Source organism: Rhinatrema bivittatum, chromosome 3, assembly GCF_901001135.1.
Source record: "Rhinatrema bivittatum chromosome 3, aRhiBiv1.1, whole genome shotgun sequence".
Lineage (NCBI taxonomy): Eukaryota > Metazoa > Chordata > Amphibia > Gymnophiona > Rhinatrematidae > Rhinatrema > Rhinatrema bivittatum.
Genome location: NC_042617.1, coordinates 566758829 through 567044424, shown reverse-complemented (window position 1 = coordinate 567044424; position 285596 = coordinate 566758829). Strand labels below are relative to the sequence as shown.

The window sequence follows — 285596 nt, the reverse complement described above, 5'->3', positions numbered from 1 at the left end:
GTTGTTTGCAGCGCGAAAGCTCCCGGGTTTTCCTCTCATTTACGGTTTTTTTCCCCCCCTCTCAAACCGACCAAGTAGTAATAGTGACTGCAAGTATGCAAGGTGTTGGTAGTCTTCTGCTCCGTTTCTGAAAAGTATTCTATATCGGCGTGCAGCTGCTACACATTGCTGTTAGCGGAAGCTGTGTAAGGCTGTAGTCTTGCACCGGCTACTGTTCTTGAATATCTTTATTTCAAACTTTTTGCCCTTGGTTATAAGTGATTTATTTTACTTTTAAATTATTTGTGGCTGGCTCTTCTGCAATGACGGATTTAGAATTTTGCTGGCCCCGGGTACTTCCTCCTTCAGACAAGAGACCACAGAGCAGAACATCTAAGGCACCCCCTTCTCTTCTTTGTTCTGCATTCTGCTCCAGGTTCACGTAATCCTTTTAAATCCATGAATAACAAGCGAGGTGCAGGATTAGCGAGCAGAGTGACTTTTTCCTTGGCTTCCTGCTGTGGCCTCGCCTCCCTTCTCCTGTTTGCTGTACAGGAGGGGAAGGGCTGGAAGAGGGAGAAGAGCATTTTTTTTTTCCTTTGTCTCTTCCAGCTTCACCCCCTTCTTTCCTTCTCTCTGCACTGGAAGGGTTTGGAGCAGGAAGCAGGCTATTCTCCGCCGAGTTGAGATTCAGCAGAACTAGGAAGAAGTACAGTTTCAGCTGGCCTGCTGTGCCCCAGAATTTGTCTGCCCTAGGCCCAGGCCTAGTGGCAAATCCAGGCCTGCTTTTCTGGTGTTGCAACGTGTTTGGAAAGGTTAGGATTCGGTAAGCATAACGCGCTATTAGTTTTGGCTTTTTGGTTCCGATCCTGTTTAATTTAAATAGATCGAAACAGCATATATTATTTGGAAACCATTTTAAAGGCCATTAGCACCGACGTTTAAGCCCCAATACTAGAGTATTTATTGGCAGTTTATACTTAACTATTGCAAAAGGCATTACTATAAAATAAATGAGCTAGCTTATAGATGTCTTTGCTGATGTAATTGCCACAAGTGAGCAATAAATCACTGTGATGGTGCTCATCTCGTGCCAGCATCTCACACACAGCTACTTCCTTCTAAAGAATAAAATAATTTGAATATACTAATCTTACTATTAGCATGTAGTGTCACTACTTTCCATACTTTTTGTTTCTAGTGGCTACAAATCATGAGGTAATCACTGGGGAGGGGCCATTGTAATAAACTGCATTAGACTTGCTGTGGGTTTTTATGCGGGGTATTACACGTGTTTTCCTGCACTAACCTACGTGAGTGTGTAATAACAGTTAGTGTGGATAAAATGCACACACAAACTCGTTCAAAAAGCAGCAGCTTTTTTTTTTAGGGTGAGTCCATGCTAATCCCATGCAAAGTAGGCAATTAACTATTCATCATCAGTGCAAAGAACCACGCTGGCATTAGTGCAGTTTTTTTGTGCCTAGGGCAGGAGTTAAGTGAAAGTGCCTGTCTGGAGGTCAAAAAATTAAACCAGAAGCGAGGTTGGAGCTGGAGCAGGCACGTGTCAGAAATGATGAATGTTTTTGTAGCCTCTTTCCAGATCTCTACTGCATTTCCCCTGTTCACCCGCATCTGCCATTATAGTTCCCACACAGCTGGTGATGGATCACGAAAGGGTTAGACATTGATCTACTCACCTTCAATCCCACTTCTGGACCACTAACTCACTGCAACCAAGAATCAATCACAGGGTTACCACATTAATGCGGGTTTATGCATGGTTTATTGCACAGGGCCTTCAGCACGCATATCTAGGCAGATATTTGGTTTGCATGGATTTTCTGCGCGTATCATTTGCATGCCGTCCCCTTATTACATCCTGCAGAGGTCCTGTTTTTGCCACACATGCTAAAAAAAAAAAAATATGCATAGAAAACTAGCGCTAAATTCACCACTGGTCTGATTACATCAGCCCCTAGGAAAGATAACAATTATGATTAGATGCACTGAAGGGTTTTTCTCATTTTATATCTATTTTGAGGAGTGGTGGGGTAGAATGCTTAGGACATCTGGCCTAAAGACCTTAGTCAATAAAAATGTGTTTTCTGTAGATACAAAACAGGGAAAAGTCTATTTCAGTAAGACCCTTACGATGCTTTGTCACATGTAAGTTTTTGAACAAGGATAGCTGACAGCAGAAGCAAAGAGGAAAGTTTAACTAAGAATGTTTAAATAAAGATTCAGATTCAGTGAAAAAATATAAAAATGATTACATTTTATTGCATAGCTATTTTCTTTTCTACATCTGCTGACAGTAAGCATCGATAACCAAACAGCATGTAGCAAGCTGTATTTAGCAGTATCTCACACCAATAATTAAAGAGCAAAACGTTTACAAGAAAAATAAGTAGATAAATTAACACTTAACTATGCCGTTGAAAAGGGAGAAGAAAGTAAACGCAGACACTAAGAAGACCGTGGGCAGTGTTGTGGCTTTCTTGAGTTGGTGCTGGGTGCCAGAGTCTCCATCACCTCTACATCAAATATTGTAGAGAAGCTCTGATAAATTTGCATGAGAAAAAGGGCTTCTTTCTTTTCTCTATTTCCGATGATGCTGTGTAAATAAAACAATTTCAGATCACACCAAGACATACACAGCACAAAAAAAACAGAGGTTTCACGAACATGGGTGGAGGACAATAAAGGGAAGAAAGGCTAGTATTATGTGTGGATAGAGACAGAGATACAGTATTATAATTTTTTTTTTTTTTTTTTTTATCGAGAACATTTTTAATTGTATTCAAGAGAACAATGTTAATTTTGTTTTTCCTCTTAAGTGGTAACTATTGTGGCACTACACATGGAAAGTTACAGACAGGCCGATACAGAAAACCCCGCGGGAGAGCCGGCGAGTGCCCACTCTCCTGGGCGCGCGATTCAGAAAGAAAAAATATTCAAATGAGGGCCCGTGATAAAAGGAGGCGCTAGGGACACTAGTGCGTCCCTAGCGCCTCCTTTTTGACAGAAGCAGCGGCTGTCAGCGGGTTTGACAGCTGACGCTCGATTTTTACCGGCGTCTGTTCTTGAACCTGCTGGCAGCCATGTGTTCGGAAAACGGACGCCGGCAAAATTGAGCGTCCGTTTTCCAACACGTGGGCCGCGGGCAGATTTCAATTTTTTTTTTTTTACTTTTTGGGCTTCCGACTTAATATCGCTATGATATTAAGTCGGAGGGTGTACAGAAACGTTTTTTCTACTTTTCTGTGCACTTTCCCGGTGCCAGCTGAAATTAACGCCTACCTTTGGCAGGCTTTAATTTCTGAAAGTAAAATGTGCGGCTTGGCTGCACATTTTACTTTCTGTATCGCGCGGGAATAAGTATTTTGCATGCATTTGCATGTTGCAGGCGCTATTAGTTTCAGAGGAGTTGGATGCGCGTTTTCCACATGCTATTACCCCTTACTCTATAAGGGGTAAAAATAGTGCGTGGAAAACGTGCGTCCAACCGGGGGCTAACAGTGTGCTCCACCGGAGCGCACCTTACTGTATCTGCCTGTTAGTAACATAATAGGTGATGGTAGAAGAAGGCTCCTTTCATCTACCTGGTGCATCCAGTTGAGACTTTAGCAACAGACACAAAAAGTAGAATCGGTGTGAATTGGACTTTATTGAATCTTGCCCGATTCAATAAAGATTCAATAAAGTCCAATTCACACCGATTCTACTTTTTGTGTCTGTTGCTATCTGCCATCTTGGATCGGTTACCGGTTTGTTTTCTTGGCCCAGTTGAGACTTTTCCACTTTAGGTAGACAAGCATATAAATTCCCAAATGCAATCCAATACTAACTCACTCCCCAATTTGGTCTTTTTAACTGATTTCCCAAACATGCCAAAAAATCTATTAAAAGTGCTGGTCTATAACACTTCTTCTGGCATCCAATCTAATTCAGTTTTACTTATAAATTGCTAATCTGGAAAAAAGGCCAGTATACAGGCAAATGTAAACAAACTTAATATCAAATAAATGATAATGAAAAAATAGCACTTTCAATGTTATCAAATTAACAATTAAAATGACTCAAAATAAAAAAATTTAGATAGCACTAAGACACTCCAGCAAACAAAAAAAATAATAAAATCATAATGAAAGATATTAAAAACCTTGATTGGATAACCAGGCCTTTAGCCTATGTATTTCCTAAGCACCTGGAGATCAGAATAGACAAGGTATATGGCAGACCATTCCATAAACAGGAGCATTTGACAAAGTTCCTCATGAGAGGCTTCTAGGAAAAGTAAAAAGTCATGGGATAGGTGGCGATGTCCATTCGTGGATTACAAACTGGCTAAAAGACAGGAAACAGAAAGTAGGATTAAATGGACAATTTTCTCAGTGGAAGGGAGTGGGCAGTGGAGTGCCACAGGGATCTGTATGGGGACCCTTACTTTTCAATATATTTATAAATGATCTGGAAAGAAATACGATGAGTGTGGTAATTACATTTGCAGATGATACAAAATTGTTCAGAGTAGTTAAATCACAAGCAGATTGTGATAAATTGCAGGAAGATCTTGTGAGACTGGAAAATTGGGCATTGAAATGGCAGATGAAATTTAATGTGGATAAGTGCAAGGTGATGCATATAGGGAAAAATAACCCATGCTATAATTACACAATGTTGGGTTCCATATTAGGTGCTACAACCCAAGAAAGAGATCTAGGCGTCATAGTGGATAACACATTGAAATCATCGGTTCAGTGTGCTGCGGCAGTCAAAAAATCAAACAGAATGGGAATTATTAGAAAGGGAATGGTGAATAAAACAGAAAATGTCATAATGCCTCTGTATCGCTCCTTGGTGAGACTGCACCTTGAATACTGTGTACAATTCTGGTCGCCGCATCTCAAAAAAGATATAGTTGCAATGGAGAAGGTACAGAGAAGGGCTACCAAAATGATAAGGGGAATGGAACAGCTCCCCTATGAGGAAAGACTAAAGAGGTTAGGACTTTTCAGCTTGGAGAAGAGACGGCTGAGGGGGGATATGATAGAGATGTTTAAAATCATGAGAGGTCTAGAACGGGTAGATGTGAATTGCTTATTTACTCTTTCGGATAATAGAAGGACTAGGGGGCACTCCATGAAGTTAGCATGGGGCACATTTAAAACTAATCGGAGAAAGTTCTTTTTCACTCAACGCACAATTAAACTCTGGAATTTGTTGCCAGAGGATGTGGTTAGTGCAGTTAGTATAGCTGTGTTTAAAAAAAGGGATTGGATAAGTTCTTGGAGGAGAAGTCCATTACCTGCTATTAATTAAGTTGACTTAGAAATTAGCCACTGCTATTACTAGCATCGGTAACATGGAATAGACTTAGTGTTTGGGTACTTGCCAGGTTCTTGTGGCCTGGTTTGGCCACTGTTGGAAACAGGATGCTGGGGTTGATGGACCCTTGGTCTGACCCAGTATGGCATGTTCTTATGTAAGATGTTCTAAATATGGATGGCAAAAACAGAGCCTTTGTAATTGAAAAAAATGCTCCTTTAACAATACCCACAGCTTCAAAGATAGTGGCTGTACAGAACACGCTGCCACCATCTTCCTTGGCCCCTGCCCTTAGGTGCATGCATGTGCCACCGACAGGGATTTAAAGGGGCTACGGAGGGAAAGGCTCCCATGTCCCCTAGTGATGACACCTGCAACCCAGAGTATTTAAGGCAAGCTCTGGCAGTCAGAGCGAGTACCTGATCTCTGACAGGAACCTGAAATAAAGCAGAGGGCCCCCGAGGAGCAGATACCCAGGTTAGCATGTACCCCGAAGGGCAGAGAGAGAGAGCTTCCTGCAGCAGCACGGAAGTGGCAGAGTAGCGTAGACAGGAACAGATTCAAGTCCTTGCTAACTCGGGGAGCTTGATATGGAATGACCCAAGCAGCGTGTGGATGCAGCAGAGGTCGGGCAGGCAGCAAACAAGAGAGTCTATATCCAAGCAAGGGTCAAGGCAGGCAGTAAACAGGCTGTGACGGTATCCACGCAGGGGTCAAAGCAGGCAGCAATCAGGCAACATCAGAATCCAGACAAGGGTCAGGTAATCAGCAGATAGTCCGAGAGGCAAGGGCAGAGAAGACGGAGGAAGGAGCCAAGGACTGGGTCTACGCAAGGTAAGGCCTGCAACAGGCAAGACAAGGATAGAACAGACAAGGGGGAAAAGGCCACAAATCAACCAGCACTGTAGGCAGAAAGCACAGAAGGGACTTGTTGCTGAGGCACTGGGTGGTGGAACTGAGCTTCCTTATATACCAGAGCTGGGATGACATCATCAGTCAGCACCCACAGGAAATGCTGGCTGCATGGTCTATAAAAGGGCTACAGGAAGTGCAGATAATTTCATCCAGGCCCTAGGATGCAGCATGCTGCAGGAAGCTACGCTGAAAGTGTCTAGAGGTAAGGGGCTTACAGGAAAGCTACTGTCTAAAGACAGGAATCGGGAAATCTGTGAAGTCTTAAGTTTGACAGCGGAAGGGTGGAGCCTCAAGCCATAGGCTCACCAAGCTTCTACTTGAAGGGGTAGTTCTAGGATTACCACAGTCTCCCTCCGACTGACCCTTGCTTCTCTGGCTGTTATGCCTCTCTGATGGACACTTGCAGCTTGCAAGCTCTGCCCAGTAGTTCCTTGACTCCATGCCAGGTTGCAGAAAGATGACAAAAAAAATAAAGGGGATGGATAAGCTCTCTTATGGAAAAAGGCTAAACAGGTTAGAGCTCTTCAGCTTGGAAAACAGATGACTGAGAGGGGATATGATTGAAATTTATAAAATCATGAGGATGGAATGAGTAAATAGGGAATAATTATTTACCCTTTCAAATAAGTCTAGGACTAGGGTACACTCTTATGAAACTAGCAACAGGCAGATTTTTTCACTCTGTGCCAGAGGATGTGGTCAAGGCAACTAACATAATGGGGTTCAAAAGAAGATTAGACGAGTTCCTGAAGGAAAAGTCCATGAATAGTTAATAGCCAGGTAGGCTTGGAAAAGCCAACGCTTATCAGTGGGAGTGAGATACAAGACAACCATTGGGATCTGGCATGTAGAATGCTAGGGGATAGCTGGGAAGAAAAATCTAGGTTCTCTTTGCTTTTGGAGTGCTGCATCATGTTGGTGGATCCCAGCTTGGAGGTTATGGAGCTCAAGGTTGTGACCAGAACTCTCCCTCCTTTTCTTGATGTCTTTAGACTTTCTTACATTTATAGACCAAACACCCTACTGTTCTATTCAGTGCCAGGAAAAAGCAATAGGCCAGTTGTACTGGGAACATAGAAAACAAAACTGGGGGCCCTAGAGAGCCAATTCATCTTAATTGTGTTCCTGCAATTTAACCGGCAGTACCAATTGTCAAGGCTTCAACCCTAACCTTGATGAATGGCACTACTGCTCAAAACTTTCAAACTTGTGCTAATTCAAACCCCTTTTTTTTTGTCTGGTACCGAGTACTTAATTTCTGGCAGAACAACCCATAACGGCATTCTGCCACCTTTTTCCTGGGACTTGAGAAAGTAGAGCCAGCAGTGTTATATCCATTCTGGCTCTCCTGAGAAAACAAAACGGAGCCAGTAGGTGCATGGATTATTTGTGGCCTTCTAGCCCTTGGAGGAAGCAGAGAAGAACAGAGTGCTGGAACTGCTCACCCTGAGACAAAGGCAGCCGCGTTGCTTTGATTTTTGTGCACTTTCTCAGCACAATTTAGGAGGCTGTGAGAGTCAACAGCCAAGATTAAAAAAAAAAAACAAAAAACGTGTTAGCTTTCTGCTCATCATGCCAGACCGCGCCACTTCTGCTGCTAGTAACCACCACACCGATCAGGGTGAAAGGGCTAAGAATGAATGAGGGGATGTCGGGGGGGAAGGATTAGAGGAAGGGGAAGGAGAGTGGATGATCAGGTGTAGAGGGCGAAAGAGTGAGTGAAGGGATTGGAGAAGCTGTGGGTTTATGTGGGGGAAAGAGTGAGGCAGGGGATCAAAGGTTCTGCGGGGTGTGAGTGAGATGATCAGAGATGGGGAGGGGGGTTCTGTGAATAAAGTGATCAGAGGGGGGTGGAGAATGAGTTAAGAAGAGGAGAGAAGATTGGGTGTGGGGGGGAGGGGTAGAGAAGTGAGTGAGTGAGGAGCATGTGGTGCTTCTCCTTTCCTACCACTCCATGCTTTTGAATTTCATGCCCCATACCACTGTCCAAGGAGACTGAGGAGAGCGGACGGTGCACACCAGTCTGCCCCCTCCCCTCTGACCAATGCTCAAGGCAGATGTGGGCCAGATGATTCTTTGTTGAAGAGAAGGCCTGTACTTTACTGGCTATGGGGGGGAAAGGAGGAGAGTTGCTGGAGAGGATGATTTTCCAGGGAGAGGAGGGATTTGAGGAGCACCAGGGATGGGGGTGGGGGGTTAAACTGGGCAGCGGGGCGGACAAGGACCACTGGGGAATTTATGGGGTGGCTGGGGATGGAGGATCACCAGGGCAGAGAGGAGGCGGGCGGGGGGGTTAGAGAGAGAGCCCCATTCTCTATATATGCCTTTTCCTCCCTACCCCAGAGATCTTGTATGCTCAACCCCCAGCCACCCTTTGCCTATCAGTGCTCATCGAGCATGTTTAGTCTATGTGTGTGTGTGTGTGTGTGTGTGAGAGAGAGAGAGAGAAAGAGAGTTCACACCTGGCCCTGGTCCTGCCTGTTTTTATCTAAAAATTAAGCCTGGGCATGTGCTCTATATGCGTGAAGCTGCTGCTCCCTCCTTCCACTACCCTCATATATGCTGCTGGGCTGAATAGCTGCCACTTCCTCCCTAAAATGCTTCCTGCCATCATCTGCCAGCACAAAGGTTGCAGCCAGTAAGCAGGAGGGACCTCCTGGACTGAAGTGAGACTTTCCTCATTCTCCTGCAGAGCAGTTCAGACAAGTGGGATTCATCCCCCTCCTACCAGCAGATGGAGGCAGAGTGCAAATTGTTTTGTACTGATGTCCCTCCCTATATTGGCAGGGATGGTCTCAGTAGTTCTCTGTCTCCAGCAGATAGTAGGTGATGTTAGGTCCAGCAGGAAAGGTGGAGATTGGCTCCTGGAGCAACAAACTCGAGGGTAGACAGTTTTCCCCAAATAGTAGCCTTGGCTGATCTGTGGGGAGTGGTATCTGGGGTGACAGCCGAGTTAAGTGATCTGTTCTTCCCTCTCCCAGGGTAATCAGGGCTTGGATCCCTGCATTTCCCTCCTGTGATGTTTGTAAAGCAGTCTCATTAAGGGGGGTAACAGATGTGAAGGAGAAAACCGTGGTGGGGTAACAGATATGAAGCAACAACCCGTGGCCCTTGGTAGGTATTCGGCAGCTGCCTGATGTTCCCCCTTCCCCCCTCGGATTGCAGGTATGGAGTGCAGAAGGAAATGTGAGAAACGCAGGGCCCGCCGTGTAGCCAGCACTGCAGATTCCTTTTGCAGGAGTTGCGACAGAGCAGACCCAAATGCAGCACCAGGTGGGGAAATAACGATATATAGATCAGTGGGGCCTTTCCGAGGCCGCGATCTCAGTGCTGCTAGAGCAAGGGAATGTTGCAGGGTGTTCCAGGCACTCCTCAGCTGCCTTGGAGCCCTTTCTGGGAAACACCCCGGAGGAGAAGGCGGTAATGAGCCCAGAGGAAGAGGAAGAACAGGAATTTTCTACTGATTTTGTAATGGCAATGCATAAAGCACATTGCCAAATGAGACGCAGAAAGAGTAAAAGAACAGGCCAGCGGTAAAAACCCTCCAAAGGATGGGCCCCAAGCCCCTAAGAGATCCAGATTACAAGTGGATCAATTATGGCCCCGGGATGAAAGTAGTCGCTGTGAAAAGGAGGAGGAATCTGTGACAGATTCTCATAAAGAAGAAAGTGAGCCCTTCAACAGATGCAGCTGTCAGACTATTTAGGAATGAGGATCTGGGGCTGCCGATTGCCAGCTTGGAAAACAGATGACTGAGAGGGGATATGATTGAAATTTATAAAATCATGAGGATGGAATGAGTAAATAGGGAATAATTATTTACCCTTTCAAATAACTCTAGGACTAGGGTACACTCTTATGAAACTAGCAACAGGCAGATTTTTTCACTCTGTGCCAGAGGATGTGGTCAAGGCAACTAACATAATGGGGTTCAAAAGAAGATTAGACGAGTTCCTGAAGGAAAAGTCCATGAATAGTTAATAGCCAGGTAAGGCTTGGAAAAGCCAACGCTTATCAGTGGGAGTGAGATACAAGACAACCATTGGGATCTGGCATGTAGAATGCTAGGGGATAGCTGGGAAGAAAAATCTAGGTTCTCTTTGCTTTTGGAGTGCTGCATCATGTTGGTGGATCCCAGCTTGGAGGTTATGGAGCTCAAGGTTTGGACATCCCTTTTGAATCTGGGGCTGCCGATTGCCAGGGTATCCCACTAAACCTGGAAGATGATCAGCCAAAGGAGGAAGGGCCCCAAAGGGTACCCAATTAATCAGAAAGCCAGCTAAGGTCTTCCTGGTGCCTTCAGCTGTATTAGACATGCTCAGCGTACGGTGGGATCGCTCTGACGCAACATTTAAGTGCAGGAGGGCTATGGAAAGGCTGTATCTAACACAGGAGCAACAACGGGATCAGCTGCTGAGGCTGCCCAAGGTAGATGCAGCACAAACGGCCGTTACAAAGAGAACCATGAGCCCAGTTTAAGGAGGGGTGATGCTGAAGGACCCACAAGACATAAAGGTGGAATCCATGCTTAAAGGATCCTTCAAAGCGGCCAGGCTGTGATTTATGAGGGATATGTAGTGAGGGTGCTGGTCAAGTGGATGCAACAACCCACCTGGAATATAGATTTGGAGCTATTACAATCCAATGGCAGCGACCCTGTACATTTAGAGTCAATGGCAGCCTTCTCAGCTGACACTATATGACCTAGCCAGAGCAACGGCCAGACAAATGCCAATGACCGTTATGGCCAGGCGCCTGCCATGGTTGAGAAACTGGGCAGCAGATTCAGCCTCAAAGGCTAGGTTAAACAGACTTTCATTCAAGGCTAAGCTCTTTTTTGAAGAAGAGCTAGAGGGAGTCTAAGCCACAAAGGCTGCCTGAGAACAAAGGCAGAATGAGCCCCGGAAGAGGTACAGGTAGATCTTGGTCTAGGGCTTATAAACAACACAGGATGAGTAGGTCTTTTAGCAATCATAGATATAGGCCAATGGGCAGAGTGCAGCCCTTTTGTGGGAGCAAGCACAGCAGCATGGACAAAGACCCAAGGTTGACCTGCAACAAGCAAAGGTGGTCAGGGACACTCCTTGGTCCCATCGGTAGGGGGAAGGTTACATCTTTATTGCGGAGGATTGGACCTGTATCACCAGGGACCACTGGGTCCTAGACGTTATCTGGTGGGGATATGCTTTAGAACTAAAACCCCCAATAAAGGCAGCTTTTGTTCTATCATCATGCAAGGCTCACAAACAGGCGGCGGTACAATCGATGATAGCCTGCTGCAGCTTCATGTGGCAGTGCTGGTCCCAACAGAAGAAAGAGAGAAAGGCAGATACTCAACATACTTTATCATCCTAAAGAAAGAAGGAATGTTTCGTCCAGTCCTGGATCTGAAAGGGGTAAACCAGTCATTACAGGTACTGCACTTTTGGATGGAGTCATTAAAGACAGTGATCGTAGCAGTAAGGAAAGGAGAGTTCTTGTCATCCCTAGACCTATCAGAAACCTACCTCCCATATCCCAATTAGGAAGTAGCATCAGCGTTACTTGCATTTTGCAATACTGGAAAATCATTACCAGTTCCAAGCCTTTCCCTTTGGTCTAGCCACAGCTCCCAGAGCTTTTGAAAAGGTAACAGTAGTAGTAGTAGCAGTTGCACAGTGCAGAGATGGGGTAAGAGTACATCTGTACTTGGACAACTGGCTGATAAGAACCAACACCTTACAGGAAGGGTGCCAGGTAACTACCAGAGTCATCCAAATGATGGAGAGATTAGGATGGGTAGTAAACAAACACAAAAGTCAGCTGGAGCCATCACAGCTGCTGACCTACCTCAGAGTCTAATTCAATACAAGGAAGGGGAGAGTATTCTTAACAGACAAAAGAATCCACAAGCTGCAAGTCCAGATAAGGGCAATGCGGACTTCAGCTTCCCCACAAGCTTCTACTACCTTCAACTCCTGGACTCAATGACAGCGACCATCAAAGCAGTCTCCTAGGCCAGGGCTCACTTGTACCTTCTACAGTAGAATGGTTACCATAGAGCCGGAGAGAGGACTGGTGGTTTGTTAAGGCCAATCTGCTAAGGGGAATCAATCTTGGAACCTCCTTAGGCAGTGAAGGTAACCATAGACATGAGCAGATCAGGATGCGGAGCACATTGTGAAGGAGAAGTGGCACAAGGAAGGTGGTCGAGCACGGAAGAGCCTTTCTTGACGAGCCACCTGGAAATCTGAGCAGTCAGATTAACACTGGAAAGCTTTCTTCCAAAGTTAAAGGGGAAAGCAGTTAAAATGTATTCATTATATCAACAGACAAGGAGGGACAAGAAGCCAGCAGATATCAAAAGAAGCTGAATGCTTCTTAAGATGGACAGCAAACCACATAACAGGAACAGTCAATCAGCAGGCAGACTACCTAAATCACAGGAGAGTGGGAATTGGCCGAGGAAGCCTACAACCAAATAGTAGCCAGGTGACGTAGCCTATAGTGGGACCTAATGGCAATATACTTGAACACAAAGGCAAAGTAGTAATGCAGCCGAACAAAGGAATGGAGATCCAACGGGATAGACACACTGGCACAAACATAGCCAGTGTGTCTATCCCATTTGATGCTTTACTCTATGTGCTCCCATCTTGACCATTGGGGAAGATACTGAGGAGGATCGCAGATAATCCAGGGCTGGTCATTCTAGTAGCCCCAGATTAGGCTCACAGTATGTGGATTTAATCAGACTCGATAGCAGAATCGCTCAAATTCACATAGAAAAGGGGGCTACTGCATCAGGGACCAGTACCCATGGAAGACCCAGTGCAATTTTGTCTTATGGCATCGCTCTTGAAAGGAAAAGACTCAATAAAAGGGGATATTCAAGCCAAGTAATATCAACTTTCCTAAAAGTGAGGAAATGTTCCATTTCATTAAGTTACACAAGAATCTGGAAAAATATTCAAAGAATGGTGAAATAAGAGAAAGCTGAGACTGAGGAAGATGCAAGCTGCAATCATTCTACAATTGCTTCAGGATGGATTGGACAAAGGGTTAGCAATAAACTCATTGACAGTTGAAGTAGCTGCCCTAGAATGTTACAGGCAGCAGCTTAAGTGGATTCCCTTAGCATCACACCCAGATATACAGGCCAATTCTGTAAAGTGCGCTCGGCCATGCACATGTTTAACAGGGATTTGGTCGCATGTTTTCGAGGGGCGTCTATTACCCCTTATTCTGTAAGGGGTTTAGTGCCTTGAAAACTCGCAGCCAAACCTCCTGAAAGCTAATAGCGCTCATCACATGCAAATGCATGTTGATGAGGCTATTAGTTGGTCACCCCTGATTCAAAAAGTAAAATGTGTGGCCAATCCGCACATTTTACGTTCATAAATTAACGCCTGCCCAAGGGCAGGCATTACTTTGTAAGCAACCCAGAAAAGTGTACAGAAAAGCAGAAAATACTACTTTACTGTACACCCTCCGAATTAATATCGTTAGGATATTAAGTCGGAGGAACCAAAAATGTAAAAAATAAAATAAATGTGCTGACCAGTCCAGTTAGGAGAACGGATGCTCAGTTTTACTGGCGTCCATTTTCCTAACCGATTGCTGTCAGCGGGTTTGGAAAACCGACGCTCGTAAAATTGAGTGTCGGTTTCCTGAACCCACTGACAGAGTCACCTCGCCTGGGCTAAGGAGGCGTTAGGGGCACGTAATCGTCCCCAGTGCTTCCTTTTAGTGCGACCCCTCATTTAAATATAGGATTGCGTGCCCAGGATAGGTGGCTGGGCATGTCAGGAGAGCGGGCGCTCAACATAGAGCGCCCGCTCTCCCACGATCTTACAGAATCGGCCTGATAGCTTCCTGAAAGGGGCAAATCACATCTGTCCATCAATAAGACAAATAGTCCCACATGGGACTTGAAACTGGTCCTAAAAACATTATCCAAGGCAACCTTTGAGTCCCTGAGGAGAGCCTCTGTAAAGGATTTAACAATAAAGACAGCATTCTTGTCGAGATTTGCTTGGATACTGGATAGAAGGATTTCAGAGTTGCAGGTGCTCTCCTGCAGAGATCCTTATCTTTCATTTTCTGGACATAAGGTCTAGATCAGTCCCATCTTTTTTGTCAAAGGTGGTGCCGTATTTTCACATGAATCAAATAATTATTATGCTTTGGAAAGGAAGAATGCTGGAACAGCAAGAGAGAACTTAGATTCCTAGATATTAGGTGGATTCTATTGAGATACCTAGAGGTCATAAACAAGTTTAGGTTATGCAGACTTTTTGTACTGTTTACAGGTCCATATAAAGAAAAAGCAGCCTCAAAAGCATCAATTGCAAGATGGATTAAGGAAGCAATGGAGGTGATGTATATATTAAATGGAAAGCTGGTACCAGTGGGCTTGAAAGCCTATTGTTGCATTTTGTGGCTTGTGGGGGCCTCCTGCGAGCTGTGCTACTCATCCCCGATGCCAGCTCTCTCTGCTCTCCTCGCCTCAGCAATAAGTCCTCCAATGTCTCATCATGCAAGGTTTGTACCTGCTTTGTCCATCCCGCCTGTTCCTGCCTTGTCCGCACAGCCTGTTCCTGTCTCTTCTGCCCATCCAGATCCTCTTCCTGTCCTGCCTTCCTGCTCTTTGGACTGATATCTGGTTTTGACCCTTGCCTGGACCTCTATTTTGCCTGTCTGCTGCCTGCCTTGACCTTGCCTGGCCCTGGACTCCACTAGCTCGCCTGCATCCAGAGACCCATGCCTAAGCCCTGCTGGCCCCGGAACCCTAAGGCTCAACCCGAGGGGAACGTGGGCTGGTAAAGGTGAAGCTTCTACCTTGTCTCTGCCTCGCAGGGTCTGTCTGCTGGCAGTGAGAACCTGCGGGGCCCATCCCCTCACGAGGAGCCGATCTCACCCCAGCCTAAGAGTCCTTGGACATAACAGTTTGATGAGGCCATGGATTTGGCGGACTTCTCATCACTCCAAGCAACCACAGGCTTGGCTCTCAGGCTTCAGGAGCAACAAAACATCTTGGGCAGCTCTCCTCAGCCATGGAGTGTCTAACTTTCAGGCTAAACATATTGACTCCAGCATCTGCACCATCTCTGCCTGGGCCCACACCGATGCCTCCTGTACCAAACAACTGTCTGGTTCCTCAGCTCCTGGCGCTCCCCCCCCCCCCCCCCCCCCCCCCCACTACATTGGGGATCCCAAGTGATGCCGGGGATTCATCAATCAGTGCAGAATGCACTTTCAGCTTCAGGCTGTACTTTTCCCCGATGATCAGTCTAAGACTACCTACATACTCTCCTTGTTGGATGGGCCCGCCTTGGCATGGGCTTCTCCTCTCTGGGAGAGAGGAGACCTCATTCTGTTGGATCTCCCAACCTTCCTGGAGTAGTTCCGCACAGTTTTTGAAGAACCTGGCCATGCTTCTGCTCTGGCTTCGGACCTTCTGCACTTACGCCAGAGTTCCCGCACCCTGGGTGAATATGCAGTGGAGTTCCAAACTCTTGCCCTTGAATTCAATTGGTGCGATGATACCCTGGTGGTGATCTTCCTGGAGTGCCTCTCAGGGAAGATAAGAGACAAGCTCGCTGCTCGGGATTTACCATATCACTGCTTGTTGCCGGCATTAGTAGCATGGGATCTGTTAATGTTTGAATACTTGCTAGATACATGAGACGTGGATTGGCCACTGCTGTAGACAGGATACTGGGACCCTTGGTCTGACCCAGTATGGTATATCTTTTGTTCTTATGTTCAACCTCCCTGGAGCCTCTCATCATCCTGTTGGGCAAGACTGACTGTCGTCTGCAGGAAAGGGCCTGGGAGACTCACCCACCTCGCATATCCTTCATCTTAGATCTGTGATTCCAATGCCTGCCTACACTGGCTCCCACTCCACCAGTGGAATCTCCAGAAGTAGAAGAACCTTTGCAGCTGGGTTGTTATACATTGGCTCCAGTGGAGAGGCTCCATTGCAGACAATAGGGGTTCTGTTTATATTGTGCAGCCAGGAGTCACTTCATCGCTCAGTGACCCAAGAAGTCAGGAAACTTAAGCGCCTGGGCTCAACTGAGGAGGCAATTCTAGGCTTTACCGCCCCTGTTCCCCAACTTTTGGTACACATTACTCTGGAGATTGGCTCCACCTTCTCGATACTGGCTGTCATTGATTCCGGAGCTGAGGTAAACTTTATTCTCCGGACCTCACACAATGGCTTCAGATCCCTACTTTACCATTGCTGAAAGCCCTCACGATCTCCTCCTTGTATGGAGATCCACTCCCAGGCTCTCTCACTCACACAACTGCCCCCACCTAAACTCCAGACTGGCCTGTTGCACACCAAAGAAATCATTTTTTATGTTATCCCTCCGGTGGTTAATATGGTCATGTTAGGCCTACCATGGCTTCACCAACATCAACCCCAGTTCAACTTGGATCACTTTACAATTGGCCCAGTGGGAACCTGCCTGTTTTGACTCCTGTTTATCTCTTCCGGAACCTTGCACCTCCTAAATGGTGGCTTCAGGGCTACCCGGACTTCCACCTCAATATGCAGACTTCCAAGATGCCTTCATAAGAAGAGTGCAGAAACATTACTGCCCTATCGCCCATACAATTGCGGTATAGAACTTCTCCCGAGGATCTCCCCTCCAAGGGGCCAGGTCTACCTGCTCTTCCTACCTAAGACTCAAGCCATGTCAGAGTACATCGCCGAGAATCTTGACAGAGGCTTTATCCATCATCCTCCTCGACAGCCCCGGCTTCTTCTTTGTGGCTAAGAAGGATGGATACCTTAGGCCATGTATAGACTACTATAGCCTAATACCATTACAAAAAAGAATCAGTATCTCTTACCATTAATAACTGAGCTTTCTGACTGCTTATAAGATGCCAAGATATTCACAGTTAGATCTCCGGGCACCTATAACCTCATCCACATTAAGGCTGGTGACAAATGGAAGACCGCTTTCAATATACTATGAATATTTGGTAATGCCCTTCGGTCTCTGTAATGTCCCTGTGGTCTTCGAAAATTTGGTAAATGAGATCTTTTCTGATCTACTATACACATGTGATGGTATATCTGGATGGTATTCTGATCTTTTCCCAAACGATATTTAGCTATTGCCAACATGTCAGGATGGTACTCCTACAGCGTCTCTGAGAAAATAATCTGTACACCAAATTTGAAAAGTGCCCGTTCGAACAGCAGGAACTTCCCTTTTTGGGGTACATCATCTCATGGGGGGGGCTTCATATTGACCCAGATAAAGTCAAAGCCATCTTGGAATGGTCTCACCTGGTAGGACTCTAAGCCCTCCAAAGATTCCTTGGATTCACCAATTATTACTGGCAGTTTATCCCATGTTACTCCACTTTGGTGGCTCCTCGTACTGCCCTTTCTTCCAGGAGTTAAAGACCGCCTTCTCCCAGAGACCTTGTCTGCACCATCTGGACCCACTGCAACCCTTCACTTTAGAGGTAGATGTCTCTACCCTTGGGGTAGGGGCTATCCTCAGCCAGCACAATAATGAAGGGACCCTAGTCCATGCTCCTTCTCTAAGATGTTTTCACATGCAGAATGTAATTCTGGTATTGGAAACCGTGAACGTCTGGTTGTTAAATTGGCCCTAGAGGAATGGCACCACCTTCTCGAAGGGGCTCCGCACCAAGCCACCAAATACATGGACCATAAGTTCTAGAATACCTGCACCAAGCCTAGCAGTTTAATCCAAGATGGGCCCTATTGGTCTCTCTCATTCGCCTGCTTCGACTTCGAACTACCTTATCGCCTGGCTTGCACGAACCAATGAGTTGGCGCGCTGTCCCATTCCTTTCAAACTGAGGATCAACCAGAAGCTCCCAGACATATCATGGATCCAGCCAAGATTCTCCTGGCCACTACGATACCCGTTCCTCCAGAAAAGACCATGATAACCTCTAGGTTGCGTAACAAAGGGTTAAAATGGGCCCATAACTCCCGATTTGCAGGACATCCTGGCATGGCAAGAACTCTTGAATTGCTCCAGCGCCATTATTGGTGGCTGCAAGTTAAGCGTGATGATTAAAACTACGTCAACTTGTGCCCCATCTGGGTCCAGCAAAAACCTTTGCATGGACGATTCTGGGGGTTGTTACAGCTGTTGCCAGCACCTAAGAAACCCTGGATGTACTTGTTCATGGATTTTATTGTAGACTGCCCTCTCTCTCTCTCATGTTGCCACCATAATATGGGTGGTAATAGATCACTTTTCCAAAATGGTGCATTTTGTCCCTTTGGCCTTCCATCTGCACCCGAACTGGCATGGCTTTTCACACAACACATCTTCTGTCTTCATGGACTGCCAGAGCATAGTCTCTTAGACAGGGGTGTCCAGTTTACTGCTCGCTACTGGCAAGCCCTCTGGGTAAGAATTTTGGGATCATTCTGGACTACCCCACTGCATATCATCCCCAAGGCAATAGCCATGCGGGATGCATTAATAAGATGCTCTAAACCTTTCTAATGTGAATGAATATCAGGACGACTGGGTCTCCCTGTTTCCATGAGCTGAGTTTTCCCATAATAATCACGTTAACACTGCCACTAGTTCTACCACCTTCCAAATTGTCTATGGGAAATGGTCTTGGATTCCTGTGCCACTTCCATTAACAGTATCTACCCTTGCAGTCCTAACCTCTACTGAAGAACTTCGCCATCTATAAGAACTCACCAATCAGCCTTGAGAGCTAAGAAAATTGCTGATGCCAGAAGGAGGCCAGCTCCCCAATTCAAAGTGGGTGAAAAGGTATGGCTGTGTACCAAACACCTATGCCTTCGCATCATCTCCTTACGATTGGCACCTCACTTCATAGGACCTTTTCGAATGGTATGACAGCTTGGTCCTGTCACTTACCAGCTGAAGCTTTCGCCTATCCTTAAGATTTACAACGTGTTTCACGTCTCCCTACTCAAGCCCCTGGTACTATATTGGCCCACGAGAGTACCACCAGAGCCCATGGAAATTGCCTCCGAGGAAAACATGGTATACGAGATTCAAGACATCCTAGATTCTCGTAAAAGAAGCAAAAAGGTAGAATACTTGATCTCCTGGAAAAAATATGGTCCAGAAGAGCACTCATGAGAGCCATCATCCAATATATTAGACCCCAACCTGTTGAAAGAATTCCACCAACGGTACCCCTCAAAACCCAAGGCCTTAGGGAGGGGGCTTAAGAGGGGGATGCTGTTTGGATTTCACAGCTCGCGGGGGCCTCCCACAAGCTGTGCTACTTACCCCTGATCCCAGGCCTCTCTGCTCTCCTTGCCTCAGCAACAGGTCCTCTTACGTCTCATAGTATGTGTTGCTACCTGCTTCATCCATCCCGCCTTTTCCTGCTTCATCTGTCCAGCCTGTTCCTCTTCCTGTCCTGCCTTCCTGCTCCTTGGACTGATATCTCTTTTGACCCTTGCTTTGACCTCCATTTTTGCCTGTCTGCTGCCTGCCTCAACCTTTGCCTGGTCCTGGACTCCGCTACCTTGCCTACATCGAGAGAGCCTTATCTAAACCTTGCCAGCCCAAGTACCCAAAGGCTCAACCCGAGGGGAATGAGGGCTGGCAAAGGTAAAGCCTGTACCTGGTCTCTGCTTCGCCAGGTTCTGCCTGTTGACAATGAGAACCTGTGGGGCTCCTCCCCATAGGCAGAGCCAATCTCACCCCAGCCCATTCCATGAGAGCTCAGGCAGCCTCCTGGACAGAGCATAGACTCGTAGGCCCCAGCAAAAATGTGCAGGGCAGCTACATGGACATCACTGCATACTCTCACAAAGCATTATAAGTTGGACCTCCAGGAAAGGAGGGACTCAGCCTGTGCTAAAGGGGTCCTGGAAGCAGTTAAGGATAGTTACTGCTTAGGTAATCCCACTTGTCTGGACTAGTCTGCAGGATGATGAGGAAGGTTCAATTAGAGCGTAACTGCTATTTGTTTTTCCTTGAGTCCTGACAGACCAGTTCAGAGCCCATCCAAGAAGAAAGTGGGTCAGTTTTCCATTGTGTCATAGTAGAAGATATATCCTAGCAGGATATGAGAACAAAGGGAAATATAGCCCAGGGAGAAAGAGCAGACTTTTTTTTTTTTTTTTGTAAATATCTTTATTGGAACAGTCAGTAAATAAACAGTAATAACAATGTCAACATAGGTGGGCAGCAGGGGAGAAATATCACCGCCTCAAACGGCGAACAAGTAGGATTAACCATACACTCCACACTGACTTGCCACCATAGCATAGGTTACACGATACAACCAACTGTCACACATTTTTGTTTTTACTATTACCCTAGGATACAATAACCCGCTAGGATCCCCTCCCTCCCCCCACCCACCCGTGGGGCACTGGTAACTGCTGTTAAAGAAAAAGAAGAATCATACATAATAAACATGTGCGATGAGACAAGATTCCCGTATCTAGTGGGTACGGGCCAAGTAGGTAAAGCTCAGACAGAAAGAAAGACAACAATAAAACGTCAGACTCTATCACGGTAGTACTCCAGAGTCCTCGGTGGGCAGGAGAGCAATATAGGCTTGCCATAATAAGCGTACTTTCGTATATTTTGCTTGAGAGATAGATTTCGCCATCAACAGCTCCATATGCATCAGTTTATGAAATTTGGCCCTCCACACCTTATTATACGCCGGAACTGGTTGTATCCATTGCGTTAGAATCGCATCCCGGGCAATGAGGATGATCTTCCGGAAAAACCATTGTTGGCTACCGGTAAATAGAGAGCCAGTCTTTCTGGAGAACCCCAGTAACCAAAGGAGAGGGTCCAGCGGAGGATAAATTCCCCACATGGAGTGCACCAGCTGCTGCAAAGAGGACCAAAAGACCTGCACCGTGGGGCATATCCAAAAGCAGTGGTAGAAATCTGGGTGCCCATGATGACACCTAGTACAATTCCTGTCCACAGTGAGTCCCATATAATAAGCTTGACACTGAGAATAAAAGGCTTGATGCAAAAACTTGTAGGTCTGGTCTCGGAGCGTGACATTCGCCACCAATCGGGGTATAGAAAGAAAACAGTCCTGCAAATCCGTGAGGGATATGTCTTGGGGGAAGCTCTTATTCCATTGGGCGACGACCCTATCCAGGTTCTGTAGTTGAGGCAATTTCGACAGAGCAAGGTAATATTGCGAAGCGGACTGACGTTTCCCATCCTCCCCCAGTAGAAAGTCCCGCATTTTGTAGCCTTGAACGAAAGCCGGATTCACCTTCTGCTCTTCCAAAATAAAATGTCTGAGCTGTAGGTAGCCATAGAAGTCAGTTGTGGGAATATCAAACTTATCCATTAAATCCTGCAAACTGCAGAGCTGAAATTTACCATTCACCTGTGTAAAGAATTGCAGCATGCTGTTCAGGCCGTTGAATGACCACTGCCTGAACATCAGTTGCGTCATGCCCGGTGGAAACAATTTATAGCCCCTGATAGGTAAACAGGATGACGATCTCTGGGGCACCTTGAGCTGCTTACAGAGGGAGTGCCATAACTGGCGCAGAGGTCGCACCACCACACTACCACTGATTAATTTAGGAAGTAAGGAGTCTGCCAGATGCAGAGTAGCCCCCGGTGCATGCGGTGACAACCAAGCTGTGAAATGTTCAAATGGAGAGTATAGCGCCGTGTGACATACCCAATCGCGTAGATGACGTGCTAAGCAAGCATGATTGTAGCGTTCGATGTCCGGGCAGTTGAGTCCCCACTGACCTTTAGGTAGCATTAACAGTTTCAAGGGTATACGAGCCTTCTTGCCAGACCAAAGATATAGCTGTAGCCCCCTGTTGATGTCTTTAAGGTCCTGCTTTCGAAGCCAAACTGGTAGCATATGAAACAGATACAGCCATTTCGATATTTCCATCATCTTTACCAACAGGATTTTCCCTGAAAGGGAGAGTGGCAGATCCCGCCAGGCCAGGAGTTTTTTAAGCATTTTCTGTTTCATGGGAATAGCATTTAACCCATATAACTGGCTAGGGGAAGCAGGGATGTTAATGCCTAAATACTTTAAAGATGTAGTGACCCATTTTAAGGGAAAAACCCCATACCAGGTAGATTGTAAGGTCCCCAATATATCCAAAGCCTCAGATTTTTCCACATTAATTTTCAACCCCGCAAATTCCCCAAAAAGAGCTTGGAAACCTGGGGAAGCGAAACAACTGGATTGCACAGGAAGACTAACATGTCATCGGCAAAAGCCGCCACTTTAAACAACCCCTGCTTGTAATGAAGACCTTGAATAAGAGGAGATTCTGCCAATTTCCGTAACAGGGGGTCCAATGTCAAGATATACAATATAGGGGACAATGGGCACCCTTGCCGCACTCCACGTGCAATACTGAATGCTTCGGAGATGGTATCATTCGCCACAATGTGAGACATTGGCTGCCTATACAGAATTGAGATCGCTTGTATGAGCTGGGAGGGGAACCCAAAGCGACGAAGGACTGAAAACATATATTCCCAGGAGGGAAAGGCCTTTTCTGAGTCGAACCCCACGGCCATGGATTCAATATTGTAATAGTGGGACGTTTCTATGGCCGAAAGCAATCTGATGACATGGCCTCCCGCATTTCGACCCCCCACAAAGCCCGCCTGGTAAGGGGAGACTATAGAGGGCAAAACTGAATTCATTCGCAGAGCCAAAATCCTAGCATACAATTTCAAATCGCAATTTAAGAGCGATATGGGGCGATAGGACGATGCTAAAGTGGCGTCTTTCCCCGGCTTAGGTAACACAGTAATATACGCCGTATTAAATTGTGGGGGAAAACTGTTCTGTTCTCGGGCCTGATTATAGAAAGCCGCTAGAGGGTCCACCAGGGAGGAGCTGAGAATTTTGTAATATTCTAAGGTGAACCCATCCGGTCCCGGAGATTTGTGATTCTTCCCCGCCTGAATAACCCCACGGACCTCGCCGGCAGTAATGGGCCTACTGAGAAAATCCCATTTGTCCTCAGGGACCTGAGGCAGCGTGAGACCCTGGAAAAACGCCTCTTCCTCAGCCTGGCCCCCCTTCCTGTCTTCCGTATATAATTTTTCATAGAACTTACACAAAACAGTACAAATATCCTTGCAAGAAGTGACAGAATGGCCCAAATGGTTCTGGAGACCCCCTATAAAAGCCTTCCTCCTTTTTATAGCCACCATACGAGCCAGCAATTTACTAGATTTGTTCCCATAGTGAAAAAAGAATTGATCACAGGCCTTTAACGATTTCTGTGCCCTGAGATGGAGGTGAGAATTTAGCGCAAGAAGGCACGCTTTATAGGCGTCTTTATGGGTCTGAGAGGGGGAATGTGCTAATAAGCGCTGGGCAGCTTGGAGTTGCAAGTCTAATTGCACAATACGAGCATTTAATTTTTTCCGCTGCGCAACAGAGTAGGCAATCACTTCCCCTCTGAGAACAGCCTTGCTCGTTTCCCAAAACAGTGCGGGGTTGCTTCTATGCTGATCATTAGCCAGAGCAAAATCCTCCCACTTCTGTTGTAAATAGTTGTGGAAATCCTTATCTGCATGCAAAGACCCAGGGAAGCGCCACGTCTTCTGTCCCCCCTTAATGGTAGATAGCCAGAGGTCTACCCACACCGGGGCATGATCTGCAATCACAATAGACTCAATATTCGCTTTATCCACCCTGTCAAACACAGATCTGGAAAGTAGTATATAATCTATTCTTGACAGGGTAGCGTGCGCCCTAGAGACATGTGTATACTCTCTGTCTGTTGGATGTAGCAGACGCCAAACATCCAAGAGACCTAGGCGCATGGAAAACTGACAAACCCCCGATTCTGTATTGTGTTTAAAACTTTTTGGGATGTGGAATTTGTCTAATTCAGCTTGAAATACACTGTTAAAGTCGCCAGTAAGAAGAATATCACCCTGTGCGTTAGTTAACAGCAGATTGACCACCTTAGTAACAAATAGTGGATCAGGCACATTCGGGGCGTACAGAGTACCCAGAGTTACCAGTTTACCCGCTAAAGTGCCGATGACAATTAAGAACCAACCTTCTGGGTCCTTAACTTCCCTGACAAGGGTAAAGGGCACATTCTTGTCAACTAGTATTGCCACACCACCTTTCTTTCCTTTGGCTTCGGAGTAATAGCAAGCGGCGGCCCATTCCCTGCAGAGTTTCCTACTTTCTGCCTCATTTAAGTGTGTTTCCTGAAGACATGCTATCCCCACCTTTAACCGCTTCAAATGCTGGAAAACTTTCTTTCTCTTAATAGGGGTACCCAGGCCGTCCACATTCCAAGATATTATCCTGCACTTACTACCCATCTCTGCCAGCAAGACCCGTAAGCCATGATATCATGCTAAGAAGTAGAAGGGCAAGCTCCCAGCCTAACTCACCCTCCCAAACCTGTAGTGGAACTTGCCAAAGCAGAAAGTCCCTCGCACCAACAGACCAGAGAGAAAAAAGAAAAGGATGATTCACAAACATACACCAAGCAATTAATACCAGTGCCCTAACCCCCACCCCCTCCCCCTCCTTCCCAGTAACAGAGTACCCTCCCAGACACATAGGTCAGGGTAATGGAGTCAAACATGAGTGCTCGGCTCCCCAGGACTCTCTCTCCTCCTCCAGAAATTATTACCACCTCCGTATGAAATTGCTGCTCAAGAGCTGGTATTTAAAGAGTCAAGAAATTTTGTAGCGTCCTCAACGGTGGCACAGGTATGCCATTTGCTGTCGTGGTTGATATGCAGCTTGGCTGGGAATTGCATGGTGAAACGCAGATTCTGCTCAATTAGCTTGCTGCACACTGGAGCAAACGCCCTACGCAGGGCCGCCACTCTCGCTGAATAATCCGGCGCTAAACGGACGTTTGCGCCCTGGAACTGCAGCGTGCCTTTCTTCCTCGCAGCTTGCATGATCAGTTGCTTATGGTGGAAATTGAGAATTTTCATAATGACCACTCTGGGTCGTGACTAGTCCGAGCCCCGGGCTCCCATGCGATGTGCCCTCTCAATATCTAGCACCCCCTCCAACTCCGGTAGGCCTAAAGCCTCAGGCAGCCATTTTAGAAGGGAGGGCCTAAGTGAATGCTCTTCCACCGTTTCAGGGATACCCAGGCACCTGATATTGGACCTGCGGGCCCGATTCTCTAAATCATCGGTCTTTGTAATCTGGTCCTGAAGCAATTGATCAAGGGTACTCACTTTCCCCTGTAGCGCTGTTATGTCGTCCTCCATCGCGGACGTCCGTTCCTCCACGTGGTTGAGCCGCGGAGCAAAGTCAGTAATGACTTCCCGGAGCGCCCCGATTTGGTCCGATATCCCGGTAAGTTTACAGTCCAAAGCTGCTAAAACTGCTTCTTTAATTTCAGTGACTGTGAGGGATGGCGTTGTATTAGCCTGCAAGTTTCCGTCCGTCATTTTTTCCGTCGCCGCGGGCGCCATCTTGGGATCCGGCCCCTTGCCTTTATCTTTTTCGCGTTTCGCCAGTTTGGGAGGCATGGATGAGGGCGACTTGGACATGAAGGAGGCAATCGACATAAGCTGAGCGTTTCAGTGCGAAAGAGGCGGCTGTGAAGCGGGTTTGATCGGCTGGTGGAGGAGAAGAGGAGCCTGGTCGACCGGAGCGGGCTCAGAGACGTCCGATCCCGTTCACCACATCACGTGACCTCAAGAGCAGACTTTTCTTTCGTTCTTTTGTTACTAAAATAGTAACTTTGTATTATCGGCAGAAAAAGACCAAATGGTCTGTCCAGTCTGCCCAGCAAGTTTCTTATGGTAGTAACTGCCTTTCTATGCAGGTTACCCCTATGAGTCTGTTAAGAGTAGTAACTGTCGCTCCGTGCAGGTTACCCCCAAGGCTTCTGTTAAGGATAGTAATTTCCGCACTGTGCAGGTTACTCCCACGCCTTATGTTAAGGATAGTATTACTTATAATCAAAACTAAGCAATTGTCAAACTCATAACAAAATTACTGCTAGCAACATTTTTATGTGGTGACAGCCTTCTTGATGTTAAGGGTACTAACTGCCACTCCGTATAGCTTACCCCATGCACCCTTTCCTTCATTATCATCCACAAGCCTTTAGGGATCCAGTGTTTATCCCATGCCCTTTTGAATTTGTTTACTGTTTTCATCCTCACGACCTCCTACAGAAGGGCATTCCAGGCATCCACCACCCTCTCTATGAAAAAATATTTTCTCATGTTGGCTCTGAGTCTTCCCCCTTGGAGTTTCATTTCTTGAACCCTAGTTCTACTATTTCCTTTCCAATGGAAAAGGTTCAAAGTTCATGCATGATTAAAACCTTTCAGATATCTGAAGGTCTGTATCATATCTCTCCTGCACCTCCTCTTTTCCAGGGTATAAATAATCAGATTCTTCAGCCTCTCCTAATAAAATTATGTTGGAAGTAATATTTTCTTTGTTGATTTCCAGGGGAACTTTATTCTTCAACTTGGGCAATAGACTACTGATGCTTTCTCTGCTCATCAGGCTATATTGGAAAGGATGGCAGTACAAAACAGTTTGCACTCTGTCTCCATCTGCTGGTAAGGGGGATGAATCTCACTGGTCTGGTTTATCAGGACTCAAGGAAAGACAATTAGCAAACAAGCCCTAATTGAATCTTTGCTGGCTGGGAGAAGGATTCAGGGGAAAGATAGGAAATGAGGAGGGAGAGACAGGAGCAGGAGAATCCAGGACAGGGGTGGGGGACAGAGAAGGAATCAGAAGGATTATTATTGTTTTGTTAAAATTTAATATCTTGCTTGTAAATCATGTTACCCAAGCAGCTTCTAATAAAATTACATGCCTAATCATTTGAAACAAACAAAAGACCAATATGTAATTCACACAGGCCAATTTACACAAACATATATGCATAATGAATTAAAATAAAAAACAATTCACAAAACACATAAAAACAGAACATACAATCAGCAAAAGCTTAAAAATAAACATAAACCAGTAAGAAATGATGGAAGGAAAACTGCATCCTCCATTGGAACAGAGCTGCAGTATGAGATAAAATAGAGCATCAGGGGAAAGAGGAGGGCCAAAAGGGGTGGAGCTTGGTTGGCTTTTTTGGTCCTCCCAACCAAACCAGTGTTCCGCTAGCCCAGTGTTAAGCCCCTCACTTCTGACCCAAAACAACTCTGCCATAGCCTCCACCAGCATTCTGTTCCTAGGACCTGGGTTAGAACTTCCTTTAACTCTGGATGCCTAGCAGTCCCTTAGCTGGGACTTCCTGAGGAACTGGCTGATGATGTCACATCCTCCAGGAGTATATAATGAAGTCTCTTGCAACCAGCCACTTCCTTGGCAACAAGTTGCTTGAGTAGCCTGCTTCTCAGTGTGTGGTGCTGGTTTGTGGCCCTACTTTGTGCTTCCAGCTTCTGCCTTGTCGCTAGTCGTCTTGTGTGTCCTGCCTGCCTTGATTCTTTAGATTGACTTCTTGGACCTGACTTCAGTTCCGGACATGACTTCTGCTTGGCTGCTGCCTACCCGACCCTGGTTTGCCTCTTGGATTCTTCCTTCTGCTCCTAGCCCCGACCTTTGCTTTGTTCTCTGGACTTCCTTGGTTGCTGCTTCCATGACCTTTACTTGGACCTGGATATTCTCCCTTGTATTGTCCCTGGGACCTGCCCAAGTCCCGCTGGCTGGTCTGCACCAAGGGCACAACCTGTGGGAATGATGGTTGATATAGGTGAAGCTCCAGCTGGTCCCTTCTTGGCATTTCTGCCCATAGTGAGAGGAGCCACACAGGTTCCATTACCTCACCATACAGGGGTCTACACTGCTACCAGTCAGTCTGAAAGGGCTCATGGAGTGGCTGGAGGGTTACCTCCCTAACACCAGCAAATAAAGAAGGTAATCTTGCCCTTGTATAAGTCACTAGTGAGAGCACACGTTGGGGGCCGATGCAATAAGCCGTGGTAAAATGGGCACTCGTGTTCAGCGTCCTTTTTGGTTTTGAAATTTACGTTTTTATTAGTTTCCCAGCGTCCTTTTTTTAAATGTGCGCACAGCCACGGCTCCTGGACGAGCGATGGCATATTTTAATGAGCTGCCGCATTAAAAGGGACCTGCTAGGGATAAATGATGTGTCCCTAGCGCATCCATGGCATCAGGCGCCCAGGAGAAGTGGCTAAGTGTGTATTAGGAAAACGAATGCTCGTAAATTGAGCGTCTGTTTTCCTAACTTGAACGCCGTCGAGACTTTTTTTGGTTTTTTTTGTTGAGGCTTGGGTTGCGTCAAAACTTAACACCAGCTCCGGTGCTGGTGTTAGTTTTTGCATGTTAAAACATGCGCAGCGGGTACACGATGATTTTTTTTTTTTTGCATTGGGGGTAATAGCTAATAGCCTCATCTACATGACATTTACATGCGATGAGCGCTATTAGCCACGTGCTGGCTTGGACGCGCTAATCCCATTACTGCATCGGGAGTTATTCTAGCACGTCCAACCGTGCAACAAGCTGTGCGCTAGTCTGAGCGCACTGTATTGCATTGGCCCCTTTGAACAGTGTTCAGTTGTGGAGGCCATATTTTTGTAAGGGCATCAAGATGATAGACGTGGTTCTAAGAAGTGCCACACAAATAACACAGGGCCTGCAGCCCAAACCCTACAAAAGAAAGGCACAAGCCACTCAAATTGTACTTGCTGGAGGAAAGAAGGGAAAGGGGAGGATAGGATGCAAACATTCAAATAAATGAGTCTTCCGCAAATTACAGGAATATGAAAGTTTTCATAGAAAAAATGTCACGAGCAAAAAATGATGAAGCTGGAGGGAGAAAAACTCAAGGTAAACCTTAGAAAATATTTCTTTTTTTTTTTTGCATTGTAAGCCAGGTTCATTTGATTTTCACTAGGCCTTGCAGATGTAGAAGTGGATCACAGGCGCTCTCCCTTTCTGCTGAGGAAAGCTTTCCTCGCTCTCTGCATCGTGCATTTGCACAGCGCTGTTCAGCAAGTAGTACTGTACACTTGTTAGGAGTTGAAACTCTCTTGTTTGTTTTATAAGCTTAACACACAAACACCACAGTCCAAAGGCAGCAGAGGGGGGTTAATTAATTATGACATCTTAAAAACAGCTCATTGACTCTTGACAGATGATATTTAAATCTGATAAATAAACCTCTATTGCTATCCAGTTCTATTAAACTCACTCTCTGTTATGTAATGAAAAGCCCACAATAATCACTTTGGGATACAGCATTTTAGCCTCTGAATTAGAAGGCTCGTGTCAGGGTTGATGCTGTAACCATCCTGGAGCTTAAACTTGCTCTACTAGAAATTGGATCCTATGGGCAGGCATAATTAGAAGGTAGTGTAACTACCTCACATCCAACTCTTTCTACTGTCAGGGGGACGGGATCCTTCTGCTATAGCACCCTCTTCTTACTCGGCAGGGAAACAAGAAAAACTGACAGTCATTTAAGCTTCCATAGCCGGCAGCCAGGCTACTTATTTAGCAGTGGTAGACAGACCGGAATAACTTGGCCAACTAAGTAGCCCAATCTACTTTTTTTTTTGCTGTCATCTACTCCATTGCTATGTATCTGTGTCTCCAAAATCCACTATTTTCTTCTTCTTCATGCCCAGGCTCTGAATATATGAGAATAAGCATAGACAAAATATTAGGATGGCAGATGAGGTGGTCCATCTAGTCTCCCAATTTTATTCCTGCTACATCATAGACCTCACTTTTTTTGGCTTTCCTGTCCCACTCTCTTCTTCATAGCCAGATATCCTCTGAGTGTAAAGTTTTCTTCAGTGCTTTCACTATTCCTGCCTTCACCACCTCCCCTGAGGGGGGCCCATTCCATGCATCCCTTGTTCCTTTCGTCGAGAAATATTTCCTGATGTTGCTCCAGAATCTACCCCCCCCCCCCAATCCCCAGCGGGAGCCTCTTATGATGACATCTTGCTCTAGAGCAGGGATTATTAAATATCCAGTCCTTGGGACACAACTATCCAGTCAGAATTTTCAGGATATTTTTCATGAATATGCATAATTGATTTGCATGCATTGCCTCCATTGTATATGAATCCATTTTATGCATATTCAATGCAAATATCCTGAAAACTTGACTGGCTAGTTTGTCCAGAGAAACATATTGAGAGCATTCTTGCCTCCTAAAAAGGTTAGCATTTTGTGCATTACTGGTAAGGTGCCAGTTTTTGCTCCAACACATTTCATTCCTTTGATTTCCTGGCAACTTTAGGATGTTAGTAGTTCGAATATCAAGGCAAACAATGGGCATCGAGGGTAGCCCTCTCTAATACACCTACCAAGTTTAAACTGTAGTGTGTACCATTAACTATTTCACTTTCTGGTGCTGCATACGAAGCTTCTACACCCAAGTCACAAAACTAGGCCCGAAGCCAAATTTCTTCATAAGGAGGACCATTTCTATCTAGTCAGAAGCTTCCTTCTGCATCCAGAGATGTGAGCGCAGTTCAACCCTCTCCCAGCTGAGCAGCCTCCATCACTCTTACAGTTCTAAGGATACTGTGAAGTGTCTTCCTGAAACTAATTCCTACTTGGTCTCCGTTAACGTCCCCACTACTTTAATTTCCTACAGTTTTTTTGCTAGAATTTGAAGGTCAGGTTTAAGCAATAATATAGGCCTATAACAAGAACAATTCTTTTCGGTTGTCCCTCTCTGTGAATTAGGCTCATGGGTAGCTTCATGCATATAGTTAGGCAGCAGGGCAGAACCTAAATGGGCAGTGCCAGAACGTGGCCTTTCGTTAGATTTTCTATTTTTATTGCCATTCACTTGTGTATGTTTTCTTGTACACCACCTAGGGTTTGGCGTAGGCGGGACAGAAATAAATAAACAAATCTATGATATCCCGAAACAACTTAGTCAAGAAGAGGGCCAAACTCTTATCTATTTTTAAAAACAATGCAAGGATGAAGTCATGAATTCCAGTACATTTTTCCAATGTTAATCTTTTCATAAACCTTTGCTCTGTGATACTGGAGTTTAAAGTGCTTTCACTTTCTCCACTTCCAGGCACAGAAGACTAGGCTTACTCAAAAATTCTTCCACTATAGTGGCATTTGTAATCCCTTTGGAGGAATACAGAGATTAGTAAAAATTCTCAAAAGCCGCAGCCACCACACCTGTGGTGATTTCACAGCCCTTCCTTTTATTTTAAGCTTTTTTTTAATATTGCAGGAAGACCTCATTTCCTTGTCTGACCCTCTTTTCATAATTACTATTTTGTTTCAACAGCCATTCCACCTTATCATTTGATAATTTATTTAGCTTTTCGGGCACGTCAAAGCGGATTACATTCAGGTACTGGAGGTATTTCCCTGTCCCCAGAGGACTTGCAATTCGTTTGTACCTGAGGCAATGGAGGGTGAAGTGACTTTTCCAAGACAATAAGGAGCAACAGTGGGACTTCAACTCTGGTTTCCCTGATATTAAAAACTCAGGCCCGGGTGTGCAAACCGTGGAATTGCACAAGGTGGCACACCTGGTGGGGCGGTGTCAGGAGCAGGGAGAGACCGGAGCTGCCGCTGGTGGACCCGATCCTACCAGCTTCAGAAGACGCAGGAGGCTGTGGCACTGCCTGTGGACCCGGTCCCACCGGCAGCACCACGAGTGTTGAATACCGTGGGCCGGCACATGAAGAGGAACTGTAGAACGGCTGCTCACCACAAAGAAGGTACAGGCTGGCAGCAGCAGTGGAGGAGGAATGACCCATGGACAATGATTGCCTGGTCTACATGTGCGCATGAGGGAATGGGAAGCTGCCTGTGATGAGAGAGTGTGTGTGTGTGTGTGAATAAGAAGCTGCCTGGGATGTATGTGTGTGAATGGGAGCCTGCCCGGGATGTGTGCGTGTGTGAATGGGAGCCTGCCTGGGATGAGTGGGTGTGTGCGCACATGCATGCATGGGAGCCTTTCTGGGATGGGCAAGGTGTGTGTGTGAGAATGGAAGCCTGCCTGGGATTTGGGTGGATGTGAATGGGAGCCTTCCTAGGGTGTGTGGGTGTAAATGGGAGCTTGTGGGTATGAGAGAATGGGAACCTGCCTGGGTTGTGTGAGAGAGAGAGAAACAGAGACAGAAAGAGAGAATGGGAGCCTGCCTGGGTTGTATGAGAGAGAGAAATAGAGAGAGTGAAAGAGAGAATGGGAGTTGCCTGGGTTGTGTGTGTATGTGTGAGAAAGAGAGAGGAGGGAGGGTGCAGGTGAATTCCAACCTGCCAGCAGCTGAAATGAAGATGAGGGCCTAGGGCTGCTGGTAGATCCTAACCAATGAAGCGCTGGAGATATATGTGGGTTTGTCTGAGAGGGAAGCGAGCCTGTAGCCGAGGCACGGCTTGTGCTGGGACGCCGGGTAGATAGAGACTGAATTTCCAACACTACCGTTGGACCATCGGGAGGCTGATGTGCCAAGGGGGAGGGAGCCAAACTGCCGCACCAGTCGGGCAGCGTCGCGCGGCTGTGACACCGCTGTCGCTTTGCGCTGCTTCGGGGGGGGGGCCGACAAGGAAGGGTAAGTCCGATTTGCAGAGATAACAGTACCTCCCCCGCAAGGCCCTCTCTGCCTTTTAGGTCCAGGTTTGAGAGGGAAACATAAATGAAAGACACAGATTAACTGAGGGGCCTGGATGTTACTGGCTGGTTTCCAGGAATTCTCTTCCGGACCATAGTTTTTCCATGAAATTAAATATTGAAGTCTCCGTCCCCTTCGTCTAAAGTCCAAAATTTCCTCAATTTCATACTGTGTGTCCTCCTCCACTATTATGGGTGATAGTTGCTTAGGTTTTCTAGACAGCCAAGACAAGACTGCTGGTTTGAGGAGGGATATGTGAAACACATCATGAATTCAAAGAGTTGGAGGTAATTGCAGCTTAGAAGTAACTTCCCCAATCTGTTTTTTGACTGGGAATGGCCCCACGAAACGAGGGGTGAACTTCAAGGAAGGCAAACATAGTCTGAGATTACGAGTGCTTAACCAGACCAGTTCTCCTGGGTGAAACTGAGGAGCTGGTCTTCGTTTTTTATCTGCTTGTTTTTTTGCTTTGGTTGCCGCTTGCTGCAATAAGTCCTGAGTGTTTTTCCATAGTTTCCTTAAGTTTTGAGTAACCAGATTTTGTGCAGGGCATGATGAATTTGTAACAAGGGGTAACAGTATTTGCAGATGATGTCCAAAGACCAAATAGAAGGGGGTTATCCCAATAGCCTGAGTGATGTGGTTGTTGTGAGACATCTTTGCTCAAGGAAATAGCGAGGACTACTCATCTTGTCATTGGTTAACATAACAGCACAAAAAGGTCTTAAGTGACTGGGTAGTCCGTTCCGCCAATTCATTAGTTGTGGGTGGTAAGCAGAGGAAAAGTCAAGCTGTATTCCAAATTTCTTGCAGAGATCCTTCCAGAAACGAGCAGTGAATTGAACCCCTCTATCCAAAATTACATGCTGGAGAAGACCGTGATTCCAAAGATATGTTGAAGAAAGAGACGAGCTAATTCATGTGCTGTGGGTAACCCAGGAAGAGGAATGAAACGGACCATTTTGAAAATTGATCGACCACGACCCAGACGGAATTGTTTCCATCAGATAGCGGTAAGTCTGTAATGAAATCAGTCGCGCTATGAGTCCATGGCTTGTCAGGTATGGGCAAAGGTTGTAACAAACCGCAGGGTTGAGTCCGGAGACTTTTGTGGCAGTTCATGTAGGGCAGGATTCTACAAATCCAGAGCTTTCCAAACTTTTCATGCTGGTGACACGCTTTTTAGACAAACATAATTTCGCGACACAGTAATTCAATCTACTAGCAAACCACAGGTTAAAGGTTAAACGAACAAAATGTATTTCAACAATTTATGTATGTTTCCTTAAATATATACATAAATAAAATGTTTCACAACACAATCTATCTTGTGAAAACCTTTCATTTATATTAAAAATATATAATATTCCAAGATTAATGTTATTGTTATAATTTATGAGTAACAATAATAAAACAAAGTTATTGTATTATTCAATTTACCTCTTTAATGAGATGTATGAGCTTGATGGGATGAACACAGCTTTTGAATATTTGGTTTTAATACAGTCCAAAGGGTCTTCTGCGTAATTTTAAAAAGCTGGCCAGTTTCACACTTCTAGTAAAACTACTATAAAATTATTTCATAGCCTCATTTAACTAATTCTATACGGCTATGAGAGTGAAGTCTGGAATATATAGGAAGGGACAGAATGTCAATACAAATCCTGCACCTCCAGTTCTGTAACTCTGTGCATCCACTGAAATTCCCCCAAACAATGGAGCTTGGATGTTTCCTTTACAGCTCATCATACTAAAAGATATTTTCAAATTCTGGTGTCACCTCACAGTAACAGCTGCACAAATACCTTCCACTGCCTGGCACATTGTGAACTAACACAAAACCCTGCAAAAAAGACACTCAAAATCTACACTGCAATCCCATCATAACACAACAGTAATAACACCAAGGACTCAAACAACAATAACCCTACCTGTGAAAAAGCAAGGGTAAATATTACACTGGGTCCTAGAATACCAATACACCACCTACTGAGGAAACAAAACAAACCCGATTGCTATAGATCCCTATACAGACACTATATGCTAGCAGAATCTCTCATCATGGTCACACACACAGAGCAGAGACAGACCCTCACCAAATACAGATTACAAAATAAAGGAGCACAAATTAGACAAAAACTGAAATGGAAGCCCCAACAAGCCAGACTCTGGGTGTTAACAATGGAAAAACAGAACCACCATTCCTCATAAAACAAATAAAATCAAGAAACATAAAGCATCAGTTATAATAGTACAACCATACTAATAAAAGAATATTTTAAAACTACCGATAAATAGAATTTCTATTAATTAAAATCATATACATTTTTTACAATTTCCCAAACACAAATAAAATATTTCAAAACAGCACATATATCAAATGACACCCAATAATTAAAACTAATAAGGATTTTAAAAAGCCCCTGCTGTCCATACGTGGGAGCTCTTGATTTCCAGTCACCCTGATATTGTCGAGGATTAGGAGGTTATCCTCTCTCTCTCACACATACTCACATGTCCATTCTCTTTCACACATACACTGTCACAAAGATACACATTCATGCTCTTATACCCACCATAACCTCTCGCTCTCACAGACAATGACATACTCTCAGGCTCTAAGACACTCTTCTCCTCCTCCACACCCCCTCCCCACACAAACTCTTACTCCCCTGGATTTTTTCATACACACTCATGCTCTCACTCTCTCTGGCTCCCTCACATACACACACACACACACCCCCAGGCAAGCTCCCAATCATTCTCACACAAACTCACACACCCAGGCAAGCTCCCAATTATTCTCACACACACACTGACCCCCAGGCAGGCTCCCATTCATTTTCACACCACTCTCTCACCATCCCCCAGGCATGCACAAATTCTCACACACACAGACCCCCAGGCAGGCACCCATTCATTCTCATACACAGCCACACCCTCAGGCAGGCACCCATGCATTCACACACATACACACCCCCAGGCAGACTCCCATTCATACACATGCACACACTAAAGGCAGACCCCCCTCTCTTTCTTTTGCCAGCAACCTCGGAGCCTCTCTCATTCCTCTGCTGCCACTGTCATTGCTACCGCATGGCTATTGAGGAGGCGCTGATTGCTGCTACTGACACTGAAGCCCATTCTGCTGCCTCCTCTGTGCAGGCCCCGTGGGTTTCTACTTCCTCGATGCTGATCTCGCACATTGTGAGATCCGCATAGAGAAAGTGCATCTGGGCCCCAGTTATGAACATCAGCCCTTTTTTTGGTCATAGCGGTGAGAGGTGCCACTAAAGTTGAGTAGCCAGAGATAAACTGTTGATAGTAGTTTGAAAATCCCAAGAATCGTTATAAGGCTTTAAGGCCTACTGGTCCAGAATTACCTTGAGCTTCTCTGGATCCATTCGTAATCCAGTATGAGAAATAATGTAGCCCAAAAAAGGGAGTTCCTACTTAAGAAACATACATTTCTCCAGTTTGGCGAATAACTTATTTTCCTGGAGATGTTGAAGGACTTGTCGTACGTGGAGGAAGTTTTGGTCCACGGACTTAGACAATAATGTGCGAGTAAAGCAGATCCCGAAAAATATTATTAACCATGGCCTGAAAAACTGTTGGCGCCTTGCACAAGCCAAAAGGCATTACTAGATATTCGTAATGTCCATCACGAGTATTAAAAGCCATTTTCCACTCTTCCCCGTCTCGAATTCCCATGAGATTATAGGCACCTCGAAAGTCTAACTTTGTAAAAACCTGTGCTCCTTTAAGTCGGTCAAACAACTCGGTAATGAGGGGAATAGGATATCAATTCTTCCGAGTAATGGCATTCAGACCACGATAATCAATGCAGGGACGTAGAGAGCCATCTTTTTTTTTTTTTAACAAAAAAGAACCCAGCCTCTGCTGGAGAAGAAGAGGGCCTGATAAAGCCCTGTGCCAGGTTTTCTTGAATATATTGGTTCATGGCTAGTGTTTCTGGTTCTGAAAGTGTGTATACTCTGCCTCGAGGGGGAATTTTCCCAGGAAGTAAATCAATGCTGCAACCATAGTCGCAATGTGGTGGAAGCATCCCTGTTTGTTGCTTACTGAATACATCAGCGAACATAAGAACATGCCATACTGGGTCAGATGAAGGGTCCATCAAGCCCAGCATCCTGTTTCCAACGGTGGCCAATCCAGGCCATAAGAACCTAGCAAGTACCCAAAAACTAAGTCTATTCCATGCTACTGTTGCTAGTAATAGCAGTGGCTATTTTCTAAGTCAACTTAATTAATAGCAGGTAATGGACTTCTCCTTCAAGAACTTATCCAATCCTTTTTTAAACACAACTACACTAACTGCACTAACCACATCCTCTGGCAACAAATTCCAGAGTTTAATTGAGCGTTGAGTGAAAAAGAACTTTCGCCGATTAGTTTTAAATGTGCCGCATGCTAACTTCATGGAGTGCCCCCTAGTCTTTCTATTATCCAAAAGAGCAAATAACTGATTCACATTAACCCATTCTAGAGCTCTCATGATTTTAAACACCTCTTTCATATCCCCCCTCAGCCGTCTCTTCTCCAAGCTGAAAAGTCCTAACCTCTTTAGTCTTTCCTCATAAGGGAGCTGTTCCATTCTCTTTATCATTTTGGTCACCCTTCTCTGTACCTTCTCCATCGCAACTATATCTTTTTTGAGATGCGGCGACCAGAATTGTACACAGTATTCAAGGTGCGGTCTCACCATGGAGCGATACAGAGGCATTATGACATTTTCTGTTTTATTCACCATTCCCTTTCTAATAATTCCCAACATTCTGTTTGCTTTTTTGACTGCCGCAGCGCACTGAACCGATGATTTCAATGTGTTATCCACTTGGGTGGTAGCTCCTAATATGGAACCTAACATTGTGTAACTATAGCATGGGTTGTTTTTCCCTATATGCACCACCTTGCACTTATCCACATTAAATTTCAGCTGCCATTTGGATGCCCAATTTTCCAGTCTCAGAAGGTCTTCCTGCAATTTATCACAATCTGCTTGTGATTTAACTACTCTGAACTATTTTGTATCATCTGCAAATTTGATTACCTCACTTGTATTTCTTTCTAGATCATTTATATATTGAAAAGTACAGGTCCCAATAGAGATCCTTGAGGCACTCCACTGCCCACTCCCTTCCACTGAGAAAATTGTCCATTTAATCCTACTCTCTGTTGCCTGTCTTTTAGCCAGTTTGTAATCCACGAAAGGATATCACCAACTATCCCATGACTTTTTACTTTTCCTAGAAGCCTCTCATGAGGAACTTTGTCAAACGCCTTCTGAAAATCCAAATGTACTATATCTACTGGTTCATCTTTATCCACATGTTTATTAACTCCTTCAAAAAAGTGAAACAGATTTGTGAGGCAAGACTTGCCTTGGGTAAAGCTATGCAAAACTGGCATATTGGCTCGGTAATCCAAAAGAGTCCAGTAGCGGGGGGTTTGCAAGGAAGAGGTTTAACAGAGAGCAGACAACTGCACTGACATTTGGGACTCCTGCTAGCCAGTTGCAGGTTGGTGTAATATCAACCATGGTAGACCTAGAATGATTTGATTTACAGATAATGGTAAGAAGTAAAAACAGATAATTTCTTGATGCAGGACTCCCGTAGTCATGGTAACATGTCTGTTAATATGCGAAATCCATCCAGCAGGGGTTGTCCAGAAACTGAAGAAATGGAAAGGGGTTTTTTTGAGTGGTTCTGTAGGAATCTGATAACAATGGACCAATCGTTCCTCAATGAAGTTCCCGGCTGCACTAGTATCCAAGAAGGCCTGCAGGTGGAGTTTTTGAAGGTGGATAAAGTCACGGGAACCAAGATTTGAGGAGAGGAGATTGTGTGACCCAAGGTGGCTGCTCCCGCCAAACCTAGGTCCGAGAGTTTCCCTGCTTTTGAGGGCAGTACTTGGCATAATGACCGGTTCCTGCACAGTAGAGACACAAAGTCTGCTGTCGTTGTTGTTCCTCGAAAGAGATCCTGAATCGGTCAATCTGCATAGGTTCTTCTATGGAGGTAGATACCTCTTGTGGTTTGGAAGCAATGAGTGGGCGCTGAAATGATGGTGCCAACTGAAGTGGGCAGCGAGAAGTGGTCCTTTCTCGTGAACGTTCCTGAAACCGAAGGTCTAGACAACTGGCTAGGCAGATAAGGTCCTCAAGGGAGTCTGGTGAATCTCTAGTAGCCAATTCATCCTTTATGAAGTCTGAGAAACCTTGATGGAAGATAGAAATAAGGCTCTCCTCTCCCCAACGAAGTTCGGAGGCTAGGGTATGGAGATGAACTCTCCCACAGATCTGGATCCCTGATGGATTTGGAGCAACTCTGATGCTGTAGAGGCAGACCGGCCTGGTTCATCGAAGACCAAACAAAAATCCTTGAGAAACTGATCCAAATTATTTAGCAGTGAGTCATCACGCTCCCATAGAGGAGAAGCCCATGCCACGACCAGGCCTTCTAAGAGGGAAAGGATGAAGGTAACCTTGGTTTTATCGGAGAGGAGTAATGGAGCTTGCAGTGAGAAGTGCATTTTGCATTGATTTATAAATCCATGGCAAAGGTTCAAATCTCCATTGAAACGGGGAGGAGGAGGTAACCGCAGAACAGAACTGGGTAGTGGAGGTGTTGGAGGTACCGGAGGAGCTGCTACGGCCAAGGTATCCACGCGATACCTTTCTAAGTCTCTCGTCACTTGATCCAGGACTCCCTGTTGCTGTTGAACTCGTGTAGCTAGTCCTGGAATGGCCTGCAAAGCTGTTAAATCTACCAGGTCCATGGCCTCGGCTATCTGTTACGTTTCGTGGACCTAATGATAGAAAAAAAGCCTTACCTGAGCCCAAGCCAAGGTCAGATGCCAATGGAGGATAGAAGGATGCAGGTCCAACCAGAGTTTGTCAGAGACATCGTCTCCACAGAACCACAGTCTGGGTCAGAGACAGGCAGAAGGTAGCAGAACCAAATCAGTCTGGGTCAAGGGCAGGCAGCAGATAAGAAGAATCAAAGACAATTCGGGTCACAGGCAGGCAGGCAAGCAAGAGAAATCCAAAATCCAGTCCAGGTCATGGGCAGGCAGCAGACAAGAGGAATCCAAGGCAATCCAGATCACAGGCAGGCAGGCAAGCAAGAGAAATCCAAAATCCAGTCCAGGTCACAGACAGGCAGCAGACAAGAAGAATCCAAGGCAATCCAGGTCACAGGCAGGCAGGCAGGCAAGCAAGAGAAATCCAAAATCCAGTCCAGGTCACGGGCAGGCAGCTGGCAAAAGAATCCAAGGCAATCTGGGTCACATGCAGGCAGGCAAGCAAGAGAAATCCAAAATCCAGCCCAGGTCATGGGCAGGCAGCTGGCAAGAAGAATCCAAGGCAATCCAGGTCACAGGCAGGCAGGCAGGCAAGCAAGAGAAATCCAAAATCCAGTCCAGGTAACGAACCAGCAGCAGACATGAGGAATCCAAGTCAATCCGGGTCACAGGCAGGAAGGCAAACAAGAGAAATCCAAAATCCAGCCCAGGTCATGGGCAGGCAGCTGGCAAGAAGAATCCAAGGTCAAGGTCAAGAATCCAAGGTCAAGGCAAAGGCAAAATCAGCAGAGAAACAGCACCAGCACAAGCAAGCCTGTAACCGAGGCACGGCTTGTGCTGGGATGCCAGGTACATAGACTGAATTTCCCACGCTATCGCGGGGACTGTCAGGAGGCACGCCAATGTGCTGAGGGGGGTGGAATCAAACTGCTGCTCGGGTTGGGCAGCGACATGCGGCTCTGACGCTGCTCTTGCTTCTCGGGCCGACAAGGAAGGGTAAGCCCGACTCGCAGCGTTAACAGTTTTATTTTTCAGGTGTTATTTGACGAGTCTGCTGTTTTGAAATATTTTATTAGTGTTTGGGACGTTTTAAAAAATGGTATATGAGGAGCTCCGTTTTTACCTGGGGAAGTATCTTTGAGCCCTCCGGACCCTAGACCACTGCTGCTGGCTTCTCCCCTGAGCGTCGCCGACATCGCTGAGGCGCCGGGTGATAACCTCACTGAGCAGACTCAGTTGGATGGAGCTGCTAGCGTTCGGCCGGGACGTGTGTTGAGTTTTTCCAGCTCCTTGCATCTCGATACTACCGAGGAGAGGAGAGCGGTCGGTGGAGTTTCGTTCCCAGATTCATCCAAGGGGAACATGGGAGTGGCAGGAGTTGGATTTGAAGCTATTCGTTTAGCTCCCCGACCTCCCTTGGTGTTTGTAAAACCAGCTGTGGTCACTCTTGAATGCCTATGGGATCTAATTGTAGGTATGTCTCTCACTTTTAATGATCAATCCCGGCGCTTAGAGACCGTTTCTCAAAGATTGGATTCCGTCGCAAAGGACCATAAACAGATCCTTCAGGAACACTCTTCCTTTATCCAGGCTTTGGGGAACGATATTAAAAGTTTGCAGGTGTTATGGTTAAGTGGTGTTTGGGTGGATGACCATACCCATGTGGAGGAGCCCCCATGAGGAGCCACAGTACTGGGCTAGACTCAGAACGCACAAACACAGAGTCAGTTCTTTATTATACAGCTTGAAGAGTACCACCAGAGATGGTAGTAGTGAGGCAGTCTGGTTGTAGCAGTCTCAGGGACCTCGGCAGAGGGAGCCCTTCTCACCCCGTTGGTATAGGTCCCGAAGCAGGTTTCCCAGCAAGGTGTTATTGTTTGTAAGGTTTTGGGTGGACCCTTGGACACTGTGGCAGATGACCAAGCCCATGGGGGGAAGTCCCATGAGGGGCCACAGGTCAGGCTCAGCTTTAGGACACACAACACAGAATTATCTTTTATTAAACAGAGTTGAGAAGCCACCAGAGGTGGCAGTAGTGAATAGAGATGAAGCCCGGCTGGGCTTGTAGTCCCTCAGGACACTGGAACAGTGATCCCTCAATAGCTGTGCTGTAGAGGAGAGAAACTGAGATAGTGAGTACAGTGGAGCATACACAGGGTTCTGGTATAGAGCCTCGTTGGTTGATTACTCACACAGCGGTTTCTCCCGGAAGATAACACAGAAGCTGGAATAGAGGCAGGCCCTCGAGGAGTGAGTACCTGGTTCCAGGGAACACCTCTGAGAGGATATAGATGGAAACTCACTGATGGTGTAGGCAGCAGTTTCTTCCAAGCAGAAGTGAGCTCAGGAAGCGAGTCCGGGAACATGGGCCCTTGAGGAGCGAGTACCGGTTCCAGACAGGACCTGAAAGAAAAGAGAAAGGCCCCCGAGGAGCAGGTACCCCGATAGAGTAAGTCCAATAAAGGAGAGGCAGAGTAGCTAGGTACGGAGAGCGAATCCCATCCGTAAGGAGTCCCTTGCTAACTTGAATAGCTAGCAAACAGAATAGGCTTTTATATCTGGGATGCGTGACGTCATCACAGGGGGATGCCCCTAAGGTTCACGCCAAAGAAAGAATAAGAAGCAGGGCCGCACGGCGCACGCACCTTTTGGCAGCTAAACAACATGGCGGGATGCAGTGCCCAAGCTGGACCGGAGAGGACGGCAGGCAGATGCCGCGACAGCCAGACGTCCATCAACCGCGGGTTGAGTCGCCAAAGAGGTAAGGAGGGCGGAGTGGAGACGTCGGGCAGCGACAGTCATAACACAAGGTAGTACTGTGGATGAGATAGACCGAGAGTTAGATCACTCACTAGATGGTTGCTGTTGGTATGCAATTCCACCAGGTTGAAGAAGATGGTACAGGCACCGAGGCAGGGAGAGCAGGCCCTCGAGGAGCGAGTACCTGTTCCCTGTAAGGCACCTGAAATAAAGCAGTGGGCCCCCGAGGAGCGGGTACCCAGGTTAGCAGTTACCCCGAAGGGCAGAGAGAGAGCTTCCAGCGGCAGCACGGAAGGGGCAGAGTAGCGTAGACAGGAATGGATTAGAGTCCTTGCTAACTCAACGAGCTAGCAAATTAGTAAAGGTTATATACCCGGATGGCGTGACGACAGCAAAGTGAAACGCCCCCGAGGTTCACGCCAAGGTTGGAATAAAGATGGGAGTGGCGCGTGCGCGCGCACCCTAGTAGGTACCTGGGAGGAGCAATGGCGGGAGGCTGCAGCATAGCTGTTCCGGGGATGCCGGAGAGGTCGGCTTGTAGACGCGGCGGTAGCCATCTTTCCTAGGTAAGCGGGAGAGCCGTGAACACGGTGAGGCAAATGGGGCGAAGCCGTCTAGCACAGATGGACGCAACAGTAGGCCTCCAACGCTACAATTATTCGCAAGCGTATGACTTCCTTGAGAAGGCTAGAATCATGGAAAACTTTTTGAGGATTTAAACTTGCGATTATTGAATTTCCCCAAGGTTCTCGGTGAGCTACCATTAATTACGTTTAAGAGATATCTGGTTGAAATACTTAAAATTCTATCGGATAAAATTCCAGCTCTTAATAAGATATTGTTTCTTCCTCAGACAGAGCTCTGTTCAGCTCCATTTTCCTAATAATGCGGTGGACTTTTCCAATTTATCTGATTATTTGGAAAATTTAAATATGGAGGTGACTGAAAGATCTATTTTATTTGTTTCTTTCGTTTCTGAACAGGATCTAAGTCTTGTTATGAAATCTTATTTTAAGAGTTTAAATGTTTTCCTTTCATGGTGGCTTGGTCGGGGTTTATGCAGACTTAGCCAGAGTCACTCAGCTACGTCGCAAAGCTTTTATAGATATACGTCCTGAAGCTATTACTTTAGGTGCAAGTTTCTCATTATGATATCCTTGTAAACGTATAATTAAGTTAAATGATAATACATACATTTTCTTTAGTCCAGAGCAGTTGCAGGATTTTTTGGATTCTGGAGTGACAGTTTCCTGCAATTAATTAATAGGTTGATTTTGTAAAGGGTCATAGTATTATGTGTATGGGGTAGTCCTCACAGTATTTCCTGATGCTATGCTTAATCTTCATTGTTCTCTTTTTTCTTTCCCCCTCCGCCTTTTCTTCATTATAAAGGAGAGAGCCTTTTTTCTTTTTGAATGATTATTTCCAATGTATTTGTATTATGTAATTTCTTTTTTATTCTCTGTTTCTATTACAAAGTGTTATCTTTGTTATAGTTGAAAAGTCTAATAAATATAAAGTTAAAAAAAATGGTATGTGTTTTTAATCATTTGATTTTTTATTCATCAGCTTTTTTGAAATATTAGTATGTTTTTAGTATTATGTATTTATTTTATTTCTTGATTTTATAGTTTGATGTTTGAGGAATGGTGATGGTTTTGTTTTTTTTCATTGTTGCACTGCGCAGAGTGTCTGGCTTCTTGTGGTTTCCAGTTCAGTTTTTGTCTGCGTGTTTATATTTCTACTTAATGGTTGCTCTATTCTGTATTTGGTGAGGGTCTGTTTATGTGAGAGAGGTGAGGCATTTTCATAATAGGAAGTATATTAATGTATTTGGGCTTTCAAAGGGTCAAGTCCACACCTAACACACATCAGGAAAGGCCTAATACCACATGGGTTCCAACTGTCTTTTTTTGCAGGGATTTCTGGTTGGCATCATAGTAGTGCATGTAAATGTGATATTTTTACCTCAGAATACTGTACTTATGTATTTATATTTTACATGAAAATATCAAACTCATCTGTGTGCATAAATGTGTGTATGTGGGGGGGGGGGGGGGGGTGTCATTGTAAAAGGCTATAAGGTTTGCCTAGGGAACCTAATACCCTTGCACCAGCCATGGATTCAAGGGGCTGGTGGTGTTAGTTTTTAAAGTTTTTATCACTGAAGGGAGCTAGGTTTTTGTTTTTTTGGTGGTGCAGGGACAGAGAATGAATGCATGAACAGGAGAGCGGGGTGCAGAAGAGTAATTCTTCACTCAGGGCAGCAAAAAGGTTAGCACCACCCTGCTTCAACTGGCATTTTTACCTCCAGTAACCATTATAATTAAACTAAAAAATTTGTTCCAACCCTTCCAGTTGCTTAATTTTAAATCTTATTTAGCCAGTTTATCGTTTTGGATGCTAATACTTCAGGTGCTCTCTCTCTCAGCACTGCTTTTGCAGCATGCTATACTGTACTTAGCACATTTCTTTCTGTTCATTCGTTTTTAAGTACCTTTCCCATTTTTCAAGCAATCTTTATTATAACCTCTGGTCTTCCAGGCAAAAATACCTAAGCCCCATAAGGGGAAAAACATCTGATCCTGTACTTTCGTTAACTAGAAGAGGTCGAACCGAGGGGCAGTTCACACACGCACCACAGTGCAACCACACGGTCAGGCCGCGTTGAGCCTCCGCGCCTGCCCAGAAAGGAGGCGGAAGGCCGGGCGGGCAGAAAAGGGAGCACACGCTCAGCAGTTTGCAAGGGAAGGAAAGATGGATAGGTGGCCGGGCAGGGGAAACCGCTTAACCACCGGGAGGGACGAGCAGCGGTTGGTATTGCTCAGGAGCGGTTCTGGCGGCCCATGAGCGAGCGCGCGCGCGCACGCCGCCTGGGTCCCTGGGGAGATGCCTCGCGCGGGCTGGAGCGAGCTGCCGCAGGAGGCAGCCCAGTGTGTGTGTGTGTGTGTGTAGCACCGGGGCGGGCGCAGTGCGCACGCGCACGCCCCGCCAGCTGTTGCTTGTTGTTGTGGAGCCGCTCGGCTACGGCCGGTCCCCGGGGCTTGTAACGCGCGCGCGCTGGTGGTGGTAGAGCCAAACAGCCAAAGGAAAAAAACAAACAAACAAAAACGGGAGCCGCGCGTGGTGATGTGCTCGTGCTCCGCGAGCCTGCTATGGGGGCCTCGGCCTGGGAAGAAGAGGACGAGCTTTGCCGTCTGTGCCTAGCCCCTCGGTAGACAGATGGCGAGGAGTTCTGTAGGTGGGTGCCGCGTCTTCCTGCGGTCGCCTTGTCGGAGGAAGGGTGCAGACGCCGGCAGCCGGTTTTGGCCGCTCTGCGGGGCGGGGCGGACTAACGGGCATGGTGCGTGGGGGAGGCGCACGGCGTTTGCATGACTTTAGGCTGCTTGCTAGCTCTAGATGAATGTGGTGCTCTTTGACCTTTCTTATTATGCGATTGTCAGTGCACGCAGTTTCTGACTCTGACCCCTCTGTTTCCCAGCGACCGGGTTTTAGTAACTCGGGGGAGCTATAGGAGATGTTGAGATCAGACAAGAAGACATGAGCCTTTTCCAAGAGCGTTCGTTGGTTTATTTAGAAAAATAAAATAAAATAAAAGCGCCTATGACTTGGCCCTCTGCAGCTGCGTCATAAACGATTGTTTAATTTGGTGCTCGTAATGAGGAGGAAAAGTTGTGCCGGCGCTGGCCGTGGCGTGGTCCTGCCCTGCCAGGAGGACGAGTTGGGCGCGCGGCCAGGTGCGCGAGCTGATTGGCTGAGCATCTCCTGCTGTTTTCTAGCACAGCCTCCTCCTCCTTATCCCGACTCCTCCGCGAGATGCTGCCGAAACCACCCTTTAGAATTCGTCTACTGCCATGGCATTGTAGTTTGTATTTATTTAACTTCTCCGTAACTCGCTTTTCCACAAGCTCCAAGAAGTGAACAGATTGTTTTTTTTCGTCTTGTTTCCTTGTGGGAACAAAGGCTTTGTGTGTGTGTGTGTGGTTTTTTTTTTTCCTGTAAGCAAGGCTTTGCTTTTATCACGTACCAGATGTAGTAGTGAAAGGAAACGGGTTTTATTTTCTGATTGTTGGAGCCCAGTACCTTGGCCCTTGATGTTAGGGTTGCCAACGTTCAGCCATCAAATTTTTGAAGGAGATGCAGTTCAATATCTTCACTGATGGTGTTTACACACATGCAACTTTTGTTGCCATAAGAAAAACAAACGTAGAATATGATGGCATTATAAGGACTCATCTGGTCTGTCCAGTTTACTTCCTGCTACTGTGCTATAGACACCACTTAATTTCTGACTTTCCTCTCACTTTCTCGCAGTTAATAATCCTCTGTACTTGTCCCATGGCTCCAGGACCCTTGTCCCATGGCTCCAGGACCCATGGCTCCAGGACCCTTGTGTTCCCCTGCCCTACACAAGGGTCCTGGAGCCAATCCTTCTTCCTCCCACTGTGACACAGTCCAAGGGTCCTCGGACAGGGTTCTTTCCAAAGGGGGGAGAACTAAATCCATCAAGATATGTGCCAATAAATTCACTGGAAGTGCAGAGTGAGTGCCCCAAAATAAATCTTCACTGTCAGACGTTCTTAAATAGCAAAATGGCACTATTCACATCAATTCTTGGCACCAGATGGAATTTACAGTTCACAAATTATGTCTGTGCAACAGGCCGATTCAGTAAAACATGTGGGAGAGCCGGCACTCTGAGTTGAGCGCCCGCTCTCCCGACGTGTGCCCAGGCAATTCTGAGCGTCCGTTTTTGAACCCGCCGACCGGTGGGCAGATTTTTTTTTTTATTTTTTAATTTTTTGTTCCTCTGACTTAATATCGCTTTGATATTAAGTTGGAGGGTGTATAGAAAAGCAGTGCTTGGCCGCACATTTTACTTTTAGTATTAACTAATAGGCTCATCAATATGCATTTGCATGTGATGAGTGCTGTTAGTTTTGGGGGGCTATTTTGGGGGGCGTTTTCAATGCGCTATTACCCCTTACAGAATAAGGGGTAATAACAGCGTGTCTAAAATGCGTGGCCAAGCGCCCCGTTCTGTATCAGCTTGCAAGAGTCTCTCACCGTCCGTGGCCACCGTCCGTGGCCACAGACACTGGCAGTAGGTTCCCATCCTACTGCCAGTGTCTGTGGATTTAAAAAAAAAATCTCCAACAGGCTGTACAGTAAAGCATAAAAAATAGACTATTACTATATTTTTTAACAAGGTTCTCAATATATGTCAGATACAAGAATCCCTAATTTTATATCATAAAAAAAGAAGAAAAATAAAGACCAGAGGAATTATTTTAAATTCCTGCCGGGCTTTTGTATTTATTTATTTTTTAATACAATTGAATCAATCTAAAAATGACTCTATTTTTTTTGCGACTTGAAAACTCAGCTAAACAACTACTTTAGTACCCTCCAAATGCACTTATTTGCCAGAAAAACAAGCGCTCCAAACTTCTTCCATCGTGCTGCCTGAAATATAGGAGCCTCAGTTTGAAAGGGAAACCTCTGATGATATTTTATGCCAGCAGTTTGTAGAATTCCTGTGACCATCTTCATCTCTCTTCACTTCTGAAGAGTATAAGTGAATATATCCTGGTAAATTTCAAAAGTCCCCATTTATATGAGATCTAATATTTCTTGTAGCTACCAGTATTTCTTCTTTATCATCAGAATAATGAAGTCTTACTATTATATCCCTTGGTTTGCTTCTATCTTTATTTTGTTGGGCAACTGCTTTGTGTGCTCTTGTCGATTCTTATTTCTTTCTTTCTTTTTTTATGGCCTGGTGGTTTCTCCTTTCTCCTCCTTCCAGGGCAGATCCTGGTGCTGTAAACCTTCATTCTCTATATTCTGGTGATTTTTTTTTCCTTGTTTAATAGACTCTTCTTCACAAGGTTCTTATTTTGACCATTGCAGCAAGGATCCCGAGACCAGGAGCCAATATCGAGGGCTCTAAATCAGACGACCAGGTGTCTCCAGCCTTGACTCCCTTCCATTCCCCTTCCCAACAGGTGTTACAAACACTGCTGCCGAAGCATCCCCAGCCCAGCCTAGGGTGCAGAAGACCTGATCACCGGGCTGGCTCTTGAACTATATTTTTGATGTCTTTATCTTGTGCGCCTTCAGGGATACTACCTTTCAAATCTCCTTTCTTAGATGACAACTCTCAGACCAGAACGTGGGCATACATTTGCATGCATATGTTGGCCTGTGCCGAGGTACCTGGCCATTTTATAACATACGCGAGCAGGTTATAAAATAGCCTGTCCGTGCCGACATGTGTGCCAGATTTTAAGTGGGCACGCATCTGTTTATGCAAATCCTGCTTCTACCGTGTAAATCGGGGGATTTTAAAAGGAATATGTGCCCATGCCATTCCCAGTTTTATTAATTCACCAGTAAAGAGAGAGGTTTTCCAACCCCCCTGGTTTGCTAGCTAACTAACTATCCAATATCTGATATCCAATTAATTTTACCCACTGACGATACAATTGAGAAAACATTAAACTTAGCCAACATGTATCTAGATATCATCAAACAGCTACTAAACCAAATGGAATTAGTCATTTAATAAAGAGAAGACAGAATTCTTACATTTAGAGAGAAAAAATACGGAAATCAAATATAGTCCAATCACACTAAAAAACAATCAACAAATAAAACTTGCAGAAAAAGTACGGAATCTAGGAGTAATAATTGACCCCGAATTAAGCTTAAAACAACACATATCTCTAAAAGTAAGAGAAGGATACGCTAAACTCATGGTCCTCAGGAAACTTAAACCACTTCTGACAACGGCCAACTTTCGATCGGTACTACAAGCATTAATATTTGCGAGCACTGATTATTGTAATGTACTTCTACTAGGTCTTCCATACACCTCACTAAGACCATTGCAGGTTCTGCAAAACTCAGCCGCAAGAGGCTTAACTGGCAAAAGTAAAAGAGATCACATCACCGAAACACTGGCTGAACTACACTGGCTTCCCATTGAACAAAGAATTCAATACAAAACACTGTGCACCATACATAAGTTAATACATAACGAACATGCAGACTGGTTAAATACAGCCCTACGTGTACACATCCCTAACAGAAACCTAAGGTCAGCAAACAAAGCCATCCTAACCATTCCATCAGTCAAAACTGCAAGACTAACACAGGTACGAGAGAGAGCAATATCACTGGCAGGACCCATACTATGGAACTCCATGCCCCTAGACTTAAGACTACAAAGAGACAGCAAAACCTTTAGAAAAGGTTTAAAAACCTGGCTCTTTAAACAAGCTTTTCAGAAAGAGAAGGGAGAATAGAAACCAGGGACAGGCAAAGCACGATCAATAAAAACATCCACACACACTGCTGTATTCACTAAGTGTGTAGTCTTTAAAGGACAAGTCACAATTTTAAAGTTAATTCTGTAATAAAAACCGAGATAGAGACATGGACATGATTAATTACATTTAACATTATTGATCACTAACTATGTTACCGAACCTTATGGCACCCTTGTAAGTGTACGAATCACAGTGTCAGTAATTTTATGTGCCTTGATGTAAACCGTTGTGACGGTATCCTCCAAACGACGGTATAGAAAAGATTTAAATAAATAAAATAAATAACTGGGGGGAGTGAATGCTCCGACCCTTAAAACCCTGCAGATCTGCCTAGATTTCTTTTTTTTTTTTTTTAAACTTACACGGCATCCATAGCAGAAGTAAAGTTGTGTGGTGGGAGGACATCTGGGCACGTCGTGTTGTGTCAGTATTTACATGCACATCATATGTTCGTGTCCCGAAATGCCCATGCTCTGCCCAGACCATGGCCACCCTTTTTAAAAAATTTATGAGATGTGTGCTCTGCGGGAGATGCATGCTTATCTCAGCAGCTTGCGCGAGCCCTACGTCTTCATACATCCCCCTAATTTAGTGCCTGCGTTGGGCTTTTAAAATTCACCTCTTAGTTCTCAGCACAATCTCATTCCAAGTGATCGCCTTATTTCCCTTTTTCAGCAATGTTTAGTTTGGCAATTTGGGTCCATTTGACACTCTCTAGCATTTCTTCAGTATTGCTTTTCTGCCTCCGCTCCTGGCCTATCCAGGTCTTCAAAATTTCTTTTCTCGGTTCAATCAGTATGCCAGGTACATCTTTTCTCAGTTGGACAAATTCACCTTCGGATTTTCAAAAAAAAGTTCAGAGGTCGATATTCAAAGACATTTGTCCGGGCAACTTTTGAGTTACTTGGATAAATGCTGAGTTTTTGATTATTGACGGAACTTATCTGGCGGATTTTATCCAGACGAGTGAGAGGTGTTTTGGAGGCACATTTGGGCAAAGGTGAGTAGGCCGAATAAATACCTGGCTGACACTAATAATTTAAGTTAGCCAATAAGTTATTTGGCTAGAGTTAGCATTTAGGGAAGCATCAATTTTATACTTACCTAGCTTCCAAGCAATCTGTAGGGAGCTAAAGGGCTTTAAACTGTAGAGAAAGAGAGAGGAAATGTCCCAGGTTGCTTGTTTATGTCCCAGGCTGGTTTTTATGAGTTGGGAATTCTCCGTTGCTTATGAATAGCTTGGTCACAGTGAGGTTTGTGTGGTCGTCTGCAAAAGCCGATTAAAAAAAAAAAAGCCTATTTATACCACAAAATGTTGAATATTTTTTGTGTGCCACTAGTCCTGTACTGTTACATTGCACAGTTTTCTTGCTGTGAGGTATATGTGCCCAATTACAGACATATACAACTTTTAAATGTATAATTTTCAGCTCTGAAAAAAAACTGTCTTTCATATCATTTATTTATATTCTTCTTATGCATTAAAGACTTTTTTTTTTTTTTTTTTAAATCATGGACCATTTGCGGGAGAAATGTTTTATGGTGTCAGTCATGGCGGATCCAATCAAGGCTGAAGGTATTGCCGTGTACGGGCTGACCGGTGAACTTTTTCTTAAATCAGCGAGGTGGGAGAAAACCGGTACTGACCAGAGAGTTCTGTAATAGTAGGAAAGTTTATTGCAATGATTGCCAAACAAAAAAAAAAAAATCTAGGTCATGGTCAGTCTGTGTAATATAAACAAAGAGCAGATCAAATAAAAACACAGAGGAAGAAGAGAACATCATTGTCCTAAAAGAAGAGTACAATAGGGAACAGTGATTACATGAATGAATAAATTACCAGGGGGGGTTGTCAGGTGATAAAGTACCAAAGCAACAGACTGGCTAAGTTGTTTTCCTGTCAATAAGCAGGGCTAAATTAGCCATAGCATGTGGGTGACATCATCTCTCTCATAACTCATAGAGCTTTTGCTTTACTGAGCATGGGCAGGAATTCCCCCAGTGGGCATTGCCTTGTAAGTCCCCTTACTCTTTTTTTTTTTTGTCCATGCACTAGCACGAAAGTGTATCTCTTCTCTCTCTGGTTTTTTTTTTTTTTTGTTACATTTTTTCAAACCTTTATCGCCTCGCTGCTTCCAGCAGCCCCCAACAGCTCTTTTCTTTTCATCCAGTCGGACCGGTCCAGACGAATGGGTTATGCCCACCAACCAGTAGATGGAGACAGAGATCAACAGGTTTGCTGATGGCACCCCTTATAGGCATCCATGCTGAGCTCAGCCTGTCAGTATTCTCTGCCTCCAGCAGATGGTAGATGAGCATCCCGTGCTGTAAGAAGGCCTGGCTAGGTGAGGAGGAATTGTTAGTGGGCGGTTCCTGTGTTGAAAGACTAGCTTTCCCTCCTCCTCAGTTGAGCATAGCCCTGTGGAGGGTGTTGGGGAACCAGTCTGTTTCCTTGAGGCAGCTCCTGAGGTGATAGTTTGATACTTTCTCGCTTAGCTGCCAATTAGGGGCTAATGACCAGGTTCTGACGTGATCTGGTCTCTCTTTTTTTTTCCTCTTTTCTGTAATCTTCCACTCTAATCTTCCCCGCTTTTTCTTCCTGCAGCTATAACCAGAAAAAAAAAGCCTTAGGGGTCGATTTTTAAAGGAGCACGCCCACATGGATGTGGATATTTTATAACAAGCGTGCGTCGGCGCGCGCATGTTATAAAGAAAAACAAACAAACTATATCCACGCGCACAGACGTGCACGGATTTTAACATCTGTGCGCGCATGTGTGGGCGGATGGTCGCTTGCGAGGGGGTGTGTGGGGATTTTCAAAACCCATGCGTGGCGACGGGACTAGGCCTTCCCCAGTTCCCTCCCAGTCTGCTCCAATTAAGGAGCGGATTGGGACGGAACTTCCCTATACCCCTACCTAACCTTCCTACCCGTTCCCCTCTCCTCTCCTCTCCGACTCCTGAGCCCTTCCTAACTACTTACTTTTTTGTTGTTAGATTACTTACTGCTCCTCTGGAGCAGAGGTAATCTGCGTGTGCCGGCAGGCTGCCAGCGCACGCTTCCCTGGGACAGCAGCTAATGGCACTGACCTGACCCGCCCCTTTTTCAGGGCCCGGCACTTCTGCGCATAACGCATGGCAGGACCTGTTCTAAAATGCGCGCAAGGCCCAGCCACGCACATAACTCCCGCTTTTAACGTGCTTGGCCCTTTGAAAAGCGACCCGCTAGTGACCGCTAGTGTCCAGGAAAAGCTTTTTTTCTTTGTAAAAAAAAATAAAATCCAGTTGGAAGAAGCAGAACTTTTGGGAGAGCCAGCAGGACATTCAGGTGCCCGAAGGCCCCCACCAGAGGAGCAGTGAGTTTTGCTTGTCCCCCCCCCCCCCCCCCCCCACTGATTTCCAGCCACAGTGGTGCCTGTCGGTGGGTCAGTGTGTGAGGAAGCAAGCATGGCTGCTCCAGCAGATAGCAGGAAGAAAGGGTGTGCTTTGCAGTGCCTGTGGCCCGGCTGCAGTCAGGAGCAGTGGGAAAGGTTTGCCACATCTGGAGGAAGAGGGGAAAGCAATGGGGTGCTGAATTAGGATCCCATGGGGAAGGCTGTGTCAGTGGGAGTGTCGGTTTCCGCCGGGCAGGTGTGCACTGCTGTGGGAGCGGGGTGGCACTATGAGAGAGTACCAAAGCCTACATTGCTGTGTCCCTCGGCACAGGAAGATAGTGTGACAACTCCTGCTTTTGCTCTTCAAAAGACTATGCCTGGCTCTTTTGCTGTAGCAGCTTCCTTGGCTGGGAATTCCATGGCCAGGAAGTACCTTAAATGTATGCATAAGGCTTTTTGTATGGGACAGTATTCAGACTCGCAATCCGCCCCGGGCTTTTCCCCTCCCTTTAGAGTTAGTAAAAGGGAATAATAGAAGCAGAGAGAGGGAAAAAATGGATCTGGATGGGGATTCTATTCTGGATCAGAGGATTCCCTGATGATTTTAGAAGTTTCAAAGGAGCCAATAGCAGAGAGGAATTGGAAGAAGGGGAATCCCCTCCAGAAGTAGAGGAGAGTTCTTCCATAGCCCGTCTCTTTCCTAGAGAGGAACTCCCTGCCTTGATGGTGCAGGCTTTGGGTAGGGTAAATATTGCAGAAGAGAAAAAAAAGATGAGGCTTCTGCTTCGGCTGAGGAGTCTATCACGGTTGGTATAAGGAATCCTAAATCCTTTCCCTTCATAAGGTGGTTCAGGACTTAATTAATCTGTTAGCATGGATTTACACAAGAGATAATGGTGAGTCAGTTGATGTAGTGTATCTGGATTTTTAGATGGCGTTTGAAAAAGTCCCCCATGAGAGACTTCTGAAAAGATTAAAAAGTCACAAGATAGGAAGCACTGCCCTTTTGTGGATTGCATACTTCTTAAAAGGTAGGAAACGGAGAATTGGACTAAACGGTCAGTTTTCTCAGTGAGGAAGGGTAAACAGTGGAGTGCCTCAGGGACCTGTACTGAAAACTGTACTCTTTAATATATTTATAAATGACCCGGAAAAAGGAACAATGAGTGAGATGATCAAATTTGCAGATGACGCAAAATTATTCTGAGTTGTTAAATCACAAGCGGATTGTGAGAAATTGCAGGAGGACCTTGCAAGACTGGGAGACTGGGCATCCAAATTGCAGATTAAATTTAATGTGGACAATTGCAAAGTGATGCACATAGGCAACAGTAACCCATACTATAGTTACAACATGTTAGTTTCCGTATTAGGAGTTACTACTCAGAAAAAGGATCTGGGTGTCATTGTGGACAATACTTTGAAATTCTCAGCTCAGTGTGTGGAGGAGGTCAAAAAAGCATGCAGAATGTTAGGAATGATTAGGAAAGGAATAGAGAATAAAATGGAGCATGTCATAATACCTTTATATCGCTCTATGGTGAGAAGGACTATTGTCTGTAATTTTGGTTGCTGTATCACAAAGAAAGATGTAGCTGAATTGGAAAAAGTACATAGAAGGGTGACCAAAATGATAAAGGGGATGGAACAGTTTTTCTATGAGGAAAGGCTAAAGTGTTTGGTATTGTTCATCTTGAAGAATAGATGGCTGAAGGAGGATAGGATAAAGGTCTATAAAATTGTGAGTTGAATAGAACGGGTAAATGTGAATCAGTTTTTTACTCGTTCAAAAAAATACAAAGAGGAGGAGATGCTCCATGAAGTTATTATGTAGCACATTTAAAATAAATGAGAGAAAATTCTTTTTCGCCCATTGCACGAGTAAGCTCTAGAATTCATTGCCAGAGGGTGTAGAAAGGTGGTTAGCATAGCTGGGTTTGCAAAAGGTTTGGACAAGTTCCTGGAGGAGTAGTCCATAAACTATTATTAAACTGGTAGACTTGGGGAAAGTCACTACTTATCCCCTGGGCATTAGCCACCTGGCATCTCTGTACTGTTTGCCATCCTTCCAAGTGCTTGTGACCTGGATTGGCCACTGTTGGAAATAGAGTACTAGGCTTGATGGACTCTTGATCTAACCCAGTATGGTAAATCTCATGAGTGGATCTCACCCAAGGTGAAATTTTTTTTTTTTAAATTTATGCATTTTCCAAATACATTTCAAGAAATCACTTGAATTACAGTCGGAGACATAAGGAAATACAAGATAAAATAGGAAAAATTATAGAAAATAAAGAACAGTAATATTGTCTCTTATAATCTAAGTCTTCTATAGCAGGATCCAAGTCCACTACCACAGGAACATTTCTTCCAATTTTTATAGGAAAGGATCTAGCATATACAGGGAGCAAAATCAGTGCTCACAGTCTAAATTGCTAGAATCTTGCGCTCTATCAGGAAGAATAGGAGAAAAACTTAAAACAGCTGGTACGTTATCACTCAAGAAAGAGGAACGTTGTGAGGGTAGAAAAAAGAGATGTGAAACATTCTGTTATTTAATAATACATTTGCAGGAAAACTTAAGCAGGAAAAAAGCACCCATTTCTAATACACTGGCAAAAACTACCTCCTCTTTCTTTGAGTCAGTCTAGCCAAATCTGGATAGGCACAAACTTTGAGATCCAAAAAGCCTTCCACATGATGACGAAAAAAACATCCTTAATATCCATTCTCTATCAGATTCCAGGATAAAAGATACAATAAGGGCCGGATTTTAAAAGCTCTACGAGCGTAAATCGCCTTACGCGCGCCGGGCCTATTTTCAAAAGCCCCGGGACGCGTGTAAGTCCCGGGGCTTTACTAAAGGGGCGGTCCATGGACGGAGCCAGAGGCCTCCAACACAGTGGCCATTTGCCGCTGTGCTGGAGGATCGCGTGCCGGCAGGCTGCTGGCGCGTGCAACCTGCGCCTGCCTTTAGGCAGGCGCAAAAGGTATAAGGATTTGGCGGGGGTTAGAGTAGGGCTGGGGGGGAAGCTTAGGTTTGGGGGAATGGAAGTTCCCTCATAGGCTGCTCCAATTTCGATTTTGGAGCGGCCTGGGAAGGAACAGGGGAAGGCAGCACGTGCATGTTCTAAAATCGGGTGTACATGTGTATGCGCCGGGTAGCGCACGCACCTTTTAAAATCTACCCCTAAGTGTAACAGGCATTACCGATTCCTTCTGACTAGTTTCCAGTGTATTAGTAAGATCCAACTGAGGTGACTCAACAGTTGTAAGAACCCAAATCCCTTTAGGAGGGCCCTTTTTAAATGGTGGAATGTAATACACTGTTGAGACGAGGCAATGCTTGCTCATGAATCTTAAGAATTTCAATCAGATATTTCTTCCACATATTTTTGGGAGTAATTAAAGGATCTTTTGGAAAATTAATAAGATTAAGGTTCCTCTCCCGCACTTGATTCTCCAGTTGTTCCGGTCTGTTGGAAATAAACAGATTTTCCTTAATTATATTTTGTTGAATATCTGTTATGTTGCCAATATTCTTTTTCAGAGACTCACAGGAATTCTTATTCACACTAACACCATCTTCAACAGATTTCAAGCGATTATCCAAAATAACCAGTGAACTAACCAACGGACTCATTTGGTTAAATATATTATTGTTTAACGTCTGTATCTCATCCCAGATAGCGTCTAAGGTAATTAAAGCAGGTCTTACCAGCTCCATCTTCTGAATAGATGGTAAATCAGATTTCTCCTACCATTCAGCAAAAAGCAGCATTTCCAGCAAAGTCCCCAGCTTCACCAGAGGTTACAGGGAACGTAGGGAAGTTCCCCAATGAGCTCCCATCCTCAGACCGCAGACTGGCGTCTTCCCCCATCTTCGGCAGTGCTATTCTACGGGGCTGGTCTGAAGACCCTGCCTCAGCAGGGTTAGCTGGAGCTGTCCGTTCTTCCAGGGATAGTTTTTTCAAGCTCATGGAGAATGTCGAGTCCAGCTTCCTCCTGATCATTCTCCAGTGAGCCTACTCCCAGAGTTATGGCTCCCCCTCTTCACATTGGCTTACATCGGGCCCAGAACTTGAGTCACTCAGGGAGTGAGCAAAGCCTTTTGTTCTCTGGCCTACCGCTTCCTAGCGGCATGAGGCATTTCCAAAAGAAATTCACCCAAGTTGAATTTTAAAGGGGTCTGTGCCTTGCCTAATTGTACCCGTTAGTGCCTCAGAAGCAGGAGAAATTTAGATTTCCTAAGATGGATGCTCTAGTATATGCTGTTAGCAAGAGTAACATCCTCCCAGTGAGAGGGGCGTAACCTTAAAATTTGCACAGGATTGAAAAATTGAGTCAGTTTTCAAGCAGGCCAGTGAGGCTGCTAGTTTGGTGTTTCAAATTGCAGTTGCATTCTAGCACGATCTTGTTTCTCGTTGCAGCATGTCCAGAACAGATATCCAGGATTGTTGGTGAAATCCTGGACAAAGCTATTCAGTTAGCACCAGAGGTGGCTTATCTGAGTGATACCACCTTTGGTTCTGTATGAACCACTGCAAGGTGTATGGCTAGGAGATTACTGTGGTTGTGAAATTGGTCGGCAGATTCCATTTTTAAGACTAATGTGATAAAATTTCCCCCTTTAAAGGGAATCTTGTGTTTGGTGAGGATCTTGAGAAGATGGCCAGTGCCTGGGATGATTCTAAAGTGTCAAGATTTCCCGAGTCCTAGAAGTGTTTGTGGAACTCTCAGGTTCATAATAGATTAGTGACACCTGGAGATTCAAGCAAGGAGTCCTGATCTGTTAGCTCAGGGGTCAGGAACCTTTTTGGCTGAGAGAGCCATAAACGCCACATATTTTAAAATGTAATTCCATGAGAGCCATACAATATGTTTAAAACTAAATACAAGTAAATGTGTGCATTTTATGTAAGATCACACTTTTAAAGTACAATAAGTCTCTGAAAATATTACACCAGGCCTTAAGACACCAATACATCTCCTATTAGGAAAACGGACCAAGTCAGGCTGCTATAGAGTCCTACACAGAAACTACATGCCAGCAGAAAACCTCACCTGAATCACGTGCTGTCCCTCACCTAACATAGAATAAAGAGACCAAAACGCATAACAAGAAGCATGCAGACAAAAACTGAATTGGAAACTGCAACAAGCCAGAGTCTCTGTATGCAGTGTAACAAAGGAAAAAAGAAACATCATGTTACCTTGGCCGCGCGGGGCGCGGCGGCGCGGCGTGTGGGAAGGGCTGTCCGGGGTCCGGGGAGCCACGAGAAGGATTCAGCGGCATCGGCAGCGCGATCGGGTAAGGATCGCGGCGTTTCTCTCCAGCACACAAGCCAGCTTCTTCGCGCGACTAGGAGAGCCAATTCTCGCGCGATTCAAAGCTCTGGCCACGCCCCCTGACGTCAGACGCCGGCTGAGGCACCTCTGCGCGGGAAACTTGACTATTTAAAGGGAGCAGTTCCTCTGATTCACTGCTTCGGCCACGATTGTTCTCTGAGCTTTCGTCTGGGGATTTGCCTTGGTTTCTGCCTATTGATTGTTGCCTGACTCGGACTGTGTACTGGATTTTGTTGCCTGCTGCCTGCCTGTGGATTATCTGCTTCTGGTTCCTGATTGCCTGCCGCCTGCCCTGACTCGGACTGTGTACTGGATTTCGCTGCCTACTGCCTGCCTCTGGATTATCTGCTTCTGGTTCCTGATTGTCTGCCGCCTGCCCTGACTCGGACTGTGTACTGGATTTCGCTGCCTGCTGCCTGCCTTTGGATTATCTGCTTCTGGTTCCTGATTGTCTGCCGCCTGCCCTGACTCGGACTGTGTATTACCGGTGTCACCTCCAGGTAAGCGGTCTAGCCCGCGGTTCCACTACTATCTACGTGGTTAGCATAACAGTTGGCCGAAGCCATGGAACCCGTTGATCTGACCGCTCTGCAGGCCATTCCCGGGATGGCTAATAAGATCCAACAACAGCAGGGAGTCCTGGATCAAGTCACGGGGGTCCTGGATCGATTGGTGGCGCGTATGGATGCCTTAGCCCACCTGCCCTCGGGACCCGCTCCCAGCCCGGTGGTCACTCCTGCCCCCATCCGGGTGCCTCCTCCGCCTCGATTTAATGGAAATGCAGCTTTTATGTCGGGGTTTCATCAACCAGTGCCGGATGCATTTCTCGTTACAACCTGCGTCTTTTCCCAATGATAAAACGAAGACTACCTTCCTTCTGTCCTTACTAGAGGGTCCGGCACTTGCGTGGGCTTCTCCCTTGTGGGAACGAGATGATCCTCTCCTCAATTCACTGGACCGGTTCCTCAAAGAATTCCGTCTGATTTTTGATGAACCAGGACGTTCATCTTCCGCAGCGAATGAATTGCTTCAAATACGACAAGGCTCAAGAACTGTGGGTGAATATGCCATCCAATTTCGCACCTTAGCAGCCGAACTGGCCTGGGGAGAGGAGAGTCTCACGGCCATCTTCCGACAAGGCCTTGCAGAACATATCAAGGATCAATTGGCTGGTCGGGATCCTCCGGAGACCTTAGAGGGCTTGATAAGGTTGGCCATCCGTTTAGACTTACGTGTTCAAGAACGAAACCGAGAGCGAGCGGCCACTCGCAGAAATTTCCGTTTGGCACCTACATTTCAGCAACCACTGGTCGTACCTCAAACGACTCAGGCATCGGGGAGCACGGAAGAACCCATGCAAATTGATAGGTTTCGCCTAACTCCTGAGGAGCGGAATCGTAGACGGGCAAAGAATCTCTGTTTATACTGCGCTGGAGCTGGGCATTTCCTCAATAAATGCCCCAACAAGTCGGGAAACTTCCGGACCTAGGTCGGGTGGGAGAGGCCTCCCTGGGTTCCACCATTTCCTCTCCTCAATTATTACTACCTACGACCATTTGCCTGAATGGCGAGTCACTGCACTTCCAAGCCTTCATAGACTCAGGAGCAGCGGGAAACTTCATTCAGGAAGACTTAGTGCAGAAATATCGGATTCCGGTGGAACCATTACCTACTCCTCTGTCTGTAACCTCGGTTTCCGGGCAACCGGTGGGAATGCATATTGCCTACATAACCAAGCCCGTATTGCTCCGAACCGGTATTCTTCATCAAGAGAACATTCAGCTATTCGTGCTTCCTACATCGGTGAATCAAATAATACTGGGATTACCGTGGTTACGGATTCATCAGCCGCACTTAGATTGGGCTTCCCTACAGCTCGCAGCATGGAGCCCCTTCTGTTTCCAACATTGCCTGAAGAATCTTCCGGTCATCTCCTTACATACCACGCAACTCTCCAGTGGAATTCCGTCTCCCTATAAGGACTTCCAGGATGTTTTCAATAAGCAAGGTGCAGAGTCTTTGCCGCCCCATCGAAAGTATGACTGTGCCATTGACATTCTCCCTGGGCAGACCCCACCTAAGGGACGAATCTACACTCTATCGGAACCTGAGTCCACCGCATTACGTCAATATATCTCTGAGAATTTAGAGCGTGGATTTATCCGACCCTCTACTTCCCCGGCAGGGGCTGGATTTTTTTTTGTTAAGAAAAAGGATGGGTCCCTAAGACCTTGTATTGACTATCGGGGTCTTAATTCTATCACCAGGAAGAACAAGTATCCCATTCCTCTCATTTCGGAATTATTTGACCGGATAAAAGGGGCCCAAATTTTCTCCAAGTTGGACTTGCGGGGGGCTTACAATTTGATTAGAATTCGGGAGGGGGATGAGTGGAAAACCGCGTTCAATACCCACGATGGTCATTATGAGTATCGAGTAATGCCCTTCGGGCTTTGCAATGCTCCCGCGGTATTTCAAGACATGATAAATGACGTCTTTCGTGACATCCTCTATTCCCACGTCATTGTCTATTTGGACGACATATTGATTTTTTCTCCCTCCTTGTCCCAGCATGTGCGTCATGTTCGACAAGTTTTGCAACGCCTCCGGGAGCATAAATTGTTCGCCAAACTAGAGAAGTGTGTTTTTCACCAGCAACGCTTACCTTTCCTCGGCTATATTGTTTCTAACAAAGGTTTATCCATGGACCCTGACAAACTTAATGCCATCCTCAACTGGCCCCGGCCGGTGGGGTTGAGAGCCTTACAGAGATTTTTGGGGTTCTCTAACTACTATAGACAGTTTATTCCTCATTTTTCCTCATTAGTGGCGCCCCTCACTGCCCTCACTAAGAAGGGGGCTTCTATACAGCACTGGCCAGAGGAGGCGGTACTTGCCTTTCATCAGTTGAAGACAGAATTCACCAATGATTTATGCCTCCGCCACCCTGATCCTGCAAAACCTTTTACTCTCGAAGTTGACGCCTCGGCAGTGGGCGTAGGGGCGGTTCTTCTCCAAAGATCAGCGGAGGGTCAATGGGTAACATGTGCATTCTTTTCTAAAAAATTTACTCCGGCAGAGCGGAATTATACCATTGGAGACCGAGAACTTTTGGCCATAAAATTGGCCTTTGAGGAGTGGCGACACCTTTTGGAGGGGGCTCGCCATGTCGTCACGGTCTATACGGATCATAAGAATCTTGAATATTTGGCGACTGCCCAGCGTTTGAATCCGCGTCAAGCCCGGTGGGCGCTTTTCTTCAGCAGGTTTCATTTTCTCGTCCGCTTCCGTCCAGCACAAAAGAATGTTCGAGCGGACGCCCTCTCTCGTAGTTTTGACATCATTGATGCTCCGGATCCTCCCCGCTTCCTCATCGATCCCGCTCAAATTCAGTTGGCTGCCACCTTCACTGTGCCGATAGGGAAGACCGTTGTTCCCAAACGGTTGCGCCTAAAGGTTCTTCGGTGGTCTCACTCTGATCACCTGGCAGGCCATCCGGGAGTCGCTCGCACCAAGGAACTTCTCTCTCGCCATTATTGGTGGCCCAAGTGGGAAAGGGATGTCAAGGATTTTGTAGATTCCTGCTCTGTCTGTGCAGCTCAGAAGACGCCACGCCGGAGACCTTTTGGCTTGCTGCACCCGCTTCCTCTTCCCACGTCTCCATGGACACACATTGCCACCGACTTTATGACTGATCTTCCGTCCTCCGGTGGTAATACTGTCATCTGGGTAGTGGTGGATCGTTTCTCCCGCATGGCACATTTCATTCCTCTTCCTGGTTTACCCTCGGCCCCGGAACTGGCACGGCTGTTTTTGCACCACATCTTTCAACTCCATGGCCTTCCTCTTAGTATTGTTTCAGATCGGGGGGTACAGTTTACAGCGCAGTTTTGGACTAACCTTTGTAAACTTCTACGGGTGAAACTTGATTTTTCCTCTGCCTATCACCCCCAGTCCAACGGTCTTACTGAGCGGACCAATCAATCGGTGAAGGCGTTTCTTCGAGCGTATGTTAACCAACGCCAGGATGACTGGGCTTCTCTGCTGGTATGGGCTGAGATCTCCCATAATAATCATGTTCACCAGGCTACCGGCAGCTCCCCCTTTTTTCTGGTATATGGTAGGCATCCACACTTTCCCCTGCCTGTTCGCACTTTCTCCAACTGCCCTGCGGTCAACGCCACGGCTACCTCCATGTCTCGTCTCTGGTCCGCCACACATGCCTTATTGGCCAAACACACTGCGGACATGAAGCGGATGGCAGATAAGAAGCGGCTTCCAGCCCCTGATCTCCATTGTGGGGATCTCGTTTGGTTGAGCACTCGCCACCTTCGCTTACGTCTCCCATCTGCCAAGTTTGCGCCCCGTTTCATTGGGCCTTTTCCCATTCAACGACGGATCAACCCGGTTACCTATGGGCTTTGCCTGCCGCCATCTCTGCGTATTCACAACGCATTCCATATCTCCTTACTGAAGCCTGCTATCTTGTCCTGGCCTCAGCGGCGACGGAGGACCGTCGTACCTATTCTTCCAGATGACGGTCTGTACGAAGTGCAGGAGATTCTAGATTCCAGACGTGTGAGGGGGCGGCTTCAATACCTTATTTCTTGGAAACACTTTGGCCCGGCGGACAATACCTGGGAGCCTTCTTCCAATATACGGGCTCCCCGTTTGCTTCAGGCTTTTCATCGTCGTTATCCCTCCAAGCCTGGGCCTCGTGGAGGGGGGCGGGGACCTTGCGGAGGGGGTACTGTTACCTTGGCCGCGCGGGGCGCGGCGGCGCGGCGTGTGGGAAGGGCTGTCCGGGGTCCGGGGAGCCACGAGAAGGATTCAGCGGCATCGGCAGCGCGATCGGGTAAGGATCGCGGCGTTTCTCTCCAGCACACAAGCCAGCTTCTTCGCGCGACTAGGAGAGCCAATTCTCGCGCGATTCAAAGCTCTGGCCACGCCCCCTGACGTCAGACGCCGGCTGAGGCACCTCTGCGCGGGAAACTTGACTATTTAAAGGGAGCAGTTCCTCTGATTCACTGCTTCGGCCACGATTGTTCTCTGAGCTTTCGTCTGGGGATTTGCCTTGGTTTCTGCCTATTGATTGTTGCCTGACTCGGACTGTGTACTGGATTTTGTTGCCTGCTGCCTGCCTGTGGATTATCTGCTTCTGGTTCCTGATTGCCTGCCGCCTGCCCTGACTCGGACTGTGTACTGGATTTCGCTGCCTACTGCCTGCCTCTGGATTATCTGCTTCTGGTTCCTGATTGTCTGCCGCCTGCCCTGACTCGGACTGTGTACTGGATTTCGCTGCCTGCTGCCTGCCTTTGGATTATCTGCTTCTGGTTCCTGATTGTCTGCCGCTTGCCCTGACTCGGACTGTGTATTACCGGTGTCACCTCCAGGTAAGCGGTCTAGCCCGCGGTTCCACTACTATCTACGTGGTTAGCATAACACATCACACATCCTTATAAAACAAATCAAGAAATATAAAATCATCAGCAGTAAAACTGTACTAACAAAAAGAACATATTTCGAAACAGCTGATGAGTGGAATATCCAATAATTAAAAACTCATATAAAACATTTCCAGATACCAACAAAATATTTCAAAATAGCAGACACAAAGATCCAGTAATGAAAAATAATAAGGATACAAACATTTTTTTGCTCTGCATACCTGGGAACGTTTGATATCCAGGTGTCCTGAGATTGTTCTGAATTAGCAGGAGGTGGGGTGGTTTGCTTGGAACTTTCTCCTCTCTGTCACATACCAGCGCTCTCTCTCACACTGGCTCTCAATGACACACCTATACACACATGCTCTCAGTCACTCACATATACAAATGTTTTTTCTCTCTCACTTATATAGGCTCTTAATTACACATTTACACACATGCTGTCTATCTTTTCACGCTTACACACACACAGGCTTTCAATCACATAAATACATGCTGTCTTTTTCTCTCACACACAGACTCTCATTCACATGCTTACAAACATGTCCTCTCTTTCTCTCATTTACACACAGGCTCTCAATCACATACTCACATGCTCCCTCAGCTAAATCAGCTCTCAATCACACACAGACACACATGGTCTCTCTCTCTCATTTAAACACAGGCTCTCAATCACATACTCACATGCTCCATCACCTAAACCAGCTGTCAATCAGACACAGACACACATGATCTCTCTCTTACTTATATACACACAGGCTCTTAATCATACATACACATGATCTTTCTCACACATAAAGGATCTCAATCATACACACATACTCTTTCAAACAAACAGGTTTTCAATTACAAACTTCCACATACAGGTTCCCAATGGTAAACTTACATTCATGCTCTCTCTCTCACAGGCAGGATCTCAATCACAGACATACTCTCTTTCACATATACAGGCTCTCAATCATTCACATACATGCAATCTCTCACTCACACACACAGGATCTCAAACACACATGCTTGCTCGCTCATTCACTCTCTCTCTCCCCCCCCCCCCTCCCCCCGGGAACTCGCGGCAGCAGCAGCCACCTCCCAACGCTAACCTCCTTCATTTTCTGCCCTCGCGGAGGCGAAGGCGGAGTCCCATCGGCCGCGGTTGAAGATTTTCATTTTCCTCCGAGCCGCGCTGCAGTCGTCTTCCCGTCGGACACTAGCGTGCCTGCGCGGGTCTTCCCGCGCAGGCACCCGATGCTCTCCACTTCCTCTTCCGGGCCGCGGGAAGAAGAGAGCACCGGCGTGCTCTCTTCTTCCCGCGGCCCGGAAGAGGAAGTGGAGAGCATCGGGTGCCTGCGCGGGAAGACCCGCGCAGGCACCCGATGACTCCAGCGCTGGCACCCGGCTGACACCCGATGACTCCCGCGCAGGCACCCGGATGACTCCAGTCGGCGTGCTCTCTTCTCCTCCCCCCCGCGGCCCGGAAGAGGAAGTGGTGAGCATCGGGTGCCTGCGCGGCAGAAGAGACCACGCTAGTGTGGTCTCTTCTTCCCGCGCAGGCACCCGATGCTCTCCACTTCCTCTTCCGGGCCACGGGGGGGAGGAGAAGAGAGCACGCCGGTGCCGCTGACTCCAGCTGTCCTGCCGCGTTCCGCCCGGGCTGACAGCATTTTAAGCCCGGGCGGCGGAGGACCGGGGAGCAGCTGGGTCAGCGGGGAACCGCGAAGTATGGCGACACTTGTCTGCGAGCCAGATGCAGCCCTCAAAAGAGCCATATCTGGCTCGCGAGCCATGGGTTCCCGACCCCTGTGTTAGATGGTTTCAGTCCTTTTGAGCTACCAAATAGCATGGTAATGATGGAGCCTCAGGTCTGTCTGTAGTTCCCAATGAGTTTTTGGGAACCAAATCTCTGATTCAGGAGATAGGAAGCCACCTTTTGTGGTTTTATCCGAGATGGGTCCAAATAATTTCAGATCTGTGGGTTTTAGACATAATCCGATAAGTTTGTGCTCTGAAAATTTCCTGTCTTATTTCTGATGCTTTTATTTATTTTATTTATTTAAAGGCTTTTATATACCGAAGATCATGTACTAGTACATATCGCTTCGGTTTACAGATAACCAGAATTGGAATTACAATAAACATGGTGTACATTGAACAATAAATAGTAAGCAAACAATAAACAAGGTATACATTGAACTTTATGCTTTTCTTATCACTCCACCAGGAAGAGGAATGCAGTAAGTTCGACTGGAGCATTTGCTTAGCATTCAGGTAGTTATACCAGTAACGAGACTTCAGGGGTTCCTTGGTGGTTTCCAAGAAGGATGGGTATTTTCCGTCCCATTCTGGACTTGAAGCATGTCAGTGAGTTTCACAGGGTTTCCCATTTCTGAATGGGAAAATAAGTTATTCATAGTTGAAGTGAGGCGGGGGAAGTCCTGATTTCCTTAGATCTTACAGAGGTATATCTTCACAATCCAATAAGGGAGAATCATCAGAAATTTATTTGTTTTGCGGTGTTAGGTGGCCATTTCCAGTTCTAAGCCCTACCTTTTGGGCTGTCAATAACTCTGCAAATCCTTTCAAAGGTAATGATAGTAGTGGCAGCAGCTCTGCAAAGGCTGGAATCTTGATGATTGGCTCATAAAAGCAAAATCGGAACAGGAGAGCATTGTGGCTAAAAAAAAAAAAAAAGGATGGTAAAGTTGTTGCAGGAGTTGGGTTGGATGATAAATTTCTCCAGGAGCAGTTTGTTGCCTTCTCTAAATCTAGAGTATCTAGGTGTTCTATTTGACACAAGCATAGGTTGGGTTTAGTTAATATAACTAAGGCTTCACAAATTGTAGCAGCAAGTAAACCCCTGTTGTCCATAAGGAATCCAATGGTATGGAATTATCCGCAACTTCTGGGTACATGGCTGCTGCATTGGATCTAGCATCCAGGATGAGGCTGCAAATGAGACCCCTTCAGAGAACTCTGTTGTCCAGGTGAGATCCTTAGCCTCAGTATTATTATAGAAGTTTGCCAAGTCTAGACAGACAAGATCAGCTTGGCATTTTGGATGATATGTAACAGTTTGGAGAAGAGAACAGATCTCGAGTCTCCAGCCTGGGTGGTGGTGATATTAGATGCCAGTCTCTTGGGTTGGGGAGTTCATTGTCTAGATCAGGTTGCTCAAGATCTTTGGTTGGCAGAGGAAGTGAAGTGGTCCATCAATCACCTGGAAAACAGGTCAATTTGATTAGCTCTTCAGAGTTTTCTATCTCTCCTCGGACCAGGCGATCAGGTGTGTAGCAAAATCAACTGCAAAGGACCATATAAAACAAACCAGAAAAAACAATTTAAACAGGAAAAGTTTAATAATTCCAAAATGCCATATCTTTATTTATCATTTCAGTGTCAATAAAGATTTTGCATTTTGGAATTATTGAACTTTTCCTGTTTAAATTGTTTATTCTGGTTTGTTTTACATGGACCTTTGCAATTGATTTTGCTACACACCTGTTGAATAATGTCCAACAATGCCATGGCAGTAGTTTATGTAAATCACCAAGGGGGGGGGGGGGTGTCACCAAGAGCCCTCAGGTTTTGGAGGTGATGGAGTTAGTGATATGATGGACGGAAAAGAATCTGAAGATGATTTTGGTCACTCACATAGCTTGAGTGGAGAATGTTCAGGCAGACTTTCTCAGCCAAAATTTAGTAGATCCTTGTGAATGGACTTTGTCCTAGGTGGCATTCAATCTAATAGTGAAAAACTGGGGTCTTCCAATGATGGATTTGATGGTGATCAACAAAAATGTGAAGGTGTCGCACTTTTATAGCTGGAGAAAGCAGGAAAGGTCATGTGGACTGGATGCCTTGATTGGCCACTGGTGGGCTGAATCCTTTGTGGAATTGCTAGTTATCTGGGTTTGGTGATTCTGATGGCTCCGGATTGGCCAAGATGCCCTTGGTATGTGGACCTTGTCAGATTATTAGACGGAAAACCTTTGCGATTTTCTCAATGCAAGGTCCTACACAAAGATCTGGGTCATATCTGTCTTATGTCCTGGCCCTTGAGAGGGCTGACTAATAAAAAAAAAAAAATGGTTACTGTCTTAAAGTGGAAAACACTATTGTTAAGGCTAGGAAATTCTCTACCTCTTTGGCTTATATTTGGAGGATTTTTGAACACTGGTGCTCCATTAAGTATATACTTTCCAGGAGCACATTTGTGCCTTCTATTCTGGATTTCGTGCATGATGGTCTCTTCAGAGGTTTAGCGCTCAATTTGTTAAAAGTGCAGGTTTTGGCTATTGTGTACTATGCAGGCTGGGTTTTAGGAAAACCTTTATCTTTTCATCCAGAGCTGTCTTGTTTCTTGAAGGGAGTCGAGCACATTAGGCCTCCAATGAGAAATCCCATTCTGAACCTATTAGGGAGCTTTCGCTGAAGTTGCTTACCCTTAAAGTGGTTTTCTTGGTGAATTTTGAATTGCAGGCGCTGGCTTGCAAGGAGTCCTTTCTGGTGATTATGAAGGATATGGTTTGAATTCATACTGCATCCTCCTTTGTCCTGAAAATATTGTCGCTCTTCCATTATCAGTTGGTCTGCTTGCCTTCCTTTAGTAAGCAAAGGAAAGATTTAAGTTATTTCACTCCTTGAATGTTAGGAGAATACTTTTGAGATATCTAATGGTCACGAATGAGTTTTGAAAGTTTGCTCATTTCTTCATGTTATTCAGTAGCGTTAGATGGGGAGAAGTTGCTACCAAGGCCTCATAGAAACGACGGCAGAAGAAGACCAAACGGCCCATCCAGTCTGCCCAGCAAGCTTTTGCACTTTTTTTTTCTCTCACATACTTATCTGTTTCTCTTAGCTCTTAGTAACCTTTTTTTATTCTATTTCCCTTCCACCCCCGCCATTAATGTAGAGAGCAGTGTTGGAACTGCATCTAAGTGAAATATCTAGCTTAATTAGTTAGGGGTATTAACCACCGCAATAAGCAAGCTACACCCATGCTTATCTGTTTATTCAGACTGTGTAATTCAGCCCTTGTTGATTGTTGCCTGAATATAGATCCACCTTTCTTCATTCCCCCCTGCAAATGAAGCAGAGAGCTATGTTGGCTTTGCATTGAAAGTGAAATATCAGACTTGCTCCCCTGCCGTTGAAGCAGAGGGCTATGCTGGGTATGCGTGAATTGTCAAAATTTCCTCCCCTGCCATTGAAACAGAGGGCTATGCTGGGTATGTGTGAATTGTCAAAATTTCCTCCCCTGCCGTTGAAGCAGAGAGCCATGTTGGCTATGCATTGAAAGTGAAATATCAGGCTTGCTCCCCTCCGTTGAAGCAGAGGGCTATGCTGGATATGCGTGACGTGTCAAAATTTCCTCCCCTGCCGTTGAAGCAGAGGGCTATGCTGGATATGTGTGAATGGTCAAATTTCCTCCCCTGCCGTTGAAGCAGAGAGTTTTCCATCATGCATTGGATTAAGGAGGTCATTGCGGCAGCTTACATTGATAAGGGCAAGCCTTTACCTAAACAGATCAAGGCTCATTCTACTAGAACACAAGCAGGGTCATGGGTGGAGTAATTTTGGTTTCTCCACAGGAGATCTTTAAGGCAGTGACTTGGTCATCCTTGCATTCTTTTTCCAAGCATTATTGTTTGGATGTGATTGCTAGGGAACAAGCCTCCTTTGTGGAGGAAGTGCTATGAGCAGTACCCTTCCTTGTTCTGGACTAGCTTGCATATATCCCATTCTCTGTACCTTTTCTAATTCCGCTATATCATTTTTGACACATACAGAATTGTCCAATTTAAGATTCCGTGCAATAGCACATTTTATTAACTTATAACAGAGATTTGGGTCTTTGACTCTTTTTAATAAAGTGCTCCAGCCACCTTTTAAACAAGCAGTCTTTCATGTCTTACCTTCTGGAATCAAAGTCTAATTGATAATGGAAAAATCTCCACCTTAGCAGCAGGGCTGTAGTCCTCCAGGCTGGGTGTATTTTTATCTAGTACTGAACCTTAGAATAAATTCATGAGTTTTTCTTCAAGTTTGCGCCCTTGCCAGCTTAAGAAACCAGTAACAAAACTCAAGTTATTGAGCTCTTCTTTTGCAAGTAAAATTGCTTGGTGGCTGATCCTTTAACCTATTCCTTGTAGTAGCTGGCTTGTGTGCCTCTTGTCTTCCAACATACAGGTTGTTTCTTGCAGCCTCTTAATTAGGGATTCAAAGCACCTCGGTGAGGGGCTGACAGGGCCACATTTAAGATTATAGGGCCCATAGGCAGAGGACTCTGGGTGGGTTGGGGGGGGGGGGTTCCAGAAATCAGAAAGCAATGGGGAGAGTCCCAGTTTTTGGGTGCCTTCAGAATTTGATGCCCTAGTCATATGTTTTTATTGCCTATGCCTAAATTCAGGTCTAGGGGCTGAGGTAATAAAGTGCAGAGTTTAACCTCCGTGGTGTGTACACTTTTTTTTTTGTACGCACACCTTACTGCCAATCCAGCAAAGAGTTCTGTGCACAAAGAATGCATGCAACAGTCTGCATACGGGTTAGTGCCCTCTCGTGCAAATTCCATGTGAATGAAGGTATTACCTATTTACCCCCAGTGCTGAAAGGTAAGCTGGCTTACTTGGTGCTGGAAACCTAACTCCTAGTTAGAGGTGGAGTAAAGTTTCCAGTGTTAATGTTCATCTATGGGCAAAAGCTGGAGTTCCGATGCTGGGACCTGTAGTCAGGATTTATGCATTAAAAACACAAAGCACATTTTTTGTACCTAAAATATGATTTATGTGCATAGAAAATGTTCAGTGGAATAGGCCAGGTCCTGGAGGTCATTTTTGATTATCATCTACTTTTGAGAGACAAATTTTGACAGTAGTGAAGAATATTTCTTCTTTTTTTTTCTCACTTATGATGTCCTTGCTGCAGTGACCCAGACTTTGATTATTTCAAGGCTGCGTTTCTGCAGCTCGCTTTATCTTGGACTTCCAGTTTTTAAGGCCATTTAGTATCTCTAGATTTGTCAAAATAAAGCTGCCCGAATCATCATTAGCTTGGCATTTTTTTCCTAAATCCATCACACTTTGTTCAATCTTCACTGGCTCCCTATGACTGGATGCTGTTCAAGATGTAGACTTTTTCTTTTTCTTTTTTTTAAACTTTTTAGGCATACAGAAAATCATTATACCCTATTCACATAGCAACAGAGTAGTCAGCAAATTTACAGTATGATGAAATTATGTGTAACATCTTACAATCGGACATCTCAGCTGTATATTTGCAAGTTATTCCTCACTATTCAGCAAGTTATATCACCAAATACCATGGTGTGCTCTGCAGCAACCTAGATTCTGTCATGTTTATGTCTTTCCTCTGACAGTGTAAATCCTTGGTCTCTCTTTATATACACAATTTCTCTCCTTTGCCTACACCAGTGTGCCAGGATGTGGTTATTGTAAAGCAGGCGGCCAACAATAACCGAGACACGAGCGCTCTGAATTGCTGTGGATCCTTAGAACCCTTCCTGTCTTTCCAGAAAAAACATAAAACCGGTGTAAGGCGAAAGGATGGTCAATAATATTAGAGATCTCCCGTGTATCTCTGGCCCAGAAATGTTTTACCCCTTGACAATCCCTCCGCAGGTGAATAAAAAGGAATTTAAAAAAGCCTTAAAAACTCATCTTTTCAAAGAAGCCTTCAGTATTCTAGATACTGTTTAGATAGGTTAGTCGCTTAGCTATCAATCAAATATTCAAATAAGTTTGCAAACTGTTGTGTTTTATTTAAGTTTTTTATAAATTAATGTTAGTTATATCTACTTTTATTTTTAAAATTTGGTTTAGTCGGATTGATCATGATGTTTTAATGTAATTTTGGTTTTTATTTCAGTTAAAGTAAGTTTTATTTCATATTTGTTTTTATTTTTATTTTATTTTTCTATAAAACTTATTAATTTAATTTTCTTATGAAAATATTGTAAACCGCTTCGGTCATTTCTAGTATTTGGTGAAACGGTATATAAATGTATTAAATAAATAAATAAATAATAAATAAAATATAAAGTTCCCAGCTCCCCACAACCCCACCAGCAACTGGGATCGGCTCCCCCTGAAAGAGTCTGGAAAGGTATCAAGGAGACCGATATGTTCTAAGCAGCAGCTTAATCATTAATTCAACCCTTCTAGCACTTATAGGTCCGTAATGTGCATCATTCTGCAACCATTTGCAGTCATTCACATGAAGGGTAGATGCAAATTCTTCATTCCGTTTAAATATCAGTTGCTGCTGAGCTTTTTACCCATGTTTAGCTAACAGAATACCTTGATTTACTGATATGCCCTGTGATGATGCTTCACAATCGCTAAAGAAACTCTCCGTCCCATTTAGGTCTCTCAAAAGATCTTATGTATTCAGAAGAGTTTCCAGGACGCGCCTAAGCTGATAGAATTTGCTGGATGAGCTGACATCAATATCAAATTCATCCCAAAGTTCTGAAAATGTTTTAAGAATTTTGTCTTCCCACAGTAAGAAAAAAAAAAGACCTTTTGCCTTCCATTTCTTAATCTCTGAGACAAAAGTGCAGCCCCGAGACGCATGGGTTTTTATATATGGGGGATAATGGCAGTAGCCTCTTAATCTGTTAATCCAAAAAACTTAAACCTGTCATCAGACCAGTAGGGTGTGAGCCAGTATTGGACCTGTTACTATAAATGGATCTATTCACATAGGGTCGCATTTTCAAAGGGTTACGCGTGCTGGGCCTGTTTTCAAAAGGTCTGGTGACGCGCGTAAAGCCCCGGGACACGTGTAAGTCCCGGGGCTTTACTAAAGGGGCGGTCCGGGGGCGGGGATATTTGCTGTTGTGTGAGAGGATCGCGTGCCTGCAGGCGCAAAATGTAAGATAAATTGGGGAGGGGGGTTAGAGTAGGGCTAGGGGGGAAAGGTTAGGGGAAAGGGGTGTGAAGGTCAGGTTAGGGGGAAGGGAACAGGGGAAGGCAGCTCGGCGCGTGCAAAGTGCACAATTGTGCACCCCCTTGCGTGCGCCGACCCCCGATTTTATAATGTGCGCGCCTGCGCGTGTCCATGTGTGCGCGCGCACATGGACGCGCTCGCACACCTTTTAAAATCTACCCCATAGAGGATGCAGACAGAAAAAAACATTGCAGGTAATTCCACCTCAATAAGCCTGATCTTTTCGCAATGGAAGCCAAACTGAGTCCTTATCTCTCTCAAACCAAGCCTTAAGGCAGATCAGCTTGGCAGTAATAAACTCTGAGATTGGGTAGCGCCAACTCACCCTGTTTGTCAGACAGATAGAGAATGATGAGTCTAATTCTTGCCTGTTTATTGTCAGATATAAATTTGGTCATAGCACTATGCAGCTCAGTGAACACTACATGGAACATGTTGGAATTAGTACAGTGACTGAGGCAAAATATTCATTTTAGGCCTGATTTTTAATCCCTTGCACGCTGCTGGGTCTTGCGCGTGCTATGCGCATTTTAGAAGGGGCCCGGCAGCGCGCGAAACCCCCTGATACGCGCACAAGAGCCAGGCCTCTTCCAAGGGGTGGTCCGGGGGGGGGTGGCCCGAGACAGCCCCATTCATCACTGTCCTGGACCCTCGTGCGGCTGCCGGCGCACGCAACTTATTTCAGGTTGGGCTCTGAAGTATTGGAACAAAACAAAAAAAAAAGAATTGGTAGGATTTGGGGAGGGAAGGGAGGTTAGGTAGGGGGTAGGGAACTGGGGAAGGCCGCGATGCGTCGTTGCGCAAATTTGCCGAATTTTAACACCCCCTTGCTCGCGCGGATTATAAAATCCAGCACGCATGTTATAAAATCAGCAAACCTTACAAAATCTACCCGTTTATGTACAATGATTTTGCCTTGCCAGGGGAAAATGAGATCTTCCCATACTTGTTGATTCTTAATTCTGCTGATAATGTGTCCATCTTTTTTTTTTTTTTAAAAAGGTCTTTATGATAAGTAAATCCTTCTTTTATCAGTCTGAATGCTGAGGGTTATCTGGGTACTGTAACCTTAAGGCCCACTGGAAATAGTTCCGATGATGTAATTAACTTTTATAATCAGACACGCACCCGTACATCTTTAACAACTCCATAATGGCTAGCTCAAATTGTGCTACATCCATCAAAAAAATGAGGACCTCATCTGTACATAGGGAGAGTTTGTTTCTTTCCAGCCACCCATATTCCCCTAACATCAGGAGAGTTTTGAGTTTCCTCTGCTAATGGTTTGATAGTTAAGTCAAACAGTAGTGGGGATAGCAGGCATTCTTCTCTGGTATCTCTTAAGATGTTAAAAAAAAAAAAAAGGGAGAAGAAACTATTTATCAATATACAAAAGCTTGCATCCAGACTATTAAACATTCTGGCATGCCAAACGTAAGAAAAGTCTTATCTGCATCTAAGGAAGTTCTCTAGCTGGAAATGCCCCTTTTCTTTGCCAGATGCAGTTTGTTAAATAGCCTTCTGGTGTTGGCGGTGGAGACCTGCCCTTTTTATAAATACTGTCTGGTCACCCTAAATCAGGATTGACAATTTCCTCCTATCTTATCCGCAGAACTTCAGAGTCTGAGTTCAACAAATTGTGATGGAGAAGGTACAGAGAAGGGCTACCAAAATGATAAGGGAGTGGAACAGCTCCCCTATGAGGAAAGACTAAAGAGGTTAGGGCTTTTCAGCTTGGAGAAGAGACGGCTGAGGGGAATATGATAGAGGTGTTTAAAATCACGAGAGGTCTAGAACGGGTAGATGTGAATCGGTTATTTACACTTTTGAATAATAGAAAGACTAGGGGGCACTCCATGAAGTTAGCATGTGGCACATTTAAAACTAATCGGAGAAAGTTCTTTTTTACTCAAAGCACAATTAAACTCTGGAATTTGTTGCCAGAGGATGTGGTTAGTGCAGTTAGTATAGCTGTGTTTAAAAAAGGATTGGATAAGTTCTTGGAGGAGAAGTCCATTACCTGCTATTTATTTATTTATTTAAAAACTTTTCTATACCGTCGCTAAGTTATATACCATCGCAACGGTTTACAAATAGGCACATAGACTAAGGTTAATCTAGGATATCGTACATTTTAACAGGTGCCAATAAAGTTCGGTTACAATTTCATAAATAAAATCATTATTTGAGTAATGTTGGTCAAGTCCAGGTATATTATTGAGTTACTATCTCTTTGAGATATTACTTCTTAAATGTAGGATTGAGTAAATTCATTCTCATCTGCCTTACTCTGTACTTTCAATCTCTGCCCTCCACACTCTTTAGTGAAGGCTTTTTTAAAGAGCCATGTTTTTAAATTTTTCTTAAAAGTTTTGAGATTATTCTGTAATCTGAGTTCAGGGGGCATCGTGTTCCATAGTATGGGCCCAGCCAATGATAAAGCCCTTTCTCTCACTTTTGTTAATTTTTCTGACTTTACTGAAGGGATTGTTAGTAGTGCTTTGTTTGCTGAGCGGAGGTTTCTTTGTGGAACGTGTACTCGTAAGGCTGTGTTTAGCCAGTCTGCTTCTTTATCATATATTAGTTTGTGTATGGTGCATAAGGCCTTGTATTTTATCCTGTATTCGATGGGTAACCAATGTAAGTCTGCTAGAGTTTCGGTTATATGGTCCCTCCTCTTTTTTCCCGTTAGTATTCTGGCTGCAGTATTTTGAAGTATCTGGAGTGGTCTTATTGATGTGTTTGGGAGTCCTAGTAAGAGTGCATTGCAGTAGTCAGTGCTGGAAAAGATAAGTGTTTGCAATACTGTTCTGAAGTGGGCGGGTGTGAGTAATGGTTTCAATCTTCTGAGGACCATAAGTTTTGCGTAGCCTTCTCTTACTTTTATAGATATGTGTTGCTTCAGATTGATTTCTGGGTCCATTATTACTCCCAGATTCCTTACTTTTTCGGCTATTTATTTAAAAAATTTATTATCCGCAAACAATAAGACATTTACATGTCCGTCTAGGCGGTTTACAAATATACATACATAAGTTAAAATAATCAAACACAACAGTTTTAGACAAAATAAAGGTCTAACAGTATATCGTATTATTGTAGTTAAGTTATATTGTACGCATCATTGAATAAATGTGTTTTTAAGTTTTTAAGTTGACTTAGAAAATAGCCACTGCTATTACTAGCCACGGTAACATGAAATAGACTTAGTTTTTGGGTACTTGCCAGGTTCTTATGGCCTGGATTGGCCACTGTTGGAAACAGGATGCTGGGCTCGATGGACACTTGGTCTGACCCAGTATGGCACGTTCTTATGTTCTTAAACAGGATGATAATGAGCTGCAAACTGTCCTTCCCTTTTTATATATATTAAGGAAATCCTAACAGCTAAGTTCTTGGAGGACATCCTGATACTATCCAAAGAGTTAAACCAAGCTAACAGAAGGGGGGAGCTAAATCTGGCAAGAATTTCTTGTACAGCCCAACATGAAAGCTCTCTGCTCCCAGGCATTGCCCACCCGGAAGAGCAGGGGTCGGGAACCTTTTTGGCTGAGAGAGCCATGAACACCACATATTTTAAAATGTAATTCTGTGAGAGCCATACAAGACCTACCAAATTAATTTACTACAACCCCCTACTCTCCTGACGCCCCCCCCAAGACCTGCCAAATTAATTTACGGACGAAGGGTAACCTTTGGCAAGTTCAAAAGCACCAAAAGGATTTGATGTCACTCAGGCTTTACCCTTTTGGGTGTCATGTATAAAGCAACAAAGTGGTCTAGAAAAGATGTTTCGGTGTCAGCCAAATTGTGACAGATGCAGACTTATGCCAGGTAGAGGTAATTACCGAATTGCTGTTCCTCTTATAAACTACCCTGTAAAGAAATGACCTGGCTTTAGGACTGTGCTCATAATATTTTAGTAAATTTAAAGGCCCTCTCAATTCTTTCCACTTGGAGTGGCTTAACTCCATCCCTTGCTTTTTCCAAAGAATTTTAACTGAATAATCAGTCTTCTGATTCTTTAATTTTAGTCACCAGGGAGTACTGCTTAATATTACGTTCCTTTTTCAGGTGGCTAGCATAAGCATCTTGCCTCTTAGGAAACACCTTAAAAAAATCTCTCAAGGCAGAGTGGGACTATAGTCAGACTCGGAGTTGTGCCTATTAAATTTGGATGCAGCTTCTGTCAGCCCATGGTGAACTCCATCTCCATGACTGTACCATGGGCTGGGCTACTTTAAAATCTAGAAAACCCCAGATAGGATGATGATTAGTCAGGCAACTGACTAATATATCATTTATGCAGGTCAGTAAAACCATATTTGGGGAGCATTGAAATAATCCCACTATATATTTTTGTGCCTGGATGAATAAAAATATATAGTCTCTGTACCTCTATTAAATTAAAGGTTTTAATCAGGTCCTTGAAACCCAAAATATGATTCACTGCTCCTCGAACATGGGAAGACTTGTCAGTCATGGCACACGTTCCAGTCACTCCCGATATACAGCCTTGATATGTTAGGGGTCGGGAACCCATGGCTCGCGAGCCAGATATGGCTCTTTTGAGGGCTGCATCTGGTTCGCAGACAAGTGTCGCCACACTTTCCAGTCCCCCGCTGACCCAGCTGCTCCCCGGTCCTCCTCCGCCCGGGCTTAAAATGCTGTCAGCCTGGGCGGAACGCGGCAGAATAGCTGGAGTCGGCGGCACCGGCATGCTCTCTTCTTCCCGCCCCTCCCCCCCCCCCCCCCCCGGCCCAGAAGAGGAAGTGGAGAGCAATGGGTGCGTGCGTGGCAAGAAGAGGCCACGCTAGTGTGGTCTGTCGGTCCGACGAAAAGAAGACTGCAGCGTGGCTCGGAGGAAAATAAAGAGCTTCAACCGCGGCCGATGGGACTCCTCCTCTGCGAGGGCTGAAAATGAAGGAGGTTAGCGTTGGGAGGAAGCTGCTGCTGCCGCGAGTTCCCGGGGTGGGGGAGAGAGAGAGTGAATGAGCGAGCAAGCCTGTGTGTTTGAGATCCTGTGTGTGTGAGTGAGAGATTGCATGTATGTGAATGACTGAGAGCCTGTATATGTGAAAGAGAGTATGTCTGTGATTGAGAGCCTGCCTGTGAGAGAGAGAGCATGAATGTAAGTTTACCATTGGGAACCTGTATGTGTAAGTTTGTGATTGAAAACCTGTTTGTGTGAAAGAGTATGTGTGTATGATTGAGATCCTTTGTGTGTGAGAGAAATTATGTGTATGTATGATTAAGAGCCTGTGTGTATAAGTAAGAGAGAGATCATGTGTGTCTATGTGTGATTGAGAGCTGGTTTAGGTGATGGAGCATGTGAGTATGTGATTGAGAGTCTGTGTTTAAATGAGAGAGAGAGACCATGTGTGTCTGTGTGTGATTGAGAGCTGATTTAGGTGAGGGAGCACGTGAGTATGTGATTGAGAACCTGTGTGTAAATGAGAGAAAGAGAGGACATGTTTGTAAGCATGTGAATGAGAGTCTGTGTGTGAGAGAAAAAGACAGCATGTATTTATGTGATTGAAAGCCTGTGTGTGTAAGCGTGAAAAGATAGACAGCATGTGTGTAAATGTGTAATTAAGAGCCTATATAAGTGAGAGAGAAAAAACATGTGTTATGTGAGTACTGAGAGCATGTGAGTATAGGTGTGTCATTGAGAGCCAGTGTGAGAGAGAGCGCTGGTATGTGACTGAGAGAGGAGAAAGTTCCAAGCAAACCACCCCGCCTCCTGCTAATTCAGAACAATCTCAGGACACGATATCAAACGTTCCCAGGTATGCAGAGCAAAAAAATTTTTGTATCCTTATTATTTTTCATTACTGGGTCTTTGTGTCTGCTATTTTGAAATATTTTGTTGGTATCTGGAAATGTTTTATATGAGTTTTTAATTATTGGATATTCCACTCATCAGCTGTTTTGAAATATGTTCTTTTTGTTAGTACAGTTTTACTGCTGATGATTTTATATTTCTTGATTTGTTTTATAAGGATGGGTGATGTTTCTTTTTTCCTTTGTTACACTGCATACAGAGACTCTGGCTTGTTGCAGTTTCCAATTCAGTTTTTGTCTGCATGCTTCTAGTTATGTGTTTTGGTCTCTTTATTCTATGTTAGGTGAGGGTCAGCACATGTGATTCAGGTGAGGTTTTCTGCTGGCGTGTAGTTTCTGTGTAGGACTCTATAGCAGCCTGACTTGGTCTGTTTTCCTAATAGGAGATGTATTGGTGTCTTAAGGCCTGGTGTAATATTTTCAGAGACTTATTGTACTTTAAAAGTGTGATCTTACATAAAATGCACACATTTACTTGTATTTAGTTTTAAACATATTGTATGGCTCTCATGGAATTACATTTTAAAATATGTGGCGTTCATGGCTCTCTCAGCCAAAAAGGTTCCTGACCCCTGAGCTAGCAGTTTTGTGCAGCCTGTTAACCCAGTAGGCCACTCTTCATGGGGGGAGATCTGGGTTGCTTTTCATCAAGTGCTCTTCTGCATCCCTCAGCTTGGGGACTCCCCACATGTCTTGGCTAATTCAGCCCTGCTATTTCAAGGGTGGGCAATTCCGGTCCTCAAGGGCCGGAAACCAGTCAGGTTTTCAGGATATATCCCTAGTGAATATGCATGAGAGAGATTTGGGGTTAGATTGTGGGGCTTGAGGATGCAGGAAATTTGCTGCCTCTCCCTCCCCCAAACATTTTCCACTCTAGGTGACAGGCCTAGTAGGCCTGTCCATAAATCCCGGCTTGGGTAGAGCCTCTTGTGGCAGCTACCAAAGAGAAGGCCCTTTAATTGACATTATACCCCTTTCTTTTGCCCATCTTCACCAGGATGCACCAGGAGCAGAGCTGGCGGGCTTAACGGAGCATTCGTCTCTGGTCTCAGTGGCTGCATTTCCCTCCTCCTCTTGTGTGCTGTCTTTCTAAACTGGAACATATTTGGAGGTTATGGTGAGGGAAGAAATAGTGAGGGGACATGGGGAACATTGAGAGGGAGATGAAGAAAAGTGGGTGAAATGGAAGGGTAAAGTAGAAACATGGGGAGGTGGGGCAGATGGGGAGAGGAGTAACATGGGGAGAGAAGGGAAGAAGAACATAGATGACAGAAGGAACATGGGGGAAGATGAGGGCAGAGGAAGAATATGAAGAGAGATGTGACCGTAGGAACAGTGAAACATGGGGAAATTGGAGGAGATGAGAGTTAAGAGCAGGGAGGAGAGGTGGAATGTGGGGGAAGATGGTATTTCAGTTTCTCTCTCTCTCTCTCTAACTCCTAAAACTTCCTCTTGGTATCTAGGAATCTCCAATATATTTTACAGCTGCATATATATATATATATATATACAAATCTTAAATTTATAACAGGTCTTATCATTATGCAAACAAGCCTGTATGACTAAAAAATACCTTGAACTATTGTGCTCCCACATAGCTTGTCCTTTGAAACAAGTACCTAAAAATAAAAACTAAAGGGAAAAACAAAGATAGACCATCAGGAAATAAAAGAAGAATACAGTAAAATAAATGTAACCCCATCCCTGATGTAGGGGACTATAACTTGTCTTTACTCTGCCTAATTGTAAAGAACTACTTTGAACAAACATTTCTACGGTAAATAAAACGTTTCTCTGTAAAACGAACCAAGACAAGAAGAATGCACAAAAACATTCAAACGTAAGCTAAAGACCTGGCTCTTCACCAAAGCATACACCTAATTCCCCCACTTTCACACTCACACCCATACTCTCCTTCCCTCTCCCCCATTCCTCACTCCCACCTCTAAATTCCTCCTTCGCCCCCTTCCTGTTCAGTCCTCTTACCTTTTCCTGATTTCTCAGCTCGCCTTCTCCTTTTACCCCATCCACCCCTCCTCCCCACCTACACCCCCCACCCCCTCCCCATCCCCCCTCCTCCCGTATAACTCTACACAATTGTATTTCCATGGCATTGCTGTATTTATGAATACTTTGTACATAGTGATACTCTATATATATTTGTAAATTTTGCTCATAAGTTTTGTTTAATTATTTCCCTCCTCTTTTCCCCCTCCTCATTTGTTCTTATGTTAAATTCGTTATATCTGTTCGATGTAAACCGCCATCCCAGGCGCCTGTTTCAGTTACACTGTAAACCGATGTGATATCCCAGATGAACGTCGGTATATAAAAATTTTAAATTAAATTAAATTAAAAGTGCCAAAAATAGGCATTAACACCTCCAAGTAGAACACAATTTCAGTACTTTTTTGATCATGTATGCAGAACTTTGCTTTTGCTGTGTTCATCGCAAGAGCAACTAGACGTCTGTAGATAATTGTTTGTGTTTTTTGCTGGAAGGAAAATTTAAAATTTTTCACAAATCTGCTCTCCTTAAACAGCACTACCAAATTTAAAGAAAGCATGATTAGTAATTCAGTCAGAAAGAACAAAAGAAATGTTTAAATTTTCCATTTTTAGGCTTTCTTGGTGTAGATGTGAAAGCTTCTTACATGCTAATTCTGAGATCTTTATAATGTATTCCCATCTCTGGCAGAGGCTGAGCAAAGGAAAAGGGCTTGCTTACAGGATATCCCTTGGCTGAAGTACTGTATTGTTTTGCCTATTACTTGTAAGGGTGAATATAGCGAACAGACCTTTAGTAGCCAGCTGACTAAAAGTGAAATGAACTTGTACATTTGCATCTATTTATTTAAAGGCTTTTATATACCGGAGTTCATGTACTAGTACATACCACGCATTGGGATGATTTACCCCTGAAAGTTTGATCCTCTGCTTGGCAAATAGTGGCCAAAAAGCATAAGAACATAAGTTGCCATACTGGGTCAGACAAGGGTCCATCAAGTCCAGCATCCTGTTTCCAACAGTGGCCAATCCAGATTACAAGTACCTGACAACTGCTCAAACATTTAAGCAGATCCCATGCAACTAATGCCAGTAATAGCAGTGGCTATTCCCTTAAATCATCTTGATTCATAGCACTTAATGGGCTTCTCTTCCAGGAACTTATCTAAACCTTTTCAAAACCCACCTACACTAACTGGAATTTGTTGCCACATCCTCTGGCAACAAATTCCAGAGCATAATTGTGCGATGAGTGAAAAATAATTTTCTCCGATTAGTTTTAAATATGCTACTAGCTAACTATATGGAGTGTCCCTTAGTCCTTCCATTATCCAAAAGAGTAAATAACCGATTCACATTTACCCGTTCTAGACCTCTCATGATTTTATAGACCTCTATCATATCTCCCCCCTCAGCCGTCTCTTCTCCAAGCTGAACAGCCCTAACCTTTTTTCCTTTCCTCATAGGGGAGCCGTTCCATCTCCTTTATCATTTTGATCGCCTTTCTCTGTATCTTTCCATTGCAACTATATCTTTTTTGAGATGCGGCAATCAGAATTGCACACAGTACTCAAAATGTGTTCTCACCATTGACCACAGATTTTGTTCCTCAGATATCGCCTGTTAAAATAGCTATTTGGTTGCTATTTAGTGTGTTTTAACACTTTAAAAAAGATATTCACCGCACACATGAGTTGGAGTCTGCTTGTATGCTTCATTGAAAGGTTTGACTGTCCCCTATTGTTATCCTCAAACAATAATTCATTCATCTAGATAAGTGCCTTTAATTTGCTTCCCCCAGTCCTCTGAATAAATTTACTCCTGCTCAAGGGAGAAGTAACTCAATTTTCAGTGAATATTTCCTACGGGAGCAAAAAAAACAAAACTTTTTTTTTCCTGCTGTGGAAAACCAAGGAGAAATTACTACTTACCTGATAATTTCCTTTCCTCTAGTAAGGGCAGGTCAATCTCCCGAGTGGGTTATGTCCCTCTGCCAGCAGATGGGGATGGAGCAAAAGCCGACATCGCAGCCATATAGTCCCGCCCCGACATCAGCCCGTTAGTATTCTCTGGAAAACCCAAACTGTGGACAAGACTGATTATACTTGAATATTACTATTAACAATCAATCATTCATGTTTCCCAACCAACAGGTACACTGAGCTCAGCCAAAAGAAGGAACATAGCTAATAAACTAAGGGCTAGAGGAGAAGCCACTTACCAGTTTTCAATGAAGAGCAGGAATCATACTCTGCATAGCTCGCCCGAAGAAAGGCTAACCACAAACTAAAACATTGACGGCTGAGGGCGGGTCGGGGATTGTGACCTGCCTTTATAGAGGAAAGGAAATTATCAGATAAATAGTAATTATTCTTTCCTCAGCGTTTGGGCAGGTCAATCTCTATAAGTGGGATGTACCAAAGATAATCTCAAGAAGGGTGGGAGGCTGCCAGCGGTCCAATCAATGCTGCCTGCGCAAAAGTGGCGCCCTAACATCCAAGCGGTAATGCCTGGAGAATGTGTGCAAAGATGATCATGCCGCTGCTTGGCAAATTTCAGTAGGCAACAACAAATGAAGCTCTGCCCATGATACCGCCTGAGCCCTTGTGGAATGCTCTCTAACCTGTTTCAGCAATGCCGCCTCAGCAGCCGCATAGGCTGCCGTACTGACTTCCTTAACCTAGTGGGCTATCGTTGCCAGTGTCACGGGTGCTTTCTGTTTACCTCTACCATGAAGCACAAACAGGTGATAAGACTTCTGAACAGTTTTAATAATCTCCAAGTACCGCAATAAATGACACTTAACATGGTACTCAGCTTCATCTCTGTCCCTATCCAAAGCAGGCAACAAATGAAACTCTGAAACCACCTTTGGCAAAAAAGAGGGCAAAATCCAAAGTTTAACCACACCGGGAGTCAAATGGAGTAAAGGCTCAAGGCAGGAAAGAGCCTGCAGCTTAGAGACTCAACATGCTGAACAGATTGCTACCAGAAAAACTGTCTTTAAGGTAAAAAGCCACAAGAAAAAGAGTATGCAGCGGTCGAAAAGTTGGACCTGCCAAGAACTCAAGGACCAAGTTAAGATCCCACAAAGGCACCAGAAGCTACAACCGGGGTTGAAGATGCTTAACTCCCCATAAGAAACGGGACACGTACAAATGGGAAGACAAAGGCCCTCCATTGACTCTTCCACTATAACAAGCCAATGCTGCAACTTAAACCTTAAGGGCCAAACCCTTAAGTAAGCCATCCTGTAAAAAATCCAGAATCAAAGGAATATCCACCCTCAGTGGTTGAGTACCTCGTTTAGAACACCAGGCCTCAAAGATCCTCCAAACTCTAACACAAGATAGAGAAGTAGAAAATTTCCAGGCCCGAAGAAGAGTGGATATTAGTGCAGCCGAATAATTGAGCTTCAACAACCTAGCCCTTTCAATGGCCAAACTGCAAGTCAGAATCAACCCAGATTCTCTTGCAGAATGGTCCCCTGACATAACAGATCCATCTGAGACAGTAGTTGGAGAGGACTTGCCCACAAGAAGTCTCTGGAGATCGGCATACCACAGCCTTTGAGCCAACCAGGAGCCACTAAAAGGACGATGTTTTTTTGACTTGCCATCTTCTTTACCAGCCTGCCATACAGCAGGGAACCACATGGCCATTCCTGAATGAGAACGTCTATGCCCATCGCTTTTAGGTCCCACCTGCGACTGAAGAAGTGTGGAACTTTCGCAGAGATGAAGTTCGCCAACAGATCTAGAATGGGTAGGCCCCAGCGGTTCATCAGGAGCTAAAAAGCCTTGTCCGCCAGCTCCCATTTTCCTAGGTCCAAGCTTCTCTTGCTGAGGAAATCGGCTTTAATATTGTCTTTTTCTGGCAATGTGAGAGGCGGAGATGTCTAGGAGATGCTGCTCTGCCACACCATGAGTGCATCTCCGACATCAGTTGAGTCTTAGTTTCACCTTGATGATTGATGTAAACCACCATCGTCACATTGTTGGACATTACCCAGATTGCCCGAGCCTCTAGCCACTCAGTGAACTACAGGCACGGTAACCGAACTGCTCATGCCTCCAGTCTGTTGATGTTCCAGTGCTGCATTCCAGCGCCCTTATACAACTAACTTCTGACAGTGAGCCCATCTGGCCCCAGAGGCTTGCATCTGTTGTGAGCACCAACCAATCCGGCGTCTTCAGGGAAATTCCCTTCCTGAGATGATCCGCCTGTAACCACTAGTCCAACTGGAACCTCACTTCTAATGGAAGGAGCATAAGTCTGCAACTGCGAACTCCATTGGGAGAGCAATGCGTGCTGAAGAGGGTGCATATGAGCCCTTGCCCAGGGAACCATTTCCAATATGGCAGCCATCAATCCCACGACCTGCAGATGATAACACTTGGTCGGATGAATAGAGTTCCGCAGGGATCAAACTTTATCATCAACATGCAGATCATAGACTCCGGCAGAAATACTCTGCCCTGCCTTGTATCGAACGGAATCCAGAGATATTCCAGGGTTTAAGACACTTGCAAATTGCTCTTGGCCAGATTCACCACCTGGCCTAGCTCCCGTAGTAAGGAAACCACCCTGCAAGAAGCGTGAAGACTGTCTTGCACGTCCTTGGCTCGAATCAACTAGTCGTCCAGAAAGGGGTGAACTAGAATGCCTCCTTGAGGAGGGTACCTTGGAAAAGGTCTTGGGGGCCGTGGCTAGCCCGAAAGGCAAAGCCTGAAACTGGTAATAACAATCCAGAATAGCAAATCAGAGGAACCGCTGATGTTCCCGAAGGATGGGAATATGTAGAAACAACTTCATCAGAACTAGAGATGTGATGTACTCCTCTGCTTGTACTGCCATTATAACAGAGCACACCTTTTCCATTCTGAAATGTGTGACTTGTAAATGACGGTTGACGTCCTTGAGATCCAGTATGGGCTGAAACAAATCTTCCTTCCTGGCCTCAACAAAATAAATGAAATAGCAGCCTGTATTTCGCTGTGATTTTGGAATGGGAATTTCCCCATTCTGGTTCAACAGCCTTTGTAACGTCGCTTCCTCTTCTACCCTCTTCTGAGGGGAGTTGTGAGGAGAGACCATAAAAGCATCTGGAAGAATGCGATGAAATTCGAGAGCATATTCGTCTTGAACCACTTTGAGAACCCATTGATCTGAAGTAATCTGGATCCACCTGTGATAAAAACAGGATAGATGACCACCTATCTTCTGCACCACCAGGTGAGCCCACAAACCTTCATTGAGATGGAGGGGCTCCATCTCCAGAGCCCACATCCTTTCAAGGTCCTTGGGGGCAAAAGGACTGAGACCAGAACGGGACCTCTGGGAAGAATCTCCTGTATAAGGCTGAAAACGCTGGTAGTCTCAAGAATGGCCACATGCCCGAATAGACTGGGCAACAAGGGATCTGGGTCTCTCCCCATTTACTTGCCAGTTTTTCTAATTCATTGCCAAATAAAAGCGAGCTCTTGAAGGGCAGCTTGTTAAGATTGGCCTTTGAAATAGAATTTGCCGAACAGTTGCACAACCACAGCTGCCACCTAGCTGCAATAACCAAAGCAGCTCCCCTGGCGGCTGTATGAAACAAATCACAGCCTGCATCAGCTAAGAAGGTGGCCCCCCGTTCTATCATAGGTCCAAGGTCGGACTTGGTGCTAGCAGAATCTTGACAAAGACACAAGGTTGCCCAAGCTACCAAAGCTCAACAAGAAGCAATTTGTAAGTTCATCGTCACTGCCTCAAAGGCTCACTTTAGAATAGCCTCAATCCTTCTATCTTGAGCATCCTTCAGTGCTGCACTTCCCTCTATCGGGATGGTGGTACATTTTGTGACAACACACCAAGGCATCCATTTTAGGGAAATGCAACTGCTCTCTGGCCTGTGGATCCATGGGATATAAACACACTAAATACGTCCTCCTTTAAAAATCGCCTCTGATACACTCCATTCCATATTAATCAACTTCTGGATTGCCTCCAGGAGGGGAAAGAAACAAGCAGCCTTGAGTAGGGTGACTAAAATGGGATCCTTCTGCATCCCCAAGGAGTCAGACCCATCTTCTCCAAGGGTCTTCAAGGTTTGAGAGATCAAACTCGGCAATTCATCTGTATGAAAGAAACAGAGAAGAGTTCTATAAGGCTCCAAATCTGGGAGAATCTCCCCTTTCTCACCAGGAGAGCCACCACCATCATCATTGGTATCATCTTGATCCATCTGCATTTGAACCTTGTCAGACCACGCTTTGCCATGGAGCTTGACTGTGGAGACACGTGGAGCAGCACTCTAAGTGCATGGACCTACATTAGTAGGCAATGCCAACTCAGAAGACCGCCCGTATAGAAATGTCTGCAATCCCTGGAAGAATTCTACATTTCCAGGCCGCATATGCCCAAAGCTGACATCCTGAGAGCGAGTGTCTCCTGATGACTCAGTCCATGGATCGACTGAGGAAGGGGACACTCCTGTTGTGCCGCTCTCGGTCCCCTCCCTGCAGACTGAGAAGATGGACTATTGTCTGCAAAATCAGCAGGCGGTAAATCTCCCCGAGCATCCAGGCAGCGCTGACACAGGCTTAAGGACAGCTCTGAATGGTTCTGATGTAGCATGCAGCACAAATAGATTAGCGGTTAGGGTTCTTTGCCCCGGACGCCATGGTTGTAAACTTGCAGAATGGTAAAATCTCACACGTAGATTATGTGCGCAAAAATCCCATGCCCAAAATGGATGCACAAAAAAAAGTGCGCGCAAATATACATGCCTAGGCTGCATGCTCAGCTAAGTGCCTAAACTGAGTGCCCAGTATCAACACCAAAAAAAGAGATGCGTGCCAATGGCCCGCAGCGAAAAATGTGCAAAATCACCTCTTGGCCTACCACGTGCTAAAAGAAACGAAGCCTGGGAGAAGGGCCTAGCCAAACAGCTACTGAACCTGCTGTGCCTGCACTAACTCCTCACCTCACTGAACTCCCCAGAGATGTGAGCTGGACAGCCAAACGCCGAGGTAACAGACCCTTTCTCCTGCTTGCTTTTTTCCTCTCGCTGTTTTTTTGTTTTGTTTTGTTTTTGTTTTTTTTAAGTAAAGTAAAAAAAACTTTTACCTGAGCTCAGCTCTCCCTGGCTGAGAACAGGAACGGGTCACGGCTACGGGGAGGAGAGGGCTAAAGCCTTTATCGCCGAGCCTTTCTCGGCCTACAAGTGCTAATTGAAATTTTAGGTCCACGCCAGTCAAGGCTATTGGACTGAGGGCACTCTACTGAGGGAGGGTCCGCACGATATCACCCCAGGAGGCAAGTGGTGCTATATAGACGTCTTGTCTTTCTCCTTTCGATTCTTCTTTTCTCCTTTTTTTTTTTTTTTTACGCGCAGGCAAACCCCTGAAGGGAAACGCATTTCCACCATCTGCTGGAGACTGATGTCTGGGTGGGACTATATGGCTGTGACGTCTGCTTTTACTCTGTCTCCATCTGCTGGCAGAGGTGCATAATAACCCACTCGTGGGGATTGACCTGCTCGAATGCTAAAGAATGGCAGACTTCCTCTTGCATACCTTTTTTTTTTTTTTTCTTCCCCCTTTTACTCTATCCTGTGGCACCAGAACTGAAGCTGAACAGTTACTCTAGAATAAAGTTGGAAAAAAAAAGCAGCAAACCTTTCTGATGGGGTTTACATGTGAACAAAGGAAGATTTATTTTAAGCACCATATTTAGAAAGTCAGCCAGTATTAACTGGTGGTGTACAGCCATGATACTGACCTCATCGGTTGGAGCCCTCATGGTCTATGCTTGTAATACTTACAAACAGGTTTCAATTGCTAAATATCATCCTACTTGCCAACTAAAAGAAACATTTCTGTTTTGAGTTGTTCCATATGTTCTGTTGACAATGTAGGAAGGTTTGTACTACTAATAAACCTGTTTAGTAAAATTGAGAGAACCTGTACCCAGTTGTGCCTAATACAGATTAAAGATAGATAATGCATTCTTAATTGCAGATTTAACTTTTAGATAAACTGGTTACTAAAATTCCCATTCTATTCCAGAGAAAATAGCATTTAGAGTTTTATTAGCTCCTCTGTACAAGTAAATCGGGGTGAAGCTATGTATCAGAATACCTTGCAGGACTCACATTGGTGAATGAAAAAATATTAGTACAGGAAATATCTGAAGATTCCTTTTAAATGTTCAGTATGAACCTTTCCAGCTTTTACTATTTAATGAAGAACACCTGGATTGTGTGTGTCCTGCAATGATATAGCTTAGGACTTCTTACTCGCTGAGCGTAAAAGCTGGAATGCTGTAGTTTCCTTGGTTTATTCCTTGGATTAAACAGTGAACAAGTGAAGGAAGAGCTCGGGGGATTAAGATTTATCTCAAATGAGATACAGCCATAATAAATGGCACACATTTTCTAATAGTTATAAAAGCATAGGAAAATATATGGACAAAAAGGAAAGGCGATTTAGGAATAAAATCAAAAGTAATAATAGAGCAAAGAAACGAGCAAATTGCTATTATAGGCGAATCTCCATTTTTCTCTCTCTCTCCTACTTCCACTGATCAAGTCATGCACACATTTATTGTCTGTTCACCTCTTAATACATAATTAATCAAATAAAATACAGACATGTACCATGTAACATGGTAAACAGAGGTAACCGTTATTACATCCACTCATCCAGGCTGGTTGGCTCTTGCCTGTCTTCGCGCCTTTCAACCTGGTATAGCTGCTTCTCCCACAAGTAGGGTCCCAAATCAATCGGAGGGAGGTGCCGTGCTGGTTGCGGGCATCTTAGTGCACCGTGAACAGCTGAGAAGCAGAGACTCCCGAGAGCAGATTGTGCCCCTAGCATTAACTAGATACCGGTGTGGCTACATGGCTGCTTTGAAAATTGCGCCCACCTCCGTGTAGCCAAAAGCACTAGTCTTGCGTCATAGCACCTATAGTTTTAGCTACGGCAGGAAAGGGTGGGGAGTTCATTTTGGATGCCAAACGGGTACTTTCCTGCATGCACTTTGCTCCTGTGGGGAAAAAAGCCCATGGACCTGCCGGCCTGTATCTTCAAAGCATTTGAAAATGATCTTGTGGGTACAAAAGTACTCATGGATCAGGAACCTCCCCAGCTATTTTCAAAATTGCCCCCGATTTGTCTTTTGGAGGTCTGGTAAAAATAGTAATTAAAAAAAAAAAAAAAAGGTGTAAGCAGCTCCACTGTCCTGCATAATGTTATGCTATCCTCAGAAATCATAACTGGTGAAAGAATGGGCTTTATTGCCAGAGCAAGTCAAAGTTCAGATGGAGAAGGGACTTGGGTGGTTTTTAAAAGCTCAGGGGATGCTGCATCGTCTTTGTGGTTGGTCCAGAAAATGGTACTGCAGCCCTGCAAACAAGACCGTTCATACTTTGAGTAATTTCATTCTTTCTGCTGCTTTAAGAATAATAAAGGACGACCTGTTGTTTTATAGTAAGGTTATCGGCTCACTGTAAGAGAGTGCACACTTGGAAGAGGCAGATTTCCACCCAACAGTGGTGCCAGTTGTCACATTTTGTGTGCTTTCTGGTTTCTTATGCTTGCTAGGTAAACTGGGTTATTGCAGCAATAAGGCATTCTGCTTTATTTTGTCAAGATATCCAGCCCGCACAGCTTTTGTTTTAAAAACAAAACACTGCAGGCCACTTTTTTAAAAATCTTTTTCCAAAAGAGTTTTGCTGTAGACACAGAAAGCGATGTTTAAAAAAACAAAAAAAAAAGTAGATCTGGCTCTGTTTAGAAACTGCTGAAGGAAGATAAAAGTCCTTTTTTTTTTTTTTTTTTTTTGTAGGTTGTATTTTCATGTTTCATGCTCCCACCTTCTGCACTTCTGCTCCTCCTAGTAATTTGCTGAACTTGCTTCTGTTTGTTTTTTGTCCTTCTGGCAGGGCTGCAGCACGTGACTTGCTCTTTTTTAGTTAAAGTTTATCTCTGCCCTGGCATACTGTGCAGTGTGACCGCCTTACCTGCCATGGGTGGTAGCTGTTTCTAAGTGGTGAGTGTGTCTTGCTTCAATTTTTTAATCCAGGGGGACTCTGCATGGAGACGAAGCGGTGAAAACAAACAGCCAGCCCAGCGGACTAAAGACGACCCCCCCCCTGCCTCCACGCTGTGAGCCATGGACAGTAAGGAAGAGAAGAAGGACAGGAGGCAGGGATATTTTGCTAGGTAAGCATACTGTTCCCATGCAGCGACTCTTTCTTTCTTAAAACTTTGTTTCGGTGTTGGGAAAAAGCGTGGAGTTGCTGAACGCCGTAGCTGGCTGCGGGCTGGCCGGTCACATTGCTAGCTGAAATCATTTTGCAGTGTGGAATCAGCGGAGCGCGCCCACCGATGGGTTCGGGATCATACATCTGTCTGCCTTACGCTCCTCTTTCTCTTGTCGGGTGCAAGAGCTTGATGAGCCTTTTCTTCCACCTTGATAACGATGAATCTCATCAAGGGCCGTCATCAATGACAATTATACCCTGAAAGAGCTGTCACTGCAAGCCGAGCCTAGTGCAAAATGTTTTGGACATTCCTAATTGTTCCTACACTGCCGAAAGTTCTACACTTTGTAGACATCACAAAACTGCCCGCCTTGATGCAGAGTCTGCAGGTACTTTTACCCCTGGGCTTCGCATCACTTTTGAAAGAGAAAGCACAAGCACGTTTTTCCCTTTTGAAAATTGCCCCGGGAGAAAAGGAACCATTGCAGATTGGCATCTGCTTTTTTTTTTTTTTTTTTTCTGCGGGTACGAAAATACCACTGGCAAACTGGAAAATGTAATCTGTATGCATTGTTTCCCTCCCCTGATCTAAACATGCCCCCAGGAACAATGCTCCTTCTTACCCAGGTAAAACTACGCAGCTAGTTGACTTCCCGCACGTACTTTCTGTACCCAGGTAAACATTTTTAGATGGGCAGATACTTGGGTAAATGACATTTGAAAATTGTCTTCAAAATGTCTTTGGTTCCCACAAGTGATCTATTGCTGCAGGGATCTGATCCTGCGTACACTGAAGCCAGTATTTAATTCAGTCCTAATTTTGTGTTTATATTTTAGTATTTATATTTAGTGTTGTTTTGGAATCCATTATAAATTTGGTATGCCTGGTGCTGGTGTGGTGGGTATCTGAGCAGTGCACTGAGTGTCTTTGGCATTACAATTGCCGCTGCATTTATGCTACTTTTAAGTGTTAGGTATTTTCATTTTGACACAGTAAATATTACAGATTGTGCATGCAGTTGACGATGTGCAGAGAAAACTAAATCGTATTAGCAGATGATGGGGAAAATTTAGATTTCTAAGGGAGCTGACTCAAAAGTTTACATACTGAACAATTTCCTAAAACACTACAGACCTGGTAAGAGGTGCCCAAGGTGTCACCCATGACCAGTTCTTTCACTCGAGATGCAGCTCCCAGTTGACATTGAGTGAAATGCTTCTGATATTGCCATCTGTTGTGCTGCTAAGACCTGGCTGTTTGATACTTTATAGTGTTGGAGCTCAAGAAGCTTTGACCTTCTTGCTATAAATCCTCGAGGAAAAATCCTTTTCTTAATAAATATAAACAAAACTCTTTTCTTCAATTTTTGTATGTGCTAGGGAACTGTTCTTTTCTCCTAGGAGTGCACCAACCACAAGCTTACCCTATCAGGAGACACATACCCCTGTAGCAACTCCATGGTCGGCTGATCAGATGGCAGCATAGAGCATAACACATGGAAGAAGCTCCCAAACAGAAGAAAAATAGCTTATTAAACATGGACAGTGGAGCTTTCAGGATGTCCACAATGAATATATGCCTGAGACAGGAGCATAGTAGCTGATGGCAGATAAAGACAAGTGGCCTATCTTGTCTACCTAGTTATTTTGGTCTACACAACTAAAGATATAGCCCAACTGCCACTTGTATAAACTTGACTACTTGTAGGATATCACTTTTTATCCAAGCCAGTTTTTGTTGTCTTTCTCTTTGGTTCTCTACTATCATAGATAGATGAGCATACAAGTTACTATATTTAATCTAACACCAAGCCCCTCCCTGCTTCTTTTTACCAAGTCTTGTAACAGTCTAAAGAACTACCCAAACTCATGAAGCTCTTGCATGAAAACTAGTGAGGCTATTGATTGAACATCCAGCTATCTTGGTTCCTGTGGTTATGTTAGATAGTACCTGACCACCACCTGTTGCAAAGATGGAACCTTGGACCGAGGCGAGGTTGATGCTACCTGCAGGGAGGAGCCCTGCAGGTCCTCGTCTTCTGCTGGCGGAGCTGGCTGGTGTGGAGACCCAACAGAACCTTCACCAATACCAGCCCTCGGGTATTGGGGCCGGTTGGACTTAGGCGCAGGTCTCCAAAAATGTACAAATCCATGAAGGGCAAAAGCACAAGTTGAGTCAAGGTTCATTGGGTTGGGGCAGGCAGCGATCCAACGAAGTCCAGAAGTGTACCAGGAGTTGGGCACACAGCAATCCATCAAAGTCCAGAAGCGTACCAGGAGTCGAAGCCAGCAGCAATCCAACAAAAGTCCAGAATGATCCAATGTCAAGGCCAGAGAAGCAATCCAGTAAGGGACAAGGACAGGAACACGGGGTCAGTAACACGGCATCAGGCACTAGCTACTCACAAGGAGCTCGACCTGTTTCTGAGGCAAAGCATTGCAGGCAGGAACGGGCTTAAGGGCTGACGTCATCCGAGGGAGCCGCGGGAACATTCCCGCCATGGTCCCTTTACGTTCCGTGGGAGGTGCGTGCGTGCACCTAGGGAGTTGCTGGTGGGGCCGGACGTCGGCTCTGGGCTGCAAGGAAGCTTGACATTGGCAGTGGCTCCCTGCCGCTGCAAGGGAATGTGGGGCTGAGCCAGGGTAGCGCCGGATAAGTGTGGAGCTCTGCGGCCGGTGTGCGCAGCACCACCAACGTGCTGGCATCAACCCAGTTGGTTTCTGGAGAGTTGTACTCTACTGGTTCCAACTCAGCTGCCCCATGGAGACCCAGTGTATGCAAATTTATCTCATGTATATTTATTGTGGATATCCCGAAAACCTAACTGGCTGTGGAGTCACAAGCACAGGCTTGTGAAGTTCTTGACGATAGAAGCTCGGTCGCAGGGCTTGTGTACGTGCGGGGGGGGGGGGGGGGGAACCCCAACAAAATAAACTCAGCTTATTTGGAAACAATATCACTAAAATCAGTTTTTTCCTTTCTCAGCATGTTATCAAAATGCTTATCCACTCTTCTTGCCGCCCAGACTACTGCAACTTGCTCTTTGTGAGTCTCCTACCTAGCCATCTCTCTCCACTGCAGTCTATTCAGAATTCGGCTGCACGACTTATCTCTCTCACCGTTGCTATGGTGACTTCCTGTTTGCTTCTGCATACAGTTCAAACTTCTCTTACTCACCTATAAATGCATTCACTCTGCAGCTCCTCATTACCTACTTTTCTCTCCATACCCTTTTCCTCATAAACTCCATTCATCCAGTAAGTCACTTTTATCTGTGCTTTTCTCCTCTACTGCCAGATCATAAGAACATAAGAAATTGCCATAGTGGGTCAGACCAAGGGTCCATCAAGCCCAGCATCCTGTTTCCAACAGAGGCAAAACCAGGCCACGAGAACCTGGCAAGTACCCAAAAACTAAGAAGAACCCATGCTACTGATGCAATTAATAGCAATGGCTATTCCCTAAGGGGCGGATTTTAAAAGGCCTGAGCGCCGGCATGCCTATTTTGCATAGGCCGCCGGCACGCGTAAAGCCCCGGGACGCGCGTAAGTCCCGGGGCTTTCGAAAAGGGGCGTTTCGGGGGCATGTCCGGGGCGTTCCCGAAACGACGCGGCATTTCGGGGGCGGGCCCGGGGGCGTGGCGCCAGCCCGGGGGCGTGGTCGAGGCCTCCAGACCAGCCCTCGGGACCAGAGGACGGAGCAGGGCTATGCGCGTATCTTATAAAATCCAGCGTACTTTCGTTCGTGCCTGATGCGCGAACAAAAGTATGCGATCGAATATTTTTTAAAGATCTACCCCTAAGTAAACTTGATTAATAGTCGTTAATGGACTTCTTTCTCCATCGCAACTATATATTTTTTGAGGTACGGTGACCAGACTTGTACAAAGTAGTCAAGGTGCAGTCTCACCATGGAGCGATACAGAGGCATTATGACATTTTCTGTTTTATTCACCATTCCTTTCCTAATAATTTCTAACATTCTGTTTGCTTTTTTGAATGCCTCAGCACACTGAGCCGACAATTTCAATGTATTGTCCACTTTTATGCCTAGATCTTTTTCCTGGGTGGTAGCTCCTAATATGGAGCCTAACATCGTGTAACTACAGCAAGGGTTATTTTTCCCTATATGCATCACCTTGCACTTGTCCACATTAAGTTTCATCTGCCATTTGGAAGCCCAATCTTCCAGTCTTGCAAGGTCCTCCTGCAAATTATCACAATCTGCTTATGATGTAACTACTCTGAATAATTTTGTATCATCTGCAAATTTGATTACTTCACTCATCGTATTCCTTTCCAGATCATTTATAAATATATTAAAAAGCGCAGATCCCTGAGGCTCTCCACTGTTTACCCTTTTCCACTGAGAAAATTGACCATTTAATCCTACTCTCTGTTTCCTGTCTTTTAACCAGTTTGTAATCCATGAAAGGTCATCGCCTCCTATCCCATGACTTTTTAGTTTTCTTAGAAGCCTCTCGTGAGGAACTTTGTCAAACGCCTTCTGAAAATCCAAGTATACTACATCTACCGGTTCACCTTTATCCACATGTTTATTAACTCCTTCAAAAAAATGAAGCAGATTTGTGAGGCAAGACTTCCCTTGGGTAAATCCATGTTGACTGTGTTCCATTAATCCATGTCTTTCTATATGTTCTGTGATTTTGATATTTAGAACAGTTTCCACTATTTTTCCCGGCACTGAAGTCAGGCTCACTGGTCTATAGTTTACCGGATCACCCCTGGAGCCCTTTTTAAATATTGGGGTTACATTGGCCGCCCTCCAGTCTTCAGGTACAATGGACGAGTTTAATGATAGGTTACAAATTTTAACTAATAGACCAACTTTGTGCTTTCCATTTCGCCATGCAATATGCCTGGAATAGACTTCCTGAGGCCACGCGACATGCTCATCACTCTCTGGCCTTATTCAAATCCAGATTAAAAAATAATGTTTTTGAAGCCACTTTTAAACTTCTTTACAATAAACCCACTTCTCACGGACTCGTTTTATCATGATAGAGTGTAAATTCCACGGAAAAGGGACTGTCTCTTATACGTTAAGAGAGTGAGTGAGGTGATGTGGGGGGGACAATGGAAAGTAAGTGAAGGCATCAAAGGAAGAGGAAAGAAAGTGAGTGAGGGGTACAGGAGGGGAGCAGGCTGTGAGTGAGGAGATCAGAGGGCGGTAGGGAAAAAGTGAATGGGGGGGGGGGGGAAGAAAATGCAAGTGGTATAGTTAGGGACAGAGGAAACAAATGCCAACCCCTGCCCTCCCCTTCGAGGAGAGCGGGCATTGCAGGCCAGTCTATCTCATCCCCTCCATGGCCAGCTCGTCCAGCTCAAAGAGGTGTCCTGTGTTTTATTGGGGAAGAAGGGAGAGGAGGATAGCTTCTGGGGAGGGTGAATTAGTGCCCATTGAGGGTGGGGCTCTAGGAACACTGGAGGGAGTTATAGGACGGGGAGCGGTTGGAGGACCAGAATCATCCCGGCATAGAGGAGGAGGAGGGTAGAGAGAACAGGCTGCATTCTAATTACTATATTACTAATTTATTACTAATTACTATATTACAAATTACTGTATTACTAATTTATTGTTTTATGTTAATTTATAGTTTGTAATTTTGTTAACTTATTGGTTGATTCTTGATCTCCCATTTCTGTTATTGTTTAATTCTGTCCTATCTTCCGACATCCATGTTATTACTCTCCCTGTTTTAATGTAACTTCTCATTTCTACTTATACGTTAATTGGTTTCCCCATGTTTTAATGTAAACCGGTACGATAAGACCTGGTCTTGAGTGTCGGTATAGTAAAAGAAGTTAAATAAATAAATTCTCTCTGCCCTCCTCTTCCTTATCCCAGTGATCTTCCATCCCCATCAAGGTTCAACCCTTGGCCATCCTTCACCCACCGTTAAGCACTGGTGGGGCTGAGGGTGGAGGATCACTAAGATAAGGAGGAAGAAGCATGTGAAGAGCGTCTTTGCATGTGTGCGTGTGTGTTTGGAAGAGAGAGCGTCCACATTCAGACCTGGCCCTGCCCCTCACAGTTCCATTTCCTTTTTATCTACAAATTAAGCCCTGGAGAGGGCTGCAGGGATGGGGAGAAGAGCGCGAGAGGACTGCAGAGGTGGACAGGAGGTACAGTACATAGTGCATGTATTTCCACGCTGGTAAGTTAAACCATGGATGGATTTTTGAATCCCTGCAGATTGCTTTACACAGATGTGAATATTTGCAGATTGAAAACTACTTAATGACATTGGAAATCTTCAAATCTGGGAAAATTCACGTCCAGGTGAGGTGAATATGAAGATTCAGGTTGTAATGCAAATGGTTTAAAATGAACAAGTCCCCCACCTCTGCCCCACTCTCTAAGTTTCGATGTGGTTCAGATTTAATCTGAATCAGTTCACTCATACCTAGTTGTAATATATCTCTAGTGACTTTAGATTGCTGATTATATGAGTGGGTTCAGAGCTACAACTGAGCAGTGAAAATGGACGGAGAAGGCAGGCACCTTGTCCACTTTCCTGTTAATTTTCGAGCTTTGAGTACATTGAAACTGCAGGAAACAGGGTAGAGAGCAGCTGTAGTCAGCTATAATATCTTGAGGGTGAGGGAAAGGGTTAAGTAAAATGAAAAAAATATATATATAGCGGAGGGGATCTGTCTTATACTGCTGGGTCTTACTGGAATGGTAAAGGGAGAATATTAGTGGTAAAGTGGATTATGAAATCTAAATAGTTTAGTCTTATCTCTTAGTGGGCAAAAATGCTCTTAGCTGATAGCGGCTCCTAATCATTTTAAAGATGTTTAAAGATGATAGGATTTCTAGTGTGTGTTTCATGTTTTATTATGTTTTGGTAGGATCAACAGAGTTTTATTCTGGTATTTTAGGTGGATATTCAGGGTTTTATAACTGGACTTTTATGTTTAGTTTTTATTGTTGATTGGATTTTGTTTGTTCCTATGTATTATTGGATCAGCTTTGTTCTGTTACTTAACTTGTTTGTAATCCACTTTGATTTACAATGTTGGGAAAGCATAATGTACATTTTTAAATTAAAAAAAAAAAGTAAAACTTTGTCCAAGATGGTGGTTAGCGGGAGTTCACTGTGAGTGCTCTCTATGCTGTTTCTTTTTCCTTACAATTTTGTCTTTTTGATTTTTCTGACATGAGGAAGGGGAAAGGGGGGGCGAGTCTTCCCTCCAGCAGTACCTCTCCAGATCCTCTGTTTCGTTAATCCACAATTGTAGAGCATTTGCTACTTTCCAGTGCCTTGCCTGCTCCACCAATTGCTGGGGTTAGCATGGAGGTAGCTCTGTGGCTTGGTCTGGACATTTTGTTGAGTTTGAGTAAGTACATTATTCCACTGGCTCTTGAGACGTGCATTTATATCTGTTCAGCGAGACGTTGCATCGGTGGAGAACGGTGGCATCGACAGCGCGTCAGTGGGAGGGAGCTGTGGCAGTAGATACCGCCGGAGTATTGTTTGACATCTCGGTAGGGCCTAGCGAGCAGCTCGTGGATCAAGCATTAAAGTGTCTTGAGGGAAGAAGGGGGGGAGACTAGCCTTTCTCCAAGGACAAGCGGGATGGTAATCCTCATCCATGGGTGACATCATTGGATGATGGAGCCCGGCACGGAACTTTGATCTCAAAGAATTCTAGCGCTTTCAGACATGACCTTCTGAGCATGTGCAGCTGTAGTTATCATTCTGCCCCAAGGCAGAGTCCCTCACTCTTTCTTTTTTTTTTCCTGTGGAACCGTGTGGTCATGGTGTTCAGCTTTGCTCTCTCCTCCCAGTTTAATTGCGATTTTTTTTTTTTTTTCTGGAGCTGCAGCTGTTTTTCTTTTCTTTCCCTTACTGTAGTTTTTGTTTCTTATTTTACTTTTTCTCTGCCTTTCAACTTTCTGTCAGCCGCATGGCAGGCCTTGGTCGCTGTGCAGCTTGGCAGAGTCTACTTCTAATTCTTAATAAATAAATGCTGCATCTGCAGTTTAGTTTCTGTGTCCTCTCCTTGTGCTGTCTGGTTTTGGTGCCTTTGTCTGGTGTTTGACAGGACTGACAGAATGCAGTCGGTTGGTGTTTCATGTAGGTCAGTCAGCCTAGGGACTCACCTGGGTTCTACCCTGGCAGAAGTTCCATGTTGTTTCACTGATCAGTTGGCATCGGTGGAGGCGCAGACAGTGAAGATATTGAGGGCTGCACATTTCCTGTAGGTGGGGGGAGCTCAACCACCTCACATTCTAAGGAACTAGTCTCCAGAGCAGAAGCCTTGGATGATGTAGCCTCCCCTTCTGCTTGCCAGTGGTGGCAGTGCAGTCTCCTTATGAGAGAAAGTGAGCAGGACCCTGGGAAAGCAGTGTTGCTGCTGACCCTTCGGTGCCATGCCCGGTATCGGTTGCCATGCACATCTGTGACCAGTGCATTGATGATTTGACACGTCGATGGCAGGAATGTGTCAGGCACCATGGTCACCCTTGATACTGGGGCACCCTTGATACCATTGACGCCGTAAGGGCCATTGACCACGTCAAGTGCCGTGCACTCTATCAATTCACAGCTCCGTGTTGTAGGCACTGACGGGTGCCATAAATGCCATCATGCGCCATGGGTTCTTAATGCACTGAAGGAAAGGTATTGACCCGTGTGTCCTTGACTGCCAAGGCCATTGATGTACCGGGATAGCGGCACCATCTGGTGTCGTGGTCCATACTGCATCAGGAACCAGGCCAGCTGTAGAGCTCCTTGGTCATCCTTGAAGCCATCAGAGCCGCTCTCGAGACCACCAAGGTGTAGGGCCGCCCCTGACCAAGTGCATGGAGGCTATCGGGCATGTTTGCCAGTGATGCCATTTGTGGCTGCTCTCGACATTCATGGTCACCCACAAGGCCAACAACTGCTGGGGGGGTGGAGGTCCTGAGAACCCTTGAACGCCATAGAAGCCTTTGGCCAATAGGAGCTTCGAACAGGTGGCCGCGGTGCTGTCTAGTGCCAGGGTCGCCATTGACCTGAGGCATCCAGGATGCACCATGACCTGGTGTTGGGGGCACCAATGAGCCTCCTTGCCGGTGTCTGGAAGGGCACCAGGGGGCATCGAGATGTGCCATTGATGGCATGGACTGTCGGGTGCCCGGAGCCACTGTACAGTGCCAAATGCGCAGGATTGCAAGGTGCCACCTTGGCTGGCATCACCTATAGACACAGTCATGGACACCATCAAGCCTGAAGCATCGACACCCTCCGGTGCATAGCTGAGCCGAGGGGAATCATGGAGGACATTGGCTGTCATCGGTTCCTTTGGGCACCAAGGCGGCGAGTCGGTTCCATGGGGCATCTGGTGGCGTGTCTGTGCCACAGGGCCTCTGCCTTCAGGCTCTGCGGGTATCATCGGTATTGCCGAACCACTGATACCTTCAGGCACTGGTCTCCATCAGTGCTGCTGACACTCGGATATTTTCGGCAAGCCATTGGCACCTTCGGGCGCCGTGTACATCATGAGTCCCACCGAGCTGTCTCTGTATGCAGTCATCTGTGGCACCATCGTTAGTGCTGCATGCTGTCGTGCATGCTGGGCACCTGTGGTGCAGTTAAGCACCATCGGAGCACTGGGTGTGGCGTCATTGCTGCCATTGATGAATTCCATAGCTAGTGAGCACCAAGGGTGCTATTAGCACTGGGAGCACTATAGTTATTGTGTGCACTGGTGGATGCGGTCAGAGGCTGCAGGGCACCATGGGCACCTTCGACTGCCATGGGCTTCCCTTCCACCATTATCTGGCTGAAAGGGAGATGACAAACCAGGATAAATCTACGCAAATCACCACTGTGTTACAGCGATGCTATACAATCAAAAATAAATCAAAAGCAACATGTAGCTGCTCTGTCGCTGCCAAACTATATTTTACTATGAGTCATTTGAAAACCCTATGGGGCAGATTTTAAATACTTGCGCGATCGCGTACTTTTGTTCGCACACTTTTGTTCGCGCACCAGGCGCGAACAAAAGTACGCTGGATTTTATAAGATACACGCGTATCTTATAAAATCCGGGGTTGGCGCGCGCAAGGGGGTGCACATTTGTGCAACCTGCGCGCGCCGAGCCCAGTGCGAGCTGCCTGTTCCCTCCGAGGCCGCTCCGATTTCGGAGCGGCCTCGGAGGGAACTTTCCTTCGCCCTCCCCCAACCTTCCCCTCCCTTCCCCTCCCTTCCTCTACCTAACCTACCTCCCCGGCCCTATCTACCCCCCCCCCCTACCTTTGTCTGCAAAGTTACGCCTGCTGAAATCAGGCGTAACTTTGCGCGCGTCGGCCGGCAGCCCCGCTCCGTCCTCCGGTCCCAAGGGCTGGTCCGGAGGCCTCGACCACGCCCCCAGGCCGGCGCCACGCCCCCGGGCCCGCCGCGTCGTTTCGGGGCTTTACGCGCGCCGGCGGCCTATGCAAAATAGGTGCGCCGGCGCGCGCAGGCCTTTTAAAATCCGCCCCTATTTGTGTATATTCAAAAATTTCTTAATTGACCTACACTGTGTGGAACAAAATTACAAAAAACCTTTTCAGAGACATTTGAAAAAATATTTTTTAAAGAATATTTTTATGGAGAAGGTGGAAGTTTCATATATAGTGTAGGTGACTCCGCACCAATGTATAATTGGTTATAATCATCAACCACCACCACCTCCAATAGAACAAAACCTTTTTTTGAAAAATTTTTTGTGAATTGAAATTGTAATCCCAAAACAATTCAAAAACATCCACGGGGGTGTAAAAGTTTATCTTTTACCCCCCTTTTACATCGGATTTCAAACGCTTGAGAACTCACCAACATTCACAGGGAAGTCTATCATGGACCCGCCTTAAGCTAACTGGGCAACTTTACAAGATCATATTAGGTCCTTTCTAGAGGAAAGGTAAACCTTTACACACCCGTGGATGTTTTTGAATTGTTTTGGGATTACAATTTCAATTCACAAAAATGTTTTCAAAAAAAAGTTTTGTTCTATTGGAGGTGGTGGTGGTTGATGATTATAACTAATTATACATTGGTACGGAGTCACCTACACTATATATGAAACTTCCACCTTCTCCATAAAAATATTATTTAAAAAATATTTTTTCAAATGTCTCTGAAAAGGTTTTTTGTAATTTTGTTCCACACAGTGTAGGTCAATTAAGAAATTTTTGAATATACACAAATAGGGTTTTCAAATGACTCAAAGTAAAATATAGTTTGAAAGGGAGATGAGTCATTCATGACTCCAATCTAAGGGCTGCAGTTATCCTCTTGAAGCTTTGTCAGGTACTGTGGGGGCAACGCTGCCTACCACCATGGACGGCTATAGTCAGAACCTGAGTGGCACTGGAGACGCTGTCAACACACTGTATGCTGACTCTATTAAGAGTTGGTGTAACAGTGGAGTGCTTCATGCATGGTCTGGAATGGTGGGGGTCATCTACTCCTCCAAGCGCCTTAGGCACAGGCAGGCAGTATTCTCTCAGCCTTACTGTGCCAGAGATAGTGGAACTGCCATCATCGCATCAAGGTATAAGCTTCCTTCTCCGTTTCACATCTTTGGGTGCATTGGGACACTAGTGAGGAGGACGCCATCACACACTTTTGGATTGCTTTTTTGCAGGGAGCAGCCGCCAATTCTACCAGGAGATGTTCGGTCCCTGTTGTTCCGTTGGATTCTACCCACAGTTGCAGCAGTGGGATGTGTATATGCACAGCCATATTCAAGATGGCTACCGTGGCATGCGTACTGGTCTTTGCACATTAAAAGCCGGAGAGTTCCAGTTACCCTTTAGTGTAGGTGTGTGGGTGTTTCCTTCATGGCAAGCGCACCATGTTGTACGCCGCTGCCACAAGTCTGTCATGAGCCTGCATTCCTAGTCGAACCACTAAGGGCGTGGAAACCAGAAGGGTAGTGTCGGGAATCTTTCCCTCCCATAGAAGAGGGGGTGTATCTTTCAACCTTGCTTCTATTAACTTACGTTGAATTCCATTAGGGGCAAAGCTTCTGGGACTCCATCCCTTGCAGATCGATTGCCAGGCTGGAGCCTTGATTCTTTTAAATCAGGGCATCTCCTTGCAGGTGGGTATTGGGGGACAGCAGTAGCGGTCGTTGTACCATTCTTGCTGGTCCATGGATTACTGTGGTGTTCTAGCCCTTGACTGGGTGGCCACCTCTGGCTGATTTGGTTGCTTATGAACCTCCGTGATCAGTGAATGTAACCCACTCTCCCTGGGAAAGTAGGAAGGGTTTTCAGGATCGGGAGGCACCAATTTCTATTGCTTTCCTGTCCCTTCAGATAGGGGAGATAACACTGGGTTTCCAGAAGTGATCCTTAAGGGTTCCCCCTGGGTTACTGGGTTGTCCGCCCCTGCAAGGGATGGCTCTCATTCCTTGTTTTCCAAAAAAGGGATTTAATTAGCTCTGATTAGTGCTCTCTGTTCCCCGTGCGATCTGAGAACAAGTCTGGCATCCTATGGCGCAGCAGGTCTATTTCATGAGGGAGTTATTCTGGATTCGGTCCCCCCCATCATACCCAGGGTCTCCCCTTCTGGGCCACTTCCTGGTGAAGATTAGGGATTTTCCTGCATGGGAATCGCCTTTTTCTTACCTGTGGAGCACACTATGTGGTATTCGCAAATGACTTCTCTTGCCAGTCTTTCTCGCATGCGAGACCCTACCTCAGTGGGGAGGGTTCTGGTCTAGTTAAATCTCAGTTGGCAGGTGTGCCTGTCAACCTTTTTCCATATCTATGACTCTGTTAGTTGGGGGATGAGGGAATACACAATGGAAGTACTACGCTTTTATTGCTATGGCTCGTGAGCTATACTCCCCCGCCCCCCACCCCCCTTTTAGGGATAACCCTGTCTTTGGGCAAGGAACTCCTGGTTCAGGCAACTGTTGACCATCTTCTGGACTGGATGACTCCTTGGGGGAAAGTATGCGTAATCCTGGCCTTGGGTATTGATACCTACACCAGGTTGCTGGGCGGTCTGTTCTGAGATCAGACCGACCCTGCCCTGGTACCCTTCGGGTTGCCAAATCGGTAAAGGAATCCTGTCTCTCTAGGGAATTGCACTTGCAGCATCCCTGCTTTTTATTTTTTTTTGTCTCCTGATGGATGTCTTTCCCGGAAGATTGGCTCGAAGTTTCGGCTGTTCCTGTCATGCTGAGAGGGCTACCCTCGGGGGGTGGGGGGTAAACTCCCTACTGTAATCAGCAGTAAGTTGTTGGATGTTAAATACAGTCTAGCACTTTTTCTTATCCCAGCAGCTCTGGGGTCTGCCTCTATTGTGTTTTTCGCTCCTTCCGATTTCTGGTCAGAATGTCGGGTGGGAGGGGAGAAAAGCTAGGGCCTTTGTGGTATACCTTAGTGTATACCTGCGGGGATCAGTACACCACTTTTGCCTTGTCCTTACGCCAAGTTCTGCCATTATCTTTTCATACTTCACTGGGTTGACTAAAGTGCCTTCCTGCTCACCTGAGCTATCCTGTGAACTGGAAGGATAGGCCTACCCTTAACAGGGTGAGTGTGGGTGAGCTTCAGTCCTAGCTTAACTCCCTACTTTTTGGGCTAGCGATCCTGTTCAGGGATTGCTTTGCATCCTCTCACACTCTTGACGCTGTCCTGGGTTGTCAAATCTGTCTGGTATGTTGGCAAGTAAGGTTGGCCACAGACTTAGCTGCTTCTCCCAAGGGTTGCTTGGGTTTTTCTGCCCATCATGCCTATTGGCCAGTCAATGGGCGCATTTCTGCAAAGGCATTCTGTCCTTCAGATGTTAGCGGCCTGCAGTTTCTTTCTGGAGGGCTTTCTGACCCCAATGGGGTTTTTTTTTAATGTCTTATGACATCGAAAGAAACTGTGTAGTTTTCGTCTAAGAGTTCTCCTCTTGGTGGATTCTGTAGGCCTTTCCTTGTATCTAGAAGGAACTAGACCCTCCTTGCTGTCAGGGTTTGCTGATCCAAACTTGGCTGCAATAGTCCTGTGAGGCAAAGTATGCATCTCGCTGAACTTGGCATCATGCCCCTGCTACACATCGGGGTATCTGTATCTCAGTCTGTTCTATGGTTTTCCTTTGGAGAATCCAACTCTTTTCCCGCCTAGAACTGTTTTTGGGTCAGCTGCCTCACAAACAAATGGGAGAAGGTGATGCTTTCAGCACTGTGGGGTTCCCCACTTTGACCTGCTCGGGCAGCCTTTGGGGCCGATGCAATATTATTCGCGGAAAGCGGGCACTGACTTTTCAGGTGCCGCTTTCTTAACGCATGCATGGCGCCTGCAAGGGGGCGCCATGCAATAAACAAATTAGGGGGTCGCCGCGGCTGCCAGTTATGAAGACCGACGCCGGTAAACTCGGCGTCGGTTTTCATAACCGGCAATCTGCCAGTAATGAAAACGGATGCCGAGTTTACCGGCGTCGATCTTCATAACTCGGCAGTCTGCCGAGTTTTTGTTTTTTGTTTTTTGTTTTTACTTAAGAAAAGAAGTACAGAAAAGCAGTGTTTTCTGCTTTTCTATACATTTTACCTGCGCTCAGCTATTAACACCTGCTTCAGGCAGGCATTAATAGCTGAGTGATAAATGTGCGTCTGAGACGCACATTTATTTTTTTGCATGCGGAGCAAATTTATTTATTTAAAAACTTTTTTTATACCAGTATTTGGCTATAACCATCCTATCGGTTTTCAGTACTTTAACACTTATCTAGCTAATAAAAAACATATGATGAGCGCTATTACATTCACTCCGCATCTGACGCGGGTTAAAAAGGCGCTAACCCCTCTATTGCATTAGGGGGTGGATTAGCGCCTATTTAACCCGCGTCTGTATTGCGTCGGCCCCTTAGGTGGGGATTCACCCATGTGTGAGAACTACAATCCTGCTTGGCCTCGGAGAAAGCAGAGTTGCTTACCTGTAACAGGACAACAGGATGTTAGTACTCAGGAAACCCACCCATCTCCTCTGGGAGTTTGGTTTCTCCATTTATTAGGTATTTCTTGGACTGAAGGACTCTGCCTAGGGGGCAGGGTGATAACTACAGCTGCACATGCTCAGTAGGACATGTTTTAAAGCTCTAGAATTCTTTGAGAGCAAAGTTCCGTGCCGGTCTCCATCCGATGATGTCGCCCATGTGTAAGGACTAACATCCTGCTGTCCTCTGAGAACCCCTGTTACAGGTAAGCAACTCTGCTAAACCATCCAACTTGAGCTGAAGATGTGGTATCTGAATTGGAACGGGGAAGATCCACTGCAATTCTTGATACTGGAGCAGTATCTCTGGTGTGTCCTTCTGTTATCACTTTGGACTCCATCTGGATAGCTCTGGTTGGTGATTATTTCCACTGACATTCTTACCAAGGTACAGACTCAAGCTGCTGTCCTGGAGGAATACGACAATAGGATTGAATATCAGGTTTCCCAAATATCCTTCAGTGCAGCTGGAGCTTGCCCAGGATAAGAACTAAATTTCGCAGGAAGTTGAAGAACTTGGAAAATAAGGCCAGAGCTCTCAATTTGTATCTGCTGAACTTCCCTATGGTACCCCTAATTTCACCTTTAGAAAGGTTTAAAAGATATCTCTGTGAGATCTTGGGCATACGGATAGATCTAATTCCTCCTGTAAGTAAAATCTTCTTTCTCCCATTTGGGAATAAATTCGGTAGACAGAGAGAAGGGGCTTTAGATAGGAATTTCTCAGCAGACAGCGGCTTTTGGAAGACTCAGCTGCAGAAGAGAATAGGAGACCTGCTTTTCGGGTGACTTTTGTCTTCCCTCAGGGCAGAGATAATGTTTTGCACCTGTTCTTTCGCAAATATATTGTTCTATTTCAGGGCAAAAATTAGAGTTTTCGGGACCTGTCTACGCAGGATCAAAGGAAAACGTTTATTGCCATGCGTGATGAGGCTCAATCTTTTGAAGCTTTGTTTCTTATCAAATTTCCTTGTAAGTGTTTGCTTAATCTTGCTGAAGCTGAATACATATTTTCGAGCCCTCTCAAATGTGTTGCCGTTTAGATCTTAAGAAAACTGAGACTTAGAGCATAGATGAAGGTTGTGTATTGATCTTTTTATGTTTGCTAGCAATTTTAGAAAGGTATAGCTCCCTATGAATTTTTTTTTTTAAATAATTTTCATTATTGCTAGCCTCTACGGTTTTCTTTTCTTGGATTTTCAGAATGGAGTATTTTAGAATTTGAAGATTGATGTAATGACTGAGTTGTTCAGAATTTTCTGGATTGTCTATTCAGGGTTATTCTTCACGTCTGTGTTAAATGCAACAAAAAAACCCCCAATTAAATAAAAACGTTAGAACTACCAAATTGAGTAGGATGCATAGAGAAAATGTGTGAGAAACGGGCATGTGTAGAATTATGCATCTGATGTTGCACCCTTTTAGATTCTAGCAGTCGTGGTTTATGAAGGGTGCATCGATCTTGGGATGATAACACCCCTGGCTGTTCTCTGTAAGAGCTTATGATTGACAGGCCTTCAGTATATTTTGCCTCATTTCTTTTTGAACTCAATTATGCTATTTGTCCCTGCAAGGTCCTGTGGCCACGAGTCCAACCAGTTACCTCTGCACTGTGCAAAGAAGTTCTTCCTTCTGTTTCTTTCACATCTGCCACCTGATAAGTTTCATTGGGTGTCCCATATTCTTGTATTGTAAGACAGAGTGAGTAATAGCTTACTTTCTTTCTTTAATAAATCGTGTAATTTTGGTTACATGTCTCCTGCGACTGAGCGTTGGGTAAAATGTTTGATACTTTCTCATATTCTGCAGAGTTTTGGAGTAAAGATCAGCTTGCCTGATATCGTTTTTCCCTGCGGGCCACCTTTCAGAGGAAGAGTTTGAAAAAAAAATCCAACTTAACTGGACGAATGCTGAGCCACTGGCAATAGTGTGCACCCATCTCTGTCGTCGAGAGAGAACAGGGCGATAGGCTGCTGTAATCTCCTATCTCAGAGACATCTCACTTTTCCTGGTGTTGCTTCTTCTGAGCACATAAGGTCAGATGATTGATGTTTTTCCAGGAATAAGGAGTTTGGATCTGCTGCAGATGGAAAGCAGTTGCTGGGAACATAAGAACATAAGAAATTGCCATGCTGGGTCAGACCAAGGGTCCATCAAGCCCAGCATCCTGTTTCCAACAGAGGCCAAACCAGGCCACAAGAACCTGGCAATTACCCAAACACTAAGAAGATCCCATGCTACTGATGCAATTAATAGCAGTGGCTATTCCCTAAGTAAAATTGATTAATAGCCATTAATGGACTTTTCCTCCAAGAACCTATCCAAACCTTTTTTGAACCCAGCTACACTAACTGCACTAACCACACCCTCTGGCAACAAATTCCAGAGCTTTATTGTGCGTTGAGTGAAAAAGAATTTTCTCCGATTAGTCTTAAATGTGCTACTTGCTAACTTCATGGAATGCCCCCTAGTCCTTCTATTATTCAAAAGTGTAAATAACCGATTCACATCTACTCGTTCAAGACCTCTCATGATCTTAAAGACCTCTATCTTATCTCCCCCTCAGCTGTCTCTTCTCCAAGCTGAACAGCCCTAACCTCTTCAGCCTTTCCTCATAGGGGAGCTGTTCCATCCCCTTTATCATTTTGGTTGCCAAATCGCGTTCTACAAGGTTCCTCGCCCGCGTCTGCCCAAACAATGAGATCCGTTTGTAGCAGCCTCCACTTCCAGCAGTTTTCTGCATAGCCTGTACTGAGTTCTTGGCGTATGGCTTGGAGGAGGGCTGGCAGAGGTAGAGGGAATCTGAGAGACCATTCCCTTTGTCTCCACCGCGACTGGATCTTGTCTTCTTTACACCAGAGACTTCTGGCACATTCTCAGCCAAGGCTCTAGAGACAGGCTGCAGTAATAATGGTGCTGTTTGGTCAGTGGAGACCGTTGTTGTAGTGGAAGCAGTCTCCCTTCCCTCTCTCTCCCAGTCCCGAGTATGCTGCGGGAGGGTTCATGCCGGTAATTATTTTTCATTCTGAATTTACCCTAGCTGCAGTTGTTCCTGCCTCTGGGTTCTGCACGGAGGCAGATGTGCCTCAGGTAAGGCTGACCATTGCATACATCGTCGTCATCACAAGGTGGTTAGCATGTTCCGTTTCTCCTTGACAAACTCTTATGTCCACTTTTATTGACCATATGCCGTGTTTTGTCAACAGGCCTTGTTATTTTGGAGTGCTGATGCAAGATGGGAGGAAAAGAACTGGTTATATGCCCGCTCTCCCATCACCCTACTTTGCATAATGGTTTTCCTGGTGTACCTGTGTGCACAGCACAGTCCTGCTCCTTCTTTTGGTAAACAAAGGGAGACCCAGAAACTTGTCTGTCCTCTGCTAGCTGTTTCAGGTTTCATGTATTTTTCCTAAGGTGTTCATTACTGTTTTCCGGCACAGCCAAGTTTTGATTTGGAAACACTGCTGTATACAGTAAATATGACGCTGATAGGCTTTTCGGGTGCATGAGGCATTGTGGAGCCACCTGCATGACAGAAAGAATAACAAAGTTTTTGGAAGTGTGTGAGACTGTTTGTGCATGCACCTATAACTATCACAATCAAAATAAGAAAAGGGAAGTGGCAGGGCCCAGTGATTCAGGAGAGGTCCAGAGGCATGAGTGCAAGATTCCTCTCTGACCAGGCGTGCAAGGTGTAACCCTTAGCCACCATCACCTGGCACTATCTGATCTTCCCCTGCTCCCACCATCCCCTAAAATACAGCAACATCACCACCTGAACCACCCTCTTGTGGTTCCTCTCTATCATCTCTTCCCCCCCCACACACACAAACCTGCTGGAAGGAGAATACTCCTGCTGTCTTTCTTGGAATAGTGGTGGTCAGTGCTGCTTTGTGCTGTGACCCACATGCAAGTCCTGTGTATCTCAGGAAGATCAAATAAAGATAAAAAGGAATACAATTGAATACCTTTGTGGATGAAGTAGGAAACAAAAAACTACTGGGGAAAGGAGCAAAGCATAAACCCTAAATGGCTGTTTTGCTTCAGTATTTTACAGCTGTTGAGGAAGATAACCCAACAAGAGCACCAGACCAATGTTTTCTCTAATTGACAGGCTATGTACAGAAAGCTTTTCTTTTGTGCAACTTTTTATAAGCCGTGTTCATATTTGTGTGCTATGAGCCAAATGTGCCTGAGCAAATATAATGCAAATAATATCGAGATTTTGAAAGTGTCAAAGAAATTGTTTTAATGTAAATATATATTAGTATATAATTTGTTTTAAATAAATAGAAAACCATCAGATAAAATTTCATATATTTTATACATCAGCATAATTAATAGTAAAGATATTATATGCTATTTTGCCATTTTATGTGCGCGCTATGTTTTGCCATGTGCGCAGGGTTCACGAGCTGTGTGCACGTGCACAATTTAGAGGGTACAGTGCACCAGACCCAAGGATTAAGGGATTAAGATCTGTGAGGTTTGTGGGTGCATGTAGAAAGTACTGATCTTTGTTAAAAAAAACAAAACACCAGAGACAGATGAAAATCTTTCAAAAGAACTATGGGAAATTGGTGAAGTATTTGTATGGTCACAAAATTTGAAGTATTTGTATGGTCACAAAATTTGAAGGTACCATGCTGTCATTCATGCCTGCCGCTGCCAACCTTCAGCCGGCATCCACAGCAGCAGTAACAGGGGGGAAAAAAAAAAAGTGAGCAGAGAGGCCCTGCCCCACTTCCCGCCCAGCGTTCCAGTTACCAAGAAAACCCATGTGATGGGCAGGGCCACTGCAAAGTCTGTGAATGCATGCCAGCCTCACAGGCCCCGTGCTGATTCTTTGCTGTTGCTACTGTGAGCACTGGCTGAGGTGAGGAGGGAGAACATGGGAAGAGGCAATGGGGGGAGGATAAGAGCATAGGTACCCACCCTCCCCAACATATGCTCTGATCTCCTGGTGTACTTTCTTGATCCCTAGGTGGGACGAAGGGGACAGAGAAGGAAATACTTCTTCACACACTGCCCAGATAACTGGTTGGGCTCATGGCCACAGGACCTTCCCATATATATATATATATATATATATATATATATATATATATATATTCAAAAAACCCCAATACCAAAAATATATTTGGGGAAAAAAGCACTATTATGTTCCTTATATAATTAATTTCAAAAATCCCATAATTCTATAAATATGATTGTGTTTTATTGGAAAATATTTATTAAATAACAATTTTACTATTTTATATAAAACAATCCATCAAAAAAAATTATTATTTTTTTTTTTAATATATTGAATTGACTCTTCATAACAATATCCACAATTATATCATCATATACCCGTCTTATATTTGCCCTCTGCTTTATGCTACCTCTAATCTCAATCTGTCCCTCAATTGCCCAAATAACACCAAAGGATAAACATTTCTAATAATACTATTGGTCTTATTGGGTGGTAAACACCACTAGATCTATTAACCTATGTACTATATAATCAGTATTATGACATTTATACAGTGACCAAGTCAATGAACTTGGTCTCAATTATCTCTTTCTAAATATTCAAATTTCTTTTCAAATCCTCTTCACGATGTGTCCCACTTGTGTTTTTTTGGTATCCCAACAAGGGCCTTGTTTCGCCAACCAGGCTTCTTCAGGGGATAAATTCATAAAGACCAGGCATCAACATAAGATTATCTCTCCCCTCTCACGATTGTGTTATTGTGGTCCTTCAGTTTGTTTGTATAATCCAACGCAGACAGCCTTATACATCACCATATATATACCTTAGGCAGTGCTGCCCGTTTAAATCTTTCACCCAACGCCGTCAGCCATGGTTGTTTTCTTCAATGCTGGATGTGTGCCATACCAGTCGTTTAAAACAAAGGAATTCTGATGAATTTCTGTTCTTTCAGAATGTTTTTAAGTACCTCACCGTCCTTGCGGCTGCTTACGGTCTCTCCAACTGAATTCTAAATTCATATATATATATATATGAATGGGTGATGAAATTGTGCATCCATCCTTCAGCTATAGAGTATCCTGACAGGTTAAAGTGTTCTGCTAATTTCTGGACGTTACTATTTCTGATGTCTCACGGAAGTCAAGGAGTGGAAAGAAAAGCCTTTTGGATAATAATGTGTTTTTCTTCAAAGACAGATACATAAAGATTTGCGACTCTAGGTGCCAAATAATAAAAATGCTAATGAAATTGAAAATAAATCTTATACAGCCCCAATTTGGCAACCTTGACGACGAAACCTGTTTGGAATCCTATGGGCACTGTGGTAAGCTATTTACTTCCACAGCTTCTAACTGCGGGATATTTGTGTATAGCGCTGAAGTGTCCAAAGTAACCAATAAGATCTCAAGCTGCATCAGAGTGACCTCTTGTAATTTCTGTAAAACATATAAAAAAACATGGTGTCTTGAATAAATGAATATACTGACTGAGCTACCAGTTGTATAAAATAATCAACAAAAGTAGGCAAAAGCTCCAATAGAGGCCTATTGGCAAATACAATTGGATATATAGGGCCTAAACAAGTTTAAAGCTGAACTTAAAACATGGCTGTTCAAGCCGCTTATACTGAAAATGAGAAACAGGCATGCACTTAAGTTTTAATATCCACAGCTGATTTTTATTTTTAACCTTTTAAAATGCTGGAAGCGCTATATTTATGCTTTTAGTATTTTATTGATTTAATACTTGTTTTATTATATTCTATTTTAACAGCTAATGTGTTTTTGTAACTTTCATCTCTTTTAATTATTTTAGCTGTTTAATTCTTTTACGACCGATTGTAATTTTCTTACTTTTATATATTTATTGAAATGTTAACCGCTGTGAAGGCTATGCTGAGACAACCGTATAAAAATGATAGATAAACCTTAAAATGATTGCCAGGATGGTGTTCTCTGGGAGGTTGGCCAATGGATTGGAGCTTCTTCTGGATGTCCGTAGTGTCCCCTAAATAGTTTGGGGCACTAGTAGCATAAGGTCTAAGGATGAAGACTCCATCTATGAGAGTATCCATGCTTGCAATATTGGGGTGCCCATGATTCCTCTGGTTTGTGTACTTTGGGTAGTAGATAGGAGCTGGTCAAAGCTCTTGGGATATGTCCTGGCAGATGTGTTCCTGTACCTCAATGGGAAATCGTTTCACTGTGTAATTCTTTCAGGTATTTTCTAGTGGGCTTCGAGGACAGGAATTTGTAAACTAATTGGGGAGAGTTGCCTGTCTGCTGCTTGTGAGTAGTTCAATCTGTTCATGACGAGTACAGCTCCTTCTTTGTCAGCTTCTTTGAAGGGGGGTACTGGAATTGTTTCCAAGGCTGTGGGATGGTGTGTTCCATACAGCTTAGATTGTAGGGCAAGTGACAACTTTTGTTGATTATCTCAAGGTCGGGCTTGGTGAGAGAAGCACTCTGGGGCAGTTTTCAAACTGTTCGCATTTGGACAAAGACCATACACACTCTTTGCCTGAGGGCTTTGCATCAGTTCCCAAAGTGAAAGTTCACATTTATTTTCTTTTTGAAAATTGTCACGGATGCAAAGTATGGTCACTTGCACTTGCTTTTTGTGTGGGTAGAATTTTGCTTGAAAATTACAAGCATAGAGTTAAAAATGAAATCTACATGTGCACTTTTTCCCCACTGACATAAACACATCCCCAGGAACAACTCCTCTCAGTGCAGCTAAAAGTATGCATGTTGTGGAATAATGCGCAGGCTTCAGGTATATTGAGGTTGGGGAAATTTCCAGACAGTTGATTTATGTGGGTAAAATGCCTTTTACCCACGGAAATCACTTTGAAAATTGGCCTCTCCTTGTAGAAATCATGTCGTATTGCAACTATTTGGAGTCTCCTGCATGAAATCTCTCTTTGTGTGGCAGTGCAGAGTTATGCATTGGTGCACTCTTCCATGTTGGGCTGAGTGGATTGTGGTTGTGGTGCACTGGTTGGTACAGATGTATTCCGTGAGTTGTAGGCAGAAGTAGGTTTCAATGTTACTGCAGAATTGCATCGTATGTGTGGATTTGGTGGGGAAGGTGGAGGAACCCCATGCAAGGACAGATACCTCTTCCTGGCTGAATGTGTGGTTGAACAAATTGTCAGCCCTGATGGACGTGTTCATGGTGGCTCAGAGTGGCATGTAGGCGTTGGGATCTTTCTTCTATGGAGTGTGCGGTGTTTGTGATAGATGGCATGTCTTGCTCTGGAGATGTCCTGCCTAGGCTGGGGTTCTGTGACGTTTTGGTTCCTTATGTGGGGGTCCAGGTCTGAGAGTTCTTTATTTTCTATCTGCAGTATAATATGAGATCAAGGGATGAGTAGTTTTTTGGAGAGTGTGTGGTATAATCTTTCTTGTTAATTTTCTGTGTGATATGTAAATTGTACTGGATTTTTTTTTTTTTAGTCCTTTAGGGGAGATATCTTGTTTGCATTTGGATAGGAAGAGATGTCCATCTGTAGGTGAGCAAGTTTCTTCTTGAGAAAATGCAGTAGGCAATATTTTTTTTGGCAAACCCTTCAGGTGACTTTTACCACTCTGAAAGAAAAAAAAAAAGTCTAGAGTTAAAGATGCCTATTGACGGGACATGAGTACTGTATATAATACAGTTTTATTATGCAGGTCTGTATAGTACTATCAGGCGTCAACAAATATATGTCTACAATATTTACTTCCATTAACTATATTTTTGAACTGACTGATATGATTTGTGATCTTTGAGCTCGTTGTAGTATTGCACTGAGGAATAACTGATCTTGTTCTTTAGTCGCATACCGTGATACTATAGTTTGCTATAATTTGTATGGCTCAGTACAAGATACAAACAAAGGTGTTCCACCAAACAGGAATGTGTAATACCTTGTAAGAACATTTCTCATATTCACATGTTTTATGCTCTCTAGAGAACAAAAGGATATAAATATTGCAGTGATAAAGAATGTTTGCTTAGCAATATTTTCCCTGGAACAGGTTCACTAGTTATGAAAGTAGTTAAGTTCATTTTGGTTTGTGGTCCTTTCATTGCTTTAAATGGGCTCTTTATATTCATGCCTCTTTCTTATAAGAAGGCTGCTATATGGTAGCTTAAAGCTATTTAAAATCCAGTTAATTGTCAGTCAGTGTCATAGCTGTGGAAGTTCCTGACTTTCTTGTACAGATTCAGATCAAGAAATATTATTGGCATGACGGTTTGTACACATGCTGTCCATTGACAAGCAGGCATAAATTGGCTATGATGTATAGGTGTCATCATCTGATGGCAACATGAATGACCCATTTCTCAGTAAAGAGTTTACTGAGCATGTGCAGGAACTCCTACACACACTGCCTCGTAAGCCACCCAGTCTTTCTTTACCTGTTCTACTGCATCGACATGTCTCAGTCTCTTTAAAATGTTTGTCTTTTGGCCTTTGCGTCCTTACCTGCCTTACTGTATTTCTATTTTCTGCTGCTGCCTTGGCAATTCCTCAAAGAGAACTTGTAAGTTGTACATTAAAAAAAAGAAGAAAAAGAGATAAATAAGAGGGTAGGAAAGCCAAGGAACCTATGGTCAGCAACTTCAAGGCTTGCATCTGTAGGTGCTGGATGTCCATTACAGATGCATACTCCATTTGCTATAGTTGCTTGGGCCTGGGCCATGATTTCTCCAAATGCTATAGCAGTAGTACAGCTCCTGAGAAGCCCTAAAGAAAGCACCATCATTCCTTGCCTAGGAACAAAGCATTGTCAGACTCTGGCACAAGAAATAGAGAAGGGAATCTTCCCCCTTTCATTCCACAAGCACAGGGAGGCTCCTCTCTCCTGTGGTGCTAGTTCCCAGATCTGCAACAAGTCAGGGGTTGAGCATGCACAGAGAATGTGGTACCAGGTGAAGTCTTGAGAAGAATTCCTAAATGGCACGGGGCATCTCCTTTGGGGCCATCCCTCTCAAAGCTGGAGAGAAGTCACACTATTGGTGCAGAGCTCTGCCTCAGTGCAGGCTCTTCCTCAATGCCAAGGTGGGAGAGAACTTAATTGGCTCAGGTCCCATTCTTCATGGTGCAGATGATCCCCATGATGTGCTAAGCCATTTATTTTAGCCAGACCTCAGTACTACTAGGGAGCCATCTTACAGGACACTCGCCTAGGCCCTGCCAGCCCCCGAAACCTAAGGGCCCAACCTTCAGGTAACAGGGCTGATATAGGTAAAGCTATAGATACAGTCCTTGTAAGAATTTGTCTACTTACTGTCGGCATGGACCTAGTGGGTTTGCCTTCTAGGCTGCGACAACCATAGCTAAAGGGCTCACATCTGTGACAGTTGGCTGACCTTTTCAAAGCTTCTTTAGAGTTAAGAGTAGTTCCAGAGGGCTGGAGAGGAATGGAGGTGGTTCCTATTTATAAAAGTGGAAGCAAGGAGGAGGCTGGGAACTACAGGCCGGTTAATCTGACCTCTGTGGTGAGCAAAAAATGGAATTGCTGCTAAAACAGAAGATGGTGCAGTTTCTGGAATCTAATGGATTGCAGGATCCGAGGCAGCATGGTTTTAATAGAAGAAAATCTTGTCAGATGAATCTAATCAATTTCTTTGATTGGTTGACCAGGGAGTTGGATCAAGGGAGAGCACTAGATTTAGGGGTAGATTTTAAAAGATGCGCGCACTGGTGGCTGCACACTCAAGTGGCTGCACACACAAGTGCGCCAGATTTTACAATCCATGTGCGGGTGGTGTGGGCAAGGGGGGGGGGGGGTGTGTGTGTGAATTTTTGCAAATTATGCGTGGCAACACAATCTGGCTTCCCCAGTTCCCTACCCCCCTACCTAAACTCCTTCCCTCTTCCGCTCTCCTCCCCACTCCCTAAACCTGTCCCAGTGACTTACAATTTTTTTTGTTTTACTACTTACTGCTCTCCTGGAGCAGAAGTAGTTTGTGCGTGCTGGCCAACTGCTGGCATGGGCTTCCCTGGGTCAGTGGTTAATGGCCGCTGTCCTGGCCGGCCTCCATCCCGTCCCGCCCCACCCCTTTTCCAGGACCCAGCACGTGCGCACGTAAGTACCAATTTTTACGTGCACCGGGCTTTTAAAATTCAGCCGATAGTGTACTTGGATTTCAGGAAGGCCTTTGACACAGTTCCACACAGGAGACTTATAAATATATTGAGTGCCTTTAATATGGAATCAAGAATGACTGACTGGGTTAAAAGCTGGCTGAGTGGGAGGTGACAAAGGGTAGTGGTAAATGGAATTTCCTCTGAGGGAGGGGGGTGTTACTAGAAGTGTGCCTCAGGGATCAGCCCTGGGACTAGTTCTTTTCAGCATTTTTGTGGGTGGCATAGCAGAAAGATTGTCTTTTTGATGATGATACCAAAATCTGTAACAAGGTAGCCAGCCAGAAAGGTATGGGAAACATGAGGAGAAGGATCTAGTGAAGCTCAAGGAATGGTCTAGAGCAGGGGTGGGCAATTCTGGTCCTCGAGGGCTGCAAACCAGTCGGGTTTTCAGGATATCCTTAATGAATATGCATGAGAGAGACCTGCATGCACACTGCCTCAGTTGTATGCAAATCTATTTCATGCATATTCATTAGGGGTATCCTGAAAACCCAACTGGTTTGCAGCCCTCAAGGACCGGACTTGCCCACTCCTGGTCTAGAGACTGGCAACTAAGGCTTAATGCATTTAGGCTGCAAACCCCCAAGGGAGAGTTATAGTATTGGAGGTGAAATTCTCCTAAGCATGAAAAAAGAGTTAGATCTGGGGGTGATTATATCTGATGATCTTAAGGTAGGCAAACAGCAGATAAAGTGACAGCAAAGGCGAGAAAGATGCTTGACTGCATAGGGAGAGTCATGGTCAGCCGAAAAAAGGAGTTGATACTGTCCCCTGTATAGGTCTCTATTGTGTACAATTCTGGGGACCGCATCTTCAAAAAGATACAATCCAGTTGGAGTCGGTCCAGAGGGTGGCTGCTAAAATGATCAGTAATCTTTGATTTAAAGCATCTGGGGATAGACTTAAAGTTCTAAACATGTATGTCGTAGAGGAAAGGCATGTTAGGGGAGATATGATAGAGACATTAAATATCTCAAAGGTTTCCATGCATGGGAGGTAGTTTCAGTGGGATGAGGGTGAAAGGGGATAGACTCAGGAGTAATCTTAGGAAATATTTCTTTACAGAGAGGGTAGTGTATGCATGGAAAGCCTCCCACTGGAGGTAGTGGAGACAAAAATGATATCTGAATTAAATAAGGCATGGGATAAATACAGGGGATCTATCAGGGAGTGATGGGAATTGTAAGGTCTAGATAAACTGGCCAGATGGGCAGACTGGATGAGCCGTATGGTCTTTTTCTGCCATCATGTTCCTGTGTTTCTGTTCCGAGTTTTTAAATCACAAGTAGATTATAAGAAATTGCAGGAGAACCTTGAGAGACTGGGAGATTGGGCATCTAAATGGCAGATGAAATTTAATATGAGCAGGTGCAAAGTGATGCACATAGGGAAAAGTAATCCAAACTGTAGATCCAATATGCAACCTAACATTGTGAGAGTTACCACCCAGGAAAAGGACCTAGGCCTCATTGTGGTCAATACTTTGGAATCCTCAGTTTAGTGTGTGGCCGTAGTCAAAAAAGCAAACAAATGTTAGGAATTATTAGGAAATGAATGGAGAATAAAACTGTGAAGTAATAATACTGCTGTATTACTCCACGGTGACATTGCATCTGGAGTATTGCATAGAATTCTGGTCACCGCATCTCAACAAAGATATAGCAGAACTGGACAAGGTACAGAAAAGGGATACCAAAATGATATGGGGACTGGAACCGCTCCACTATGAGGAAAGGCTAAAGCGATTAGGTTTGTTGTGCTTGGAGAAGAGACGACTGAGGGGAAGATAATGATAGAAGTCTCTAGAATCATGAGTGGAGTGGAAAGGGTCAATGTAAATCAGTTGTGTACCCTTTAATGATCTTCTCCTCCGGGTGTGGGAACACACCCAATCTCCATATCCTCCGTTAACAGGAAAGTGGATGCCACCTATTTGGTGCAGCACGTCGTGGGGTTCGAGAAGTGTCACCTCCCCCACCAGTTGTTGGTTGTGGAGTTCTCCCTAAAGAAAGCCAGGCACTCCCATACCCACGCTTCTGCCCCCCAGGGCGAGAACTTAGGGAGCTCGATGCCTTCAGCAGAAAGGTCTTCCAGGATGCTATGCTGGTCGCCTGCATCGTCGCCTACCAGTTGTACATGACCTAGTGCCACCAGAACCTCTGGAAGCGAGTCCAGGACCTTGCAGAGGGTCTACCTCAATAGCAACAGGAGGTGTTCTTGGCTATCGTCCTGCTGGGTTTAGAGACTGGCAAACATGAAGTGCGTTCCACCAATGATGTCTTTGAAACAGTGGCCCACATAGCCGTGGTAGGCATTGGCGCCCGTAGGTCAGCTAGCTTCAGAAGAAGGTCCCATCCTCCTTCACCCCCTCCTCCCGCCCTCTCCTCCTTGTCTCTTGTTCTTCAATTTTTGCTACACAGCCCTCTATCCAGCCCGCCTCAGCTGATTCCCTCTGGCCCCCCCCCCACCCTATCTCAGCTCCCTGCTAGAGTGCCCCAGTGACTGTTTTAGTCACCAATCTGTTTACCAAGTTATTTAAGTTATATAAGATGTTATATTCGTATTTGTATAAGTTACCAATTGGTCACCACTATGTATAAGTTGTTTATCCTGTAAACCGGAGTGAAGGCATCCCGCTATACTTCGGTATAAAAAAGCCTCGAAATAAATAAATAAATAAATAATCAGATTCCAGTAAAAACATATATATTAAGACCAAGGTAAAAATAATAGACAATTCCATATATACAACTTGCAAAAACACGGAGCTTGACCATCATACCTCACAATTTGCACTCAGTTAGGAAAGGCCTCAGTAAACAAAACCGATTTTATTTTTTTCCTGAAGCACTCATAATCTTGTACCAAATGCAACTCAACAGGTACTGCATTCTAGAGCATAGGGCCTATAACAGAAAATGACTGTTGCTGAGTTTCTTGGAGATGGACTTCTTTCAAGGTGGGGGAGGGAAGGGGGAATTGTTAACAAATGTAATTCAGCTGGTCGAAAGACTTGAGATGAGACATACTCCATCAATAACACAGATAGATATGCAAGTTTATCTTTAGCCTTTCAGACTGTGAAATATTGCTTTTATGTATGAATTTGTAATCTGTCTTGACCAATGCTAATTGAATAAGGCAGAATTTAAGCATTTTAAAATAAATACTATATATATATATATATATATATATATATATTTAGGTATCTATGATGGGCGTATTTTCTGTGTGGCTTCCTTTGGTAGAAAAAACAAACAAGGAAACACACTTCCATACAGAAAAGAAGATAGTTCAAAACATAATTGATCAAAAAACCCTAAACTGAAAGAAGTATAGTTCAAGTTACAATCAGTCTCCCTTGGCAAGCAATAGTTTAGTTAAGCAAATTACCAGTAGATAGACTCAACAATCAGCTTACCTGTAACAGGTGTTCTCCCAGGACAGCAGGATGTTAGTTCTCAGGAATTCTGCCTGCCATCCCACGGAGTTGGGTTCTCCTTCCAGTTTGTTTCTTTATTTTTTCACTTGTATTTTTTTATCTATGTTACGAGTCTGAAGGGGGACTTCGCATGGACGCGCGGATAGTGGCATGCTGGGCATGCTCAATGTGCCAGTCAAAGCTTCTAGAACCTTTGACACAGGTTTTCCGTGTCGGGTTCCATCGAATGATGTCACCCACATGTGAGGACTAACATCCTGCTGTCCTAGGTAAGGAACTGTGCTTTCTGCCACAGGGGAACATTTTCATAGGACCAGATCCTTTTTCATGGATAAAAATAAAGCAAACCCACCTAAGTGAGCCATATTTGGCTAAGTGGAGTTTTAGACGCCTGCAAGTATAAGTATACTTTTGGCAACATAGAAGAGGCATTCAGGGGCATGTATCAGAGGCTACACATGTACATTTAAGTTTAAAAGAATGTATATGCATATTTCACATACTGCTAACGTGTGTACTATACACCATGATTTAATACTAAGTTTATATTTGTACTTTTAGCCACTTGACAAGCCAATCTTCAAACACAGTATATGCAGATAATGTTCTGTCATGCTGCCCGACTATACAGTTAGCTAAACTTAGCATTATACACACAGACAGGCTCAGTTGTTAAATTCTAAACATATATTGAAAAAAAATATGGAAAACATGGAACTTACTGGAAGATGAGATGGGAATAACAGGAACAAAATCTCCGAACCGTGTTACAGATGGGATTGAAGTCTTCTTTAAATATTTTGACTGAATCATTGTGGAAAAGCAATGCTTTTCGTGACTGTTGAGAGGAGACAAATTTAACAGGAACCTCAGAGAAAATGGAGGATTCTTACACAATGAATCAAATCTCCCAGAAAAGTGCCTCTCTTGCCTTAGTCTTGGCCAGTCAGAGAAAAGTTACATATTTCTCTGTGAAGACAAATACACAGCAAGTACTAATGCAGTTTTTTTTCCTCTATAGTATTCACTGGGTGGCAGCATAACATCTGAGTAGTATACAGACCAGTACCTTGCATCTGAAAATTGGTTGGGTTTGTGTGTGCTGAGAAGTGTGCATTATGCATTGGTAGTTAGGTGTCCGATTGAAAATTTACCCCAAAGGCTAGGAAACAGTGATAATTCTCCAGGTCTGGTGATGTTCAGTATTGTCTCTCTGGCCAGATTATATTTGTGGCCTTTTAGCAGGATATAAATGTTTTGCTATTGCAGCTGCTGTTTCTCTTGTTTCCCTAGGGATTATAGAGAGCTTTTCTTGCTTTTTCTTTTGTGGTAACTTTAATTTTCTCTGCTGTCTCTGTATTTGGCACAACACAGGAAGAGATGCATTTCTGTTATGTTGCTGCGAAGCAGAGTCTGGCTTCTTGGGTTTCCATTTCAGTGTTTTCACATTTCTAATTTTTTATTTATGGTCACTTATTCTGAAACGGAAACTCCAAGAAGACAGACTCTGAATGCAGCGCATTGGCCTACCAAGAAGGCAGTGGGGTAACTTGCACGAAGCAACAGTCATAGGTCTAAAATGTAGTGTTATGACTGCATTAGGCTTCCGAGAAAACATTGGGATAACCTGCACAGAGCATAGGAGGCTCATAAACTGAGCAGTCTGGTGGTGGGCCCCAAAGGTCCAGTAAGTTCATGAGGGTCTAGGAGGCTGGATGTTAGGGCAACAGCCTTGCTAGTTTGGTAGTTTGATTATTACAAAGCATAGTGAAAAGATGTGGGAGTTTGGGCATTAGCCAAGTGTGGGGAGTAAGTTTGGAATCTTGTATGTTTATCTAACCAGGATGATAGAGAATCAGTGAGATAACCTGCACAGAGTGGTGGTTACAACCCTCAGCAGGAGTGATATAACTGCATCAGGTTTTCAAGAAGTTATTCTGACAACCTGCACAGAGAGCAGTAGTTAAAATCCTAAACTGCGTTGGTATGACTGCATCAGGCTTCAAAGATGGTCGAGGTAACCTTTATGAAGGGACCATGGTTAAAACCGAAACATTAAATGAGTGTTGTGGGCGGGCACGAGGTCCAGTCGCCGGGGAGAGCGTGAGCCCTTAGACCACGGCATAACCCCAGGGGGGCGAGGCTCCAAGGTACATGCCATGCGAGGCGAGCATATCCGGGCATGTGCTAGACAGATGCTCGGAAGCACTTGGAGACTAGGAATGTTTGGAGACTTTGCTGAACCTGCACGCACAGGAATGAGACTCAGCAACGCAATGCTGGTCTCTGGGGTAGCCCTCCAGCCACTTGATAGCCCGTTTGGAACTGCTGCTTGGGAACAGCATGTGCGTCAGGACAGAGGAGGTGATTCAGAAGGCACAGACGTGACTTGGAACTTAGACATAAGTACATAAGAAATTGCCATACTGGGTCAGACCAAGGGTCCATCAAGCCCAGCATCCTGTTTCCAACAGTGGAAAATCCAGGCTACAAGTACCTGGCAAGTACCCAAAAACTAAGTATATCCCACACTACTGATGCTAGTAATAGCAGTGGCTATTTTCTAAGTCAACTTGATTAATAGCAGGTAATTGACTTCTCCTCCAAGAACTTATCCAAACCTTTTTTAAACCCAGCTACACTAACTGCACTAACCACATCCCCTGCCAACAAATTCCAGAGTTTAATTGTGTGTTGAATGAAAAATAATTTTCTCCGATTAGTTTTAAATGTGCTACATGTTAACTTCATGGAGTGCCCCCTAGTCCTTCTATTATCCAAAAGAGTAAATAACCGATTCACATTTACTTGTTCTAGACCTCTCATGATTTTACTGACTTCTATCATATCCCCCCTCAGCCGTCTCTTCTCCAAGTTGAACAGCCCTAACCTCTTTAGGGGAGCAGTTCCATCGCCATATCATTTTGGTCGCCCTTCTCTGTACCATCTCGATCGCAACTATATCTTTCTTGAGAATTGTACACAGTATTCAAGGTGCGGTCTCACCATGGAGTGATACAGAGGCATTATGACATCTTCTGTTTTATTCACTATTCCCTTCCTAATAATTCCTAACATTCTGTTTGCTTTTTTGACTGCCACAGCACACTGAGCTGACGATTTCAAAGTATTATCCACTCTGATGCCGAGATCTCTTTCCTGGGCAGTAGCTCCTAATATGGAACCTAACATTAAATTTTGTCTTTCTATTTGTTCTGTGATTTTGATCTTTAGAACACTTTCCACTATTTTTCCTGGCACTGAAGTCAGGCTAACTGGTCTGTAGATTCCAGGATCGCCCCTGGAGACCTTTTTAAATATTGGGGTTACATTAGCCACCCTCCAGTTTTCAGGGACAATGGATGATTTTAATGACAGGTTACAAATTTTAACTAATAGATCTGAAATTTCATTTTTTATTTCCTTCAGAACCCTGGAGTGTTACCATCCGGTCCAGGTGATTTACTACTCTTCAGTTTTTCAATCAGGCCTACCACATCTTCTAGGTTCACCATGATTTGGTTCAGTTCCTCTGAATCATTACCCATGAAAACCTTCTCCGGAACGGTTATCTCCCCAACATCCTCTTCAGTAAACATTGAAGCAAATAAATCGTTTAAACTTTTCGCGATGGCCTTATCTTCTCTAAGTGCCCCTTTATCCCCTTGACCATCTAAAGGTCCAACTGACTTGCAGGCTTTCTGCTTCGGATATATTTTTAAAAGGTTTTGCTGTGAGATTTTGCCTCTACGGCCAACTTCTTTTCAAATTCTTTCTTAGCCTGTCTTATCAATGTCTTACATTTAACTTTCCAGCACTTATGCTTTATCCTATTTTCTTCTGTTGGATCCTTCTTCCAATTTTTGAATGAAGATTTTTTGGCTAAAATAGCCTCTTTCACCTGACCTTTTCACCATGCCAGTAATCATTTTGCCTTCCTTACACCTTTCTTAATGTGTGGAATATATCTGGTCTGTGTTTCTAGGATGTTTTGTTTTTTTTAACAACGTCCACGCCTCTTGCACACTTTTTTACTTTTGTAGCTGTTCCTTTCAGTTTTTTTCTAACTATTTTTCTCATTTTATTAAAGTTTCCCTTTTGAAAGTTTAGCGCTAGAGCCGTAGATTTACTTACTGTCCCCCTTCCTGTCATTAATTCAAATTTTATCATATTATGATCACAATTGCCAAACGGCCCTACCACCATTACCTCCCTCACCAAATCCTGTGCTCCACTGAGAATAAGATCTAAAATTGCTCCCTCTCTCATTTGTTCCAGAACCATTTGTTCCATAAAACTGTCATTTATTCCATTCATGAATTTTATCTCTCTAGCATGTCCTGTTGTTACATTTACTCAGTCAATATTGAGGTAATTGAAATCTCCCATTATTACTGTTTGGTTAGTTTCCCTAATTTCTCTTAGCACTGAAGACTTGAACATGACTTGGAACGAGGAACAAGGAGATCCGCTGGCTGGACAAGCTCCATGAAACCAGAATGAGGAACAAGACTAGGAACTTGGAACTCTGAACTCTGAACTTGACTTAACTTGGAACTTTAAAACCAGGATGGACTCCAAGGACTTGTCCCAGTGAAGATGGACTTGGAAGCAGGCCTTGTGCTACAAGGCGCCCTACATAGCCTGCCGTGGGCTGGTCGCAGACCACGACGGCACACCTGCAGGAACTTGGATACAGAATTTATGCTGCGATGTGCCCTACACAGCTGGCACACGAGGAAGCTCAGGGACTTGATTAGATGAAGATGTGGGAGACTTGGCCCCAGGACTAGGGCAGCAACGCAACCTACACAATCCACCGTGGGCTGTCACGGTCCAAGTGGTTGCGGTACTTGGGTGCAGGGTGCTGAGGACTTGGAAGAATCAGGAGTCTTGGACAAGGCAAAGATTCAGGTGACTTGGACAACGCGAAGACTCAGAAGACTTGAATATAGGAACCGATGAGAGACCAGGAATATGAAACAGGATGGCCATCCAACGAGGAACATGAAGACAGTGAAGACTGATGCAAAGGCAACCAGGAAGTGGCAGAAGAGCCCTTTATTAGGGCTGGCTGGAGGACGTAGCAGTGATGGTCCCAAAAAAACAAAGCGGAAGCCGATCCAAGATGGCTAGCTGCGATAAACACGAAGAGAAGGATCGGTAAAACAATGACTTTTATTAAATCTTGCCTGACTCTGGCCGAGTTTCGCTCTTCTAGGGGCTGCCTCAGGGGCTACTGTATGAAAGAACTTCAAGTAGAATGCATCCAATCAATGAAATAACAGGTAATGCATGCAGTAATTTCTAGTGTTGCAAATGCCTCAATATCAACACTTGTGCTTATTGTCAGCAGCACGAAAACCGTGTCATCAGCCAGAGACGTGCTCAAAGGTTCTGTGATCTTTCAAAATAAATAAATCATTCAGCTGATGATTGGGAATGTTTGCTGGGACACGGTTTTCGTGCTGCTGACAATAAGCACAAGTGTTGATATTGAGGCATATGCATTACCTGTTATTTCATTGATTGGAATCATTCTACTTGAAGTTCTTTCATACTCAGCCAGTCGGGCAAGATTTAATAAAAGTCCTTGTTTTACCGATCCTTCTCTTCGAGTTTATCGCAACAGAAGCAGTGGCAGCTCAGCGCCGTGAAGACAGGCTCAGCAGCGGTACTCCAGCCACGAAGACCAGAGGCAGCGTTGACGGCGTCCAGGCCGCCTTGAAGGCAGAGCCAGCATTGGAGGTAAGGGAGTCACTTCCAGGCCAGACAGTGGGTTGCAATTGCAACAGTGAGCATGGGGAATGTGGATATTTTGAACTACAGACACACTAATTTTGAAGGATGTGCGCATTTTTACAAAACTTATGGAATATCTTACCTGTCGAGTTAAGTCTCCAGAAAGATTTGAAATTATTTAAAAAGGCACTAAAAACGTGGCTTTTTGAATAAGCATAGGGAACAGATGTCAGCCAGTAACTTTTATTTTACGTTAGATTTTTATTTGAACTTTGACAATTTTTTATGCTTTTGAAGCAATTAATTAATTCTAATGATTTTATTTAATTATGATTTTATTATTATTCTATGCATTGTTAGCTTTAATTTATTACTGTATTCTAACTTTTAGTCACATCATGGTTTTTATTTTCCTTTAATTTTTTGCAAGAATTTGTGAACAGTTGTGAAGGTAAACACCAAACATCGGTATATAAAACCGATTAAATAAATAAATAAATAAAACTTGGAAAGAAGTAGAAGACATGGAAGGGAACCTAGGTATTAAATCAAGTATTTGTCTGATAAAAATTAGAGGAAGATGAAATGTGGGGCCTCCACCACCAGTGAGGGTGGTGGAGGCCAGCTCAAAGGCAGATTTTTGATACTTTTGGGAAGGATGTAGGGAATAGTGATGGGAAAGGACTTAAAAGGTCAGGTGGAAGACGTGGGCATTGGGGGAGCTGGTGTTGGTTTGCATATGACAGTTTGCACGTTTATCAACCAGGGTAGTAGAAAATCAGAGGATGCATCTCAACTGAGCAGACTGAATGGGCCAGTTGGTCTTTATCTGTCATCATTTACCAGGTAGTGTTACTTTGTTACTGTATTTGGTGAGGGTCTGCCTTTTTTTCCGCATGTGTGACCAAGATCAGGGATTCTGCTAGCGTGTAATTTCTGTGTAAGAATCTATAACAGTGTAGCTTGCTTCATTTTCCAATCTGGTTCCTGTTAATATTTGTAATGCTGTCTTTTCTCTTAGATAAATATGTTGCTGTTTTGAGTCTGTGCTGTTATGATGTGGTAGATTTCCTACATAGGTGGTGGTTGCAGGATTTTGTGTTACTTCACAAAGTGCCTGGTAGTGGAAGGAGTTTGCGTCACTGTCACAGAGATAAATTAAAAAAAAAATTTCCAGTGAAAAATTAAAATCAAAATATGTAAACAAAATCACTGTGAGCATTTTTAATGTTTTGAAGCAGTACTTTACATCAATCTAAGCCACCAGAAAAAAACTTATTTTTGAGATATATTATCTTATTGGACCTTCAAAAGAATTTAAAACAGAAGGAAAAACCTCAGAGAGCCCAGCAGTGTCTCAGACATTGCTGTAATATAAGGGATTCAGTCTCTGTCACTGGAAAAAAAAACCTTCTGAGAACAATTTTTAAAAAAGTTTTGTTGACGAATTCACAGCAACATACAGAAATGCATCCAAGTATTGCAAAAATATTTCAAAAGTGCAACAGATAACATCACTATTTAACTTGAAAAGTTGCAGTCAAAATAACAGTCCAAAGTAGTCCAATTCCAATGCCACTGACTTTCCAAAGTCTCAATCAAGACATATACAGCAGTCTGAGCTCTGCTTCTAAAGACATCGGTACTTCAAATACAGCCCACATGGGCCACATTTTGCAGTGAACTGCTTCAGGGAAAATTACTCCAGAACAAAAGGACAGACAATCTGCCAGTAGTAGAGACAAAGCTTGCCAAACTTTCAAGATGAACATTAATAACCTTAATGGAAAAGCACCATTTAAAATCACCAACTTTCATAAGAGCTGATCTTATCGTCAGGAGAAAGACTTCCTTCTCCTCTTTTGGGCTGAAAGCAAGGTTGGGATCTGGCACAGTTAACCTTCCATTTGCAACTACTGAGAAATTGTCCCCTTTTTGATATTTGTTTCCCAAATTACTTTAGTCCAGTCATTGCAGCTACAGTGTTGCGTAGAAGGTGGATCCTTGGGCAGAGGTGGGGTTGATGCAACCTGTAGGCGAGGGCCTTCGGGTCCCCACCATCAGCAGGCGGAGTGAGCTGAAGCTGGAGGCCACTGGAGCTTCACCTTTACCAGCCCACATTCCCCTCAGGTTGAGCCTTCGAGTGCCAGGGCCGGCAGGACTTAGGCGGGCCTCAAGGTTAAGTACAGGTAGGAGATGGTTCAGCCCAGAGACAGCAGCCAGCAGATGGAGTGGTCCTATCCCGGACGGGACGTGGAACGGAAACTCAAGCACCAAGGGACAAGAAGGAACTGAGGGTGCTTGAGCGAAGAAAGGCCTTATCCAGAGGATAAGGATAGAGGCATCACTGTCAAGCTTGAATGGAAGCTGGCGGCACTTGGAAGGTGTAGCAAGCATCGTGGAACTCTGGACTCAAGAAAATCTGAGGCGAAGTCTCAAGGCAATAGTCAAGGCACGGAGAAGGCAGGCGTGGTCAGACGTAGCAATGGTCAAGGCTCGGAGAAGGCAGGCGTAGTCAGACGTAGCAATGGTCAAGGCATAGAGAAGGCAGGCGAGGTCAGAACCAGGTAGTCGATCCAGTAGATGAAGACAAGACGAACACAGGAACCAGGAACCGAAGACACAGGAACACGATCAGGAGACACGAAGAAGCAACGAGCACTCAGGACCTGAATCAGGAAACAGAGGAGACCTGTTGCAAAGGCAATGCTGAGGAGCACTACCTGAGCTTTTATATGTTGAGGGAACTGACGTCAACATCCAGGTTCCCGCCGTGGGCCCTTCAAAGGTTTCACTGGTGCGCGCGCGCCTAGGGAGGGGTGCAGTGCTGCCGGCGGCATCTCTCCGCAAACCCCGCAGAGAGGCTGACAAATGGAGATATCCTGGCTGAAGGTGCTGGTGGAAGTCCAAGGTCGGGATTGGAGGCCCACTGCCATTGGATAATGAATATGACCCCATTCTCCTCAGTAGGGGGGCTGCAAGTAATTTCTTCGCAGCATACCAGGAGTTCATTGCACAGAAGTCTCCTAAAGCTTTTTCATGAATTATGGTCAACTTAAAGCTCCCAGAGGCGCTAAGTAACAGACCGCTTTCTCTTCATTTAGAAGCTGCGCTATAAGCACCAGACGCAAGCTGCAAGCCCAAGCACCACCACTAATAGCTTAAAGTCAGCTTGTAGTTAATATTGCGAGTTTGAGCTAGACACGACATTGTGGTCAACATGCAGTAACTCTGCTGTCATACCCATAGAAAGGTTTGTAACTTGTGAGCCAATCAAGACTTGGCAGTACTGCGTATAAATTTCAAACCGGTGCCAGTGCCATCATTTTGTGCATGTGCTATTATATGTCCAGCATGTATGTTTGTACTTTTCTCTGTTATCCTGAGATGGAGGTTCAGACTGGGTTTTTCTTTTTTAACCCAGCAGTTTTCTCCTCCTTTGGGCCTGCAGCTCAGTATAAGCAGGCCTGGGATCCAGACACTGAACCTTCATACACATCTACCTGGAGATTTTTCCCTTGTTTATGCACCCCAACACACGCACACATACTCCCCACTGTTCTTCGTGTGGTCTTGGGCCTGGGGCCATGTTCCAGGGCTCCTTCCGGAACACTCCAGCTATTGGTTCTGAATCTGGTCCCTAGGTGTCATCACCCTTGAACAATGCCCATGAATCCACCCTGGGAGTTGTGAATACAGCCTCTACAACATCCCTGGCCCTGGCCAATTCTGAAGAGCAGAAGGCAGGACTCAGGGCTCACACTGGAGATCTTTCTCTGGACCAGCCCCAGTTTGGGATTTGTAATTTTCATTCTTACGTAGTCTGGATCTTGTTGCCCTGCCACCTTCATTGAGATGGTGGTTAAAAAACCAAAACTAGATTGTCATCTAGGAGGCAATTTTGAACATTATGGCTAATTTAGAAAGGGAAACTATTCGCGTTGTTCCCCTTTTGAAAATTAACAGCCGCAAAATATGTGCACTATAAGCATCCATGAACAGTAGTTTGTAACTGATATTAATAACATAAGAAGTGCCATGCTGGATCAGACCAAGGTCCATTGAGCCCAGCATCCTCTCCTTGACAATGGCCAGTCTAGGTCACAAATACCTGTTAGATCCCCAGTAGTTAGAACATAAGAACATAAGAACATGCCATGCTGGGTCAGACCAAGAGTCCATCAAGCCCAGCATCCTGTTTCCAACAGAGGCCAAACCAGGCCACAAGAACCTGGCAAGTACCCAAACACTAAGAAGATCCATGCTACTGATGCAATTAATAGCAGTGGCTATTCCCTAAGTAAACTTGATTAATAGAGTTAATGGACTTCTCCTCCAAGAACTTATCCAAACCTTTTTTGAACCCAGCTACACTAACTGCACTAACCACATCCTCTGGCAACAAATTCCAGAGCTTTATTGTGCATTGCGTGAAAAAGAATTTTCTCTGATTAGTCTTAAATGTGCTACTTCCTAACTTCATGGAAAGCCCCCTAGTCCTTCTATTATTCGAAAGTGTAAATAACCGATTCACATCTACTTGTTCAAGAACTCTCATGATCTTAAAGATCTCGATCATATCCCCCCTCAGCCATCTCCTCTCCAAGCTGGTCCCTAGGTGTCATCACCCTTGAACTATGACCATGAATCCACCCTGGGAGTTGTGAATACAGCCTCTACAACATCTCCGGCCCTAGCCAATTCTGAAGAGCAGAAGGCAGGACTCGGGGATCACACTAGAGATCTTTCATCTATTTCTTGTATCTCATTCCCAGGATAAGTGCTGGCTTTCTCAAGTCTGTCTGGCTAATAACTATTTATGGACGTTTCTTCAGGAACTTATCCAATACTCTTTTGAACTCCACTATGTTAGATGCCTTGACCATGTCCTCCGGCAACAGATTCCACAGCTTGATTGTGCACTGAGTAAAAAAATACTTCTTGTGATGTATGTAGTCAATGGAACAGGGGCAAAATAGTTTTTGTAGTTTTGAAAACCCCCCATCTGTATGTGCTGCTCCTTTCCCCAACCTAAGCATGCTCCGAAAAAGTGTTTCTTTCTCTTTCTCTCTAACCTATCTACGCCATGGAAGCCCACGCATACTTTTAGCAAGTCAGAGTTGGGCAATTTTCATCCATAAAAGTTTTTACCCGAATAAATGGTTTTGAAAATGGTCCTCCCCGTGACCCACATGGAATTAGAGCAGATGTCTACAGCGAGCTTGTTCAAGGAAGCTAGATTTTGCCCTCAGAATGATGTTGAGGTTGCTGTCTTTAAAAAAAAAAAAAAAAAAAAAAAAAAAAAGTTGTCATCTAAAGTATCCTTGGACATTGATGATGATATCAGTATCACAGCTGGAGTATCTCTGGTAGGGCTGTAAATATAAAGTTGTAGGTGTGTGTACAAGAATAGCATCTTGTGTTTAGAAGCCACCCTGATGTGAGAATATTTTTGTGTGCATATTATTCCTGCTAGCTGTATGCTTGGATTTCCTAGTAGGGAACATAATAGCTTGTTTAACTGGTGCCAGCAGTCGAATTTATCCTTTTTCTGTAGAGTCGTGCAAAAGTCCTCCAACTCTTGTTTTGAATTTTGAAAAACTTGACGCAGCATGTTTTAGTCTACTTTGACCTGATTCAAATCTACACCCATCCCTGCCTAAAAAAAAGAGAGAAATAGTGTGCTATCGCCAACTCTTCAGATTACAATGTGGTTGAAATACAATGAAAGTTAAATGCCTAGTGACTGAATAGTGTGAGGAAGTGTGGTTCCAATCAGTGCTTCATTAGACATTCATCTAGTAATGCATTTGTAGCCCGCCCTGAGTTAGAGAGCTGATCTTACATGTTTAGATCCCAAAGGATAGTACAGGGAAATCAACTGGGCACATCACACTTTTGGAGTCAGAGTTTCAGTTTCTATATTCTTTGCTAGTCACTTGATTTTGGTTTCTAATTTTGATGCTTGCTGACAAATCTCTCTTTTTTAGTCTAGTGTTATGTGTTTTAATTATTTTATATATTTTCTGTTCTCAGACATGTAACTTACTGATAAGCTTACTAAATCCCTTTGAATCTAGACTTCAATAAGTTTATGAGCATATTTCCTTTGAAAATCAGCTTGGATGTCCACGCATAAGAACATAAGGCTTGACAATACTGGGTCAGACCAAGGGTCCATCAAGTCCACTATCCTGTTTCCAACTGTTCTGTCCCCAGCAGAGGGGACATTTTGGTATCTGTATATACATTGCAGTTTAACTGTGTCTAGTGCAGTCCTTATTTGTAACCCATGATAAAGGCCTGTGAGCCCTGCCTTTAAGGGGAGTTTTGCCTTTAAGAGAAACCTCCTCCCCTCTGCTTCTCTCATTGGGAAGGGTCTGCATGCCCTCTCAATCTAACTTGAGTCTTCTTAAGTGCCTTATTGACTCAAGGAACTGCCCTTCATGCCCTTCTTGAGTCACATGGATCCTAGGCTCACTACCATTGGATCTCGCCCTCTAGCCCTAGCTTGTTGGGATGTTTCCTGTAATCACTTTCCAAGACTGTTAATCAGTCTTAAGCATGCTGCCTAAAGGCTAGAAGTACCTGCAGCCTCTGAAATACAATTAGCTTTTTTACATTTCTTCTCATCGCTTTAATTCTAAAGACTAATCAGCTTCAGAACCCCTTGCCTTCTCACTCTGAATCCCAAGAAACTCCATCTCCCTTCTCCTGCCTATCTCCAGCTACAAAGATCTCTGCTAGAAGCATATGCGTTTGGAATGCGACAATTGAAAGTAATGGAAAATTATCTGTACAATAAATGATTTCAAACTTAAAAGATCTTTGCCTGAAGATTGATTAAGAAGAAGAAAAGTTAGCTGTCTGGAGGAGGGAAATTTGTGTATTTCTTATTGAGCCAGCATACCAACAGTGGCCAAGTCAGATTGCAATTAACTGGCAAGATCACAAGGGGTAGAAAGATTCCAAGCTGCTTATCCCAAGGATAAATAGTGGATTTCTGCAACTCTACCTTAATTTTGTTAATGGAATTTTTCTCCAGGTACTTGTCCAAATCTTTTTTAAACACAGGTATACTAATAGATTTCACCACATCCTCTGGCAATGAATTCCAGAGCTTAATTATGCGTTGAGTAAAAAAATATTTTCTCTTATTAGTTTTAAATATATTACCTAGTAACTTCATTGTATGTCCCCTGGTCTTTATACTTTTCAAAAGAGTAAACAACTGATTATCCTTTACTCGCTCCATTCCACTCATCATTTTATAGAATTCTATCATATCTCCCCTCAGCTAGTCTTCTCCAAGCTGAAGAGTCTTAACCTCTTTAGCCTTTCTTCATAGGGGAATTGTTCCATTCCATTTAACATTTTGGTTGTACCTTTTCTAATTCTGCTATATCTTTCTTGAGATGTGGTGACCAGAACTGCACACAGTACTCAAGATGAGGTTGCATTATGGAGCGATACAGAGGCATTATGATATTCTCTGTTTTATTCTCCATGCCTTTCCAAATAATCCCTAGCATTCTATTTGCTTTCTTGACTGCTACTGCACATTGAGCAGAAGAGTTTAATGTATTTTCACTGATGACACCTAGATCCTTTTCCTAAATGGTGACTCCTAATGTGGAGCCTTGCATTATATAACTATAATTTGGGTTACTCTTCCCTAAGTGCATCACTTTGCACTTGTCCACATTATATTTCATTTGCCATTGCATGCCCAGGCTCCCAGTTTTGCAAGGTCCTCTTGCAATTTTTCACAATCCTCTTGTGATTTAACAACTTTTGAATAATTGTGTTATCTGCAAATTTGATCACTTTACTTGTTCCCATTTTCAGGTCATTTATAAATATATTAAAAAGCATCTGTCCCAGAACAGATCCCTGAGGGATTCCACTATTCACCTTTTTCCATTGGGCAAGTTTATCATGTGCCTGTAGGCCTTGTAGGTAGTGTGAGAATTGCCTCATTGTATTGAAAGGCAGCACTGGTAAGTAGATGCCATGGGTCATTATTCCTTTTTGTAACAGTAATCGCACATATGCATGCGATTTCTGTTTTGGAAGAGTACATAAACCGACGCGGTATGTACTAGTACATGAACATCGGTATATAAAAGCCTTTAAATAAAATAAATAAATAAATAAATACATTGCTTGACTTTAGAATCTCTTGTCGTCCTTATTGAAAGTGCATATTGACACAATATGCTGAAAGGCTGACTCTTGAAGAGCCACTCATAAGTCAGATTGAAATGGTGCTTCTTGGGCATTGCTCCCAGTTATTTGTCCTTTTGTGTTCTCTTGAGTTTACTCCTAGTCCAAACCAGAATTAATTAAATCTGCCCTGGAAAAAAAAACCCAACAACCTTCCCTTTCATTGAAGCTTCCAAAATAAAAAGCCTCATTCCAAAGTCACAGTGCAATGTTTTTAACCTCTGACACAACAGCTCTGTACTTTGTTGGAATTTAACTGAAATACCATTGTAAAAAAAAAACCAACAAACTCCTCCAGTATAATTAAGGTACTTAGTGTCATGGAATAGGATGGCAGCTAAGGACTTAAGGACATCTTGTTTGCCCAATTTCATTCTTGGTACAATGTCATAGACTCCAGTTGATTTCTGGCTTTTTCCTCACTTTGCAATTAGGGTTCTTTTGTGCTTATCTCACTTTCTTGAATACTGTTACTGTTTTTGTCTCCTCCATCTTTACTGGAAGGCCATTATATGTTGTCACCCTTTCTATAAAAAAATATTTTCTGATATTCTTCCTAACTGTAGCCCTTTGGAGTCTCATACTGTGATTCTTGTTTTAGAACATTTCCTTTGAAAAAAGGTTTGCTTTTTATGCATTGTTTTATATCTTTGTTTTCTGTTGATAAGCAGTCTGAATTAGCCATGATCTCTGGGTCGATGTCCTCTGCAGCGAATGGACTTCTCTCTCATAGCTAGTAGAGTTTTTTGCCCTACAGTTGTGTCCGTTGGTGCCCGACGGCCTCTCTCTACCCTCCTTACCTCTCTGGCGCCTCCCTCTCCGTCCACGGGAAGATTGGCTGCCGCGGCGTCCATTTGCTGAGGACCCTTGGGTGTTCCTGGACCGGCTCTGGCGCAAACCTCGGGGGCGTCCCCCGAAGATGACGTTACCCGCGACGGATATTTAAGGTCTTGAAATTTGCTAACACATCGAGTTAGCAAGGACACGGATTGACAACAGACTCACTTGTCTGTCTAAGCTACTCTGCCTCCTCGGACTTACCAGAGGTACCCACTTCTTGGGGGCCTCGCTCTCTCCTTGTTTTTTCAGGTGACAGTCTGGAACCGGTACTTGCTCTTCGAGGGCCCTCATCCCAGACTTGCTTCATATACTCTTCTGCCTGGAAGTCTTCACTACCAACTATCTCAGCTACATCAGTGAGTTACCATCGTTCTCTCTGAGCTTTCCCTGGAGCCAGGTACTCGCTCCTCGAGGCCCTATACTTTCCAGCTCCTGGGCTTCCTTGGGACATTGTGTGAGTGCTTCATCTGCATACCCTGCCTACTCACTATTTATCAGTCTCTCTTCAGCTCAGCCTCCAGGGATCGCTGTTCCAGTATCTGAGGGACTACAGCCCAGCCGGGCTTGCCAGCTCACTACTGCCATCTCTGGTGGTTCAGTATACTGTCTAATAAAAGAACAAGTGTGTGTTTGTCTCCTAACTCTGAGCCTGACTGGTGGTCCCTCTTGGGATCATTCCCCCGGGGGCGTGGTCATCTGCCACTGGTACAAGGATCCACCCTCAACTATCTGATTGCTCCTCCCATCAGGCATCAGATCAATAACAGATTGCTAACTCCAAGCAGACTGTTAACTCCAAACAAAACACCTACTGAACATGTGCGGCAATTCCTGTGTGGCCAGTGCCCTGCAGTCTCTTCAGTCTTTTTCCATCCTCATGGGAGCATGGATGGATTTCGTTCTCTTTCCTCAGATTTTCGCCTCATGGTGTTTGTCTCTCAATTTCTCCATATTTTTAACTATATCCACTGCTTCTGAAGTCCCCAAATTGAACTTTTTTAGTGTCATCCAAAAAAAAAAAGAGAAGTTTTCTCCTTGATCTTTTCTTTGACCTCTGCTTGGGGACCGATCACAAACAGTCCGGTTGCCCAACCTGCGACAGAATGTCCTCACAAGCTCAAAGAAAAAGAGCAGGGGAAAATAGAAGATCTGTGTTAGGCCCGAGTAAGGATGCAATTGATATGCGTCCCATTCCCTGGGCAGTGCAGTGGGCATCAGCTCTTCCCATGTGATGGCGCCCAGATACTGCGAGTCTCCGCACAAACGGAAGAGAATGGAAGATAAAGTAGCTACAAAAAAGTGGAAAGGGACCCCGTCGATGCATGCATGCCTCTGTGCAGCACAAGGAAAAGCAGACACATTCGAGGTGTCAGAGAAGCGTCAAGCGTTGAAATAGCCGACGCAAGCCTTGACTACACAGGCGTTTGAGGCGCCCTGCGTCATTGGGGCATGTCAGAAAGATGGTGCATAACACCCAGAACACCTCGAGGTATCCGATGCAGGTTGACCTCAGACACCCGAAGCAATCTGAGCAGACGCACCCGAAGAGGTGCTTGTATTTATTTATTTATTTATTTATTTATTTATTTATTTTAAGTTTTTTTATACCGATTTTCCTGCATAAAATGCATATCAAACCGGTTTACAATGAAACAGAATGAGCAGGAAGTAAAATTCCTTAGTCTAATACATTTAAACATCAATAATGAAATAATTTTAAACAAAGCAAAAAGCTAAATAACATTAATAAAAGTTAAATTATTAACATAAACATAATTATATTAGAAGGAGCACAAAGGTTAGCATGAAGGGGAGCACACCCGGCACGCGACGCCTGGTGTAATTGTGCCGTTAATCGGGTCGCCGCTGGCTGGTCGTCATGACGTGGGGGGGGGGGGGGGCAAGTCTTCACATCGCTGATTTTCTCTTTTAACATATTTGTATCATATCTCCCCATTTCGCCTCTCCACCAAGACATATATATTTAGGTCTGTAAGTCTCATTTCATAGGACTTATGGTGCAAACTTTGCACCACTTTGGTAGCCTTTTTTTGTGGACAGCTTCCATTCTTTTATATCTTTTGGAGATACAGCTTCCATAACTGGATACGGTTGGGGCAATTTTGAGGCAGGCTCTGTTGGCCTACAAGAACAGTTTTGAAGGGAAACCTTGCTTTTTGTAAACTGGGCTTTAAAATAAAGTTTAAAAAATACCTGAATGTTCCTTGTAGGTGTCCCTTGGGGGGGGTCCTTGCTTTGTGTTGGAAGTCCCACGTAGGAGGGGAACCCGCAGACTGTGGACTAAAGAGAACAGTTTGCCTACCCAGAAAGCCACTCTTCATTTGTTTATTATTTTTTTTTACTTTGCTGTGGGGGGTTCCTTGGGAGCCTGGGCTGGCAAGGGGAGCAGTTTTTGGGACAGCATGAGGCTGCTCAGAAGAAAGCTCATGCCTTCAGCATTGTGCTTCAGGAGCAAAAGGGGCCATGGGAAGAGGACTAGGTTTGTAGCAGTAGGCTGCAGGTGAAGGGCCTGGTGTGGCCTGAGTTGGGGCAGTGTTGGACTGTCAGCTCTCGCGATATGGGTACAGCCGTGGGACAAAGCAGAAAGATTCCTATGGTGTTTATCAGTCTACATTGTGCTGCAGAGTGGTGGGGCTGAGGTGAGTAAGAGTGGCATCGGGACCCGGCCATGTTTGAATTAAAATGAGCAAAGTTAATGTTAGATGGCATTAAGCAAGCCCTTGAGTATAAAAGTGAAATTGATTGTAAAATTTATTCCAGATTGGAAGGTTTTTAGTGATCCGGTCTGGGGTTGGTTTGTTTTTTTTAACTAGTTCTGTTCTGCTCAGCACTGCTAAAGTTCTAAGGCCATTTCCTAGGAAACCTGAAAACAGCTTGGTAAACAATTTAGTGAACAATTATTCAAAGTTGTTAAATCACAACAGGATTGTGAGAAATCGCAAGAGGACCTTGCAAAATTGGGAGACTGGGTATACAAATGGCAAAAGAAATTTAATGTGGACAAGTCCAAAGTAATGCACTTAGGGAAGAGTAATTCAAAGTATGGCTACACAATGCAAGGTTCTACATTATGTATTTAAAGTGTTTTTATTGGCAAACAGCAAATAGAAACAACAATACAGATTGACAAAAGATGATTGCCTTGAGGTTATACATTACATAGCATGATACTCGATATGTGTTTATCATATACATAATCGGTCATGCATTGTTCCCTCCCCCTCCCCCCCCCCCCCCCCCCACACACACCAAGTACATGAATGCTAGTATCTATACATAGTTTAATGTATTAGTACAAAGCACAAAATTAGCAAATAAGATCCCGGTTTGCTCAATGGTTCGACCTCATCTTGAAAATTGTATGTAGTTCTGGTCAGCATATCTCAAAAAAGATCTAGCAGAATTAGAAAAGATACAGAGAAGGGCAACCAAAATGATAAAGGAAATGGAACAGTTTCCTTATGAAGAAAGGCTAAAGAGGTTAGGACTCTTCAGCTTGGAAAAAGAGACGGCTGAGGGGAGCTATAATAGAGGTCTATTCTGTGGTGCACAAAGCACACAGAGGAGCAAATACATTGCCTAGGGCTAATGCAAAGACAGGAAAATGCCTGTCTGTGTTAAAAGCTGTGAAATATTTTTTGCTTTCTCCCTGCTCTTACAGTGATTAGTGCTGAGTTTCTGTCTGCTTGGTAACTTTGTGTGCATACAATACAAGCACTGCACTGCTCTTAAATACTTTCTCAGACTGAGAAATCAGGCAGGAGAGTAAAAATGTTTGTATAATATTATAATTATAAACATTTATTTATTTATTCATTCATTCATTTATTTATTTATTTATTTATTTATTTATTTATTTAAAGGCTTTTTTATACCGAAGTTCATGTACTAGACCATACCGCGTCGGTTTACATAGAACCAAAACTGGAAATTACATCAAACAAGTGGGTACAAAATAACAATGCTAATGCAATAACATTGCTGGAAATAGAATAAATAGTAAATAATAACTGTATCGGAAAGAGTAAAATGGCGAAGCCAGGAAGTAGGACAGAATGACAGACAGGGAGGCAAACCACAGAGACAGGAAACAAAGGACATGTAATTGCATATGAGAGGGTGAGACATAGGGAAAGGGCGTGAATGCTTTGCGACAGGCAAGGGGAAAGCACACCTGGTAAGCATAAAAGACTAACAAAGCCCAGGAAAATGGAGAGCCAACAAGCCGCCAACTCAACTACAGGCTTGTGCATTAAGGCCCACTAGCGCTACTCCTGATCCCCACCCTTGTGCAGTGACTGCCTCACCTGCCTGACCAGACAGTCAGTTCAGGGAAGTGCATTGCCACCGATTTGTGTATATATGTATATAGCTTAGCTTTTTATTTGCTTCACTACTTGTATTCTTACTATGCCTTTTTGTAATCTGTTGAATTATTGCCAAGAGAAAATATAATCACTTTTCTATATCATTACTCTCTGAGTATTATTTCTGTTTATGTAGGAATATACTACAATAGGAGAGGAAAAGGGGGATAGGGTAGAAGAATGTGTGATTGGTTCTTATAAGCCGACACGTTAGTGACCAGAAGTGCTCATACCGGAACCCCTCAGCACAGGTATGGAATTGGGTAAAGATCCAGGGGATCTTTGGACCCATGCTCGCTACACTTGGTAGCAGCAATAGAATCCTTTGGGTATTTTTCCCGATTCTAGAGTGTGGGGAGGTTGCCTTGCCCATTAGAAAAGGGTGAGACGGGAGCTATACCACCTGTTCTGTTAGTGACATGGTGATGTTCCGAAAGGAAAAAGGATGTGAAGGTCTTAGTGCCAGGTTGGACAGGGCACAAACCCTGGTTTGCCGTGGCCCGAATTCTCTCCCACTTGAAATGTACCCAGGAACCCTGAGTTGTGGAGTTAGTGGCATCGCACCAAGCACTTCCCCTTGTTACGATCGATGTACACTTCCACATGATGATGAGCAATGCCCATGGTTTACCAGAGCATGTTGGGTTTTCTTGGCTGCCTGCCAAAGTCTTGACAGGCGAGTAACTGACAGGCGAGTCACTGACTTCCAGGTGGCCACTTTGCATCAGGAGAAGGAGTAGGTAAACATCAGGATATGGCACCAGGAGGTACTTATTGACTCTGCTGTGCGAGCAAAGGAAACTGCCCAACAGATGATGCTGCTGTTAAGCAGGGCAAGGCTAAGTTGCGGCTCCTGTCTACCCGCTTACAGTCGGGAGTAGCAGTAAACCCTTTCACAGTTCATCAGATGGTCATGGGTACCCCTTTAGAATGGGACATTTTTGATGGACCCTGTTCCCTCTCCTTCCTGTGTGAGCCCTTCTGTGCAAGTGTGCCCTCTTGAGATGAGGGAAGAAAGTGGGGAAGCGACTCTGATAGACTTCGATGTGGGGATGGACGAAACAAAGGCCAGCCACAAGGAAGAATGCATTATTCATGACTTTCAAGAAGAAGGGAGCCCTAAACCACCAAAGTTAGATTATGAGGGACCAGTGGGGGAAACTGAGGTAAGTTCAGGGAGTAAACATGGGGCATATTCGATTATGAGGCTGGGTGATTTAATCACCCTTGGGGCAGCGTATAGGCAGCAGGCCAGGGAAGGGATCTGCCCCTGGGTAGCATGTCTAACCATGTAAAGGGCTCTAATGCTGGAAGTAACAGCCAGGGAATTAAGACTTATGAGCCCCTTGTCCACTCACTGCTGCTGTGGATATTATGCAGAGGGGAGAGTTCCTTTGGGCACTCTTCTTCTCGCATCATTGAACAAATTTTTCCTGTATGAAGTGGCCCATAGCCATGATCCTGGTAGCATGCGATGGAATAGCAAGACAGAGGGAATTAAAGTGCTACAGAATGTGGCTGCCTATAGGAGTATCACTTCAAAGCACCCACTGCATCAGGCGGGAGATTTGCCAGTTTACCCTAGTTATCAAAGGGCGTGGATGCTAGTGGCTGGGCCAGAAATGATCCCAACTGCCCAGATTTGGGCCACGGCAAACCAGAAAGGATTTGCATCTCACGTTTACTGAGATAATGCAGTTACTAGGGCAACATATGACTCCTACATCAGACATAAGCCCAGGGAATGTTCAGATTAAGCCAACTGTTATAAATCACAGAGCTGCAGTGCAGAGGGGGACAGTCCTCCTTGGCAAAACCAGGAGGTGAAATGGTAAGCTCCTCCACCTCCCTATTCAGAGGAGGATGATCAACAAGTGACATGGCCATGCAATCTGCTCAGAGGTCGAGTATGGTGCGCCCTCATGAATGCATGAATTCATCCATCGCATTGCAGAAAGCAGAGATAGTAGCAGAGGAAAAAGACAATACACTGTGGGTCACTCTGGAGGGGACATCTTCGCTGCAGTGCATTGCTGCAAGCATCTGCTTTCACAGAGAATGGTAAGACATCTAACATCTAGGGAGCTAGCTCAAAGAGGAGCCTTAGAACACGTCTTGATATTTCCTGGTTACAGCCACCTTTTGTAGACTATTTTTTATATGCTGCATAATTCTGTTTAATTTTATATGTATGATTAGTATTAATGCTTATGCTTATAGTTCATTTGTATGTGACAAAATGTTTGGTTCCCTGCACACAAAAATTGGTTTGGAGACTGCCTCTTCTACCATTTATCAGAGGATAAAACATTCCATAAAATGGGTAACTTCATATGCTCAATTTGCCACTTACTTGGCTGAGTCTTCTATATAGGCATTGGCCTTGCCATTTTGTTAATATTTGTTTTATTTGTAGCAACTGTAAAACTTGCAGTTCACCTTATTCTGGAATTGCGGACTACTGTTGCCTTGTCTCTAAAGATTGTTTTAGTAATCTTAATGAATGTGGGCCACATTCCCTTTTTGACAGGGATGGAGGATGTGGTGCACAAAGCATGCCTTTTAGTAATCTGTGTTGTTATTACTAAGAGAAAAAGACCTTTTCTATATCATTGCTCTTCCTGAGTATTATTGTTGTTTATTTAAGAATATACTATAATAGGAGAAGAAACAGGCAGAGAGGGTAGATGAATGTATGATCAGTTCTTATAAGCTGATATTTTAGTGACCAGAAGTGCTCACACTGGAACCCCTCAACACGGGTACGGAATTGGGCAAAAGATCCAGGGAATCCTCCAACCCATGCACACTATATCTATAAAATGAGTAGAGGGGTGGGAGGGGGAAAGTTGTTACTGTGTCATTGGTTTGTTTGTTCGAATCTCCATACTGGGTTGTAATGTTGAAAACTTTATAAATAAAGAGTTAAAAAAAAAAATGAGTGGAATGGAACGAGTAAACAATCAATTGTTTACGCTTTTGAAAAATACAAAGACCAGGGGATACACAATGAAGTTACTAGGTAATACATTTAACACTATTAAGAGAAAATAGTTTTCTACTTAATGCATAAATAAGCTCTGGAATGCGTTGCCAGGAGATGTGGTGAAAGCTATTATTGTAACTGCATGTAAAAGAGGTTTGGACAAGTTCCTAGAGGAAAATTCCATTAACCATTATTAAGGTAGAATTGCAGAAATCCACTATTTATTCTTAGGATAAGCAGCTTGGAATCTATCTTCCTCTGGGGATCCTACAAGGTATTTGTGGCCTGGATTGGCCACTGTTGGAAATAGGATACTGGGCTTGATGTACCTTTGATCTGACCCAGTATGGCAAATCTTATGTTCTTTTAGTATCAGTGGAAGAACATTCAGGTTGTACTTTGTCCAACATCTTCTGAGGTTTTGAATCAATTTGGAAGAATTTAAAGTTACCAAATATTCTTTTCTTATATACATCTATAGCAGGGAGTGAAGAGAGCTGGCCTAGAATTGCCCTTGTGGAATTTAGGTGCCAAGAACTATTTAGGTGGCAAGAACTATTTTAATATCATCAGTTAGAAAGTTAACTTTTTTTCAGTGTAGAATTCAGAGAGAGCAACATTAGATTTTTGCCAGAAAGGGATTACTATGCTCAAGCTTTTCTCTGAGGCAGCATGCAAGTAATAATTAAAAAAAACAAAACAAAATTCACCACTTTCCTTTTGAAAAGAACAGTGTAGGAACACATTGTGAGTATGAGTGAGAAAAATGTTTTCCATAAAGAAAAATCCAGTTAAGGTAAGTCTCAAAGAGGTTAGGATTAATTATAAAGATTGCTGACCCATGGGAAGTAATTGTCAGCTTTTATGGCTAGCTGGTCTGAATGAAAACAGAGTTAAGAGGGACATTCAATAAAAGGGTGAATGAGACCTAACACCTGAAGATTTTTGGAACAAGGAATTCTAGCATTCAGTGAGGAATTAAGTTACTGTATAGGCTTATAAAAGAGGAAAACTCAGAAGTAAAATTGACTCCTTTAGGGAGCGAGTGGTGAAAATGAAAAATTGGTTAATTGTCATTTAAAAAAAAAAAAAAAAGAACCTGGCCAGATTGTTCTCTATCAGTGGCCCATTTTAAGCATTGTGCTTTTATTTATAAGGTTTATTCGCCTGATAGCAATAGAAGTCCTAGCTTTGCTATAAGGACAATAATGGTCATCAAGGCTTTGCCAATGAAACTTGAAAAAATGAAAGGAACTATTAGTTTCTCTGAGTTCTAAAGCAGAAAGTCACAGAAAAGACAAAAGTTACTGTAACAAGAGTTAAGGCTGGTATCTGTTCACATCAAAAATTCAGCTAGCGATATCTTGAGTTCCCAGCTGAGAGCTGTGTAGGATACCATTGTTATAAATATAGGGGTAGATTTTAAAAAGGGGCAGGCGGGCATACATGTGCGTGCGCTACCTGGCGCACGCACATGTTCACCCAATTTTATAACTCAGGGGTCGGCGCGCACAAAGGGGTGCACAATTGTGCACCTTGCGTGCGCCGAACCGTGCTGCCTTCCCCCGTTCCCTCCCAGGCTGCTCCGAAATCGGGGCGGCCTGGAAGGGAACTTCCCTTCCCCCTAACCTTAACTTCCTACCCCTTCCCCTAACCTTTTTGCCCCCTAGCCCTACTCTAACCCCCCCACCAAAATTTTTTATTTTACCTCTTGCGTCTGCCGGCAGCCTGCTAGAACACAATTCTCTGACACAGCAGCAATGGCCGCTCTGTTGGAGGCCTCTGGCCCCGCCTCCAGACCGCCCCTTTTGTAAAGCCCCGGGACTTACACGCGTCCCGGGGCTTTATGCGCGTCGCCGGGCCTTTTTAAAATAGGCCCGGCGTGCGTAACCCTTTTAAAATCCGGCCCATAATGCCTTCCTGAGCAAGAAAGTTTACGAAAGGTACAATTAGATTAAATCTGAAGGGATTGGAGCGAAAGTGATTAGTTTGTGGAGAGACTGAATTCTCATATGCTCCACCTCACTGTTCTATATCTAGCGACAGGGTTGTTCTGCTTATCTTTTGATTTTGATTAGCTAGCTATTCCAGTTCACTAAGCATATACCCAGGGAACATAGTTGCTTCCAAAAGATCTACGGTGTGAGAGAGACAGTATAAAGTTTTTAAAGATTAGGCAGTAGGCAGAAGATCTTGGATGTCAAAGGCTCCAGACAACAACCCTCTGCCTCGATCCTGAGTCCCGAATTCTAGCAAATAGAACAGTGAACTCCATCTGAACAACAGTACCAACGGTCTTCAGTCACATGCTCAAGCCATGCACGCAAGCAATTCCATCTCCTTAAAATCTCAGCTAAGTGTGTATACACCAACAGTAACATAAAGCAGGCCTAAATATGCCAACACCAATAAATTACAATCACAAGAAAAGGAGAAAGACAGAGCAGAGATCAGCGACAGGAGAGGAAAGAGAAAGTGAAGAAAGAAAAGCAGTACATAGAAGGAAACATAAAGGAAAATACAGAACTAGAGAGGAACATTAAGTAATATAATATACTTACTGGTAGAGAAGATGTTTGAGAAATCTGTTCCTGGAAAAATTAAGGAAACACAAATCATCAATCTTAAAGGCTGCAATATAAATAATAAGTACATTTAAGAACATAAGAACATACCGTACTGGGTCAGACCAAGGGTCCATCAAGCCCAGCATCCTGTTTCCAACAGTGGCCAATCCAGGCCATAAGAACCTGGCAAGTACCCAAAACCTAAGTCTATTCCATGTTACCGTTGCTAGTAATATAGCAGTGGCTATTTTCTAAGTCAACTTAATTAATAGCAGGTAATGGACTTCTCCTCTAAGAACTTATCCAATCCTTTTTTTTTTTTTTTTTATAAACAATTTTATTGAGTTTTCATTCTATAACAACAACAAATTGAAAAGAATACAAGGCGTACAATTTACAATAATACCCCCAACCCTTCCCTAACCCCCTCTGCCCCCCACCCCCTGAGTCTTTGCCATCTGTATTCCAGGTCCTTATTCAGTTCTTTGATATTACTTGTGGGAATCACCAGAGTCCAATCACTTATTTACAATTAAACTGCATACTCGATGTGGAAGTCTTTGTAAATACGGCTCCCAAGTCTCCAAGAAGAGTTTCCTCTGCCGTGGATCAAAGCGCATTATAGAGGTTTCCATCTGTAACATGATGCAAATTATTTCGCCACGCCCAATAAGATGGCCTAGCAGGCTCCCTCCAATAAAGAAGTATTGTCTTTTTCGCAACTAGACATGCCTTTTGTATAAACAGACAAACTCCCAGTGCTTTCACCTTCAAATGCGGAATGCAGCCGAAAAGTAGCCAATAATAGGAGAAAGGAATAGATAACTCTAGCACATACTCCAGATACTGCACCACTTTCTGCCAAAATAATTTGACCTGCGGGCAAGCCCAAAATGCATGAGATAACGATCCCCCCGCTGCGCCACAACGCAATCTTTTTTTAAACCAGCTATACTAACTGCACTAACCACATCCTCTGGCAACAAATTCCAGAGTTTAATAGTGCGTTGAGTAACAAAGAACTTTCTCCGATTAGTTTTAAATGTGCCCCATGCTAACTTCATGGAGTGCCCCCTAGTCTTTCTATTATCTGAAAGAGTAAATAACTGATTCACATCTACCCGTTCTAGACCTCGCATGATTTTAAACACCTCTATCATATGCCCTCTCAGCTGTCTCTTCTCCAAGCTGAAAAGTCCTAACCTCTTTAGTCTTTCCTCATAGGGGAGCTGTTCCATTCCCCTTATCATTTTGGTAGCCCTTCTCTGTACCTTCTCCATCGCAATTATATCTTTTTGAAATGCGGTGACCAGAATTGTACACAGTATTCAAGGTGCGGTCTCACCATGGAGCGATACAGAGGCATTATGACATTTTCCGTTTTATTCAACATTCCCTTTCTAAATAATTCCCAACATTCTGTTGCTTTTTTGACTGCCGCAGCACACTGAACCGACGATTTCAATGTGTTATCAACTATGACACCTAGATCTCTTTCTTGAGTTGTAGCACCTAATATGGAACCTAACATTGTGTAACTATAGCATGGGTTATTTTTCCCTGTATGCATCACCTTGCACTTATCCACATTAAATTTCATCTGCCATTTTGATGCCCAACTTTCCAGTCTCACAAGGTCTTCCTGCAGTTTATCACAATCTGCTTGTGATTTAACTACTCAGAACAATTTTGTATCATCTGCAAATTTGATTATCTCACTCGTCGTATTTCTTTCCAGATAATTTATACATATATTGAAAAGTAAGGGTCCTAATACAGATCCCTGAGGCACTCCACTGCCCACTCCCTTCCACTGAGAAAATTGTCCATTTAATCCTACTCTCGGTTTCCTGTCTTTTAGCCAGTTTGCAATCCACGAAAGGACATCACCACCTATTCCATGACTTTTTACTTTTCCTAGAAGCCTCTCATGAGGAACTTTGTCAAACGCCTTCTGAAAATCCAAGTATACTACATCTATCGGTTCACCTTTATCCACATGTTTATTAACTCCTTCAAAAAAGTGAAGCAGATTTGTGAAGCAAGACCTGCCTTGGGTAAAGCCATGCTGACTTTGTTCCATTAAGCCATGTCTTTCTATATGTTCTGTGATTTTGATGTTTAGAACATTTTTCACTATTTTTCCTGGCACTGAAATCAGGCTAACCGGTCTGTAGTTTCCCAGATCACCCCTGGAGCCCTTTTTAAGTATTTGGGTTACATTTGCTATCCTCCAGTCTTCGCGCGCCGAAGGAGCGCGACAAAGGGGCCTGCCCCTTTGTTTCGCCCCTTCGTTTCGATCCTCGCTTCCCCGAGCAGCCGCACAACATTACCGCACCAGAACTCTTCCAGCGTCCATCTTGCTCACGTTCTTCCAGCTCTCACCTAGCAAGTACCAGCCTGCACCCAGCCAGCGCCATCTCAGCAAGTTGTCAGCATACGAAAGTGACTACAGCTGGAAGACCCATACCCACGAAAGGGACTACAGCCTATGACTACAGCCTAAACAATACAATAATAACAGACAGTAAAAGTGCTGAAGCTCTACGAAGTTTTCTGCCTGCATTAATGCCAATATAAAACTCATTATATCCACCGCAGTATCCAGTCCAGCCACTCCAGCATCCACTCCAGCCTCCAGCATCCAATCCAGCCACTCCAGCATCCAGCATCCAATCCAGCCACTCCAGCATCCAGTCCAGCCGCTCCAGCATCCAGCATCCAATCCAGCCACTCCAGCATCCAGTCCAGCCGCTCCAGCATCCAGTCTAGCCGCTCCAGCATCCACTCCAGCCACTCCAGCAGCCACTCCAGCATCCACTCCAGCCACTCCAGCATCCAGTCCAGCCGCTCCAGCATCCAGTCTAGCCGCTCCAGCATCCACTCCAGCCACTCCAGCATCCACTCCAGCCACTCCAGCATCCAGTCCAGCCACTCCAGCATCCACTCCAGCCACTCCAGCATCCAGTCCAGCCGCTCCAGCATCCAGTCTAGCCACTCCAGCTTCCAGCATCCACTCCAGCCACTCCAGCTTCCAGCATCCACTCCAGCCGCTCCAGCATCCAGCAGCCGCTCCAGCATCCAGCATCCACTCCAGCTTCCAGCATCCAGTCCAGCCGCTCCAGCATCCAGCATCCACTCCAGCCACTCCAGCATCCACTCCAGCATCCACTCCAGCCGCTCCAGCATCCAGTTTAGCCACTCCAGCTTCCAGCATCCAGTCCAGCCACTCCAGCATCCAGTCCAGCCGCTCCAGCATCCAGTCTAGCCGCTCCAGCATCCAGCATCCACTCCAGCCACTCCAGCTTCCAGCATCCACTCCAGCCACTCCAGCATCCAGTCCAGCCGCTCCAGCATCCAGTCTAGCCGCTCCAGCATCCACTCCAGCCACTCCAGCATCCAGCAGCCACTCCAGCATCCACTCCAGCCACTCCAGCATCCAGTCTAGCCACTCCAGCTTCCAGCATCCACTCCAGCCACTCCAGCATCCACTCCAGCCACTCCAGCCACTCCAGCATCCACTCCAGCCGCTCCAGCATCCACTCCAGCCACTCCAGCTTCCAGCATCCACTCCAGCCACTCCAGCATCCACTCCAGCTTCCAGCATCCAATCCAGCCACTCCAGCTTCCACTCCAGCAAACTAAGAAGAATGTCCCCATCCTTTCCAATCCCAATCCTCCCACACTGTCCTCCTTCCAAAGGATATTCAACTCGACAAGCCCATTACCATAACCTTAAATCCCTCTCTCCAATCGTGATCTCTCCCATTACCAACTGCTAGGCCTCACACTATTTACGTTAACACTATTCAATGCACATCCCTAACTAAGAAATCAGTAATACTAAACGACTATCTCATCGATGTGAAACCGGACATATGCGCAATTACTGAGACATGGCTCAAACCTTCAGACACCTGCAATAATTAACCAATTATACCCACGGAGACATACAAACTTCTTCTCAATCCCACGTCATGGAAAAAAAAAAGGAGGAGGAATCCTCCTAGCTACAAAAAAGGACCACAGATTCACTCAACACTCCTCCAAATACCGACTCGACGAAACTCGAATTTGGCTTCTTCTCGTCAGACAAACTCCAAAGTTTTACTTCTCTAATCTCTACGCTCCTCCAGGTTTACTGGAAACAGACGCATCTCCCCTGGTTTGAACTAACTACTTCCCTCATCAATCTAGATGCCCCAGCGATAATATTAGGTGACTTCAACCTGCACGTCGACAACTCCACATTATCACCCAACTGCGAAGCCTTACTCACAGCATACTCCGCTTTAGGTTTCACTCAACTAATTAACAAACCCACACACAAAGCCGGACACACGTTAGACCTTATCTTCGTCAATACAGCAATCAAACCGGTCCAGCACCCCTCCTGCACGAAGGTACCATGGTCAGATCACTCCCTCATAACTTCCTCATTCTCAATAAAAGATACCAGTCCATCTCGCATACCCTCACATTGCTTCACTTACAGGAAAACATGCACCACAGAAGATCTTAGCAATCACTTATTATCACATCTCACCCAAGTAGACTTTACCAATCCGAACTCAGCGCTTCGATCTTGGAACAACATCACAGAATCAATAGCCAACAAGCTATGCCCCCTTACTACAAAAAAAACCTCACCCCAACTCGTCCAAAAGACAACCATGGTTTTACCCTAGAGCTAAGAAAGCTTAAACTATTGCTAAGACAAAATGAGGCTAAATGGCGTAAAAAACCCATGTACCATCACTCTATCTACCTATAAATCGACTCTTCTCCAATACAAATCGAATACATTAAGATCCAAGAGGAACTACTACGCATCCAGATCCACCACCTAATCTTCGACGCTAAAGCCCTCTTAGCTACGTCTCTAACCTCACTCAAATAAACCCATCAGAAATCGCCCTCAACCAAGCAAAATCTAAAGCGGAAGAACTAGCGCTATTTTTCAATAACAAATCAGCAAACTTCTAACTCAGCTGCCCCCCAACACCGCATCTACTTCAACACCCTCCCTCAGACCACCTTCAAAAATACCCGCTTAGAAGAACTGGAACTCACTTCTTCCATTGAGATCCAAGGTATTCTACGAAAATGAAACCATCTTCTCACCCTTCGGACCACATCCCCTCGAAATTACTTCTATCAATTCCTGACTCCATCTCCAAATCCCTGTCAGACATCATAAATTGCTCTATAACACAAGGATCTTACCCAGATGACCTAAAATTGGCCTCTCTCAAACCATTACTCAAGAAACCTAATCTAGATCCTAATGACCCAAACAACTACCGACCAATCGCCAACCTCCCCTTCATAGCTAAGATTATGGAGAAATTGGTGAACACCCGACTCTCAAACTACATTGAAGAAAACAACCTCCTATTCCCATCACAATACGGTTTCCGCAAAACACTAAGCACGAGTCCCTCCTCATTTCCTTAACAGATCACCTCATCCTGGGCCTCGATAAAGGTCAAGCCTTCTTACTGATCCTACTGGACCTTTCTTCAGCCTTTGACACCGTCAATCATTCCTTACTCATTAACCAGTTAGCCTCCATAGGTATCTCAGGCACAGCACTATCTTGGGTTCATATCATTTCTCAGCAATAGAGGATACAAGGTCAAGATACAGAACAAGAATCCTCTCACCTCCGTCGTCAGTAGGAGTCCACAGGGGTCCTCCCTGTCTCCTACTTTATTTAACATTTACCTTATACCGTTATGCCAACTTCTCACCGACCTCAACCTCAAACACTTCCTTTACCGCGGACGATATACGGTCCTGATACCCATCAAGGATTCCGTCGCTAAAACTCTGGCTTACTGGGACACATGCCTTCAAAAAATTAAACTCCTCCTCACCAGCCTAAACCTGGTATTAAATTCCGGCAAAACTGAACTCCTGCTCATCGCCTCAGAAAATAGCACCATCACCTCTGCACAACAAGCCACGCCAACAATCACACAAGTGAGAGACCTAGGAGTCCTAATTGATAATCGCCTGAATTTCAAAGCCACCATTAACAAAACCACCAAAGACTGTTTCTACCAACTACAAGTCCTGAAAAGAATTAGACCTCTTTTCCATGCCCAAGATTTCAGAACTATTCTACAAGCAATCATCTTTTCAAAATTAGACTATTGTAACACCATCCTACTCGGCCTTCCCGCTTCATACACCAAACCGCTTCAGATGGTGCAAAATGCAGCTGCACGAATTCTGACAAATACCAGGAGAAGGGACCACATAACCCCCATTCTAAAGAGCCTCCATTGGCTACCTATACACTTTAGAATAATATACAAGGCCATTCTTACCACATACAAAATCATCCACCAACTGGCTCCCATTGACATACAGATCCCTCTCCGACTACACAATTCGTCAAGACCGACAAGAGATGCATACAAAGGATCGCTACAGGTACCACCGTCCAAATCTACCAGACACTGCACACTAAGAGACCGGGCTTTCTCTACAGCCATTCCACCGTTATGGAACTCCATCCCCTCAAATCTCAGAACAGAACCATGCATCTCAACCTTCAAAAAAAGACTAAAGACCTGGATATTCATACAAGCTTTCCCAGACACCAACATGGTCAACTAATCTCCAACTACACCTTGATTAACCATATCTTGATTAACCATATCTTCTATCGTTTACCTGTGTGAATTAATCCTGTCCTTTCTCTTCCTTCTCAGCCAAGTTCTTATCACCCTGTTATATGTAACTGCCTTTTCAGCACCATTGTTATAGTTATGTTTACTATGCACCCCTGTTTTATGTGAACCAGCATGATGTGACTGCTGTCTCGAATGCCGGTATATAAAAATTTGAAATAAATAAATAAATAAATAAATAAATATACAAGCCTTCCCAGACGCCAATTGATCTAATACTTCCAAGCCACCCCTATTCTCCATCTACACTATGGTTGACCTTATCTTCTATCGTTTTACTTGTGTGAATTAATAACCTGTCCTTTCTCTTCCTTCTAAGCCAAGTTCTTATCACCTTGTTATATGTAACTGCATTTTCAGCACCATTGTTATAGGTATGTTACTATGCACCCCTGTTTTTATGTGAACCAGCACGATGTGACTGATGTCTTGAATGCCGGTATATAAAAATCTAAAAATAAATAATAAATAAATAAATGTACAATGGATGATTTTAATGATAGGTTACAAATTTTTACTAATAGGTCTGAAATTTCATTTTTTAGTTCCTTCAGAACTCTGGGGTGTATACCATCTGGTCCAGGTGATTTACTACTCTTCAGCTTGTCAATCAGGTCTACCACATCTTCTAGGTTCACCGTGATTTGATTCAGTCCATCTGAATCATTACCCATGAAAACCTTCTCCATTACGGGTACCGTCCCCAACATCCTCTTCAGTAAAACACACCGAAGCAAGAAATCATTTAATCTTTCTGCGATGGCCTTATCTTCTCTAAGTGCCCCTTTAACCCCTCGATCATCTAACGGTCCAACTGACTCCCTCACAGGCTTCCTGCTTCGGATATATTTAAAAAAGTTTTTACTGTGAGTTTTTGCCTCTGCGGCCAACTTCTTTTCAAATTCTCTCTTAGCCTGTCTTATCAATGTCTTACATTTAACTTGCCAATGTTTATGCATTATCCTATTTTCTTCTGTTGGATTCTTCTTCCAATTTTTGAATGAAGATCTTTTGGCTAAAATAGCTTCTTTCACCTTCCCTTTTAACTATGCCGGTAATTGTTTTGCCTTCTTTCCACCTTTCTTAATGTGTGGAATACATCTGGACTGTGCTTCTAGAATGGTATTTTTTAACAATGAACACGCCTCTTGCACACTTTTTACTTTTGTAGCTGCTCCTTTCAGTTTTTTTTCTAACAATTTTTCTCATTTTATCAAAGTTTCCCTTTTGAAAGTTTAGCACGAGAGCTGTGGATTTGCATACTGTTCCTCTTCCAGTATTTAATTCAAATTTGATCATATTATGATCACTATTGCCAAGCGGCCCCACCACTGTTACCTCTCTCACCAAATCCTGTGCTCCACTGAGAATTAGATCTAAAATTGCTCCCTCTCTCATCGGTTCCTGAACCAATTGCTCCATAAAGCTATCATTTATTCCATTCAGGAACGTTATCTCTCTAGCGTGTCCCGATGATACATTTACCCAGTCAATATTGGGGTAATTGAAGTCTCCCATTATTACCGCACTACCAATTTGGTTAGCTTCCCTAATTTCTCTTAGCATTTCACTGTCCGTCTCACCATCTTGACCAGGTGGACGGTAGTATACTCCTATCATTATAGTCTTCTCCGACACACAAGGGATTTCTACTCATAAACATTCAATTTTGCATTTAGTCTTATGCAGGATGTTTATCCTGTTGGACTCTATGCCATCCTGGACATAAAGTGCTACACCGCCTCCCGGATACTCCTCTCTGTCATTGTGATATAGTTTGTACCCCGGTATAGCACTGTCCCATTGGCTGTCCTCCTTCCACCATGTCTCTGAGAAGCCAATTAAGCCTATGTCATCATTCACTGCTATACACTCTAACTCTCCTATCTTACTTCTTAGACTTCTGGCATTAGCATACAAACATTTCAAAGTTTGTTTTTTGTTTGTATTTTCATTCTGCTTTTTAATTGATAGGGATAAGTTGGAATTTTTTAGCTCAGGTGAGTTTTTAGTTACAGGCACTTGGACTACTTTTCTTATTATTGGAACCTCACTGTCGGGATGCCCTAATTCTAATGCATCATTAGTATTCTTTGAAGATACCTCTCTCCGAACCATGCGCTGCTGAGCGACTGCCGGTTTTCCCCTTTGTTCTAATTTAAAAGCTGCTCTACCTCCTTTTTAAAGGTATGAAATTTAAATTTAAATTTGGTATGAAAGATTTATATTTTAAAATGAAACTTATCTGATAAGTTTCCTGTACTTTATTGGGGGGAACTGGTTCCATAACACATGTATTCTAGAAAAGAAAACAGGAAAAGAGATTTGTTGATCTGTTATTGTTAGTGCCTTTATGAAACATGATTTATTTTAAGGAGAAATCTATGGTAAAGAAAAGAAGCAGGTGATAATAATATAATTGGCTAAAATCAGCAAGACTCAAAGGTAGAGTTCAGTCCTTTACTTTGATCCCTGTTTCCTCCTCTGGAGACATTGCTGGTTGAGTTCTGGACCCCCGTTCCTTCACAGGAGACCCAATTGTGAAGAGGGTTTCAGACTGCACATCCTGTGAAAGACGCCATTAGAAGACCTTGTACATCAAAGCCACGACTATATTTCTTCATCTTCAGCCACGACAGTGGGGAAAGGTCTTCGCCAAGGGGGATGGAGGTCACTGTTTAGATCTGGATTTTCCCTTTGAAAACTGGACTGTTTGGGGGCCAGTGGGGCCCAATGGACACAGATGTACATTTGTACTGTTTTCAAGCAGGTGCAAATGTACCCATGGAAAGTTCATGCAGGATTTTCTCTCCCTGACTCCATCCCTCTATGGATGCAAGTAAAAATGTCCATGCTATGAACGGTATTCTGCCTCCGCTGCATTTTTCCGACTCTGGGGCACTCCAATCATAGATCTATTTGCGACGCCATTAAAACAAGTTCCCGCATATTGGTCTTGGTGCCAGCGGAGGACACTTTCTCAGTCCTGTGGAACTAAGCATTGCTCTACACATTTCCCCCAATTCCACTTATAAACAAAGTACTTCAGAAGTTTAAGAAAAGTGGGAGGTCAAATGATTTTGAAAGCCTCATTTTGGCCTCACCAAGTTTCGGTTCCACGGCTATAATGCCTAGCTGTTCAGTATCTAGTACATTTTTTTTTATTCTAGCTGTCTTATATACAGATAATCCATTCTAAGTGGTATATATCAAAATCAGTTCCAAAAAGGATAAATTAGATCCAGTTTAAATGTATGCAAATTCCAATCCATGATCACACAGAGCGACTGGAATCTTTTACATGCCAATCGTCAATAGTTGGCTTTGACATCATGGATATTGAAAGCAAACAAGTATTTTCTCTACAAATGCTTTCTCCTGCCAATTAGAAAATGCTCAACGAAAAAAATCTTATAACCAGGGCTGACTTTAGGGAAAATGGCATCCTGAGCAAAAAGTCGGCGATGGTGTTTCCTCAACTTATCCCCAAACATGGTCCTTGGTATTGATTAGCAGGGACACATGCAGGCTTTCTCTCACTTCCCTCCCCCCTCCCCCCTTGGCTTTCTTTCCCCTGCCTCTTATCCCTGCCCTAGTGACCTCTCTCTTAGCATCTACCCTTCCCTCCTTCCCCCAGCATCCTCTCCCTTGCCTTTTACCCCCATCCTCAGCATCTGTTACCCTGTCCCTTAAATTCCCCATCTCAGCTTCCACATCCCTGTCACTTAAACCCCCACCCCCAGTTTCCTCTGCCCTGTCTATTACTCCCCCCTTCATCTCCAGGATCCTCTCATTGCCTCCCCCCACCCCACCCTGCTGCTATCACTGTTCTTCCTACCATGCACTTCAGAGAATAATGTTGGTGGTGACCCTGGGTCATCTGTGCCCCTTGTTGCGCAGCAACCTGGGTGATCACCCTGTGCACCCTGCCTAGAAGCTGGCCCTGCTTATAACTTCAAACAGAAAAGGTTTCCTATCTGGTGCTCTGCTCTTCAACAAGATCTCTTTATCTTAAATTTTCTCCTGTTACTTCAGCAAGGAGAGAGAGTATAGATGAGTAATCTCCTATAAAGATTAAGGAGACTTATGAGGTGATAGCTCCTCAGTGCTCAGGCCTTCTCATGCAACTATCTATTTTGGTGTCATTGGATGACGTCACCCACCTGTGTGGCTGATTTGTCTGTGGAGAACGACTGTTACAGGTGAGCAACTTTGCTTTACCTACAGAGGGAGTGAGCAATTTTCAGTAGGTGTTTACCCATGGGAAAAGTTCTAAAATTTCACTCCTTTTTCTAGATGAGGTCACCTTTTATATATTTTATACTCTCCCTATGCACTCTAGCATTCTTTTGGCTCTGGTCACCACTTTGTTGTCCTGTTTTTAACTACCTTGATATTATATGATCATCCTAAGGTCTCTCTCCTGGTTGGTGCACATTAGTATTTTACTTCTCTCTCCCCTCCCCAGTCATGTACTGCAGAAGGTAACAAACTGAAGCGCAAAAAGCAGAACACAGCCTCTGAAATAAATTGCCTGTAATAATTAAAAAAAAAAAAAAAAGGAAGCAATCAGAATGACATAAGAAATGGAATAGATGTTATTTGTGACAAGGAAGTTTTCATGTTCTGTGGAACAGTGGGGATTTCAAAGTGCAGGAAATAATGCCACCATTGTTTCAATGCAAAACTGTGTGAAATTCCAAATGATCTCACAATATTTTGGAAAACTCTCTATAGTCCTGTGCCATTTGCATCTGACCAGTCTGCAAACGTTTTAGGAAGGGGGCTTGCAAGGTTTCAGAACTCACATTTGTGAGAAGAAACAGAATTTTATGGAATTAACTTTTGATAATATAGAATAAAAAGCAATGCAAACTGCAAACTCAGGAAATGGCTATGCTTACGTTTATGGAGGATACTCAGTCTCACAGTCTAGTGACAGTGGTGGTAACCATGCATTATCTCCAAAAGGTCCCTGTTGGATTGCTTTGTGCAGTCAGAAAGTTGGCACCTCTGCAAGATGTATATTTTACTTCAGGTTAAAAGAAATCCATCTAAGAGGCAGGAACAGTCTTTCTGGTTTTTTGGTTTTTTTTTTTTGCTGACAGGCCCGACCCCCATCATGTACCATCAATGTCCATTGTGCATCCCATGCTTTGGACTCCCTACTGTAGCGTGCTTCCGGATAGGCCTCAGAATATCCCCAGGTTGAGAACCACTGTTCTAAATACATCTGCCTTATGCCTCACCTTCACAAAGGGTGACTAGTCACTCGTTCATTGGGTACACTGATTTCACAGCGAAGGTGTCATTTTCTCAAAACCCTAAAATTTTCCAAATGTTTATAATCCAATCTTTGTTGAGCCTCCATTTCATTTCCAATTCTGAGCGACTGGTATTCCAGCACAGATGCCTCATCAGTTTTGAATAATTCCCCCAGGTTTATGGGCGTGTTAAATTGCAACAAAAAACATTGGGGGTCAACTGATCCAGGGTTTTACTTTTTTGCCAGTGATTTTCTATTACTGGCAAAAAGGTTCAAGATCTCTGAGATTTCCACAGCCTTCCTCTTACTGAGGGGCATTTGATCTGCGCAGGTAATGCATTTTCACTGGTAAGTGCATTCAGCAGAGTACTTGATGTTGCGTCTCCTTGCAGTTAATCACTAGAGAACATTTATAATTTAGTATATGTATCCATCTCTGTTTTTCGTAGTCTGTAGGTTCATCAAAGCATAAGTTTCATTTCCCAATATGGCCAAGAGTTCTCTCATTAAGGTTTTATAAACTCTTGTCGTACACTGAGGCTTTCTAAAAAGAACAACTTCGGGTTACAATTGCTGTCTAAGCATTTGTATCCGCTGTTTGTTCTTTGATGCAAACTCTTCAGTCTTGAAAGTATCGGTGGAAAGTGATTGATTTATCATTTATTCAGTAAACGTTTCTTACTTGGCTGTGCAACTTTACGTTCCAGGTAAAATCAAGTTAATGTCTTTAATCTTATTAAATTCGCAGTTGTTGGAAAGCATGAAAGCTGGTTTCTGTATCGGCTCAGTGAGCTGCAGTGGGTGCATGTAACGACTTTCATCACTTCCACCTTATATTATAAATTAAGGTTGGGACATGCTATTTCCCTGCTTCACCCCTCCCCCTTCCCATCTCAGGGAGCTGCGGAGTGTCCCGTTTCACTCTAATTTCATTCATTCATTTAGGGAGCGGGTTTGCGTAGCCTGCACGGGTGCAAAGTGCCCAGGGACCTTTACCACACACATGGCTCGACCTCCCCTTCATTGCCCCCCTGTCCACTCGTGCTACCAGATCTGCTAGCAAAGGTACCCCTACATGTACCTTCCTTGAAAACAGCCCATCTCTCCTCCACCCGTGACCGTGCCCTCTCCATAGCTGGTCCGGCTCTCTGGAACTCCCTACCGGTCCACATGCGCCTCGAACCATGTGCGATCAAATTCAAAAAGAAACTAAAAACATTTCTGTTCAACCAAGCCTTCCCAGAATAGTCTCCTCCCACCCTCACCATAGCGCCCACCCTCCTGGTGATTGCCCTCTCCTTATATTAAGGAGTTAATTAATTACTTTGTAAATTGTTATTTCTTGTTATGTCTTCTTGTTTTAATCTATCCTTCCATCCTGCACTTGGTTAACCCCCCACCCAGTTCTGTTTCCCTATTGATATGTATTTTCCAAGCCTTCTGTTAATATGTGAACCGGTATGATGTCCCCACTAATACCGGTATATAAAAGTTTCTAAATAAATACTTGGCAGCTCATTTTTGGGTAAAATATGCGCACCAAAAGCACCCAGGTATTTCTCACCTGCTATTGGTGCCTGGTGGTCCTGGGCACGGGCTCGCTGGGAAGCTCCCAGACTAGAGCAGGGCCCCATGGCCTCCCAGGGATTCTTGTATAGGGGGGGGGCAGGGGAGATCTCCGTTTCGAGGTCCTTAGGGTTTCTTCTTACTGGGGCTCCTCCACTCATCAGTCCAGTCACCACAAAAACACAGCACACACTCCAAAGTTTGTTGTTCAAAAAAAACAAACCAAAAAGGTCTTTTATTGGCACTGAAGATGGGAAACACAAAATCCAAATATAGGCACATCAGACGATGGTGCAGTAATCGGCAACAAATTCAGAAATCAGCACGAAATCAACCTTCTCCTGGACAGGTCTGCTCCCCAGGGAAGGGACCCTTCCTTCCCCCTGCGTCTTTCCCCAGAACCTGTTCGACAGGATAGGTATCGTCCCTTTCTCTTACCAAATTCTTGCACTTGGAGGAGCTTCTGGCTGAACTCCTGGGTCAGACAGAGACTCCACAGGATCCCTCCTCTGGTGGGAAGCCTTCTCTGTCCAAGAACTCCCACTAGAAGACCAGTCCTCTCTGTGACCACTTCTCCAAACAGTCTCTTCAGAGCTGAGTGCGGTTTCCTCCTCCCAAGACCTCTTTCAGTTGGCGCACGCTGGAATTACAGGATGTCACTTCTCCTGGACTCTTTAGAGCCTTTCCTCCCTTGTGAGGCCTGGCCAGCCCTGTCCCTGGGCTCCAGCCACCCATCCCTGGGCAGGAACAGCTTTCGCTTTCCTCTTCCTGGAACCTTTCCCGTGGCAGGATTAGGCCCACGGGCAGTTCTCCGTGTGGAGAGAGAGAGAGATGCCGTGCATTCCAGCTTCTGGAATCGGTGCATATTTCCCGCTGCGTCACGTGGGTGCCATGCTTTTTATTTAGACTCGAGCTCCCCTCCCGTTGGGGAGTGGAACCCCCTCCTTAACACACCTGCTCACACTAACCTCACGACAGGGATAGGGCAGGGTCTGTGGCATATCGGGTCTGTGGAGACCACTGTGGCGATTAAGGTTCAGGGGCAGAATTGGGGGTCCCCTAACACATGCCCTTTGAAAATGCAAACTGCCTGGGCTGCTTTCCTCCTCTGACCTAAATACCCCCTCCCCCAGGGGACACATTTTTAACCGCCCCATCTAGAAGCACAGGTGCTATGAAAACCTAGGCATGCTTTTAGCTGGGCAGAAGAGGGCAGTGTTCAGGCAGGCCAGTGTACCTGCGTCAGTGGCTTTAAAAAATAACGTCTTTATTTAAACAGGCGAAATAAAAATTCTGATCTGTAACTTACTGAACAAGTATAATGATTTGGGTAGAATTATTTTTATCGCTGCCATATGACCTAGCCAACTCACCGTTAACGAGCCCCATCTCACTTACGTCCTGTCTGACTTTCTGTAGTATCAGCTTCTAATTTAAATCGAATAATTCATTCAGGTTGGTGGAAATATATATATATATATATATATATATATATATACACGCCATTTATTTAATTGACCACATTAGCACTTTAAATGGGCAAATTGTCTGAAGCCAATGAGCTTCACATTCTGCTGTAAATATTTGTTTTCTTTATATTAATTTTGTATTCTGAAACAACCGAAATAAAAATCAGAGAAGTCCTCAAGCAATTGGCGTATTCACATTTCTGGTTCTCGCAGGTATACCATAGTGCCGTCTGCGTATGATTTTTTTTAATGTTGTAGTCCCCCTCACCCTTGCCTGAACCAGCTTTATCTTATTTTCTCATATTCTTCAAGCTAAATGTTTCATCACCAGTGCGAACAGAAGGTGGTGCCAAGGGGCAGCCTTGCTGCAACAGATTCCCCCAATGTGTAGAGTCTCCGATTTCCCGTGGCAGAATTTTCAAGATTCTGCAGCAATTACGCGGCAGATTTACATAGTTTTACTTATATTTTCAATCTAAATAATGTTTCGGTTTTTCTTATCTTATAAAAATAGCTGTTTTCTGCTTTCTCTGTTTCCAGATGATTTAGTTGGTTCTTTATTGGAGGAAAAGGGGCTGGGGAGGAAAGGGAATGGGAAGAGAGATCTCAGAAGAGGGAAAGGGAAATGAAGAAGAAATTTTAGGCAGGGAGGGGTAGAGAGATAAGAGATGGAAGATAGAGGATGAGGGTGAAGAAGATGAGGGGGATTCAGGGAGGATAAGGAAAGGGATAATATGCATTTTTTTTCTCTCCTCAGTCTACACACAATACCCCATAATGACAAAGCAAAATCAGGTTTGTAGAAATTTGTGCAAATTCATTTAAAAAAAAACCCAACAACCCCAAAAAAACCCCCTGAAATATCACATTTACGTAAGTATTCCGACCCTTTACTCAGTGCTTTGTTGAGGCAGCTATTACAGTCTCTAGTTTTCTCGGGTAAGACTCTACAATCTTGGCACACCTGGATTTGGGGATTTTCTCCCATTCTTCTCTGCAGATCCTCTCAAGCTCTGTCAGGTTGGATGGGGAGCATCGATGCATGGCTATTTTGAGGTCTCTCCAGAGATGTTCAATCAGCTTGAAGTCTGGGCTCTGGCTGGACCACTCAAGGAGATTTAAAGACTTGTGCCAAAGCTACTTCTGCGTTGTCTTGGCTGTGTGCTTAGGGTCGTTGTCCTGTTGAAAGGTAAATTGTCAACCCATACTGAGGGCCAGAGTGCTCTGGAGCAGGTTTTCATCAAGGATTTCTCTGTACTTTGCTCCATTCTTCTTTCCTTTGATCCTGACTAGTCTCCCAGTTCCTGCAGCTGAAAAACATTCCCACAGTATGATGCTGCCACCACCATGCTTCACCATAGGGGTGGTATTTGCTAGGTGATGAGTGATGCCTTGTTTCTTCCAGACATGACACTTGGCATTCAGGCCAAAGAGTTCAATCTTGGTTTTAACAGATTAGAGAATCTTGTTTATCATGCTCTGAGAGTCCTTTGGCAAACTCCGAGCAAGCTGTCTTGAGCCTTTTACTGCAGAGTGACTTCCATCTGGCTAGTCTACCATAAAGGCCTGATTGGTGAAGTGCTGCAGAGATGGTTGTCCTTCTGGAAGGTTCTCCCATCTCCACAGCAGAACTCTGGAGCTCTCTCGAGTGACCATCGCATTCTTGGTCACCGCCCTTCTTCCCCGATTGCTTAGTTTGGGTGGGTGGCCAGCTCTGGAAGAGTACTGGTGGTTCCAAACTTCATTCATTTAAGAATGATGGAGGCCAGTGTGTTCTTCAGAACCTTCAATGCTGCAGAAATCTTTTTGTACCCTTCCCCAGATCTGTGCCTTGATACAATCCTGTCCTGGAGGTCTCCAGACAATTCCTTCAACTTCATGGCTTTGATTTTGCTCTCACATGCACTGTCAACTGTGGGACCTTACATAGACAGGTGTGCGCCTTTCCAAATCACGTCCAATCAATTGAATTTACCACAGGTGGGCGCCAGTCAAGTTGGAGAAACATCTCACAGATGATCAACGGAAACAGGATGCTTGAGCTCAACCCTGAATGTCATAGAAAAGGGTCTGAATACTTAAGTAAATGTGATATTTCAGTGGTTTGTGTTTTTTTTAGTTAATTTGCACAAATTTCTACAATCCTGATTTCACTTTGGCATTATGGGATATTGTATGTAGATTGAGGAGAGAAAAATGCATATTATCCATTTCAGAATAAGGCTGTAACATAACAAGTGAAGGGATCTGAATACTTTCTGAAATCACTGTTCAAACTTTCCCAAAAAAAGAATACAAGTTTTTAAAAATACCAGGCATATGAAATAAAAGCAGTACCTAAAACTATTAAGGATTAAAAAAATTCTGTCTTCACCATACATGGGAATTTCTGATTTCCAGTCACCCTGAGATTGTTGTGGAGAGCAGGGGAGGAGGGCTCACACAAGTATTGTCCCTCTCATATACACACACACACACACACACTCTAGAACATATATGTTGATTCTGTCACACATGTTCACTTGCTCTTCTGCCCCGCCAGCACGCCCAAGAGGCAGCAGCCTCTTCCTTCAGACCATGTGCCTGATGGGACTACTCATCTTTTCTCTCAGGAAATTAGCCGATGCTCCTTTCTTCCAGCCACATGGACTAACACTGCTCCTCCTCCTTCCCAGCTGCGCAGGCCCATGCAACGCTACATTTTCCAGGCCTGCATGGGCAGGAAGAACAGAGAGGGGCAATTGCCACAGTCCTCTCACTGCTATGCCTGTGGTGCACTTGTTCACTCTCCATCCCTTCCCTCTCACTCATTCCCTCTCCATCCCTTCCCTTCTCTGTGTCACTTATACATTCTCCCTCTCCTTTCTTATCCTCCCCTCTCCTCTCACTTCCCTTCCCACTCACCCCTTTCCTTCTTGCTCATTCATTCCCTTTCCTTTTCAATCAAATCCCACTTCATCCCTTCCCTCACACCCCTGGATTATCTTCTTACTGTTGGCAGGGAATGGGAACCCTACCAGCATGTCATCCTGTAGTGGCACCACTGCAGGGCCATCTTCTTGCCGGTGGAGAGTGGGAACCAGAATATCATCCTACAGTGCCGGCACGGGGTCTTCTTTGTGCTGGCGAACAGTGGGAACCCCACCAGCACCTTATCGGCTATTGTCTCCCCTTGTGTCTTCCTGCCAGTGGGTGTGAGAACCCTCCTGGCATTAGAATTCAGAATGTAAAGTGAAGCAGCTGTCTCAGGAGTATTTTGGGAGCACTTGCTGCTGCCCCAGAATTTTTCCCTCTGGGGTGGCCGCCTCTCCCTACCCAATTGTAGAACCACCCTTGCAGCCCCTCTGTGGCATAATATGTAATGTAAAGCTAAATCTTTCTGATTCTTCTCAGTCTCTCCTTCTGTTAACATGTACAGCTATCTTGTGAGCTTCCCTTGACAAGTCAGCCCCTTTAAAGTTGTGATCTGTCTGCCTATTCTTTCTGGTTGTCTGAGATTGCAAATGTGCTGGTAGACAATTGGGGAAAAAATAAAGGTGGTGTACCATCTCCCTGTTAGTGAATTGTGAGATCTGGAAGAACTGCAAAATACCTACACTGATGGATTATAAGAATGAAAAATCTAAATTCTGTTTACTAATCGTGAAAGAATCTGAGATCCCCATTTTCATTCACATCCCGTCTCCTCTCTTTTTCACCCGGAGTCCCAGACTTTTCATCATCAGGAAGTCCAGAAAGCTGCTATTCACCTTTTCTTTCTATCCAAAGAGTGAGACCATATTATCTCTGTCCTTGGATAGCTCTGCTGTCGCTTTCCTTCACAGGCCGATGCAATAAACTGCGCCCAGCCTAGCGCACAGGTTAACCCACTTTTGGACACCCTAGACTAACACCCGATGCAATAAGGGGATTAGCGGGTCCAAAACACACGTAGCTAATAGCCTCATTTACATGTGATAAGCACTATTACCTGTTACCCCCCCCCATGAAAAAAATCACTGTGTGCCCCCATGCGCAATTTTTAACACGGCAAATTTAACGCCAGCCCCGAAACTGGCATCAAGTTTTGCCGCGTGTCAACGGCTCAACTAAAAAACAAAAAAAAATACTGCTTTTCTGTGGTTCCTACTACTTACTATCATTGTGATACTAAGATCCACTCCTTGCAATGAATAAAAAATATAAATAGTGAAAGGCTTGCTGAAAAAAAATTTGGGGCGCACACAATATACATACGGAATATACGTGCTCCAGGCCCTGTATATTGTGTGTGTGTATTATGCCGGTAAATTATCTGTGGCGGGATAAAATGGATGTGTGTATTGAGTGTCCATTTTCCTAACCTGCGCACAGCCACATCTCCTGGGCGCCCGATTCCTTTGAGTGCTAAGGAAGCACAATTTATCCCTAGCGCGCACCTTTTAGTGCAACAGCTCATTAGAATATTGCATCGCGTGCCCAGGAGAGGTGGATGTGCGAGATGAAGAAACGGGCGTCCGGTTTGGACGCACGGTTTTAGGAATGTGATATTGCATCAATCCCTCAGAGTCTGGTTCATAATTGAATTTCTTGTTTCCAGAACCTTTCCTGGACTTGGCCCTGCCAATTTATTTATAATCCCATTCACTCTTAAAAATTTCTTTTCACTCTATCCCAGCACACAATCTTACCCCAGGTGGCAAGAGATGTTTCTCTATTATTGCAGCAGATAAGGGACCGTACTCAAATACTTTTTCCAGGGATACCAAATGAAGGGAAGTCTTTTTTTTATGTAAGGGCAAATATCTCTTCACCTCACCTTCTTTCCCTTTCTGCATGTCCTGCCTCAAAACCTACCTTTTCATTCTTCCTTTGAGTGCTAGTTCTTATCCTGCCCTCTTAGCATACAGTGCCATATCATATTTTAACTTTTTCTTGTAAATCATATGTGATCATGAGGCAGAAAAGTAAAATTGTACTGGTCATGATTTATGTTTTGAAAACACTTATGCTAAGATCTGATTTATTAAAATTTAAAATGTAATATACATTTTTACAGTCCAGATAGATATATTTTTGCTAAATTTTCCCACAGTGTATATGATTACTTTGCATGCCTGACAGCAGTCAGAGGTCTGATCCACATTAGTACTGTGGTGTTGACTGTGACCTAGCAAAAAAAAAATCTGCATCCGCCCCAAACTAAATAACAATTGCTTCAGCTCCAAGATGGACAAAAAAAGACGACATCCTGAACTCTTCACCCCACTTTGAAATTTATGGTATACTTTGTTCCCAGGATAACTAAAAGTAGCTAACAGCTGTGAGTGAATTACAGGATCTGGATTACTACTTAAGTTGGGCAGAGCTTAACATGGGTATCCAGGAGGCCACACATATCCCCACCCCCAACTCTGACATAACATAATAACCAAACATAACAACTTTCTTGTGTGGATGTAAAAAAAAAAAAAAAAAAGGCTTCAGCTATTTTATTTATTTATTTAATTTGGAGACTTTTATATACCGAGGTATAGCAAGCTGCCTTCACTCCGGTTTACAGTTTAACAACTTATTACAGATAATGGACAATATAACCGAGAATCTTATTAACTGAACGCATTAAACCATTCTATATACAGGCGAGTTGAACAGGTATTACAGCGTACGGACAGGTATTACAGTGAACAAACATTGTACAAACAGAGTCCTAACAACAAATATCTAACAACAAATTTAACAACAAATACTTGCTGAGGTACCCGAGTCCAATATGCTTGAGTCTACTGAATAGTCCTTGCTGCCGTTCCTCCTAGCAAGACTGCTCTTATGCCCAGGCCTCCGCCGTCTTACCTAGCAAGGGGGCCATGCTCCTGGGCTTTTTTCGAGCCCAATACATAACATATCTGAAAGTCTTTGCTTCACCATCATAGTTAGATCCCACCACCCTGGCTCGGGTACACCTGCCACAGGCAAGTCATATAACTGACTGTTACTTCTGCATGACAAAGGATACTCATCAAAGAACAGGAAGTTTATTGAGTTATTGAGACCAATGCCACATGACGACAGTCTTCCTGTTCCAAAACCGCCAGAGGTGTGGACACTTGAGGATGAGGAGGAAGGCGATGATGGCGAGCCGTCACAGATAGAAGCTGTGGCTGATCCTGACTTTGTGCCATCAACATCCAGATATCCTCATTTAATATCTCAGTCAGAGCTGAACGATCTGGTCAGAGATTTGGCTTTATTGAAGAGTCAGGCGGAGCTGCTTGGGTCAAGGCTGCAAGGATGGAATCTTTTGTCATCTAATATGGATCACATTCTTGGTTTCTGCCCTATATTAAGTTATTAAGTTATTAAGTAATTATCTCTTTACAAATCTTTACGCCCCACCGTTCCTCTTTTTTCTCTCTCCCAGTTATCTTACCCCTGTTTTTTGTAACTGCTTCCCCTTACACAAGTTTAGTTCTACTGTTCTATGCACCCCTTGTTTCTATGTAAACCAGCATGATGTGACTCGTTCATGAATGCCGGTATATAAAAAACCTAAATAAATAAAAAAAAAAAAAATATTCAACCACCCATTGCAGGAAGGAACTGAAGAGCTCAAAGATCAAGCAAGATACACAGTAAGCCATGGGCATGCATTTATCAAAATAGAATTGACTCTTGAAATGAAAACCTAACAATGAGTGTACTGGCTGCAGCCTGAATGCTGACTCAATGTTGATCTTGGCCATTAATGCTCCTTTCCCACACTCTCTCAGCAAAGCAATCGCACTATCAAACGATGCATATTGCACTCTGCACTCCTTTTGTGGCAGGTGATTGTTCTCCGATCCTCAGTGGGGGTATAATAAATTCTGTATGAGCCTTTATTGGCAGTACTGTTAATGGTGAAAATATCATATCCCTACATGGATCGGAGAATAGACCTGCCATTTTGCCCCGGGCCAATTCAAATTCAGTTTTTTGCTGTACGATATTGCTATGCTCCCTGACTAAGGGTGCACTGGAGGGGGAAATTCCCACAGATCCTACCCTGATGTGGAATAATAAACCCTCCCTGAAATCCTTCCCATAACTTGCTCACTACCCGCCTCCTATGATAAAAGTCTAACCATAACCGCAAGTTGTACAATTATTATTATTATTATTTATTATTATTTTTTTTTATATACCGACATGGAAGATGGAGGTTTCATCTGGGATTTCTAGAAGTCCCTCCCATGGTCTTTTTGTGGCACTTAAAAGCCAGGTTTGCCCCGAAACAGGTCGAGCAAACATGTTTAAATTTGCATTCCTGAAAATTACATACTGATTTATTGAAACACCAATAAACATTATTATTACCTGCCTGTCTAACCCAGCTACCCACGCTGCCAAGCTAAGACTCTCTACCATAGGAATAGGGGCCTGCAGACTCACCTGGGTGCGGGCCCCGATGTTCATCCAGAGGTGAAAGAAAGACTTGCTGATGTGCCATGTATAGGAGAGAATCTCTTCAGAGATAGAATGAAGGATGCGAGATCATTGTGCAACACTCCAGCAGTTCTCCACTGATACTCAAGATCCAGCTTCATTTTCCAAGAGGTATCTGAGGCCAGGGCAAAGAAGGCACTTTGTCCGCCTGAGGAGGCACTATCCTTCACCATGTAAACAATAGATCCCCTATGTTTGTACTAGGCAATGGAGTACGCCTATGCCACAGACAGCAATCCAGTCAGCTCCTGGGAGGGAGTTTTGAATGGATTGCAGAGAACATAACCAGGACCCTAGCACCCATGCCAGATGACCTTCCAGTCAGGTGGAAACTGAGGTTTTATGTAAATTGGTAGCCCAGTATAACACTAGACATCTTAGTCTTCAGTATCATAAAGAGAAGATACAGATTAAATCTATTGGATCTCTTGCCAAATCTGTCCCCGGACCCCTACTGGGGCCGCTTCTTGCATCAGGAATGGTTTCTAACAGAGCTCTCCATCCTTTAATGGCTAGAGTGGCCGAGCCTGTTCCAGCAGGGCCAAAAGGGTGGGTATTTTACTCCAAGTATTTCCTGATTCCAAAGAAAACAAGGGGACTCTGTCCCATCCTAGACCTAATGCCTTGAACAAATTCATCAAAAGAGAAATATTCAAGATGGGTACCTTGAACCCTTTTCTTCAAAAAGGGGAACTGGTGTGTTCTTGTGATCTAAAGGATGCTTACACTCCCACTGCATTTTGCTGGTCAGAGGAAATATCTCAGACTTGTCATGAGAGACTGTCACCTCCAGTATCTCGTTCTGCCTTTGGGGCTGGCGCCCACCCCACATGTCTTCACAAGATGCCTGCTGTGGTGCAGGCACACTTACGCAAACTGCAGGTGCATGTCTGTTCCTATCGGGACGATTGGCTGTCAAGAGCTTGTCTCAGGCAGGAGATTGAGGTATCGATGAGCTTAACCATCTGGGTACTGAAGTTGCTAGGGCTTGTTAATAAATACCTCAAGTCTCATCTGTGTCCATCGCTTTAAGTGGAGTTTATCAGAACTCTTCTAGACACGACGCGGGCAAAAACCTTCCTCCCACAAATAAATGTGACCGAAATCAGCCCTGGGTGAGTCCTGTTTTTCAGCTAGAGCAGTGTAGGTCTGTAGGTCCCTTTGAGGGGTCCGGAGGTTTTTTAAGCAGCTCCCTAGGGGAATTCTGTGGGCAGACCTTAATGGGTTTTGTGAAGTTAGGTAGTTCAGGAGCTTAGCTTTTGTTGATTTTTGAGGCCCCGTCAAGGGAAGCAGACCAACCCAACCTGTGGAAACTATCAAGAGGGTTTCCATCCAGTCTACTAACAGGTTGGTTGGGATATCCCTCTGGGTATATTTTCAGGGGTTTTACATTTTCTTGGTAGGAAGCCTGGTGGACTCAGGGATTGGGGAACCCTGTTTTGGGGCTACCCGGATTAGGGAAGACTTGCCCCTCTACACCTCAGCGAGGACAGAGGAGGTGGTGACCCAGCGCCGGGACCTTCCGGTCTTAAATTGGTTTACAGGGGAAGAATGTTTGACTGCCCCTTCCTACATCAGAAGCTGCTGTTCCATCTGGATTCCTCCCATAAGGGATTCAAGCACCAAGAGAACAACGAACTATGAGTAACAATTAAATTGAGAACACTGAGGACACCACACAGGAGTCTTCGACCTGGGGAATAGGAAATAATTTTGCAGCTCTTTATGCCGACTATTGTATATTTTTATTCAGGGTTGGAGGGGAAATCCCTGCCACATCACAAAAAGCAGGTACTGTTTCCACTCAGGGCCTTCACTCCTTTTTACTTCTTGCAAGTGGGAACACCCTGGGTCCCTGTGAGGGTTACTTCTGCACAGATTGAGAGAGAGAACTGTAAAGAGCACAGATTAATTGCGATGCTAGGACTGAATAGATTGAGCTCACTTACCACTACTAATCCACAAGTAAATTTTATTTTTGGACACCACCTTGGAGTGCGGAGTTGTGTTTTTCCTCTCCCAGTGGCACACTAACATACCAGAGACACTCTTAGCACTCTGGGCTTTGGAAGATAACTCCCTTCCACCCCCCCCATCCAACAAAAGATTCACACCCTGGGGGGAAAAAGAGACTATGTCTACTGCTAGCCAGTGTCCCTGCCCCAAAGAGACTGCAGTTAAGTTATTGGCCCCATCCGTACAGGCACACCGGGGTGGTGTTACATAAGGGCTGTCACCGTGATGGCCGCAGCAGAAGAGATTCAGATTTATTTATTTTATTACCTATTTCAGATTTTTTATAAACCGCCCTCTATTATATAACCCGAAGTGGTTCACAAAAGTTACAAACATAATTTAAAGCACATTGCAACATTAGACAAATTCATCAGAAATAGAGTAAGATAAATGATTATGCACTGCAGGATTAAGGCTAGCATATATTTAAGAAGAGCAAGGTAGCTAAAGTTTATAGTGTCTACTGCAGAGTCCAAAAACCTTCAGGAGCTGAGATTTCACAGAATGTCCAGAGTATCCATGAAAGGCCTGTTTAAGCCAGAAAGTCTTTAAAGTTGGTTTTTTGTTTTTGGTTTTTTTTTTTTAAGTCTTTCATGTCAGAGATCACCCGAAAATAATCTGGAATAGAATTCTAGAGTCTGGGTCCAACAACAGAAAAAGTACAATTTTTTTCGTAATATCGAGTCTAGCTAGCCTGGGAGAGGGAATATCTATCTAACAAGTTTTTGTTAGCTGACTGACGTTGTCTCGAGGGTTTTGTAAAGTTGCAGAGTAGTGCTTAAGCCAAATGGAGTCTTCATATTGGAGTGGTTTGAAAATAAGCATTATGATACTATATTGTATATGGTAAGCGAAGGGGAGCCAATGTAGAGAGAATACTATTGGGATGATATGATCCCTTCATCTAGTACCTGTAAGAATTCTTGCCGCCAGCGGAAGAGAGGCGCCTGCATCGTGGCAGAGAAAGAAACTTGAAGGCCTCCTTTCTCATCTGGCCGGTGCTGTGGTCGTTTCCCTCCTCTTCCGGCTGCCTGGGCCAGTATTCGTCTGTCTAACCCACCTATTCTCTGCACAGTAAAAAAAAAACAAAAAAAACCCCAAAAAAACTTAGATACAAACTTGGATATTAGTGTAGAGAAATACCTACAGTACTTACATGTAATCTGTTTTGAAATGTCCCAAAATGTGGAATATAAGATTATTCTAATTATGTTGTACTGTAGACTTTCCTTCTCAAATGTTATTGATTTTCAGATCTCTCAAGAAAGAGAAAGGCATTAAAGAGGTGAATGAAAGTATATATATATATATATATATATATATATATATATATATATATATATATTTCTTACCAAAACGTTTGTCTGCAATATATTGTTTGTTAGTATGTATGATGGAGACACGAGGTCAAAAGGACAGAGACATGGAAGTTGAAGTCAAGGCAGTGTACAAAGAAAAACTCAAAGAAACACAAACCAGCATAAAACAAAATATTTTCTGGCTCGTAGTCACTGTAACAGAATTCCAAGGCTCAGTTCAGCAACAGGTGAAAACAGCTTTAGCCCGAATCAAGGTTTCTGCAGCCTCTGGCAGCTTAGGCCTGAGGCTGCTATTTTACCGGGCACACTCAGAGCTTTAAACATGCTAAGGGTTTGGCTTTTTAATACAGCAAGGCATTACATCTACCCACAAATATAACAGGCAAGGAAAGGCTAGATAAATTCAGCACAGCCCTCTGTTTTTTTTTTTTCCTCCCAAAACGTTATTGAGAAAAAAAAAATCAAATAGTAACATATACACAGCAGAATATCAATTTTTTAAATAAGTATTTCATCTTATACATACCCACTAGCCCTCCTTTTAGATATTGAGACAGGACTATTACCAGCTAGCACAGAGACCTGCCTTTACTACAACACTTTTGAGAGTCCAGCAGAGCTTTTGGCTCTTTCCATCAGTGGCCAAACCAGACTACAAATACCTAGCAAATACCCAAACACTAAGTAGATCCCATGCTACTGATGCCAGTAATAGCAGTAGCCATTCCCTAAGTTAACTTGATTAATAGCAATTAATGGACTCCTCCTCCAAGAACTTATCCAAACCTTTTTTAAACCCAGCTACACCAACTGTCCTAACCACATCCTCTGGTAACAAATTCCTGAGCTTAATTGTACATTGAGTGAAAAATAATTTTCTCCAATTAGTTTTAGATGAATTACTTGCTAACTTCATGGATTGCCACATAGTTCTTCTATTATCCGAAACAGTAAATAACCAAGTCACATCTACCCGTTCTAGACCTCTCATGATTTTAAAGACCTCTATCATATCCTACCTCAGTTGTCTCTTCTCCAAGCTGAACAGCCCTAACTTCTTTAGCCTTTCCTCATAGGGAAGCTGTTCCATCCCCTTTATCATTTTGTATTCAAGGTGCAGTCTCACCATGGAGTGATACAGAGGCATTATGACATTTTCCGTTTATTCACCATTCCCTTCCTAATAACTTTTCACATTCTGTTTGCTTTTTTGACTGCCACAGCACACTGAGACGAAGATTCAATGTATTATCCACCATGATGCCTAGATCTTTTTCCTGGGTGGTAACTCATAATATGGAACCTAAATCGTGTAACTGCAGCATGGGTCATTTTTCCCTATATGCAACACCTTGCACTTGTCCACATTAAATTTCATTTGCCATTTGGATGTCCAATCTTCCAGTCTCACAAGGTCCTCCTGTAATGTATCACAATCCGCTTGTGATTTAACTACTCTGAATAATTTTGTATCATCTGCAAATTTGATATCCTCACTTGTTGTATTCCTTTCCAGATCATTTATAAATATATTGAAAAGCACCGGTCCAAGTACAGATCCCTGAGGCACTCCACTGTTTACCCTTTTCCACTGAGAAAACTGACCATTTAATCCTACTCTCTGTTTCCTGTCTTTTAATCAGTTTGTAATCCACGAAAAGACATCTCCTCTTATCCCATGACTTTTTAGTTTTTTAGAAGCATCTCCTGAAGGACTTTGTCAAACGCCTTCTAAAAATGCAAATACACTACATCTACTGGTTCACCTTTATCCACATGTTTTTTAACCCTTCAAAAAAATGAAGCACATTTGTAAGGCAAGACTTCCCTTGGGTAAATCCATGTTGACTAAGTTCCATTAAACCATGTCTTTCTATATGCTCTGTGATTTTGGTCTTTAGAATGGTTTTCACTATTTTTCCAGGCACTGAAGTTAGGCTAACTGGTCTATAGTTTCCTGGATCACCACAGGAGCCCTTTTTAAATATTGGGGTTACATTGGCTACCCTCCAATCTTCAGGTACAGTGGATGATTTTAATGATAGGTTACAAATTTTAACTAATAGATCTGAAATTTCATTTTTTAGTTCCTTCAGTACCCTAGGATGCATGCCATCCGGTCCAGGTGATTTGCTACTCTTTAGTTTGTCAATCTGGCTTACTACATCTTCCAGGTTCACAGTGATTTGGTTCAGTTCATCTGACTCATCACCCTTGAAAACCATCTCCAGAACCGGTATCTTCCCAACATCCTGATTAGTAAACACAGAAGCAAAGAATTCATTTAGTCTTTCTGCAATGGCCTTATCTTCCCTAAGAGCCCCTTTAATCCCTCGGTCATCTAACGGTCCAGCCGACTCCATCACAGGTTTCTTGCTTCGGATATATTTTAAAACGTTTTTATTATGAGTTTTTGCCTCTACAGCCAACTTCATTTCAGATTCTCTCTTAGCCTGCCTTATCAATGTTTTACATTTAACTTGGAAAAAAGAAGAGCTTAGTCTTTCTCCATCTAATTACGCATGTATACAAAAAAAGGAAAAATGCCAAAAAAATTCTCACTTGCTCAACACCACTGAAAACTACACACAATATTTCAAAATGTATCTATACCGCATCAGCAAGCCTGACGACGTGCTTCCCTGCTCATTTGTAAATGGAAGCCGTCCGGTCTTTTAATCATCTGCGGTGCAAGTCTATTTGTAATGTAATTTTTCTGTTCTTTTTTAAATTAATATTTCTCAATTTTTATATATATATATATTTTTCAAAACTCTCTGTGAACCCAAAAAAATTCCAGCAATACAGCAAGAGGTATCAGCTCGACACCCGGCCGATGTTTCGCTATGCAGCTTCTTCAGGAGCTGATGATATTCAACCTTCCCGCCACTATTTAAAGGGCACTTGACTTCCACAATTCATGCTGACGTTCAATACGCGCTTTATAACATCCTATATAAACAGAAAAACCTTAGTAAGTTTCAGCTAACATAATCTCATCACTTATCTGATGTTGGTCGAGCATTCTCCAACCTTCTTCAGGACAACTCTCGTCTTGACTAACTTAAATCCCACAGGAACAGAGACCATCTTGCCGCCCATTGTCGACTTAAAAAGAGCAAGGCAGCCAATCAGCACCGACGTCAACAAAATGACGTCAGCATCTCCATGATGAATTACAGAAAAACATTTAGTTCTTGTTCTGCATTTAATCCCTTAGGATGTAGGGTATCTAAATGGTGTATCCATTTTTGCTCAGCTTGCATCAACTTTTTATTTGAAAATGGTCCCAGATTTACGTACACTAAAGGGACCAATTTGAAAGATCAATTAGTGCATTCAGATTCCACACCTCCACAAATGAATCAAGAGCAGGGTGTTCATAAGCCATGCGGCTCGTGCTCGGTATGTGATGTGATGTGTGACATTTCATATGTGACTTCAGTGAATCCTTCAGTGAAAATAGTTGTAAATCAATATATGACAGGGAGATCTACAGGGGTAATATATATTATAATTTGCCCCTGTAAGTTGATCTATGTGGGAAAAACCACACGACAGCTAAGGGTGAGAATGATTGAGCACCGGTCCAGCTTAGCCACTAAGCGTCTAAATGCTCCCATAGTCATGCATTATCTGGAAAATGAACATTCATTTAATGATTTAAAAGTCTGTGCCATACAACAAATTTTGCCGCATTGGCGGGGGGAGATATTAATAAAAAGTTGATGCAAGCTGAGCAAAAATGGATACACCTCCCATTATTACTGCACTGCCAAATTGGTTAGCTTCCCTGATTTCTCTTAGCATTTCATCATCTGTCTGACCATTTTGGCCACGTGGACAGTAGTATAATACTATTACTATATTCTTAACCAACACACATGGGATTTCTACCCATGTAGATTCTACTGAGCATTTAGTCTCTTGTATGATCTTTATCCTGTTGGACTCCATACCCTCCAGACATAAAGTGCCACACCCCCACCAAGTTGATCCTCCTATCACTGCAATATAATTTGTACCCTGATATAGCAGTGTCCCATTGGTTATCCTCCTTCCACCAGGTCTCTGTGATGCCAGTTATGTCAATCTCATCATTTACTTCTATGCACTCTAACTCTCCCATCTTACTTCTTAGACTTCTGGCATTGGCAAACAGACATTTCAAAGTGCATTTTTTGTTTGTATTAACAACCTGCTTTTCAGTTGATAGGGATAATTTGGAAATCTTTAGCTCAGGTGATTTTTTTACATATAGGCACATGGACTACGTTTGCTTTTATTGGAACCTCTCTGTTGGGATACCCTAACTCTCCTGTTTCATTAGTATCCTTCAAAGATACATTCCTCCAAACCATGCAGTGCATGGTTTGGAGAACAAGGGGGAAAGAACAAGGAGAACAAGGGGGAAAGACTGTTGGCTTTCCCCCTTGTTCTCCTTTTCAAAAGTTAGTGCCAGCAGCCTAGTTCCACTCTGGTTAAGGTAGAACCCATCCCTTCAGAAGAGACTCCCCCTTCCCCAAAAGGTTCCCCAGTTCCTTACAAAACTGAATTCCTCTTCCCTGCACCATCGTCTCATCCATGCATTGATGCTCTGGAGCACTGCCTGCCTCTGGGGACCTGCACGTGAAACAGGGAGCATTTCAGAGAATGCCACCCTGGAGGTTCTGGATTTCAGCTTTCTACCTAAAATACTAAATTTGACTTCCAGAACCTCTTTCCCACATTTTCCTACGTTGTTGGTGCCCACATGTACCACGACAGCCAGCTTCTTCCCAGCGCTGTCTATAATCCTATCTAGGTGACGCGTGAGGTCCACCACCTTCACACCAGGTAGGCAAGTTACCAGGCAGTCCTCATGTTCACCAGCCACCCAGCTATCTACTTTTCTAATAATCAGATCACAAACTATGATGGCTGACCTAACCCTTCCCTCATGGGCAGTAGCCCTGGGAGAATTGTCCTCAGTTCAAGAGGACAACACATCACCTGGAGAGCAGGTCCTTCCTACAGGATCACTTTCTGTTACACAAGGGTGATGTTCTCCAACCGGGAGACCTTTCTGATCCAAGGCAGCACTGAGGCTGCCAGACTGGATTTGGGACTTGGCTACTATGTCCCTGAAGGTCTCATGATTGTAACTCTCTGTCTGCCTCAGTTCCTCCAGTTCTGCCACTCTAGCCTCTAGAGATCGGACTCGTTCTCTGAAAGTCAGGAGCTCTTTGCATTAAGAAAACATGAGAAGGATTTACATGCACTGCCTCCATTGTATGAAAATCTTATCTCATTTATATTCATTGTGGAAGTCCTGAAAACCTGGCCTGTTTGGAGTTCTTGAGTACCAGAGTTGGCCACCCCTGCAGTAGCTCTACTACGTCCAGCTAAGCTGTATTCAAGCTGGAGGGCTGTTGCCTGCAGGAAGTTGAGCCTAGAAAAGTGCCATTTCAGAGCATTCAAGGAGAGTAGTTTATCATAAGGAGGTGAGTTATACTACATGGAAAAACCTGCATTCATTGCAACACACAAGTAGAGTGGAGATTTGCTGGGACAGAGATATTTCTATATTATACTGACAAGCATTCAGTAGAACTGAGACTTAACGAACTGAACTGTATCTTGTAAGTATAAGACATTGTATGTGGTATAATTTTATGGTTGGATGTTTTTTTTTAAATTGTTTCATTTTAATTTAATGTGTGGAAAATTATGAATGTTAATGGTGTAAACCAGGATAGACAAGTTTTGGATGTTGTGGGTTATAATTGTAACAAACAAATAAGTAAATAAATTGCCAAGACAATATCTGGGATCAACAATCCAGCTATCTGTACTTGATATAACAATCTAAGGAGATTGTTTTTTGATTGAAGTAAGACTAAACTTGCTTTCCCAGCCAGGCACACAAAGACAGGTTGTTGGTCATCCTCCCAGGTGATTGCCATAAGTAAGAGTATGAGGGTCTTTGCATAGACTATTTTATATTGATGATATTTCTGTTTCTCTACTTTTTGCTATTCTTAATTACTTATTGTCCTTATAAATATTTTTCTTATATTCTGATGTGCTTTTATTTTCCCCTTTGGTTTAAAGTTGAGTTAACAATTTTCTTGTATTTCTGGTGTGGTGGTTTCCTTGCTTTGGGAGCCTGTGGTTTTTGGACTGGGAGGAGTACTCTGGGGCTGGAAAGTGTGTGGGTGGGAGGGAGGGGTGGGTCACAGAGACTCATCTATCCCTGGTTCTAACTAGCAAATTGCATCCCCCATACAGTCCTCCCCGACAACTGGAATAGGTGGGGGGAGGGGGGCAGTGTCTGTTACTGCTTCTCCACTCCCTTGGTGGGATTTCATCTGTTTTTCCTAGGGGGTGCTATACCCAAATGCAGAGAGGTACCGAGGCTTAACTCATGTTTTCTTAATACTGGAATTTTAACTATTGGCAAGAGGTAAAGTTTCAGGGGCTAGTGCTTGTCTGTGAGGCTAAACCTGGAGCTCGTGGTGCCGAGGTCTTGTACTCGGGGATTTATGCACATAAAACATACGTTATACAGCTTCTTTCCGCACTGCCTGTGAGAAAATGTTTTATGCTCCCAACCCATGTTTTAAGCACACAACTTAAAAGCATAAATTGTGCTCTAACTCATGTTGGATCTTTCTCGAAAAACTACAATTTATGCTGTACTCTTCCATCTGTAGGCTGAAAAAGAAGCGGCAAGCAAAGCAGCACGCAGAGGGAACCCTTTCTATCCCCCGAGGCTCCACCGCCGTTTCCAGGACTCAGGCTGGGAAGCAAGATTCAGCAAAAGTGATTTTGGAACAAATCTCACCTTCCCAGGAGAACCCCAAGCAACCCCCAGAAAAAGAGAACGCTGCAGACGAAGAGGAGAAAAAGAAAAAGATCAGACGCCCTGAACTGAAGAGATACTATAACACAGGTGAGATGGATGTGCAGTCGCCTTAGCTTTCGGCTTGGACACATTTGTTTACATTGCTTCCTTACTTTACTGAACAAGATACTTTGTCACCCACGGCTATGCCTCGCACTTTGCCAATCAGAGAGTCCATTTTTTCCAGAACAAATATTTTGCATTTCTTTCTGAAGCTTCTGTCTCCAGACTAGCAGTCTGAAGCTGTGCAAATGATAGTATTAAGATTTGTGATTAAGGTTATTTCAGATATAGGGGCTGTGACCAGCTTCATGCCTACTTTTTCCTATTCCAAGATGCTGTGAATCTTCTATTATACTTTGTTTTTCTCTCCTGAGTTTACAACCCTGCTTGCATGTGTGCCAAACCCTCTGTCTTTAATCTCCAGATCTAGCTTTCACGCTTTAAAGGTTTTTCTTGAATTAATGGTTAAAAAAATAGCCAATGGAGAATACCACTTTAGGTGTGTAATACCGTTGAGGTAGATTTTGCCTGGTCTGGACACATTTTAATGGTCTAGTGAATAAAAGTATATTTTATTCTGAATAGGATTTTTGCCACCTGTCTGCTTTTCCACTTCCTTTTCTCATCTAGAAAATCTAAATCATCATCGTAGTAACATTGTCCTTATAAATTATTAGGATCTGGAAAACACCAATATTACCTTATGTTGGGAAAAATTACAGTGACGTGATAAGCTGAGCTGTGAAACTGCACATTATCAGTGCATCAAAGAGGAAGCTTTCCCAGGTTTAGAAAAGGTCAGCAAACCTTCCTGTACTGTATGGAGAAAATTGTGTGTACGTCAGTGTCATACTTATTTGCATTCTGTAAAAGAATGAAGCCTGTTCTTCAATAGTTTTGGTTTTGTGAGTCAAAGGGAAACTCTCCTCTCGCTATATCATGCTACTAATTCTCATTATATCAGTAAAACAAGGCCAAGGATAGATGCTTTGATGCACAGCGCTACAAAAATAAAGAATAACACTTTTTTTTTTTATGATATACAAGTTGCCTGTAATTACTCATTCACCTTCGTCATTGGTGAAGTTTGGAAACAGTTTCCAGGTTATCAGCCTGGAAACTGAACTCGAAATGGCTGAAAAAATGTTTAATAAATTTAGAAACCCAAGTAATCTGAGTGTCTGAGTGTAATAAGAGGAGGTGGGGGAGGGGACAGGCAATATTAAGCAATCTGTAGTGCAGGAAGATCTATCTATTTATTTATTTATTTACTTACAAGTTTTTTATATACCGGTATTAGTGAGGACATCATACTGGTTCACAAATGAACAGCAAGATTGAAATTACATGATAACAGGGAAAAGGAACTGGGAGGGTGATAACTTGAGAGCAGCATCGAAAGAAAGGTTATATACAAAGGAGTGTAAACACAAAGAGGAACTTAAAATACAGTATCATACTATGGCCACTAGGTAGTGATGGAGATGCTAATCTGGGTAGGCATGTTTAAATAACCAGGTTTTTAACTTCTTTTTGAATTTAATGGAGCATGGTTCGAGTCGCAGGGCAGGTGGGAGGGTATTCCAGAGGGACAGGCCAGCAATTGAGATAGCTCGATCGCATATGGTAGTGTGACGGGCTGTTTTGAGTGGGGGGACAATGAGGGTGCCTTTATTGGCTGTTCTGATAGGTCTTGAGGAATGGTGGGGGTTGAAAGGCAGGTCGAGCCAGTTGAGGGATTTGTGTACAATTGTCAGAGTTTTGTAGTGGATGCGGGAGAGGATTGGAAGCCAGTGTAACTCCTTGAGGGATAGGGGTGATGTGGTCACCCTTGCGGGTATTGGAGAGGATGCGGGCTGCTGCATTTTGCAGCATCTGTAGAGGTTTTATTGTGGCGTAAGGAAGCCCAAGGAAAAGGGCGTTGCAATAGTCTAGTTTGCTGGGACTGGTGGCTGGGATCACTGTACGGAAATCTTGGGGGTATAGTAGGGGTTTCAGTTTTTTTAATACACTCAATCTGAAAAAGCCATCTTTAAGTATGGAGTTAATGTAGTTCTTCATGTTTAGTTGTTGATCGAGTATGACAGACTGTAGGGAGGAGGTGATGCAGATCTTAGGGTCATTAGATAGGTGGGGGGAGGGGGGATGGTGGGCTGAGATAAATAGCAGTTCGGTTTTATTGGTGTTGAGTGCAAGTTGGAGGTTGGTGAGCAGGGAGTTGATGGCTGTCAGGCATTCGCCCCAGTGGTTTAGGGCATCAGAGATAGTGTTGCGGAAAGGTATAATGATCTGAACATCATCGGCGTAGAGAGAGAATTTGAGTTTAAGATCAGTGAGGAGTTGGCATAGGGGGGTGAAGTACAGGTTGAAGAGGGTAGAGGAAAGTGGTGAGCCTTGCGGGACACCCTGTTGCAGTGGGTGAGGGGTAGATAAGGAGTCTCCAAATTTAACGGAGAACTTTCTATTCGATAGATAAGAATTGAACCATGCTAGGGCGAGGCCAGTAATGCCAATGTTTTCCAAACGGTCAAGGAGGAGTTTATGGCTGATGGTATCGAAGGCCGAGGAGATATCTAAGAGGGCGAGGAGGAAGCTGTGCCCTTGGCCCATACCTCTAAGGATGAGGTCGGAAAGGGTGAGTAGTAGCAATTCCGTGTTAAGATGTTTACGGAATCCGAACTGAGCTGCGTGGAGGATCTCATGGTTTTCAAGATAGTCCATGAGTTGAGAATTGACAACCTTTTCCATTAGTTTGGCTATGAGAGGGGGAGGTTAGAGATGGGGTGGAAATTGGCAGGATCTTTCGGGTCTAAGGAGGGTTTCTTTAAGAGGGTTTTGACTACTGCATGCTTGGTGGGAAGGAAGATGGGAAGGGCAAACGTTCTTTAGCACTGAAGTACCCCACATTTTTAGCTTTAATCAGTTAATTAATTAATTGGAAATACTTCCATCCATCTATTACAATAACAATATATATAATATAAACATATACAATAACAATAAAAACATATATAATCACACAAAAACAAATATGTCGTCATTAACAATATTAAGCACAAGCCGAGCAGAATAAATCCAACATCACAGTGGGTCCAATCTGATGCAACAGAAGAATTTATCATTACTTATATGCCTGTTACAACAAAAAACCTTTTAGCCTTTTTCTGAAAGTTTTTATGCAGGTCTCAGCCCAGACCAGCAGCAGCAGCAGAAATTTGTTTCCTCATTTCACATAACGTAATATGACAGAGAGAAGGAATTGCCAGAAAAATTACATCCCTGTGCACAAAGCTGCTGAGTAGGAACATATAAATTTGTTTCCTAGCATATAGACAGATGGACTTAGGACCAGTGGGTTTATGTTCCCCGAAGTCATAGTATATATTACCCTGCAGTGACCCCAGCCTGCCAGTATTCTCTGTCTCCAGAAGATGGTGGACGTGCATCTCCCTATGGGGATTGCTTTGAGCTTTTTGAAAGGATAAATTTGAAATTCTAAATTCAGGAAAAGAAAGCCCCGCTCTCCTGCGGTGATACGTAAAGGTCCCTCACCCAGTCAAGAAATCCTGAGGCGATTTCTGTGGTCCCTCAGAGGTGTACCTTGGTCCGGTAGCTGGGTTTCCTGGTGTGAACTTAGCTGCTAATTCAGCTGAAAGGCAGCGGGTACAGGAGGCAGAGTGCGGCGGGGATGGCAGATACCCTCTGCTCCTGCAGCCGGAGACTGTCTCTGTACTCAGCTGGTAAGCACTGAGCTCAGGTAAGGTTTAAAAAAAAAATGAAAAAGGAGAACATTTTACTTGAATCAGAGACAGAGGGGTTTCAGGACTTCCTCTGGTCTCCGTTCTTGGCGCGCTGTGCCGACGTTCGTTCCTTCTCCCGTTGGGGTTGGGGAACTGGGCAGCCTGGCAGGTTGAGTGGTCCCTGGAGGGCTAGGCTCCACACTTAGGCTTTTTTCTGGCACGCCGCATGGTAGGCCGCAGCAGCCGTTTTCACGCACTCTTGTGCGTGTTCTGATGCCCTCTGTGGGTTCTCGGTGTGCTCAGTGTGTTGGCTCTGCACACGCATTGTGCGCTTGTTTTTGGGCATGCTTTTTACACGCACAAACATTTTTATGCGCTTAACTTGATGCACAGGTTGTGCATGCGCCTTGCCGTGCTTTCTTCTAGGTGCTTATTTTTGGGCGCATTTCATTTTTGAACGTGAGCCGTTCTGACATACATTTACTGTAACGATGGCGCTGGTAAGCAAGAAGCCTGTGCATTTTCCTATTTATGTTGCCTGTCATATTAAGGCTTCTCAGCCTGACCTGGCTTCTAATGTGTGTCAGCACTGCTCAGAAACTCAGGGAGAGTTGTCTTCCTCAGATTTTGCTAAGCCTGAAGACTATTCCTGGTGGCTATATGTTCCGCATGTAGGATTTCTGAGCTACAGGCATTGTCTTGCTGGGAGCTGTTCCTTCGGGTGACTCCAGGGGCATTACAGCTATGTACTGTTCTATCCTTCTTGTCCAGAGTAGTCTTGGACTTTCATTTGAATCAGTCCATCTCCTTGCCTTCTCTGGAAAAGGTCAGGGATGTAAAAACAAAGAAACATAGAAATGACGGCAGAAGACGACCAAATGGCCCATTCAGTCTGCCCAGCAAGCTTTCACACTTATTTTTTTTTCTCATACTTATCTGTTACTCTTGGCCTTTATTAGTAACTTTTTGGTTCTATTTACCTTCCAACCCCGCCGTTGATGTAGAGAGCAGTGCTGGAGCTGCATCTAAGTGAAGTATCTAGCTTAATTGGTTAGGGGTAGTAACTGCAATAAGCAAGCTACTCCCACGCTTATTTGTTTACCAGCCTGTGCAATTCAGTCCTTGCTGGTTGTTGTCTGAATATAAATCCTCTTTTCTTCATTCCCCCTGCCATTGAAGCAGAGAGCTGTGCTGGATATGCATTGAAAGTGAAGTATTAGGCTTATTTGGTTTGGGGTAGTAACCGCCGTAACAAGCAAGCTACACACCCATGCTTATTTGTTTACCCAGACTATGTAATTCAGTCCTTGTTGGTTGTTGTCTGAATATAAATCCATACCCTTTATCATTTTGGTCGCCTCTTCTTTGTACCTTCTCCATCGCAACTATATCTTTTTTGAGATGTGGCGACCAGAATTGTACACAGTATTCAAAGTGCGGTCTCACCATGGAGCAATACAGAGGCATTATGACATTTTCTGTTTCCCTTAACCATTCCCTTCCTAATAATTTCTAATATTCTGTTTGTTTTTTTGACTGCTGCAGCACACTGACCTGACAATTTCAAAATATCCACTATGATGCCTAGATCTTTTTCCTGGGTGATAGATCCTAATACGGAACCTAATAATGTGTAACTACAGCAAGGGTTATTTTTCCCTATATGCAACACCTTGCCTTGTACGCCTTAAATTTCATTTGCCATTTGGATGCCCAATCTTCCAGTCTCGCAAGGTCCTACTGCAATGTATCACAATCCACTTGTGATTTAACTACTCTGAATAATTTTGTATCATCTGCAAATGAACATTGTGATAAAATTGCCAGCTATTTTAAAAGCAAAACAGATGATATTTCAGCTGAATTCAGTTCACTGCCCATTCCAAAAAATGTCTCTCCACAAACGATTCATACTTTCTCTGATTTTTCTCCAGTAACTGACAAAACAATAATCAATATACTGTCAAAATCCAAACCTTCATATAGTCCTTTTAATCCTTGTTCAGGATCCCTACTTAGGGACTCCAAAGATCATTTAGCTCCTGCTATTACAAATTTAGTGAATGCCTCTCTATCCCAAGAAATTTTTCCTGACTCTTTAAAACAAACATCTGTTCTTCCAATTCCTAAAAAGAAAAATCATGACCCCACTGATTTATCCAATTATAGACCTATCGCCTCTTTACCATCAATTGCAAAAATTATAGAATCTGTAGTCCTTCACCAAATATCCGACTATGTCGAAGAAAACAATATATTACATAACAACCAACATGGTTTTAGAAAAGGCCACAGTACAGAATCCTTGTTAATATCATCTTTCGACTCAATTATTAGAGGCTTCGATTCCAACTCCAACTACATACTGGTATTACTTGACATCTCAGCTGCGTTTGATACGCTAAATCATGACATTTTACTAACTACATTATCTCAAATTGGTATTACAGACCTTGCATTACAATGGTTTACCTCTTTCTTATCCAATCGTAAACAAAGAATCACCGTTGGTCCTTATTATTCTGACTGGTACACTACCAAGTCAGGTGTACCACAAGGCTCTGCGCTCTCAGCTCTCCTATTCAATCTTTATTTACTACCTCTTTGTTGCTTGCTCGCCGGATTAGATCTCAATTTCAAAATTTACGCAGACGATATACAATTCATCATTCCTTTTACTGACTCCTGGTCAAAAACATTTTCTTTGTTACAATTATACCTATCCACAATAAAAACATGGCTTTCCCATAATATTTATTTATTTATTTCTTTTATATACCGACGTTCGATCGAGATATCACATCGGTTTCCAGATAACTAAAAGAATAGGGTAGTAACAGCCCTATTTTACATTATAACATTGTAATAAATATAATAAATTATAACATTGTAATAAATATAACGAATTATAACAGAATATAATAGACTCAAATTGAACACAAATAAAACAGAACTAGTCTACTTATCCACTGTACCCGACTCAGTTCACCGACCACCACCTACTTTTACTTTTCAGAATCAACTCATTAATATAAAATCACATGCAAAAAATCTAGGTGTAATGATAGATTCAAAACTGACGATGACTGAACACATATCCGAACTTGTAAAAAAATCATTCTTCAAGATTTATATGATAAAGAAACTCAAACCACTCCTTCTTCCTAATGACTTTCGACTGATTACTCAGGCTTTAATTTTATCCTCATTAGATTACTGCAACGCTCTCTTCCTTGGTTTACCACAAGCAACTACGTCCTTTACAATTAATACAAAACGCAGCTGCTCGCATGTTATATAATACACCACGGTCAGAACACATCACCCCCGTTTTACAACATTTGCATTGGTTACCAATTACATACCGTATCACTTACAAAATTCTGACTACAATACATAACCTACTCTATAATACTAACTCCATCTGGTTATGTTCTTTACTACGAATTTACAGACCTTCTAGACAGCTCCGCCCTCTTGATAAATGTATTCTTGAAGTACCTACCATAAAATCTGTCAGTTTAGCACTAACCCGTAAACGAGCATTTTCTGTTGCCGGTACAATACTTTGGAACTCATTGCCTGAACATATCCGTCTGACAGCCAGCTGTATAGAATTCAAGAAACTGCTAAAAACTTATCTTTTTACTCAAGCATACAACATATACTAAGCCTACTACAATTACATGTCCCTGGTATTTTATGCTTATTTTATGATTTTAATGTGCTTGTACATGATTTTATTTTTTTTGATTTGTTTGTTAATGCAATGTTAGTGTAATATTATTTGTGTATGTTCTAATATGTAAACCGCCTAGACGGATAGTTCCCTACCCATTGTGCGGTATATAAGAATTGTAAATAAATAAATACATAAATAAATAAATTTAATAACCTCATTCGTCATATTCCTTTCCAGATCATTTATAAATATATTGAAAAGCACTGGTCCAAGTACAGATCCCTGAGACGCTCCACTGTTTACCCTTTTCCACTGAGAAAATTGACTATTTAATCCTACTCTCGGTTTCCTGTCTTTTAACCAATTTGTAATCCTCGAAAGGATATCACCTCATATCCAATGACATTTTAGTTTTTTTAGAAGCCTCTCATGAGGGACTTTGTCAAACACCTTCTGAAAATCCAAATACACTACATTTATTTACCGGTTCACCTTTATCCACCTGTTTATTAACCTTTTCAAAAAAATGAAGCACATTTGTGAGGCAGTACTTCCCTTGAGAAAATCCATGTTGACTGTGTTCCATTAAACTATGTCTTTCTATGTGCTCTGTGATTTTGATCTTTACAATAATTTCCACTATTTTTCCTGGCACTGACTTCAGGCTCACTGGACTATAGTTTCCTGGATCTCCCCTGGAGCCCTTTTTAAATATTGGGGTTACATTGGCAACCCTCCAGTCTTCAGGTACAATGGATACTTTTAATGATAGCTTACAAATTTTAACTATTAGATCTGAAATTTCTTTTTTTAGTTCTTTCAGAACCTTAGGATGCATACCATCTGGTCCAAGTGATTTGCTGCTCTTTAGTTTGTCAATCTAGCCTACTACATCTTTGTAGTAGGCTAGATACTACATCTTTGTAGTAGGCTACTACATCTTCACAGGGATTTGGTTTAGTTCATCTGTCTCATCACCGTTGAACACCATCTCCGGAATTGGTATCTTCCCAACATCCTCATTAGTAAACACAGAAGCAAAGAATTTATTTAGTCTTTCTGAAATGGCCTTATTATCTTCCCTAAGAGCCCCTTTAACCCTTCGGTCATCAAACAGTCCAACTGACTCCCTCACAGGTTTCTTGCTTCAGATATATTTAAAAAGCTTTTTATTAGGAGTGTTTGTCTCTATGGCCAACTTCATTTCAAATTCTCTCTTTGCCTATCTTTTCAATGTTTTACACTTAACTTGACAATGCTTATGCTTTTTCCTATTTTCTTCAGATGGATCCTTCTTCCAATTTTTGAAGGATTTTTTTTTTGGCTAAAATAGCCTCTTTCACCTCACCTTTTAACCATGCTGGTAATTGTTTTGCCTTCCTTCCACCTTTCTTAATGCGGGAATACATCTGGACTGCGCGTCAAGGATTGTATTTTTAAACAATGTCCATGCCTGTTGAACATGTTTAACCTTTGCAGCTGCACCTTTCAGTCTTTTCTTTTTTTTTTCTTGAATTTTAACATTATCTATGAGAATAATTGTTCAGCAATTGGTCGCTTACAGCAATTATTAACCAATTCATTTAACATATATCCAATACCCAAGCAAAATATACAGTCTACCTAATTTAAAAAATAGGAAATGGGGAGAGAGACAAAAGAAATAAATGAGCGTTTTGTCCAGAAGAAAATAAAATCAAGAAAATGACTCTTGAAATACCCCAATTTAAATACTTATGTCTGTGGTTCTACTTGCAAGCCCAAGAGCAGTTTAAGTTGCTCCGGGTCAGTGAAAATGTACCTTTCATTATTATATCTGACAAAACATCTGCAAGGGTATTTAAGCAGAAATTGCCCCCCTTTATCAAGCACTACTTGTCTATATACTAGAAAATTCTTTCTTCACTGCTGGGTGTTCCTGGCCAGATCTGGGTAAATCCAGACTTTCTGGCCATAAAAAGTCACAGATCTATTCTTGAAGAAAAACCTTAAAACATTCTCTTTATCCGCCAAGAAAGCAAAATTCACCATAAGAGTTCCTCTTTGTTTGATCTCATAATCTTGGGAACTTTGAAGGAATACTGATAAATTCAAAGATCCATCCAATGGTGGTAAATTTCCTTCTCTTCCAACATACATTTGTTCTTTCTTCTGAGGAATATAATAAACCTTATTCAGCACAGGCATACACTCTGAGGGCATTTTTAACACTTGTAATGTATAATTTTTAAACAGTTCCACAGCATTCATTTGCTTTATAATGGGGAAATTTACTACCCTCAGGGTTAATGCCCGTATATTATTTTCCATATATTCCATTTTCTTAAAAATGTCACTCTCTGTTTTAATCTGTTGACATTGAATTTTTTCCACTTTACTAAGCCGACTATCCAAGTTCACAGTTAACTCTTCTTGTTTCTTTAAAGTTTGAGAGTCTAATTTCAAGGTATTATTTATTTCTGCAACTGCTTGAGTCAGTGTTGATATTGAAGAGTCCATTCTTACTATTAAATTCCAAAGCGTTTCAAGAGTAATCACTGGAGGTTTAATAATTACTTTCCCACTGACCTGTGCACTTGGGCTTAGCCCCAGTTCCTGCAGTATCCTTCGAAATCGGCGTACTTGCCGCCATTGATGTTAGGGGAGGTGATCCAAAGGACCCGGAGGCAGACATCTCTTCATTTGCCTGACCCCTGGGTTTCCTTTCCTCGCTCCAGGCGTCCTCTCCCTTTGCGTCCCGAAGGTTTACCGAATCCGATGCAGGTTCTTGGGTAATCCCCTGTTCCTGTGCTGGTCTCAAACTACCAGCTCCGGGGGGGAGACTGTGTAGCCGGTGCTCCCGGGTTTAACGAGATCTCTTCGACCAGGAGGTCGGGACCTCGCTCTAGGTCCCCTACCTCAGCGGTCTTCACTTCGGGAGTACTTGGGGATGCCGCGAAACACTCTGAAATGGTTCTCTGCATTGAGTCCACTGTCGAGGCAACTGAAGTAAGCTTTAATTTTGCTTTTCTCTTTGTGTGTGGCAACTTTTCACAAAGATAGGAAAAAGTTCAAGAAGAAATAAAGCTTTGAGAGCCAGAGCAGAGCTTACGCCTGGCGTTCAAGGGTCAGCCATTTTGTCTCAAAATACCCCTTTCAGTTTTTTTCTATTTTCCTCATTTTATCAAAGTTTCCCTTTTGAAAATTTAGTGTTAGAGCTGTAGATGTACATATTGTCCCCCTTCCAGTTATTAGTTTAAATTTGATCATGTTATGATCACTGTTGCCAAGTGGCCCCACCACCATTTCCTCTCTCACCAAATCCTGCATTCCACTAAGAATTAAATCTAAAATAGCTCCCTCTTTCATTGGTTCCTGAACCAATTGCTCCATGAAGCAGTCGTTTATTAAATCCAGGAACTATGTCTCTAGCATGTCCTGATGTTACATTTACCCAGTCAATATTGGGGTAATTGAAATCTCCCATTATTATTGCACTGCCAAATTGGTTAGCTTCCCTGATCTCTCTTAGCATTTCATCATCTGTCTGACCATTTTGTCCAGGTGGATGGTAGTATACTCCTATCACTATACTCTTACCCAGCACACATGGCATTTCTACCCATATAGATTCTACTGAGCATTTAGTCTCTTGTATGATCTTTATCCTGTTGGACTCTATACCCTCCCGGACATAAAGTGCCACACCCCCACCAAGTTGATCCTCCCTATCATTGCAATATAATTCGTCTCCTGATATAGCACTGTCCCATTGGTTATCCTCCTTCCACCAGGTCTCTATGATGCCAGTTATGTCAATCTCATCATTTACTGCTATACACTCTAACTCTCCCATCTTACTTCTTAGACTTCTGGCATTGGCATACAGACATTTCAAAGTGTGTTTTTTGTTTGTATTAACAACCTACTTTTCATTTGATAGGGATAATTTGGAAATCTTTACGTCATGTGATTTTTTACATATAGGCCCATGGACTACGTTTGCTTATATTGGAACCTCTCTGTTGGGATGCCCTAACTCTCCTGTTTCATTAGTATCCTTCAAGTTTACATCCCTCCGAACCATGCACGGCTGAGTGACTGTCTGCTTTCCCCCTTGTTCTAGTTTAAAAGCTGCTCTATCTCTTTTTTTAAAAGGTAGTGCCAGCAGCTTGGTTCCACTCTGGTTAAGGTGGAGTCCATCCTTTCGGAAAAGTCTCCCCATTCCCCAGTTCCTTACAAAACTGAATTCCTCTTCCTTGCACCATCATTTCATCCATGCATTGAAACTCCAGAGCTCTGTCTGCCTCTGGGGACCTGGGCATGGAACAGAAAGCATTTCAGAGAAAGCTACCCTTCAGGTTCTGGATTTCAGCTTTCTACCTAAAATCCTAAATTTGGTTTCCAGAACCTCTCTCCTACATTTTTCTGTGTCGTTGGTGCCCACATGTACCACGACAGCCGGCTCCTCCCCAGCACTGTCTATAATCCTATCTGGGTGATGCGTTAGGTCTGCCACCTTTGCACCAGGCAGGCAAGTTACCAGGCAGTTCTCACGTCCACCAGGCACAGGCACCCTGCTGTCTAAGTTTCTAATAATTGAATCACCAACTATGATGGCCGGCCTAACCCTTCCCTCCTGGGCAGTAGCCCTGGGAGACTTGTTCTCAGTGAGAGAGGACAATACATCACCTGGAGAGCAGGTCCTTGCTACAGGATCACTTCCTGCTACACTAGGGTGATGTTCTCCTACTGGGAGTCCTTTTTGATCCAAGGCAGCACTGGGGCTGCCGGACTGGATTTGGAACCTGGCAGCTATGTCCCTGAAGGTCTCATCAGTGTACCCTGAGAGGCAGGAGCTCTCTGCAGCAAGTGCACACACACAATCTCTCACCGGCGAGTAAAAAATAATACATGTGACACTCAATGCAAAAGACTGGAAAGCCCCCCCCCCCCTTTTGCTGCTGGATTGCTGCCTTCATCTTAATTTTGTTGAGTTCCTAGTTAAGTTTAGGATACTAAGGGAGTTGAAATTAGAGTACTTTAAATTTACAGGTGAATTAACGAATTAATCAGCTAGTGTCCTACAAGGGGATGATTAAACTTTCAATAAGAGCTGGTGCAATAGTATGATTTGGATTGTGCAGGGAGAGGGAAGGGAAAGTGTACTGTAACATGAAAAAGGTTGGAAATCACAATATTATACTAGTGAACTCTGGCTATGCTTGTTGCCTGTTACTTATTTAGATCTGCAGTTCAAAGTTATTAATTAGCTTTTCACACTTATGTATCAACACTTCTAGGCAAAGTGTTCTAGAAAACTTAACGAGATGCATATATCAAGCAAAGGGGAAATGTCTTTTCTGGGTCTAGTTACACATTAAAAAAGTACAGGAACAATATACAACTTACAATTCACATAAAAAAACCCCCACACATCCATACTTCTTCCATACAATTTTTCTCTTAAAGGGAAAAGTCACTTTTTTTTTTTTAACTGTATGGATGTGTGGTTTTTTATGTGAATTGTAAATTGTATATTGTACATTGTTCCTGTACTTTTTTAATGTGTATCTTGTGAAGTGAATAAGATTTTTTATACAATTTTGTGATTTGAAAACAATAAAGACGTAAGGTTTAAAAATTATTTATATATCACTTTAATATTTCACTCCTTCACTTTATTTAACACTTTATTTAACACTTCACTTTATTTAACACTTCACTCCTATAGAAATAACCGCCAGTTCTTATTTACTTAACCCTATTCTGTAGACGTAAACTTTTCATGAAGACTGTAATCTGTAAACACCTGTATTTATTATAAGAATTTGTATTTACTATTTATATTTATTATTTAGCTATTAACATTGTTCTGTTACCACTTGGTACTATTTCTCTCCTTTACCTCAAACTCTAAGTTCCTACTAAGTTAGCCATGTTATTTATACCCAATCGTTGGATGTAATTGTATATTTGTTTAATTGTTCAATCTGTTTGATGTAATTTTCTGTTCCTTGTTCTGTGTAAACCGAAGTGGTATGCACAAGTGCATGAACTCCGGTATATAAAAGCCTTTAAATAAATAAATAATCAATAAATAAATATGTTGGAAATATACAGAAATGCAATACTAATACTTGTGTTCAAAAATTGTTGGTTGAAAAAAATTGTTGCTCAAGCTAGGTAGAGAGCACACTGTACAAATCTACTCTTATTTTACCTTTCATCACTCCAAATCACACAAAATCTTCACTAATGGCAACTGTGCTGTTTATACCTATGACTGTGCCTGTAAAATTGCCCCCCCCAAATCTACCCCACCTCCCAAACCTCACCTGAGTTGACGTTTACATGTGAGCCTCCACAGCAGCCCGAACGGGATAAAAACCTTGTGGGTTGGTAAGGTACAGGAAAATTACCACACACATGTTTTTTTTTTATTACAGGGGCTATTTCCACGATATTAATTTGATAAATTTAGGTCTTAGTGCTGGAAAGTACAATCCAAAGTGAAAGTCAGGAAGGAAACTACAGTTAAAACCTCACAAGCCCTACAATATGCAGCATACTTACATTCATATACAGGAATATGTCTTGATTTGTTAGTAGGTCAGATGTATAATAAAACATGAGCAATTTTGAAATGATATTTAAATCTGCTTAATCAGTGAGGTGCTTACTGTAAAATGCAGCGTGATCATCATCGCATGGGTATATATTTTAGTGCAGGCTTGCGCTATGGAGAAAAAAATCAAAAGAAATATGCGTATAAATATATTGTATATTATGGGGGCTTGTTCGGTTTAATAGTGTTTTCCTTCTTGGCTTTCACTCTGGGTTTTACGTTCCACTGCATGGGATTGGACGGGAACGGTTTTCTTTGTTAAATTTTCATATATAGAGAGGTAACCTGCCTATTGTCTGTTTCTGGCCTGAAATGGCTGTCTTTTTTTTTTTTTTTTTTTCCCTTATGTGAGAATAATAAACTGCAGGGTGCATGAGTTCCAGGTCCTCTGGCGGCTCTTCGGGAAATCTTAAGAAAGCTCCCCTCCCCTTGCCCAGGAGCGTACGCCAAGCGAGCGGCGTTTCTTTACACTGTTTGCCAAGGACAGTTTGACGCCTGCTTTAGTTATGCAGTGACTGAGCTGTTGCGAGAACGGAAAAGAATTATCCTCTGAGCACAAGCCGATTATCTTTAAAAAAAAAAAAATCCTCCCCCTCCCCCAATAAACGGGGGGGGGGGGGGGGCGTTCCTCGATCCGTCAACCTACACAGCTTGCACTTGTCGTGAATGCTTGCTGGCAGTGGCGGGGGGGATGCTGTGATTTCCTCCATCTGCAAGATTTACCAAATGTAAATAAAACTACCGTAGTTACAAATATTGGGGGCAGTTTTCATAGTCCCTTGAGCAGCGTTCAGAGTACTTCCAGACCTGCAAGCTCATTTGCAAGGGGATGCTTCCTCAGCACGTGCGGGACTACAGATACAAAAGCACCTTGCCTTCACAGCAAGTGCAAAGTACACACCGGAAAGTACAAGCGGCCAGTTCAAAATGAAATTGGCATGCATGCCTTTCCTCCCCCAGACCGAACCTCACCCATCCCCCCCCCCCCCCCCCCCGGCGAAAAGTATATGTACAGTTTCACAGCACACCTAAATTAACCCAGATTGGGGGGGGGAGATATATTTACCCATGTATAAACCTTTCAGACTTGTCCTCAAAACTTGTTATTCACTGATAATGTCTGTGCATTACTTTTTCATGTGAGCAAGCACCTTTTCATGCTTTCCAGTGTACGGAATGTTGAAAAGAATTAAATGAAAGGGATTGATTTCTGTCTGTCCATCTGTAGGCACAATAACTCTCCAAAAAAAAAAGGGGTAGAAACGTTTCCACCTTGCTGCGCGACATGCCTGAAATAGACTTCCTGAATCCGTGTGTCGTTCTCCCTCTCTCTCTGGCCGTATTCGAATCCAGTCTAAAGACCCACCTTTTTGAAGCTGCTTTTAAATCCTGATCACTTCTCTTACCTTAAATACACTTCCAGCAGATTCTGGCTTGTCAGGCACGTGTTCACAGTAGAAGAGGACTGTGTCAGGACTTTGTTGCTGGGGGAATTCTGCTCGCATGATCAGTGCAGAATTAATGTTCCCTTCTCTGTCTACCCCCCTCTCTTATTTTTCCCCGCAGAACTAGTGAAGTGCAACATAGTGCCCTATCCCACTGACTCTGTTGGTACAGTGGCTACTGCTGTTATCTGCTTCCATGTTGCTCTTGATGACTTTTGGATTGCGTGGTGCCCATGCCTCGGTGGTGTTCCCACGGTGAACCCCAAGAAGCACTGGAAAATGTGCACCATCACCACTTTTACTCGCTGAGAGCCACACAGAGGCAGATAATAGATGCAACTGGTGTGCTGAGGACAAGAACCAGGATTATCAGACAAGGGGCAGGATAGGAGCTTCTGAGGACAGACTGAGCGGGGAAGAGAGAGATTGAAAGAGTGGTGGGAACAGGCTGGGGGGGGGGGAGGGGGCAAGAAAATGATGATTACAGTGTTTATATTGTGCTGTTTTGACAAAATATGTACAATTCCCCCAGGAGTAGAATGAACATGCTGCTGTTGCACAGATTTTTGCACTGAGAAAAGATATTTGCCCAGCATGTCCAATCTCCTCCTGGGAGTCCTGTACACCCTTTGTTGGTTCTGCATTTGCATGACTGTGCTCATTTTTAGTATTAGCAGCTCAGAACATGTCCAGTTCAATTTTGAAGTGTGTCTTAGATGAAAAATGCAACTTTCAGTGGATGGAATTTAAAGAAGCTGTGGATTATTTTGTCAGGGGGGGTGGTGGCAGCAGAAAACATAATGTCATAGGCTAATTTTTACTATGCAGAAATTTACTATGCAGATTTACTATGCAGAAATTTACTATGCAGATTTACTATGCAGAAATTTTTACTATGCAGAAATTTTTACTATGCAGAAACGGAATGGATTATTTTTTTAACCAGTAAACTGACAAACGACTTGGAAGCCTTAGAGCAGCATCATGTAGGCCCTCTGAAATACTCAGAGCCACCGAAAATCCTCTGCCCTGCTCAAAATTAATGAGATAAACCAGAAATAACCCGAACGACGAGCAGCAAAAAGGCAGACTGGGGAGGGAGAGCAAATCGCTCAAACCAGACTCCTCCCTTGTCTGCCGACGTACCCAACCCGCAGCCCAATGGGGCCTGCGATCTGGGCCAATTTTAAAAAGACGCGCTAGGTTCCCAAGGGAACCCGGGCTACGGACGCGCGTGGCACAGCGCTCTGCCCATAGAAACTTCCACCCCCTCTTCCCCTCATTGCGACGCAGCGCACGCTCCACATTACCGTATGCATGCGTGCACGGAGCACGCCTGCCCTTCCAGTCTACTACTAACATCAGAGCCATCCAATGCACTGATATTTCTGCCTCTAATTGGCATCTAAGTTATTTATTTATTTTTTTAAAGCAAGATTCTCATAATTGGCTACTATAGATTTTGCTGTCTCAGAGAAGAATATGTACAGTTTTGCAGAGAAGCTTTGCATTGCTCTATGCTTCTGTTAAACATTTTGAATAAGTTCTTTTCTGACAGAGACTGTGTGCTTATAAATTGAGTGCTCTTTATGCTTAATTGTGTCATCTTCCAACGATATATTGTGCCAGATATGTTCTGACTTTTGACCTACACGTGTCAAATCCCTTAGTGTTTGCGCAAACCATGGCAAAAATTTATTAAGAGGGAAATTATATCTGGCAGGGGGTCAATCTGGTCTAAGAGATGGCTCAGGTCATCATCGCTAGACATCAGCAACCACAGAAATAGATGTTAAAGCAACAAATTGAAATTTCACCCAAAGTAGCAAGGCAAAGATTTGTTAACAAGGACTTCATATAGGAGTGGAGGAGTAGCCTAGTGGTTAGAGCAGTGGGCTATGAACCAGGAGACCAGGGTTCAGAGTTCAAGTCCCACTTCGCTCCATTGCCTCAGGTACAAACTTACAGACTTTTACAGTAAAAGGCACGGGCGAGTGCCCGCTCTCCCGGCCACTCTCCTGTGCGCGCAATTCAGTAAAAAAAATAATTCAAATTAGGCGGCTGTCAGTGAGTTTGGCAGCCGACGCAAAATTGAGCGTCCTTATTTTTCACAATAAGGTGTAAAGCTACCGCCGGGCCTAATTTAAAGAACGTTTTTTACTGTATCTGCCCGACAGACAGAGACTCCCAGGCAGGCACCCATTCATTCTTACACACACACACAAGGCCGGCATGTCCCAATAGCAAATTAGGTGGTTGCCTAGGGGGCGGCAAAAAGTAGCCATGTAGGGCCACGAGAGGAGCCCAACCCACTCATGGCCTAGAGAAGTAGAGACTCAGTGGGCCGCGAGCAGCAGAGACTCGGTGGGCCGTGAGCAGCATCCATCCTGCTCTTGGCTGAGAAAAGCAGAGTCTTGGCAGGCCATGAGTGGCGCCTCTGTGTGTCTGTGTGAGTGAGAGGGATTTTGTGTGTGTGTGTGTATGAGAAAGCAATGGTGTTAGTGAGAGATCAGCACAGAGAAAGTGCTGCCCTCATGAACCTTTAATACTGTGAGGCGCAGCTTCTTCACTGTCGGGCAAACTGAAGAAATGAGCCTCTACTCTTTGCTGCCGGTGGGATGGGACCACTGGCAGCCTCTTCCTTTCTTTGCCGCTGCCCGGACCTCTTCTCTTTTCTGGTAGGATGGGATCCACCAGCGGCCTCTTCCTTTCTTTGCCACCTGCTGGGCGATGCTCCTCTTCTTCCTGCCCCACTGCTCCCTCTGAGGGGACCATCACCTCTGGCCACTGACATTCAGATTGAAGTCATCAACAAAGGCCCTCAATGTCAGGCCATTGTTGAAGACATCGAAGGTACTGGCAGGCTGGTTCTAATGGGGCAAATTGAGGAGGAGAAAGACTAGAAAAAAATCTGTTGTCAGGCTGGGTTTAGCCTGCGGGCCATAGTTTGCCCACTCCTGCCCTAGGTGAACAACATTAACAAGGATTCTGTTGCAACTAGGAGGAAACTAGACACCTTGGGATAGATTTTCAAAGGGTTGCGCGCGTAAGACACGCAAATCTGCGCCCGCGTGCAGGTTTTAAAATCTGCCCCCCTTGAGTTTTGTCAGAAGAACTCACTTATGCATTTACAATTTTTTGGAATTGTTCACCAAACAGAAGTGGAGATTAGCAATGTTTTTTCTACATTATGAAACTGAATTAATTTTCATACTGAATTCTGAATTCACTAGTAGACTCAATGACATCTATATTCAAAGGCTTTGTCCAGCCAGCTTTGGGAATTAGTTGGACAAAAGCTTAAAATTTGAATATTCTTCTCTACCCCACCTATTTCTATCTTGAGTGGATAATTTTGTGACTATCTTGCCTGTTCTGCAAAAGGTTGTCGAAAAAGGCAAGTGACTGATCAGTTACTAGATTTTCTGAGGAAAACAACTACTGGTACTTTGACCCTTAGCAATCTGGGTTTAGATAGGGCCATGGTTTTGAGATTACTCTACTTGCCCTATCTGATGACCTTAATTTGAATTGACATGGAGATGGGGCTAGTTTGTTGATTTTCTTAGATCTTAAATCCATATTTGATACAACTGACCATTTGATACTTCTTGGAAGGCTTAAATCGTTAGTTTAAGAGGCAAGATCTTTGACTAGTTTTGTGCTTTTTATCTAACCTCACACAATTTGTAACAGTGGACTCTCTGAGTTCTCCAAGGCTCTGTTATTTCCCCTTTTCCTTTCAATGTATTGTTGTCCTAGACGAGTTAGGGAATTTAACATCAGATATTTCCTATATGCTGATGATCCTACACCTGTACATCTCCCCCCCCCTCCCCCCCCCTCAATTGTGTTCATGACAAATTGTTTGGCCGCCGTTAAAAATTAGCTTGATCAGAGCGGTGTCTGCTTCAGCAGATAGTTCAGACAGCGGCACTCCTCACCTTCCGGACGCCGATGATGTGGGCGTCTGAAGTCGCTCCTCCCTCTGACGTCAGAGCCCGGCGGGAAATACCAGGAAATGGCTCAGTAAAGCAATATTAGCAGTGTCAACCGCTCCAAATAGCAAAGAAAGAGCCAAAGAAATCTCCACAGGTAATATCCTCAATCAGAGCGGTGTCTGCTTCAGCAGATAGTTCAGACAGCGGCACTCCTCACCTTCCGGACGCCGATGATATGGGCGTCCGAAGTCGCTCCTCCCTCTGACGTCAGAGCCCGGTGGGCCGGCGAGAAAACCAGGAAATGGCTCAGTAAAGCAATATTAGCAGTGAATTACTGAGATCTTATGGGTGGGCAAGAATGGCCCAGATAGATTACAGTCTTTGCATTTGAATGATCAGGTGGATATCCTGAAAAAGATTGATTTGTGATTCTTAAAGACCATTTTTTGACCACCCCCAGCCTATTCCTTCTCTCAGACTTTCACCAGTGGTATGAGTTTTTCACTAGTTTGTTATTAAACATGAAACTTGCACTATTTGAGATTTGTTTGCTCTTCTTCTTGTCATTGCTACTACAGCTGCTACTGGGCTTGGTGCTCCTTTTGCTCATTGAATAAAGGGGCCATGCTAAAGAACACTGTTGATGTGCATCTCAGATGATAAATTTAAGAAATGAACGGATAGAGTGGGAAGCACCACTGCAAGAGGAAGAAGAAGTGGGACAGGAAGTATAGTTTATTGCTGCTTATCTCTAATCACACTGCCCAGAGCAGTAAAACCCACAGGTCGAGACTCTTGTAGGCGTTGATAGAACAGGAATCGATGATAAGGAAAATTCCCATTTTAGCCAGTACCAAGAAATAATGCAGACTGTAAAGTGTAACCTACTTTTTAACCTACTTTCTGAAGGGAAAGAAAGCTTATGAGATCGTTGTGTGTGTGTGTGTGTGTGTGTGTATCCCAATAACTTGTTTTTTTTGTTTGGTGCCCTATCCACACTCAACTTTGTTTGGTGCCCTATCCACACTCAACTTGAAGGAGACATCATGGGGGGACAGGAGAACCCTGGCAGGGATGTGTTTTTCCAGATCTGTACATTTTAGAAAGTAGGCTCCTACATATTTTACAGACAATGGTGTGAAAAGAACAAGAATCCAGAAATAAAGGACCCTATTTTAGTAGGGTGGTAACTTGGGAATATGACAGCGACTTGAGGTATCCTGGGGGGTCTAATCCTGGCCCTGACATGGATCTTCTGTGTGCCATTGGGTAATGAACTTAATCAAATTGACTCGTGCCTCTAGTTGTAATTGGATAATAAAAACAATGTACTGATCCCTCTTCATATTGAACTTCTTTATGGCATACCTTAGATAATAACGCATTTATTCCTCCCCCTCCCTACCTCCAAAATTCTTGCTCTTTTATGCCCAATGTAATTCTTATAAATTATTAGCTGCATCTGCCAGATTTTGTTATAACAAAGATTTACTGCCAACCCTCTTGCTCTAGGGAGACAGATTACTGTTGCATTGCATCTTCTCTGTCCCTCACTTCAGAGGCTGTCAGGCAGTATCCAAACAACCGAATTTACTTGACGTGGCATCCTACCCAAAGATGTCTGTTTTTCAGGCCGATGCAATATCAGCGTGCGAAAAATGGGCGCTCATGATTGAGTGCCTGCTTTCCTAACGAGCGCCCATCCACCTCTCCTGGGCACGCGATGCAATAGGCAAATGAGTTGCTGTATTAAAAAGGAGGCGCTAGGGGAAATTGTGCGTCCCTAGTGCCGCCTCGCCATTGGGTGCCCAGGCGGCACACGGCTGTGCGCGGCTTCGGAAAATGGACGCTCAATTTTAGGAGCTTCCATTTTCCTACCCTGACTGCCAGTAAGACATTTTTTTTTATTTATTTATTTATTTATTTATTTTTTTTTTTTTAATTTTATTTTTATTCAATTTTAATTACATTCAAGTAAAACAATTTTACTTCCAGAAAGACCGAGTTTTTACATAGAATATATCTTTTTCCTTTTACAAAGTCAGAAGAAAACAAAGAAAATTTAACAATATCATAAATTTAACATAAAATTTGTGGAAATTTTCTAATTCTATGTAAACTCACTATAAAGGTAATAACAGTGAGGTGAGACTAGAAGAATACATGGGAGACCATACATAACTTATAAGTAAAAGGCTGCGTGTCCAAGTTCTATCAATTAATTATATGTCTTCAGTATTAGATGTTAATTATAGAGGGTGAAGTTATAGTCCTAGCATTTATAAAGGATTTTAATTGCTCTGGAAAGAAAAAGATAAAGGACTCATCCTTTAGTCTAATCATGCACTTGCATGGATATCTTAGTTGAAATACACAACCCAAAGTTAATACTTGTGGTTTTAACTTCAAAAATTCTCTACGCCTCTCCTGGGTAACACGTGTGAAGTCAGGATATATTCTGACTTGTTGTGTAAAGAAACTTGCTGAGATATTTTTAAAGTATCTCTGCATAATCTGGCTTACATCAGCCTCATTAAACAATGTTACCAACAGGGTTCCGCGTTCAAGAACTTCATCAGTGGAATTTTCAAGAAACTGTGTTAAGTTTTCTAAAGCTTCTGACTGAATTTGATTATCCTTAGTATTTATCATAGCCGGCAGGAAATTCAATTTATTTACCACAGGAATATTTCTTTCGTCAAATTTCAATATTTCCACCAAATATTTGTTAACAACCGTAAGAATCTCCTGTCCTAAAATTTTTGGAAAATTAAGCATTCGCAAGTTCAGTCTCCTATTATAATTTTCAAGTTGTTCTATTCTTCTATTCATGTAGTTGTAATCTTTTATTACTTTCAAAACACAGTCAGAGTTCTTAACAACCAAAGTTTCAACTTTCCCAATCTGTTGTTTCATCTCAAGGGGTTGTTTCTCTACCCTTTCTTCCAGTTTTTCCACTTTTTCTTTTAGGAGTTTTAACTCTGACCCCTGCTTCTTATGGCATTGGCCTAGACCAACCATTAGGTCCCACAACGCTTCCAGCGTTACCACTTCAGGTCTAGCAGGAATGTGAAAAGACTCACCCAACTCCATTTGGGCAAAGTCTGTTCTCTCCGTTGCTGTCCCAGGCCCTTCGGTGGTCGCAGCCTGCGCTCCATGTTCGCCATCCGGTGTCGAAGTCAGAAACCCCGTTCCTACTTTTCCTCCGTTCAGCTCCTCCGAGTGCGTCTGAGCACCTCCGGGGCCGGGTAAGTCCTCCCTCTGGCCCCCACCATCCGGGACTGCCCGAGCGACGTCATCATTCGGCGTCCCGGGCGAGAGAGAGGAGCCAGTCAATCCCGGGGCTTGATGTGGTTGAAGACACGGAGGACTCAAGGTTACCTCCCCTGGTGGTTCTCTCGCTCCTTCGAGGGCAATCACAACGGGGTTTTCGTCCTCCTCTTGGCTTGGAAGCGACCGGTAGGCTGTTATCAACTTCTGGGAAGAGGGCATGGCAGCTTCGGAGGGGTAAGAGCGTACCCTGCCCTTCCTTTTTGCAGGCATCTCCGAGGAAATTTTTACCAGAGTGAGAGCGTTCCTCCGGTCGAACTCACGCAGCCGCCATCTTGCTCACCCCTTTTATTTATTTATTTATTACCTTACTCCTTTTTTTTTTGGTTCCTCCGACTTAGAGAGAGTTGGTTTCTGACAGTATGTATTATTTAAGAGCTGTCTCTGGCCCTTTTCTATCTACTTCTGTGTATCCATAATTACTACAAAGCCTCCTTTATCTAGTGGTTTGATGATAATGTTTTGGTTGTTTTATAGCAGTTCTTTCTAGTGGAGAAAAATTGTTTCTTCTGTTTGTTGGAAAGCTGTGTTTTCACCCTGTGTCTGAAACTCTCTATGTAGTTGTCTAGTTTACTGTTTTGTCACTTGGTGGGGTGAAATAAGTGTTATTTTTAAGATTGTGGTACAGAGTGTTGTAGGTGGTTTCTGTTTTATGGAAATGTACTTTTAGGTGGAGTTTCCTTTAAAAAAAAAAATCTTCTACATCTGAAGATAGTTGATTTTCATCTAATTTATTTGAAGGGCATTTTTGTCAACAAGCTCAGAGCTATAATAGGTTAACCACTCTCTGCCTAGTAAACTAAATCCGGGCCTGATAAATCCTGCTGGTTCAACGTTTATGGGGTTGTAAAGCAATAAACCTTTATGGCCACCTTCATAGTTTGGCTGTATTTTGTTCTTATTTCTAGTCATAAAATATGATTTATGCACAAAAAGTGCTATCTATGCAGGAAGCATGTTTTGTGTGCATAAGTCATGCTTTATACATGGAAAACATGATTTGTGCAAATAAACTGTTTTCTGTGCGTAAAATATGAGTTATGCATATAAATCGTGTTTTGCTGTGAGCTAAGCCATTTCTTTGTGCACATTTTCTGATTTGTGAACATATTTTAACTCCCAGTGCGTTACCATACTGCATCGGGAGTTTAAAAAAAAACCAAAAAAAACCCCAATTATCTTGTGCTGAAATTCAACATACAGTTTTAACATTCAGGTTTTTGCATTGGCCCCTTAGGTTTTGTTTTCCTGCTTTTCTCGCTTCCAGATTACACTAGCTGCGTCTTGAGTAACCCTGAATCACATGCAGTGAAGCTGTATCTTCGCATACCCATTCTTTCAGCGAGTTGTTTCCAACTTGTAAGGTCATCTCATTGGTTTGACTGGAGGTCACGCTGGTTTCTACAGATAAGATACTATATATACTGACTCTGAAGTACAAACAGTTTTTGTTTAGTCAAATACAGAAGACTGTAATGATAAATTGATGTTGGGTCAGCCCAAAGGCAGACCTCTTTGTGGGCGCCAAAACCTGTTACATTAGCAAGAGAGAGCGTGTCAGTGTGTGTTTTGCAGCTTACCTATGAACAACGGTCCCTTTCACCGTTCTGTCTTGTTTTTTTATGGCTTCATGACTCGCATGGTTCCAGCCTCAAGCAACAGGGCAATGCTTGGCTGCACTCTGCCCCAATTTCCAGTGGTCATCAAGCACCAGCATGAAAAGTGCTTTATTTTCTAAGTCTGTCCTCGCATTTCAGCCCAGAGTTTATATCTGTGATATCGTTACTTCCTTCACTTGGTCCTTACCAAACACAAGACCTAGCACAGCAATATATCTTTTATGAAAATGTTTTTATTAGATAGAGGACCGTACATTCTGCACTTTCTCCTTCGTCTCTCCAGTTTACAGTATAATTCATTTCTTGCTTTTAGTGTGTAGGAGGGGAAGACAGAAAATGTTGGTAGATGAAGACCATAAGGCCCATTCAGTCTTCTCAGTTTGCTTTCTGTTATAATGACATAGACCCCACTTGTTACTCTCACTTTCCCTGTTTTGCAACTAAGGATCCTCTGTGCTTATCCCAGTCTTTCTTGAATTCTGATAATAGCTTTGCTTCTTTCATCTCCCATCTCCAAGGGTCTATTGAACAGGTCCTACAGTGGACTTGCCAGCACTTCTCAGAGCTCCCTAAGTATCCTGGGATGCATCTCTTCCTGCCCCATGGCCTTGTCAAGTTTTCCTAGTTCCACCCAAACATTCATCTGTATTCTTGCTAGCCAGCAACAGCCCTTCTCCAGTGTCTTCCTTAGTGAAAACCAAACTTAAGTATTTGTTTAATATTTCTGCGTTTTTCTCCACACCTTGCTCCTTGTCTGCTTTCAATCTTACAGTGTCACCTCTGGTCTTCCCCCTTTATCTGATATATCTTTTCTTTCACTAGAACTTTCGCAATCTGGATTTCTTTCCTCATTTCCTTCAGTTGCACCAGATATTCTTCCCTGTGTTCCTCTTTTGAGATCCTTTGTACTTTTTGAATGCCATTCTTTTTGCCTTTATTTTCTCAGCCACCATCTTTAAGAACCATAATCACTTTCCTTTTATTTCCTTTTCTTACATAAATGTTGATTGCCTTTGTTATAGCTCCTTTTAATTTGGCCCACTGTTGTTCCACTTCACTCATTTCCTCCCAGCCTTCTAGCTTCTTCTCGAGATATATTGACATTTTACCAAAGTCTGTGTTTTTGAAATCCAGGACCTTGATCTTTGGGTGATTTACCTGTTTTGGCCATTACCTCCAAACATATGATCTGATGATCACTGGTGCCCATGTGAGCATCCCCCCGAGCATTTACTAGGGTCTCCATTTGTAGATACAGATCCAGTAGCACTCCTTCCCTCATGGGTTCATCACCTTTTGTCTGAGGATAGCGCTTTGAAGGGCATCCACTATCTCTCTGCTTCTTCCAGATTCTGCAGTAGGGATTCTCCAATCTATATCCGGCATATCCAATATGCCGGATATAGATTGGAGAATCCAATCTATATTCCTTTCCCAGCTTTTGGATGTCTTCAGCCAGATCTCTATCCAATTCTTCTGATTGATTTGGAGGCCTGTAGACCGTACCAGTGTAAATGGAAGTGCCATCATCTCTTTTCAAGAAAGCCCATGCCCCCTGCATTTCAGTTGCTCAGATATTGTTTTCGACATAAAGAGCTATCCCCTTCCCCATTTCTGTCATCTTTATCCTTTCTGAACAGATTATAGCCTGGTATGACTGCATCCCATTCACGAGAATCACCACGTTTCTGTAATAACAACAGTATCCATGTCCACTTCCATCACTGGGGCTTGCAAATCTGGAATTTTATTGCCCAGACCATGAGAATTTGTGCTGATAGCTTTAATGTACACCTTTTGTGCCCCATTGAGCTGATTTTTGTTAATTTCTTCACCCACTTCCTCTGTTTGTCGGGGGTAACATTCCAATTTCCTTCTGCCTTCCCCATCCTCTAATTTAAATGCCTTAGGAATATGATTTGAATTTTTCACTTGGGATCCTTTTTCCTGCCATCGTTACCATATAATGGGGATGCTCAACTGGGCAGACTCCTTCATAAGTTGCACTGATGATAATGTCTCTAATGAAAACACCCGAAACAAAATGGCTAGGACCATTATCCCCCATGAAGCACACAAAATCAAAACATGGCATCATGTCAGGGTTGATTTAAGGCACAGAGAATAAATAAGAGAGCATCATGTTCAGTATTCAAGCTAAAATATTTGTTAAGACTTATGAGATTCATGAAGCATATTTTTTTCACACGAACACTTAGAAATCAGGAATCAGAAGTTTTGATACACTAGAGTTTCGATTGACATTGCCAGTTAATCGTTATTATGGTCCCACAAAATGTATTGTTAAAATTGTTGGATACATTGTGTACACAGGGGTTATCATACTTTCCCTGATTATAACAAATAATTGGAGCTTTATTGTTTTACTAAAATCAATGCTAAGCCCCCTAATCTTTTTTCCTGTTCTAATTCCACCCCACCCCCACCCCCCTCATAGCCACCCACTTTTTAGGATCCTAAATTAAGACACTCAGCCCGCGTACATTTTCAAAATGGCCAATTTAGGTGCCTAACTCCCAAGGTTAGGCCCTAAGCCCTTTGAAAATTGACCCCTACGTTTATTTATGATAGCATGGCTCTGCACATTCACCCTAAGTTCCTTCCTAAAGGAGTGTCAGACTTCCACTTGAACCAGTCAGTTGTCCTAATATTTTTCTCTAGGTCACATGTCCACGAAGATGAACAAGTCATGCACAGTTTGGATTGCAAAAGAGCCTTAACCTTCTGTTTAGCGTAGACTGAAGCCCTTAGAATGTTCACCCAGCTTTTTGTTTCTTTTTCCTCAACCATGGAATTTCCATTGCCAAGTGCACCCTTTCTAACTGGGATAGCAGATTGCATCTCTTTCTGTTATGCCCAGGCAAGTCAGACTCTGCATGAGCCTGTCAAGGATCATGGTGTTAGAGCCACGGCGGTGTCGGTGGCCCACTTGAAGTTGGCCTCCCTGGAAGAAACTTGCAGAGCTGTGATATGGAGTTCAGTTCACACATTCACATCTCGTTATTGTTTAGATAAAGATTCCCGGTGCAACAGTAGGTTTGGTCAATTTGTCCTGATCAGTCTGTTTGAGGCTTAGAATTCAACTCCATATCCTCTAGGCCCCATTGTTGTTGATGCCAGGTTGCTCCCTAAAAAAAAAAAAAAAGAGAGAAAAAAATAACAAAATTGGCTTGTTGCCACCAAAATTACTTCTATCCATTGGCAATGTGTCTTCTGGTTGTTGTTTTTTTTGCCCCTGATTTAGGTTAGGGGCAGCCTGGAGCTAGGGATTCCTCACCTCTGAGGACTACTTCATCCTGCTTGTTCTCAGAGAAAGTGAAAATTACTTATCTTTAGTCAAGTGTTCTGCAAGGATAGCAGGATGCAAGTCCTCTCAGATCCTCTTAAGCTGAGTAAGATCCCACACTTAATTATTAGTTATTTTAAGAACTGAGGGGAGCCCCCTCACAACATCCGTGGTGCGGGACACCACACTGTTAGCAGAGCATGTCAAAGCTGGTAGAATCTTTGTAATATGTGACACCGTCTGGGTTCCGTTGGATGAACTCACCCACCTGTGGGGAGACGCATCTTGCCGTCTTCGGAGTACACCTGTTACAGGTAAGCAAATTTCACTGTTATGCTCTTGCCTTTCCATATGCAACATGGCATTCCTTTCACTCTGGGCCCTGCCTTGTTGCACTGTTTTGCAACGTTGAGATCATCAGATATTATCACCCCAAGATCTCTCTCCAGTTTGGTGCACTCTCATCAGTATCCTCTCTTCCCCCCCCCCCCACGTCCATGTGTGCCAATCAGCTGATATTCCACTGGCCCGTCTTGTTTTAACGGAGAGGCCACCTGCAATGTAATTGCCAGTATTCTGCCGACCCCTGACCATTGCACCAGCGAAGCCGCTTCCACTCCCTTTCTTCACACCATTCTCCCAGCTTCTCTGCTAAACCTACTACTGTACCCTACTGAAATGACCCTTTTTCCTGTCATCCTAGGCCCAACCACAGAGGTAATAACAGCCAGTCGTGGAGGTGCCTGGGCCAGAGAATAAGCAAACGCACATTCTACTCTCAGGCCCCGTGGTGGCTCTGCTCCCTCTTGACTTCCATATGGGAGGTGGGGCGTGCGCCTTAGTCCCTGGCCTGTGCACCTCCACGGCTTGTTGCTGCTGTTACTTCTACAGTTGGGCCTAGGATGACCACTGCACAATAAGCAAAGATCCATGGTTGAAGGAAAAGAGGGAGGTTACTGGAAAGTGCACAGGGACTGTAGAAGAGAGATGAGGGAGGGGGTTTATGGGCTGGATTTTAATGTTGACAAGTAGACAGTCGTACCCTTCCCTCCCTGCTGTGTATTACTTTCTTGGATTTCTGCATTCCAAATGCATGACTTTACCCATTTGGATACCTTTTCTTTAGCTCAAGTTACCTCCACTTTGGACTTTAGAAAACGTTTCCAGCAAAATTGTATTTACCAGCTCAAAAAAACTAAATGTAATTGTGTGTCCTAGGTTTGAAAAAATTGCCAGAGAGGCCACCATGCAGCCACGAAAACTCTAATAAACCCCCTTTGTGCAGGGTTTTAGGCCTGCTTCTGCTTTCCAATGCAGAGTGCACTATCTGGTTTCATTACATATAGATGAAGCTTATTATCCCTTTTTAGACATGTAAAGTTGCTTTGCTGATCTCAGCAACATTTCAAAAGGGCAGAGGATACTTAAGGATCATGCTCTAGGAGTGACGTCAGCACATTCTAATGGCAAAAGCCAAAAATACCTAATTACACTGCAGTCACCACTCGGCCTCATTTAAATATGCTCTAAAACACTTATGCCACAATGCTCCTTCTTCTTAATTGTTTAATAGCTTTCTCTATCAACAGGCCGGGCTGAATTGGCCATTACATGTGGGTGGCATCATCTAATGGCACTCAAAGGACCCATCTCTTTTAGCTCATAGAGCTTTTGCTCTACTGAGCACGTGTGGGAATTCCCGCATGAGCGTTGCCTTGTAAGCCCCTCTTTTTCATCCAAGCACAGACATGTACTCTCTTTTTTTCTCTAAATTATTTTATTATTAGGTTGCCTCACTGCCTCAGCAGCCCAGCAAATGCTAATTTTAAAAAAAAACAAAACAACCCTCCATGGAGATGTCTTATATGAAGAAGCCCACTATCAGTGGCTTCAAGGATTTCCTATGTGGTAGTGAGGAAAATGTCCATTACTGATGAACATATCATCTGTTATCGGTACCTAGGACTGAATCATGATCAGTCTAACTGCTATCACTGTGGCAGGATGACCCCACACTCTCAGAAGTCCAGATGGAAGGAGCTGTGTTTGTCTGTGAAGAGTCCACTTGTGCAAGGAGATTTTTTTCAAACGGGGGGCATTGGCCCTAGAATAAGATCAAAAGGGGTACCAAGTGAAACCAGAAGAGATTTTGAAGAATCTAGATAATTTGGCTTTAAATCTTTTGTGAAGACAACTTCTGGGGATGAGAGGCTAGCCCGGGGACCTATGACACTTCCTTAGGAGTGTTTTCCTGTGGCACCTACTGTAGATGCCACACATGGGTATCCCAGAAAGGTTCCGCATTCCCACATGATTCTGACCCTACCTCCATTCCCTTCTGAAAGTTTTACCAAGTTCCATAGCATCTGATTTAGCCGATTTGTCAGTGGAGGCAGGTACCAATTGGGCTTTTCTTGGTTTCCTTTCTGACCAATCGCTGAAATATTCTTAAGTTCCTGTTAGGTCATAGTGGTCTCATAGTTACTGTTTTCAGTCACCATTGCAATTCTGTCCTGAGGCCAGAGCATCCTGGGGTAATGTACAAATGTATGTCAGCTTCTTGGGTAAATTAAATATTTTGCATCTAACACAGCAGAGAGAGACACACAAGAGCTTTTCTGTCACATGCATATAGCAGAAATCATCAGCTAAAGCCAAAGTCTACCTTCAACAATAGCTCCCGTGCGGTACTGCAGTCACAAAGCAGCTGAATGCTTAGAAATTGCTGAGGCTCTTAGCTGGAAAGCTGCGCCTGGGAGAGGGGCTGGGACGTGCGAGCTGTGCGGGGCGGGGGCTGCCCCGGAGCTGCCATTGCAGCGGCTCCTACCTCCCTGGCTAGTTCCAACCGGTCGCTACAATCCCATCCCCCTCCGTGCACAGACAGCGAGCCAGCTCCCCCATTCCCGCTGGCGATTGCCAGCACAGATCTGTATCTTATCTTCTGGAAGAAAACCGGTGCAGTCTTTGTTTTTGGGAGTGGGAGGGCCCGCTTCTCCAGTGGAGATCGAACAAATTCTGCAATAAAAACTTGAATCTCCGGGCTAGAACAAAACAATAAACCTAGGGCTGAGGGGCTGAAGGTTGTTGCAAGCAAATTGAAATCGGTGATGTTGGGAGGATGTTCCTTGCACGGAGCGCTTAGCATATGCCGGCCCGCAAAGAAAAGCAGGGCAGTTACCGAGTCAGGGGAGGAGGAGAACGGGGACGGGGGGGGGGGGAAACGATTGCAGCCGCGCAGGGGGAATGTTCGCGCTGGAGTGCGTCCACGATCCGGAGGAATCTTGTAGCCGGTGTCCCACGAAGAGGAGGGAAAGCCGGCCTAGGCTTTCGCTGCAGTCGTCCCCTGCTCCGGCCGATGAGAGCAAAAAGCAGCTGACGGGGCGGAGATGCAACTGCTCGGCTGTCGCTATGCAGAAGTCTTACTCCTGGTCTATTGATTGTAGGGAACCGGCCTTTTTGTTCGGTAGGTGCTTTCTCCGTCCGATTGCACGTTTGCCTGAACCGCGACGGAGGTTAGAAAGAGGAGCTCAGAACTTAATAGTGATGACCCTCGTATTGACTGGACACGTTAGGATTAGGGCAGAACGTTTAACATTTATTTATTAGCAACTTTTATATAATTAAAAAAAGAGAGAAAAACAAAAATGCTGGCAGAAAAGGACCATCAGGGGAACTGATTCTGCCTGTTGTGCTGCCACGAGTGTGACTTGATGTGTGGTCTCAGTCCCAGACTTGGATTTAGGAATATGCAATATAAGAAAAACTGCGGGCTGCTATCCGGGCCTTGGACCCTGCCACGACCCTGCTTTTTTCTGTAGAGCGGGTCAGGCCCTTGCACTCTGACAAACCCAACTGTGCTCTGTCTCTCACGTGGGTTTCCACAGTAACGGGAAACCAAGGCAAGAGGAGGGGGCGGGGCTTCCGCCCGGCCTGTTAGCACCCAAGAGCTTCCCAGGCCCCGTGCCAGGGAGCTGCTGCTGCTGCTGCAATGGCGCCTGGGAAGGATATGGGTAGGTAGTCCGGGTCCCCAAAATCTCCAATGACTCCTGAGCAGGGTTTTCTTTCGCCACCCCCCCCCCACCCCCCCCCATTGCCTGTGGGGTGGCTCCATTTACAAATCCATACCTGCATCTCCCTCTTCCACTAAAGTCCTTATGTATGTGCTAATCATGCTTGAATTCTGCCATTATTGTGGCTCCTACCACCTCTGCTGGAAGTCTGTTCCTGGTATCCACCACCCTCTAAGTGAAAGCATTTTCTCACATCCCTTTTCAGCTTTTTTTTTTTTTACTTCAGCTTTATATGATGACCCCCTTCTCCCTGAGCCTGTCATTCTGTGGAAAATAATTCCTTCTGGCACCTTATTGAAGCCTACCAGTTATTTGAATGTGTGTATATCATCTCCTCGTTACCTTTCAGACTACATTGCAGAGGGACTTGTGGGAAAATTTAGCTTCCAAATGATTCAGAAATCTGTAAGAGTAGACACACAAGAACAGGTGGAAAAATGAAGAAAATGGAAGAATAATCTAGGGCAGAGCTTTACCACTTGCTGCAGCAAGATTCTTCCTGAGCTGTGGTGACAGTGGCTTGGCAGGGGTGGGGCCAAGGTCCCTGGGCACTGGGCTGTAGGGTGCACCTGGGGGTAATGTTCCCTCCAAATTGCGCACAGGTTTTACCCCAAGGAAGATCGTGGCCGTGGTGGAGCTCATCCCACCATGGCCGGAAGCAAAGGAGATAATGGCAGCAGCAGCATAACTAGGCAACCCCCTCCCCCCCCCCCCACACCCGAAACTCCAAGTGCTCCAAGTTGCCAGAGCCACATGGGCAGGAAGGAGGAGCAATGGTCCACATGCAGAAGAAGAGCAGCTGCTGCTGCCATTCTGCTATATCTCATGGTGGCAGCTCGAGTCCAGTAGCAGGGTGCCATGGAGCCCATCTTACGGCTGCTCGAGAAAAGGAGGCTCGGAGGCGAGAGGGAGGCTGAGGTCGTATCGCGAAAGTGTGTGTATGAGAGCGAGTTGAGAGCCTGTTTGTGACAGACAACATATGAGAGTGGAAGCCTTTGTGTGTGAGAGAGCATGTGACAGAACCTGTGTGTCTGTGTGTGAGAGAGAGACAGGCAGCATGTGAGAGCTTGTGAATATGTCAGCGCAAATAAGAGTAAGAACCTGTGTATGAGAGCGTGTGTGTTTGTGTGAGAGTGAGACAGCATATAAGAGAGAGAGCCAGTGTGTGTGGGATACAGCCTGTGAGTGTGGAGCATGTGAGCGAGAGAAAGTGTGAGAATGAGTGCCTGAGTGTGTGTTTGAAGGAGGAAGGGAAGAAAACAAGTGGCGAGAGAAGAAACAGAAAAAAAAAGAGACCCAGTAAAAGCAATTGGGAAAAGTCCGAGAAAGGGTACGTGGAAAAGAAAAGGCTAGGACCAACTAATTAGAAAAATAAGATCAGATAACAAAGGTAGAAAATTTTTTTTTGAAATTTTAGTGATTGGCATAGCTATCTTTGGGAATTGCATTGTCAATGTTCTCTCTCTAAGGATTGGGTTGCTGTGAACATAAAATTGATGGGCTTTTTGCATCAAAGAAAGGAATAGGAAACCACAAGCAAACATTTTTGCACACAAAAGTCCAATCCATGGAGGGAACATTGCATTTTTTAAATATTTTCTTTCAGCATATACTGAAAGCTTTCCTGAATACTCCAGCCTTGATGCAGAAGCAGGCCCGATAAAACATCTTGGACCCATGCTAAGGAAGCGAAGCCCTGTTCGCATGGAGCCTCCAGCGGATACTGGGCTGCAAAGAAGGAAAAGTCCATCGAGGTCGCCGTAGACCTTATCTCTCAATAGCCGAAGAAGAGGTTCATCGAGCTCCCAGTGTACTCTAACCCACCCGCCATCTGGCCAACATATAAAAGATGTTGCATGGCCGTCAGCTTACCCCAATCTGCTAGTAGCCTGAGTTAGAAGGAGGCTGCGGGATCCCCCTCCCCCTCAGATTCCAAGAGAGGCAGAGGACCGGGTGAAAGGGAGGAGTGTGAGTGTATGTATGAGAGAGAGGGAGCTTATGTATGTTTGTGAGAGCCTGTGTGTATGAGAGAGGAAGCTTGCATGTGTATGAGAGCCTATGCATACGAGAGGCCAAATGATGATCTGCCGGTGGGCTTCCCACTATCAGGAAGAAGAGAAAAGGGGTGGGATGAGTCATATGGCAGGGGGTGAGAGGGGAGGAAGGAGAGGAGGTGGTGAAGGAAGGGTTTGAGTGGGAGAGAGAGGAGGTCAGAGTGAGAGGAAGGGGGTGAGTGACTGAGAGATGAGTGAAGGGGAAGGAGAAGTTAGGACATGGAAGAGAAGAATGACAAGGACAGGGTAGAAATGTACATGTGTGTGTGTGTGAATGAAAGTGTGTATATGAGTGAGAGAGAGAAGAGAAAGTTAATGTGTTCCTTCCTCTCCTGCCCCCACCTCCTTTCCACTAATCCAGGACAATCTCAGGATGACTGGAAATTAAAAGTTCCCAGGTATGGAAAGGGCAACATTTTTTTCCTTATTAGTTTTAATTATTGGGTGTTATTTGATATGTTTGCTATTTTGAAATATTTCATTGATTGTTGAGAAATGTTTAAAGTTGTTTTTGTTCTTATTATTTATTAGATGCTCTATTTGTCATCTATTTTGAAATATTGTTTTTAGTATGGTTTACTATTATGATGGCTTTATATTTCTTGATTTTGTTTTATGAGGAATAGTGATGTTTCTGTTTTTGCATTATTCCACTGCATATGAGTCTGGCAGGGAGGTCTTGGGGAGACGGGGCTGAGGAGCAAGACTGCTGGGGCCTGGGAGGGAGACTGCTATTGCTTCTATTTCTCTGAGATGGGAAGTGGGAAAATGTGATTTTCTCTGTCATTTTTGGGAAATGTGCATCTGAATATTTCTATATTTTTACAGTACAGGGAAAATACATTTGTTTTTATTTCTTCGGTGTTTCACTGCAGACATATTCTGGCTTTTTGAGGTTTCCAGTTCAGCTTTTGTTTTCATGTTTTTCTTTCTAATTTGTTCTCAGATATTCTGTATTTGGTGAGGGGACAGGCAGTATGCTGTAAGGAGGTTGCAGTGATGTGTGCAGGTTTGGGAAAAAAGGACAATTTTGGAATGTTTTTCTCCTGATGGTCCGTGTGTGTGTGTGTGTGTGATGATGGAGAGAGCCAGTGAGAGTATGTGGGTGGGTGTGACATTGAGAGGGAACATGTATGATTGTGTTTGAGTGAATGAATATGGGTCTGTGTGTGAGAGAAGATACAATTTTTTTCAGCCTCCTCCTCCCCTGCTAATCCACAACAATCTCAGGATGACTGTAATAAAAAGGTTCCCAGGAATGGATGGCGGAGACATTTGTCATCCCTATTTTAATTATTGGGTAGTATTCGATGTCTGCTGTTTTGAAATATTTTGTTATGTTTGATAAATTTTTAAACCCGACTATGCTAATTGCTTTCACCACATCAGCTGGCAACAAATTTTACAGTGTAGTTGTGTGGTGGCTGAAAAAATATTTTCTCCAATTAGTTTTAAAAGTGCTACTTATTAGCTTCATGGAGTGTCTGCTGATGTTAGTGCTGTCTGAAAGGGTGAATAGTCTATCTCTAAAAGTCCCTTCTTCTAGGAACAGTTTTAAGTAAATTCTTTGACTGCCCCGTGGTGTTTTGACATATTTGACAGGTGTTACGGAAAAAAATAATTTATAATCTCCTTTATAAACCGGATGTAATGAGTTATTTTTCATAATTTTATTTATTTATTTATTTGAGTTTTTTCTATACCGGCATTCGCGAAGGGGATCGCATCATGCCAGTTTACAATTAACAGGGTGTGACAACAGAGAATAATAATAATAATAATAATATTATTAATAATGAAATGTTACATTTCTGTATTTGTTTAAAATATTTGATAAACCAGTTTAAAATCAGTAAATGATTTTAAAAGCACTGTATACTAAATTAGTGATAATTTTTTTATCCATGTGAGAAAAGGTAAGATTTTATTTCTCATTCATTGGCCATTCAGTGAGTGGACAACCAGAGGGGCTGAATTAGCAGAAGTTTGAAACTCGTGTGCAGTAGCTCCAATCGTCAGGGCTTCAACCATGGCTACTGTCCATTTGCGCATTTCTCATAATTCGGTTACCTTTCATACGTAAAAAAAAAAAAGTAAAATAAAACTAAATCTTACATTCATTCACCTCACTCAATATGTTTGGATCAAAAATACTGGCTTGGACTTTCTAAAGACCACTGTTTGGAAATTTAAATATTAGTAGAGAGTGGGGGCCTGCAAAGCAATGTGGAAGCTAAAATCACAAAAATACTGTAAGTGCATACATTTCGCTTGATCCCCGTTCTATATTTCTAAACTTTGTCTAATTATATTTTAGGCGTTTTAGATGATTTAGTTTAGTTAAAAGTACATTTCCTGGCATTTTCACTGTCACATGGCCAGTGACAGGCAGGTAATGAATGTACGATACTGTAAAATTTGGTTCGGTGCGCCATGAGGGTCAAGAAAACTTGAAAGTGTGCTCTGATATAAAAATGGTTGAGAAGCTCTGATCTAGGGTTTGGAAAATAAGTATCTGTGCTAAAATAAAAATGTAACATCATGCATTTGAGCACAAAAATCCGCTAGTTACATAGCAGAAGCACTATATCTAGAAACTCTTAAACAATAAGAGAAATTTAGGCATAATCATTTCAGATGATCTGATAGTAGCTAGTCAGAAAGAAACAGAGAATAAAACTGAATCTCATAATACCTCTGTATTGATCTATGGTGCAATCGCACCTTAGGTATTGTGTGCTGTTTTGGTTGCCCCATCTCAAGAAAAATATGGTAGAACTAGAAGAGGTGCAGAGATAGGTGACCAAAATGAGAAAGGAGATGGAATGGCTCCCCTGTGAGGAAAGGCTAAACAGGTTAGAGCTCTTCAGCTTTGAGAAAGAGGCAACTGAGAAGAGGATATAATCACTAGCAAAACGTGCCCGGCTTTGATCGGGTAGTCTGGTCTATAACAGCCTGTGTGTGGATGCCTTTGCCTATTTGTGGGTGCTTGGGCCAGGGTGTGTGTGTGTGTGTGTGTGTTTGCCTGTGCCTGCCTCTGTGTGTGAGAGCCTGTGTGTGCTTCTGCGCGTTTGGGTGTGCTGCGCACTAGCATGTGCTAGTGTGCGCTTGTCTAAATTTGCGTATGCGCTTGTGTGTGTGCCTATGCCTGTTCCTGAGTTTGGGGGCGTGAGACAGAGTGTGATTGACATGACCGACCGACAGGCCTTTTATATATATAAAGAGAGAGACAGATGAGTGGAACAAGTTGGAAGGGTATTTTTTCAGAGTTATTAGGATTAGGGAACACGCCATAAAATTAGCAGGTAGCAGATATAAAACATATTGAAGAAAGTAGTTTTTCATATAATGCACAGTAAGCTGTGGATTTTGTTGCCAGAGTATGTGGTTAAGGCATCTAGCATAGCTGGTTTAAAAGGGGTTTGGACAAATTATTACAGGAAAAGTCCATAAACCATTATTACCCAGGTGGAGTTGGGGAAACATACCGCTTAATCCATGGGAGTGGGCAACAAGTAATGGATCTTCTCTTAGGAATCTGCTGGTTACTTCCTAATAATCAGGATTGGCCACTGTTGAGAGACAGGATGCTGGATTGGATGGACCTTTGGTGTGACCCATCACGGCACATCTGTTCTAATATAATGTTACCCTTATATAGGTCACTAGTAAGATCTACCTTAAGTACCGTGTTCAGGTTTGGAGCTTTGTGTGGGGACCCACTAGTCTCCAACCAGATGGCCCTGGATCCCTGCCATAGGAGATAGATAGCAGAAAGGGAGATACCATCCCATAAGCACCTCCCTCAGAGGATGTCTGAGATGGTTGGACCTTTGCCTAGAAGTGGGGGCTAGGAGTAAGAATGGTGGGCTTATTTTGAGTTAGCATCTGGTGAGTAAAGGTCTATTTTTGTCCCCTCTAAGTTAGGCTGTCTTGCCCTAACTTGGTGGATTTTTGGACGTGAGGAGATCTCTTCAGTGTATTTCCTTCTGGTGGGATCTGCTTCATTTTGGAGTTAGAGACTTTATTAAGATTTTGGCTAATCTGGAATTTGCTGGTATGAAACCCTATAGCCTAAAGTGGTGGTCAGTCTCTGAATCCGAAGGCCAGGGAGCTGAGACTGTGTGTCTCCCTTCTAGTGAAAGCCTCACCCCAGAGTGAAGTTTTGGCTCTAAAGTGTTTTTTTTCTCCTTCTGTGTGGTGAGGTTTTGTATTTTTTTTTATCCAGCCCCTCCTCTCCGTATAGCCAGCCTCCCTGTATCAACATTGGACCTTTTCTTCCGAGAGGTTCCAATTTGTCAGGAGTTTGGGAAGACGGAGCAAGATCGGGGACCCACCATTGGCTCTCCACCCTAAGGGACCAGAACACAGGCTGGGTGAAATAGACTTGAACCTGTGGACTCGGTTCAGAGAAGGACTGCTGAAATGATACATGGCCTGCAGCACAAACCCTACAGAGAGAGCCTCGAGGCACTCCCACTATCCGGAACCAGGATGCTCCTCACCAATCCCCGGATCAGGAATTGCCACATCACAGGATCTAGTTGGTCTGAAAAATATCTTTAAAAAAAAAAAAAAAATTGCTCCTTATTCAACTGAGTCCAGCAAGTATAAAGGACCAAATAAAAGACTCCCTCATATTCTTTTAGCAAAGGTTTGACTCTCCTCGAAAGCGTGTGCAGACCCTAGCCTTCTCACACAGAACGATAAACAAGACATACCGCTGACAGAAGGACCTGTCGGGCATTGTCCTCATTTCAGTCGTGGTGCTGGAGGGTGTGCAGTTGGGATAGTGGCCGGGGTGCTGTAGTGAATATGAGCTCATAACATCTGCGTGTATATACCTTATACGGCGTCACTATCTGTATGGGTCATGGAGAAAGTTCCCCCTGCACCCCCCAGTGATGATATGTTAGACATGTAGGAAGGGGGGGTATGCAGTTACCGATTTCAGTTTTTGCCTTCCCCCAGGCATTTTTGCTGCTGCGCTGCCGTGCCTCGGATCCAATCTCTTAACCATCAGCCTTCCGTGGATCTCCATTTATTCCCTCCCACCCTCAATCGCTGATGTCTGTCCCTTGTTCTGCCCCCCCCGGCCCGGTTTCCTGGGGCAGATTTTTCAAGATTCTGTGGCAAAAGTTAGCAAATTCTGAAGCAAGATATTTCATAATTCATAGGCGGTGATGTGGCAAATTGCGTAATTTTGCATAGATTTGCATATAAAAATGTGAGGATTTTCCCCCCCCCCCCTTTTTTGCTTTAATAAAATAGTCATTTTCTGACATTTCTGTGTCTGGTTTATTTGGTTCTTTTCTTAGAGGAAAAGGGATCTTAGTGATGGGGCTAGGAATAGAGAGAGAGGATCTCAGAGGAAGGAAGTGAGGAAGGCGTCTCAGACAGGGAGGGGTAGAGAGATAAGTGATGGAGGAGTATAGAGTCGTGGATGAGAGGAGGAGGAGGAGGAAAGAGAGATCAGGCATTGGGAGGAGAAAGGGGTAGGGAATCTGAGGTCAGGAGAGGAAGGGATGATGCACACCCCTTCCGCTGACATCAATCCTGTTTCATATTCCCTCAGTCCTGTCACTCGCACCCCACACACCCCCTCCGATCCTCTCACTCAGTGCCTCCCCCACACCCCCTTATCTCATTTACACTGCGCAGCCCTCTGATCACTTCACTTAGCATCCCATTGCCTCTCAGTGTCCTCACTCTCATGCCCCTTCTCATTTCTGCCACTCACACTCCACAGCACCTTGATCCTCTCACTCACACTCACCATGCTCACTTTTGCTCTCCCCCCCCCCCCCCACCTCTCACTCTAGGGCATCTCGGAGGGAGACAGAGGAGGGATCTCAGGCGGAAAGGCGGAGGAATAGGGAATGGAGGAGGCTGAAAGGAGCAGGATGCAAGGAGGAAAGGAAAGGGAACTTGGAGATGGGGGAGGAGAAAGGGTGAGGGCAGATCCACAATCATACCCTTCCTCTGGAAGATCCATTTTCTCACACTCCCCAACTCTCATACCCTGCACACCATCTCTGATCCCTTCATATGCATTCCTCAACTCCTTCTAATCCTCTCTTATGCCCCCCCCCACACGCAACCCCTCACTCTCACATACACACACTCCACACCTCCAATTGTCTCCTCACAGTTCTTTACTCATATATTCAATCCACACCCCCAAACCTCTCTTTAACTTTCACCTCCAGTTCCCTCACTAGGACTAACACTGGAACCCTCATGATCCATGTGCTAATCTCAACTTCCTTAAATTGGGCTTTTCAGCTTGGACAAGAGACGGCTGAGGGGGGATATGATAGAGGTCTTTAAGATCATGAGAGGTCTTGAACGAGTAGATGTGACTCGGTTATTTACACTTTCGAATAATAGAAGGACTAGGGGGCATTCCATGAAGTTAGCAAGTAGCACATTTAAGACTAATCGGAGAAAATTCTTTTTCACTCAACGCACAATAAAGCTCTGGAATTTGTTGCCAGAGGATGTGGTTAGTGCAGTTAGTGTAGCTGGGTTTAAAAAAGGACTGGATAAGTTCTTAGAGGAGAAGTCCATTAACTGTTATTAATCATTTACTTAGGGAATAGTCACTGCTATTAATTGCATCAGTAGCGTGGGATCTTCTTAGTGTTTGGGTAATTGCCAGGTTCTTGTGGCCTGGTTTGGCCTCTGTTGGAAACAGGATGCTGGGCTTGATGGACCCTTGGTCTGACCCAGCATGGCAATTTCTTAAGTTCTTAGATTCTTATGTTCTTAAATTAGGGTATAGCAGCAGCAAGCCAACCCCTCTGGCTGCTTCCCCTTCCTCTGCAGCCCGTGGCTGGAGTGTGGCATTTTGAACCACGGGATCTGCCATGGTACTGCATGGGTTTAAAGCACTATGCTCTGGCCCCGGCCTGCACAGGCAGAGGAAGCAACCCGAGGTATTGGGGTTGCTATTGCTCCCTGATTTAAGGAGGCTAGGATTGGCCACACGATTGAGGTAAGATGGGTACATAGGCAGCTCTAGTGGCCTGCATCTTTGTGTCATAGTCCTTGAACTCCCGCGGCAATTCTGCGGGAATGGCCACAGGTAATGCTGTGAACAGCAAGCAGTAAAGAACGGGGACCTGCTCGCAGGCTCCATCTCCCACAAACAAGCTTCAAGGGGATGGGGGGCACTGCAGGGTCTGTGACTGTGGGGTTTCAAAGTGACTCAGTCCCTGCATGCCCAGAGCTCTTATGTCCATGGGGTCAGCAAGGAACAGGTTGGAGATCAGATATTGGAGGCCTGCAGAGGGCAGGAGGAAAAATAGGGTTTTGGGGGGCAGGGATAGAAATGAACATTTGAGGATGGGTCAGAAATGGTCATCAGAGATCCGGAAGGGGGTGAAAGAGAAGCCCAAAACGGACATGAAAGGTATAGATGGGGCAGGATTGAAGCAGTCTGTAGGGTGATGGGTAGCAGGGACTTTTCTGCCTCCAGATTTTTGCCTCCTTTGTCACGGGTCTAGTAGGCTTGTTCATAAATTCTGGCTCGAGGGCATGTAAGCCAATTCTGCAGTGCTGACTGAATGCCCTCTCTTACTTTATAATACAGTTAGTAACCAGGTCAGTTAATGCATTACTGAAATGTTATCAATATGGAATACAACAAAAGCAGTAAAAATGCTGTAGAGTGATCACATAATCAAGGTAAGGGAAACCAGTGGTCTGCACAAAACTCCTATTTCAAACTGGTATATTACAAAAAAATAATCCAACATAATTATTGAAGCAGTGTTTGTTTTAGGGGCACTCATATAATTAGAAGTTTTGAGCATAGGTCATAGGGCTCCATACATTTTTTTCATCTGTTCAAAATGCACTGAGATGGTTAATGACTGTACGTTGCACAATTTATTTTTCAAATTGTGGATTTCAGTCAGAAGTACTAAAGCATTCTCTGTGCAAATGTCAAAAGGAACAAAGAGACTTATTTTAAACTTCCCGACATAACCGTGTTTTGGTATATATGTATGTACATACATATATATATAATGTTCCTGCATCCGGGAAAATAAAAACATAAGAAGTTGCCGTACTGGGTCAGACTGAGCGTCCATTGAGCCCAGCATCCTGTTTCCAACAGTGGCCAATCCAGGATACAAGTACCCAAATGTTAAATAGGTCCCATGCTACTAATACTGGTAATAAGCAGTGGCTATTTCCTAAGTCAACTTGACTAATAGCATTGATGTCTTAGATGGAGAAAAAGCAGCACAGCAGAATTCTGTAGCTGGGGGAAAGCTCTACTGTGAACCACAAAACAGACAACTTCTTCACCAGACAAACATGCTTCAGTCTGATTCACAATTGACAAAGATAACATAGGAAAGTTTTGTTTTTAATGCTGCTGCTCTGATGTCAGGTGTAGCAAATATCAAACTTGATCAATTTTTGTAGTTTTCTGTTTGCATCCTTTTAATTCATTAGAGGGTTAGGAGAAGGTTGACCAAATCATAGTTAAAGGCATAGCTGCTATTTGTCCTATGGCAGCAGTTCACAGCATGCTCTAAAGTCTTCTAGTAAAACAATCTGTGCATATCTACAAGAGAATTGTTCATGCAAATAAAAAGGGAGAGGAAGGTATATTTCAGAAATAAGGGTTAGCAAACAAATTGTAAAGCGATACCTTTTATTGGACTAAATATATTGTGATTGGCTTTTGAATTCTGTATTCCCTTCCTCAGGTTAGTGAAAAAAACAGCGCATTATACGGAGTTTAAATAGTATAGAATCAGAGGTGGTGTGCAGGTTACTTGTATATGCCATTACAGCTCAGTAAAGGGAAGGAGGGTTCATAGAGGTGACAGAAACAGAAAAATTAGAATATAAAATTCTACCATCTCATCACCTCTAGCATCTTCCTACTCATTCCCTTTACTGAGCTGTAATGGCAAATGCCAGGGATAGCCAACTTCAAGAGCCACAAGCAGGCCAGATTTTCAGGATATCACAATAAATATGCATGAGATAGGTTTGCATACAATGGAGGCAGGGCATGTAAATCCTTCTCATGCATCATCCTCTTGTGGATATCCTGAAAACCTGACCAGTTTGTGGCTCTCGAAGACAGGAGTTGACCACCCCCTGGCCTATGCAGACAGCCTCATGCATAGCTGACTCTGCATTATTTAAACCCGGTGTGGTTCTCTCTGACCCGGGAAAGGGGCAGATGCAATAAATGAGCACAGAAAGTGGGCGCTCTGTGTTGAGTGCCTGCTTTCCTGACGCACACCCGGGCACCTCCCCTGGGTGCGCAGTGCAGTATGTAAATGAGGAGGTCACATTGCCAAGGAGGCACTAGGGACAAATGTGCACTCCTAGTGCCTCCTTGGCAGCAGGCACCCAGGAAAGGTGGATGTCGGCGGGTTAAGAAAACGGATGCTCAATTTTACGACCTGGGTGAAAAACGAATAGCCTCATCAACATAAATTTGCATGTGATGAGCGCTATTAGTTTCGCCAGGGGTTGGACGCATAAGGGGCTGTGGACGAGTGTCCAAATTGCGCCTCCAGCCACGGGTTAATCAGTGCGCTCGGCTGAGCGCATTGTTTTGCCTCATCCCCAAAGGGAGCACAGACCTCTGCAGCTAGTTACAGATGTGTTAAGTTAGTCCAATAAAAAGGTAACACCTGCAACCAGCGCTGCTAAACTGCAGTCGTGCTGCATTCTTTGCTTTCCTGTAGTTTTATCAAAATCATTGTTTTGGTTTTTTTTCTTGCTGTTTGTTTCTGGTTTTTAATTCTCCACCATCACCACCCGCTGTGGTGGTGGTGAAATCCCATTTATTTATTTATTTGTACAAACTTCTATTCTGCTGATCCACAAATCTCAATGGAGTAACAAAAAGAATATACAAAATAAAACTGGACAAACAATAACTTGATATTAAGCAGCACTAGCAATTAAGGAGCATAAGCTACCAGAAACCTGAAAGGTAAGAGCCTGAAGGGAACTGCATCAGTCAGGGAAGCCAGGATAAAGAAATAAGACTTTAGCAGCTTCCTAAAATGAAGCAGGTCCTTTTCCGCTCTGATTTCCAGCAGGGCTAGACAGAAATAGAAAAAGTGTGCTTGCAAGACATGGATAGCCATGCTTGTTTGATAGAGGGGATTTCTAGTAAGTGCTAGGAAGTAGAGCGGAGACTACAGGCCAGCTGGTATATCCAAATAGAGAAAGATAAGCAAGGTGGGGTAACCAGGAGAGAGTTTTGAGTTGTGTGCGCCACAGAAGCGCCCTGTAGAGCGGCACCAGAGATGCTGCAGAATTTTGGATTAGTTGAAGGGCATGAAGGTGAGAGGGAGATGGGCAGACCCAAGAACAGACCATTACAGTAATCCAGGGATGACCAGATTAGGGATCAAGTGATGGTGTGAAAATCAGAATAGCAGAGAAGCGGTTTCAAAGGGCGCAGCAGGCGAAGCTTTTAATAAGAAGATTGAACCAGGGACCGTAGAGAGAAGGAGGAATCCACGAGAGCCCCCGAGTTTTATGCCTTCATTAGAATAGGGATAGCATAGCCTTGAAATGAGAAGTTTGAAGGGGGAGCGGGGCATAGGAGCATGGGCGGCAGAGGGCTAGAGGAGATCTTCCTGATGCTGGCAGAAGTAGCTGGTGCTGCCCGGCTGCCTCTTCTCGCCCTCGGACACTAGCATTGGGGAAGGAGAAGTGGTGCTGTCTCCTGCAGTGACAGGAGACCCCCGGCGTGGATCGCCTGCATGATAGTGTGACTGCAGCCTGGTTTCTTCATTGTTTGCCTTTCTTTGAAAGAGAATTAAAAAATTTTTTTTTCCTTGTTCCTCAGATAACAGTTCAAACAAAAGCAATGAAAAGAAAGAGAAGAAAATGGTAACTCAGAAGCCCCTTGGTACAATTGAATATACTGTAAGTAACAAATGCACGATCAGATCTTATGCAAAAATATGACTTAAATGCATTTTAGTTCACACAGACCTCCTATTTTCTTTACAACACTTCTTTGAAAACAATGCATCTAAATTATACTAGGAACAAATTAACATACCAGTAATCAAAATTGCTTGATTGGTTTTATGCTTTTTAAAAATTGATTACATTCTTAGATGTGATTAGTCCTGTCTGCTGAGCTTCAAGCACTTTCTAATGTCACCTCCTTTAAAGCAAGTCTAGGGAATTATCCACACACCAAGGTTTAAGGCTTGCTGAATCAGTTGTGGTTAAAATTTTGTGTGTCCTCAGGAGTGCTAGTGAACTATCCTTATCATTGGGATTCTTCTAAGTTTACTGTAAAAAAAATTTTTTTTCACTTACTCCTCCATACTTAATTCATTGAAGTCTGTGAGCTGAGTAGAATGCAAGTGGCCAAGCAACGACACAAGCGGTTTGAGAAGAAATAAAACAGTGATCATCTCCTACCAACTCACTATTGGGAATTTCATTAGGGTTCGGCCAGACGTATGGGAGGCCCATATTCAAAAGTCCTCCGTCTAAATGGCAGATGCGACATATTCAGCCACTTATGCGATCATAATTTTGCCAGATAAAAGAGGGGCATTTTCGGATGTTCTGGGGAGGGTTTGAGTTATCCAGCTGACCTAACCAAATACATAGGGTATATCCGGCTAGGTTAGCCGAATAACTTTAGGCCTGTTTCTGAGCAGGCCTAAAGTAATCCGGCCTCTTGTGGTCGGATATCTTTTTTTTTAAGGAAGTTTTAAAGTTCTGGCCTCATTTGGTCGGATATCTTTTTTTTTTTTTTTTTTTTTTGGAAGTTTTAAAGATTTAAAGGTTTTGGGCAGCTTTTTGTGACCATAGTGTGGTGGTGGGCATTGGGCCAGGAGGCCAGCAAATTTTTATTTCTTAAGAAGAACTACGTACCCGGATATCTCTGAATATATATACAGGTAAGTAGCAAGTTATCCGGCTACATGAGGCTGGATAACTTTAGGCCTAACCGGCCACATTCAGATAACATTAAGCAAGTATATTCAGTGGGACGTTTATACCACTATTGCCAAGCACTAGACCGAAATAGAAAAAGTGTGCTTGCAAGACATGGATAGCCATGCTTGTTTGATAGAGGGGATTTCTAGTAAGTGCTAGGAAGTAGAACGGAGACTATAGGCCAGCTGGTATATCCGAATAGAGAAAGATAAGCAAGATGGGGTAACCCATGAAGGGCCTTTAAAAATCCAGGAGAGAGTTTTGAGTTGTGTGCGCCACAGAAGCGCCCTGTAGAGCGGTGCCAGAGATTAGATATGCTGCAGAATTTTGGATTAGTTGAAGGGCATGAAGATGAGAGGGAGATGGGCAGACCCAAGAACAGACCATTACAGTAATCCAGGGATGACCAGATTAGGGATCGAGTGATGGTGTGAAAATCAGAATAGCAGAGAAGCGGTTTCAAAGGGCGCAGCAGGCGAAGCTTTTAATAAGAAGATTGAACCAGGGATAGTGATCATAATATGATCAAATTTGATTTAATGACTGGAAAAGGAACAGTGTGCAAATCCAAGGCTCTCGTGCTAAACTTTCAAAAGGGAAAATTTGATAAAATGAGAAAAATTGTTAGAAAAAAAACTGAAAGGAGCAGCTACAAAAGTAAAAAATGTCCAAGAGGCGTGGTCATTGTTAAAAAATACCATTCTAGAAGCACAGTCCAGATGTATTCCACACATTAAGAAAGGTGGAAAGAAGGCAAAACGATTACCGGCATGGTTAAAAGGGGAGGTGAAAGAAGCTATTTTAGCCAAAAGATCTTCATTCAAAAATTGGAAGAAGGATCCAACAGAAGAAAATAGGATAAAGCATAAACATTGGCAAGTTAAATGTAAGACATTGATAAGACCGGCTAAGAGAGAATTTGAAAAGAAGTTGGCTGTAGAGGCAAAAACTCACAGTAAAAACTTTTTAAAATATATCCGAAGCAGAAAGCCTGCGAGGGAGTCAGTTGGACCCGTTAGATGATCGAGGGGTTAAAGGGGCACTTAGAGAAGATAAGGCCATCACGGAAAGATTAAATGATTTCTTTGCTTCGGTGTTTACTGAAGAGGATGTTGGGGAGGTACCCGTAATGGAGAAGGTTTTCATGGGTAATGATTCAGATGGACTGAATCAAATCACGGTGAACCTAGAAGATGTGGTAGGCCTGATTGACAAACTGAAGAGTAGTAAATCACCTGGACCGGATGGTATACCCCAGAGTTCTGAAGGAACTAAAAAATGAAATTTCAGACCTATTAGTAAAAATTTGTAACTTATCATTAAAATCATTCATTGTACCTGAAGACTGGAGGATAGCAAATGTAACCCCAATATTTAAAAAGGGCTCCAGGTGCGATCCGGGAAACTACAGACCGGTTAGCCTGACTTCAGTGCCAGGAAAAATAGTGGAAAGTGTTCTAAACATCAAAATCACAGAACATATAGAAAGACATGGTTTAATGGAACAAAGTCAGCATGGCTTTACCCAGGGCAAGTCTTGCCTCACAAATCTGCTTCACTTTTTTGAAGGAGTTAAATAAACATGTGGATAAAGGTGAACCGGTAGATATAGTATACTTGGATTTTCAGAAGGCATTTGACAAAGTTCCTCATGAGAGGCTTCTAGGAAAAGTAAAAAGTCATGGGATAGGTGGCGATGTCCTTTCGTGGATTGCAAACTGGCTAAAAGACAGGAAACAGAGAGTAGGATTAAATGGGCAATTTTCTCAGTGGAAGGGAGTGGACAGTGGAGTGCCTCAGGGATCTGTATTGGGACCCTTACTGTTCAATATATTTATAAATGATCTGGAAAGAAATACGACGAGTGAGATAATCAAATTTGCAGATGACACAAAATTGTTCAGAGTAGTTAAATCACAAGCAGATTGTGATAAATTGCAGGAAGACCTTGTGAGACTGGAAAATTGGGCATCAAATGGCAGATGAAATTTAATGTGGATAAATGCAAGGTGATGCATATAGGGAAAAATAACCCATGTTATAATTACATAATGTTGGGTTCCATATTAGGTGCCACAACCCAAGAAAGAGATCTAGGTGTCATAGTGGATAACACACTGAAATCTTCGGTGCAGTGTGCTGCGGCAGTCAAAAAAGCAAACAGAATGTTGGGAATTATTAGAAAAGGAATGGTGAATAAAACGGAAAATGTCATAATGCCTCTGTATCGCTCCATGGTGAGACCGCACCTTGAATACTGTGTACAATTCTAGTCGCCGCATCTCAAAAAAGATATAATTGCGATGGAGAAGGTACAGAGAAGGGCTACCAAAATGATAAGGGGAATGGAACAACTCCCCTATGAGGAAAGACTAAAGAGGTTAGGACTTTTCAGCTTGGAGAAGAGACGACTGAGGGGAGATATGATAGAGGTGTTTAAAATCATGAGAGGTCTAGAACGGGTAGATGTGAATTGGTTATTTACTCTTTCGGATAGTAGAAAGACTAGGGGGCACTCCATGAAGTTAGCATGGGGCACATTTAAAACTAATCGGAGAAAGTTCTTTTTTACTCAATGCACAATTAAACTCTGGAATTTGTTGCCAGAGAATGTGGTTAGTGCAGTTAGTATAGCTATGTTTAAAAAAGGATTGGATAAGTTCTTGGAGGAGAAGTCCATTACCTGCTATTAAGTTCACTTAGAGAATAGCCACTGCCATTAGCAATGGTTACATGGAATAGACTTAGTTTTTGGGTTCTTGCCAGGTTCTTATGGCCTGGATTGGCCACTGTTGGAAACAGGATGCTGGGCTTGATGGACCCTTGGTCTGACCCAGTATGGCATGTTCTTATGTTCTTACTGCTGAATACACCGTACAAGTTTTCCGGCTAACTAGTCCTCTAAATGGCCCTACTTGAATACTGGCATCACGATTTAAAAAAAAAAAAAAAAAAAAAAAAAGCTCTTTACCTTTTAGTCATCAGTTTTAATAGCAATTCATTGTTTCCGCCTCTCTAATAAACAGTGACATCAGACTTATACATATTTGAATCTTGTACGACATTCATTTCCTTATGGATTTGACTGCTCCAGTTGTCAACTTTCACAGTTTTCTTTTAAACTGGTGGTACAATGTAGAAAAAAAACATTGTATAGCTCATGGAAAATACAGAGAAATTAGTGTAAAAGAAGCCATCTGTATCCCTACTTTTTTTTCTATATAATTTAAATTTGGTTTTTCTGCACCCCAGTCGCTCCTAGTACTGACCAGTGATGAGGTAATGTTGTTCTCTCTTGCATTTGGAGTATGAGGTGCTTTCATATAAGTAGGCAGAGAATAAAATTGTTATGTTTTGGTATGGATATGAACCCTGGGCTGAGGTGAGAGATGTCTCCGCCCACAGGGAGGAGCCCTGTGGGCCTCACCGCCGGTGGGCACGGTCTCAGTAGCTAGGACACAACTGTAGGATAGACTTTATTAGGGAGAGAGAGAGCATAACCCGTGGAGTGGGGAATGCAGTTAAAGGTGCAGTTCTGGAGCAGAACTCGTGGAACGGGTAATGCAGTCAAAGTACAATTCTTGAGCTGAGGGTATTCCCAGGGTGACACCTCAGATGTGACGATCTGGTAGTGGCCTGCAGAGCGGGGTACGCCGAAGATGACTGTACGGTGATGATGGTGTTGAGGTAGTCCGAGGTCCTGGAGCTCAGAAGGTACTTGAGGATGAAGAAACAATATCCTGCAGCACAGGGTAAGGTGTAGTGAATCCTGCTGGTGGAAACGCGGTAGTGGCCTGAGGCACGGGGTACACTGTGGGGAATTCCATCAAGGCAGAGATGAGCGAAGTGGTACTCATGAGGAATGGTTCCCAGAGATCAAGATAGGAAGGCCCTCCAAGGAGCGGATAGCCAAGGAATGCGGAAGAGCCCCCGAGGAACGGGTACTAGGAGCGTTCACACACCGAGACAGGAGCAGGAACCGGAAGTCCAAGGAGAAGCGGATTCAGCAATGAGAAGAACTCCTTGCTAACTCGTAGGAGCATTGGGCCAGTCTGTTTAAGTACAGGTAGCGAGATGACGTCATGCGGAGGGGGAGCCCCCGAGGTTCCCACATGACGTGTACATAGGTGGCCCATGCGCGCGCCTAAGCAACTCCAGAAGCAAGATGGCGGTCGGCAGTGCCCATGCTGTCCCGGGAACACCAGGGAGGTTGGCGGTGACTGGCGGAAGCCGCCATTCTTCCGAGAATTGATGGTGCAGCGAAAACAGAGGTGAGCATGAGAGGTCGTAGCCGTCTGCGACCGGGCGCAACAAAAATAAGTCTTCTCACAAGTTGACAACATTGGCATTTTAAAAACTTAAGAGCAGGATTTAGCAGGAACAAAACTGCTGTGGGAATTATTTAAAGATGGGAGGTCAAATTAATATCCGAGAACAAAAATAATGGGGTAAACATCTCTGTTGGTTTATTGAATTTATTCACAGTTGTTATTTGTGTTACATCCATTATAAAATTATAGAATTTTAGAAATGCACTTGTCTGAGGTGAAGGGATTTTCTCCACTGGAGAGATGATACCCATGTGAGTGGCAGGAGAAAAGAGAGGTTGTATTTAAAGAGAACTCAGTTTCAGTGGTTATTCCAAGACTTGTGGCCAGATCAGAAAGAGATAGAGGGACAGAATCATGAGAAAACCAGAAGGACCAGAAGAGATATGGGGAGAAGAGGGGAGTCCTAGAAGCTCTAGTTTGGAGGGCTTCAACCTAAGACATTGTGGACACAGCCATGAAGATAGCTGTGAGAAGGGTCAAAGAAAGAAAGATCAACAGATGAGTTATAGGACAAACCAGAGAAAGGGATCGAGGCACCCTGAGAACTGGTATAAACAGAAGAATAGCAACCCTAGGACAGCCATGAGAGACACCATCAGAATGCAAAATGTATAGCGAAACAATTAACCAGAATCCTGAAGAAGCAATTATTAACATAAAAGTAAAACCAGGTTAAAAGAATAAATGAGAAACTCAGCCATGAGAGAAAAGCTAGAAGAATGTTAAGGTCGCTGAGAAATCTAAACAGGAGAAAACTCATCGATGCGTGGACATTAGTGAAAGTCTGGAGATGATTGATCAAATAAAAGAGGACAGATTCGGTAGGATGAAAGAGTTTGAAGGCAGATGGGGAGGGATTGATGGCATCAGATGATAGAAGAAAAGTTAGATTGTTCATTCTCAGATTTTGGTGAGAAAATGCAGAAGAAAGAGATGAAGTGATAGTTTGAAATAACAACTGGGCCAAGAAAAGACTTCACGGGGTACATTTTTTAAAGCTTTAGACAGGAATTAGACAGGTGAAATTGGGGGTTATACAGGTAGAATGACTGAATCCCCTCTAGGTGGATTTTCTGTGGGATAAAAACTTGCCCATGTTTCACCACATGTATTTTTTAGCCGTAGTAAAGAGAGACATTCCTGGGGACATAATTCAATTCGAGTTCACAAGTACTTAGAGGGTAGTTTTAAAAGCCATTTCCACAGGCAAGACAATGATTTGCCCGCAGAAATGGCCTTTTAGAAAATTGCCCACCATAGGGTCCTGATGTAATAAGTCATCAGCAAAAAAAAAAAGTGTGCCAAATTTCAGTACGCATTTGCCTTACTCATACACTAAAAAAACTAACTCCCGGTGCCATAAACTAATAGTACACTAATACATCAGAAGTTAAAAAGTGTGTTAACCCAAGATTGTGTGCAAAAAATAGTGTGCAGAAAAAGTGATTTATGCATATTGGAGAAGATATTCAAATACTGTTTAGCTGGATAAATCAGACCTATCCAGCTAAGTGGCTGTCACTGAATATCTAGATATACAACTTAGCTGTGCTGCTGAATATACTTTGTAAGTTATTGGATAAGCCTTATCCGGCTAACTTACATAGCTGAATATATTTTAATACTGGTCCACTCTTGTGTGCAAACATGATTTGTGCACATAAACATTTACACAAAGCATGACTTGAGTGCATAAAAGTTGTGCCCCTACATGAAACTCAATATAAATTTATCAGTTTCTATATGTCTCAACATAGGGCTTTATTGGTTCACTTAGCAGATAATTTATGTTTAAAATGTGTCACTCTTTCGGGAACGTTAAGTCACACGTTTTAGTCCTGTATTGTTTCTCAAAATTTCTCATATTTGTACAAACATGGGGAGAGTAGTGGGTTTCACGATACCCAAGGATCCAGCTATGGTTCTATTTGAGGACTTTTCCTCTCTTTCTGTAACAAATATATGAAACAATGGATTAGAAAGGGGTTTTTTTCTCCGAGGACAAGCAGGATGGTAGTCTTCACATATGAGTGACATCATCAGATGGAGCCCTGACACGGGAAACTTACTTCAAAGTTTTTAGAACTTTGATTTGCCACACTGGGCATGCCCAGTATGCCCTATACCACGCATCCATGTGGGGTCCCTCTTCAGTCTCTCTTTTTCCTCAGAGCTGTAGCATCGATGTTGGTGAGCTCTCTTTCGTCCTTTTTGGCCTATTTTGGAAAACATTTCTATTTTTCGCTATTTTTTGCCTGCATTTGACACCATGTCCCTCTCGGTGCTTCCCAAAGTTTTTCTAGTCAGGGTTTTCGTCATTTATCAGTAAGTATCCCTTCAAGGTCAGTCATCTGTGGTGATAGTGCTTCGCTGCCCATCAGCCTTCGACACCCACCGCCATCGATTTTAATATTGCTTCCCATTTATTTTGCCCCATCATGGCCACATCTGGTTTCCAGCGATGCCCTCTGTGACCAAGGACCATGTCCATCACAAACCATCATGATGTATTTGACCTCTGCCTGGGGGCATCAAATGATATCTGGGGTTGCCACAAATGCACACAGATGACCTCAAAGAGATGTCGTCTTTGGCTCGATAAGATGGAACAACTCTTCGGGTTAGAGGAAAGTGAGCCATTGGCATTGATGGCATTGGCATCAAAGGACCTCTGAGCCACACCGATGGACACCGAGCCATCAACATCAGCAGGACCATTGGTGCCTGGTGGATAGGAGCACCAAAGACCAACCACCATTGAGCTTCTCCAGGCCAAGAACTTCGGGTTCTTTTTCATTGGCTTTGGCACTGGGGAAAGACCGTGCCGAGCATCAAGAGAAGGTGAAGAAGCATGGGCATCTGTCCCCGTCGATGCATGGTACTGGGCACAAAAATGTGCCAGCTCATTCTGTGATGCCCCAAAGCGACCACTCTGTGAAGAGCGCTAGTCCTCCATTGTTGCTGGGGGTCTGTGACAGTCTTCACTGGTCCTAATGCCAGTCACCAATCCTCCTGTCATTCTGAAGAGGATCTGGCCACCCCTTCTTCCTCCCAGTCGGTGTTGGCCTTGGCAGTGTCCAAGGAGGAGCTTGAGCGGCAAGTCCAATTGGTAGTCGAGCGGGCGATGCAGGGCATTGATCCTGTGGCCCAGATGGCACCAGTACCATCCGTCTTAAAACCACTGTTGGAGAAGCTCAATGCGCTTATTGGTGTTACCAACCCAGCTGGCGTTGGTGCCCATAGAGGGCACCACAGCCTCCCCCTGCTGATACAGTGATCATTACCAGTTCCTCAGAGGAGGAAGCTCCACCCAGGCCGGCTGAGACACCAAGGCCTGCCGCCCCCCATCCAGCTCCTGCACCTCTGGATGAAGGCCAAGCGCCTAGGGTCCCATCCCCTGTTGGTTTCAGTGAGGATGAGGAACCCTATGACCCCTGGGGTGAAGACACCACACAGTCCTTATCTGATGGCTCTGAGGTTCTCCCTTCAGACCCTTCTCCAGAAACCTGAAGGAAGTCTCCACCTGAGGACTTACCCTTCACAGGGTTTGCGAGGGTGATGGCAGAGGCCATCCCATTTCAGTTAATGACTGAGGAGGATACCAGGCACAAGATGCTTGAGAGCCTCCAGTTCATGGAGCCTCCTAAGGAAATTGTGGCAGTCCCAGTACACGATATCCTTAAGGAGTTACTGCTGAGGGTATGGGAACACCTCCTCACAGTGATTCCCCTGTACAAGAAGGCTGATGGGGTTTACCTCATCAAGAAGGCTCCCCCATCAGTCGGTGGTGATAGAATCTGCTCTCAAGAGAACCAAGCGGTCTCTGACCCATTCCTCAGCACCCCCCTGGGGAATGATCACAGAGTGATGGACGCTCTTAAGGGAAAGTTGTTTCAGGGAGCCATACTCATTGTCTGCATAGCTTTCTATCAGTTTTGAGCCAGTACTTGCAAGACATCTGGAAAGAGGTGCAGGAGGTGGCCAAGCAGCTGCCTCAGCAGCAGCAGGACACCCTCATGTCACTGAAGCATAATGGCCTGGAGTGCGGGAAATATGAGTCCAAGCAACCTATGATGTTTTCAAGATGGCATCTCTACAGCAGGAATCAACTTCCACAGAATGGCATGGCTGCGGGCCTCGGATCTCCGACCAGAGGTACAGGAATGACTTGCTGACGTGCCGTGTACTGGGGATAATCTCTTTGAAGATAAGATGAGGGACATGGTGGCCCAGCTCCGGGACCACCATTAAACCCTCCAACAACTCTCCGCCAGCCCTCCAGACCTGTCTTCCTCGGCTAGGAGGTCAGCAAGATCGGGGCAGAGGAAGTCTTTATTTCACCAAAGGAAGTACTGTCCTTTGCCCCCTTGCTCCCGTCAACAGCATCAGGGGTCCCGCAGCCGTCCCAGGCAGCAGAGAGCTCCCACGCCCCAGCTGGCATCTCAGTCAACTCCAGCGATGGGGTTTTGACTAGGTCATAGGGAGCATAGTCCAGCTGCCCATACCCAGGATGATGAATCCGCCGGTTCGGGGGCAGGCTGTGGTTCTTTGTGTACCAGTGGCCCAGTATAACCTCAAACCACTGGTTTCTTTACATCGCCTGCCAAGGGTACCAATTGAACCTAACGGGTGTCCCTTCAAATTGCCCTCTGAGCCCATTTGGGGGCCAGTAGCACATCAAGAGGTACTTCTAACAGAACTCTCCTCTCTCTTAATGGCCAGAGCGGATGAGTCTTTTCCACCAAGGCAAAGAGCGTGGGGATTTTAGTCCAGGTACTTCTTGATTTCAAAGAAAACAGGACGACTCCATCCTATCCTAGATTTAAAAGCCTTGAACAGACTTGTCAAAAAAAAGAAAAGTTCATGGTTTCTCTGGGCACCTTGATCCCTCTTTTGCAAAAAGGGGACTGGCTATGCTCCCTTGATCTGAAGGACATGTACACTCTGATCGATATTTTTCCCAGTCACTGGAAATATCTCCGATTCTTGGTGGTAAAACAGCACTTCCAGAATTAGGTGTTGCTGTTCGGTCTAGCGTCAGCCATTAAGTCTTCAAAAAATGCCTCGCCTTGGTGGTGCAAACCTCCACAGGCCGGGGGTGCATGTTTTCCCTTATCTGGACGATTGGTTGGTGAAGCGCACATCTCAGGCAGGCACCATCAGATCCATGCGCTTGACCATCTGTATTTTGGAGTCGACAGAGTTCGTCATCAACTACCCATCTCAGCCTGTCACTTCAGTTGGACTGCTAGATACGGCTCAGGCCAAGGCCTTCCTGTTTCATCAAAGGGCCGTCACTTTGACAATCATTGCAGCAGATATTTAGGAGAGCCAGCATGTGTCAGCCTGGCACATATTGAGGCTGTTGGGCCATATGGCCACAGCCATTCATGTCACGCCCTTGGCTTGATTACACATGTGCAGAGCCCAAAGAACCCTGAGGTCACAATGGCTCCAGGCCACGCAGAACCTCCAGGATTTCATCCGAGTCACCTCGCCCCTTCGGGACTCTTTGAAAAGAGATCCCCTGTTCCAGATTTGAAAGTACCCGCCACCGTCTCCCTCCTCAAATTGTCCTAACCAAAGATGCGTCCACCCTGGAGTGGGGAGCTCATGTAGATGAGCTTAGTACCCAGGGTCTTGGTCCGCCAGGGAAAGCTGTTGTCTACTCAATTTCCTGGAACTTCGGGTAATCAGGTATGCACTATGGGCTTTCAGAGATGAGCTGTTCAACAAAGTTTTCCTGATCCAAATGGACATCCAGTTGGTGATGTGGTATGTCAGCAAGTAGGTAGGTATGGGATCATACCTTCTGTGTCGGGAAGTGGTCCAGATCTGGTCATGCGCCCTGTCCCATGGGATGGTGCTCAGGGCCATGTACTTGGCCGGAATGAAGTATGTCGTAGCAGACAGACTGAGTCGTGCTTTCAGACCCCATGAGTAGTCCCTGGACCAGGGAGTTGCGAATCAGATATTTCACCTCTGGGGGAGCCTGGACTTAGATCTCTTTGCGTCCCCTTGCAACTGAAAAGTGCCTTGGTTCTGCTCCCTGTACAGGACAGACAGCAAACCAGCCTCGGATGCCCTTGCCTGACATTGGGGCAAGGGACTTCTATACGCGTATCCTCCAGTTCCCTTAGTGGCGAAAACTCTCTTGAAGTTTCGCTAGGACAAGGGGACTGTGGTCCTCATAGCCTCTTATTGGCCAAGACAAGTCTGGTTTCCACACCTACAGGACTTCCCCAGATCTCATCATGCAATATCCAGCCCCTGTTGCTCACAGCTTGGATGTTGAGAGATTAGTTCTGCAAATACTCAATCTCTCAAAGGATGTGTCTTGGGTCTTGGTGGCTTCTAGAAAGCCTTCCATTAGAATGTCCTATGGAGTGAAGTGGAGGAGCTTTTCCATGTGGTGTGAGCAGAAGGCTCTAGATCCATTCTCCTGCCCCAGGGGGCAACTCTATTAGAGTTCATCTGAGTGCAATTGGCACATACCACTATGATGTAGATCAGCGCTTCTCAACCGGTGTGTCGCAACACACTAGTGTGTCGCGTCTCCCCGTGTCCTACTGCCCCATTGTACTTTCCTTTTCCCTTTTTCCAGCCCCCGAGGGCCAATTGGAGGCCTCCTTTCTTCCCTCCCCCATTGCCCAATGGGAGGCCTCCTTCATTCTGCCTGCCCCTGCTCAGGCCAATCGGAAACCTCCTCCCTTCTACCTGCCAGTAGGAGTAGGAAGAAGGGAGGAAGTCTTTGATTGGCCGGTGAGGCAGGCATTAGAATGCCCGGGGGTGGGGTGGGAGGAATAGAAGTGTTGAACTCCGAAGCAAGGCCACCACGGGACCGTGGCGGCGAAGAGGAAACCCGACCCCCAACCAAGCAAGGCTGCCACAGCCTGTGGCGGTGAAGAGGAAACCCGACCAAGCAAGGCTGCCACAGCCTGTGACGGCGAAGAGGAAACCCGACCCCGACTGAGGCCACCATGAGAGCCCATTCCCGTGGTGGCGCAAAAAGAAGGCCCGCCGGAGTAAAGCCCCGGCGGAACTGGAGCCCATCCCTGCAGGGAAGGAAGAATACGTTTTTGATGAGAGTTGGTGTGTCTGTGTGTGAATGAGTGCCTGGTTGAGAGCTTGTGTGTCTGTGTGTGAATGAGTGCCTGGGTGAGAACTTGTGTGTCTGTGTGAATAGATGCATGGGTGAGAGCTGGTGTGAATGGAAGCCTGGGTGAGAGCTGGTGTGTGTGGGTGCCTGAGTGAGAGCTTGTGTGCGGGGATGTGAATGGGTGCCAGGGTGAGAGCTGGTGTGAATGGGTGCTTGGGTGAGAGCTTGTGGGTTTGGGTGTGAATGGAAGCCTGGGTGAGAGCTTGTGTGTGTGGGTGTGAATGGAAGCCTGGGTGAGAGTTTGTGGGTGTGAATGGAAGCCTGGGTGAGAGTTTGTGGGTGTGGGTGTGAATGGAAGCCTGGGTGAGAGTTTGTGTCTGTGGGTGTGAATGGAAGCCTGGGTGAGGGCTTGTGTCTGTGGGTGTGAATGGATGCATGGGTGAGAGCTTGTGTCTGTGGGTGTGAATGGATGCATGGGTGAGAGCTTGTGTCTGTGAGTGTGAATGAATGCATGGGTGAGAGCTTGTGTGTGTTTGGGTGTGAATGGATGCATGGGTGAGAGCTGATGTGAATGGGTGCTTGGGTGAGAGCTTGTGTGTGTGTAGGTGTGAATGGAAGCCTGGGTAAGAGCTGGTGTGAATGGGTGCGAGAGCATTTGTGTGTGATTGAGAGCTTGTATATGAGACCATGAGTGTGATTGAGAGAGAGACTAGTCAGGGAGGTGATGTGTTTCTATGTGAGAGAGAGAGATCGGTCAGGAAGATGACTGGTGTGAGAGAGAGACCGAGACTGGTTGTGGGGTCTAATTGGGGGTGTGTGTGTGTGAGTGACTGGTTGTGAGCGCTAAGGAAGAGGAGGACTATGAGGACAGAGCTTCAGCAGCCCTTGCTGCTTCTGGTGAGTGCTATTGGCCTGGAAGGGAATGGAGTAGGAGAGTTGCTGGAGAGGGTAAGCAAAGGTGGCTTTTAAAATTTATTTTTCTTGATTGACTGCCATTTTAATTATTGGGTATTATGTGATGTCTGCTGTTTTGAAATATTTTAATGATATTTGGACATGTTTTAATAATTTTTGTGAGTTTTTAATTGTTGGATATTATTCTGTTCAGCAGCTGTTTTGTATCATTTTTAGTTTAGCTTTACAATTATTTCTGTGTGGGGCTCTATAGCAGCTTGGCTTATTCTGTTTTCCCAATAGGAAATGTATTAGTGTTTAGGGCCTGGTTTAATAGTTGTATTTCTTAGATAAGATTGTTACTTTTGTATTTATTTATTTATTTATTTAAAGGGGGTTTTTTACCGACATTTGTAGGTACATCTGTTTTAGTGTGTTCCATAATACAGGTGTAACTTTGTGCGGGTTAGTTTGTGTGCATTATTGCAAATCCTGAGAGTCTGTTAGGCGCTATATTTCTCTTTCCATTTCTCCAGTTTCGCACTGCATGCAGAATGGCTTTTTTGGTTTTCCATTCCAGTTTCTATCTCCATATTTATAATTTGTGGTTTTTCTGTACTTGGTGAAGGGTGTGTGACCGAGGTGAGGTATTTTACTAGCATGTAGGCATTTGTATCAATCTTATTTGTTGTGTTTTCTCAATAGGATAAGCATTAGTAGAAAATTACTGTCTTTTCATAAGTAAGGCTATTGTGCCTGGTAGTAAAAGGAGTTTGTTTTGCTTTTACTGGGATGTCATCAGAACCAGAATATCTTTTTTGTATGGCGAGTTGTACAGGGTAATGCCCTGGATCTGCTCTGCAGTCATTGCTGGGGGTTGAGGGGATTCCTGAGGATGCAGAGTGCATGTTTACATTTAGCCCCATGATGGTCACATGTTCAGTGTGTCACGCATGTGAGAACCATCTGTCAGGTGTGTCCTGGCCAAAAACAGGTTGAGAACCACTGATGTAGATAGTACGCCCATCTCTGTACAGCTTATAACTGTATGTTTTACGTGGGGCCTGCTTCAATTAAAGCCTCCCCTGAGGCCCCCCAATGTGTCTTGGGACCTCAGCGTGGTGTTAGCTCAGCTGAAGAAAGCTCCTTTTGAGCCGCTGCGCACCTGTGACCTGAAGTACCTGACATGGAAGGTCATGTTTTTGGTGGCGGTCAGTGAGCTCCAGGCCTTAGTGATTTATCCACCTTACACTAAGTTTTATAATGACAGTTGGGGGTCATGTAAAGGCTCATTCTCTCCGAGCCATGGCAGCGTCGGTAGCTCACTCGCGAGCAGTTTCTGTGGAGACCCGCAAGTCTGCAACGTGCAGCTCTCTCCACGCATTCACATCTTACCATTGCTTGGATAGGGATGGCCGATGCGACAGTTGGTTTGGCCAATCTGTCCGTCAGAATCTGTTTGAGGGATAAAACCCAACTCTCTCCTGCCTAGGGCCCATTGTTTGGGTTCAGGCTGTCTCCCCCTCTGTTACCAACAGCACCATTGTTGTTGTGCCTGTTGGCTCCTGGTTTGGGTATCTTTTGGTCCCCTTTTATGTTGAGGAGCAGCCTGAGCTAGGGATTCACACACGTGTGAGAACTACCCTCCTGCTTGTCGTCAGAGAAAGCAGAGTTGCTTACCTGTAACAGGTAAGCTCTAAGTACAGCAGGATGTTAATCCTCACGAAACCCGCCCGCCATCCCACAGAGTTGGGTTTCTCCTGTTCGTTGATTTATTTATAATTCTACAAGCCGTTAAGCCCGTTAAAACGGGCTACATCCCTCTGTCTCTCACCTCCCCCTCTTTCTCTCTCCCCTCACTCTTCACCACCCCCTCCCTCACCCACTCCTCCCCACCCTCCCTCTCCTATCACTCAGTCCCTCCCTCCCACTCAGTCTCACTCACTCCCTCCCCCCTCTCTCCCTCCCTCTCACTCACTCAGTCCCACTCACTCTCCCTCAGTCCCACTCCCTCCCTCTCTCTCCCAGTCCCACTCCCTCCCTCAGTCCCCCCTCTCCCTCTCACTCAGTCCCACTCCCTTCCTCTCACTCAGTCCCTCCCCCTCACTCAATCCCTCCCCCTCACTCAATCCCTCCCTCTCACTCAGTCACTCCCTCCCACTCTCTCTCTCCGTCCCTCCCTCCCACTCAGTCCGTCCCTCCCTCTCTCTCTCTTCTCCCTCCCTCGCTACCGCCCGCTACCGCCGTCGCCGCCCGCTACCGCCGTCGCCACCGCCGCCGCTCGCTACCGCCGTCGCCGCTACCGCCGTCGCTCGCTACTGCCGTCGCCGCCCGCTGCCGGTACCGCCGCTGCTGCCACTGGACGCCGCCATTTTTTTTTCTTTCTGAAGCTGCCTCAGAGCGACGTGCTCGCCCGCACATGCGCGGTAGAGCTGGTCTCTACTGCGCATTTGCGGGCCGTCGGTCACAGGCCATTTATAAGGTAGATGTTATAAGACTGAAGAGGGACCTCGCGTGGACATGTGGTATAGGGCATGCTGGGCATGCCCAGTGTGGCAAGTCAAGTTCTAGACACTTTGACTTAAGTTTTGTGTGTCAGGACTCCATCTAATGTCACCCATATTTGAGGACCAACATCCTGCTGTTCTCGGAGAACACTTGTTACAGGTAAGCAACTATGCTTTACTAGTGAAAAAGGCTATACTTTCTTTTTGGAGAGTAGAACATGCATCTAGTATATATATTGGAGGAACTCTATGTTCTCATTAGTGTTACTGAAGAGATTATTTATTTATTTATTTATTTAGCATTTTTATATACCGATATTCATGTAAAAAATTACACATCACTTCGGTTTACAATAGAACATGAACTGGCATGTAAGAATGCATTACATCACAACAAGGGGTACATTAAACTGGGATCAACCGGGCAAAAGAAGAATGGGCTCTTCCGGAGAGCCGGATGATAAAGAACTGAACAAATTGATTGTACCTAAAGGGTACCTAAAAAGCTGAAAAGAGTCTTTTGTCTAGGGAACCTGCGAAATTGAAAGTGTCATGTACACAGTGGACCTGTATACGGAAATCATCTTCTGAAGAGTGGATGTGGAAGGCACGAGTGAAATTAAGGGAAAGCTTGCTCAAATAGCCAGGTTTTGAGTCTTTTTTTTGAAGGTAATCGGGCATTGTTCGCGCCGAAGATCTGGTGGGAGGGCGTTCCATTGCTGCGGGCCAGTTGTGGAAAGAGCTCGTTTCCTTAATGTGTTTTTTGCGGTGGGAACAACGAGGGTGTCTCTGTAGGCAGATCATACTGGTTTGGAGGGTAAGTGCGGACGAAGTGGGATATTAAGGTCCAGTGGAGCAGTATTGTGGATGGCTTTGTGTAGGACCATAAGGACTTTGTACATGATTCTGAACTTGATTGGGAGCCAATGCAGGTTCCGTAGGATGGGTGTGATATGGCCTCTTTTATTGGTCTTAGTCAGAATCCTTGCTGTGGCGTTCTGCAACATCTGTAAGGGTTTGATGGAATTTGCTGGGAGCACGATAAGAAGCGTGTTGCAATAGTCAATTTTTGAGAAGATGATTGTTTGGAGAACTGTGTGGTAATCTTGGAAGTGGAGGAGCGGTCTCATCCATTTTAGGACTTGTAGTTTAAAGAAGCAGTCCTTCGTGGTGCTGTGGATAAATTTTTTTAGGTTTAGCTGATTATCCATGATGATTCTGAGGTTTCTTACTTGTGTGGATAGAGGGGGTTGCATTGTGGAAAGCAGATTGTTAGCAGTAACATGATTGGCATCCTGAGAGATTAGGAGGATTTCCGTCTTATTAGTGTTAAGTATGAGGTTGAGGCTAGCGAGCAGGTGGTTGGTTGATTTAAGACAATTGTTCCAGAAGCAGAGGGTATTGTGAAGGGAGTCTGTAATCGGAATAAGAATTTGCACATCATCTGCATATATGTAGTGAGTTAGCTTTAGGTTGGCAAGGAGCTGGCATAGCGGGAGAAGGTATATGTTGAAAAGGGTAGGGGATAAGGAGGAGCCTTGTGGAACTCCCAGGGATGAGCTGACAGGTTGAGATTCTTTATTGTTGATTTTTACCTTGTAGAATCTGTTTGTGAGGAAAGACTTGAACCAATTCAGTGCGGTGCCTTTGATGTCGGATAGCCACTCAAGGAGGATAGAGTGGATCACAGTGTCAAAGGCAGCTGATAGGTCGAGGAGTATGATCAGACAAGGTTGTTTCTTGTCGAGATTGAGAAGGATGGTGTCTGTTAGAGAGATTAGGAGGGCTTCTGTATTAAGAGATTTACGGAAGCCGTACTGAGAAGGGGCTAGGATGTTATTTTCGTCTAGGTATTCCGACAGCTGCTTATTAACTATTTTTTCCAGGATTTTGGAGATGAACGGAAGGTTCGCTATAGGGCGAAAATTGGCTGGGTCATCAGGAGATAAGTTTGGTTTTTTTAATAGTGGTTTTAGGATGGCCAGTTTCAGGGGGTCTGGAACCCGGCCATGAGTTAAAGAGCAGTTGATAATTTCAGCAATTGGCTTGTCAAATTAAGTCAAATTAAATGTTAGAAGGTTATCACCCCGTCGCAAAGCGGAATTTTTGCATAATTGGCTCCCAAATCTGGATACCCATGCTCTTTGAGCTCGGAGTCAGGTGTTGAACGATTTGGCTTAATTGTTAGAAATCTGTGAAATATTCCAGACATATACTGTACAGTTTTATACAGTGCTATATTGGGGTGGATTGGAAGGATGAGAGTAATACCTTTGTTATAATATTTTTGTTTGCTGCTTCTTGTGGGTTTATATTGTAAAATGTTATAATTATGATCAGATTTGGTATGAGGTGTTAAGTGTCGATCACTTCAAGCCCTTTGTTTATTTTATTCTTTTTAATAGACACTATTTATTTAATTAATTCTTTTCTATACCGACGTTCATGACGTAAGTCATATCACATCGGTTTACATCGAATAATTGAACATAAAAGTTGTACCCCTAAAAGTTAGGAGCACAAAACCTGTTTCTGCATATAAATTCTGATTACAGGACCCTGGCACAACAAACTGCAGGTTCAGCCCCTCAGACTAAAACTAGCCTCAGGGACTTTATGCCACCTCTGAGCAGGAGTTAAATTTCCAGCATTAAGAAAACAATGAGGTAAACCCATGCACCTCTTTGCACTGGGGAGTAATAGCTCATGCCATGATAACATGAGATTTGCATGGAGCAGTTTTATTCACATTTGTGCAGACTTTTTTGGGCGCTAAGCTGCTTGTTAAATTGTGAGTGAATTTGTACGCACAAAAAATGTACACACAGCCACGCGTGCCTTATGACATCAGGGCTAATGTGCAGGTAAGTTCACACGCGCAAGTTTACCCGCGGTGAGCCTAGGAACAGCGCTCAGGAGGGTCTTGCATTTCCGCATATAGTTTTGACATTTCAAATGTGTGCATATATGTTTCTCTTCTGGAAAGCTACCCACACAAATTAGCAGGTGAGCATGCCCGGGGGTTGTTTTGCTGGGATAATTTTCAAAGTGAAAGTACCCCAGGTATGTGCGTTCACTTTGAAAAGAAGCACAAGGTCTGCAGGTAAAAGGTTCCCCGCAGACTTTGCAGTTGTGCGGCCCAGTCTTAAAATCACCTCCACAGTGCTCAATAGCAGCAGTTCCATGCAGATTCCTGGGCCAAGTCTATTTCATCACATTTGGCTCTCGCCTTTTGCTCAAAGTGCTCTTGGCAAGTTAGAAATGATAGCATACAATGCAGGCTGGTCAGGGCTAGAGATGCTGCTCAGGGCCAGTGTTTCCCAACCGTTTCCAGCATGCACGCCTAACCAAGCAGGATGTCCATAATGAATATGCATGAGACAGATTTAAATGCATTGGAGACCCAAGGGTATGCAAATTTAGTATTACATAATCTCTCTCAGACTGTTTTGCCTGACCAGATTATAGATGCGCAAAGCAAGTGTCAATAAAAACACAAAAAAGTTTAAAATCAATAATATAAATAGACAAATACAAAATTAACAGACTAATATTACAATCTGAAAGAAAATTAATCATCTCCAACAGGTTCCTTAATGTTAACGTTCTAATGGATAAAGAATATTCATTGTGGCTGAATATGCAACTGACTAACAGGCAGTACGCACGTTTTCCCTTACCCCTTATTCAGTAAGGGGCGGAAAACGCGCATCCAACCTGCGGCACCTAATAGCGCCCTCAACATGCAAATGTTGAGGGCGCTATTTCTGAAAGTAAAATGTGCACATTTTACTTTCAGAAATTAGCGCCTAGGCGCTAGTTTCTGCCGGCACCGGGAAAGTGCACAGAAAAGCAGTAAAAACTGCTTTTCTGTGCACCCTCCGACTTAATATCATGGCGATATTAAGTCGGAGGTCCCGAAGGGTAAAAAAAGTAAAAAAAAAAATAAGAAAAAAAATTTAAAATGGGCCGGTGGCTGTCGGGCCGAAAACCGGACGCTCAATTTTGCCGGCGTCCGGTTTCCGAGCCCGTGACTGTCAGCGGGTTTGAGAACCGACGCCAGCAAAATTGAGCGTCGGCTGTCAAACCCGCTGACAGCCGCCGCTCCGGGCCAAAAGGAGGCGCTAGGGACAGCGCGTCCCTAGCGCCTCCTTTTGCCCGTTTCTACCGCACCACCTAATTTAAATACTGAATCGTGCGCACAGGCGAGTGGCCCGTGTGCACGCCGGGAGAGTGGGCGTTCGTCCGCTATCCCGCGGACTTTACTGAATCGGCCCGTAAGTGTGCCTCCTGGAGAGGGCTGGGAGACACTGGCCTAACTGGAAAGTGACCCAACCATTGCACAGTGGCAACAGCCAGTGGCCAGATTTCGGGTGAATGCCTACCAGGTTTTGGGAGGGAGACGGAGTCTGTGGTCCCTAACCCATGACTGTCAATACAATGGTGGGACTAGGCAAGAGGGTAGAGAACTGCTATAAATGGGGCAGGGGAGAGAAAAGAGGAGTGGCAAGTGAAGAGTAGTGGCAAGCTGAGCTGGAAGCCTAAAGGAGCGGGGGGGGGGGGAGCAAATGGGTGAAAGCAAGCAGAGGAGAGCAGTGGCGATTTGACATCGCAAACTGTTCTACCCCTTGACATCTTTGACGATTTGCTTGACAAATTTAATGTTGTTAGTTAATTTTACAAGTGGATTCTGCTGTTGGCTGAAGGAATCTTGAACCCTTTGTGAGTAGACGATTAGGCCTTTGATCAGAGTTAGAGTTTGCTTATGCGGGCTCTTGAAATGTTGACGTGCACTCTGTTTCAGGGACAACCCTTCCCTTCTTAGCTCATAGCCTACGGGACTCGAGGACTAGTAGTGGAACATACATCTTCCCTTTCCTTCTCCTTTGCTCAGCATGGGAGGGGCCATCCTACCGTCCCTTACTTTCCCTCACAGAAGGCATGGCTTAGCTTAGGGGGGGTGTCTTTTCCTCAGAAGAAACATCTGAATGATGCTGGCAAATTGCACTGGGAAGGGGGAAATCTTAGATACCAATTATATCCCGTCATTTCTGTGGCGAACTATTCATTAGGCATGCGCCTTTCATTATTGTTGGTTTTTTTGGGGGGGGTTTTTCCAAGCAAACACGATTTCAGCGATATGATGGAAATGACTGCATTGATATAATGTGGGAGTGGGATGTGTGTGTTGTGAGAAGGGCGTCCCATCCTTCGCTAGCTGCTGCGTTTTCTTTCCCTGTCTGTCGGTTTTTGTCTTGCTCTTGGGCCAAGATGCTGGTAAGGGGGGAGGGGACGATTTTTGGGACGGCTTGCTTGCCAGCGTTTCACAGGCCTCGCATAGTAAATCACTGGGTATTTTATGGAAGTCATTCTCCGAAAATGACCCACTGTTTCTGGGAACTTTTTTTTTTTTTTTTTTTTTTTTTAACTCATCTGAACTATTCCTGTTTTCTTCCTATGGGCCAAATTTGGGTGGATTCTTCCCAGCATTCCGTATGTTGGAAAGCACTAAAAGTAGCTGTTTGCCAGATTTTTGTTTCCGAGGCCCAAGGTAAAAGCTACTGTGAAACAGTGAAATGAAGCCGCAGTGGAAAATCTTTTCAAAAGGTGTTAAGTTTAGAATCCCTTGCAATCTGCCGGTTGCGTGGCCGTGATGGGGCTGTGTCTCAGCATTCCTCTGCTGGACTTTAAGGACCCGCCACTGTAGTCCTGACATCCGTATTTTGGCAGCCTTAGATTTGGAGTAAATGGATCCTTACCTTTTTGAGTCATACGTGGAATTTTGATATAAATATTCAAGGACAAGTGAAAACCCTAAAAAAAACAAAACAAAAAATTGTAGAAGTAGTTTTTTGCCCTCACTCACATTCTCTACTCCAAAGGATCTTTAGTTTTTGGGGGGTTTTTTTTTACCATCGTTCACTGTTTCTCTCCTGCAGCACAAGGAAAGGGGTGCCTGGCCCCACCCTCACATTCTTTCGGTTTCTGAGACCCACGGATCCCTAGCCCTGGTGCTGATCGTGTGACGCAGGAACCTGTAATGTCCTGCCTGCCAGTCATTTTTACAGTTGCCAATGTAAGCCGGCACATTGGCTACTTCTTTATTTGACCATGCGTCACTTTTGTTTCTTAAAATCAATATTTTTCTGGATACCTAGGGTTTTTTTTCCCTTTTCAGAGACCCTTCCGCCATGTGAGGCAACTAGAAGTGCCCTAACTAAGTATTCACGAACGGAACGAGTTCATTATTAGCATACAGATTAATGTGTATTTACACGGTTTTCAGCTCGTTTAAATGTATGCTCTCCTTTCTCAGTCTGGTATGGGAGGAAAAATGTGATGCTCACTTTCGGGCTGGTACAGTACAGTACACTCCGATGGAGCGCACTGTTAACCCGCCATTGGACGCGCGTTTTCCCTTACCCCTTATTCAGTAAGGGGCCGAAAATGCGCGTCCAACCCACCAAACCTAATAGCGCCCTCAACATGCAAATGCATGTTGATGGCCCTATTAGGTATTCCTGTGATTCAGTAAGTAAAATGTGCAGCCAAGCCGCACATTTTGCTTTCAGAAATTAGCGCCTACCCAAAGGTAGGCGCTAATTTCTTCGGGCACCGGGAAAATGCACAGAAAAGCAGTAAAACTGCTTTTCTGTGCACCCTCTGACTTAATATCATGGCGATATTAAGTCGGAAGTCTCGAAGGGTAAAAAAAAAAAAATTAAAAAAAATGTCGGCTGTCGGGTTGAAAACCGGATGCTCAATTTTGCCGGCGTCCGGTTTCTGAACCCGTGGCTGTCAGCGGGCTCGAGAACTGAAGCCGGCAAAATTGAGCGTCAGCTGTCAAACCTGCTGACAGCCGCCGCTCCGGGCCAAAAGGAGGCGCTAGGGACGCGCTAGTGTCCCTTTCACCTCCTTTTGCCCGTTTCTACCGCCGGGCTTCATTTAAATACTGAATCGCGTGCACAGGCAAGTGGCCTGTGCGCGCTCCGGGAGAGCACCCACTCTCCCGCGGACTTTACTGAATCGGCCCGTTTGTAGCATATGGAATCAGGTAGAATACCTTCCATCAGGCCTTCCCTGCGAAAACGTATGAAAGAGCCTGCCAGGCCTGTGGATTTACCTATCAGCTGCCCCCCAGAATTGTGTGCACCAGCTTGTGAGTTTAGCTTGAAAGCTGACGCTTCTGTTTTGTTTTTTTTCCCTTCCTTTTTTTTTTTTTTTTAGGCAGGATGTTCTGATACCCTAAACAGCATAGCACTGAAGTTCAACGTCACTCCTAATAAACTTGTGGTGCTCAACAAGCTCTTCACGCAGACGATTGTTCCAGGCCAGGTAATGCATGAATTCTGATGGACCGGTTACTTCATTCCTCCAGTTCTTCTTGTGCTCCTTTGATATTAGTAAGGGATCATATAACATTGTACCAGAGATCCGACGACAGAAGCTTCTCTAGTTTTTGAAGTAAGAGGATAACGTTCATGGAACAATATATTAAAACTGACTCTGCAGAACGACACTATTTGATCTTTGGAAACACAGTCGAGGGCCCTACCCGTGTTTTAGACACAGTTCACTTTTATATTCAGTTTTTAAAACGCTTTTTTTGGGGGGAGGGGAAAGTGCCATCAGTCTGTCCTACTCATTGTTTTGTACTTTTGTCACAGGGCTGGAGCTCTGTGCAGACACTTGTCGGCTCTTCAAATCCAGGAGCCAGCCAGCATAGCTCAGCCCCACACAGCCTGCTGGAGGTGGCGAGTCCCATGCCAGCCGCTGGACGGCGGCATATGAGGGGCCTCTTGCTAACCAGAGAGACCGTTTTGCTTTCCCCTTCCTGTTGCTCAATGCTCCTCACTTCTCCTCTCCATTAATGCCATCCTCCTCCTCCTCCTCCCCCCTCGTTCCCATTCTCTCTCCTCCAGCACCCCCGCCCCCCCCTTTCCAGCCATCTTTCCTACCCCTTCCTTCTCCTGGTGTCTCTCCTCCATGCATCTTACAAAGCCACCAGCTCTACCGTCCCGCTTCCTCCAGAAAATTTCAAAATTAGAATTGGATACGTTTTTCAAGTAAATACTGAAATGTAGGAAATAAAGGTAACCGGAGAACAGCATTGCTAATTATCAGTAACTGAACATCGAATTTTAAGAAGAATTTAAAAAAGGTTTATATACAGTCTGATAGCTTAAATCATAAAAAGTTAAGAAAATTAAAAAATAAACACAAATTAGCATTTTGTGTCTTTGTAGCCTGTATTTGCCTCATTATGTTGCTCTTTTATCTATCGCCAGACTCCCGTTTCCTTGCTTTTCTTTCCATTTTACGTTTCTGTTGTCTTTGGTGTCTGATCTTTTGCTTTCGTGTTATTTCTCTCCTTTATTCTTTTCTCTCCGCGCACATTATTTATGCCAGCCTCCCTCCATCACCCTATAAATCTATTTTTCCTCCATTTATTTATTTATTTTATTTATTTGGTTTTTTTAATATACCGGTGTTCGATTTACGTATCGCATCGGTTTACAATTAATTTATGACAGGCACAGTAGATGATTAGAGAAATGTTATAGGAGGTTATAGTAGCAACATGGGTAATAAAAAGAGTGCCAAAGAGATAGCGTAAATAATTGTAGTATCACAGTGCCACAAGATAGCATAAATAGTAATGGTATAGCAGACGGAATATATTGCATAAATAGTAGTAAATATCAGAGTAACATGTCTCTGTTCTCTGGTTATATTCCTCACCACTCTGGTTATATTCCTCATCACTTTTCATCCACCTTGCCCTTCATCCTCTGGTCTCACCTCGTCTTTCATCCTTCTCTTTCCCTGTCCCTCCAGGCCCCTGCACTCTTTCAGCTCCCCCCTTCCCCCCCCCCCCATGACCTCCAAGACAGGATCACTTGTTCTATGGCCTGAAGCCACTCCCCCTTCTGCACATGGGGGCCAGGCTTGGAGATGCTTTCCTTCCTTTGTTAATCACTAATAAATTTAGTTTATCAAATTGCATGGCATTTTCATAAAAGTATGGGGTCCCACTAGTTAATATTTCGCCTAGGGCCCAGCAGTGACTTAATGCATCCCTGCCCACAAGGTATTTAATGCATGCAGCCGAGCGCTGTGGTTGTCTTGAACTCCTATGTTACCAAAAGGTTTGTTGCTTTCACAGGTCCTTTACGTGCCAGACATTAACCATCATTCCAGTGCTAGCCTGGGTTCGAGTCCTGGTGGCGTTGTTTCCCCTCTATCTTCAGATGCTGAATATGACAAACTCCCTGTGAGTATGCACTTCTTTTGCAAGCTTTGGACACTGTTCCACACAGAAGACCAGTAACAATAAAAAGCTGGACGGTGTGGGAGTAGGACAGGAAATGGTAAATCTGGTGAAGAGCTAGTTGAGTAACAGAACACAGAGACTTAATGCTGAATGTGGTTAAAAAAAAAAATGAAAGGGGATTTTAAAAACAGTGGAAGAATGATCTAGGGTGTGGGAAATATGCTTCAATGCTAAAAAGTGCAAAATCATGCATTTGAGAAAACATAAATCCACTAGCGATGTATCATTTAGATTAGGAAGACAAAAACATGGTTGCATAAGTAGCTATATCAGCAACAGACGAGAGAAGGTGGTAATGTTTCCTCTGCACACATCACTAGTGAGACCCCCATCTTGAGTGCTGCGTTCAGTTCTGGAGGTGATATCTTTTATAAGGACTTTGAGAGATTCAGGCAATTCAGACAAAGCCTGCAGCACAAATCGTACAAAGAAAAGCTTAAGACACTCAAAAATCTACTCACTGGAGAAAAGGAGAGATGACAGAAACATTCAAATATTTGGCAAGCTTCAATAAATTAAGGAAAAGTGACATTTTTCATAGGAAAGGAATTTCAAGGACAAGAGATCATGATCTGGATGAAAGTTCAGAGGAAACATGAGAACATATTAATTTACTGACAGGGTGGTCAATGCCTGGAATAACCTGACAGAGATACTAGAAACCAGCACCGTGGCAGAATTCAAGCGTGCATAGAGCAAGCAATGGCAGGAGATGGGTTTGGAAGATGCATTGCAAACAACCCACCCTTCGCTCCCTCATGAGCAGACTGAAGAGGTTACACGGATAAATCCCCGGGGCTGAAAAGTGCCCTCCCCTCAGCAGCCACATCTGGACACTTGAGCTTCACATGATGTAGGCACAGGAATAGGGGGCATTGGCGCAGCAATTCGTTTTTCAAATTTCTGTGTGTACTTTTCCGAGTAGATGGCGTCCACTTTTATAGCAGATACAGAGTGTGCAGAAGCACATGTTTAAAGGGATTGTACATGTGGACCTTCTAACTACCTGCCAGGCTGAAAATTGCACCAGGATTGAGTGGAGAGAAGGGCGAGGCCAACTTGGTAAATGTTTTCTCTCTCACCATACATATTTCATGTAAGAAGGCGACTTGTGGCTACAAAATTTGAGGGAAGAGAGTAATCCTCAATATTTGGAGATGGAAAAAAACTAATCTTTCCTCTTCCCCTGTATCATATTCCAGGGATAGTTCCTACAAAACATGTTAAAGGAAGTCTAGTATTAGGGAAGAGAATTTTCAAAGTAGTTTACATGGGTAAAAAAGCACTTTGCCCACATTAGTTGCCTATCTGAAAATCTTCCTTCCTCGATGCAGCTAAAAGTCTGCATAGTGTTCCTTAGCATGCTTGCTTAGAGCTGCATGTTGTTCCGTTGGGGGAGGAAAATAATGCGTGTAGCTTGCATTTTCAACCCTACGCTTATTTTCTGTAGAAAAAAAAAAAAGCACCCACAGAAAAAGCAAGTACAAATATATGCAGGTATTTTGTATCCATGGCAAGTCTCAAAGCGAATGTATGCATTTGTTTTTGCTGTGAAACTTGAGACAGTCTTCAGATAAAAGAACCCATGGACTTTGCCCTAAAAGGCATATTCTTCTTCGTCCAGTCAGACTAATCCAGGCAAAATGATTATGCCCACTGACCAGCAAATGGAGACAGAGATTAACAGGTTTGCTGGCAGCACCCATTATATGTATCTGTGCTGACCTTAGCCTGTCAGTATTCTCCATCTCCAGCCGATGGTAGAGTGTGCATCCCATGCTGTAGTCTGAGGTCTGGTTAGGCTGGATAAGAGGTCATTTGTTAAGTGGCAGCTTCTGAGATGGAAGATGTTTTCCCTCACTCAGTGGAGTGTTGCTCTGGGTTGCAGAGAGTTCTGCTTTTAGGAAGCTCCTAAGGTGAAAATCTTGCACTCCCTCCCTCATCTGAGCAGTGTCTTGGCCAGGGCTGGTGAGGGGCTTGCAGTCCTTGTTGTTTGGGGGTTGTGGTTTTTGGGGCTATCATAGCCTGTCTCTTTCCCCCACTCCCCTCAGCTATTCTTGTCTGTCCTACATGTGGATCCTTTTACTTTAAGTACTCTAGTAAAGTTGTACAAAAGGAAAAAAAAAAAGAGAAGACAATTCCTGCATCTTGCCAGTAAGGTGAACAGTGAAGCCGGGCCCATGATGAGAATGGATAGGTGAATCGTTTAGGCCATTTTTTTTTCAGGCTTAGGGGCCGTTTATTTTTAGGCTTGGCTTTGCTGCAGGAAAGATATAGCAGCTTCTGCAGTGCATGGGAAGAAACCCACACTCTGCTGGGGTAGAGTAAACACGTTGCAGTCCAGATGAGCGAATGAACTTTGTTAAAGTTGTTCAGAGGAGAGAGAGGCTCAAAGGGTTGGGGTTCATCAGGATGAGGTACCTATTGAGAAGCTGAATTAAGAAGAGCTAGTGTTGATGTCTTCAGGGGCAGCAGCTCAGAGTGGAGTAGTGGCCTTTCCTTAACCCTGGAACCATCATCCTTGGCTTGGGCTTCAATATCCAAGGAGTCTGTGAAGTGTCTGCACTATGCTTTCTGTATGGGGCAGAATTCAGCCCTGTGATCCACCCCAAGTCTTTCTGTACATTTGTAGGAATCCAGAGAATAGGAGGTGTCTGTCGCAGTTTTATTGGACTTGTCTCAGTGGGTCTTAGAGTTCATACAAGACGTTTTGCCCTGGAGTTCTCCCATCTGGTTTCAGGCGCTTTTTTGTTTTCCCTTGTCATTCCACCAACAAGAGAGAAGCTGTAATAGCGCACTTAGATCGCTTCAAAGCTTGAAAACAGTGGTACCAGTTCCAAAGGTCTAATGGGGGATAGGTCAGTGTTCCATCTCCTTTGTGATTCATAAAGAAGAGGTATCCAGTTCTGAAGCAAATTAACAGGTTCATGCAAGTGACTCGTTTCAGAATGGAATCATTCCAGTCAGTCATTATGGCACTAAGAAAGAGTTTCTGATCTCCTTGGATCTTACGGAAACTTATCTTCACATCTCTAATAAGGGCCTTTGTGAAGGTGATGGTAATCATGGTGGTGGCGGCACTGCAAAAGGAAGGAATTTTGGTGCATCCTTATCTACACAATTGGCTGATAATACAGAAAGTGCAAAGCCACCCAGAGGGTGGTTCACTTTTATGGGAATTTGGTTGGATAGTCAATATTTCTATGAACAGTTTACAGCCTTCTAAGACCCTGGAATATCTTGGAGTCCTATTCAACACTAAGGCAGATGTAGTGTATTTGGATTTTCAGAAGGCGTTTGACAAAGTCCCTCATGAGAGGCTTCTACGAAAACTAAAATGTCATGGGATAGGAGGCGATGTCCTTTCGTGGATTACAAACTGGTTAAAAGACAGGAAATAGAGAATAGGACTAAATGGTCAATTTTCTCAGTGGAAAAGGGTAAACAGTGGAATGCCTCAGGGATCTGTACTTGGACCGGTGCTTTTCAAGATATATATATAAATGATCTGGAAAGGAATACCGAATGATGTTAGCAAATTTGCAGATGATACAAAATTATTCAGAGTAGTTAAATCACAAGCAGACTGTGATACATTACAGGAGGACCTTGCAAGACTGCAAGATTGGGCATCCAAATGGCAGATGAAATTTAATGTGGACAAGTGCAAGGTGTTGCATATAGGGAAAAATAACCATAGGTTCCATATTAGGAGCTACAACCCAGGAAAAAGATCTAGGCATCATAGTGGATAATACTTTAAAATCGTTGGCTCAGTGTGCTGCAGCAGTCAAAAAAGCAAACAGAATGTTAGGAATTATTAGGAAGGGAATGGTTAGTAAAACGGAAAATGTCATAATACCTCTATATCGCTCCATGGTGAGAGACCACACCTTGAATACTGTGTACAATTCTGGTCGCTGCATCTCAAAAAAGATATAGTTGCGATGGAGAAGGTACAAAGAAGGGCAACCAAAATGATAAAGGGGATGGGACAGCTCCCCTATGAGGAAAGGCTGAAGAGGTTAGGGCTGTTCAGCTTGGAGAAGAGACGGCTGAGGGGAGATATGATAGAGGTCTTTAAGATCATGAGAGGTCTTGAACGAGTAGATGTGAATCGGTTATTTACACTTTCGAATAATAGAAGGACTAGGGGGCATTCCATGAAGTTAGCAAGTAGCACATTTAAGACTAATCGGAGAAAATTCTTTTTCACTCAACACACAATAAAGCGCTGGAATTTGTTGCCAGAGGATGTGGTTAGTGCAGTTAGTGTAGCTGGGTTCAAAAAAGGTTTGGATAAGTTCTTGGAGGAGAAGTCCATTAACGGCTATTGATCAAGTTTACATAGGGAATAGCCACTGCTATTAATTGCATCAGTAGCATGGGTTCTTCTTAGTGTTTGGGTAATTGCCAGGTTCTTGTGGCCTGGTTTGGCCTCTGTTGGAAACAGGATGCTGGGCTTAATAGACCCTTGGTCTGACCCAGCATGGCAATTTCTTATGTTCTTATGTGTTCATCTGATGAAAGAATGGATTCAAAAACTGCGTCAGCAGGTCCTTTCGTTGCTGTAGTTCAGGAATTCAAGTGTGGTTGAGCGCCTGCTTCAGGAACTGCAGGAGGACTTCCTGAAGGTTGTTTAGCAGGGTTTGGAGTGCAATAAGCATGAGGTTTGGTCCACTTACGATGTCTTTGAGATGGAAGCAAGGGTGGTGGCAACCGGCATCAGTGCCCACTGTTTGGCTTGGTTCTGCACCTCTGACCTCCATCCGGAGGTTCAGGAACAGCTTGTGGATCTGCCATGCACCAGAGAGAATCTCTTCGTGACGAGATTAAGGAGGCAGTAGCGCAGCTGAAAGATCATCATGAGACACTCCATCATCTCTCGGCCAGCACCTCAGACCAACAGTCCTTGGGCAAGAAGTCCTCATGGCAAGGGCCTAGGCTGCCCTTTTTACCATCCGAGGAAGTTCTACCCTCCAGCAGCTAGAGTGAGGTCTCAACGTGCCGGCCTTAGAGCTCGCCCTCAGCAAACATGGGTTCCTAGGCCTCAGCTGGCGCCCCAGTAGAACCCTGCCATGGGGTTTTGACTGGCTGCGAGGGAGTGTAAGCCAGTCACTGGTACCCTCAAGGGCGGGCCCTCTGGTCGGAGGTCGGCTACAGCTCTTTGCAGACTGTTGGCCATCTGTCACCTTGGATCATCAGTTCCTATCCATCATTCGTTGGGGGCACAGGTTAAATTTCCAGGGTGTCCCGCCAGCCTCTCCCCCGTGCCCCACTTGTGGCCTCTTAGCGGATCAGGAAATACTTTTGAAGGAGCTCTCTGCCCGTGTAATGGCTAGGGCGGTCAAACCCGTCCCCCCAGGGCAACAAGGGACCGGCTTCTACTCCAAATATTTCCTGATTCCAAAGAGAACAGGGGACCTCCATTCTATTCTGGTCTTGCGGGCCTTGAACAAATTCCTGAAACAGGAAAAGGTCAAAATGGTCTCTCTCGGTGCCCTAATACCTGTCCTGCAGAGAGGGGACTGGCTATGCTCCCTCGACCTAAAGGACGCCGGTGCCCACATTGAAATTTCCCACACCCACAGGAAGTACTTGCGGTTCATCGTGGGTGGGAACCACTTCCAGTACCGAGTGTTGCTATTCATTCTGGCGTCTGCACCCTGCATTTTCACCAAGTGCCTAGCAGTGATGGGCGCCTACTTGCGGAGCCTGCGGGTGCAGGTTTTTCCTGTCTGAACAACTGGTTCATCAAGAGTGCCACCCAGGAGGGAGCACTGCAGTCCCTGTACTCCATCATTTGGGTACTGGAGACCTTGGGTTTCCTAGGCAACTACCCGAAGTCTCAACTGGTTCCGTCACCGCAGTTGGATTTCACTGGGGCCAGGTTTGACACTGCGCAGTCTCGGGCGTTTTTACCCCGAGATCGTGTGCTCACCTTAGTGGCCTTGGTGAGAGCGATCTCTCAGAGTCACCAAGTCTCAGCACACCGTATGCTGCAACTGTTGTGACACATGGTGGTGACCATCCATGTCACTCCCTTCACTCATCTGCACATACACAGGGCTCAGTGGACCCTCCAATCCCAGTGGCGGCAGGCCACCCAGGACCTTTAAGTGCGCATCCGGGTTACTCAACTGCTCCGGGTCTCTTGTCATGTTGAGAGACCCTATTCAACTTGGAGACAGGGGTACCCTTCCAGACCTCCTCTGCTCAAGTTGTGCTCAATACAGATGCCTCCTACCTTGGCTGGGGTGCCCATGTAGAAGGTCTCCGCACCCAAGATCGGTGGTCCGCTCAGGAAGCACAGTATCAGATAAACTACTTGGAGCTCTGGGCGATCCAATACGCGCTTTGGATGTTTAGGAAGCGCCTAGCCAACAAGGAGGTCCTCATCCAGACCGACAACCAGGTGGCAATGTGGTACCTCAACAAACAGGGAGGCATAAGATTGTTCCTCCTGTGCCAGGAGGCGGTACAGATCTGGTCATGGACTCTATCCCAAGGCAAACTGTTCCGTGCCATATACCTTCCCGGGACAGAGAATGTAGTGGTGGACGGCCTGAGTCACTCGTTCTGCTCCCACGAATAGTCCCTGAAGCAGAAGGTTGCAGATCAGATCATCCGTCTTTGGGGAACCCCGGATGCAGATCTGTTCGCCTCCCCCTACAACAAGAAGGTAGCTCGGTTCTGCTCCCTGATCGGGGAGAACGGCAAGCTGGCATCAGATGCCTTTGCACTCCATTGGGGCAGGGGCCTCCTTTATATGTATCCTCTGCTTCCACTAGCATCAAAAACCCTGCTGAAGCTCCAGCAGAACCAGGGGACCATAATCCTCATTGCTCCTTATTGGCTACGGCAGATTGGTTCCCACTCCTGCAAGATCTCACCCTGAGGGAGCTGATCCATCTGGGGGCCTCCCCAGACTTTATCACACTGGATCAGGGCAGGCTGCGTCATCCCAACTCCTAAGCCGTATCCCTCACGACGTGATGTTGAAAGGCTGATTTTACAGTCCTTGGACCTCTCGGATGCATTGTCCCAGGTCTTGATGGAGTTCAGGAGGCTGTCTACTAGGAAGACTTATGGCCTAAAGTGGAAGAGGTTCTCCGCTTGGTGTGCAAGTCATGGGGTAGATCCATTCTCTTGCAGCATCCCTAAGTTGCTGGACTACCTGCTATACCTCTCGGAGTCTGGCCTAAAAACCAACTTTAGCCAGAGGGTGCATCTTGGTGCTATTGGGGCTTACGTCCAGGAGGTGGATAGTGAGCCCGGCTCGGTACACTCTATTGTGGGTTGCTTCAACTGAAGGCTCCCCTGAGGCCCCCCCCCCCCCCCCCCCCCACAGTATCCTGGGACCTCAACATAGTCCTGGCCCAGCTTATGAATGCTCCTTTTGAGCCTCTGCACTCCTATGACCTAAAGTTCTTGACCTGGAAGGTTGTCTTCATAGTGGTGGTCACCTAGGCGCGCAGAGTCAGCGAACATCAAGCTTTGGTGTCGTACCCACCTTGGAACCAGCAGGCTACAATTCCCTGTAAACAGACTGATTTGATGATTACCATACACTGTCCAGCAAGGTGATAAGACAAGTGGCAGATAAAGGAAGTATGTCTTAGCAACACCTCAGACTGTGGGGGTAACGGGGTTGGAACCAGAAGACTACAACTCTCTGAAAACCAAGCACATCAGCACAGCAGCAGGTTGGTGGTAGCCACAGGGACCTAAATAGGCAGATGATCAGGGAGGGGCCTAACTAGGCAACAGTCTCATAGGTTTTGATAGCTGTTTAGATTGTGAGAAAACGTTATGGTAAGAAATGGACGGGAGAGATCTGAGTGTTCAATAAAGTATGGGAACTTGTATGCTTATCTGCTTGGTATGGTAGAGAGTTTATGAGGAAGAAGACAAAAACTGGCTTAGAGGAGTGAATATCCTCCCAGGAAGGGGAGAACATGAGAATAAAGAAGGCGTTGTTTGCTATGTGATAGTTTGGAGTTTTTTCCTTGGGGTTGTATTTTCCTAGACGTGCAAAATTTAGCAGTTACCCAGTACAGATATTTGTAGCCACACATGTGCTAGATGGGGCTACCCTGAACTATTTACAAACTTTTCATTGAGTAATTCAAATAATCAGTGAATCATAAAGCGTGTAAGGTAGAGGTGGAAAATGTCCTCGCACCTGGCGACTTGAGAGATCAAATTTTCTAGGTCTGGCACATGCCGTGTTGCATTCGGCACTTCGTGTTGGAGAGGCAGCACCAAGATTAGCAATTGCGGGGCATAAGCCCTGGAGTAGTGTGGAGCTGAGAGGTTCGGATATGGGCCCTGCATGCCACTGCCAGCCAAACGCTGCTGCAGACTGAAGAGATCTTACTGTCCATAGAGATGGGCGGGCTCTTTAGTGGAAATGGAGAGGATGGAGGTAAGGTACAAACGCAGAGGAAGAGGCTGAACGGGCAGGAAGAGGATGGCAAGAGAGGATAAGGCTAGATGAGGTACGGGAACAATTTTCAAACTGTCCGCACTGGGTCAATATGCACTCTTTATCCATGGGCTATGCACCCAGTTCTCGTTCACTTTGAAACTTGCCAAGAGTATATACTATTTATTTAAAAGATTTAGAGCCCTTGCCCTCCCAAGGGTTGAGGCAGGGAACACTTAATCCATCCTTAATTAAAAACACAAAAAATGTAAAGCAACGTTATCACAAGCACATTAAAAGCCCTAACTCCTTGCCAAGCAACAGAACACGCATGCCTATAAAATGATGAAAGATAAAGCAAACCCCACTACTTGGTTAAATTAAATGTGCTGCAAAACAAAAATGTTCATAAAACCTTTTTTAAATGCCTGCCTATCTGTCACAGTTCTGATAGATGCAGGCAAAGAGTTCTATAGTCTGGGACCCGCAACAAAGATTGCCCTTTCCCCTAGTTTCTGAAAAGTTGCACACTCAGGGTAATTTTCAAAGGAAAATGTAAATGTAGCATGCTGTGGTAGCAATTTTCAGAAGCCCATTTATCTGCATCAGGTGCATTTAATGTGGGCTGAACCCATTGCCAATGCAGTAGCATATATTGCAGTGACTTTCTATTGCTATCAAATTCTTAGAGGTCAATATTCGGTACACGGCGAGCAGCAGATTTATTCAGGGAAAGTTATGCGCGCAACACGTCTCAGATATTCAGTAGAGCTTGCCGCGCACAGGTCTGCTGCTGAAAAGATTATTTTAGGACCGATTTCTCCGACCAGATTTAAATGCACTACTTTAGGCAGAGGGCGCTGAATACGTGCACTCACCTGTAACATTTAGCCCCGTTCTCTGGAATGCGTCCATTGATGCCTCACCTTCTGCGGTCAGCAGGGGGCAAAAAGCTTGCGCTTTGTGTGTAGAACTTAAAAGGTTCTACGGACAAAGGCTTCTGCGAATAAGATGTATTTATTGGGATGTATTTTTAGAGTATTAATGGCATTTAGTTGTTTAGAGGACCGTTTCCTTCATTATCTTTGGGTTGAATGATTTTTGTTAACGCTTCCTTTTTTCGTGGTCTGCACTAGGTGAAATTGTACTTTGCATGGCCTTTTATTGTAACCAGTATAGCACCTCTTTCCTTTTCCTCCTGCCAGACCAGTCCGTTATACTTGGGATCTCTCGGCTCCTCAGCTGCCGGAGACAGAGGGCACAGCCCCCTTCGTGACCTCATTCTCAGCTACAAGAGGGGGCGAGGCCGTAGGCCCTTGTCAGCTGCGGGCAAGTGAAGAAGGACTTTCCAAACCTCCCAGACCCCGGCCTTGTTGAGCTTTCTGAGCTCCTGGGGGGTAACAACTGCTCGGGGTTGCTTCCCCCAGTGCAGCTTCCTCCCAGGAGGAACCCTGGTCATAGGCACCTAGATCCTTGTTCCTGAGGGACTGAGGTCTCTCTCCCCACCAGAGAACCTGGCCCTATTTAAAAACAAAAAAAAAAGATTGGGTCCTGAGGTCTTTATCTCTTTCTCTTCTCTGGCCCCCTCTCTCCCCTGGTTTGCACTCTACCTTTTTCTTCTCACAGTTAGTGCAAAACAAGAAAGCTTTGCTTTAAAAAAAAACCAAAACCAAAACCAGGGGCGGAGCAATCATTGAAGGGCAGGAAGAAATAGGACAGCGCGTAGGATGGGAGCCGCAGTCTGCATTAATTTCCCCCAGAGGTGGTAAATACCAAGGGGAACGCTTGGGAGAGGGAGGGAAGACATGCTTTGCGGTTCACCGTGTCATGGTTTGGGATGGGCCCAGGAGCCATTCCAGCGAGGTAGGGATGCCCTCAGAAGCGAAGGAGGGAAACAAAATGAATCGAGGCTGCAGGTGGTACTTCCTACGGTGCCAAAATGTTCCGCTGCGTGGCGGGCTTATTTTGTTCCTGGCCTGTGATTGGGAGCCCAGGCCCGGCCTCCCCGGGGACGCTCTCTGAGGCCCCCTCCTCCTCACATAGGGGAAGGACTGCAGGAGGGGCCTCCTTGGGATTACAGTTTACTCAGCTCCTAGGCTTCCGGGGAAGGAAGAGCAGCTGCCTCCAGGGCAAACGAGACCATTGGCATCTCTGTTGGAAGGGAGTTTCAAGGAAATCTTTGGAGGCAGGTTGACTGGCCAGGACAGAGCCCTAGGCCAGGTCCTGTTAGTGGCCTGATGGGAGTCCACCGCATGGGGTTCTCCCTGGTCTTTTTTTTTTTTTTTTTTTTTTACTAATGCTCCAGGCTTTCTGTGCTACGCAGAAGCCCAGTTCTGTGGCTGTTTCAGGATCCCCCCCGGATCAGGGATCTATGGAGCAAAGGAGGAGGGCGCTTAAAAAGTTGCAGGAAACGGGAAAGCTTAAAACATTGCCCACTGTGACAGCTATGCCAGGATCTGAAGAAATTATTCTGAGCCTAGTTTTCCACTGAGCTCCCAGGAGGAGGGGTAGTACTCACTGGAGGAGGAAAATTCCTCAATATTAAGACTTTACTGGGAGGAGGAGGAGGAGCATTCAGCCCTCCTTCCAGTACAGCTTTGAGGAACTCAAGAACCAAAGCAAAAAACCCGGCAGAAGGTGACCTCACCCTGCAGGGAATAAGGCAGTCATTGACCTTTCCTCTACAGGAAGGCTGAAAGACAAATGGTCCTGGCAGAATGGGATTCCTCTCGGGGGGGGGGGGGGGGGGGGACGGACTCATAAGAACATTAGAAATTACTATATTGGGTCAAACCAAGGGTCCATCAAGCCCAGCATCCTGTCTCCAACAGTGGCCAATCTAGGCCATAAGAACCTGGCAATTACCCAAACACTAAGAAGATCCCATGCTACTGATGCAATTAATAGCAGTGGTTATTCCCTAAGTAAACTTGATTAATAGCCGTTAATGAACTTCTCCTCCATGAACTTATCCAAACCTTTTTTAAACCCAGCTACACTAACTGCACTAATCACATCCTCTGGCAACAAATTCCAGAGCTTTATTGTGCGTTGAGTGAAAAATAATTTTCTATGATTAGTTTTAAATGTGCCACATGCTAACTTCATGGAGTGCCCCCTATTCCTTCTATTATCTGAAAGTGTAAATAACCGATTCACATTTACCCATTCTAGACCTCTCATGATCTTAAAGACCTCTGTCATATCCCCCCTCAGCCGTCTCTTCTCCAAGCTGAACAGCCCCAACCTCTTCAGCCTTTCCTCATAGGGGAGCTGTTCCATCCCCTTATCATTTTGTCGCCCTTCTCTGTACCTTCTCCATCGCAACTATATTTTGTTTGAGATACGGCGACCAAAATTGTGCACAGTACTCAAGGTGCGGTCTCACCATGGAGCGATACAGGGGCATTATGACATTTTCCGTTTTATTAACCATTCCCTTTCTAATACTTCCTAACTTTGTTTGCTTTTTAAACTGCCAAAGCACATTGAGCTGACGATTTCAATGTATTATCTACTGTGACGCCTAGATCTTTTTCCTGAGTGGTAGCTCCTAATATGGAACCTAACATCGTGTAACTATAGCATGGATTATTTTTGCCTACATGCATCGCCGTACATTTGTCCACATTTAAATTTCATCTGCCATTTGGATGCCCAATCTTCCAGTCTCACAAGGTCCTCCAACAATTTATCACAATCCACTTGTGATTTAACTACTCTTAATAATTTTGTATCATCTGCAAATTTGATTACCTCACTCGTTGTATTCCTTTCCAGATCATTTATAAATATATTGAAAATCACCGGTCCAAGTACAGATCCCTGAGGCACTCCACTGTTTACTCTTTTCCACTGAGAAAATTGACTATTTAATCCTACTCTCTGTTTCCTGTCTTTTAACCAGTTTGTAATCCACGAAAGGACATCACCTCATATCCCATGACATTTTAGTTTTCTTAGAAGCCTCTCATGAGGGACTTTGTCAAACGCCTTCTGAAAATCCAAGTACTCTACATCTACCGGTTCACCTTTATCCACCTGTTTATTAACCCCTTCAAAAAATGAAGCAGATTTATGAGGCAAGCCTTGCCTTGGGTAAATCCATACTGACTGTGTTCTATTAACCATATCTTTCTATATGCTCTGTGATTTTGATCTTTAGAATATTTTCCCAGCACTGAAGTCAGGCTTACTGGTCTATGGATTCCTGGATCATTCTTGGAGCCCTTTTTAAATATTGGGGTTACATTGGCCACCCTCCAATCTTCAGGTAAATCTGGCCTACTACATCTTCCAAGTTCAATATGATTTGTTTCAGTTCATCTGAATCATCACCCTTGAAAACCATCTCTGGAACCGGTATTACCACATCATCATCCTTAGTAAACACAGAAGTCTTTCTGCAATAGCCTTATCTTCCCTAAGAGCCCCCTTTAACCCCTCAGTCATCTAACGGTCCAACCGACTCCCTCACAGGTTTCTTGCTTTGGATATAATTTAAAAAAAATGTTATTATGAGTTTTTGCCTCTATGGCCAACTTTATTTTAAACTCTTTCTTAGCCTGCCTTATCAATGTTTTTACACTTAGCTTGGCCAAGCATATGCTTTTTCCTTTTAGTATAGCTGTGTTTAAAAAAGGATTGGATAAGTTCTTGGAGGAGAAGTCCATTACCTGCTATTAAGTTCACTTAGAGAATAGCCACTGCCATTAGCAATGGTAACATGGAATAGACTTAGTTTTTGGGTACTTGCCAGGTTCTTATGGCCTGGATTGGCCACTGTTGGAAACAGGATGCTGGGCTTGATGGACCCTTGGTCTGACCCAGTATGGCATTTTCTTATGTTCTTCAGATGGATCCTTCTTCAAATCTTTAAAGGATGTTTTTTGGCTAAAATAGCTTTCTCCTCATCTTTTAACCATGGTGGTAATTGTTTTGCCTTCCATCCACCTTTCTTAATGCATGGAATACATCTGGACTGCGCTTCTAAGATTGTATTTTTAAATAATGTCCACACCTGTTGTACACTTTTAACCTCTGCAGCTGCACCTTTCGGTTTTTTTCTAACTATTTTCCTCATTTTATCAGTTTCCCTTTTGAAAATTTAGTTTTAGAACTGTAGATTTACATATTGTCCCCCTTCCAGTCATTAGTTCAAATTTGATCATGTTATGATCACTATTGCCAAGTGGTCCCATCACAATTACCTCTCTCACCAAATCCTGTGTTCCACTAAGAATTAAATCTAAAATAGCTCCCTTTCTCATTGGTTACTGAACCAATTGCTCCATTAAGCAGGCATTTATTCCATCCAGGAACTTTATGATTCTAGTATGTCCTAATGTTATATTTACCCAGTCAACAGTGGGGTAATTGAAATCTCCCATTATTACTGCACTGCCAAATTGGTTAGCTTCTCTGATCTCTCTTAGCATTTCATCATCTGTCTGATCATTTTGGCCAGGTGGACGATAGTATACTCCTATCACTATACTCTTACCCAACACATGGGATTTCTACCCATATAAATTCTACTGAGCATTTAATCTCTTGTATGATCTTTATCCTGTTGGACTGTATACCCTCCTGGACATAAAGTGCTACACCCCCACCAAGTTGATCCTCCCTATCGTTGTGGTATAATTTGTACCCTAATATAGCACTGTCCCGTTGGTTATCCTCCTTCCACCAGGTCTCCGAGATGACAATTATGTCTATCTCATCATTCACTGCTGTACATTCTAACTCTCCCATCTTACTTCTTAGACTTCTGGCATTGGCATACAGATATTTCAAAGTGCATTTTTTGTTTGAGTTAGCAACCTTCTTTTCAGTTGATACGGATAATTTGGTGATTCTTTACTTATAGACACATGGGCTACTTTTGCTTTTATTGGAACCTCTCTGTTGAGATAAATAAACTCTCCTGTTTCATTAGTATCCTTCAAAGATACGTTCCTCCAAACCATGCACTGCTGAGTTACTGTCGGCTTTCCCCCTTGGTTTAGTTTAAAAGCTGCTCTATCCCCTTTTTGAAAGTTGGTACCAGCAACCTGGTTCCATTCTGGTTAATGTGGAGCCCATCCTTTCGGAAAAATCTCCTCCTTCCCCATAAGTTTGTCCAGTTCTTTAAAAAATTGAATCCCTCTTCCCTGCACCATCATCTCATCCACACATTGAGACTCCAGAGCTCTGCCTGCCTCTGGGGACCTGCATGTGGAACAGGGAGCATTTCAGAGAATGCCACCCTGGAGGTTCTGGATTTCAGTTTTCTACCTAAAATCCTAAATTTGCCTTCTAGAACCTCCCTCCCACATTTTTCTATGTCTTTGGTGCCCACATGTACCACAACAGCTGGCTCATCCCCAGCACTGTCTATAATCCTATCTAGGTGACGCGTGAAGTCCGCCACCTTTCCACCAGGCGGTTCTCACAGCCACCCAGCTATCTATATTTCTAATAATCGAATCACCAACTATGATGGCTGATCTAACCCTTCCCTCCTGGGCAGAGCCCTGGGAGACTTATCCTCAGTGTGAAAGGACAACGCATCACCTGGAGAGCAGATCCTTGCTACTGGATCACTTCCTGCTATACCAGTGTAATGCTTTCCAACTGGGAGATCTTTCTGATCCAAGGCAGCACCAGGGCTTCCAGACTGGATTTGGGACTTGGCTACTATGTCCCTGAAGGTTTCATCAATGTACCTTTCTGTCTGCCTCATCTCCTCCAGGTCTGCCACTCTAGACTCCAGAGATTGAAATCGTTCTGTGAGAGCCAGGAGCTCTTTGCACCGGGTGTACACATATGAAAAAATCATACATGTGACACTCGATGCAAAAGATTGGAAAGCCCCCCTCTTGCTGCTGGACTGCTGCCTTCATCTTAATTTTGTTGAGTTCCTAGTTAAGTTTAGGTTGCTAAGGGAGTAGGAATTAGAATACTTTAAATGTATAGATGTATTCACTAATTAATCTGCTAGTGACCTACAAGGGGATGATTAAACTCTTAATAAGGGCTGGTGCAATAGTATGATTAGAAAAGAGCCTGATAGATTTTTACTGAGAAAGTGTGTTTTGCCTAAAAATCAAGGGTTGACTCAAAGGAGGCAGAGTGATGTGGAAACTGTATCCTCTCCCTGTGGAGGAAAAGAGCAAGCTATTACAGATCCCCAAGTTGGACGTGCTAGTGTTGGCAGTGGCCCATAGAACTACCTTTCTGATAGAGGGAGGTATAGTCTTAAAGTACCCTTAGAACAGGAAGATAGAAACTTTCCTAAAGCAGGCCTTCTCCACAGGAGCTATGGTGAACCAGACCTCGATTTGTAGAGACTAAGTAGCCTGGGCAACTTTACGCTGGATTCAGCTGTTGCCCCAGAGTCAAGAAACTGCATATCTGGGGTCAGCAGTAGCTTTTTTAGCAGATACAATATATGACCTGATTAGGCTAGCCTCTAGATTCGTTGCTTCCAGGGTTATAGCCAGAAGGCTCCTTTGGTTCCCTAATTGGGCAGCTAACTCAATATCTAGATCATACCTGTGTATGCTCCCCTTTAGAGGGGGACTACTGTTTGGAGAAGATTTCGAAAAATTAGGGAAGTATTTGGTTAAAACCAAGCCCCAAAGACTCCCTGTCAAGCCGCAAGGGCTTAGAATGCAGCATCTCGGGTACCAATGCAAAGGTAAAGCATTGAGGATAAGCAGCCTCACTCGTGCACTAGGCAAGTCACAGTCCTTTTGATGGCCCAAGGGCAGACCTGCCTGGAGCCACTTGTAGTAGTTTCCCTGCACAATGATATCCAGTGGGCCTCTCAGAAGGTAATATCAGTAGGTGGACACTTGTCGCGGTATTTTGCAGCGTGGGCTCAGATTACATTTGATCAATGGATTCTGGATTTAAATTTAAGGGGCTGTGCACCTGTGTGTGTCTCCTCATTGCCAAATCAAAATGGATGTAGTAAAAGCAACCCTGCAAAGGTTTCGGGACTTGGTGGCTATAGTTCGAGTACTGTTCCAGGAGAGGGAGCAAGGAGCATATTCGATTTATTTTGCCCTGTTCTAGATTTAAAAGGGTTCAACAGATACTTTAGGGTAGCCCATTTCTAAATGGAGACCCTTCTCATGGTCATGGCACAGTAAGAAAAGGAGAATTTCTGGTATCATTGGATTTGGCTGAAGCCTACTTCCATATTCCCATCAAGTCTTTGTTTCAAAGTTTCCTCCACTTTTGTATTTTAGGCCAGGGGTGCTCAAACCTGTTTTTTTGGGACCCCCCAGCCATTCAGGTTTTCAGGATATCTCTAATGAATACTCATGAGATTTATTTTCATGCACTATAAGAACATAAGAAAATGCCATACTGGGTCAGACCAAGGGTCCATCAAGCCCAGCATCCTGTTTCCAACAGTGGCCAATCCAGGCCATAAGAACCTGGCAAGTACCCAAAAACTAAGTCTATTCCATGTAACCATTGCTAATGGCAGTGGCTATTCTCTAAGTGAACTTAATAGCAGGTAATGGACTTCTCCTCCAAGAACTTATCCAATCCTTTTTTAAACACAGCTATACTAACTGCACGAACCACATTCTCTGGCAACAAATTCCAGAGTTTAATTGTGCGTTGAGTAAAAAAGAACTTTCTCCGATTAGTTTTAAATGTGCCCCATGCTAACTTCATGGAGTGTCCCCTAGTCCTTCTACTATCCGAAAGAGTAAATAACCGATTCACATCTACCCGTTCTAGACCTCTCATGATTTTAAACACCTCTATCATATCCCCCCTCAGTCGCCTCTTCTCCAAGCTGAAAAGTCCTAACCTCTTTAGTCTTTCCTCATAGGGGAGTTGTTCCATTCCCCTTATCATTTTGGTAGCCCTTCTCTGTACCTTCTCCATCGCAATTATATCTTTTTTGAGATGCGGCGACCAGAATTGTACACAGTATTCAAGGTGCGGTCTCACCATGGAGCGATACAGAGGCATTATGACATTTTCCGTTTTATTCATCATTCCTTTTCTAATAATTCCCAACATTCTGTTTGCTTTTTTGACTGCCGCAGCACACTGAACCGACGATTTCAATGTGTTATCCACTATGACACCTAGATCTCTTTCTTGGGTTGTAGCACCTAATATGGAACCCAACATCGTGTAATTATAGCATGGGTTATTTTTCCCTATATGCATCACCTTGCACTTATCCACATTAAATTTCATCTGCCATTTGGATGCCCAATTTTCCAGTCTCACAAGACTACCTCCTATGTATGCAAATATTTCTTATGCATATTCATTAGGGATATCCTGAAAACCCAACGGTCTGGGGGAGCCCCAAGAACCTGTTTGAGCACCCCTATTTTAGGCCATCACTTTCAGTTTCAGGCCCTGCCCTTTGGGCTTGGAGTGACCCTAAAGACTGTTACCAAGGTTATGGTAGTTGTAGCAGCAGCTCTGCGCAAACAGGAGATATTGGTGCATCTCTTTTTGGATGATAGGCTCATCAGCCCAGGAGAGTCAGCAGGCTCTAGCAATGCTAGACTGGCTTCTAGGAAGGTTGGTCAGGGCTGCATTAAGGGTGCACAAGTAGCCACACACCCAGATATGGTGCACTTTTTAAAAGGAATGAAGCATATTCAACCACCCTTCGAACCAGAAATTTCTCAGTGGGATCTTAATATAGTCCTTAGAGCTTTAGTAGGGGTACACTAGTCATTAAAGACTACCTTTCTGGTAATCATCTTCTCTACCAGATGCATTTCAGAGTTGCAGGCCCTCTTGTGTAGGAATCTCTACTTAGTAATTTCATCTCATTCAGTCACCTTCAAACCGGTACCCTCATTCCTTCTGAAGGTGGTTTTTCCATTCCAACTGAATCAGTCTTGCTGCCAGTATTCAGGAGGGAGGAATATAGTAGAAAGGACGATATCCTTCACCTTCTGGACGCGCACCGCATGATATTAAGATACCTGAAGGTGATGAATCCTTTCAGGAAATCAGATAGGTTATTTGTGCTGTTCAGGGAATCATGAAAAGGAGAAGCACTCTCCAAGGCCATGATAGCAAGATGGATCCATGAAGTCTTCAGCATGTATGCTCAGTGGTAGACAAATGCAAATGGTACTCCACGCACACTGCATGAGAGCGCAGGCATCTTCCTGGGAAGAAACAATGCCAGACTTCCAAGGGGAAACCTGAAGGGCCACCACCTGGTCATCCCTGCACTCATTTTTCAAACACTACAGGCTGGACTTACAGGCAAAGGTCCAGGGTCCTTAAGGAAGCCCAATCTTCTTCTTGTATCTCCCAATAGACTGGTTTAGCAGGAGGAAAAAGAAGGGAAAATTGTTCTTGCCTGATAATTTTCTTTCCTTGAGTTCTGCTAGACCATTCCAGGCCCCACCCAGGAATACAGGGGCCATAAGCAGAGTTGCACGAAGTAGCCCATCTCTCTCCTCTCCCTCTCCTCTTTTTTTCTTTCTCTTCCCTGAGAGGAGAATATCCTTGAAGGCTGAAAAAATTATATGTGTGTGTGGGGTGGGGGAAAAGAGTGATAAGAATGGGGTCCTTGTCCGGTTGGTTTGACAGTAGACTATTGACAATAACCTATGGCTGTTTCCCTCTTGTATCTGAGAATAAGATCAAGAAGTGGCTGTGCCCTCTGTCTCTGGCTGCTGAGAAGTGGGAAAATCCCAAGTGTAATGGACTGGTCTAGTAGGACTCAAGGAAAGGAAATTATCAGGTAAGAACAATTTTACCTTTAACATGGATCAAAAACCATCATAAGCTTTGTGACAATTGTCCAATGTGTCATGTATATAGAAAATAATTGTTAAAAATCAGAGTTCATTGAAATGTTTGATTTTTAAAGGATGCTGATTTGGCAAGGAAGGCCTTAAAACCCATTGAAAGAGTTGTGTCATCCACTTCAGAGGAGGAGGAGCCAATGGTAGTGAAATTTCTAAAAATGAACTGCAGATACATCACGGACGGCAAAGTATGTGTAACTTAATTTACTGTTGTGAGCGGGAAATGGGGGCTTGCTGTTCCTAAAAGTTGCCCATGGATGAAATTGTTTTGAGTGTATACTGTAGACCGGGCTCTGTGCTATATTCCCCACATAGGCTTGTCAATTGTACCAGGTTGTTAGGTAGTGATGTGGACAATGAAGTAGATTTGACCAACCAATCATGGTCCCAACTGTTGAAGGTCTGCCAACTATATCCATGCAGATTTTAAAATGCCCGAGCTAATGGGTTTAGCAAACTATCCACTTCAAGTGGTAATCCATTTTATCCAGTTGTGATGCTGTGAAATTCTGATCACAGAAGCCTACTGGCTTAATTAGTGATTATCAGGATGGATAACACTTCACAAGTGCACCTTGCATGTATTTCAAAGCTAATTTATATACCCTTTAAGGCCAGAGTTTATAAATACCTCTTTGTGTCCCAATTCATTCACACTTTCTCATTCTCAAGAATTCTTCTACTGTTCTTCCAGAAGTGAAAAAGGAGCGAAATGTGTCCATAGTATAAGTTCCCACCTGGATTTCTGTCTGATAGTGCTTGGGTGCCTTTTGTTTGTTTGTTGGTTTTTGTTTTTGGTTTTTTTAGGGCGTGGTGGGTGGTGTTATGATTGTCACACCTAACAATGTCATGTTCGACCCACACAAGTCGGATCCACTGGTCATTGAGAACGGCTGTGAGGAGTACGGGCTCATCTGCCCTATGGATGAGGTCGTCTCAATAGCTCTGTATAGCGATATCTCCCATATGAAGCTGAAAGATGCTCTGCCATCGTAAGACATGTTTTCATTATTTGTGTATCTCTCTCTCTCTCTTTGTCTTTTTCTATCATCTAAGGACAAAATGTGTGCATGACAAATCTGATTTGGCTAGAGTAGACTGTGTGGGTGTGTTCTTTGCTGCTCACATTTCCTTTCTCTGCACAGAAATTAAAGAAAACAGTGGCACTTCCTTTTTCTCTTAATGTGGCACAAAGCGACATACTGTAACCGTAGGTATATCATCAAAACACAGACTTTACGTTTCGGTACAGTACTATTGGTTAAATTGCAAGTAATGCAAAAATAGTTTTATTTTTCTAGTACTAGCCTAGAATATAAAATGCCAGATGTAGTAACCTTTGAGCTCTGTATCTTTGAGCTCATTTTACACTGTAAGGGGGGGGGGGAGATGGCTGCATCAAGCATTTATGGGGTATTAAACGGGGCATCAGGAAAGTTCCCGGGACACGCGTTCAGATCCTCTCTGCTGCCGAGACCCTAGGTCTAAACGTCCTTCAGTCTCTCTCTCTCTTTCCTTGGGCCTCCTTTCTTTGACTACATTTCAGGAGTGGTAATGAATGATTGTGCCTTCTGAATGATTTTCTAACAATGCTGTGGGCCTAATTCGTAGAGGGCAATTTTCAGTACCATTTATACAGGCAACTCCCCCTTGTCCTCCGTCAGTGTGTGGCTGAAAATAAGTTGCCCTGCTCCACAATGCGCATGCTCTTAGCCACATTAAGAGGAGGCATGTTTGGGTCCAGGGGAGGAAGATTTAATTTTCAACCCTGTGCACACTATTTTCCTTCAGTGGGGGAGGGGGACAAAAAATGGTGTTTTACATGCAGACGTGGCCCTGTCACTAAACTGCCCGCTTGATATGCGGGTAAACTTGTCACGCCCAAGTTTACCCGGACCGAGCCAAGGCTTGCTTGGGTGTTGGAGTTGGGCAGATACATTTTCAGGAAAGGTTTGTGTGCACCAGGTAGAAGGTCTAACGTGTGCAGGGGTAGATTTGATGAGATCATTTTCAAAGCAGACTTGCAGGCCTGGGTCTGCTCTGAGGTTTGGAGCAACTCGTGTTCGTTTTTGGTATAAGATAATGGGGGGGTGTTTGAAATGTACCCGCTGTGGTTTTGGGAACAGGACATCGGTATATACTGAGGGAAAAACCGGATATAGAAATATGTTAACGTGACATGCAAACAAAAATGGGATGATGGGGAAAATAATTGCGTTCTGAGGGGAGATTTAAAAAAAAAGTAGCTTGCATGCCATAATAATGAAACCGTAACATGCTAGAGCAGGTGTCAAGGAATATGATTTATGGTTCGTGTAATGTTTGTGGCGACGCTTCACATTTGTTGATGTAGATGTGGGTATGGCAGGGGAGGCCAGCCAGCATCCTGCGAGCCGCCTGCGACTCCTTTGAGGTTAAAGTGCAGCTTTAAAGTGTTGTCTGCCTCCTGCAGCTTGCGACTGCCGCCCGACCCGACTGCCCACGCACATTTCATTTGTTATTAAATGAGCTGCTTGCCTTCATGCTGGTCTCTCCCAGCCAGACCACGACCTGTACCCGAGGGGCCACCTCAAATTCCCTTACCCCGAAGCAGTGCAGAGAGCCGCTAAACGCGTCTGCTATGGCTTCTCCTCACACCGGCTCTGCTCCCCCTCTGCCCCCTAATCTGTCTCCATGGGCGGGAGGCAGTCACAAGACCTTCAACCACTGCCTCGCTGATTGAGCGCTTCCCACTATTTTCCTCTGCCGCGGGCCACACTCCCTCTACACTTGGCCGCGGCAAAAAATAATTAAAAAAAAAAATACAGTATTTGGGTTTTCTAGCCCGCTCCTTCCTTAACCTAGAGACAACTCCTGGAACCTCAACAGCCCACCGAGTCCCTGTCCTCATGGGGCTGTGCCTGGATCCCCCTCCCCCAACCACCAATATAAATAAACATTTATTTATTTATTTACAGACGGCTGCCGCCGCTTGAGCATTCAGGAGCGGCAGAACAACAAGTGAGTCTGTAGCATGTGTGTGTGAGAGAGAGTAAGCATATGTGTGTTTCAGTAAGGGTGTCAGTGAGCATGTGAGTGTTTGTGTGTGTGTTTCAGTAAGGGTATCAGTGAGCATGTGAGTGTTTGTGTGTGTGTTTCAGCAAGGGTGTCAGCGAGCATGTGAGTTTGTATGTGATTCAGTAAGGGTGTCAGTGAGCATGTGAGTGTTTGTGTGTTTCAGTAAGGGTGCCAGTGAGCACGCGAGTGTTTGTGTGTGTGTTTCAGTAAGGGCGTCAGTGAGCATGTGAGTGTTTGTGTGTGTGTTTCAGTAAGGGTGTCAGTGAGCATGTGAGTTTGTGTGTGATTCAGTAAGGGTGTCAGTGAGCATGTGAGTGTTTGTGTGTGTGTTTCAGTAAGGGCGTCAGTGAGCATGTGAGTGTTTGTGTGTTTCAGTAAGGGTGTCAGTGAGCATGTGAGTGTTTGTGTGTGTGTTTCAGTAAGGGTGTCAGTGAGCATGTGAGTTTGTGTGTGATTCAGTAAGGGTGCCAGTGAGCATGTGAGTGTTTGTGTGTTTCAGTAAGGGCGTCAGTGAGCATGTGAGTGTTTGTGTGTGTGTTTCAGTAAGGGCGTCAGTGAGCATGTGAGTGTTTGTGTGTGTGTTTCAGTAAGGGTGTCAGTGAGCATGTGAGTTTGTGTGTGATTCAGTAAGGGTGTCAGCGAGCATGTGAGTGTTTGTGTGTTTCAGTAAGGGTGTCAGTGAGCATGTGAGTTTGTGTGTGTTTCAGTAAGGGTGTCAGTGAGCATGTGAGTTTGTGTGTGTTACAGTAAGGGTGTCAGTGAGCATGTGAGTTTGTGTGTGTTACAGTAAGGGTGTCAGTGAGCATGTGAGTTTGTATGTGTGTCAGTAAAGGTGTCAGAGAGCATATGTATTTGTTTCAGTAAGGGTGACAGTGAGGGTGAATCACTAAGGGTATCAGTGAGCTTTTGTATGTGTCAGTAAGGACGTCACATGTGTGCGTGTATGCATGAGAGACAGCGAGGAGAAAGTATGTCACCTTTTCTCCCCTGCCCCCCTACATTAATCCATGACAATCAAAAGGTCTCAGGTATGAAGAGTGGAGGAAATTGTAATCCTTATTAGTTTTGATTATTGGATGTTATTTGTGACTACTGTTTTGAAAAATTGTATTGCTCTTTGGGACATTTTTAAAGACTATATATGTTTTTAATTATTGGATATTCTGTTTGTCAGCTGTTTGAAATATTTTTATTAGTATGGTTTTACTATGATTTTTATTTCTTGATTTTATTGTTTGATGTTTTCTGAGGAATGGTGGTCATTCCATTTTTCCATTGTTGCACTGCAGCAGGGCTTAGCTTGTTGCAGTTTCCAATTCTCTTTTTGTCTGCGTGTTTCTATTTAAACTTTATGGTTTCTGTATTTGGTGAGGTCTGTTTATGTTATAAATATGAAACTGAGGTGAGTAGTGTGTAGTGATCTATAGCAGCATGGCTTTTTCTGTATTCCTAATAGAAGGTGTATTGGTGTTTTAGGACCTGGTGTCATATTTGCAGTGTTGCCTTTTCAGAAATAGGGTTGTTACCATTTGAGTGCTGGCAGTTATTGTTTTGGTATGGGAGGTTATATTGTAATTCAGTTTATTCATGGCTTTCGGAGGGCTTCTGACTGTGGTGGTTGGGCTGAGCTCTGAGAAGAGAAGATGCTTGTGGAATCAGTGAGTCTCATGGAGAGTAAGATTGCCAAGAAAGGTTGGAAATATGATTTGGTGAGGACTGCTGTAGGCTGCAGAAGGGCTGATAGCAAGCAGGAACTTTATATAATGATATAGCAGTACTCACAGGGAAGATAACTTTCAAAGCCGCTCACTCTTGCCCATTTATACATGAATATGGGTGCACACAAAGTTGCTACAGTATTCGATTACCTGCATGCAAACGATATACACAGATTATAAAATACGAGTACATATGCCTGCAAACATGCATGAGCTGTGCAAGTTTGGATTTATCTGTATAAGTAGTGGCACTTAATCTGGGTAAGTTCTGATTTATCTGGCTAAGTAGTGCCAGAACCGGAGAAGGCTGAAAAGTGCTGCTTACCTGTCTAAGTAGTGCTTTTCAGACTTATCCGGCTATGTAAAATAGTCAAATATAGCTAAAAAAAAAAAAAAAAAAAGCACTGCTTAGCCAGATTAGTCTTTAAATGCTACATATCCAGCTATCTGATTTAGCCGGTTTAGTAATGCTTTTAGACCTATCCAGCTAAGTAGCACCTGCTGCTGTTTAGTCAGATAAGTGAGAACCTGTCTAGATAAATGCCGCTAATTATCTGGTTAAGTTTGAATTTGTCTTATAGCAGCAAAGGCACTATTTAGCTGGATAAGAGCACGCAAATGATATATCCTCATATTTTTACTTCAAAATTTAAAGGGGTATGCAAATAGATTTTGCACGCATTATTTAGAAGCTTTTACCCCTCTTAAATCAACTTTTACATGCATAAGTAGGGAGATTTTCTAACCAGTTTTACCAATTATTCTACCAGTTCGCTCAGTCTATCTGCTGCTCATGAAGACCTTCCTGGCTCTTCAAACTGAAGGTCCCCCCCATTTCACCAGACACTTCATCCAGTCATGTTTTTACTTTTATGATGTTAATGATCACTTAGTCCAGATATTGAGCAGGAGTAAGTACACACGAGTCAGATGGAAAATTAATTTCCTAAATTGCTTATAAAATAGTACATTATTCGTGCAAATGTTGGCCCGGCCCATCCCTTTTTTACATTTGCAAATTTATTCGCAGACCCTGCTTTATATGCATATAAGTTGAGGTTTCTAAAATGGCATATACTCGCATGTATGCTATTTTACATGCATGCAACATTTGAAAATTCACCTTTGAGTGAGCACATGGGCAGCAGCACAACAGCAGAATGTGTGCATATGAGATAGTATGTGTGTGTATGAGAGTGTTTGCCTTTGTGTCTGGGAGAGGGAGGGCTGTATGTGTGTCTTTGTGTTTTGAGAGAGATACTGGGAGCAGGTGTGGGCATGGGGGGAAAAGAAAATGGAAGGGTGTATGTGTGTGTTTGTGTCTTGTAAAGAGACAGTTGTCCTTTTCTTTAGGGAGCAACCTCAAGGCTCCGACTTCCTCCCCACCCCAGCACAAGAAAGGTACGGCAGCTTTCTGCTATTGTGAAGTCTGGTTTTATGGCTCCTGATATGTGAAAGGTCAGCCACCCCTGAATTATTGTATATACACTGTGCTATCCAAAAATCTGACTTGCAACATCAGATCCCCTCCGTGAGCAAAAGTATCATGTCTCTTAATTCCTTAGCATTGGAGCCCAATGTCTGACCCCGTCACACCTTTCTGAGGTTTGACTTTGCCTCATTAAGCCAGTTGTATTCTGCCGAAGTGCAGTTTTTCCTCAAGTTGTAGTTAATAGTGTGCAATAAAAAATTTTTTTTAATTTTCTGCCTGAGTTGACAGAGCAGTGCGATACTGTATAAGAGTTCCAGATTTAATCCTTGCCTAGTACAGCAGAGAGCTTGTCGTGGCATGAGATGTGCTGCTGCAGTCTCTCTTGAGTGAGGAAGGGGGACAGGTAGCGGTTTGTGTGAATTCTGAACCCTGCGCCTAGCCAGTGTGGTAAAATAGGAAAGAAAAGGCTGTGTGGATAAAGAGAGAGAATACCATTCCAAGCTTTCAGAGCGCCCGGGTGTCTCTTGTTATCCCATTTCGTGCTTCTCAGGTGATATAACAGGTTGATGCATTAGGACTCCGATGCTTGAGGAGTTTAGAGGCTGTTTCTCTATTGTTCCTCAGAGCAGTTGGTCAATACTTTGGTTACAGAATGGGGAAAAAATGATCAATTAAGGATTCTTCTATGTTCTTTCTAGAGGTTAAATCTGTTGGCTGGAGTATCTCATTTATTTAGGAATTTTCCCATATTGTGTCTCTTAGAAAACCTCACAAGCAGGGTTTCAAAAATCCTCTCACCTGTTCACCTGCCATGGGCAAAAGATGTGCGCTTTCAAAATTGTGCAAGCAATTTGATTTACAAGTTTGAACCTCTTTTTTTTTTTTTACCTTTTCTACCTCAAACTTAAAGCTGCCCCAAGTGTAGTCCAATGTTTCTTTTGAAAGCTGCCTTACTAAATGGCTTTCCCCTATCTGCATAGACAGCCTATTTGCAAAGAACATGGATAGATGGACCACCTGAATGCTGGCATGTTCTTTCTTTCTCTCCTTCCCTCCCTCTCTCTCTCACCTCCCTTTTTCTTCTTTGAAGGTATATTACAGAATTAAAATTGTGATTTATTTAAAGAAAAGAAGATGGTTAGCATACAATGTGTGTATTCAGAATGTGTTCCCAATTCTTCCATAAACGGCATCTCTCACCGTTTTTCCATCGATTACCTTTTTTCAGTTGATTTATATTTCTTTAAAATCATTTAAAAAAAAAAAAAAAGCTCATTGTTTTGATTTCATTATGTTAAGTCATTTTTAAGTTTTGCCCACTTGTATGATTTGGTTTTGAGTTTTTGTTTTGTTTTTAACATTCCATACCCATTCACCATTTTTCCCTGACAGTGACATACCAAAGGATCTTTGTCCTTTGTACAGGCCTGGAGAGTGGGAGGACCTCTCTTCTGAGAAGGACATCAACCCTTTCAGCAGATTCAAGTCGCTTAGCAAAGAAAAGAAGCAATTGAACGGGAGCTCCGGCGGCACCAGCCTCGATTCCAGAACAGTAAAGCCTTCTGACACGGGGATGCCTGCGGAATTGGAAGCCTTAAAGCCCAGCGACGGTCCTGCCGAGACAGATTCTAAGAGCACAGAGCCGTTCCGAGATGATCTGCTCGTGTCGTCTAAAGCCAGTAAGACCTCAGATAAATGTCCCGCAGAGCCCGGGGAGCTTCCAGCTTCCAGAACCAAAGAACATTCCACAATAGAAGAGGAGGAATTCATTGAGCTGGAAGAGCCCTCATCTCAAACAGGTGATAAAGTAGATAAGATAGATCCACCAACAGCTGGACATAGTGGTTCTGGTGAACCAGAGAAGCCATACAAGTCCAAACTAGAACTTCCAAATACAGCTGGTGGAGATGAATTGCTGCTGGTGTTGGACAGTTTAGACAAGCAGCAAGATGGGGAATCCCAAGAAGTCCTACATTTAGAAAAATACAAGAAGAAAAGTTTGGTGCCAGAGGAACACTGTTGTGATGGTTCCACAGTAAATAAGGAGGAAATTGGTGTAGGTGCTCGTAAAAAGTCAAGTGATTTAGAAATCCCTAACTTTTGTCGCAGTAAAAATGTGGAAGAATCACTACACACCCAAGAGTCACATAAGACTGAAATATGTGAAAATGGTGATTTAGAGGACAGAGGTTACCCGTGCAACTGTACAGCATCGCAAGCACATGAACTCCTTGTAGGTGGGAATCCAAAGTCTGCTTTGAAAGATGGTTTGACTGCAACTGATGAGAAGGTCTGTGCTGACCCCACAGAGCCTTCATTGTCATCGTCCTCAGAGGGAACCTACCATGAAACCCTGATGGATAGTGAATCGGAAATCAAATTGTGGCTGATGAAAAAGATTCAGGGACCAATAGAAGGTATGTCGTCTTCTTCCTAGTCATACTTTCCACTGTGTCAGAGAGGAGGTGGTCTTGGAAATGATTTGTTAGGATGATGTATGAATTGATATTGCAGTCTGCCCACCCTTTCCGTTAAAAAAAAAAAAAAAAAAAAAAATCTGCTAAAGGCATGTGCCTCTGGTTTTGGGGTGGGGAGAACTACCATACCATTCATTTTGTGAGTCTGTCAGATTGCACCATATCCAACTAGTCTTGTACAGTTGCCATTTCATAATCAACCCGACAAGTCGCCCTTGATTATTGAATGTGTGCACTAGCATACAGATAGCAGGGAAGATCATCCCTGAAAATATATTGAATCAGGTAAAACCTTCTAAATCTTACCATTCAAGGAAAAAAGCTGGAGGTGGGAGTGCTGATGTGGGAGTGGTGAAGGAGAGCATAAGGATATGGCATTCTAGCTGAGGGACGAGGGAAATCTCATGCTCCTAGTGGGGTGGGCCCAGGTTTCCCCATATATGCAGTATGCCCCCCCTTCAGTGTTAAGTCCACAGGTAAATTAAATGTGAACCAAACATCTTGTCACCACAGTATGTGCACTTGAAAGCTTTACATATAATTGGATCAACAATTTCAAACTGGCCCAATCTAGATGCCAAAAAACTGAAACTTGAAAACACTACCCTTTTTTCTTTCAGTGCTTTATTCTGCTGAGCCATTCCGGCTTTTGATTTAAACTTAATGAGGCACCCTTAAAAAGGTACAGCTTAGATCTTCTTACCTCTTCAGGTTTGTCTAATCAAGCTCAGAGTAAAAGCTCCAGTGGCTCAGACTGCTGCATGGCGAGAGTCTTGGGGTATTCCTGTGAGGTGATAACTCTTGTGAAGCTTTCAAAAAGATATGTTGACATGCAAAATAAGTTTTGTTTTTCTCCAAATTCATAGCAATTTTGATTAATAGAATCAACTCTGATGCCACGGGAACATTAAGCAGACAATTTTGACTTTGCTTTAGCGAGAGCCTTGCAGTTACCAGGCCAGGTGAGCCTGAAGCAAACAGTTTCATCTATGGGGAAAACCTTCACATTATTCCTAGTCCCTGGCTGAGTTTACCTTAAACCATGGTTTCTGCAGGAACTCTGCTCTGAAGCCTTTTCTCTCCCTCTTTCTGTCTTCCTTTTCTGAGTACCAGGCATATTCTAAGGGGCATCAAGGTGGTGGTCCATGATTTAGCAACGTTTCTAGGAAACTGTGGCTAACTCCTGTACCACGCTTCCCAGGATTTGGTTGATTCCTCCTTCACAATTTTCTAACCCACTGAGTCCTCTGGGGAAATGTATACAGAATCATGGTATCAGAAAACACTGCATTTATGTCTGTTTCACATTTTTCTCCTAGGACAAGCAGGATGGTAGTCCTCACACATGGGTGACATCATCTGATGGAGCCCAGCACAGAAAACTTATGTCAAAGTTTCTAGAACTTTGACTGGCACACTGAGCATGCGGGGTCTCTTTTCAATCTCTTCTTTTCCGCAAAGCTTTTGCCTCATGGTTGTGGAGCTCTGCTCTTTTTAGGTCAGTCATTGACTGTTTTTCTGCGCCAGGTCCTTCTTCTCCTGTTGGTTTCCCGATAGGATGGCGCGATAAGTTTTTTGCCCTCTGTGCAGTCGATTCCCAGCAAGTTTGCTCCGTTGGTGGCCGCTGGTCATCGACCGCTTGCTAGAATTTTTCAAAATGGCGTCGGGTTTTCATCGATGCCCCCAATGCCCACAGACCATGTCAGTCACAGATCCGCATGAGGTCTGCATGCTGTGCCTCAGGGCATCGCACAACGTCCCTTGGGGATAATTTGTGATCAAATTATCCCCAAGGGTCGTCGCGCCCGGTTAGACTAGATGGAAATGATTTGTTAGGATGATGTATGAATTGATATTGCTGTCTGCCCACCCTTGAAAACCATCTCCAGAACTGGTATCTCCCCAACATCCTCATCAGTAAACTCGGAAGCAAATAATTAATTTAGTCTTTCTGCAATGGCCTTATCTTCTCTAAGAACCCCTTTAACCCCTCGCTCATCTAATAGTCCAACCGACTCCCTCACAGGTTTCTTGCTTCGGATATATTTTTAAAAGTTTTTATTATGAATTTTTGCCTTTATGGACAGCTTCATTTCAAATTCTCTCTTCACCTGTCTTATCAATGTTTACACTTAACTTGACCATGCCCTCCAGTCACAGGGCAGATGCAGCTTTTTGTGGACCACTGGACCCAAGTTACCTTAGACCAGTGGGTCCTGTTCATCAGTCGTCGAGAGTACCGGTTAAACTTTCTCGGTGTCCCGCAGACTCTCCCCCATGCCCATCTTGGGGCCTGTCCTCGCATCAGGGAATACTCTTGATGGAGCTCTCTGCCCTTATAATGGCCGTAGTGGTTTAACCCATTCCTCTGCTTCAACAGGGGGTGGGGGTTCTATTCTCATTTTCTGATTCCAAAGAGAACAGGGGGGCTCTGCCCTGTTTTGAACCTGAGAGCCTTGAACAAATTTCTTCAAAGAGAAAAGTTCAAGATGGTCTCTTTGGGTATCCTGATTCCACTCCTGCAAAGAGGAGTTTGGCTTTGCTCCCTTGATCTAAAGGATGTCTACGACCACATCGAAATTTTCCCCAGTCACAGGGAGTATCTTCGGTTTATCATGGGCAAGAGGAACTTCCAATACAGGGTGTTGCCGTTTGGCCTTGCTTCGGCCCTGCAGGTCTTCACCAAGTGCCTGGCAGTAGTGGGGGCGCACCTCCACCGATGAGGGTGCATGTGTTTCCCTACTTGGACGACTGATTAGTCAAGAGCGCGACCTAGGAGGGGGCGCTTTGCTCTCTGCGTTTGACCATTCAAATGCTGCAGTCTCTTGGGTTTGTCATCAACTACCTGAAGTCCCATCTCAACCTATCGCCTCAGTTGAGCTTCATTGGTGCCCAACTGGACCCAGCTCTGGCCAGGGCATATCTTCCGCAAGAACCTGTTCTTGCTCTGGCACCTCTTATGAGTGTCGTCCCGCGAAGCCAGCAGATCTCCACCCGCCTTTTGCTTCGCCTTCTTGGCCACGTGGCTGCGTCTGTCCATGTTACTTCCTTGGCTTGCTTGCACATGCGCAGGGCTCAGTGGACCCTGCAGTCTCAGTGGCAGCAGGGCACATTTTTTATTTTTGGTAGTTATTGGGTTATGTAACTCTTTGCAGGATTAAACTATTTCTGTACAATTTTGGGGGGTACATTTACTAAGCTGTAATAAGTGATGAATGCACGAAAAACATATTACAGTGATATTGCGAGATTTTTGACCTAAAAAATGCCCCCCTATTGAATTAGTTGATCTGCAGGCAAACCATTGTCTAATGCATGCAAAGCAGCTACTACGTAGGTAATAACTTGATGGGGAAAAAGCTGGTGAGTGCCATTTTGAAAGATTGCCTCGACCAGTCCGGAGCCTAGTGGACATTCCAGGCCCGACTAAAGACCAGAGGTTTCTTCAGAGGTATGGAGAGGGGGTAAGAGGCCCCACTAGACACCGGGAACTTCCTTTATCTAAGTTGGAAGTGGGAGGGGCATGAGGTACTAAGGAGTTCTTCTAATGTATGGGGGAGGGCCGAGGTTTGGAGGGAGGTTGGGGGGGGTCTTTAAAAGGGAGAGCGGGGGGGGGGGGGTGTTGTTGCTGCATGACAGGAAATTTTTTTTTTTAACTATTGTTCTTTTAAATTGCCTCGACAGGTAGGGGTCTTCCAAGACTCATAGGTGGGTATTTTACACGATAGGGGCAAAAGGGCATTTTGGGCCACTGCTGGCCCTTTAAGACCATGGTGGCCCCAGGTAAAGGGGGCTGCCACTATGCAGTATTTCCCCTATTTCTGTGATTATTTTTTCTGGCGGAGTTTTTCCACGTGAAAAAACATAGCGGGGATACTGCTGCAATATTTTCCCAGGGAGGGGCCAGATATCATGCTCTCCCCCAAAATATGTTTGCCATCCTGTGTTAAAGTATATCGGTATAGTAAATGACCCCCTTTAATTGTTTAAAATGTATATATAACATGTAATAACTGGTAAATGTTCTGCCCTACAGTTTAAGTGAGATACTTTTGAAACCCTGTTTTAGCTGGCAACTAGAAAAATGTTGCTGGCTACCAGGTATTTTGAAATGTTTGGAGCCTTATCTTCAAGCATGGCTGGGTGATGTGTCTAGCATACAGGGCCCCCCCTTCACCTTTTAACGTAAAATCAAGCTGAGAATTTCAGTGCAACTCATGATTGTTACTACAGCAAATGGTTTCTAGGTTTTCACCAATTATGGAGAGGATGAGAGAAGAAAAAGGTAATATTTGTATACATTGGTAAAACGAGAAACAAAATTCATAAACCTTTCCTTGCATGCAGTTCTAATTGAGTTTCTCAGTCACCTGACTGAAAAATTGGTTGTTGGTGCCATTGCTGGATGAAAAGATTTGACCTTACAGTGTTGCGAATATCTTATTCCTATCAGTTAAAAAAAAAGAAAAAGGGTACTGTGCAAACATATAACAAATGCCCAAACAACAGCAGAAGAAGCAGAGTTGCTGCATTGCATCCTGAAGGTTTTTTTCCCTGTATGCTGCAGACATGCTTCCTTCCAAAGAGGAGAAGAGCAAGGCACCTCCCATGTTCCTGTGTATTAAGGTTGGCAAGCCCATGAGGAAGTCCTTCGCTGCTCCAAGCACAGCGATGGTGCAGCAGTATCCTAAAAAGAGAAAGCAACCTGAATACTGGTTTGCCGTTCCCAGAGAAAGGTGAGTAGCCTTTTTCTGCCATTCTGTTCTGAAAAAAAAAATCTTACATGGTAATGTTTCAGTTCTCGAGATCCTTAATTTTGTGGGGTTTTTCTGTTTTGTTTTTTTTGTTGGGACAAGGGTAATGGGAGTAAACCAAGTATGCAAAATTAACTGATTTCCTGAGCCAAATGTATGCAGGTAATATTGCATGAATATTTAGTTTACATATTCTGAAAAACAGACCTGGTTGAGGGTCCTAAGAACCATTATCTAGTAAATCCTGTTTCACTGCATGCGTATACTTGTTTGACCTATCTCTGAGTTGAACACACACACAAAAAACCATTTTGTCATGTTTATGTGTGGGTTAAAGATGCAAAGATCTGTGGAAATCAAAAAAGACATTTCTCAGGCCCAGCATAAAAAATGGGAAATGTTGAGGAAATCGTTAGACAAAATATTTTCTCTAAAACTGTAGCGTGATAGACTCTTCAATTTTTATGAATCTTGAAGAGTATCAGAGTTCTTCCTCCCTCTTTCCTTCCTTTTTCTCTCTCTCTAAACGTACCTTCTGGGTAAGTCACACAAACTGTTGCTATCTCTTCACTTCTTACCTTCCTCCTTGCCTGGATAGTCATGGTCTCTTTTCCTTCGCTCAGCTATGGCTGCTCTTAAAATTTACTCCTTGTTCCTCCTGTCTCTCCTTTTCTCTCTGCAAGCCCTTCTCTTTTTTAGGCCTCTCCGCTGTGGTCATTTATTTATTTGTTTATTTATTTATTTATTTAAGATCCTTTTTGTTCTCATATTGAAGATTCATGCTAAGAAGATTACATGCTAAGAAGATTCATGCTAAGCAGATTACAAAACAGAAATATACAATGATATTAGTAATTTAAACATTGCTTGTTTATTTAATTGTTTTACTGTGTTTATTGATTGCGCTTTTATTGTGTTTATGTTTATTTATTGTAAACCGATGTGATGTATTTCTGATACGTCGGTATATAAAAAGTAATAAACTATAAACTATTAAGAGGTCAATATTCATATCATTCGGTGCTATTTAGCTGGATAAATGTAACTTATGTGGCTAAGTAGCAGCTGCTGAATAGACACTTATGTTCGGCGGCCGCCACTTAGCTGCAAAAGTCACTTATAGAACTAAAAAGTTAGCCATAAGACTTGGGAGCGTGTAGTGGGAGTTGGGGTGGAGCGAGTTAACCATACAAGTTATGCAGCTAACTATCGATATTCGCATATGCGGCTAAGTTAGATGTCCCATGGAGCAGGTCTAAACTTAGCCGGTTAGAACTTGCATGGCTAAGTACGGATATATGCGTGTATATTCAGCGGCTTAGCCATATAAGTTTTATCCGACTAAGGGGTATGCAAATTGTAAAAATTTAGTCAAGTAGTTGGGGAGTATGGGAGGAAGTTTTGAGGAGTAAATGAAAATGAGGGGCACTTAATGTTGCGTGCGACAGCGTAACACACGCTATTGCGGGATTTAACGCCAGAAATAGCTACACCTTTTTTTTTTCCTGGCCGTTATGCTGTGCGTTATGGAAGAGGGGAGGGGAGCAGAGAGAGAGATCCTCTGGGGAGACACATATATTAGTCAACTTTTTATACCACTGTAAGAGGGGCCATTCTGAACTCGGGGTGAGGTTTTGGTGGTGGGCTAGATTTTGGGGGGCAGTTTTACATGCACAGTCAGAGGTACGAACAGCACAGTAGACATCAGTGAAGATTTTATGTGATTTGGCTAAGTCCAAATCACATAAAATCTTCACTGATGTCTACTGTGCTGTTCGTGCAGTGATATTTAAAATCTTATATGTACAGTTCATAATGCATATCCTGTATTTTCTTTTTTTCAACATTATCTTTATTAGTTTTCCAAAAACAAGTATGTAACAATAGTTTTGTATTACTTGCATGCACAGAAATGAAGGTTGACGAAAGAAAATATAAGGTGCTACCTTTTTTATTGGACTGTTTCTTGTAAATAATGTAGGGAATAAGTTCAGCCATGGAGAGAAAACAAAACCTATAAAGAACCCCACCTCACTCAGCCAGCCATTATATATTGATTATTATGTGTCTTGGTCATGGCGCTACTGGTCTTGATATCATTACAAAAGGGGTCCAGATTGCTTCAAAACTCGCATAATGGTTCTTCAGTGAAGATGTTAATCTTTCATAATCATATCTTACCCAGCCAGTCTTTCTTCTGTAGGTTTGCTTTTTTGTCTAACATTATTTTGTAATCACAATCCTTGCTGCCAGCACAAAATGCAGCGGCTAGATTATTAGCTGACTCTAGGTTACGTGATCATATTCCCCTGTGTTACACTCCTTACACTGGTTCCCTGTATTGTACAGGATTCAATTTAAAGTTGTTACTCTATTCCATGGAAGCATTAAGCTTCCATTTGTGTAGATCTATAAACCACAGCTCGGTCTGAGATCCTCTGGTTGAAATTTGCTAGAGGTTGCTATAGTCCACCAGGCACATTTAGAGAAAACCAGAGAGAGAATCTTTTATATTGGTGGCCCAGTTCTATGGAACAGCTTGCCAGATGATATCCGGAATATCTAATATTATACTACTAGTCGTTAAGCCCGTAACAACGGGCTACATTTAAAAAACATTTTTCGGTCCATTTCCTTTCCACTCCATTTCCCCCCTCCCCCCCCTCTAGTTTCCCTCCCTCTCCCCCTCCCCTCACCTCACTCTCTCCCCTCCCCTCACCTCACTCTCTCCTCCCTCCCTCCTCCCTCCCTCTCACCTTCCCCCTCCCCTCAGCTCAGCTCACTGTCTCCTCCCTCCCCTCACTCTCCCCAGCTCCCTCTCCCCCCTTCCCTCCCCCCCTCCCCTCACTCACTCCCCCCTCCCCTCACTCACTCCCCCTCTCTCAATCCCCTCCCCTTTCAGCTCATCCACAACCGGCAGACAGGGGGGGGTGTCCCTCCCTCTCTCGCGCGTGTCACCGCTGCCGCTCCTGCTACTGCTCCTCCTGCTCCTGCTCCTCGCCGCCACCGCTCCTGCTCCTAGCCGCTGCCGCCGCCGCTCCTGCTCCTAAGGACCCAGCGCCATTTTTTTTTTCGGGCATGCTCCGCTCTGACCAACGTGCTCGCTCGCACATGCGCGGTAGAGCTGCCCTCTACTGCGCATTTGCGGGCCGTCGGTCAGAGCCCATTTATAAGGTAGATTTTTAATATGCATGTAAAGGTTTTCTATTTTAAACAAGCATTTAACAATTAGATTTTACGTAGTGTTTGTTTTTCTTTTCTGTTTTACTTTATGTATGTGCTTCCAATTCAATTTTATGTAATGATTGTGCTATTTAATTTGTTCTTACATTATTTTATATTATTTTATACTATTTAATGATTGTGTTATATAATTGCTTACATTATTTTTTTTTTAATTTATGTCTTTTATGTTTTTGTGATATTGTTTATGTTTTCTATATTCATTATATACGTATATTGTCACCTATCAAGCTCAGCGTACCGCGATACCTTGCAGGCTCACAGCAGGTCTAGCACCATCCACGCAGGAAGCTCCAGCAGCTCCGTGCAGCCCTATACCACCACCTTCCAGGCTGGCCTCCAGCCTGTGGCACGGAGTCTTCCTATCCAGAGGCCTGTCGCCATAGAAACAGAGCCCCCAACACTGCGTGTCCATGACCTATGGCAGCAGCTATTTAAGCACGCACCATCCTTACGCAGCAGGCTGTTTTGACCGATGACTATGGGAATGAAAAAGAAATTTTATCCTAGATGGGATCTAAAAAAAAAAATGGGTACTATAATGAGGGAAATGAGGTGCATATCCCTTCTAGTAGGAAGACACACTTTTTAACAAACTTGGTCATGCAGCCTATTTGATCAGACTTTTTCTTTTAATATCAAGGTGTTTGTTACAGGTATTAAGAACCTTTACGTTGGGATTCTGCCAGTTAAAAAAAATGAAATGGGATAAAAAGTTGGATGAAAGCTGAAATTACTGAATATTAAGCATCCCTCTTCTGGAAAATAAAATTTAACAAAGTGGGTAAAGACAAATACTAAAGCAAAAAAAAAAAATTAAAGTATGTAAAATGTTCTTCTCAGCAAAATCACAAATTTAAGATACTGATGCCAGGTGGGGTTTGTTTGGGGTTTTTTTGAAGCATAATTTAAGCTTGAAGACTAGAATAGTTCCAATCTGAAACGGTTTTGCTTTTTTTTTTTTTAAGCCTTTAGAAAATGTATATTTTTAAATGACTAAGACTGGAATCTTCCCATTTAAAAGGGAAGCCGACTAAGGATGTCTTTCGGTGCCATATCTCCCACATGAATAATCATACGCCTGATAGTTTGAAGAAACACACCTGCTTTATTGCCTGAAAGCGTAAAACAAGAGAAGCTGTACTGTGTGGGTGGCTGTCCCTTGGGAGGACAGAACCTGAAGGAAGGGGGTCATTTCGCCTTCTGATAGGAATGTGGTTTTCTTATCATTTAACGGTTGGGAGCATCTCCAACTTCTAGTAAAAGTGAAAAAAATCATGCTGCAAGTCTGAAAGCGCTTTGTGTTGCTCGGGTGATAAACCATAAAATTGTTAAATACATTTTTGCATGAGTACTTTGAAGGTGGGCAGCTGTCTCCCTTCAAACTCTGCGTAGCCAAACAATCACAATAAAGGACACATTTATGTAAAGTTTTTCTTCCTACCAGTCCTTTATAAATAACCAAAAATCTTTTAATGTGTACGTCCGTCAACCACCTGTGGGGGGGAATCTCTGCTACCATAGTTCCTCCAGCATGTTAGAGAGTTTGCTGTGTGTAGACAGTACAATTTTTCAGGGGCTACATGAACGCTATGTAAAATTCGATACTGGGAAATGTTGTGGTTGGTAGCTATAGAGCATGTCTGCATAATTTTTTATATCTGTGACCATTGTGAAGTTGTCAAAGGGTGACGGCAGCCATTTATTCCGCCCAGTAACATGTATCAGTAGTTTACTTTCTCTGTGGACAAGTAATACAAGTATCAGCCACACAAGTAGATGAGATCATCCAATGGTGCAGAGACCGATAGATG

General features: G+C 44.1%; 1 protein-coding gene across 1 annotated transcript; it reads left to right on the top strand.

The window, feature by feature from the left end:
• Window positions 1–45366: 45366 nt before the first annotated feature.
• Window positions 45367–281447, top strand: LOC115088351 (nuclear receptor coactivator 7-like). Its single transcript, XM_029596530.1, has 11 exons — window positions 45367–45627; window positions 90774–90913; window positions 177754–177992; window positions 222586–222665; window positions 245762–245869; window positions 247701–247808; window positions 267164–267289; window positions 267909–268093; window positions 274701–275725; window positions 280353–280521; window positions 281291–281447. The coding sequence occupies exons 2-11, from the start codon at window positions 90864–90866 to the stop codon at window positions 281310–281312; spliced, it is 2112 nt and encodes a 703-aa protein (XP_029452390.1). The 5' UTR covers window positions 45367–45627; window positions 90774–90863; the 3' UTR covers window positions 281313–281447.
• The last annotated feature ends 4149 nt before the right edge of the window (window positions 281448–285596 follow it).

Coding starts and splice junctions, on each gene's coding strand:
- LOC115088351 (XM_029596530.1), top strand. CDS start 90,864: ATGGACAGTAAGGAAGAGAAGAAGGACAGGAGGCAGGGATATTTTGCT. Junction 90,914..177,753: donor AGGCAGGGATATTTTGCTAG/GTAAGCATACTG, acceptor TTCCATCTGTAG/GCTGAAAAAGAAGCGGCAAG. Junction 267,290..267,908: donor GATACATCACGGACGGCAAA/GTATGTGTAACT, acceptor TGGTTTTTTTAG/GGCGTGGTGGGTGGTGTTAT.